The sequence below is a fragment of the Pipistrellus kuhlii genome, unplaced genomic scaffold (assembly GCF_014108245.1).
Source record: "Pipistrellus kuhlii isolate mPipKuh1 unplaced genomic scaffold, mPipKuh1.p scaffold_m20_p_18, whole genome shotgun sequence".
NCBI lineage: Eukaryota > Metazoa > Chordata > Mammalia > Chiroptera > Vespertilionidae > Pipistrellus > Pipistrellus kuhlii.
In genome coordinates, this window is record NW_023425493.1 from 424,755 (window position 1) to 667,816 (window position 243,062).

General features: G+C 58.8%; 2 protein-coding genes across 2 annotated transcripts; both read right to left on the reverse strand.

Moving 5' to 3' along the window:
* Positions 1–55,568: 55,568 nt before the first annotated feature.
* On the reverse strand, positions 55,569–160,645 carry LMX1A (LIM homeobox transcription factor 1 alpha). Its single transcript, XM_036443015.2, has 8 exons — positions 160,422–160,645; positions 158,404–158,590; positions 90,130–90,362; positions 65,756–65,928; positions 63,202–63,279; positions 61,657–61,723; positions 59,541–59,711; positions 55,569–57,482 (listed from the first exon to the last, which is right to left on the reverse strand). The coding sequence occupies exons 1-8, from the start codon at positions 160,495–160,497 to the stop codon at positions 57,322–57,324; spliced, it is 1,146 nt and encodes a 381-aa protein (XP_036298908.1). The 5' UTR covers positions 160,498–160,645; the 3' UTR covers positions 55,569–57,321.
* Positions 160,646–191,135: 30,490 nt separating this feature from the next.
* Positions 191,136–223,973, reverse strand: RXRG (retinoid X receptor gamma). The gene is made up of 10 exons (XM_036443010.2): positions 223,664–223,973; positions 208,876–209,123; positions 202,211–202,355; positions 201,289–201,468; positions 199,145–199,305; positions 198,908–199,037; positions 198,008–198,140; positions 196,998–197,089; positions 196,011–196,116; positions 191,136–191,396 (listed from the first exon to the last, which is right to left on the reverse strand). The coding sequence occupies exons 1-10, from the start codon at positions 223,710–223,712 to the stop codon at positions 191,249–191,251; spliced, it is 1,392 nt and encodes a 463-aa protein (XP_036298903.1). The 5' UTR covers positions 223,713–223,973; the 3' UTR covers positions 191,136–191,248.
* Between the last annotated feature and the right edge of the window lie 19,089 nt (positions 223,974–243,062).

Genomic DNA, 243,062 nt, shown 5'->3' on the forward strand with positions numbered 1-243,062 from the left:
TGTTCTAACAAGTCTGTGGCATGCTGGCTGAGGATCACAACTTGCTCGGTCCCCTATGTCACGTGACTGCCCTTGGGCCGGCCACCCCTGCTGCGTGCTGACGGAGGGCCGATGGCGTCCGTGGACCTGCCCATGACACGCTCCTGCCGCTCGGGACAACCCGCATCTCCGGACATCGCCACATGGTCCCCGGGGAGCAAGACCACCCCAAGGCCACGCCGCCGTGACCCCACTCCTGGGCGCCAGGGGCTGTTCCTGGAAACTCCTGCTGGGGCCTGGCCCTGATAGGGCCTTCACCTGCCCTCTGCCCTCTGCCCTCTGCCCTCTGCCCTCTGCCCTCTGGGAGCGGCTGGGCGGGGGTGTGGTCAGGCAGGTCCGCGGGGGGCAGGAGGCTGAGACCCTGCATGGACACCCGCCCCTGAAGGATGCTGCCCCAACGTTCCACGTCCCTTCCATCCACTCTTGGACCTCTACCTCAGTTCTCACATTAGCTTTCTAAAAACTGGTTCCTTGACTGACCGGTGTGGCTCAGTGGTAGAGCGTCGGTCTGCAGACTGAAAGGTCCCAGGTTTAATCCCGACTAGGGGCATGTACCTTGGTGGCCGGCACATCCCCAGTAAGGGGTGTGCAAGAGGCAGCTAATCGATGTTTCTCTCTCATAGACGTTTCTAGCTCTCTATCCCTCTTCCTTCCTCTCTGTAAAAAATCAATAAAATATATTTAAAAAGACAACAAATCAAAACAAAACAAAAGTGGTCGCCGTGCAGGTCGCAGGGCAGCCCAGGCGCCGGTGCAGGGACAGCAGGTGGCCTCCGGGGGCAGCAGCCTGGGAAACGGGCCTTGTCCTTCCCACTGGCGCTTCCTTTCCGCAGCGCGTGTCCTGTCCCCGCCCACGGCGCGTGGCGGACAGCCCTCTGGGCCTGCCTGGCTTGTTTCCTCCGTTTGTAGTATAAACACCGTCCACAGAAGACAAAGTCTCTGCCTGACACGTCCCGACGCTCCCTCCCATCCTGCCCCCTGCCTGCCGGTCCCTCTGTGTCCTCCCCTCCCCCGCCAGGGAAACGCCCTGAATCTTATCCTTACCTTCCCACTGTCCGCCCAGGACGGGAGTGTCGCCCCTTGCAGGTGGGGGCTCAGGGGACTGCCACCGAGCCGGCCTCTGCTCCAGCTCTAACACATGCCACCTGGCTGTGGGTGAACTTCCACACGCGGGAGCGTGCGGTCTCCCTGGATTCTTCCAGAACCCTGGCCTGTGTGTGTCTGGAGCAGGGCTGCCCGGTGCAGCTTGGCTCCCGTCCTGGACTCTGAACCTCAGGGAAGACCCACGTGTGAGACAGAAGACAGGAGAGGAGACCCTGGGGGAGGGGACCCTGGGAGAGGAGACCCTGGGGGAAGGGACCCTGGGGGAGGAGACCCTGGGAGAGGACCCTGGGGGAGGGGACTCTGGGGGAGGAGACTCTGGGGGAGGGACCTGGGAGGGACCTGGGGGAGGGGACCCTGGGGGAGGGGACTCTGGGGGAGGGGACCCTGGGGGAGGGGACCCTGGGGGAGGGGACCCTGGGGGAGGGGACCCTGGGGGAGGGGACCCTGGGGGAGGGGACTCTGGGGGAGGGGACCCTGGGGGAGGGGACCCTGGGGGAGGGGACCCTGGGGGAGGGGACTCTGGGGGAGGGGACTCTGGGGGAGGGGACTCTGGGGAGAGGACCCTGGGGGAGGGGACCCTGGGGGAGGGGACTCTGGGAGAGGAGACCCGGGGGGAGGAGACCCTGGGGAGGGGACCCTGGGGGAGGGAGACCCGGGGAGAGGGACCCTGGGGAGGGGACCTGGGGGAGGGGACCCTGGGGGAGGGGACCCTGGGGGAGGGACTCTGGGAGAGGAGACCCTGGGGAGGAGACCCTGGGGGAGGGGACTCTGGGGGAGGGGGACCCTGGGGGAGGGGACCCTGGGGGAGGGGACCCTGGGGGGGGGGACTCTGGGGGAGGAGACCCTGGGGGGGGGGACCCTGGGGAGGGGACCTGGGGGAGGGGACTCTGGGGGAGGGGACCCTGGTGGAGGGGACCCTGGGGGAGGGGACTCTGGGAGAGGAGACCCTGGGGGAGGAGACCCTGGGGGAGGGGACCCTGGGGGAGGGGACCTGGGGGAGGGGACCCGGGGGGAGGGGACCCTGGGGGAGGGGACCTGGGGGAGGGGACTCTGGGGGAGGGGACCCTGGGGGAGGGGACCCTGGGGGAGGGGACCCTGGGGGAGGGGACACTGGGGAAGGGGACTATAGGGGAGGGGACTCTGGGGGAGGGGACTCTGGGGGAGGGGACTCTGGGGGAGGGGATTCTGGGGGAGGGGACCCTGGGGGAGGGGACCCTGTGTGGGTAACATTGGTAGCAATTCTCATCCCTGTTGATTCCAGGTGACAGAAATGGGTCTGCAGGCGCCTGCCCTATTGGCTGAGCTTCTAGCGCCCTCCAGTGGCCACATTGTGGAATTGCTCTCATCGCCCTGGGCGCTCCTTTCAATAATGCGTGTCCTGTGCTTCCTTCCTGCTGAGTGGACTGTAGCGACGTGTGCACAGAAATCCAAAACAGCCATCAAACCAGAGCTGTGATATGAAGTGAAGCGTCCAAAGGAACTCACTTTAAAGTAAAATTAAAGTAAGGAATTAATAGAGTAAGTGCATATATCTATAAACACACACATATAACCACCCACCCGCACGTAAATATACAGATGATATAAATGGCCCTGCCCAGGGTTCTAGACGACAGCTATCAGGATCCCAGTGGTGTGATGTGCTGACCTGGACAGGCGGCAGCAGCCCAGGGCTGTGATGCTTTCTTAAATAAGTGAAAAGAAATCCGGTAAAATCCTGCAGCTCCGTCCCTGGGGCGGGAAGGGTCATGACGCTGCAGGGAGGGGTCACGTTTCCCCGTGGCACGGAGCCGGGCCGCCCTCCGGCCTTCCTGTGCGAGCACCGCCCACTGTTACTGTTTGGGCAGAGCTGTGCCACGCTGCAGGCGGACTGCCCCTCATTCAGGGACACGAAGGACCCTGGCATAGGGTGCCGGGAGGAGACGGACGTGGGCGGTGAGCGCTGTGCCTGTCACATGGTGTGTAAACATGTGGTTTTAGGGACCAATGTCACCCACACACGTAGTAAGAAGAGAGTCCTCGTCCCCACCCGCAATGCCGGCAGGACTCCTGGTGCGATGGCGGTCAACGCCCACCGTTTGCTGATGGTTCTGAGCAGAGCCAGGCCTGGGCCCGCAGAGAGCGCGGGAGGTCAGGTGTGGGAAGGGGGCGGGGGTCCTGTCCGCCACCTGAGGGCGCCGCAGGGTGCAGACCTACCAACAGCCAGCCACGGACGCCAGCCCCAGCACATGCCTTCCCTGGCCATTCAGCTCCTGTGGGCACTCACTGTGGCTCTTACTGTCTGGTAACTGCGGTTTGCCAGCCCTCACCGGCTGGCTCTAGTACTCGAGCCCAGCCCTGACAGGAGGGTTAAAATCTCAGAGAGCAGAACCCAGGGCGTGGGAATTTGTACAACTGCCCTGGTGGCCACGCCAGCCCAGGCCGGGACCACAAGGGGCTTCCTGCACGCAGACATCGGAGGTGAGCGTCTTGGTGATGTTATCACCAGGACAATTGCTTCCTTCCCCTCCACCCCCCACACCCCACCCCCAGCCACGCTTGGTGCTGTGGCCTCAAGGGCTGCCAGACCCTTTAGAGTAGGGGTGTCGAACTCAATCAGAAAAGGGGCCAAAATCTAAAATCCAGCCTAAATCGCGGGCCGAATGGTTTACTGAACAGTCATAAACTGTCATTGTGATGGAAACGCAGCGGAGTGCAGTGATGACAGCGCCACATTGCAAGGCCTGGCGGGATGGATTTGGCCCGCGGGCCTTGTGTTTGACACATGTGCATTAGAGTCACTGGAGCTTTCTGCCCAGCGGCCCTCCCTCCCGTCAGTGAAGCCAGGTCTGGGGCTGGAACAATTAAAAGGCCAGAAACTAGCAGGGGCCGGATCCCATGGGGCCGCTCAAGGCTCAGGTTTCTGAATCGCCAGGGAGACGAGTAAATACTGAGACCTGGCTGCCTGGTCAGCTGGAGTCTGGGCACCAGGAACTGCTGGGCGGTCCAGGCGAGGCCTTGGGGGCAGGGGACAGAGACAGAGAGGACAGTGTGCCACGGTGCTCCTTCTCCAGCCCAGGAACGCTAAGCAGGAACAGTAAGGAACGTCATGCCCAGTCAGTACAGGGCGCGTGGGGCAGGTATGACGGCCACATCACGGCTGGCAGTTCAGCGAAGAAGCAGGGAGCATGTGCGGATCATCGGGTGCCCGGCTGTGCGGCCTGGACCTCAGAGATGACCCTTCAGAGCTAAAGGTCTGGGCAAGAACCAGCAGGGACAGGTGAGCAGACAGTGTCCTCTGTGGGACACCCACACGTGTGCCCACCTCCTAGAGCTCGCCTCATCTCAGGAGACACTGTGACACATCACCATGCAGAGGGGGCAGAAGCCTGGCCTGTGACAAACCGCAGTCACAGGAGAGAAGACATACGGGGCCGGGAAGGAGTGCTGACAGGCGCGAGGCAGCCGCCTGTGCGGCTCTCTATTCAAAACAAACTGTAAGAAGTCATGAGACTGTGGGAGAGATGCGAACACGGAGGGAATGTTTGATGATATTAAGGAGTTATTGTTAATTTGGGGGGTATGACAATGATATCACATTCTATTTTTCAAAGAGTCTATATGTAGAGGTATTTTCTAAACTATTGAAATGGAAACTAGAGGTCCGGTGCATGAATTCGTGAACAGGAGAAGCAGGTGGGATCCCTCTCGGTGGCCTGCCAGGATCAGGCCAAAACCCGCTGTCCAACGCCACCTGCAGCTCCTGCCTGCCACTCCCGCTCATCCCAGCCCCCCTGTTCCTGCCATAGGCTCCCACCCAATCAGTCCCATTGGGAGAGGCTTGGGCTGCTGCAGTGCTCACCAGCCATGAGCCCTGTGTCTGGGCCCTCCCTAGGGGAGTGGCCTGCACGATCAGGCTGAAACCGACTCTCCAACTTCCCCCTTGGGGTCCCAGATTGCAAGACGGAGCAGGCCAGGCTGAGGGACTCTACCAGTACACAATCAGGCTGGGGAGGGACCATATGAGGGCTACAGGGCATGTTTGGTCCATCTTGCTCAGTCTGGATAGGTGGGATCACAGTAACCTACCAGTCAGAGTGTCTGCCCCTGGTGGTCAGTGCACATCATAGCAACTGGTAGACCAGTAGACTGTCTGCCCCCAGTGGTCAGTACATGTCATAGCAAGCAGTTGAACAGCCTTAGCATTCATTAGCATATTACACTTTGATTGGTTCAACAGTCGACCAGTCACCAGGCGACCATACACTTAGCATATTAGGTTTTATTATATAGGACTAGAGGCCAAGTTGGGGGGGGGGGGGGGAGGTGTCTCTCAGCCTGACCTGCACCCTCTCAAAATCCAGGATTGCTGGCTCCTACCTGCTCACTTGCCTGCCTGCCTGATCCCTAACTCCTCTGCCTGCCTACCTGCTAGCCCCTAACCCTCTGCCTACCTTCCTGATTGATCCTAACCACCTCTGCCTGCCTGCCTTCCTGACGCCCCTAACTGCTCCCAGCTGGCCTGATCACCCCTGGCCCTGGTCTCACTGCACTCACACCTGATCCTGGGTGCATGTGGGTCTCAATATTGCTCATACCTGACCCAGGTGTGTGAGGATCTCCATGGTGCTCACACCTGACCCCAGGTGCATGTGGGTCTACCAGCACTCACACCTGACCCCCAGTGTGTATGAGTCTCCACAGCATTCACACCTGACCCCCAGTGTGTATGAGTCTCCACAGCATTCACACCTGACCCCCAGTGTGTATGAGTCTCCACAGCATTCACACCTGACCCTGAGTGCGGGTGTCCACAGCAGCACCTCCTGCAGCACTGCTGGTGGCCTACAGGTCGCTGCAGAGCTGACACTGCCTGGCGTTAATACAGACACACAGGTTAGGGGCTCAGCCACCGCTCAACCACAAATGCCCCACCTAGTGGTAGGCCCACAATTTCTATCAGTGGCTACAAGTCAGAGGTGCCTGTGACCCCTTCTGAGGTTCTACACTTTCCAGAGCAGCTGGCAGAGCTCAGGGAAGCACTTACGGTGAAGTTTGCTGTGTAAAGGGATGCCATGCAGGTTTCATGTGAACAGCCAGAGGGGGGAGGCCCACGGTGAGACCAGAGGGTCCTGAGCACTGAGCCTCTGCCCACAGAGTTGGGGCGCCGCCCTGTGCTCCCCAGCCCCGAGCTTGTGGGCTTTCTGTGGAGGCCCCACCGTGAGCTCAGTCTCCAGCCCTCCGGTCCTCCGGAGAGCGGGCTGGAGCTGGAGAGTCCTAGCTTCTCGTCACAGCTGGTCATTGGTGACCAGCCCCCACCAGAAATCAGCCAGGGTCATTCCTGTCACCCAGGAGACTGATAAATATCCAGGATCTTGTGCCAGGAACCAGGGGCAGACACCAACATATAAACAAAGTCTATTTTGTCACAAAGAGAGGGGAGGGGCTGCAGACTGCAGGCACCCTCTGGCCCTGCCTTGTCCCTGAGCCTGGTTGTAATATCAGCATATGAGCTGCAATTCTGAGTGTGACCACAAGGTGGCGCCCTCGCCCTTCAGAGGAAACCTTGCACAGCTTCTGGGTGCACCTAAGCAAGGAGGCTGGTCCTGATCCCTGCCTGTCCCTGCCCATCTCAGCAGAGCCTGGTGCACCCCCCACCCCCTTCCACTGCTCCCTGCCATCTCCTCCCTTACCTCCCCCACCCCTCACACACACACACACACACACACATTCACACTTCAGGCCACTGAAGTTAGTCCTGCTTGTTGTTTACATTTCGTCAAGATTCAGCTTGTCAGCTAATTTATTTTATTACTGCTGGCTTCTGTTTTCTGGGATATATTTTTCAGACCAGTCCTCCCTGTTTTTTGTTTTATTTCATTTATTTTGATTTTGTATTTAAAGGCAAACTAGACAGAAAAATATCTGTTCACAAACGTCACTTGGAGACGTATCGAGGGCTGCCTGCCTTTTACCTTTATCTCCAGACTTGCTGTCCTGCTGTGAGCACACGCCTGGCCACCAGTCTGGCCTGTGGGAGAGGCCACGGTGCCCTCACCACACACACACACACACACACACACACACACACACACACGTGCATGCATGCCCCGTCAGTCACACATGTGTGCACATATCCACATACTCTCACCCTCACTCACTACACACACACACACACACACACATACACACTCTCTCTCTCTCACTCACACACTTGACATACTCATGCACATACAATCATAAATGCACTCTCACTCATATATATCAGTAATATACCTTCACACGAGCACACACACCTGCATGCATGCACACACTCACACTTGTGCAAATGCACACTGACACACACCTATGTTCCCCTCACACACGCACACACAGCTCATGCTGCCATGCACATCCCAGCTAAGTTTTTCTGCCTCTCCCTGGCATCTGCATCCATGTTCCGCATTAGGTACAAGGAAAAGTTTTAAAAGAAACTAACCAGACACTCGAAACAGGAAGAGGGAACTTTTAACTGATCAACTCTTTCCAGTAGAGCAAACACTGGTCTACTCACCCCTCCCAAAGGTGTTACAAACATCATGTGACACTGGAATTTGGGCACCAGTTCGTCCACACCAGGGCTGGAAGTCAGAGTGGAGCGTGTACAGGACGGTGTTGCTCAGAGTGGCCTGTCCCATGGGGATGGCGGGCCGGGGTGAGCACTGTCACCCACTTCACTGAGGCCACTGTCACCACACCACGCTGGCCGGAGAACGTGAGTGGCACTTGCCACTGAATGGAAGCTCTGTGGCCAGAGCATGGCCGAAGCATCTCACTGTGTGCCCAGTGCTGTAGAGCCTGGCACCCATGTTCTCACGGGGGTCTGAATGTGGGAGCACAGTGAGTGAGCGTGCGAGTGTGAGTGAGCATGTGGGTGGTGAGTGTGCATGTGTGAGGGAGTAAGCGTGAGTGAGCCTGCGAGTGTGAGTGTAAGGGAGCGTGTGAATGTGAGTATGCAAGTATGAGTGAGTGTGAAAGTATGAGTGTGTGAGTGTGAGTGTGAGGGAGTGTGCAAGTGTGAATGAGCCTGTGAGTGTGCAAGGGTGTGGGTCTGAGTGTGTGAGTGTGTAGGTATGTGAGTGTGAGTGTGAAAATGTGTGCAGGTGTGTGAATGTGATGTGAGTGTGCAAGTGTGAGTGACTATGTGGGTGGGTGTTTGAAAAGTGTTAGCTGAATAAGAGAAGGTGGCTTAAAGTCACACAAAATAGAAGGCACTTAAATTTGACTCCAGCTGTCTTTAAAGTGCATATCCTATCTAATAAAAGAGTAATATGAAAATTAACCATCACTCTGCTGCACCCACAAACCACACCCACCAGCCATTCAGGAGCAAGTATGCAAATTAACCCAACTAAGATGGCTGTGGCCATGGAGCTAGCAGGAGGCTTGGGTTTCCCGGGCAATGGAGGAAGCCAAGCTTTCTGCACACCCTGGCAGGCCCAGGCTTCTGCTCAGCGCTATGAAGTTTCAATTATAGAAGAGAGATAAATTCCAGCCGGGACCAGTTTGGCTCAGTAGATAGAGCGTCAGTCTGCGGACTGAAAGGTCCTGGGTTCAATTCTGGTCAAGGGCATGTACCTTGGTTGCGGGCACATCCCCAGTGGGGGGTGTGCAAGAGGCAGATGGTCGATGTTTCTCTCTCATTGATGTTTCTAACTCTCTGGCCCTCTCAATTCCTCTCTGTGTAAAATCAATAAAATATATTTAAAAAAGAAAGAAGAAGAAGAAGATAGATAAATTCCAACAAAAATGGAGGCAGCCACAGAGCTGAAGAAAGCAGGAGGCTTAAGTTGCCCCTGGCAATGGAGGAAGCCAAGCTTCTGGAAGCCCTGGCCTGCCTTGGCCTCTGCTCAAGGCTACAAAGTTTCAATTATAGAAGATAAATAAATCCCAGATACCAAGGCCTCTGCTTGGGTCACTGGGGGGTGTGGCAGGCCTGCAAACCACCACAGGCCCCTCTCCTAGGGAACCCCCACCCTAATCCGGGACACCCTTCAGGGCAAACCAACCGGCCCCCACCCATACACCAGGCCTCTATCCTATCTAATAAAAGAGTAATATGCAAATTGACCCTCACTCCAACACACAAGATGGCTACCCCTATGTGGACACAAGATGGGTGCCATAAGGTGGCCTGCCAGGGAGGGCAGCTGGGGGGAGACCCAGGCCTGCAGGGGAGGGTAGTTAGGGCTGACCGGGCTGGCAGAGGAAGGAAGTTAGGAGTGACTAGGTCTACAGGGAAGAGCAGTTGCGGGGGGTACCCAGGCCTGCAGGGGAGAGCAGTTGGGGACACCTGGCCTGCAAGGCAGGGCAGTTAGGGGTGATCAGGCCTGAAGGGGAGGGCAGTTAGAGACAAACAGACTGGCAAGGAAGCAGTTAGGCATCAATCAGGCTGGCAGGCAGAAGTGATTAGGGGCAATCAGAAAGGCAGGCAGGCGAGCAGTTGGGAGCAGGAGTCCTGGATTGTGAGAGGAATATCTGACTGCCCGTTTAGGCCCAATCCTATTCAGACATCCCTCAAGGGGTCCCAGATTGGAGAGGGTGCAGGTTGGGCTGAGGGACACACACTCCATGCACAAATTTTGTGCACCGGATCTCTAGTCTACCTAATAAAAAAATAACATGTTAATAGACTGTACCTTCATGATGCCTACCTAATCAGGAGTGAGTATGCAAATTAACCCAACAAAGATGAAGGGTTAATTTGCATATGTATCAATAGGTGTAGAGCAGCTTGGGGCAGGCAGGACACTTGCATCGTCGCCATGGTGATGATGCAGGCATTCCACTCCATTCCACCTGCTCGGGGCCTCTGGGCAGTGTGGGAAGGCAGAAAGGCGGCTCTGGCCAGATCAAAGATGGTGCCAGCAGCCAGGAAAAGGAAGGCCCATTCTTGCATGAATCTTATGCATCAGGCTTCTAGTCTATTATAATAAAAGTGTAACATGCTAATTAGACCAGACAGCCAAACGACCTTCTGGCCGTCATTCTGGATGTCCTTCTGGACGAAGCTGCGGTAGTGGGGGCCAAGGCAGAAGTGGTTAGGAGTGAGTGGTTAGGGGTGATCAGGCAGGCCAGGAAGGTGAGCAGTTAGAAGCCAGATTGTAAGAGGGATGTCTAACTGCCAGTGTAGGCCCAATCCCACAGCAGTTGGACATCCCTGAGGGGTCCCGCATTGTGAAAGGGTGCAGGCTGGGCTGAGAGAGCCCCTCCCCATGCACGAATTTTGGCACCAAGCCTCTAGTTCTTATATAATGTTACTAGAGGCCCAATGCATGAAATTTGTGCACAGGTAGGGTCCCTAGAGACTGCCAGCTGGGGCCTTCCACATCGCCACCTGGTGGTACATCATAGCGAGCGATTGAATTCCTAGTGGGTCAAACTCCAGAAGGGACACCATGCATATTAGGGTTTTATATGTAGAGATTAGCCAATGTCACCTCAATAAATGTAACTTAAAAACAAACAAATAAAATCAAGTGCATATTTCTCTAGTGCTGTGGTCAGCAAACTATGGCTCATGAGCTACAAGTAGCTCTTTGTCCCCTTGAGTGTGGCTCTTCCACAAAATACCACGGCCTGGGTGAGTCTATTTTGAAGAAGTGGCATTGGAAAAAGTTTAAGATTAAAAAATCTGGCCCTCTCTGCCGAAATCAGTTTGGCTCAGTGGTAGAGCATCGGTCTGCGGACTGAAAGGTCCCAGGTTCAATTCCGGTCAAGGGCATGTACATTGGTTGTGGGCACATCCCCAGTAGGGGGTGTGCAAGAGGCAGCTGGTTGATGTTTCTGTCTCATTGACATTTCTAGCTCTCTAGCTCTCTCCCTTTCTCTCTGCAAAATATCAATAAAATATATATTTTTTAAATAAATAAATAAATAATTTGGCTCTCAAAAGAAATTTCAGTCCTTGCACTGTTGATATTTGGCTCTGTGGACTAAGGAGTTTGCCTACCACTGCTCTAGTGCGACTATTGTCTTGTGAGATGACCGCCACCCAGAGCGGTCGGTGGGCCAGCTGCCGGCCTGTGGGTAGGCTGCCCCAGCAGGTGCCTACAATGCTCACTCCTCGCCCTGTCCGGGTGGGTGACAGAGGCAGCTGCCGCCTGGCACATGGTTTAACTCGGACACTTGTCACGTAGCCTTCTAAGCTACAAATCCCTGTTTTGACTTTTAAAAGTCTCACCCATTGAGCTTTTTAACACTATTGTTAAGCTGTTTCTGTCTATTTTTCTTAGACTTTCTCTAGAAATGCTGAGCTACTTTGGGGAATTCCAAGATCTAAACATCTGGCTGGAGGTTGCTGTAAAGATCTCTCTCCTCTGAGCGTGCCACCTCTCCTGGAGCCACAGAATCGGATTCCTGATTGCCGGGCAGGCGTGGCCGGCAGTGGCCGGTGCGTCAGGGAGGGACATGGACAGAGGCCGGAAGCTCCCTGCTCGGTGTGCCCGCAGATTCCTTTGTCCGTTCGACCTGGAAAACCCTTTGCTGCCTGGTTTCCCTTGCCCCCCTGTGGCGGTTTCCTTTCCTGACCCACCAGCGCCTCCTGCTGAGCTCCCTCTGGAAGGGGGTCTGAGTGCAGAAGGAGGTGTGGGCCTGTCGGAGAGCTGGCCCTCAGCACAGGGCCCGCGCAGGAGCGCCCTGAGCGGTCACCGAGGCTGGACCAGGCGGCTGCTTCCAAGCACAAGGAGAGACTGGGCGTGACGTGACCGGGGTAACAGGCTCCTGCATCTTAAATTGGGAGCAAATGGCCCCCCGATTGAAGTTCAAATGGAGCTCTGCCACCTTCGCTGCCAGCCTCGGGCCCCAGGGCACCTGCTGTGTGAGGGTGCCAGTGGCCAGGACAGCATGGCCACCACCTGGAGCGCTAACAGAAGTGAGGACCAGGCCCACGATTTCCGCAAAAGCAGACATTGGCCACACAGGTCACTCCGCTTGGCGGCTGGGGCGGGCAGCACTCCCTTCTCTGCCCTCGCCCTCAAGCTGTGCCAGACTGCACCTGCCTCTGTGGGCCCAGCAGACTGAGGCCTTGGAGGGAAGGACGCGCCGTATTTGGGGTCATAGGGCAAACACTGGTGAGGGGAGTTGGCACCGGGCCCTGTGTGGGGACGGGAGAGCCGCTCGGTGAGCAGACCTGCCTCCTCAGCTCCTGGGCTGGGGGTCGCAGGGTGAGGGCCTCTGGAGGGTACACTTGGGGGTCGGGGTGTTCCTGGGGCTGTGAGATCGAAGGTGAGTCTCACAGGCAGCCAGGAGCTGGCGCTGCGGCTTTGGAGTGGGAACAGCCTCCCCCTGACCCCCAGACCGTCTAAGGAGGGTGAGCAGCCCCAGGGAGGAGAGGCGGAGGGCCTCGTCCAGAACCAGTGCCCCGGGGGGGGGGGGGGGGCGCTGTCCAGCCCTGTGACCAGAACGCTGTGGAATCACCGGCTTTTAAAGTCCCCTCCTCCCGCCTCCCTTTAACCCTACAGCTTCCTGACAGCCTGCCACCGGCAGCCGGGGCGGCCGGGAGCCCGCTGTGCCCGCAGGGGCGGCCTGTCTGTGCCCGGCGCTGTCACCGCCTCGTCCAGGTGATTAATTAGCGGGGCCGTGCGGGAGCGTGCGGGCTCCGCATCTGCCCGGTGACAGCGGGGGTCCCGGGCCGTGTCACCTCTCCCTCTTGCTGCTCCGAAGCCTAATTGGCTGTGACACCAGGCCAGCTGCTGGGACGGTGGAGCTGCGGGCGCGGCCGGGCAGGTGGGCGCTGAGCCGCCCGCGGCTCGGACGCAGCTTTCCTCCAAGTCCGGGCAGCGGCCTCAGCCTCACATCCTGCTTCTTCTTTCCCCCTCTGCCCTCACCCCACCCCACCCCCCTATCCCGGTCACAGCCAGGAGGCGGGCACAGAGCCAGAGGGAGGCTGGGGTTCCCCCTGGGCCCCAGGTAGCACCCTGTCCCCTAACACCCAGCATCTCCTTCCCTCGGGCGACAGCAGTGTCTGGCTCCTGTGCTGTGGACCCAGGGCCACCAGATTCACTCCTGGAAGGAGGGGCTTCGAGCTGGGGGGCTGGAGCCCCAGGACCTGGCAGGGGGGAGACGCCTGCGGAGGCCTGGCTTGGGAAGGCGAAGGGCAGCCCTTGTGAGGGCGACAGGGTTCAAGAAGGAGCACATTCTTTTAGAAAACATAGCCCCCTTACTGCGGACGCCCCTAACCCACCCCCCACCCAGGGGCGACTGCAGTGGTGACCAGAGGCCCCTGGGCTGAGGGCAGAGGGAAGGCCCTCAGGGCACAGGAAGGGGCGGAGCTTCTCCTCCCTGGGTGGGCGGGTCTCCTGCCTGGGTGGGTGGGGGGAGGGAGGGTACAGCAGGCTCCCTGGCCTCTCCATCCTGGTGCTGAGTTGAGCCGGTGGTGAATCTGGGTGGCGAGTGCCTTCCTCAGCCCTCACAGAACTCGGCCTGTGCCAGGCACCGTGATGGGCACCGGAGCCAGGAGAGTGGGAGGCCCCACAGCAAGTCCTGGGAATGATTAGGAGGCAGTGCCAGGGAGCGGGCACAGGCCACCGGCTGGAGTCAGGGTGGGCCGGGCAGGGTGGCCCAGCCTGCACCTGGACAGGCACCCAGGGATGGGACGGACAGAGACGCCGGGAGGACTGGCAGGTCCCCCTGTGGTGCGTGGGCAGCTGGACTAGTCCTGCCGGCAGGTGCAGAGGCTGCTGGCCACACAGACGCGGAGCGAGGCCTGGAGCTGTGGCCGCCGCAGCGACAGCTCGTTAGGGCAGGTCTGTGTGCACAGGTAGCGGGCACCAGGTGCCCCACCTGTGTCAGTGCTGGAGCAGCTGCAGCTGCCGCCCTGCTGCTGCCCGCCATCCCACAAGCTGGTTCAGGCCACCTGGAGGATGGCAGGCCTGGACGCAGCCGGCAGCCAGATCATGGGGGGCCGTGGGGAGGGGTGCCCTGCTCCCTTTCTGGGTCCTCAGCCCTGGGACCAGGGACATCGGAGCGGGGCTGGAGGTGCCCCCCAGGGTCTGCATATCCCCGTGTCCCCATTAATAGAGCGTACACTCCGCACCCCCAAAGGCGCCGGCCCTTCCCCGGGCCCAGCCTCACACACACGGGGGGCGGGGGGGCACCTGGAGAGGAGCGGGGCCTCTTTCCATGCTTGTCCCCTAACGGAGGGCGAGCCCCCAGCACAGCGTGCCAGGACAGCGAGGGCAGCGACCGGGCGGGCCTGCCCCCCACGAGGGCATGAGCCACAGACACGCAAGGCGAACGGGAGATGCAGGGCTGCACCTGGCGGGCACTCAGGGACTCTGGGCACTGAGACCAGGGCTGCCAAGCCCTGCCCAGGTGTGTCCCCGCCTTCCAGAGGTCACAGCTGAGCGGGAGGTGCAGACAGGCCTGGGCAGTGCGGGCAGAGCACTCAGCCTCCAGGAATGCCAGGCGAGGACGCACGACGAGGGGACAGAGCTGGCAGAGAGGAGGGACAGTGCAGGGCTGACAGGTGGCAGGCTCCTCTCTCTGTGCCTGCACCCCTTACACCTAGAGGGCTCCAGCCGGGTGGTGCAGGCGGGCAGGCCTCCAGAGCAGGGCCTGCGTCATGGCAGTTCCCCGTCCGCCCCTCTCCTCCTTGGGTCCCTCACAGCGGCTCCCTGCACTTCCCGCACTGGCCACGGCCTCGGTCACCACACACAGGGGCTCCTTATAGCCTGCCTGCCTCCGGGGCTGGCATGCAGAGGCAGAAGCTCTGGGAGCAGTGAGGCATCCTCCCGGCTGTAACTCCGCATCGTCCAGAAACCGGGCCCCATTGCCCGGCCCCTCCTCCCACCACCGCATGCCCTGGCGAGCGGCCAGATGGGACGTCACAAGCCGGATGGCACAGCCTTCCCAAGCCCTGGTTAGCTCCCCATGGTGGTAAGCGCAGAGCCGGCCCTCCCACGCCGGTGCCGGTGCCGGTGCTGGTGAAATCGCCGGCGCTCTCTGACCGCACACGGCTCCCACGGGGAGCAGGAGTGCGTCAGGGCTGAGTGCTGTGCGATGTGGGTGTGAGGGGACACTGAGGCCCGGCCGCCTGCACGGCCGCCCACCCTCCAGGCAGAGCCTGCGGAGCGCAGGCAGCGGTCTGTCTTCTGTGCCACCCGCTGGCCTCCCTGAGTCTGGCCTCTAACACAGTGGGCATCTAGACTCTTGGGAAACTTGATTTTAAAAATAAACGATAAAATAAAACAGGTGGAGAGCTCTGGTCTGTAGTCAAGTAAGTTTGGGCAACGTCACTTGCACACTCCCGGGTGGAGTTCACTCTGCACACGCCCCTGCTCCAGGCTCTGAGAAGCCCCGCAGCAGATTTTATAAGGCGCTGCTGCCCACATCCACCTCAGCGCAGACCAGACGCCCCTTCCCACGACACCCACTGGCCCCGAGGGAGCTGGGGTGTGGGGTGGTGGGTGTGGCTGCCACAGGGGTCCTTAGTGACAGTTAGAAGCCCACCATTTACAGGAGACCTGACGGGGCCACGCCTCCTGGAGTCACAGGGGTGTGATTCCCGAGGCCACGGGGAGACAGCTCCCGGGTGGTCTCCCCGCAGCCATGGGGCCAGCTCTGGGACGGAGGGCGGTGAGGCACCGCTCCTCAAACAAGCCAGCGCCCACAGCGCAGGGAGGAGGATGCAAGCCCCGGGCACCCCGAGAGGACAGCGGGAGGGGCCGCCTCCTCTGCTCAGGATGCGCTCTCCCGCCTGAGCTTCTGCCCGGCCGGCGGCGGGAGGGAGCAGGAGATGGTAAAGGCAGTCCATCGGCTCCTCTCCTTTGCACCGGGAAACTCGGTTGCCCCCATACATGCCACGAACAGGGATGAATCCACCACATGCCGAACGGGATGACACTCCAACCCCCTCAGGCACCGGCCGGGCCAGACCCTCTGAGAGGCGAGCAGGTGCCCACAGGTGCACAGTGAACTGCTGGCAGCCCTTTGCTGCGAGCACCTTGGTGCTCCAGCCACGTCAGCGAACACCCCACCTTCCAAGCTGGTCTTGGCGTGTTTCACACCATTTTGCCCAGAGGCAGGGAGACTGACAGATGGATGTTTCCAATCTGCTTCCCATCTGATCCTTGCGTATCTCATCCTACCTAATAAAAGAGTAATATGCAAATTAACCATCACTCTGCTACACCCACCAGCCATGCCACTAGCCAATCACAGCGAGTATGCAGATAAACCCAACCAAGATGGCTACACCCAAAGAAAGCAGGAGGGAGGCTTGGATTTCCCAGGCAATGGAGGAAGCCAAGCTTTCCGCCTGCCCTTGCCAGCCTAAGCCTCCACTCCAGGCCACAAAGTTTCAGTTATAAAAGGTAAACAAATCCAAACAGAAATGGCAGCTGCCACAGAGCGAGCAGGAGGGTTGGTACCGCTCCAGGCTACAAAGTTGCAATTGTAGAAGGTAAATAAATTCCAGATACCAGGGCCTCCGCTTGGGTCACCAGGGGCTGGAGGGGCTGGCCTGCAAACCACCACAGACCCCTCACTCAGACCACCCCATGCCCCAAGGGAACCCCCACCCTGATTTAGGGCAAACCAACTGGCCCCCAACCATACACTGGGCCTCTATCCTATATAATAAAAGAGTAATATGCAGATTGACCATCACTCCAACACACAATAGCTTCCCCCATGTAGTCAAAGATGGCTGCCTCTATGTGGACACAAGATGGCTACCACAAGATGGCTAGCAAGAGAGGGCAGTTGAGAGGCAACAGGCTTGCAAGGGAGGGCAGTTGGAGGTGATCAATCCTATAGGGGAGGGCAGTTAGGGGTGACCAGGCCAGTAGAGGACAGAAATTGGGGGCAAACAGGCTGGCAGGGGAACAGTTAGATATCAATCAGGTTGGCATGGGAGTGATTAGAAGGTGGGCTGAGGGACACACACACACACACACACACCACCCTGTACGCAAATTTCATGCACTGGGCCTCTAGTTTAAATATAAACACATAACCTAAGCAGCATGTCTTGTGCTTCCTGGCACCCAGACACGTGTCATCATAGCGCCAGGAAGTCTGTGGGTGTCGCACTCGGACAGCCAGGCATCCGGTGTTGCAACAGCACAGTTTGATCCTGGAGCAGGAAGAAGTCTGCTGTGGGGATGGCCCCACTCATTCTGTGCTGCCCCTCCCTGCCGAGGCCCTCGGCACCCACCTAGGCTCCCAGGGAGGGCGCCATGGGAACCGGCGCCGCTGAGCTGCGCTCCGCCCCGCACCTGGGCCACGGCCAGAGGGGCAGGGTCCCCCCCACCAGCCTGCCGTCCACAGCTCATGGACACAGGAAGAGGATGTGGCATGGACGAGGGCGGGAACGGCAGGAGGAGGCAGGAAGCGGGACAAGGGGAGGAGAAGGTGGGAGGAAGCGGGAAGCGGGACAAGGGGAGGAGAAGGACAAGGCGGAGGGTGCTCTCAGGGAGGCAGACTGCTGCTGGCAGAGCGCACGTGGGGCATCACAGTCGTAATTAAAACCTCTCCGTCAGATGCTGTGGGGAGACGGGTTGTCACTTTGTGTTAAAGGGATCCTGGCCGGGGCCCTCGGAGGGCGGCTGCCTGCGGCCCGTCAGCTGTTCCGTGCAGAGGAGCCAGCAGCCAGGATGCGGTGCTGCCCACGTCCTGTCTGCCGCCCGGAAAAACAGATGCATCTTGTGCCACCCCAGCCCCATGGCCGTCCGGCTTGCACGGCTGAGGCCCCAAACACCGCAGACTCCTGTCCAATATTGCTTCTTAGGAAGGCGAGGCCAGAAGTTCAAGAGGCCCTGGGCTGGGCAGGGCAGTGCCCGAGGGGCAGGGGAGGGAGCTGGGCTGGGCAGTGCCCCAGGGATAGGAGAGGGGCTGGGCTGGGCAGTGCCCGAAGGGCAGGGAAGGGGGCTACGCTGGACAGTGCCCCAGGGGCAGGGAAGGGGGCTGGGCTGGGCAGGGCAGTGCCCGAGGGGCAGGGGAGGGAGCTGGGCTGGGCAGTGCCCCAGGGGCAGGGAAGGGGGCTGGGCTGGGCAGTGCCCCAGGGGCAGGGAAGGGGGCTGGGCTGGGCAGGGGACAGCGGCCCCGGCCCTCCCTCCGCAGCCTCTGTGAGCCCCTCGCCCGTGGCTGCTGGCCTGCACCTCGGCTGCAGCCGCTGGCTCCGCGCCTGTCCTTCCCCGCACATGGAACGGCTCTGGCCGACAGGTGCGGGAGCAGGTGAGCCCCGGCGGCTCTCATTAGCACGTAGCCGGCTGGTCCCGTCAGCGCTCTGTCAGCCGGGGAGTGAGGTCCCACACACCAGCCTTTGGCTGCACGGCTGTGCTCCCTGGATGTGTGGCCAACTGGCTGGCCACAGAAGAGCAGCAGACCTCCCGTGGAGCCCACACCTGCCCTGTCCCCGCCCCGGAGCACGTCCTCTGCGCTGGGCACGCCCTGCCCTCACCGGAGCCAACGGCGCCGGCGCCCTGTCTTAGCGCCTCCAGGACAGCGAGGAGGGCGCCTGGTGGACGGGGCATTGCCAATCATTCTGACACACTCGCCTCTGGACTGGAGAAAGAACCCGCACAAACAACTTAATAAGAAAAGACAAACAGCCCAATCTTTTAAATGGGCCAGAGCTCCAAACAGAGATTTTCCCAAAGACATAAAAAGGGTTCAAACGCTCCCCAAAAGGTGCCCGCACTGTGAGCCGTCAGGGAAATGCAAAGCAAACCCACAGAAAATGGTGCCCGCACCCTCAAGGGATCCCTCACAGAGGTGGGCTACCATAGCCGGAGTGGACCAGTGGACAGAGCACTGGCCTGTGGGCTGAAGGGTCCCAGGTTTGATTCCCGGTCAGGGCACAGGTCTGGGTTGTGGGCTCGATTCCCCAGTAGGGGGCGTGCAGGAGGCAGCTGATCAATGGTTCTCTCTCATCACTATCTCTCTCTCCCTCTCCCTTCCTCTCTGAAATCAATAACAAAATATCAATATATATATTTTAAATGAGTGGGGCTGCAGGGTGGATGAGGACGGGAGAAACAGACCCTCAGCTCTGAGGCTGGGACTTAAGCGGCAGCTGCCTGGGAGAGGCTTCGGGGTTAGACCAGCAGTTTCGCTCCCATGTACAAACCCGGGAAACGCGAGCCTGTGTCCATTCAAACACATGTGGTATGTTCACCATATCAGACGTGGAGACCGCCCCGCCCCACGATGGGTGGATGCGTGAAGCCGGCGTGCCCATGCCCAGCGATAGAGAGGATGCCCGCGTGGTGGCCGGAGAACGCTCCCCGGGAAAGAAGCCCGCCACCGGGCCACACGCTGTTCGAGTCCGGTTAGGGAAGTGTGCAGTGCAGACAACCCTGAAACACGGAGAGCCGGCTCACGGCTGCCGGTGCCCGGCAGGAGGTGTGGGGGACGGGCAGCGCCCGCCAGGGCTCGAGGTCACCAGCTGTCTGACCAGCTGCACCACCAGACCAGACGTGATGCAGCACACGGCACCGAGGGTCCACAGGCCAGGGATGTGGCCCGGGTGGGTCCTCAGAGGGGTCTGGACCGCTCATGCCCCCTCTGGGATTCACACGCACGCCCTCCTGCCTGCCCCGACGCACCCACGAGCACAGGCGGCAGCAGGTCGGGAGAATGAAAAAAAATGTCCAGCGAACAGCACACACTGCAGAAGGCGTCTGTCCGCTCTCCTTTCCTAACGCTGCCCGGCGCCGATGCCCTGGGCTCACGCCCTCCATGGGCACGCTCCCAGCTCCGGCCGCCCCTTCCTCAGAGCAAACCTCCGAGCTCTCGCTCCTGAAACAGCCTGCCTCACAAGCCCTCGCTCAGGCGCACTACTGGGATGGAGTCCACTGCTCACCTTCCCAGGAGGCACTGGAGGGTCAGCCTGGCGCTGAAGGAATCTGATCTGTGCTTTTCATTGCTGAGCAGAGAGATGAGTTCGGAAAGGTAGGCTCTGGGCTTGGGCATAGCTGGTCATGGACTTGGGGATCAGAACCCAGGTCTTAGGAAATGGTCCATTTCCATGACAACACTGCCGCTGATCATGGATCTGAAGATTCATGGGATGGTGAGAAAAGAGTTTTGTGGAGATAAGACATTGGGCCCCTGGAAGACCCTCAAATTGCCTGCATGTACACAAGCACTTTTTGTATTAGATAAGGTAGTTCATTCACTGAGAGATCTCTTTGGGTTTTTTATTGTGGGAAACACACACCATAAGATGTGCCATCTGCCCCTGTGAAGTGCACGCCCCGCAGCATTGCCTATACTCCCATTGTCCTGCCCCCGGACCACTGTCCTCAGACCTCTGCTCATCTCACAGGACGGAACTCTCTGCCCAATAAACGCCAGCTCCCGGGGCCCCCGGCCCTGGCACCCTCCATCGGACTTTCTGCTCTGGCCAGACGGCATTGCCAGCAGCTTTTCACATCGGGGCCGCCCGGCCAGATGGGCGTGGCCAGGCGGGATCTGGGCGGTTCCGGGTGGCTGTGCCAGCGTCTAATTTAAGTGACGCTCCCGCTGGGCAGGCGCCCCTGGGGCAGCTCGTGGGATGAAGGGAACTGTCCAACCCCGTGAGCGAGCGGGGTTGTGGGCGGGAGAGGCCAGAGGAGGACACAGAGGGCAGCCCGCACTCTGACCAACGCAGCGCGTCCCTGGGGACAGGCAGGCACTCGCTGACCGACAGCAATAACGAAGGAGCAGCTGGTGTGCCATTCATAGCCCGGGGCTCCAGGGCTTCCCCTTCAACCCCCACAGGGGGGCAAACAGGGCATGCTGTCGCCCACATGCACGGGGAGCCCTGCAGCCACCCTGCGGACACGACTTCAGAGCCTTATCTTCTCAACTGGCTTCCCCAGGTGCCTGACCTTCATTTCCTGACCTCGGGGTGACACCTCATAATGGCACAATTACACCCCCTCCCCGCAGCGCCTCCTAAGCAGTTCAATCCATGTAAACGGTCCCTGTACACGGCGGCCATCTTCCAGGCGGAGCTGCAGGGGTGCGGAGTCCCCATCCTCTTCTCCTTTGTCCCACATGAGACGGCCGCCTCCCTCACATGGTGGTCCCGGCTGCAGGGGGTGGACTCGCCAACACCGGGAACAGTGACAGCGCTGACCGAGGGAGAGAGCCACGCCTGCAGCGGCACCAGCACCGACAGAAAGCAGACAGCGGTGCGGGTCCGGTAACAGTGGTGGCCACGCGGGAGGGGTGGCCGGCGGCATCTCTCCAAAGGGCCAGCGGGAAATATTCAAGGAGAAGGTAACGGGGCGCCCTCCACAGGCTGGATGAAGTATGAACGTGGGGAGTTCGTAGAGGCACCACTCTTTAGGGGTGTTGTGGGTACGAATCCCCAGGGAATGCCCCAAGCGTGGGTTTGAAGTGAGACCCTTGGGTTTGAGTTCAGGCTCCGCTCTCACTCACTTTGACTCTTCAGTAAGACGTACATTGTCTGAGCCTTTTGTTTTAAAACTGGAGAACGGGTATGACAGCAGCGGCCTTCTTCCCGGGCACAGGGAGAAGCCGTGCATTACAGTGGCAGTGTGAACACTTTGGGGTGCCCTTCACGGCAGGGGAGCTGCATCCGGTGTGCGGGTACCTGCTTGCTGGAAGGAAGTAGCACGGTCCACGTGCCTGGCAATGGGGTCAGCATCGGTGAGGACACGAGGAAGTACAGGCTTCTGAGCCCGGAACTGGGGCCTCCGTTCAGCAGGCAGGGCTGTGGCCGAGGAGCTCGTGGTTTTAAAGATTCCCACTGGTGCCCTGGCCAGGCGGCTCAGCTGGTTGGAGCATCGTCCCAAACACCAGAAGGCCGCCGGTTTGAACCCTAGCTGAGGTGCATATGGAGGCAGCCAATTATTGTTTCTCTCTCCCCACCCCCTCTCTCTAAAATCAATAACAACATATGCTGGTGATGATTTATAGCAGAAATTCCCCTGCTGATTTTAATGCCCCTCCTGACCTCAGTCAACCGCAGGGTGAGCTCAGGCTGGGTCTGAAGTGAAAGTAAGTCCTTCTCTGAGCGCCCAGAGGAGCGGGATGGAGCCCAGATGCTGGGCCGCTGGCTGGTGCTTCTGGGTTCAAGCCCTGGTGAGGGCACAGTGGGTGCAGCCCCTGGAGGCCCGAGCTCCGTCTTCCTGAGGCTCGAGATTAAGCCGCCTCGGCAGGGCCCAGAGCGGGGCTCAGGTGGGAGCGGAGAGGAGGGATAACGATAATAATAAATGCGAAGCGAGTGCATAGAGACATTTCGGAAAGGTGAGCAGCGGGGTTTAATGGTCACCTGTGGGGGAGCGGGGGGCTGTGGCCCTGCCTCCGGAGAGTTCCAGGGGCCTCGTTCAGGGACCAGGGCTGTGCAGACCTGAGGGAGGAGGAAGCTGGGCCTGGGAGCGGCTCTTGCTCTCTGCAGTTGTCAGTGAGTTATAATTAGCGGGAGAGACGGCGTTAGGCCAGTGCCCACACCCAGCCCTGTCTGTAGTCACATCGCACCAAGTTCAGAATGTGGAGGACTCAGCGACTCAGCCGGCGTTCACTGGGCACTAACCTTGGGCTCCCTGCTGCGCAGAGACCTGGATACGGGTCTTACCTGGTCCTCCCCTCTGTACCCACTGTCCACAAACCCAGTGGCCCAGAATCTACAAGTCTTTAGATCTGACCAAGTTCTTTCACACCCATTAAAGCCCAGACATCTAACGGTCTATCCCACATCAATGTTCAGAAGCATAATAGCATAACTAGACTCCCATTTTCCCCCAAACAGGCTCCCCCTTCAGTGTCTTCCATGCTAGTTAGCCTTTCCCACGGCTCAGCTCCAAAATCTGGGGGTCCTTCTGGACTCCTTCCTTACCGTGGGCATTGGCCCACCTGTGGACTCACCCCCACAGGACAGCAGTCTGTCCTCTGCAGCACCGCCCGGTGCAGACAGATCACATCCCTCCGCCGACGGTGCCCAGGCCTCCCGGCTTCCCTCTGGAGCCAGGTGCCTGCTGGCCCAGCAGCCCGGCAGCCTGTGCTGTCCTGTAAAAGGAGTCACAGTCCCCGTAGCTCCCTCTCCACCAATGGCTCTCCTGTGCTCAGAGCAAAAGCCAAACCCTCTGCCTGCCCGCTCGCCCGCTGCATCCTCATGGACCCCTTTCCTTTCCCCGCACGACCACAGCCCCGGTCCAGCTCACCGAGCTTCCCGGCCTCGAGGCCCTCGTGCCCCGGGGCCTTAGCACACCCTCCCCTCCTCGCCTCCAGTGCTCTTCCCCGGGTCACTGCGTCACTGACTTCCTGGGCTGCTCCAGGTTTTTGTTCTAATCTCACCTTCACAATGAGGCCACGCTCACCATTCTGCCTCAACATTTCCTCTGCAACTCTCCACACACACTCCCGTGCCTCCTACTCAATATATTATTCCCTAGCTCTTCTCAGCTCCCAGCATTTTAGGGATCACGCATATTTATTAAGTGCTGTTTGTTACTGTCTGCTCCCTGCTAGAATGGAAGGGCGACGAAGCCCCAGACTGTTTGTTTTGTTCACTGAGCTACTCCAAGCCCCTGGCCCAGTGCCAGGCTCCATAAACCATCCTATCTAATAAAGAGTAATATGCAGATTGGCCATCACTCCAACACACAAGATGGCTGCCCCATGTGGACACAAGATGGTCGCCACAAGATGGCCAGCAGGGGAGGGCAGTTGTGGGTGATCAGCCCTGCAGGGGAGGACAGTTAGGGTTATAAGGCCTGCAGAGGAGGGCAGTTAGGGGAGGACCAGGCCTGCAAGGGAGAGCAGTTGGGCAATCGGGTCAGCAGGGGAGCAGTTAAGCATCAATCAGACTGGCAGGGGAATAGTTAGGGGGTGATCAGGCTGTCAGGCAGAAGCTGTTAAGGGCAATCAGGCAGGCAGGCAGGTGAGCAGTTTGGAGCCAGCAGTCCTGGATTGTGAGAGGGATGTCTGACTGCCCATTGGGATCGGGCCTAAACAGGCAGTCCGACATCTCTCGAGGGGTCCCTGATTGGAGAGGGTGCAGGCTTGGCTGAGGGACCCCCCCCCCCACCCCCTGTGCACGAATTTTGTGCACCGGGCCTCTAGTCATAGAATATAGTTCCTATGCGAAGATATGCTCACTGGGAGCTTCCTTTCTCAGGAACGACTTAGTTAACCCTCCCCACAGCCCTACACACAGACAACCCTGTTCTCCCTCATTTACAAACAACAGTTTCGACCTTGTTGGCTTTGCAGATGGGGGCAGGGAGTCATGAGCCCAGAAATGTGGGTGGCCTCGGAAGCCACAAAAGGCAAGACAATGGCTTCTCCCTTGACCACTCAAAGGGACACCCCGATTCTAGTCCCACAGGACCCATGCCGACATCTGACCGGTGGAACTGTAAGATAATAAATATGTATTATTAAGGCCACTCAGCTTGGGGTCAGTTGTTACAGCAGCAATGGAAACACATACCCCGGAAACAGATATCCCTGTAACCTTTGCCCATCGGCCCTAATCGCCTGGGAGTCCCCCAAAACCTGCCTCCTTCCCTGAAGCAGACTCTCAGCTGCTGGCAGACGCATTTTTGATTCATTACTATTCGCTGGAAACATGTCCCCCCACGCCGTCGTAGGGGTGTCGAACTCATTCAGAGAAGGGGCCAAAATCTAAAATCCAGCCTAAATCTCGGGCAGAAGGTGGTTTACGAACATCCATAACTGTCCATTGTGAAGGGAAACGCAGCGGAGTGCGTGATGACAGCGCCGGGCGGGCCACATCCTGAAGCCTGCGGGACGGATTTGGCCCACGGGCCTTGTGTTTGACACATGTGCCCCACAGTCTGGCCATTCAGCCCACCTCAGTCAGGTCAGGGCCGTGTGGCCAGGCAATCACGTGGGCATCCAACCACTCATGTGACAAAGGAAGCAAACAAAGAAGGGACAGACGCTCGGGGCAGATCCTGGGCCCTATGGACCTGGCCTCACGGAAAGCCGCGTTTCTAAAGCGTGAGGGCCGGATCTCAGCCCGGCTCTCTCCATGGGCCCAGCAGCCACCCCGTCGGGACCAGTGGGGCTGCGACTCGCCTCGTGGCCCGTGCATTGCACACCTGGAGGAAACTGGCCCTGAGGGACGCGCACGGTGCGGGGTTTTTGTTTTCTAAAACCTCAGCATGGGGACGGGTTAGAGAGGACCCAGTTGGGGACAACAGACACAGCTCCCTTTGTCCGTCCGTCAGGGCTGGACGAGCGCCTGGCAGCCCGGTGAGCTCGGCCGGGCTGGGCTAACCTGGCCCTGTCCGCTTAAAAATGTTTGACTTGATTGCACAGCAAAATGCTTTTGAAAAGCTGGGCTATTATCCCTGAAATAGAAAAATTAAAAAAATTTGAAAAGCACCTTTGAAGTCAGCTGCCCAGATGAAGCCTGTGACATCAGAGCGATGGAGATAAGTGGGGGTGAACAAGGCGGCCATTGAGCACCGCCGGCCGGCCCACGCCGCACTTTACACCCCTCCGGCAGGAGGCGGAGATGAAAGACGCGCCGGCAGCCCGCCTGACCCCGGGCCTGCTATCTCCACCTGATTGCACCGCGCCGGCCGCCGGGAACAGACCCTCACTGTCTACCTGGTGGCAGGTGAGTGTCCGCTCGGCGGAGCCGGGGCGCTGGGCCAGGGAGGGGAATGCCACGCATAGCACGAGGGCCAGGAGGGCTCCCCGAATCAAGCCCGTCTTTATTACCGCTCGCTCCTCTCCCGGGCCGGGCGGGGCAGCTAAGTGCAAACCAAGGGCAACAAAGAGGGCCCGGGACGAGTGGTGACAGACAGGCAGCTCCCTCCCCGCCAGGGACATCACGCAGGAACCCGGCACCGGCCGCCACCCCTGTGCAGCCACATACAAGCCGCCAGGACCGTGCTGCAATGGTGGACGGGTACACACCGCACCTGGCTCTGGCATCCCCTCCTACAGGCGCCAGCTCGTGCCCTCAGAGTGCAGCCTGAGCACGGGCCTGCCCTGGCTCCCGAGCCAGAGGCTGGTTCCCCGAGTCGCTGGGAGGGCTGTAAGCGCCGCTGGCTGGGCCCACCCAGACTGTCTTTTCCGCGAGTTTGCATTTCTGACCATTCCCGGGCGATGCCACAGCTCCGGGCCAGGCCCACACCGGGAGGACCCTGGTCTTAGGGTGCTGGTCACACTGCTCCCTGCCGCCGTTATCCCCGGGCCCCTCCAGCTGGGACATCCACGGGGTCAGGCTGTAGCAGTGCTGAGGACGCCAGCGCGGACAACGGGCTGCAGGTGGACAGCAGGCTGCTCGCCCCGGAATTCTAGAACAAATGGGGACAAACTAAGCCCCCCGAGTTTTCTTCCCGGAGTGCAGAGTGGGTTTGCAATTAAACAAACAAACAAACAGCAGCACAGACACGTTGTCTGGTGCAGAAGTGCAGGAACACACACCCAGACCAACGCCAGCCCGGGGCCGAGGGAGTGGGGGGAGGGGAGGGAGAGAAGGTAGCCTGGGCTCCTGGAGGGGCACAGGGGGGTCAGGTAGCTGCGGACACCGCAGCCTGTTCCCACAGCCCCAACAGGCTGTGCGGGTGCCCAGCCCACAGCGGCCAGGAGACCACAGAAAGATGGTCTCCCCAGGAGGGCAAACCGTACATCCTCTCCCGGCACCTGTGCCCGGGGGTCGGCTGCCTGGCTCTCTGCTCAGGGCAAACATCCCCAGTGGAGAGAGATGACGGATTGGTCTTGGCTCTGGCTTGGCGGCCACCAGAAGTGCCCTGGCCTGTGCTGCCCACCCTCCTGGGTGGGGTGCCCCTGGGGCTGACTTCACACTCCCACACACGGGTCACCGTGGGTCAGGAAAGGTCAGGCTCGTGCTTCCAGTGGCCACACTAAGGAGGCACGTATGTCACCGCTAGCAGCGGCCACGGGCAAAGGAGGGAACTTTAGGAGGGAGCCCACAGGACAGCGCGTGCCGCCAGAGATGCTGGCCTAGGACCACCCGCTAGTGAGAAGCTAATGTTTTCAAAGCAGCGGATGGCCCAGTGCCCAGCACACAGCTGATCAGAACTGATCAAAGAAAAGCACTCTTTCAACAGCCAGAGATCAGCTCAGGAGTGGGCCTCAGCGTTCCTGACCATAGGTTATTCCACGAAGCATCTTCCTTGAGCTCTTTTCTCTCCGCCCCTCCCCCCCCACTTGCCACACGCACGCACGCACACACGCACGCATGCCAGAGCCCAATGCAGCAGCAGAGCGAGCGAGTGGCCGGGACGGGGAGTTGAGGTGAGTGGGGGGCTGGTGCCACAGCCGTCTCCCCGTCAGTCAGTTTCTTCCCACACCGGCAGCGCGCTGGGCTCAGGTCACGGCCCGGCCCCTCATTCAGAGCCGCTTTGATGAACAGGTGAATGGCTCCACTTGTTCCTCTGGCAGATGTGCGGTCGGAGCTCCTTCCCTGTGATTATGATTTTCTTTGGTCAAAAGGAGAGTAACTTGAGAAAGCTGGTCCGGGGAGGAAGACAGGAGGCAGCACAGATGAATTTTTGAACTCTCAGGCCGTATAACCCACCAACAACCTTCTTATTAAGTGTCATTACCGGCCCGGGCCCTGGCGGCAGGGCCCCCAGAGAGGCTGAGCCGGCTGCTGCAGGGCCCCCTGTCCACTGGGCTGTGAACTCCCGGGTGGTCGTGGGCCGAGTGGTTCCTAAGGCCAATGACCTCGCTCGGGTCCGGAAGAGTGTGTAGTGTCCACCATTAGGCCCAGGCCCCACTTAAGAGACTAAAGATGTGTTGATGCAGCCAAGTTCCCCAATGCCAGTTCCTGGGAAGTCGCTGAGGCCTCTCCCCACACTCCCCAGAGGCCACATCAGCCCCAACTTGTTGGTCCAGTGAGGCCTCGGGAGTGGGGATGTGCTGGTCTCGGGGCGCCCTACGGGCCACACTGGGCGCTCCTCCTTGGGTGCAATTGTGGAAAGTGTGCAGACGCCTGCCGCCCACACGCCATCTCAGGGCAGTCCCAGGGTCTCCCAGAACAGAGGAGCGTGAGGACGTGGGCCCTGGGCATGAGGCATGTCAGGAGCGGGGGATGGAGACTGAAGTAGGAGAAAGAGGAGCATTTTTTAATATATATATTTTATTGATTTTTTTACAGAGAGGAAGGGAAAGGGACAGAGAGCTAGAAACATCAATGAGAGAGAAATATCGACCAGCTGCCTCCTGCATACCTCCCACTGGGAATGTGCCCGCAACCAATGTTCATGCCCTTGACCAAAATCGAACCCGGGACCTTTCAGTCCACAGGCCGACGCTCTATCTACTGAGCCAAACCAGTTTTGGCATAAAGAGGAGCATTTTATCTTAAACGTCGACAAGGGTATTAGAGTCTCCATCAATATGCCTGTGCCCCACTGACACACTGCCCTAAGCCTGGAGCCCCTTTGTACTCAGAGGGCAGGAATCCAGCTGGACAAACAAGGTCACAGAGGACACCTCTGCTGAGAACAGGCCGCCAGCCCCATCCTTTCTCTGAGAGAGACCAGCGGAGACTGTGGGGCCAGAAGACTCTTAGCTCATCTCGGTGCTTGGGGCCAGGCCACTGTCTCCTGGGGGCAGATCACCTGGCCCCACTAACTGTCTGGAGACCCGGATGCAAGAAAGAGATATTATCATGCAGTCTCTGAACTCAGTGTCTCTAAAGGAAGTTGCCAAGTTGAAAGCTGTGTGTGTGTGTGTGTGTATGTGTGTGAAATCAGTTTGCTGCTGTACTAGGTGGTAAAAAATCCATGGAGAACCTGAAGGAATCATGAGTCCTGAGCAGAGCAGTGAAGGGGTAACCACAGGGGTTTGACTGAGACACTTAGAGGGGGAACCTGGCAGGTCGGACAGCCCCCTGGGCAGGAAGGAGGGAGAATGTTCTGGACTCTTGTCCGGATTACACACAGTGCGGTTGGTGAGGGCACAGCTCCAAAGGAAAGGCTGTAACAGGAAGTTGTATTTACTGAGCACGTGCTAACACCCTTGGTGAGCCCGGGGCGCTTGGGCCACGCCCACGGAGAGCAATTCCAACCTTGTGAGGTAAGCATGACCCCGTCCTGCTTCTCGGATGAGACAACTGAGGTTTCGGAGATTAGCTAGCTCTCTGAGACCCCTTCTTCTTTCTCCTGTCCTCCTTCCTCCTCTTCTTTACCTTCCGAGTGTCAGTCGTGGTCACCAGCTCAACGGAGAGCAAGAGACAGTCCTGGTCCTCCAGGCTCACGTGGCAGTGGATGAGCGAGTTCACCGAGCCTGGACTAGAAAGTGTGCAGTATCAGGCAGTGAGGACCGGAGCCAGGGGAATGCCTGCCCTGTGATAGGGCAGAGTGCTAGGGTGGGAACCGGCTTCTCCTCAGCAGACACTGGGAAAGCGCTCGCTTGACAGCATCTGACAGAGGTCTGAGTGAAGGGCAGAGGCGCCTTCAGGGTCTTTGGGTGAGCATCCCGGACGGAGAGCATCCAAGAGCAAGGCAGGCTAGGTCAGAGGAAGAGCAGGGTCCTGGGGGGCAGCGAGCTGGGTGCCCGTCAGCAGCGAGCACCGCGGGAGGGCAGGTGGGGAGCAGCCGGAGCCGCGTGTGCAGCTTGCATGCACCCTGGTGCGTGCGGCTCACCCCGAGGTCCGCACCAGGGGCCTTAAGCGCCATGAGAAAGCACTGGCCACGGAGCTGAGAGAGGTGGTAAGTGCCCGACAGAGGAAGGGGTTGAGGTGTGGCAGCGAGGCCAGGTGCGGACGCAGAGGCTGGGAACCAGGCAGGACTCAGGTTGCATCGGAAGGTATGGAGGGCCCACGGGATGTGGCTTCAGGATGCAGAGGAACCCAGACACATCCGCTTGCCATACACCACGCCCAGCCCCGGGCCATACACCATACGGTAGACTAGCCTCCCGCATCCCTCTCAGTCCTTCTGTTACCCCGAAACCTCTCTGCACCCACTCTCCCCCGAGCTGTCCAGCCCCAAGTGAAGCCCAGCAAGTGTTCATGAGGAAATGGCGCCTCTTCAGGCCTCTTCCCCTGGGAGATGACGGGGCTGGGAGAGCTGCCTTAGAAGGTCCTTTGAATCTCACTTTCCGTGCTCTGTGGTCTGTCCCCTGTCATGTGGAGTGAAAGTCAGCGAGGTGAGGTCTGTGGAGTTTGTTTTTCTGAAGGAATGTGTCTTTTCAGTGTTGCTTGGACAGGTGCTAAGCACCCTGTCCTATTACTCCTAAAAAAGTCATGGTGCTATGGAATCATTAGGGCTCTTGTGAGTTTACAATTATTTAATGAATTAGTAATTAAAATTATTGAAAATTCAGCTGCTCAGGACACAGTTGGGTGGGTTCTCAAAGAACTAAACACAGAATCACCACATGATCCAGCAATCCACTCCTCAATATCCAGGGTGTCCCCCTAAAATGTATACACACGTCAACAGCTGATAACTCATGTTCCTCCTTTTCAGATTTAGCCATTGGAATGAATAACGGTTCAGAGTACACATTGTTGGGACACGCTATGCATCCAAAAGAACTGAAAACAGGAACTTGAGTAGATCCCTGTGTACGACTGCAGGTAGAAGCACTGCTCAGAGCAGCCAAAGGCTGGAGTGGAGCACGTGTCCATGCTGGGTGAACGGGTGAGCATCTGGCATGTACACCCGTGGAACATTCCTCAGCCACGGGAAGGCGTGAAGCACTGACCCCAGACCACAGAGTGGATGAGCACTGAAAACACTGCACTCAGAAACACACCGAGCCCTCGGGGTCACACATCCTAGCTTCCACCTGCATGAAACAGCCAGACGAGACCCTCCCCCGAGACAGGCGGCATCCGTGATTGGTGGGGCAGGGGGTGCAGGTGGAAAGTCCTGATTAGTGGGCACGGGGAGGTGAAACATGTGAGAGCTGGACGGAGGTGCTGGTGCACAGCGTGGGAATCACTACCTGCCTCTCACTTTATGTTTGTGAATTTTCCCTCAGTTAAGATCTAGGACCGTCCTCACCACCACCACCATGTGGAGCTAGTGGGAGCACAGCTGGGCAGCCTTCCCCTCGCCGTGGAAGTTCTAGGGACAGTGCTGATTTAGGTGATGTGTGGTGTCTGATTACCTTGGGAGGAGGTGCGAGGAGGACTGGGGGGAGGTGGGTCCCATTCCCTCTGGCCCCTGCCCTTCCAGAAGCCTGCCCACCATCCTCTGTCTTCTGTTGCAGAGCAGAGCACCTCCTGGGTCAGCGCTTCCAGCACATGCCCAGCAGAGGGCGCTCGCACACCCAGAGAGCACATATTGGGAAGTTGGATAGAAGGTACTTTAGCGCCCAGAGCTGAGCTGGGGCAGCAGGAGCAGGGAAATCAAACCCTCACGGTCAGGTCCTCGTGAGAGCCCCATCCTCACTGGGGAATCGTCCGTCATCTGGGGAACTTCCCTTCGGGCCTACTGGACCTCATTCCAGGTGGATATGGTGAGTGTGTCTGATGTCCGTGAGAGTAAGAGGTGCAGACACACACAGGCACATGCAGGCACACACAGGCACACGCAGGCAGAGAAGCATGTGCACGTACAGACACACAGATTCAGAAGCCGAGTCCCCTCGGCGGAGACGCCACCTCTTGTGCTGCTCACGGCCATGCAGCTCGGCGACCCTGATCAAGGCTCAGGCCTGCAGGGAACAAATTGTCCGCTTCCAGGATGGGAACTGTTCCAGGAACAAGGACGCTGCGTGAAAGTCATCATCCTGGATCAGTAGCCGGTGAGCGTTCCTATGCCACTGCCGGCCTCGCCACTGGATCATCCCACGAGCTGCTGAAATCGACTCTAACCATTGGCAGAGCCTGGCCCCGGCCTCTGTCTTTCTGAACATCTCAGCTGGGGGACCCCGCTGTGACTCCACAGCTGCCCCGTCCGGGCCCGTCGGTCGCCTTTACCGCTGGACACTTGGGGAACCGAGCAGCATCCCCTTTCCCGAATGTGGAAATGTTCGGTTAGAAATGGAAATGCACAGGCCACTGGTCAGGAGGAGTGAGGCTCAGGCCCTGAGGACGGGGAGGAAATGTCGCCTGTCCGGCTGTCCTGCTCCAGGGACAGGTACGTGGCCTTCCTGCCTCTCCCCAGCCTCCTCCCCTCCCACTCTGTCTCTCTGCAGCCCAGGCTGATGTCTCCAGACTGGCACAGTCTGAGTTCCCGGCTCCAGAAAAAGTGGACAAAGCCACACTTGGCCTGGGTTGGGCAGCCGGAGGGATCACAAAGGGAAAATCACTAGAAACGTACTAAGCTGAATATGTACAACTGATGAGGATGCTGAGTGTGCCCACGCTGCTGGTACTTTATTTACTTAGTAAAATCAGCCTGTGTGAGGGGCAGAGACCGGCAGTGTGTGTTCGAAGGCCTGGGCTCTGAGGGAGTGACCACCATCACAATGTTAACAGCACAAGGCCTCCCCAGTTTTGCAAGAAGAGTGACACGTGTGGGAGGGCCAAGTCCAAGGCAAGCGCAGAGTCTGGGGCGGCAATGTTGTCCCACCTCACCATCGATGGACCTCAGCCTGCGGGGGCGGAGCCTCAGGCCCAGAGCCACAGGCGGGCAGTGCGGTGGGAAAGCTCAGAGGCACTGCCGGGCCGGCCTACCGTCCACTCCTCAGCTCTGTGACACTGAGACGCGCACACAACATGCCTCCCCTGGGGCTTCTAGAAAAATCGGGGCAATGAATGCCCATCCTGCTCCCTTCAGTGGTGAGTGAGGAGCAGTGAGCGCAACTGAAAGCAAGTTGCATGCTCTGAGCTCGTCTGCACAGCTTTCTTCATAGATTGGCATTTCCTTCTCCCCCAGACAGGGCACGAGTGTTCATTGTAACAGTTAAATGGATTCCCTTTTCTCTTATAACTTTTTATTTGGCATGATTTCAAATTACAGAGAAGTTATTAAAAAGTACAAAAAAAGCCCATACGTTTCTTACCTTGATATCTATCTCTATTATTTATCTACCTACTAGTATCTGTCTACCTATCTATCTATCTATCCATCTATCTATCTGTCAGTGTGTCTATCTACCCATCTCTCTATCTGTCAGTGTGTCTATCTATCTATCTATCTATCTATCACCATCTATCTATCTCCCAGGTAGCCCCAAGTCCCTCTATCTCTAAACACCTCAGCAAATATCTCCCAAGAATGAGAGCATTCTCTGTGGTTGCCCAGTGCCATTGCCAACATCCACACACATAGCATTGCTGTGACCCAGCTTAGCCCGCATCCCTGTGGTCTCCATCCTGCGAAGCTCTTTTTCCTCATTCACAACCCAGCCCAGGACGCGGCTCCTGCTCTGGGTCCTGACAGGTTAGTCTTCTCTCCTCTGGCTCTGCTCTCTGTCTCTCCTCCTCCCCCCAGGCTGCACTTTCTGAGCAGCGCAGGCAGCTGCCTGGTAGAACCCTCACCTTGGGCTTGGGTTTGTCTGGGGTCTGCTCAGGAACGGGGGAGCACGAGTGTGAAGGAATCCCGCAGACAGGCCCTCAGCTTCCTCGTAGGAAGCACGGTGTCAGGGGGCCTTGCTCTGGGAGCAGGAACCCAGCTCGCCTGGACAAGGGGGTTTCTCCACCAGGAGGCCACCCCTTTTCCTCTGTCCTTCTGCTCCTGGTAAAACTAGCACCCACCAACTGAGCCTCCGTTGGTGATTCCTGGTTGAAGGAATGAAGACTCTGGTGGCTGTGAAATGGGAATTTAACTCCATTGTTTTTTCTTTTCTTGGCTGGAACCTAACTATTCTTCCCCTGTGTCTTAATTTGTTCACTGATTGAGCTGCATCAGCGCGGACACGTGGACTCTGGTTTGACTTGAGAGGGTAATGAACTGGGGCGTTATTTGTTCTGATGCTCAGATGTCCCCGCTTTGACAGTGGGAGCCTCTCCAGCTGAATTCAGGGCGTACGGGCACATCGCCATCACCTGTTTTTAGCACGGCCTTCATTCCAGGCACAACAGCTGCTCTTGGAGCGCCTGTGTCTCTGATTCTCCTCCTCTCCGCTTCCTTAGAATTCAGGACCGGGGCCATTAGGTGTGCTTGCTGCTCCTGAGTGTCATTGCTTCCAGGCCCTCTCAGGGAACACGTCATTTTAAAAGCTTTTCTAAGTAATTGATGAATGTCAGATACATAGGCCAAGAGGTTCCTCAAAAATTAAAAATTTCAAATGATCCAGCAATCCCACCTCTGGACATTTACCCAAAGGAAATGAGAACAGGACCCCAGAGAGGCAGTGTACCCCCACATTTGCCACAGCAATATCCACAATAGTTGAGGCATAGAAATAACTGTGTCCACAGATGGATAAATGGACAAAGAAGATGTCAGCGTGATGTCTCTCTCTCTCCCTCCCCCCCCTTTCCCTCCCCCCTCTTTCTCTCTTACATACACACACACACACACACACACACACACACACACACGAATATTACTCAGCCATGAGAAAGAAGGAAAGCCTGCCATTTGCGACAGTGATGGATGGAGGGACCTGGGGGCCAGGTGGAATAAGTGCGGAGGGAAATAAGTCATACAGAATAACAAGTACAGCACAGCACACTGATATGTGGAAGCAAACAGAAAAAGTCAGACTCATAGAAGAAGCAAGAACAGGGGTAGGAGGGGGTCCGGGAGTGAGGGAAATAGAGGTTGGGGGAAGCGTGTATCTGTCCGCTGCAAGATGGCAGGTCTGAGGACTGGAGGCACAGCATGGTGGGTGTAGCTGGCACTTGTGTAACTGAAACTTGTCAGGGGAGCTGAACTTGAATGTTCTCACTAAAAACAAGAGATAAATAAGCGAGGTGAGGGATGTTGAATGAACTAGATGGGGAATCCTCTCACAATGGAAAATAAGGCTTTTCTGTAGCCTCACTGTGCGCGCGCACACATACACACACCACACACACACACACACACAGACTCCACACACTGCATGGAGGCCACGCCTGTCACCCGCACACACAGCAGACATGCGTTCACACCCGCACACTCCCCCACACCAGTTCACTCAGCCCAGCCTCCCACGTGGGTGACTCCCTCCAGGACAGCGGGGGCCCTGGCTCCCGTCCCCAAATCCTCATTTGCCCAAATCTGGAGCGGAACACCCACACTGTAGCTTCAGAATTGCTAACCCATCCTCCAAGGAAAGACAAACCTCCGGCGTCTGGTTCAGGAGGGTCCGTGGCTCGTTCTGACTTCAGATCGAGGAGCTCGGAGGCGGCGCGGTGGCCAAGGTCCCGTGGGGCCGCGGTGTGGCCGCGTCAGCGTGGCTGCACTTTTCACAGGAAGTGCCAGGGCTCCGTGCATTTCTGTTTGTGTTCCGCTTTACGGTCTTCCCCCATTCGTGGTGATTGGACTTTGTTGAGTAGTAAAACATCGACATGGTTCCAACAGTTAAAGATTTGCACCAAGAGATATTTTTAAAGAAGTGTCACGTCCGCCCAGCTCGCCACTCCATCCTCACTGCCCCTCGGAAAGAGCCGGGCTTGCTCGTTTGCGGTTTATCCTTCCTGTATTTATTCTGGCAAAAAAGCAGCAGATGCGTGTGTATTTCTTTATAATAGTACCAGGGTTCTTCCTGGCATAGAGAGGGGCACCGTCCTGCCCTCCACACACACACACACACACACACACACACAGATACACACACAGAGACACACATACACACACACACAGACATACATACACACATACACAGAGAGAGAGAGAGAGACACAGACACACACACACAGAGAGACACAGACACACATACACACACACACACAGAGACACAGACACACACACACAGACACACACACACACACAGAGACACAGATACACGTACACACACACAGACACACATACACACAGAGAGAGAGAGACACAGACACACACACACACACACAGAGACACAGACACACATACACACACACACAGAGACACAGACACACACACACACACACACACACACACACACACACACACTAGATCGGGCTGCCCCTCGGCTGACTCCGAGGGCCGGAGGGTCAGCGGGGGACACGGAGCCAGCTCGGAGCTGAGTGGATGTTACAAGTTCACTGCGGTCTGAGCCCACATCCATCAACCGGCTGCTAATCCTTCCTGACAGACGTCCCAGGAGAAACTTGAAGTGCTAACGAGTTCCAGAGTTTAACGAGTGCGAGCGCCAGCGCTTGTGTTCCGGAGGCTGGAAGGAGAAGTGCTCCGTTTCCATCTGACTGACCGTGACAAGCCGCCAGCACAGCGCCCGCCGCCCCGCCTGCGTGTTCTCCCCCGACCCCGCGCCCGGAGGTACGTCTCCATCTCTAGGGTTTCGTCCCCATAAGCCTGTGCTCGGGAGACCCCAGAGCCTCAAGCCCCAAGCCCTTCTTAAGAGGCATTTGATATGCCACCCGCGGGTGACAATGGCAGGTCTGTCTGCGCCGTGGCTCCCGGCCTCCCGGCCGCAGGTGAGGAAGGAGGACGGTGCTCCACCCGGCTGCACCTGCGCTCCCTGAGCGAGTCAGGAATGTGAGCGATTCCAGTGTCTCCGCCGAGAACTCAGCTGAGTCGCCTGGGACACACCGGGGTACTTTGCTCCTTTGTTCCCGCTGCTCTCCTTGGCAGGACACGGCCCCTGGGGACGGCAGGTGAAGAGCCTCAGGCGGCTGCCCGGCTCAGGGCGCAGCTGCAGCTGAGGCGGTGGCCTCTGTGGCCTGCAGGCCTGGGCAGCATGGGCCCGCCCGGGCATAGGAGCCCAGCTCTGCTAGGTGTGCAGGGAGCAGAGCGTTCCTCTCCGCGCCCCCCCCCCCACCATTTCCACACAGCCCAGCAGGGTAGGGGGTGCGTGCCCTTAGGGCAGAGAAGAGTGAGTTCCCCCGCCCTGATCCCCTCTCAAACCTCCGCAGGCTGACAGCGCCCTTCGAGCCCCCACGAGGCTCAGGATGGGGGGACGTGTTGATGGATTGTAACGTATATGCTGGCGCAGTAACATCCCGGCGAGGCCCTTTGACAGAATCTCGGGTTTGGGAGGGCCTCAGAGGTCACAGGCCTGTCTCCCTCTGCCCAGCCGTCCTTCTGCAACACCGGTGACAGCTGGCCACTCAGCCTCTGGCCCCGCACACCCAGTGATAGAAAACTCTATACCACTCAACAGCAGACTCCTGCGCATCCTCCAAGACCCTGATCCTATGGCATCTGCCGCTGCAGCTTCTCCCCACCCCCCAGCAGGCCACCTCCCGGACTGGCGGCTCTCCCTCCGGAGCCTGGCCTTGGGATTTCTCTGCTCATCGTCTGTCTCTCCTGTTGGTCTCAGAGCTCTTTAAGGGAGCAACATACCACACACCTTCATCTGCTCAGGTCTTTGTAAAAATATATTTTTATTGATTTCAGAGAGGAAGGGAGAGGGAGAGAGAGAGAGGAACATCAATGATGAGGGAGAATCATTGATCAGCTGCCTCCTGCATGCACCCTGTGGATTGAGCCCCCAACCTGAGCATGTGCCCTGACCTCGACCTCCTGGTTCATAGGTTGACACTCAACCACTGAGCCACACCGGCCAGGTGTCTCCTCAGCTCTTAATTCAACACCTGACACTCAGGCGCTGTTCCAATAATTGTTGTTGAATATGCAAATGAGCACATTCCCCTAAGAGCGCTCATTCAGTCAAACAGCTACAGTTATAATTGGAAATTCCATGCTCACACTGCGTTCCTGTCTCGTGGCCTGCATTTGGGGAAATTCATGTATTACTTCTGCAGTCAGAGAGAGGAATGCCTTTATTTTCCTTCTATGTGAGTTTACAATCAACTCCCTGGGGGAAGGAGCCAGCGGCGTCCCGGTCCTAGATGCAGGGTTTGGGTCCAGACAGACCCAAGCTAACCTTCCAGGCCCAGCAGGGACCTCTCCTTACGGTCCCTCATCAGGGACATGGACTCACAGACAGAGTGAGCCTGGGTTTCAGGCCAGGACCTCGGCCGCCAGGAAACACCCTATTGTTACGAATCTCCTTTAATCCCCACAAGATAGGTAATGGGGGCATCAGCACCCCGTTGTCCAGAGGTGGGTGCGAGTCTGAGGCAGAAAGTCCTTCACCCGAGTGGGCCTGACAGGGGAGCCCCACTCATGAGCTGAACGTCCACGTGCACTTGTGCCAGCGCCGCAGACCCTGCCTTGGCGGATGGTGCAGAGGCCCAGGACATTCAGAGTGTCTCCGGCTTCTGTGTGTGAGAGGCGGCAAGGGCTGTCCGAAACCCCAGAGAGACCGCGCCACGTGCGTTCAGGAGTGGAGGGGGGTGGGAGGGGACCTTGAAAAGAACATTGAGGTCCGGGGATGCTCACGGGCGTCGCTGATGTTTGGAGGCCGGACCCAGACCTGGCAGCCACCCAGCCGGTGTCTCCTCCCCCCTAAGTCAGCCTCCTTCCACACTCCCTCGTGCGACTCCGGACGGCCAGCCACGGCTCCCAGCAAGGACTCTGGCTCCCGCAGAGCCGCGGTCCAGCGCTGTCCTCCAGAAGGCTCTGGGCCTGCGGGAGGCTTTGTGGGCTTCCTGGTGCCTTTCTCTGGGCGCTGGCTGCTCCAAGGCAGGTCACACTGCCAGCTTCTGGTGAAGGCACCGGAGGTGGTTTGGGAGCCAGTAGTGATGTCACCTGGAGAGGCCAGGAGGAGGAGGAGGCCAAGAGGAGGAGAGGCCAGGAGGGGGAGGCCAGGAGGAGGGAGGCTGGGAGGAGGAGGAGGCTGGGAGGAGGAGGAGGCCGGGGGAGGAGAGGCGGGGAGGAGGAGAGGCTGGGAGGAGGAGAGGCTGGGAGGAGGAGGAGGCTGGGAGGAGGAGAGGCTGGAAGGAGGAGAGGCAGGGAGGAGGAGAGGCTGGGAGGAGGAGGAGGCTGGGAGGAGGAGAGGCCAGGAGAAGGAGAGGCTGGGAGGAGGAGCAGGCTGGGAGGAGGAGAGGCCGGGAGGAGGAGAGGCTGGGATGAGGAGCAGGCTGGGAGGAAGAAAGGCTGGGAGGAGGAGAGGCCAGGAGGAGGAGAGGCCGGGGTGAGAAGCAGGCTGGGAGGAGGAGAGGCTGGGAGGAGGATAGGCCGGGGTGAGGAGCAGGCTGGGAGGAGGAGAGGCTGGGTGGAGAGGCTGGGAGGAGGAGAGGTCGGGAGAAGGAGAGGCCTGGAGGAGAGGCCGGGAGGAGAGGCCAGGAGGAGGAGAGGCCGGGAGGAGAGGCTGGGAGGAGGAGAGGCTGGGAGGAGGAGAGGCCGGGGTGAGGAGCAGGCTGGGAGGAGGAGAGGCTGGGAGGAGGAGAGGCCGGGGTGAGGAGCAGGCTGGGAGGAGGAGAGGCTGGGTGGAGAGGCTGGGAGGAGGAGAGGTCGGGATGAGGAGGAGGCTGGGAGGAGGAGAGGCTGGAAGGAGGAGAGGTGGGGAGGAGGAGAGGCTGGGAGGAGGAGGAGGCTGGGAGGAGAAGAGGCCAGGAGAAGGAGAGGCTGGGATGAGGAGAGGCTGGGAGGAGGAGAGGCCGGGAGGAGGAGAGGCCGGGAGGAGGAGAGGCCAGGAGGAGGAGAGGCCGGGGTGAGGAGCAGGCTGGGAGGAGGAGAGGCCTGGAGGAGAGGCCGGGAGGAGAGGCTGGGAGGAGGAAGCCCGGAGGAGAAATGTGCACTGGCCGGCAGCGTTCCTGTGAGTGGGAACCCAGTCCATTCTTTGCCGTTTGAGGCTGGGAAGAAGTGGCTCCTGGGGAAGCACCTTAGGGACATGGGCGGGGAAGGAGGGAGAGCTTCCTTTGGGGTTTCCCAAACACCCCCTCGTGCTGTTTCTCCTCAGTCATGGCCTTCCTCCTGGCCCGGAGCCCGCCCCCGACCTGCCCCCGGTAACCGGAGCCCCGGGGCACAAAGCCCCACTGTCCACCGTGATGTTATCAGGGGCCTGGCCTGCTCCCCGGGAGACAGCCGGCCAGGGTGGCCGCCCGGCTGAAACAGGACTCTGCCGCGGGGGACAGAGTGCCTTTGTGAGGAGCGTATCTGGCTCAGCCCTGTTGGTGCTGAGGTCCCGCCGCGTGTCCTCCCACTTCCAGCACCAGCCCTGCGGCTGCGGCTCCGCCCTGGGGTGCTGGGCGGCCGGAGCGGGCGTGGGGCCGGGGCCTGCATGGCTCCCCTCAGCTCCAGTCTTGGGGCCACAGCACTCTGAGCACATTATGCTGTGTAACGCAGACAAGCCTGTGGCTGGCCTAGCTCTGCTCCAGAGCTTGAGAGCAGGTTAGAGCGGGGCAGCCTGGCAGTCAGAGAGAGACACAGTGTCCTCCATGGGGGACCACGTAACCTCTGATGAACCGGTGAATGCGTGCACCCCAACACACCAGCTCGGTGCTCAGGACATGTCTCTTGACCTCTCCAAGCCTCAGTTTCCCTGTCTGTCAAATGGAGATACTGTGCCCACTTGGCAGAGTCACTGTGATGAATGCAGACATCAAATTCAGACCCACCGGCCCAGGGCCGATGCTCAAACAGCAGCCGCATCAGCACCGAAAGGGTTCCCACCCCATCTCCAGAGCCGTTAGCGCAGGCCTGGGGCCTCATCACACCGTGAACACAGCGTGGAGATTGGCACGAACTGGCAGAAAACCAGCAAATAAAACCAATATCTTTGAATGCCAACACCCCTTTTCTATTGTAAAATATGTTCTTACTGATTTCAGAGAGGAAGGGAGAGAGACAGAAACATCAGTGATGAGAAAGAATCATTGATCGAATGACTCCTGCACACCCCACACTGGGGATCAAGCCCACAAACCAGGCCTGTGCCCTGACTGGGAATCCAACCGTGACCTCCTGGTTCATAGGTCCACACTCAGCCACTGAGCCGCACTGGCCAGGCTCATCACCTCTTAATGACATACACTACCCACGTCCGCAGGCGGGGCTGGGAGGACGCTGCCGATGGAAACCAGAGGGTTTGGTGTCTGGAGTCCCAGCCCCCACCTCCAACGCAATTGACGGTTCACTACTAGGGCAGGGTCTGATGGAGGCCGGGACGCACAGAACCATCCAGCCCTCAGCGAGTCCAGTCTGACTGGAGTGAGGACAGGCAGGACAACACGGGGGAGGGGCTCAGCTGGGAAGAGACGATCCTGTCCCCTCCCTGGCTTTGCCGCCTGCCCGCTGGGACTGAGGCCAAGACTGTGAAGCCGCTGAGCCTTTATCGGTAACATGCCGAGTGGGTGTGAGAACACAAGGGGCCGGTCTACTGGGCTCAGCAAATATTTGCCAAATAAATGACTTTGGTGGCAGAATTGCACTAGGAAGGGGAGAAAGGCCACCGCAGGGCACCACTGGGGGTGAAACCAGCCTGTAGCACCACTGACCATGCTGGACATGCAGAGGCAGAGTGCTCCCTAACCAGCCCTCTGACAGCCTCGGAGAGAAGAATGAGGCCAACGAAAAGCCTGAATGCGGAGTAGAAGCTGGAAACTGCCAGGAAGTGACGTCCGCACTTCGCCTGCTGCGTGCAGCCCGGGCTGGGCCTCCCTGGTTCTGCGGTCAGCTCCCCGGGCAGCCCCCGCAAGCCCACCGACAGGCGGGACATGGAGCTACAGATACTGAGTCCTACTAGCAGATGGCCACGGAGCACATAGTGCGTGCCACGCTGGGTGCTTCGCCCAATGGGGAGCGCCTGTGGTCAGGGGCGGGGGTCCTGCTGGTTCAGATCCGGCTTCCCGTTGAGGCAGAACTGAACGCCCCACGGACAAAGAGGAGGGGCGGTGGCTCCATCCTGCTGACGGCAGCTGGCACAGCGCCTCTCCTCGCACTGCTGGCACCTCCTGGGTGTGTGGCTCCTTCTTGCTGCCGGATCGCTGAGGATCCCATAAAATGTTCTCTCTGCTCATACATGCTTAGAAAATGCCGTCCCTCACCACAGCCCCGCTCAGACAGCACCGCCAGGCCAACGCGGGCAGCTCCCTGGCACAGTGGCCCCTCGAGAGCAGGTCAGGTGGTCTGAGGGCGAACACAGGTGTTCGACAGCCCTGGGTGATGGCACAGCTGGGAAGGAGCCAGGCCGGGAACCCCCTGGAGCTGGTCTCAGGAGTGAACGGCCCCTTTCGGGTGACAGAGAGGGAAAGGCTCCCCCTACAGGCACCTCGACCAGGATCCTGGACACCATCGCTGAGGGCACGGACCCGGACCTCACAGGGTTTGCTGAGGTGGCCGGACCATTGAACGGCCCTGGTCCCAGTCCGGGCCCGTGGCCCTGGTGACACACGCCTCCCTGTGCTTGGGGGCGGGACACGTGGAGTGGCGGGTGGCTCTGATCGGGAGCCGGGACCTGCCTGCCGCGGGAGCCCAGGGACTGACGTGGAGCAGAACGGGGCCTCGGTCAGAACGCGGTGGCGATCTGCCTCCGGTCACCGCGGCCCCGTCTCTGAGGCCCAGCGGCCGCCCACATGTCAGCGCTCCTGCACAGCGTCCTCCTGGGCTGGCAGAGCGCCGCTGCCCGCAGCTGGCTGGCAGAGCGGGAGCCTCTCCTGTCACAGCTGCTCCTCCAGGTGCAGCGGGGGCCTCTGCTCTCTCCTGATTGTCCATTATGATCTGAAATTCCACAATCAGACATGCATTCCTTTGGCTCAGTAATTCCTTCCTTGTTAGAGCCGTGTCAGTCAGTCACACTCTGTGGCTGCATCGGACCCACTCCTGCCTTAGGAGCTGCTCCCTGAGCTGGAGGGGGGAGGGGGGGAGTTCCCAGGAGAAGAGTTCAAGCCCCAAGCTACTGTCGCCTCCTCAGCTTTCCCCAGTGACCTGGCCCTGCCCCAGGTTAAACATTAGCAGCCCTGTGATGCGCTTCCCGGCGGATGCCGCTTTATTTCTGTTCCCCCTGCGTGTCCTGCCTCTCCCCCGGGGTGTTCTCTAATGGGGGTGGCATTCACACTACGAACACACAAAGGCTTGGGGGCCAGAGGCCTAGCTCCCCGTTGGGCTTCCGCGCAGCAGCTGCGTGACTGTGGCCAATGCACTGGTCTCAGCCTCTGGGGCTGGGCAGTAAGTTCTCTCTTCCCAGCGGAGGCTGTGAAGGTGCAGGTGGGGGTCGCAGCAGGCCCTTTCTCTCCCTCCCCCTGGCTCTGGCCTGACCTGAGAGTCCATGGGATCCTCCGGCGTTGCTCAGCTTCGTGGCCCGGACACCATGCACCCTCCTCATGGCCGGCCTGGCGGTGTTTCCTTTCCCTGGCTCTAGTCTCTCTCCTGCCATGCTGCTCTGGTGAGCTGGCCACAGGGCAGCGGGTCCTGAGGAGACCGGTGCCTTTTCTGAGCCACTAGAACGGAAGTCCCAGTGCTCCCCAAAGAGGGCTGACCCATCCAGCCACGCCCAAATCTCCAGGTGTGTGCTAGCCCGCACACTCCCAGCTTGCCCCTACCTCCCACACCAACACCCCTGGGAATGTGGCCTGAACCCCATGTTTGCCTCTCAGGTGAGTCTCACGTACTCAAAGCCTGAGGGCTATTGTCTGACACTCTACGCTTAGTATTTATACCGACTATTGCAACGAAGCCTGGGAAAGCGTTTCGAGACCACCTTTTCCACTGGCCACTGAGCCCCAAGGAAATAATGGGCCTGGACGCTCACAGCTGGCTAGTGACAGACACAGGGGTAATCCAAGTTCACTGCTCCCGGGTTCAGCTCTTGCTCCTCTGCACCATGCTGCCCTGAGGCAGGTTGGTAAGAAGCTAGAAAAAGTTATTGACAAGAGGAATGGGAAGACTGAGAAAGAGAGCTAAAGGGTCAGCTGAGCAATGTACAGCTCGCTAATACAGAGCAACATCTTTTTTTTTTTTAATATTTTATTGATTTTTCACAGAGAGGAAGGGAGAGGGATAGAGAGTTAGAAACATTGATGAGAGAGAATCATCGACCAGCTGCCTCCTGCACACCCCCCATCGGGAATGTGCTCACAACCAATGTACATGCCCTTGACCGGAATTGAACCTGGGATCTTTCAGTCCGCAGGCCGACGCTGAGCCAAACTGGTTTCAGCCAGAGCAAGATCTTATCTTCCCAACCAAGGACCTTTAGGAGCAAATGGTTTCCACATCCCAGACTGCCGGGCAGACCCACTGGGTTCCAATCCCGCTCTGGTGACAATCTCTGAAGGTGAAACTGACCAGAGAATGACCTTGATCTCTCTTATGTGGTCATTTTAATGCATTAGCAAATCAAAAAACACACTGAGAAAACTGATGAATATTCTGATTGAAACCTCCCTACAATTCTGACCTTTAGAAAACAGATTAAAAAAAAACTTAAGACCAAGGATCCAGTCCATGCTCTCCCCTGGGCACTTCCCCCACCTCTTTCCTCGGGAGTGTGTCTCTGCTTTCTTTCTCCTAAGCTCTGAAGGTTCTGATGAGACTTGCAACCAAGTGAGCAGTAGGCAGCAGCAGCTCGTCCAGGGCTAACCCCCGAAACCCATTCCCCAGGATTCTCCTTTGGCCTCTGTAACTTGTTTCCTGCATCCACACCGCCCAGAGTGACTCACTTCTCCTGCCTTGTGACTGCCTTCCCCGAGACCACGCAGCCCAGTGGGCTCACTCTGCGCTGGGATCTTGCCTCTTCTGTCCCACGCCCTGCCTTGGTTGTACTGCTCCAGCTTTAATCGATGTCCTCTCCTTATCACCTGGACTCATGTCATGAAAGCTTCCCAGTGCAGAGTAAGAACCCACACATTCCAGACCAGGCTAGGCCACCTGCCTCAGTCCTGGTCCCTTCCCAGTAAAAGTCCGGCCCTCCAACCACCCTCAGTTCTTTCAGACAAAGAGCCTACTTGACAGAGGACCCACACAAGCCTCAGATTCTGCAGGAAAACATGAAGAAGAAAAAAAAAAGTGTGTGTGTGTGAGAAATAGAGAGAGAGAGCTCCCTCTTTTCCTGCCTGTATTCATTATTATTTTTTTCTTATTTTAAAATTCACCATAGAGGTTAGATGCCTGATACGTTCTTTTTAAATTCCTGAAAGTACAATCATAATTAAAATCCATTACGGGGAAGGAATTTGGATGAATACTGGCATGTCTTCTTAGGACTGAGATTGGATCTATGTGCCCACTTAAGTGTCTTACATGCTTCCTTATATTGGGAGCTGTTATATCAGGTTCCATGCTCCTAACCTGATAAAAGATTTCTGGACCCGTACACTCATTTAAAACATTAGCTACTGCCTGGTGGAAAAATGGATTTAATGGTGCGCCAGGAAGAGGGAAGATGAAAGAGCAGGGGTCTGACTGTCAGCAGGCTCGAGGTTCCAGCCCCGAGAGTGGCTGTGGAACCCTGGGTAGGTCATTGGAAAAATCAGGTAGGAAACGTGAGTGCTTCATGCACTGTGTTCTGGCGAGCAGGGAAGACATGCATATTCTTATAGCCAAGGCGATGGAGATGTGGAAGGAAAGAACCCTGTGGAACTACCTCACCTCAGCCTTCCCCACACCTGTCGCATTCTCCAGCCAGGAGGAGTTTACTGAGCACCCACTGTCCCGGCACTGTTCCTGGAACGGGGATTCAGCGGGAACAAAACAACAGTTCAATAGACAGCATATTAGATGATGGACAGGATTATGGAATTCAAGAAATCAGGGAAGAGGGATGAGTAGAAATGAGGCGAGGGACCAGTATTCATTAAGAATAATTATTGCAACATCTCTGGACCTGACGTTTTGCAAACACTACAAGCAGGGTGTCCTGCCTGGAAAGTGCCTCGAACCTGTCTGCTGTAAGTCATCTCTTTCCCTCTGTGCATGTGGGAAGTAGGGAGGGGAGAGTGTGTCTCCGGCACACAGCTGGTCACGGGGTCAGATTGCTCCCACAATGTCATGTGAGTATAGTTATGCCAGGTGCCTCGGGAGACACCAAGGCAGAGACCATTCCCCTCGCCCTGACGCCACTGAGTGTCTCACCGGATGTGACATGGAGAAGACACCTCCAGGTCAGTGTCTGCCGGGAGCGGAATAGGGGAGACAGAACATGCGCTGTCCCCTGGTGGCCGTCCACCCTTGTCAATGGCCTAGTGCTCTTGTCAATAGCCCAGTGCCCTCATCAATGGCCCAGTGCCCTCATCAATGGCCCAGTGCCCTCGAAAGAACCCAGTGCCCTCATCAATGACCCAGTGCCCTCGTCAATGGCCCAGTGCCCTCATCAATGGCCCAGTGCCCTCGTCAATGACCCAGTGCCCTCATCAATGGCCCAGTGCCCTCGTCAATGGCCCAGTGCCCTCGAAAGGACCCAGTGCCCTCGTCAATGACCCAGCGCCATCACTTCACCAATTTGGGTCTCAATTTTGCGAAGTTGCTTATACTGGTGAAATACTACCATGTTTCCCCGAAAATAAGACATCCTCCGAAAATAAGACCTACTTACAGGTTTCCTTCTGAGTGAAATATAAGGCATCCCCCAGAAAATAAGGCCCCCCCTAGGCTAAACATGAGAGATTTGGTCCACTGATTCTGAAAGAAATGGAGTCACAAGAAATTCACCAGGAAATGCAGGGATTTGGATTGTTAGGATGATGTTCCAGAAGATGATGACATGATTGTCATTGAATAAATGAATAAATTCTTGATACTATAGGATTCAGAGTTTGTCTGGTTTGTGTTGACAACTACCATACTACCGTACCATATACAGGTAATAAATTTCCTTTATTTTCATTTAACAATAAATGTGTACCGTATTCTTCTTCATGGAAAAATAAGACATCCCCTGAAAATAAGACCTAGCGCATCTTTGGGAGCAAAAATTAGTATAAGACACTGTCTTATTTTCGGGGAAACGGGGTATTTAGCATATTTGTAGGAGACCGATTTATTCATGCACTTTTGCTAGGCTCGTTAGACCAGGGCCAGTTAGGACTAGGCCACGGTCCACGGTGGAGGGGACCCCGTGGGAACTGGCAGACACTACCGGTCCGGTTTCTGTTTAACCGCGCAGCCCCGGACATGGAGACGGGCATCGCCGGTATCGCCAGAGCTCGGAGAGAAGGAAGGGCCCTCGCAACGCAGGGCGGCGCCGTGTAAACGAGCCGGGGGAGAGCACTGGTGGGCGGGCGTCGCGGGCCGGAACCCCTGGAGCCAGGGCCATGCTAGGCCATCGGTCCCGACCCGGAGAGGTTGGCCGGGAGCACGGGAGTGCCCTGGATGCCTCCCAGCCACCGGCCAGATGGGATGGGGGCTGGGGCACTCACAAGTGTCCATCAAGCGGGACCCAGAGGCCCAGGCACAGGGTCCTGGAATGAGAAGGTGGGGATCCAGCCCCATCAAAGGAGGAGCCCGCTAATGCAAGCCCAGCTTGAAGCCCAGCTCCTGTCAGCTGGACCGCACTGCGTGTAGCTACTTAGCACAACGGGCACGTGATCAGGCCGTGGAGGCAGGAACTGCCTAGGGCGTTGGGTTTAGTTTGAAAACGAAGTCCACCCGTGGGAAAATGCAAATTCATCACGTCAGGGGCATCCCTTTCCGCAGCCCCCGGGGCAGTGTCAGATCGGGGTGAAGAGAAGCATTTCAGCCCTTCGGGCAGGGGGTGTGCTGAGCACAACACAGCACCAGGGAGGAAGGGCGTCTGATGCCGAAGGCCGAGCCTCCGCACATCTTCAGACCCTGTGGGCAGCGCCTCACGGATGGGACTAGCTAAGGTGACCAGATCGTCCCGTTTTTGGCGGGACAGTCCTGATTTTTAACAATTTTTTCCGTGTCCTGCGGCGTTTTAAAAAAGTCCTGATTTTTGGGAAGAATCTTTCCAATCTTTCCAAAAATCGGGACTTTTTTAAAACACTGCAGGACATGGGAAAAATTGTTAAAAGCCGGGACTGTCCCGCCAAAAGCAGGATGTCTGGTCACCTTAGACTAGACAGTCCCGGGCCTCAGACCCCCTCCTGCCCCCACCTGCGTTGACGCTGCACCTGAGAACCTCCCAAAGCCCGGCCCCCTGTGCTGTCTCCGGACGCAAATGAGAGCAGCAGCGACCCCCGTGGCCAGCCTCCCTGTGGGGACGGACGGAGGGGATGGGGCCTGGTGAGAAGGTGGGAGGAGGAGGTCTGATCCTCGGACTCCCCAGATCCGGCTGAGAGACTGGAGGACACGCAGCCCTTAGCATCGTTTGTGGAGACAAAGCTTCCCAGGCGGCTGCCGGTTCCCGGGGTTTGCCTTCTGTGGAGGGGGTGTAAGAAGCACCGTGTTTGGGGTGCACTGACCAGCAAACATGTACGTGGAGCTGCGGCCGCCACATTGAGGGGAAGAAAGACCCCCGCCACCCTCAGTGGCTGGACATCTCTGACGTCACCGCCTAAGGCGGGCTGCGGATCGCCCGCTGGTTCCCACTGAGCTTTGTGTATCTGTTCTGCTGGCAGAGAGCTTCAGAACGCCACACATTCCACGCTCAGAAACTGCTTTTGGGGAGGGCTCTTCATGTTCCCTCTGCTCCTTACAGTGTCTTAAGGACACGGACAGCTCTGAGGCGGGTATTATTATACCCATTTTACAGAAAAGAAAACTGAGGCCCCGAGACGGCAAGTCACTTCCTAAAGGCCACATCGCACAGGGACACTGCCGGTGGGAGCTGGGATTGGACCCAGCGGGCCCGATTCCAAAGCTTGCACCCTTAGCCCAGTCAACGCCCTCTCACATAGGCTAGAAAAGTAAAAAAACGTGCAAAAGCTGCTGAATTGGGAATGTGGCCAAACATCACAAACACCATGGAAGAGCTCAGAGCCTTGCTGCAGTGGGCCAAATGTGATGCCTAATTATTCGGAAACAAGTGAGAAATAAAATAAAAGCCGTATGCTGTTAGGGATCCAGATGTTGGACGGACTTCTGACTGTGATCCTGTGTGTCCGTGTGACTGCGTCTTTTTTCTTACCGATTGAGACAACCAGTCAGCTGCCTGGGCTGGACTGATACCAATCCATTCGTTTAGAATGCAGTAACTGGTGTAAGTCACTTATAAATGTTCCTAAGCAGCCTCCGGGCATTGTAACCGCTATGTGGCTAGGGATGCAGACACACAACAGTCGCTCTGTGTAATCCATCTCCCTCCCTGATACACTGCTCTCAATGATTGTCTGATGGCATGGGCTGCACGGGGAAACGGCCTGAATCACACGAACCTCAGCATGCTGGCCCTTGCAATCCCGAGGTCCTCTGGCCACCTGAGAGCCTGGCAGGTCACTCCTGAGAGGGACAGAATTTTTCTCCTGTGATATCCTAGGCACCTACCATGCAGGTACTCAGCTCATTAACCAGGAAGGCAAGGGAGAGGAAGGGAAGAAAAGGAAAGGGAAGAGGAGGGGAGGGGAAGGGAGGAAAGAAGAGGAGAGGAAGAAAGAGGAAGGACAAAGAGCCCCAGGTGTCAACATGTTTAGGGCCTTGACTCTCCTGTGCAGCCTGCAGAGGCGTGTGCCCTGAGACGGCGCCCGGGCCAGGCAGCGGAGCTGACAGCATCCCTCGGGCTTTCAGGAGCACCTATGGGAGGCGAAGGTGGGTCAAGGGCAGCGGGATGAGGGCGGCAGGTCACCTCTTAAGCTTATGCTGATGCTCTCTAGCCCCGGTGCTTTGCCGCAGGCCCTAGACCTCCCTGGAAACAGGTTTCTGGGCCTTTCGCCTCCGGAGCTCTGGGGCGCTAGCCCCCTCCCAGGCTGCTGGCTGCTGTCTGAACCCCCGCGTGGCAGACAGCCTTCCTGCCAATCAAGATAAGGACAAGGCAAGGTGCTGACAGTGAGTGTCACCGGCCTCGCCTCGCGGGAGCAGGCAGGCCCCGGCTGCTGAGTGAGTGTGAATGCAGACGGTGATGGAGGGGAGACACCTGCTCGCCCCGGGGCAGGGCCAGGTCACCGTGGGCCCAGGTCAAGAAATGGAGAGGGCCCTGGGGCCGGGAGGCCAGGGGTCCACCCCGCCCTCCTTCCCAGGAGCTCACGGAGCCCCCCTAAGGTAAGAGGCTGAGGACTGCCTTCCAGGTGAGCCTGGCAGCAGGTGGGGGCCACGGGGGCCAGGGGGCAGGAGGAAGCATTGTGTGGCTCCTGTCTGCCCAGCCATGAGGCAGAGCCCTCCCGGGGCCACACCTGTGGGAGAAGGTGACCTGGAGCCGCCCCAGGGCCATCACTGCTGGGACCCTATCCCCCCCCACCTCCTCTCCACCAGCCAGTGCCTGCCCCAGTCAGCGTGTGGCTTTAGACCCAAAGGGCCAGGAGTTGGGACACTGTTGAGTGGCTTCTAGGATCCATGGCACCCAGGCTGCCGGGCGGTGGTCAGCAACAGCTGTAGCCACAGTCCCAGGACATTGGGACGCAGAGCCACGTAGCAGGCGCCGTCAGCGTGACCACACCGGAGGGCCACAGAGGCGGTGTGGGAGGGAGTCAGGAAAGCAGGGAGGGGCACGGTGTCCCAAGGCCGTGCTGGTGCTGAGGCCAGAGCACACTCCCTCCAGTACACCTCGGTCTCCAGGCGACACCCTTTCACTCCAAGACAGCACCGTGTCCCCTGTGGAGCCAGCTCACCTCCCCGAGCAGGTCCACCCTTGCCCTCAGCATTTGCCCAGGACACTGGGTCCAGGTGTTGCTTTGATGTGTGTGGCATTGCCGCAGCCATTGTGTGTCTGCTTCAGTCCTAGGGAAGCGCCCGGGACCCATCGCTGCGCTGGTGTGGAGCATGCGCTGCTCGGGCTGCATTTGGTGAAGGAGAAGGCGAGCAGCCCGCCCCGGGGCACCCATCCCTTCCAAGACCGACCAGGACATCCTGCCCGCGTTATGTCTGAATGAGACACCCGTCTCTCCATGTGACAGGGCCAAGGCCGGTGTCGGCCTTCTGGGTGTTTCATTCACTCAGCGAATAGCTCTCCAGCGTCTGTTACCTGCCAGGCTCTGTGCTGGGTGCCGGAGTCTGCCCAGCAGGACACACCGCTCACCGCAGGCTTGCCTCTCCCCTGCCTCCCAGGTCACGCTCTCCAGGGCCCGTCTGCCTCTCCCAGCAGCCGCATTGCCCTGATCCTGGACCATAAGCAGGCCAAGGGACAGGCCATTCTCAGCGAATCACAAAGTTACAGTCAGCTCCTCTGGTAAGGAAACGCGGACACACTGTGTGCAGCCTGGCGTGGCCACTTCAACAGCCATCGGTCACGACCCCTCCCCTGGCCATGCAGGCCTGACACGCCCTTGCTCTCTGGCTCCGTCGGTGTTCCCTGTCTGCTGAGTATCGGGGTAAATGGAGGTAGGAAGAGGAAAAGAGGAAGCTAGTGGAAGAAAAAAAGAGGAGTCCAGCCAGCGTGGCTCAGTGGTTGAGCATCAGCCTGTGAACCTGGAGGTCACAGTTCGATTCCCAGTCAGGGCTCAGGCCCGGGTTGTGGCTTGATACTCGATCATGTAGGAGGCAGCCGATCAGTGATTCTCACCACTGATGTTTCTATCTCTCTCTCTGTCTCCCTTCTTCTCTGAAATCAATAAAAACATTTTTTTAAAGAAGGAAAAAAGGAAGAGGGTTCACCCCCCGTTACCCTTGACCAGACGCCCGCAGCCCAAGGAGAGTAAGTTTCCGCTGCAAAGCAGCCACTGCCCAGCTTCCTCCAGCTCAGAACCAGACTCCTCCTGCCTCCCCCCGTCCATGTTTGAAACACGTGCTGAGCCCACGTTCCCTGGGTTCTGATGAAGCACACCCCACGGCATGTGGCTGCCGAGCCCTTGAAATGCAGCCGGCAGACGTGCTGAACAATGACATTTGGGATATGCTGGGTTTATAAAATGTATTAAATTAATGCCATGCATTGCTCCCAGCTTTCTGCCCTGGCCGGTGACTGACTTAAATGGCAGTGCGTGTCTATGGAGAGAGAGCCCCGCCCTGCGCCTGTGCCCTCCAGGTCAGATCAGCAGGCTGGCCTCGTCCCCCTGCCCACGCTGACGCTTCTCCTGCCCAGAAACCTCGCCATTTAGCTGCAAGCCACGCTGCCTGCCGCCTTTGCAGAGCGCAGTCACTGGCGTGGCACCACTCAGAGCTGGCCCTTGCCCTCTGCCGATAGCATCAGGGAAACCCTGCCTGAAACGTGATCTCTGGCAAGTCTCAGGCCATCGGGCTTGATCTGAGGACAAAGAGGGGCTGTTGATGGAATGTCCCCGTCCCTACACGAAGGTCAATCCCAATCCCTCCTTTCTCCCCTCCCCGCCCTCCGCACCTAATACCTTCATTTTCTGGCAAGGTTCCTCAAAGACCCTCCTCTGAGCCTGCACTCCCTGCCAGGCGGGAGTCCATAGCAGTCCAGCAGCAACGGGGCACTGAGCAGCCTCCCCACAGCCCCCCAAATGCTCACTGGCCAGCAGCCTCCCTCTCCCCCCCACCCCGAGTGCTCATCCTGGCAGACTGCATCCCAGACACAGCCCTGAGGTCCCACAAAGGCAGGTTCAGTTTGATTCCCAGTCAGAGCAAAGGCCTGGGTTGTGGCTTGATACTCTATCATGCAGGAGGCAGCTGATCAGTGATTCTCACTGATTGCCAGGTTCTATGTTTGCATTTGTTCGAGGGGATCTTCCGGGACAGTGGAGGGTGGGCGTGGCAGGTTCCCTAGTTCTAAAGGTATCACGTGTGCCCAGTTCCTTGAGCCCCAAAGTCTCTCACTCCCTCCTCTTCTCCCTACTAGTGACCACGTCCTGTGACTTCTGCCACCAAGCGACGCCCCATGTTAGTGCCCCCCTCCCCCTACCCTCAGCCAGGCCACTGCTCTGCATCAAGTGACCACAGGGAGTGCCACCTGGCTCAGGCAGCCACTCACCCCCCTTCCACCCCTGGTCCCTGTGGGCAAGCGGCAGAATGAGGTGGCACCTGAGGCCACGCTGGTTTCCCGTCCCAGAGGACTGATCATTTCCATCTAAGCTGCATCCTCTCCCACTGGCCAATGTCCAGGCGAAAAGCGACAAGTCTAAGCCATACCCCAGGGGTTCAACATCTCTTTTTTTAAAAATATATTTTATTGATTTTTTACAGAGAGGAAGGGGGAGAGATAGAGAGTTAGAAACACCAATGAGAGAGAAATATCGATCAGCTGCCTCCTGTACACCCCCCTACTGGGGATGTGCCCACAACCAAGGTACATGCCCCTGACCGGAATCGAACCTGGGACCCTTCAGTTCGCAGGCCTGACGCTCTACATACTGAGCAACACCAGTTTTCACAACATCTGACTCTTGGGGGTCTGGGCATCCGAGTCCTGACTTGCTGGAATCTATACTTACCTTAAACTTTGTAAGGATGGAAGCTGTGTCCTTTTCTTTTTTAAAAAAATATATTTTTATTGATTTCAGAGAGGGAGAAAGAAAGATAGAAACATCAATGATGAGAGAGAATCATGGATCCTACATGCCCTCTACTGGGGACCAAGCCCACAACATGTCGAACAGGGACCTCCTGCTTCATAGGTCGACACTCAACCACTGAGCCACACTGGCCATGCGTGTCCTTATCTTGATCACACCCCAAATTTGTCTCCCTCCTGGTGATGCTCGGGACAGGTTTGTGGGATGAACCATTGCTGCCCCCAATGGGTAAGCACAGTTTTGGGGGCCTGTGAGACCCTCCTGGTTCCCTGCCCCCCGGCTCCCATCTGATTTCACAGCCTGTGTTGCCACTCCGCACCCTGCACTCCTGCTCACAATGCTCCGACGTTCTGGCCACGCTGCCATCATCCCCTGCTCCTCCTCTAACATTTCTTCTTTCTGGACTGTGCTCCCCACCTGTGCTCCACCTCCCAAGGCCCAGTGTAAACATCACCTCCCAGGATGCCACCCCCCTCCACGTGGCTGCTGGGAAGCCGCACCCACCTGTTGAGGCCCTGGCGATCCTCACCCTGTGTCCACATCCTCTTCTGACCAGGAGCCCTGTCCTCTGGGAAAGGTGACTGTTCCCAGAGTGCAGTGGCTGGAGAACTGCACTGTCACTTTATTTGTCATGGAGGACTGAGGCCGGAGCATGAGGGCTCAGGTACAGGCCAAAGGCCATCAGGAAGAAAAGGAAGGAAAGCTTCTCCCCAGATTCCAGAGATTCTGGCCTGACTGAGGAAGCGGGGGAGGGTCCACGCGCTCCTGGTGCGGCTCTGAGAACAGCCAGAGGAACGGCCACGGGTCACCCACACAGCTGCAACCGCCCCTCCGCTGAGGACAAGGCCCAGCTGGAGCACCTGTGGCCCAGACCATCCTCATGTCCTCAGTCACAGGGACCCTCCCGCCCTGTCCGTCCTGCCCCATTGGCTCCCGCCCGTGAGCATGCTATCTGCACTCGTCACCATTTACCTGCATGGTCTATGGGCCGGAGATTTCTCCCTCACCCGCCAGCTTTGTGTCAGGATCCAGTCTGCTGTGAGCCACTTAAACACACAACAGGGCAGCTTTGAAACACAGGTTTATTTCTCCCAGGAGAGTTAGGGCCTGGACAGGGAATGCAGCGTGCCTCCCAGGAATCCTCAGGAGTCCGGGCTCCTCCTGCCTTGTCCCTCAACGGTGCTCTCCATTCGCAAGTTCACATCCTGGTCTGAGATCGCCGCTCCCCTGCAGCCATTGCACCTGCGCTCCAGCCAGGAGGACGTGGCACCGAGTTGCTGCCCGTGACTCTCCTGACGCCCCATTGGGCGGGCGTGGGCGGAGGAGCCGCTCAGCTGGGCTGGCCTTTGAGGGACAGAGGCTTTATTCCGAGTAACCAGGACCACAGACCTGATGGTACCGTATGAGAATAGAACAAAGGAAACTACCAGCAGCCCTGGCCATGCCTATCTCCTTAGCAATCAGTGGAGACACCCCTCACCAGCACCTTCACCATCAGCCCCTCGAAGCCTCAGACACACCCCTGGGCAGCACTCCCCTCCCTCCAGCGGGCCCCGCACTGGCCCGTGGGGCCGTCCTCCCGTCCTCAGGGCTCTGGCCGTGCTGGTCCTGCTGTTTGAGGCCCTCCCTCCTCTCCGAGCCTCTCAGTCCCGCCCGCTCTGCAGGCCCAGCCCGGGCCCTCTGCCTGGGGAAGCCTGGCTCTCCCTGTGGCCCCTCTCCTGGCGCCCGGAGCACACGTCACCTACGCCAGCAGCGGACGCAGGCCTACAGGGAGTTCCTGCGCGTCCTTTACCGGCATCCATCGCCAGCTTCTCGCGGGCGGGAAAGGCCTTCTCTGTGCCCACCTGGGCAGGTGTGCACTCCACGCCCCACCCCTGCCCTCGGAAGTCAGACAAATGAGAACGCTGAGACTGGCCGAGCGTCCCCGACCCCGGCTTCTCATCTATGAAATGAGGGAGCAACACCTGCCCCTCCAGCCTCTGCCCCCGAGACCCTGACTGAGGGCAGGCCGGGCAGGCCCTCCTCCTGGGGGGTCGCTGGCTGCATCTCAGCAGGAGGGGGGCCCTTTTCTCCTTGTTTTTGGGGAGTCACCCTTTCGCTTCATGGGAAGCTCGCCATCAGCCCCGCCCCACGTCCCTGTGATAACACACCAGCCCCCTGGTCCCCACCCCTATTCCACCCCCATGCCCCAAATAAACAGCAGCTCGTGTGTAAGAGGTTTTTAATTTCATCTCGGTTTGCAAGGTGGAGGAGTGGAACGGGGCCTCTATTCGGCTCACTCACAGGGGACCTGCTGCCTTGTCCGGGGACCTTCCCACCGAGGCCGGTGGCCCCACCGCGCCGCCTGCTGTCCGCTCGCCGGGCTGGCTGAGGCTTGTTGCATAAATTATTAACCAGAGCACAAATATCACATGACCACGACGCTGCCGCCAGGGCATGCTCCCTCCTGCCTGGGTCCGAGTGACGGGCGAGCGCTGGGTCCAAGGCTGATGGCGGCGTCGTCCCCGGAGGCAGCGGCCTGGACCGGGCCTCGCAGGGCCCAGAGGACCGCCTTCCCGGGCACCGCGCTCCTTTCCCGGCACAGAAGCAGCCCATCTTAGCAGCACCCGGAGGACGGGGGCAGCCCCCCCCCCATGTGTGATGGCAGCGGGGTCCTCGGGGTCAGGTCAGCAAAGTGAGCCTAAGGGGAGCCCTGGCTCCCACCTGGACCCCATGAGCCCCAGGAACAGAGCCCAGGGCAGGCCAGCACACGACATGTGAGAAGTACAGACAGTATTTCGGCCTTACCCGGCCACATACACTCCGTGCAGTCTCCTTCCCTTTTAACAACTTTTAAAACCATAGGAACCCTTCTTCGCTGCGGCTTGCCCCTGATCTGGAACCCCACGATGCCCTCCTGTGCCCACAGCCACAGCCCCCTCCCTGGTGTCTGAGCCTGGCTTCCCAGAAGGGGCGCTGGCACCGCGGCTCTCAGGGCACAGGAGCCTCAGCTCTGCAGGCCCAGGGCCCGCCTCCGCCCCGGGACCGGTCTGGCTGTGGTTTGAACAAACCTCAGATACTCGCCTCAGCCCGTGTGTCCTGGGGTGACCAGGCCTTGGGTCCCCCATAAGGTACGTACGGACTACAGACCTCACCCCACCTGCAGATGATGCCAGTCAAGCGCAGAACGGACTGCCTGGCACCACCAACAACCACATGTCACAATTTTGAAGGAACAAGGACTGGGGTTCACCCTCTCCAGGAGCATAGCCATGAACTGTGCTGTCCCGGGCCAGTGCCAGGCCCCCGAGAGGGCCAAGCCCAGGAGAGGACCTGCTGGCCACGCCGAGCTGCTGCCCACTCGCCGTGGTGCTGACGACAGAGCTCGGAGCCGGGGGCCGCGGGAGCAGCCCTCCCTGCCTGCACAGGTCTCTTCCAACGAGAAATAAAGTTTATAAAAGTAATTCCTCTCATTTTATAACTTAAGTGCATCAAGCGTTTCCTTAAATAGAGCTCACACTGAAAATAACCACACCCCTGCTGCCCAGGCATGTCTGCCATCACGGGCACAGACTCTGCAGATGACGTGTGAAAGGTCACTCACACCCCTGCCTGCCCGCCTGCCCGCCTGCCGTGGTTGTACGGATAAAGAGACGTGTGCACCTCTTGACAAGCGCTTCCTGAGGAGGTGGGAAGCGGTTAGGGTCTCTACTATCTAGCCTGCATGACAATGTCTACATTAAACATCCCTGTCTTCAGCGACAAACACGCCTGCAAACCTAACGCTAAGACTCTTATTAAAACATTAAACTATGCGATCTGTTATGCATCCAGTCTTTGGAAATGCCAGCCACCCCCTTCGGCAGCATCTCCGACAAGACACCCTCCCCCGCTGCCTCGTCCCGGCCTCCAGCCCTGCAGCCAGCGGCCCTCCCGCGTGTGGTGTTCCATACGGAGCCCGGCCACCGAGCTCTGGGGGAGGCTCAAGAGGTGAAGTAAGAATTCTGCATGGAGTACAGGTGGTCAATGGGGTTCCCCACTCTGGACTGCAGGGGCCCAGCTTCTGAGGTTGCTAGGAAACAGTCACCCAGGTTACTGAGGGAGGTGTCGTCACTATCCAGGTCGTGGAAAAGGGGCTCAGCACCTGAAATGAAGAAGAAACACAGGCGTGAGGGTCTGAAAGCAGGGACTCCCCTGGGTGCTGAGAAACACACCAGCACCCAGCATTCTGGCGTGCGGGTGCCGTGGGAGGCTACACGGACAGAGTCCCTGTCCACAGGCCTCTAGTCTCCTGGGGCTCATGTCTGCAGTGCAACAACTGAAAACACGCCAAACGCCAAGCTGAGCGCAGGCAAAAGCGAGGGCAGTCAACCACCTCCCCTCCATGACAGCGCACTCAGGGGCGCGGCACCTCTGCCTCCCGCATCTGTATGCGGGCAAGCGGAAGGGGACCCCCGACCGGCCAGCTGGAGGCCACGTGACAACCAGAGGACACTCCAAGTAAACGGGACAGGGAAAACCAGTTGGCTGGGCTTGTCTCGTGGCTTTAACGGTTCATTTTACTGAAGGGTCCTCAGGGCCTGTATGTACAATAGTAAGACCCCTGGGACTGGAAATTTAGGAATCAGCAAAAAGGCATTTGCCCAGTTTTCCACAGCCGTGGAGTGACGACGAGTACAGAGGCTGCCGGTGTGCGGGTATGATGGCGGTGGGTCAGCGAGGACCGCAGGGCCCAGCCTGCACTGGGTTTATCGGACGCATTGAGGGCAGACAGGGCCAACGTGAAGAGCAAGGGGGCTTTAACATAAAGGCTAACCAGAACTTGGACCACACGCGTGCACTGAGGCCTGTCTCAGATGCTGTTTTGGAGGCTTGCCATTCAGACTTTGCTTTTAGCTCTCGGGCTCTGTGTGCGGATTCCACCGGCAGGGGCTGCTGCCCGGGCCGCTGACCTCGTGTAAGCTGCTGCCGGGTCCCTGGCCCTGAGGTCCGACCCCAGCCTCCAGCCAGAGCTCACCCAGCCACTGGGAGTGCAGAGGCTCAGCTCTCCACACACCAGGATTTAGACCCCCGTGGTGGAGGGTGGGCGTGGGAATTGGGGTTCTTTTGACCTCTCAGGTCAGATTTTGCTTCAGGAATTCCAGGAGAACCGAGCAGGCGTCCATTTGGTCCAATGAGAACAGCGTTTTCTCTGCTTTTATCATGTCCTTGGGCCTCCTGCCTAGATCCATGGTCTGCAAACTGCGGCTCTTTGGCCCCTTGAGTGTGGCTCTTCCATAAAATACCAAGGCCTGGACAAGTCTATTTTGAAGAAGTGGCATTAGAAGTTTAAGTTTAGCCGATACCGGTTTGGCTCAGTGGATAGAGCATTGGTCTGCGGACTGAAAGGTCCCAGGTTCAATTCCGGTCAAGGGCATGTACCTTGGTTGTGGGCACATCCCTGGTAGGGGGTGTGCAAGAGGCAGCTGGTGGATGTTTCTCTCTCATCAATGTTTCTAGCTTTCTATCCCTCTCCCTTCCTCTCTGTAAAAAATCAATAAAATATATATATATTTTTTTTTTTTAAAGTTTAAGTTTAAAAAAGTTGGTTCTCAAAAGAAATGTCAATCGTTGTACTGTTGATATTTGGCTCTGTGGACTAATGAGTTTCCCGACCACTGGCCTAGGTCATGCTGACAGGGCTGACAGACGCGCCGGCCCCTCTCCGGGGGGAAGAACGGGAAGTTCAGCCACGCAGGCGGGAAGCACAACCTCCTGCTTAAAACCGAGAACTCAGCGGCGCTGAGGGGAGTGAATGGAGACAGCGCTGGTGACCTGCCTGCCGGGTGCTCTGTGGCCCCTGCGTGGGGACCCAGCAGGACTTCCTGGGCCTCGTGGGGCATGCAGCTTCAGGAAACAGCTGGGAACGGGCGGATGTGTTTGCGCAGAAAAGAAACGCATGCAAGCAAGCTGTGATGGTCCCTGTGGGGTGGCGGCCTGGGGGCCAGCAGGGGCCACCTCGGAGGGTGGGGCTGGGCAGTAGAACTGAGTGCTTCCTTGACAAATACCATTAAACCAAAGGTGAGCATTGAGGAGGGCCATCCTGCAGGCGGACCACGAGCACCTGCGAGCGCAGGAAGGTCCTGTTTCCTCACTTCCTGAGGGGCGGGCTGAGGCGGCAGCGTGCCCCCCCCTCCCCCCCCCGCCCGCGGAGGCCTCTTACCATAGGGGTGCATGTGGTCTCCAGGCATCTGGGGCGGGGTGAGGCCCTGCCGGAAGGGGTCCGCGCTGTACACGCCCTGCTCCATGGCCAGCAGCTGCTGCGGGGTGGGCAGGGCCGTGTAGGGGCTCATGATGCCTTCCAGCCCGGTGCTCCCGCCGCCGTTGGTCTGAGCTGAGGGACAAAGAGGCCAGGTCACCTCCCATGCAGCCCGCATCTCCCGCCGGGCAGGGGGACACAGAGCATCTTCCAGACACCACAGCCCTCATCCCAGGGCCCCGCCGGGCACTGGCCTTTGCTGCGGCCCCATACAGAGAGGAGAGTGGAGGGCAGGCGGGGGCAGCGCAGGGAGTCTGGGCTGCCCTGGGCGCCCCCGTAGCCTGACCCCGTGGACCACGCAGGGCTGCGTAAGTGCCTCACAATGCAGCAGCCGACTTCCCCAGAGATGGTGACTCCAGAGAGCAGGGAGCAGAAACTGCCATATCCTGTAAGACCTACCCTCGGGGGTCACACCCAATCAGCCTATTCAGTGACCAAGGGGACTGCAGGCTGTGGCCACCAGGGGAAGAGCATCTCGTCAAAGGACTGTGTGGCCACGGCTAAGTCACTTCTTACTGGCTGGGTCAGGGTTTCCCGTTCACGGAGGGGACAGACATGAACTGACTGGCGGGTCCCAGCCTGCGCCTTATGAGAGAGCGTCCTAAACCACGCCATTGAAACAAAGGCATCTGCCGAAACCAGTTTGGCTCAGTGGATAGAGCGTTGGCCTGGGGACTGAAAGGTCCCAGGTTCGCTTCTGGTCAAGGGCATGTACCTTGGTTGTGAGCACATCCCCAGTGGGGGGTGTGCAGGAGGCAGTTGGTCGATGTTTCTCTCTCATCAATGTTTTTAACTCTCCTAAGAGCCGCGTGAGAAGCTGGGGAACTCTGGGCAGCCAATGGCGTCCTGGCTGAGCCCGGGGTCCACCCAGGGGCATGGAGCGTTGCTTGGGGCCTGAGAACCGGAACCACGCCCCACTCCTTCCGAGTGTGGCCGCAGACCAGCAGCTGCGGGAGCTTGTTAGGCACTCAGGTTCCCAGGCCCCGCCCTGATCTTACAGCCAGAGTCTGTGCTGTTGCAGGTGCAGGTGGCCCACGTGTGGGTGATGGGCATGTGAGAACCTGTCTTAGGAGCACGCAGACCATTGGGGGATCTGTGGAACGGACGGCTGACTGGGGCCATATCGCTTCAACAGACGTTTTTCTAAAACCATTACTCTTGATTGAGTGTTTTGAGCTTCCTTGAGGACTCCCACACTGTCCTCCACTCCCTCCCAGTCCTCGTTTAAAAATGAGGTTCAGCCCGGCCATGTGGCTCCGTGGCTGAGCATTGACCTATGAACCAGGAGGTCAGGGTTTGATTCCTGCTTTGAGCACATTCCTGGGTTGCGGGCTCACTCCCCAGTGGGGGGCATGCAGAAGGCAGCCAATCAATGATTCTCTCTCATCATTGATGTTTCCATCTCTCTCTCCCTCTCCCTTCCTCTCTGAAATCAATTCAAAATACAGTTTAAAGAAATGAGGTTCATGCAGGAACTCTGAATCAGAGAAAGGGGTCTGGATTCCCGATGGGCCCCTTCCTCCTGTGGGGCCTCGGTCAGCCTCGTGGACCCTTTAGTACCGTCACCGCTGGCCTCGGGGTGGCTGCTGTCAGCATCAGGCCAGCAGGTGGCTGTGAACTAGAAACTTGCTCCGCAAAGCAGGCAATTACTCGTTTACTGTCATCATCCCCCCATTTTACGTAATTTTGGCAAAGGCGGAGTCACAACATGCTTCATGGGGCTGATCTGCCCGAGGACAGAGGACTAGGCAGGACGAGGAGCTGCAGGCCATCCTCACTGTCCGGACACTGGGCAGGGCCAGGGCAGGTGCTCAGGCAAGCCCAGCGCCCCCTCCCGCAGGCGATCCAGGCTGCAGCAGTGCCAACAGGTCACAGCTCCTCGAGCTCAGTTCCCATGCCAGGCTCCACCACACGGCGAGGCCAGGGCGTCTGGGAGCCCACAGGGGCCGTCCAGGAAGCTGGGCAGCTGGAAGTTGTGGCAGGGGAGTCGGCCTGGCAAGGACAGCGTTAGGGCCCTTACCTGAGCTCAGCCGCTGCGTGTTCTGCTGGTCCTGCTGCTGCTGCTGCCGCCGGGCCAGCTTCTTCATCTGCGGCGGAGAGACCCAGGGTTAGACGGCAGGGGGCTGGCAAGGGCTCAGGCCTCGGGGACGGCCGCGTGAAGGGCTGGAACAGGCCCCCAGAGGTGACGCGCACGCAGCGCCCGGAGTTAGGTGCCGTGTGGAATGGCAGCTCCGGCAGCCATGGTGTCTCAGCAGGAGCAGCGAGTCTCTCCCCACAAACAAAACTTGCTGCTGATGTTGAGAGTTTTACATGAGGTCTGTGTGCGGGGAGGGGCCTGCAGCCTGGCAGGGGCTGCCCCCAGGGTGTGCGCTGGGGTGAACTAGAAGCTGTCCACATCACTCCCCTGCCTGCTGGCCCTCGGGTCTGCAGACCCACTGGGAGGGTCAGCCTCCAGGTAAGGAGCTCACCCCCAAAGACCATGAGGGCACACACTTCCTGAAGGAACACTGTGACCGGAGTTTCTCAAACTATGTTCCGTGAACGGCGAGGGTCCCATGAGATACCAATATCCACTGGAGTGTGTGCGTGGAGACACTAGGTTACAAAATAACTCTCTTACTACGAGGCTCCCCAGAGCTCCGCAGGTGCTCCGTGCCACGTGACTCCGCAGGCTGCCGGCCCTTCACACCCTTTAGCCCTGAAACCCTCCCACGGGAAGGACCACGGAAGGCACAGTAACGGCGTGTTCTGAGAAACTCAGGGAGGCACACGCTCCTTAAACTGTGATGTAAACAGCGAGCCCGCTGATGCTCAGGGCTCTCAAGCAATGGGCCACCGGACATGTGAATTCAGGTCTAAAGTAAAAGTCTGTGCCCTGCCGGTGTAGCTCAGTGACTGAGATTACTGGTTCGATTCCTGGTCAGGGCACATGCCAGGGTTGCAGGCCTGATTTGGGGGGGGGGGGGGGGGGGAGTAGGAGGTGGCTGGTTGATGATGTTTCTATCTCTATCCTCCCTTCCTCCTCTCTCTCTCAAATCAATAAAAACATTTACAGTAAAGGCCTGCCCGGGAGAATGGAGATGGTACTATGAAGACGTGGCCTGCACTGGTTGGGTGGGGAGAGAGGGGGACGAGTGGGAGGCTGTTGGTCTGGGAGAGGCAGGAGGCACCCACGGGCCATCATGTCGAGGTAGAACAGTCATACGTGGGCCTGTAGGTTTCTCTCTGACATTTGAAAAGAACTTTGGATCTGGGTAAGACTAATGTAACTTAAAGAACCTGCTTTTCCCAAAAGGCACAGGAAGACACTTGTTCACGCACACACGCACACGCAGGCTAGGCCCACAGTCATGGCCACGAGGAAAACAGAGGCCATTTCACCAGGACAAACGCCCACCACTCCGCAGCCGCACACGGCTGGGCCTCAGATGACTGTTGAGAGCAGAACCTCGAAGTCGAGGGAACGCTCCATGAGTGAGCTGGTCGGAACGCTGTCGGCCAGGACACGGCTCCCTCTCCCGTCCCAGGGGCCCGCCCCCAACAGGCAGGCTGAGGCGCCAGCTACCTTGGCTCGCTGGTTCTGGAACCACACCTGGACCACACGGACGCTCAGCCCGGTCTCCGCAGCCAGCGTCTCCCTCACCTGGAAAAACAGAGCGTTAGACCCTCGAAGGAAAGGTGGGAACTCGGTGCAGAGTGCGGGAGGCCTGAGGGGTCTGGTGCCGGCACGGCACTGCCCGGCGTGCAGCCAGATGGAAGCACGGGAACAGAGAGGGTCTCCCAGGCGCACGGGGAGGAGTGAGTGTCCACTTAGAAGTGAACACGAGGTCTTTGGGGCGTCCCCGACTCTGGAAATCAGGCTTTCAGATGGCTCTCGAGCTTTGCAAAGCCTGTGCCCAGCCGACCACCACGCGTGCGCACTGACCCTCTCAAGGAGAACCCAGAGTGAAGGCCGCCAAGCAAAACACAGTGGTTCTCTTCTCTGTCCTAATTCATGACCTGAGTGTTCGGTTCTGTTCCCAAGCTCTGGGTGACCAGGTGTTGGTTCTGTCCCCAAGCTCTGGGTGACCAGGTGTTTCATGAACACTCATGTTCAGTAACCCCACGAGAGCCTGGCCCAAAAAGACTGCGACGGCCTCCGGATTCCGGCAGAGCAGACGCCCTGAGCAGGCACACCCCCTGGGGCCGTGCAGAGTGGGGCCATGGGGACCCGCACCATGAAGAGCTGTGTTTAAATATCTGCCCTCGTGTAGACGCATGCCGAGGGGCCGGAGCAGCATGGCCCTGCTGGTCGGATTCGGGAGGAGCTCCCTGAGTGAGCCCATCAGCAGGGCGGCCGGGAGGCCTTGGGCAGGACTCCCCTCATCGGCTCCACAGCTACAAGTGGGGGGATCAGACCAGTGCGCAGCACAGCCTTCTGTACACAGCTGTGCCCAGGGACCTGCCTCTACCGTGAGACCCTTTCCGCCCTTCAGAGGCCCAGCCAAGAGCTGCCTGTTCTGCGAGCCTGCTGACTCCCAGGCACAGGGGCCTTTCCCGCCGCCCGGGCCCTGGCCACGCGGCCTCTCTCAGGTGCAGTCACGTGCACGCATGTCTGCTGCCAGGGCTGGAGGCTGCCGGGACCCGCTGGGCACAGGCCCGTGGGGGTGGGCGTTCAGTGCACGCACACAATCACCACGAGGGTGGTCATTTGTCCTGAGCAAGCCGACTGCAGGCCATTTCTCTTTTCCCAGGACCGCCCGGAGCCCAGAGAAGCGCCGAGCACTCTGCCGTGAATAGCTCCAATCTCTCCAGTGTTGCTCCTCCCCGGCTTCCCCGCACGCCAGCTCAGTGGGGCTGGCCAAGGCCGGTCGTGGCGTGGAAAGTGGGTGCGCGGCAGTGGGAGTGAAACCCAGGAGGGCTTCCCTGGGCTTGCTGGGCGACGTAGCCTCTGGCCTTCTGCCATCTCCGCGAGGACAGCATCAGGTGCCGCTCTCAATCAGCCCAACCCTCGAAGGAGAGGCTGGTGACGGCGGAACCTGAGCCCATGGGCTGCAGCCCTGCCCTGCCCTGCCCAGGGGCTGGAAACCACGGAGGTGGTGTTTGTTACGGCAGCAAACCATGACTGACACAGATACAGATGCAGGAAAAACAAGGCTAAAGTGTTCGTGTGTTTCCTCCATGAAATTCAATGAGGGCTTTCTTATCTGTATCACATACGTGACAGGGACCAGCTTGTGACAGGCAGCCACAAACGGCAGCTGCTCAATGAACAGAGCTGCTCAATGCCAGCGCTCCGTGGCAGAGACCAGCGTCCCCAACACCAACCCTCTGCCTCCTATCAGCACCCAGATCCCCAGCTTCAGCCAGCACGTGGTCGGCCGGGCAGACTCACTCCAGCCTCCCTGCAAGAGGCCATCCCAGGATCACATTTTGGCCAAACACATATGAATGAAAGTGACACAAAGAATCCTGGGTTTGCCCTTAAAGAGGCAGCTGCCTGCCCTCCACTTCCTCTTTCTCCATCACAGTGGCGGCAAGCAGTGGTGAGAACCAACTAGCCCCGGCCACGCGATGGCCAGCAGGGCGGCCCAGCAGCCTAGGACTGTCACGGCCAGACCGTGACGCCTGAGAGAAGTAAGTGTCTCCCTCATCCAACCTCTACTGCGTTCTGTTTTCTGTTTTTCATGAAAATTCACAGCAGCCTGATCCATAACAAGTGAGTGAACAAACGAACGATGGCCCATCCGGATGGCAGGATGCCATTCAACGGCCAAAGCCAAGGAATGACACACAGACGAGTCCCCAGGTCACCTCCTCAAGAGGAACAAACAGGAGCAAAACCAGAGCAGACCACCAGCCCGCAGTGTGGCTCTCAGTCCCAGCACCGTGGTCACCCCAAGTGGCACCTGTGCTCTTCCCATTGGCCAGCCGAGTGACGGGTGTGAGCACGCTCACAGGAAAGCTCGGGCGGTTCTGGCCACAGCCTCAGACCCCGGAGTCCCCCACCCCGCTCCAGGCCACTGCACAGACCGAGCAGCCTCCCGCCGCCCTGACCCCAGGTGCCCGTGACCACGCCAGAGGAGTGGGGTGACCACGCAGAAGTGGGCAGGGCCCGTCCCCCCTCTTCCCTCCCGTACCTTTCTGCACGGCTTGGACGACACCTCAAACGAGGCCTTGAACGCCCTCCTCTGCTGGGTGGTCAGGATGGTTCGGGGCCGTTTGGGGCGCTTGTGGTCCTTGCTGTCCTCAGCCGCTCCTTTCCCTGCCCCGTGGGCGGCCTTGCAGAGACTGTCTTCGTCGTCACTTTTGCCTGAAAAGGTAGAAAGGAGGTGTTCCTCGCAGCCACTGCCTGGGGCAGCGCGATTCCCTAAGAGGTGCTCGGCCCACGCCTCCGAGGCTTACACGGGCGTGCGCGCTGGTGCTCGGTGCTCCGATGGGGCAGCCCAGGCAGGGCTGAGAGGCACCCAGCGAGATGGTTCTCCCGAGTGTGTCCTCGCCGGACCTCCCTGGGGTGGGGAGTGGCTTAGCGCTCTACAGCTCCGTTCCCTTACTGCAAACCCGGGTGTAAGAGAACCCCCCTCTTTGGGGTCTGAGAGGGTTCAGGGGGCTGACAGGTAAGGCCCTCAGAATGCTGCTTGGCGTTAAATAAATGCCAGTCTGCTGGCACTGCTGCGTAGCTGTCACTGCTCCATCCAGACCTGGAGCGAGGGCCCCAGGACCTGCAGACCACCCGCATGCACAGACTGGTTCTCAGGATGGGGAGGCGGGAAGAGGAAGGCTGGGAGGGGCAGGAGGAGGGGGGCGGGGAAGGGGGTGGAGAGAGGACGAGGCTCGGGTTGGTGCTCTGCCACTGCTGTCGTTTTGGGGGACATTTCTCCCTCTGCGGCCTCCTCTCGCCGCCCCTCTCCGCTCTCTGCAGCCCCCTGGCCCTCCAGGAATCATGTGACACTTTAGAGGGAGTGTGCGGCCTCCTCTGTAAGCAGCCAGAGCCACGTTTTCCTCCGCAGGTCCACGGTCTCCACTGCAGCTGCAACTCCGCTGTCACCTTGCGAAGGCAGCCGCAGTCACGAGTGGGCACCGCTGTGGGCCACTGTGTGCCACCAGGCCCTGCTCCAGGCCCCTGACCTCCTGGCCACCCTGCCAGGCTCGGCACTGGGCACTGGGCACGGAGCAGTCAGTGCTGGAGGCTGCTGTGTTCCCCCCACAGCCTGTGGCACATGTAACAGAGGCGGATGGGGCCTCAGGTGAGCCTGGAGGAGTGGGGGAGGCCGGGATTGTGGAGGAGAAAGGGGGGTGGGGGGAGCACAGGAGAATTTGCCAGGACAGGAGGCAGGGAAGTGGAGGCGGGGCCCCAGCTCCCAGGCACAGCTGTGCTCCAGCGGGACGAGGCAGCAGGTAAAATCCCGCAGGCGGCCAGCGAGGGTCCCGAGAAGGGCAGTCCCCGCAGCTGCTGTGTGGAAACTGCCTTCCCCAAGATTCCTCACGGGGTCTCCCTGAGACCCAGAGCAGCCGAGTCTGCTCCGGGACTGGCTCCTTCTGTCATTTGCTCAGTCAGCCAGCAGCGGGGCTCACATGTGGTCACGGCACAAGGACTCCTTGGGACAGAGGGACGGTGCCACCCTGTCCCTGCTCTCCAAGTCCCAGCGACCAGAGGAAAGAGACCCCGCACCCGAACCATGGCCCACAGGAGGGCGCTGGGGAAGGGGACATGGTGCGGGTGTCGCTGGAATTAGAAATGACTGACACAACCCACGTCCAGGAGAGGGGCGCTGTGTGTCAGTAGAGCGCCTTCAGGGCGGGGCAGCCCTTGTTCACCGCGAGGCGATACGGAAACGCCCATTGGCCTGGATCAGACACGCAGCCTTCACAGCGCCTTGTTTCGCTGCGGCAGGATGCGGCAGGAAATGGGCATTGGCCTTTTTTCACAGGTGAGCAAACTGAGGCCAGGGGAGGGGTGACCTCTGGCCCAAAGGCACACAGCGGGGAGCGCTGTCCCCCTCCCCCGCCCACCTGACCGCCGTGGAGATCCGATTATCAGGAGCCGCCCGGCTGGGCGGTCAGTTATTACAGGGTGAGGACAGAGGGCTCCCGGAGCAGGTGCTCAGCGCCTGATCGTGCACCTGTGTGCCTCCTGGAAGAGCCGCTCTTTCAGTCCCAAAGGGACAGAGCTCACTTCAAACCCAGGTCCCCCACTAGTCCCCTCCCTCTTGAGCACCCCCTCCCCCACTGCCAGCCCCACTCAGGGAGGTCTCACCCTGGCGCACCGGCCACAGCACACAGCGGCCACGCTGCACTCAGCCAGGCCCGAGGTAGTGTCCCAAGAAAGACACCTTTGTTCGGCCAGGACACTTTGGATGGGGATCCTGTGCCAGGCTGGGGGGAGGGTGCTGGGTCAGAACCAGGGCATGCCAGCTCAGCCATCTCCATGCCCCAGGGGAGCTGGGCTCCACTCGGGAGTGCTGGCCGCCCGCCATGGCCTGGACACCCCTCTCCCCAGCTTGGCTGCTGCCCAGAAAGGGGAACCTTGTGTCTGGAGGTTTACAGGAATCAGGACAGTGATGGTGCAATTACTGTGGATCTGTATCAGACCCGGGCCTTTCCACGTGCAAATGGGCTTTATACACACACACACACACACACACACACACATACACACACAGTCACACATTAAAATACATGCACATGGGAGCACCCACGTACCCACATGCATGCACACATGTACACACACATGCACATACTCATATGCATGTACATGTATGCATGCACATATGCATTTGCACACTCGTGTTCATGCTCATGCACACACACTCTCACATAGCCACACACATAGCAGTCACACCTTTGCATATACATGCGCATATACACGTACAATACACACATTCAGTCACACATGCATACACATGCGCTCACACATGCACGCCCACACATTCATATGCTCGCGCACTTACATACTCGCTCACATATATACTCACACACACGTGCACGCACATGCACAGACATACACATATGCACACTCACATGCATGCATACACACATGCGTACATAGCCACAAACTCCCACACTCTGTATCTTTTCTTCTTTTGAGTTTTTCTATCGCTTCCTCCTTCCCCTCTGTAATGAGAACCTGGCCACATGCAACTCACACTGGCTAGCACTATGGGAATGCTGAATGTCCCTGGCACAGATGTGCCATACAAATCTGCATATGTACGATGAAATACCGATCATCAGGACATCAGAAAACCCCTCCATACCCACGTCACTGCGTTCAAATCGAGCATGGGGAGAGGCACTAAATAAAAACCATATCTTGCACCACCCTCTCTTGGCCAGCCTCTGAGAGGGAACCCGGGGCAAAACAAGCTGGATCAGATATTGGGGCTTGGCGCTCAGTCCCAGTGAAAGCTCAGAGCTGGCCGCCGGTGGCTCACAGGCGTGGGTGTGGCCACAAGACATGTCACTGCGCTCGGTTCATATCTGTAAGGGCTGCGGTCCGCTCCCAGCACCGCCTTCAGTGGACCGAACGCCGAGTCTCTTTGGAAGAGTCCAATCTCGCCGCATTACTCATGTGTTCAGGAGGATCAAATTACTTATTTGAGGAAATGAAATTGTGTATAGGCAGGGTTGGAAGCCAAGAAGTTAATTATTTCCCCAAATTGAAAAAGACCCAGACATCACTCCTCGAGGTGACCGTGGAATTGGGGGAGCTGGCAAACATCTAAATGTTCCCTCTGCGGAGTGACCAATGCCTGGACAGTCCCTGTGGACTTAGTCCCAGAGAGACGCTGCCCAGGTGAGGACCACGGCGGGTCTGACTGCCTGTGCCCTTGGCAGAGACGCCTGGTTCTGACCCAGGCAAGCTAAGGCCACACCCAGTGGCCTGTGCCTTCAGATTCCAGTCTGTCCTGCAAGCCACTGGTAGGCTCCAAAGATCAGGGAAAGCTGAGAACAGACACCCAGCCTTTGTTCTTACTGCCACCACTCACCAGCTGTGTGACCTAAGGCAAATGACCTGACCTCTCTGTGCTCCATCCTCCCAGTTTGTAAAACCGGTACTCTAAAGACCTGACAGGCGGGCCTGATAGGACTGTTAACACAAATAGTGGGAGTTGGACAAAGCACTTTGAGAAAAAATTGTAAAACGCTATTAAAATGTAAGATATTTTAAATATTTTTATTGTGCCCGATAAACTTACTAGAGATCCCCAGCGACTATGAACCCTACAGGAGAAGGAGGAGCAGACCAGATCAAAAAGTCCTGCGTCTAAGGGGAGAAGGCAGATGGTGAATAGAATAAAAAGCTAACTTAGTCTCTGACAAGGTTGAGTGCTAAGAACACAATAAAACAGCCGTGAGCCAAGGAAGACACGGAGGTTCCTTCGGGCCTGCACTTCTGCCTCACCACCAAGGTCCCAGCTTACCTCCCCGTCACCCCGTCACCCTGTCCTTGCCGGTCTCCCTCCCAAACACCCAGAGCACACACCTGTTCCTCGGGACGTTCTGACCAGAAGACATTGTATGTTGTCTTGTTCTCTAACCACTCAGGCAGGAGCAGCATCACACACCACGAGCTCTCGGTGTGAATGTTAACACTCTGCACTGAACTGACACAATCCTGTCCTGGTGGCTTTGGGAGGCAGGCGGCTCGGAGCTGTGCTTGGAGGAACAACCCCAGGCTGGGCCCGAGCCTGCCCACGGCTCCTGGGCTCCGATGCAGCAGGTGTGGGATGGGATCGGGGCCATCTCCCCTCCAACAATCTCCCCGGGGAGGCTGTGCTGCTGGCTCAGGAACGCAACTGAGAACCTTGGCCTTACTCTGTGGAACTCTCCTTTCTTTTGGGGAAAACGTAGCAAATAAGAACCAACTAGGCCATTTTACAATTTAAACAGTGAAGAGTGATAAGCAGAGACTGAACCCACAGTGACTGGAACGCAGGAATCTGCGGCTCAGGACACTGACGCTGGACAGTGGTGAGGAGCAGCAAGCTGGCTGACGAGCTCAGGGAGATGTCCCCGCAGAGGGGCAGATGCTGGGAGTGCTCAGCGCCAGGCTGGGCCACAGCCTGTGAAGAGAAAGGGGGGGCGGGGGAGCAGTGCCAGGCCACACTAGGGCACGCGGGCAGGTCAGGGACTTTGCATTTGTCCCCGGTGCAGTGGAGGCCACAGCTGGTCCGGGCAGCACCTGGATAGAACCTGCCCATCCCTCCCGCCCAGCTCAGGGCTTCCTTCTGCACGGTGCTCCCGTCTAATCCAGGCCACATACCTCTGCCTCCTCAGGTCAGCAGGAGGCCCCCAACTTTTCTGAATACACATTGATTTTTAAATTATGTATCCACCAATATTATTGATATTGGAGAGGAAGGGAGAGGGAGAGAGAGATAGAAGCATCAATGATGAGAGAGAAACATTGATTGTCTGCCTTGTGACTGGGGATGGAACTCGAAACCCGGGCATGTGCCCTTGATTAGAATCGAACCTGGGACCTTTCAGTCCGCAGGCTGAAACTCTCTCCACTGAGCCAAACCAGCTAGGGCTGTACCCACCCTTTTGGAAGCCTCTGATTTTCTTCCTCACCAGTGTCCCAAGATGATGGGTTAGTGCCGTTCCTTACACTCGGATTCCATCCTGGTCTCTCTGTGTCAGGAGAGGGTGCATCTGTCCGGTTCAGCCAACAGGAGGCATTTACAGGGATGTCAGAGGAGAGTTAGAAACAAAGGTTTTCCTCGGCCTTCCCCGGCCGTGGGGGGAGCCTCTGGCTGTGGTTGCCTCTTTTCCGTGCCTCGTCACACCTGCAAAGCCCACTGCCATTTCAGCGTCCCCCAGAAGTCACCCGTCCTTCTGGCTTCCTCTGCTGCACATGTGTGACAGGCCTCACCCTCCCGAGCTGTTTGCATCTCAGCAATCTCATCAGCCCTGTAACCAACGCTTGGTATCGACCTCTTTCTATTTTGAATGCTGACAGCTGTTTCTGCCCTCCTGGTTGGCCCCTGGCTGGTGCAGTTCTTGAGGTTGACAAGGGACTTCACAGGTGAGGCGATGTCCCTCCGTTCACCAGGTAAGCATCTCCAGGCACGCTGTTCGCTGGCCATCCCGACACTCACGTCAGCTCCAGTCCCCTCCTCCTTCCTCTCTTCCTCTGCGGAGCTGCCCTCACAAGGCTCCTCCCGAGCAGTGGTCAGGTGAGGAGACATGTGGTTCTTTACCCCGGGAATTGGACTTCAGGTGCAGAAGTCACAGGAAACAGGGACGCAGGGCCTACGCGTGGTCAGCACCATGGCCAGATCCCAAAAGCAGCAGACAAAACCTGGGGTCAGAAAGGACTTTCAAGGGAATTCATTCCAGGGACTAGAGAGAAACTGGACAGCTGGCCATTTTTGCTAGTGAGAGCCCCTCTTAATTTGTCCCCAATACCTGCACTACTGTGCCATACACAGGCCAAGCTGTGACCAAGAGGCCGCCGCACTGCCATGCCCAGAAGAGCAGACGTCAAGGCAACCCCACAAGCGGTCCCACACGCCTCCCCGAGCTGGGCTCCGTCCACTGTACGCAGGTACCTTCTCTAGGGCCACCAAGAAGGAAAACACGACCAGCTCACTAATTAGTTTGTGGGCATAATCAGTCTGTGTGTTTTTTAAGGTTCTTTTTTTTTATTATTTTTATAATATATTTTATTGACTTCAGAGAGGAAAGGGGAGTGAGAGAGAAAGGTTCATCAGTGATGAGGGAGAATCACTGATGGCTGCCTCCGGCACATCTTGGTTCCTGACATGGATCTTTCGGACACTGCCCAGGGGCAGAGCACAGACGCTTGGGCTGAGGGGGCCCGAACTCTGGAAACACCTTCTCACGGCTGTTGCTTGAAACACATCGTTGACATTGGCTTATTTCCTGATTGGTTCCTTCTTTGTACCATAGGAAGACTTCAAGTGCCACATGCTGCTTAATCCAGAGCACTGGTTGGTCGGTTCCATGAATCCATAGCTCTTATAGCTGAATAGCCTTTCCTTCTTAAATCGATATAATGGATATTTTTACTTTTAGCTGTTCTGAGAACTCTGTTCTAAAGGCTGTAACTTGAGGGTTCTAGCCTTCAAGACACTCTGATAATAGTTTCTCCCAACTCCCAGGGACTTTGATCACGAGCCTGCTGTTCCTGGAAATTCACCTGCATGGACCCACGTACATCAAGGTCAGGTGTGCCCCAGGCACCTGGCAAAGCACTCTCAGGGGGTCTCTCAGATGAAGGAAGTCCTCCTTCTGCCATCCCTGCTCCTTGGAATATCCAGGGTCAGACACTGAACTGGCTGGGGCGGGCTCTGCCAGACCTGCCACCTGCTCCGCAGTGTAGGAGGTGGGGGAGGGGTGCCCATGCTGGGGAGAGGCCATGACATTTGGGGGAGAGGGGCAGCCCTGCCCAGCCCTTCCCACTGGAGTCACTGAGTCTGGGCGCAGAGACCCGGGTTCATCAGAGAAGGTGGTGGTCCCATTCCTTCCTCAGACCTCAGGGGAGGACTGGGAAAGGCCAGCCCGTTCAGCCAGCCTGCTGACGGGAATGCCCGGTCTCCATGGACCTCCCTCACCCACCCCGGAGCAGGCCTGCGGCATGGCACTGTCTCAGAGCCATGAGTCACCAGGAGGAAGGAGCGGTGGGGTGGAAAGTCTGCTTTGTCCACGGGAGGAGGCGTCTGGCACCCTTGCTTCGTCTGCTTTGCTGGTGGGAGGAAGGGAAGAGGACCAGACATCTGCAAACATGAGGAGCTCCTCAAGGTCATCGTTGGCCAAGGAAATCAACGCAATTCGGAGTAAGCTGGCTGCCAGGGCCGCCAATCCGTGGCGTCGTGGGCAAGTGCTGGCACCAAGGCCACCTTCCCTCCGCACATCCCACTTCACAGAGACCGCGGCGTCCTCTGTCCCTCCTTCAAGAACCCGAATTCCCTCTCGTCACAGCCCAGCTGCTAGAGAACCACGCCAGCTGCGGTGCCTTGTGTGTCTGTCAAGCAGCCGAACACACAGCTTCCCGCCCCAGCCAAGGGCACCGGAGGCAGTAGACGTCCTCACTGTCCTTGCAGGGCGTGACGGATGTCCAAGGGGACCAGGCCGAGTGCATAGGTGTCACTCTCTCTTCACTGAGCACTTACTTTGCTCCAGGTCCAGGATGAGCATGTTGCCTGTGCTATCTGAGACAGCCTCGCACCAGCCCATCGATAAGTCAGGAGATGGAAGCTCCAAGGTCACCCAAGGTCACCGCTACCAGATAGAAGACCTGATAGTAAAACCCAGTGTCCAAAACCCCACAGTCTTTCTTTTAAAAGATGATAACCTGAGTCACTGACAAGTCCTGTCCCCAACTCTCCCTCTCTTCTCTAAAAGCACATCAACACTTGGAGAGCCCATGGAACCATCGCCACCGTCCCCGACAGGGTGTCTCAGAGGCTGGCCACAGAATCAGGTCCCAGTGCTGTCTGAATGTGTAACACAGAGGTGGCGGTGACACTGGGGAGTGTGTGTGTGTGTGTGTGAGAGAGAGAGAGAGAGACAGAGATTTGTTAGTATACTACAGACTCAGAACTAAAGGAAATTAGAAGCTGTATTCCCAAGCCTTATCTGAGTCCTAAGTCTGCTCATAGTCACCCATTCATAACGTGTTCAAGGACATGACAACATACGTGTAGACAGAAGACTGCATTAGTCAGAACCGGATGGGTAGGACAGGGTAGAACAGAAGCTCCACAATATCACAGGATTATTCTAGATTTTAAAAAAAGTTTTAAGGTGGGGATCAGTGGGTAACATTAGGGCTTAGCCAGTGCCTGCACCCGCCCGTTCACTGGGAGACTCAGCTGACCGCAGCCTCCCGGGGCTGCATGCAGACCAGCTTCTGATGGCTCCATGGCGGCTCCTGTCTAGTCCATCTCCCATGGTACACGGATGTCGCCTCCCCCACCCCCCAGGGTCCGAGGCAGAGGGTCTGAGCAGCCTGAGAATCCATCGAAGGGCGGCCAGTTCCCAGGGGGGCCGACAGGCCCGCTCTAAGAGCCAGCACCTACGTGCGCTGGTTGGTGTTACTGTTCTGCATTTCTCTCCATAGCAGTGCGAGCTCCGAAACCGCACCTGGGGCACTGCGACAGGCCTCTGGTTTCACACCCTTAGCTTTTCTGAGTCTCAAATCCACAGCTGGCCTCGCCTTGCACCGGGCAGTGTCCACCTGCCCATGTCCATGAATGTGGTCCACAAACACCTTGAACTCACGTGGCCCTGAATTCATTACTGAGATCCTTTCCTGAATTCCTACCTGGCCAGGGCCTCACCGTTCTCCCAACTTAGAGACCTCAGAGCCGTCCTCAGCTTTAGCTCTTCTCCCACAGCCAGCGCCACTCGGTCCAGGGCTTCCTGCTCCCTGGCGGCTGCGTGGCCTGGTCTGTTCGCTTTGTATCCCCAGCCCCAGCATGGCGCCTGGCATGGAGCAGGAACCTCCAGGCACTGAATGAGTGCATGGGGATGGATTTGTGAAACCTCTCTCTGCGTCCGAGCCTTCGCCTCTCACCCGGAAGACGTAGCATTCCTTCCTGCCTCCCAGCTGGCAATGCCCCCTCCGACCCAGCTCCTCACTTCTCTGCGGACGGACGGACTGAGTGACCTCGCAGCTGCCTGTGCAAACTTCTAATCAGACTCCCCACAACCACTGGACACATCCGAGTAAGACTCACAAAACCCTGCACATCCAGGCATCAACCTCGCTGCCACCAACCCCGAGCCCTCTTGCCCCGGGGGAGCCCACCAGCCACCCTCCCCATGCCCGCCACAGCCCGGCTTTGCAGCTGCCCCAATATCACAGGATTATTCTATTAATAGATTAAAAAAAAAAAAGTCGGGAATCAGTGGGTAACACTTCAGGGCTTCCTTCTTTCACCTTTCCTTCTAACAGCATACTCATATCCCTCTCACCATCCAAAAGGACTGTCTGTCCTGCCTCAGGGACAATGCCACGTCCATTGTGAAGGACTTTCCATCAGCCCGTGACCCCTCTGCCCAGGGGACTGTGGCCCCGCTGCCTGACTCAGGCTCCTCACTCTGGTGCCAGCGTGCACCCCACATTCCACTGCAGGCGCTTGTTCAGGAGTTCTCACCACGGAGGACGGAGCGCTTGTAGCACACGTTTCCGATCCTCTTGTGATCACGACTGTCTGACCCGGTCTGACAGAGAGTACCCTCGAGTTGTTTGCTGAATTGGCCTCAATTTAATTCTGTGAGCATCACTCGAGAGGAAGGAACAGCGTGCAGCGCAGACGCCCGGAGATGGGCTGACCGCAGAAGCCTCAGTAATTACGGGGCAGATCTTCCCGGGCAGGAGACCATTTGCATCTGAATGACCTGTGCGGATTTTCTGCTGTTGATGTTTCTGGGATTTTTCAGAGAAAGGCTTCTATTCTTTGATTCTTTCCTGGCGTGGAGAGGGGCCAGAAAGTTAATCTACCCATCACCCTCATCTGAGACGGGACAACCCGCCAGCAGTTCTGAGGAGAGAAATCCCACAGAAGCCAAGTGTCCAGTGCCGGGCAGCGCTGAGGCCCGAAGGGCCAGCGGCTCAGGCTCAGCTCCCGGGAGCCCCGAGGCCCGAGCTGGCCGCCCTGCGTCCTAAACAACCTCTCATCCGCCTGCCTCCGTGGATGGCTGGGCGAGGAGAGGAGTGAGCAGCTTCACGGGAGCTCAGTGCCCCCCAAGGCGGGGAGCAACCCGCCAGACCAGGGCTGAGGCCCCAAGGAGCCCGGTGCAGTGGCCCGTCTGTGTGACTGTCCCCTCCTGAGCATGCGCAGGGGTGTACGGCTGAGGATGGAGAAAGGTAATCTCAGTACACACTCACTCACAGACACTCACACACAGACACTCACACACACACACTCACACACACTCACAGACACACTCACACATACACTCACCACACACTCACACTCACAGACACTCACACTCAGACACACTCACACATACACTCACCACACACACTCACACTCACACACACACACACACTCACAGACACACTCACACATACACTCACCACACACACTCACACACACACTCACACTCAGACACACTCACACTCACACATACACTCACCACACACACACAGACACACACATACCGGTACTCACTCTCACACACACAGACACACACACACTCACACACACACCACACACTCACAGACACACACATACCGGTACTCACACACACACTCACACTCTCACACACACATTCACACACACACACAGGCACACACTCTCACACACACACACACACACTCTCTCACACACACTCTCACACACACACACACACACACACACACACACACACAAATCCCCAGCACCTGCTGCAGAAAGCCCCTCGGAGCCGGCAGGGCCCCGGGCTGGCAGGCCAGAGGCTTAGGTGGCGGTACTTTAATTAACTCTGCAGCCGCCGGGCCGCGAGGTGCCCTAATCCGCCGCCTGACGTCACCTGGGAACGGACCGGCCTGGCTGAGGCCCGGGACAGGCCAACCCCGCCGCCCGGGCCCCGCGCCCGGGGAATTAGGAGCGGGAGCGATGCGAGCTCACTTTTAATTGGAAACCGGGGCCGCTTTCAGAGCCGTGTTTACTCAGGCCCGGCTCCGGGAGCTCTAATTGAAGGGCCGGCTTTGGAGATTATGGCAAACATCTGGCCGCAGCACCGGCTCTTTATCTGCATTTTCTCATAAAACCGCCCGTGTGTTTCCGCGCTGCTCTCCCCATTTCCGAAGGCCTCTGAAGAGCGGGCAGACTGTGAGAGAGGCAGGGGGTGGGGGTAAGGGGGAGGCTGCACACTCCCCTCGGGCGCCCACCACCCCGCTGCGCTCGCCCCCCATGCACTACCTCCCACACTCCTGGCACCTAGACAGTGCGTGCCCTTGGCGCTCACCGCCTGGCACACCCTGCACCTGCCGCCTGGAGCACCTCACACCCACCGCCAGGCACCCCTCCACCTCACACACCCACCGACCAATGCACACCCTTGGCAGCCCCCTCGGGGCACACGGGCTCCCCAGAAGCTCCCTCAGACTCCATGTCACAGGGTGTCCCACTGGCTGGGCCCTGAGAGGGAGGAGCTGAGAAGTAAAAGAAAGGGGACTGGAGACCTTTAGCGGAGGTGGAATTGTGAGGCACAGGCGGGAGGGAGTGGCCAAGGTAATGGGGAGGAAGTCACACTCCCCACCTTCCTCTAAGGCCCAGAGGGAGAGCCTCCATGTGCTTGGTTGAGGCCAAGGAGGGCACAAAAGGGAAAAGGGAACCCAGGTGTCTTGGGACAAAATCACATCTCCCCTGTCTACCTTCCATCCATCCATCCATCCATCCATCATTGTCTGTCTGTAGCTCCCTGCAGACTCCGGCACCCATCCCACCTTGTGCTCCCCCACCCCCACGGGATCCTCCTATCCAGAGCTGCCAGGTTAAATACAAAACAAATTTATATTGCATGAGACACACACACAGATATAAATTCAAATTTAACTGGATTTTCATTGGCTAAATCTCACTGCCCTGCTCACTATTAGAAAAAAGCAACTCTGTATTTTAATTCCAGAGTCTTCCTGATCCGCATCAAAGCTCTGAAGTTGTGGCAGAGCTGGCAAGGGCCCGAGTCTGCCCCTGAAGCTCCCTGACAGGAGCCAGCTGCCCACCCCCAGACCCCTCAGCCCCACCTAGGGATGCCCCCCTGCCCCCTCAGGCCCACCTAGGGAGCTTTACCAACAGCCAACAGCCCAGTTGCCCCTCAGGCCCAGTAACCCTCTAGTCACATTCCAAAGTCACTTTTGAAATGTACAAATAGAGAAAATCCAAAGGGCCACCTCTCTGAAGAGTAACCCTCTCCTGAGCATATAATCTTATTTATCTACTAGAGGCCCAATGCACAAAATTCATGTGAGAGCAGGCCTTCCTTCTCCCAGCTGCCGGCACCGGCTTCCCTCTGGCACCAGGGACCCAGGTTTTATCCAGAAAGTTGCCCGGAAGGATGTCTGGAAGGACATCTGCTCTAATAAGCTTATCACACTTTTATTATTACAGATTTACCTGGTTACGGACTGCCTCTCTCCAATAGCCTGCAGGAGAGCAGTGTTCTTGCCCCAGCACCCACAGCAGGCAGGTCCTCACCCCACACCAGGCGGCATCCTCACCCCACAACAGGCTGCACCCTACCCCACACCAGGCGGCATCCTCACCCCACACCAGGCGGCACCCTCACCCCACAACAGGCAGGTCAACAGGCAGGTCCTCACCCCATAACAGGCAGGTCCTCACCCCACAACAGGCAGGTCCTCACCCCACAACAGGCAGGCCCTCAACCCACACCAGGCAGGTCCTCACCCCACACCAGGCAGCGTCCTCACCCCACAACAGGCAGGTCTTCACCCCACAACAGGCGGCGTCCTCACCCCACAACAGGCAGGTCCTCACCCCACAACAGGCGGCGTCCTCACCCCACACCAGGCGGTGCCCTCACTCTACAACAGGCGGCATCCTCACCCCACAACAGGCAGGCCCTCACCCTACAACAGGCAGCTCCCTCACCCCACACCAGGCAGTGCCCTCACCCCACAACAGGCAGGTCCTCACCCCACAACAGGCAGGCCCTCAACCCACACCAGGCAGGTCCTCACCCCACACCAGGCAGCGTCCTCACCCCACAACAGGCAGGCCCTCACCCTACAACATGCAGCGTCCTCACCCCAGCACCCATAACAGGCCTACGACATGGTCAGTGCTCAACAACACTTGCTTGTCAATCAAGCCTCATACACTCTCCTGTGCCCTGCAGACTCCACGGAGGGGACGGCGACTGAGTGGGGCCCACTGCTCCTCGTGCTTCCGGATTCCTAAGAAGGAGAGCCTGCACACTCACCTCCAGTGCCGGCTTGACACACACACACACACACACACACACACACACACACCCCGCTCCCACCGAGCGCCCACGTGCCTCGCAGAATCGCTAGGAGAACACGAGCATGCCTCTGGCTCCAGCACAGACACCCAGACTGGAACCACCAAGAAATCAATGGCTCTCAAAGGACACGGTTCCCCATACACCTCCACGCACAACATAGCGAAGACTCAGAGGAAGCCCCAGGCCCGTCTACCCCAATCCAGGAAACCGGATTCATTTCCTTAGGTCACCACTCCAGGGGCCAGGGCAGCATGGCGGGTACTCCTCCTGCTGCTCAGTGACCTGTCTGCTTTGAAGCACCTCAGATCCGCGTGGAACCTCTCGTTTGGAAATAAACATTGACGGGTGTGGCTGACTGAGCACCACCACCAGCGTCTGCCCTAACCCCTCCGCTCCTTTACGACACGAGAGCAAAGGGAGCCTCTGGTCCCTGAGCTCAGGGGTGAAGGCTGAGGTCAGGAATCCGCTGGGCATGGCAGGGACGGTGCTCGGACACTCATTAGTCACATGCCAAGTCCTGCCCCTGGAAACACACACCGGAGCGTGCTTCTCCTGAGCGGGGCTGGGCGGGTGGCGGGACTCCCCAGGCCGCCCGCAGGAGCCGCAGGGGGAGCTCCGATCGCACTGACTTCCCACTGTTGTGTCTGTTCGTTTAGCTAACGGGGCTGCCGTTGGCATGGCTGATGCTGCCCATCTGGACAGAGAGGTCCATGTCCTTCCTGCTGCCATCACATAAGCCACAGGAGCAGAACACACATTTGCTGAGTGATTGCAAAAGCAAAACAAACAAAAAACAATGCCAGTACAGTTGCACGCACTTGGAAAGAGCGTCTGCCCTGTACCACCTCCACCATCCTTGGATGCTACGCAGCCTCCTGCTTCCTGGCAGCCGGTGCCCACGCGAAGCGTAGTGACAGTGATTAATTACCTCGGAGAGGAGGAGCTGGACGTCAGAGAAGGCGAACGCGTGACTGACTTGTGAGAGGGTGTAAGCTCAGCTCCAATCACCTTGTCTCCATTGCTCTAATGATGTGTGAAAAGGTTCTTCATTTGTGTGTCCCAGGTAGGACGTCCTACTGGGCGCCTGGAGCAGCGCCACCACCTGTGGGCAGGCTGCCAGCCGATCCAGCACCAGGTGTGAGGTCTGTGTTAATGGACACGGACATCCCAGCCACAGGCATCAGCCCAGGGCGAGAGAAGCCGGCTCTGCAGCCAGACTGCCTGGGTTCTCACTCCAGCGCTTTCCATGACTCACTGCAGGACCCTGAGCACATCTGTCCGTGCTCATCCTCTGACCTGGAGACCGGGATCAGCCTAACCCTGCCTCCCGGTCAGCTACACCTGACCAGTAAGGTAGCAACTCTGGCCAACAGCTCGCTCCAGGCCATGCTTGTGCACAGGACGGGCTCAGGAGCTGACCCCTTCAAAACCACTGTTGACCAATCATTGCTGAACACTGTCTTCACCATGCAGCCACCCCAAAGGCCTGTGGCACATATCCAGCTTTTCTCTTACAGGGACTGTGTGTGAGAGGCATGGACGCACGAAGCACACATGTAACGGCTGAAAGACCTCTGAAGCGATCATGTGCATTTCAATTATGGTTTTTATCAAAGTCACTAATTTTAAGCCCACATCGGAATTAAATCATCGTCGCTAGAGAAGAGATGGCACCTGTCTGAAGCTGTACCCTGACTATGACATGTCAAGCACCAAAGACAAACCCCCCGGACACCCAGTGACAGCTAGGGCGAGTGTCAAGTGTCCTGACTCCATAATTGGTAGAATTAAGTTCTTATCCGGGCTTAGCCCTGACTCGAGGGCCCTGCACCCCGTCTCCCCACCTCTCGGAGGAAGACAATAAATCCACCAGAAGCCACAGACTCGGAGCAGAAGAGAGGTGCCCAGCCTCCAGCGGAGGCCACACAGCTCTGTCAGTTCCACGGCAGCGATGCAAACAGGAGGCGAAAGTACTGCCCCCCTCCTGCTTGCTCCCCAAGGAGGCCTTCGAACCACTCAGCAAGCCCACCCAGACCTCTGTGCTAGCACAGGATAGGCACGCCTGCTCCTCGGGTCTCCATACCCGTACCAGCAACGCTGCAGAGACAGCAGCCATTGCGTGTTTACTGTGTGCGGGCTGTGCCAAGGCCCTGTGGCCAGCGGTATAGCCCAGGTCTTTGGTCTTTGTCTGGACACCCAATACAGCATACATGGAGAATACTAAAACAGCCCTGACCGGTTTGGCTCAGTGGATAGAGCGTCGGCCTGTGGACTGAAGGGTCCCAGGTACGATTCCAGTCAAGTGCATGTACCTTGGTTGCAGGCACATCCCCAGTATATGCAGAGGCTGATCAATGTTTCTCTCTCATCGATGTTTCTAACTCTCTATCCCTTCTCCCTTCCTCTCTGTAAAAAATCAAATATATATATATATATTAAGACTGAAACATTTATTGCTTGAAATTTGAGGAATTTCCACCTATTCCAGAGCCTGGGGCTAGGTTTGTAGGAAACTACCCTTTGAAACAGTAGTGTTCACACTTCCGGCCTCAATCTGTCAGTGGGTTATGAAAATAAGGAGGCGGCTAAGAGCAGCGTTAAAAAATAAATAGAACAAAAACTACTAGCATGAGGGACAAGCTGTGAGTAAATCTAAGTATTAAAACCTTATTTCATGCACACAATAGGAATGTGTACATTAAGTCATTATTTAGAAATAGCTGTTACTGAGATGCAGCTAACATTTTCCAGGAAATGGTGTTGGAGAGAAGAGTCTTAAAAAACTGCTTTGCATTAGCCCTGGCCGGGTGGCTCAGTTGGTTGGAGCATAGTCCTATGTGTCAAAGGTTGTGGGTTCAATTCTCAATCAGGGCACATACCTAGGTTGTGGGTTCGATCCCTGACTCCCTCCCTTCCTCTCTCTTTGAGTCAATAAAAGCATGTCCTCAGGTGAGAATTAACAAAAATGACACCTGCCATTTACTGGGTATGAACCACGTTTCAGGCCCTGTGCCTGGCTTCTCGGTGCTCTTGCTGCAAGCCGCACGGAAGTATGTCTCCCTCACTGAGGAGGAAACACGGGCCTGGAGAAAGGACTCGGCGTTCCCCAGGGCAGCCGGTGAGTACAAGGCAAGACCCAAACCCAGACCCGCCTGGCTTCAGACCCCGAGCCCTGGCACCGCCACCCGAGAACGAGGTCCCCGGACCTCCCTGTCTTCTCCTCTCCTGTCTTGTATTTAAAATTAATGTTGATGAACTGACAAGATAATCCCATGGGATAGCTAGGCATTTTTCAGAATGCGTGAGGTCACAGCTGCCTCTCCAATCTAATTTATTGGAGAACAAGAAGAGTTCCAAGATAGGTTGAAATACTTCTACAATGAATAAAATAATCAGTCCCAAGACTGTATAAGGCGGCGAAAGCCGATTTCTAAATACCTCGGAGGGCGCTGCCCGGGGGGAGGAGAGAGGGGTATGTCACAGGGACAGCACCAGGGGGCTGCTGGGACCCTCCAAAGCGTGACCTCACACCCCAAGGAAAGCCCAGTAGGCAGAGCGTCGACAAACTCCACTGTGTGGGGACCTTCATGCAGCTCCAGAAAGAAGAGCCACCCTGCACGGAGGTGCTTCTGCCCTGAGGACTCAGAGGCCAATGTCAGCAGGACAGCAGCCCAGGTTACCGAGCGCCGGCTGCGCGCCAGGCCCTGTGCGGGGACAGGTGAGCACAGACCATGCGGACGGAGCGGCCTCCGGGGGACCAGGGCCACCTGCACAGAAGGCCCTCGCCTCAGCAGGGGAAGCCCTTCACAAAAGCAGGGCCTTGGAAAGAGCCGGCCTCCTGCTGACAGGAGACTCTCGAGGACAAAGAAGGGGCGCCGGCAGCGGCTCTTGGAGTGGGTCTGACCCAGGAAGAGGCAGCAAACCAGGAGGTGTCATGGTTTGAGCCTTAGGGAAAGTAACACAAGAATAAATCCGGGGTGTAATGTAACATGCATTCTCTTCTTTAGGTCAGAAAATCTCCAAGTGGCAAACCCCCCAAACAAGCAAAAAACAGTTCAATCCCATGCTGGGAACACTACATAAAAAATATTGTCCGAGGGAGAGACCAACAGGGAAATTCCGACTACGAGTTCCTAATAATTGCAAAAATGAAGGGGAAAAGGCAATGTAACATAAATGTCACATAAAACAAAATGCAACGTGGAACCCTAGGTGGGACCCTGGGATGGATGCAGCGTTAGCGGAAAGTCCTCAGAAACGAATAGACTATCACTGAGTCAGCAGTGCTGAGCGGATGTTGATTTTGTGGTTGACGCTACCCAGGTATCAAAATGTACACTTAAATGTCAACCTCAGGAGCAGCCGATGGAGGGTGCTTTGAAATTGCTCTGTAAATCTAAAATTCCATTTTGAAATAGTTTTTGAAAATGGCTGTATGAGACATTCTCAGATAACCTCTGAAGGGTATAAACATGTGCAGTGAGAGGGATAGATGATCAAGAAATGCGACATAGACCAGGCAGCAGCCATGGTTGCCCCCAAGCTCCCACCCGGACTGAAGAGCCAAAAAAGCTACAGAAGTCCCGGGGCATCACATGACACGTAGTGATAACCGCATGGGCAGTCCAGGCCGCATATGGAAGGTGTTAGCCCCTCTGGGAGGCACATTCTAAAGGGATTGCAGCATGTTTACAGGCCGAGCACACAGCCTCTGGAGGGGCAGCTGGGAGGATGGGGAGCCGGAGGCAGAGAGAAGACACAGGGAGCACGTGGATCTGTCCGGGCTGAAAGATGGCCATGTCAGGACGCTGACTGCTTTAGTGAGGCCCTGAGCCATGGCCAAGGCTGAGATAACACACAGACAGACAATGGGGCCGATGAGATAAGCAGACAATCCACACTTAGAATGTGAGGCCACGCCCGCCGGCGGGGCTCCGTGGGTGACCTATGAGCCAGGAGGTGGCAGTTTGATTCCCGGTCAGGGCACACGCCCAGGATGTGAGCTTGATCCCTAGTGGGGGGCGTGTAGGAGGCAACGATCCGTGATTCTTTCTCATGGATGAAAGAGAAACATTTTTCTCTCTCTCCCTCTCCCTTTTTTGAAATCAATAAAACGTACATAAAAGAATGTGGGGTCAGGAGCTCACCAGTGCTGACCAGGTATAGGCTGGATGAGCACTGGCGGGTGTTTGGCCTGGACAACCTCTAATGTGCCCACCAATCACAAAGCCGTGCTGGCTGCCGGGGAAGGCTGGGGCATGAGTTGGTAGGTGTGTCCTAGAGGCCCTGGGGTCCGAGGGGCCCACAAGCCCAGAGAAAATAATCTCCTTCCGGCCACAGTCATTTGTTTGGGTGGCACTGGCAAGGCCCCTGGCACAGCGGGGACCAGGACAAGGGGAGCCTCTGGCCACCACAGTGAGGAGACCCGGTTGCTGATTGTCTCCTGAGTGTGGTGTCCATGGAGCTGCACGTGTCACGTGCTCTGTTCATGGGGACAGTCAGCGCCTTAAAACCACAGGCTCCAGAACCCAAGAGGAAGCGGCCTGGAGGTCACGGACCCGCCTTCCATGCCTGTCACTGAAGTGTTAGTGGCAGCAGGTTCTCGTCCCACAAGGCAGCTGGTCTGCCCTTGCTGGACACCGTTCTGACCCGCCTGGAACTGAGGTCTGCACCGTGCCCTGTGCTAGGTCTGTGCCCTCGGTGTGACACTCAGAGCCCATCCACCTTACTTTTACACCAGTGAGCACACTGTATTTCCTTAGCTAATTTAACAAGCTAATCCCTCGCTCAAGGCTCTCCCTGCTTGTCAGTGACCCCATAAAAGGAATCATCTAAAATTAGGCCAAATATCCTGAACGTGCTCTGAGCAACGTAAAAAACAATGGAGCTGCCATCAGATGAGACCGTCACCCACATACCTTTGTAAGATTACAAAGGCCCATGTTCTCTAGAGAGGGTTAGGAGAGAATCTTATCATCATAAATAGCTGGTTTATTAAATTAATAAAGGAAGAGATCAAAGGGGAGGGTCAGCCATCATACACACGGTCATCTGGGCAGCTTCCTGCTCCCCAGGGAACCCCAGCTCCTTTCCCTGCAGATCCCTGAGGGAAGGCATGGAACAAATGGGGAGATGGGCGCATGCCCCGTGAAGCTGGGGTGACGTAGAGAAGGCGAGGGTGGAGCCACTGCAAACATGAGAAACCTTGGAAAGTCAAAGTCCCCAGACAAAGAGCTCCCTCTCTTGCTCTGTGACCCACACTCACCGCTGTGCTCGCCTGTTCTCTCTCCATAGCCATGTGGCCTTAAGCAGCTGCGGGGAGTATGGCCGTGTGGCCTCCATATGCAATGGACAGGGAACAAAGCCAGGATAGCCAGGTGCTGTACCTTAGCATGGCCCTGGGCAGGGACCTTCACTCTGGCCCTGCGGAGGGCAGGATTGGACTTTCTCCATGGCAGGAAGGACAGAAATAGGACCTTGGAGGGGATCCCCCTGATTTACCTCATCACTAAAGCTTTCCATGAAGCCCATCCTCCCTGTGGCCTCAGGAGCTCCACTCCCACTGCTAACGGTGACAGCCCTACCGTTGCCACATTCCCGCTGCTGCCTGTGGACGTGTGGTCTGACAAAGCCCCAGCGAATTCCCCCAAGCAGCCCTTCCGTGGAACTACCCCTGAATTCTAGAAGCCGGTGGTCAGATTCCATCCTGTCAACGTTTGTTGGCTGGAGAGTCTTTGTGAACACTGAGCTGCCCGCTGCCACCCAGCATTCCCTGCCAGGTTTGTGTCACCTTTGAATCGAATAAACCCACTTTCTACCTCTTCACCCAAATTACCGATAAAAATGTTAAAGATGGCCCGGCCGATGTGGCTCAGTGGTTGAGCCTTGACCTATGAACCTGAAGAACATGGTTTGATTCCCTGTCAGAGCACATGCCAGGTTGCAGGCTCGGTCCCCAGTAGAGAGTGTGCAGGAGGCAGCCAATCCAGGATTCTCATCACTGATGTTTCTATCCCTCTCCCTTCCTCTCTGAAATCAATAAAAATATATATTTTAATGTTAACGATGACAGGTCAGACATTCCCTCCACAGTATTTGTTGAGCACCTATCATTGGAAAGGCGCTCAGGACAGGAGTGAGAGGAGAAATTGTGTGTGGACTGGGACAGATCCCCAAAATGTAACCACTTAGGATCAGGTGCACATCTCCTGGGAGATTTCATTGGCTCATTAGGAACTTGCTGGTCACACCCCTCCTCCTGCTCAAGCCCTCTCCTCTGCTCTCATCTTTCCTCCTGCTCACACCCTTCTCCTGCTCACACCTCTCCTCCTGCTCACACCCTCTCCTCCAGCTCACACCCTCTCCTCCTGCTCCCACCCTCCTGCTCACACCTCTAGTCCTGCTAATACCTCTCCTCCTGCTCACACCTCCCCTCCTGCTCACATCCTCTCCTCCTGCTCACACCCTCTCCTCCTGCTCACACACTCCTACTCACACCCGTCTTCCTGCTCACACCCTCTCCTCCTGCTCACACCTCCCCTCCTGCTCACACCTCTCCTCCTGCTCACACCCTCTCCTCCTGCTCATGCCCTCTCCTCCTGCTCACACCTCTCCTCCTGCTCACACCTCCCCTCCTGCTCACACCCTCTCACACCCTCTCCTCCTGCTCACGCCCTCTCCTCCTGCTCATGCCCTCTCCTCCTGCTCACACCTCTCCTCCTGCTCACACCCTCTCCTCCTGCTCACACCTCTCCTCCTGCTCATGCCCTCTCCTCCTGCTCACACCTCCCCTCCTGCTCACATCCTCTCCTCCTGCTCACACCCTCTCCTCCTGCTCATGCCCTCTCCTCTGCTCACACCTCCCCTCCTGCTCACATACTCTCCTCCTGCTCACACCTCTCCTCCTGCTCACGCCCTCTCCTCCTGCTCACACCTCTCCTCCTGCTCACACCCTCTCCTCCTGCTCACACCTCCCCTCCTGCTCACATCCTCTCCTCCTGCTCACACCCTCTCCTCCTGCTCACACCTCTCCTCCTGCTCACACCCTCTCCTCCTGCTCACACCTCCCCTCCTGCTCACATCCTCTCCTCCTGCTCACACCCTCTCCTCCTGCTCACACACTCCTACTCACACCCGTCCTCCTGCTCACACCCTCTCCTCCTGCTCACACCTCCCCTCCTGCTCACACCTCTCCTCCTGCTCACACCCTCTCCTCCTGCTCATGCCCTCTCCTCCTGCTCACACCTCTCCTAATGCTCACACCTCCCCTCCTGCTCACACCCTCTCACACCCTCTCCTCCTGCTCACGCCCTCTCCTCCTGCTCATGCCCTCTCCTCCTGCTCACACCTCTCCTCCTGCTCACACCTCCCCTCCTGCTCACACCCTCTCACACCCTCTCCTCCTGCTCATGCCCTCTCCTCCTGCTCACACCTCTCCTCCTGCTCACACCCTCTCCTCCTGCTCACACCTTCCCTCCTGCTCACATCCTCTCCTCCTGCTCACACCCTCTCCTCCTGCTCACACACTCCTACTCACACCCGTCCTCCTGCTCACACCCTCTCACACCCTCTCCTCCTGCTCACACCTCTCCTCCTGCTCACACCTCTCCTCCTGCTCACACCCTCTCCTCCTGCTCACACCTCCCCTCCTGCTCACACCCTCTCACACCCTCTCCTCCTGCTCACGCCCTCTCCTCCTGCTCATGCCCTCTCCTCCTGCTCACACCTCTCCTCCTGCTCACACCTCTCCTCCTGCTCACACCTCCCCTCCTGCTCACACCCTCTCACACCCTCTCCTCCTGCTCACGCCCTCTCCTCCTGCTCATGCCCTCTCCTCCTGCTCACACCTCTCCTCCTGCTCACACCTCTCCTCCTACTCACACCCTCTCCTCCTGCTCACACCTCTCCTCCTGCTCACACCTCTCCTCCTGCTCACACCCTCTCCTCCTGCTCACACCTCTCCTCCTGCTCACACCCTCTCCTCCAGCTCACACCCTCTCCTCCTGCTCCCACCCTCCTGCTCACACCTCTAGTCCTGCTAACACCTCTCCTCCTGCTCACACCTCCCCTCCTGCTCACACCCTCTCCTCCTGCTCACACCCTCTCCTCCTGCTCACACACTCCTACTCACACCCGTCCTCCTGCTCACACCCTCTCCTCCTGCTCACACCTCTCCTCCTGCTCACACCCTCTCCTCCTGCTCCCACCCTCCTGCTCACACCTCTAGTCCTGCTAACACCTCTCCTCCTGCTCACACCTCCCCTCCTGCTCACACCCTCTCACACCCTCTCCTCCTGCTCACACCTCTCCTCCTGCTCACACCTCCCCTCCTGCTCATACCTCCCCTCCTGCTCACACCCTCTCACACCCTCTCCTCCTGCTCACACCCTCTCCTCCTGCTCACACCTCTCCTCCTGCTCACACCTCTCCTCTTGCTCACACCCTCTCACACCCTCTCCTCCTGCTCACACCTCTCCTCCTGCTCACACCTCTCCTCTTGCTCACACCCTCTCACACCCTCTCCTCCTGCTCACACCCTCTCCTCCTGCTCACACCTCTCCTCCTGCTCACACCTCTCCTCTTGCTCACACCCTCTCACACCCTCTCCTCCTGCTCACACCTCTCCTCCTGCTCACACCTCTCCTCCTGCTCACACCTCTCCTCTTGCTCACACCCTCTCCTGCTTATATCCTCTCCTCCTGCTCACGCCCTCTCCTCCTGCTCACACCCTCTCCTCCTGCTCACACCTCTCCTCCTGCTCACACCTCTCCTCCTGCTCACGCCCTCTCCTCCTGCTCACACCTCTCCTCCTGCTCACACCTCTCCTCCTGCTCACACTGCTCCACCTGTGACCTCTCTGCCTGGGCTCCTGGAAGGGCAAAGGAAGAAAGCTCAGCACTGCTCCAGAGCCGCCCGCCATCAGTGAGGTGGGCTTACTGCAAGATGTATATAAAGTCAGTGGGCGGGCCTCCTTCGGCCGGGCGGGGCCACAGAGCTCAGATTAGATGAGCAGACAAGGCCCAGCAGAGTTGGCGATGAAGCCGACGGACCACGGCCCCGCTCATCCCTCCCTGGAAGAGCATCCTGTGCCCACACACCAGGCAGAGCCTCTGGTGCCCGGGGGCTCTGTCTTCGGGATTTGGAGTCCGAGCTTTCAAGTTGCCTTGGCAGACATGAAAGGAGCTGGTAGGGCTGGGCATGCCTTCCATGCACGTGCCGCTGCCAGGGAAAGAGCCTGTCCTGGACCCCGGAGGGTGCACACAGGGGACGTGAGCCGGGGCTGCGGCCTGAGCTGAGCCAGCTGAGTGCAGGCTGCGGGCATTGCCAGCGAGAGGAGTCCCTCCGCCAGCCTCAGCCTGTGAGCATGCGCATGAGAGTCTCCGGGGCCGCCGTGGGCCGGGTCATTTGTTACCTGGCACACCGTGGCCGTCCTGACTGTGAGAGATTGCTGCCAGCTACAGAGGAAGCTCCCAGAAGCACAGAGCTGCCTTCCGTGGGCCAGGCCGCCTGGAGGACAGTCACCCCTCCCATCCTGCCCTTTGGGGCCCTCGTGAGCACTCACCCGAGTCGGACACGGCTGGGCTCACCAGGCTGAGCAGCTCCCGCTCCTTCTCGTAGTCGCCTTTGCAGAGCAGCTGACCCTCCTTCAGCACGAACTCGTCCCCCTTCTGGAGCTGCCGCTCGCACACGCAGCAGCAGAAGCAGCCCAGGTGGTACACGCTCTTCTGGGCCCGCATCACAAACTCGTTGGGGGCGATGGCCTCGAAGCAGCCCCCGCATTTGACAGCAAACAGCCTGGGAGGGGGACAGAGGCGAGAAGTCTGTGACCAAGGTCCGCGGCCCCATCTCCCACACACCAGCAGCAAAAGGAGCCCGAGAACGGGCCGAGGAGGCGTGGCCCCAGAGGACACACTGGGGCTCCCACCAAGGCCACTCCCGTCCTCGCATGCTGCAGGGTGGCCTGGGAGAGGCGCTCTTTTCCAAATGCCCTCGGGACAACCTGATCCTGTGTCAGAGCCTGTGGCATAAGCAAGAGATAATGTGCCCTAAAAATACCTCTGGTTCACCCCTGGTGGCATCCATGTCTCTATTTCCAAAACAAAGAGCTGTTTTCTTTTCGAAGCAACTGGGAAAGAAAGCCTCTCTGTGACGCCAGAGGGTCAAGGGCGTGGAAAGGCACCAGCTGACGGGAGAGGACACAGCAAGGCGGTGGAACTGCCCGAGGCGAGCACACCACTCCACGCCCGCCCCTCCCGGAGAGGAGGCAGCCCCTGGAGGAGGAACGGCCACCTCCCAGGGCCCCGAGAAGGACAGGCCAGCCCGCAGGCACGTCCCACACGGCCGGTCAGAAGCACAGGCCTGGGCCGCCTCACAGTCCCCCTGCTCACACCTGGTTCACCCGGTCGCCTCTTTCTTCCTGGAAACTTAAAGAAGGGGGTGAGGCTGGTGTGGCCCCAAACACAGGCCCAGGGGCCAGCAGCCCCCCCTCCTCCGCTGCCTGTGTGGGTGCTGTCGGGTCTGGGCCTCCAGGCGTACAGATCCCCTGACAAGTCGTCTTCACACACACACACACACACACACACACACACACACCCTGTGCTGGGTGCTGTGCATCCGAAGAGCCACCTCTTCACCCCTGTGGGCCAACCTGAGCGCCAGTCAGTCCCTTGCGGGAACCCCTCCTGGGCCCGTTGTCCCAAGGCCCCTCTGCACCCCCCCTCCCCGGGCTGACACTCAGGAGGGAGGCCCAGGCGCCTGCAGCTGCAGGTGCCAACACCTGTGCTTGTTAGTCCTCCCCCCTGAGTCAGTGCCTCCTCTTCCTCCTCCTCAGGGTAGCCCCCACTACAACATTCGCCACCACCGAGAGAGGGTCCGGTGGGCTCCCCAGCAGCTGGGGAAGAGGCGGGCATTGTCTGGGCTCAAACCTCAGGCTGGTCAGTGGGGATCAGAGACGGGGACCGAGGTGCAGTGCTGTCTCTCCTCCACCAGGCCCCCTCACCTCACCTCTTGTCGCCCTCACTCCCCCTGGGCACTCAGGGAGCAAAGCACACACAGCCGGTCACACAGCCCGTCACGTGTGCCATATGTGTGCACAGCTGCCGGCGCCACGGAGAACGCAGCTGCTGACATGACCTTCCACTTTTCTTGAAGGTTCAGAGCAAGTCCAGGTCAGAAGTCTAGATCCCAATTAAAACCCAGCTGTCTCTCCCAGTTTCCCAGGGCCTGCCCCCTCGGAACGCTACTGTGGCCTCGCTGGGGCAGCACAGGCAGGTCTCACCACGGCCAGTTCTGCTGGGCATCGGGCAGCCCTGGCCCCCATCACAGATTCTCCTGGGAACGTGCTGTCCCCCCTCACCGCAGGGGAGCGCCATGTGGCTGTGGGCAGGCACCAGGCAGGCCGCCGTGGCGTGAGTCGGAGGCGTGGGGGAGGGAGTACTCAGACAAGAGGGACAGAGGGCAGCAGGAGTGAGCCCCTCAGACAATCTCTTTCGTCCCAGAGGGGCCAGCTTGACGCCACCCCGCAGCCTCCTGCCTGTCCCGGTGCCCTGGAGGACGCAGAGAGGAGGAAGGGGCCGTTTGGGGCCAGAGCACAGGAGGTGGAGCAGGAAGGCTGGCTCCTGGTCCGTCCTTTTCCCAGAGAACTCCGCTCGGACCTTCGACGGGCCAGAGTGACATAACACTTGGAGCCTGGGCAGACTCGGCGTTTGTTCCAGGCGTCCCCCACTCCACACCTGTTAACCAGAGGCACCCAATCGCGAGCACCTCATCTCAGGCCCCAGACAGTTTCGGCATGACCCGCCTCACCACCCAGTTCTCCAAACAAAGTCTTCCCAGAACTGTATCGTTCACAGCTGCATCTTCATAAACACAACACAGCAAAGGCCAAAGGAATTGTGTGCAAACACACGCGCGCGCACACACACACACACACACACACACACACGCGCGCGCGCGCCACCGTATGTATATATGTATAAGTCTGTGGGTGTGTGTGGGTGTGGCTGTTTGTTGTATTATATATATCTTTTGGGGGAACATGAAGGAGGAAGGAAGTACCCAGAGTGGGAGAGGGACAGGGGTAAGATGCAAGCCCGTGGGACTGTGGGAAACACATTTCTAAAAAGAATTTATCCATTGATTGATTGACTGATGATTGATTTCTAGAGATTCCACTTAAAGAAATCTTTAAGCGGTTTCTCCTAAGCATGTCTGGAACTCCTCAGGCCAAAAAAGTCCTCAATTAGCTCCATTTCATGCTTCATGCTTCTCATGCAGTTTTGGAGCCCTGCTCTGTAGCCATGGAGACAGGAGGTTCCCAGAGCAGGATGAAGCTGGCACCTGAGGGGACAAGTCTCAGGCGGTCAGGAGACGGGAGCTTGGGTGGGACGGGAGGGCTGTCCCTGAGCGGCAGGAAGAGCCAGTGGACGGCCTGCAAGGCCAGGTGGACAGTGGCCCTCGCTGCCCATGTGCGTCCAGGCAGAGCCACTCTGCATTGCAGGTCCTGTCATAGCGACATAGCTCAGCCCAAACCATTCACTGCAGAGGAAAGGAGCTCGTGGAAGACGGAAACGGGAATTCATCTTTTCTGCACACGCGCGTGGCGCCAGGAACTGCGGCATTGCTACAGCCACGGCCGCGCCACCCCGGGAAAGAGCTCGACGAGAACCCCTGTGTAAGCTCCGTCTCTCGGGTCTGGGCCTCGGGGGCCGGCTCACAGGCTCTTCTCCCCTCTCTCCTGCGCCCTGTCCGGCCAGCACGGTCTTCTCAGCAGAACTAAGCAGAAAGATCAGCAGGTGGGATGTGGCCGCAGCTCGTGTGAGGGTTTCTGGACCGGCCCCTGGCTCTGCAGGGCGTCCTGGGGCTGCGGCCCGGGGGGGACGGGCAGGAGTCAGGCCCAACCTGACCCCGTCGCGCTCTGGGCCCCAAAGTACCCAAAGGGACCCCGAGAGAGGCCTCTGCTGTGGATTTAGGTTAAGATCACTCAGTGCCTGGGAGCCCCCCAACTCAGCACCCCCGTGAGGAGGCCACGCTACCCCAACCGCTCAGGGACCACGACCGTTCCTGCTGGGACCCCGCCCGCTGGGAGCGTGGGGGCATTGTTCCTGCGGTGCCGGCAGAAATGCAGGCCAGCGGGTTGGGCCAGGAGGAGCCTGGGAAGCTCAGCCACAGACATGGAGCTGTGGGAACAGCAAGAGCGGAGGCCACATGGAGCCATCAAATCCCCTTAGATCCAGGTCCCCACCCCCCACACACGCCACCGCTCAGCTCTGTGACCTTGGTCTGCGGATGGCAGTGTTCACTCACCAATGACTGGACCATGGAAAGAACCCGCCTCACAGAGCCCGGTAAGGACCAAACGCATTAAACCTCCTAGCACAGTGCTTGGCACATGTAAGCCTTCAACAACACGGGAACCATACGGTGATGGTGAAGAGAGTGGAGAATCAGGATTAGTAAAGGAGATGGAGAGAGAGGACTGGGCAGGTAGGTCAGACCGAGGTCATGAGTGATACAAGGATGTGGAGGCCAGCTTTTCGGTTGTGCTGGCTGTGGACGTGGGGACCAGATCCCACCCGCGGCAGTGGCCTTGGGCTGGGCATTTGTCTGGCTTTACCCGGCTAAGCATTCTAGCATACTTCCGTGAAATGCCTTCTAGCTCTATCAGGTAACAACCAAGTGATTTTCTCCTCAGTATCAATACTTCTGACTTTTTTACCCATGAATGCCCGTGCCTTCCTCCACTCTCTGCTCACCTGCCCCTTGTCCGCTAGATGCAGACACTAGAAGCTGCATCATCCCCTTATCTGGGAGCACAGGGAGACTGTAGCACATGGCAGCCTCATCAACACCCAGCACCACCCTCCCACCCCCCAGCAAGTGCCTGGAGGCCCAGGAGGACCGAGCAGGAATATAAGGGGACCCCACCATGACACCCCGGGGCAGGTGTGCAAGGTTGAGCTCTTCATTAACCTGAACCCAGAATCCTGAAGACATCAGAGGGGGCTCCGCCGAGCCTCCGCGCCACGGAAAATTAAGTGAAGGATGGAGACCAAAATCACACAGCTTCCAAACTGAGCAGCTGGGTGTGTCTGGGTCTCACTCCGCCAGAATGCGCAGAGAACTGCTGTCAGCCTCCAACAGCAAGCGCTGCAGGCGAGGCACCTTTCCCCCAGCACTGCCCAGCCCCCTTCCATCAGGGCTATTGCATTTTTAATTGGTTTTTAGAAAGAGAGGAAAGGGGAGAGGTTGAGGGAGAGAGAGAAACATCCATTTGTCATTCCACTTGTATGTGCATTCAGGGATTGATTCTGGTATGTGCCCTGACCAGGGATGGAACCACAGCCTTGGCCTATCAGGATGACCATCCAACCAACGGAGCTCCTGGCCAGGGCCCAGCAGTGTATGTCTAAGTCCTGGGTTGAGGAATGTGGGAGAAGGTCTTTGTGTCCCTCTGCAATGCAGGCTCAGTTTCCACCTTCTCCACCAGGGGGCAGTACAGCAGCATTCACGGATGCCATGTTGACTTGGTAACTGAGGTCATCCAGGCACCAAGACAGGCATTGGCCATAAGCCAAGACTGTCTGCCTGGAGACTCTGTGGCCGGGAGCCTGGGAGACCATGTGGCTGAACATGGGGAGTATTCAAAAGTATTGGGAACCAAAAGCATGGCTTGTGGCCTTAGAAGTAGTGACACAAGCAACCTTGTCAGCTGGCTCCAGGTCTCTGTCCTTGAGGCTGAGCCAACACCATCACAATAAGCGCCAGAGCCCGTGGGCCCGGGGCGGTGGGAAAGTCTGCAGGGACAATAGACGTGGCAGCATCTTCTATAGGAGACAGTCTCGGGGCTCTGCGGTGGGGAGAAAATGGGAAACAATAGTGTCTGGCACAGCCAATCAGAGGCTCCGTGTCCTGGGGTCCTGGGGAGCAGTGGGGGCCGTGCAAAGGGATGGGAATGGGGAGTGCGGTGTCTGCACCGCCCAGAGCACCTCGCTGAGAAGCTCGGCATCCATCGCAAAGGGTGGCTGAGTCCCTCTCTCGTTCTCACACAGCGTCTGGTCCAGGGTGAGCCAGGCAGAGCAGGGACAGCATGGTTTTCCAGTCTGATAGGACCTGGGTTCAAGTCTCAGTTCCTTCCACCTCTGAGAATGCGGTCACCCTCCCGGAGCGCCTGCTGCTCCATCGATGAGTCATTACGACCCTTGGAGACGGGTGAGATGGTGTGCTGGGAGTATCCGACACTCGCAGAAACCAACTGGACATATATGCCCACGTCAATACCGGCGTGAGACCGTTTATTTCAAGACTGAGCTGAAATGCGGACTTCATGCATTTCTCAAGGCTGTGACTCTCGTTGTTACAACAAATTAAACCAAACGCCAACAAGCCTTTCCCAGGTCACTGGCGGAGATCCACAGGCATAAGGAAAGAACATGTGCTTGAGGAGCTGGAAGGTGCCTCTCATTCAGGCGACCATGGCTCTGGGATCCCCTCACCCGAGGTGCATGCTGACATTAGCCAACGGGTGGTGGCCAGCGCCCCAGCCACTGCTTGACGGACGGCACCCTCCATTCAGGGAGTCGGCAGCGCTGTGTGTTGAGCCAACCAGAGCCAACAGGGGCTGCTTGGCCAGCGCTGTCGCTCTCTGGGAGCCTCCTTCCCATACCATCTCAGGGTCGGGTGACGCTGCTCACAGGCTGTGGGCCTGCACTGAGACGTCTCTCTTCTTCTCCTGCTTCCCAGGCTGTCAGGCCCCCTCAAGGTCAGTCAGCCTCGCCCCTCACGTTATAACTGGAAAGAAACCAATGCTGAGAAGGAGCAAGGACCCACCCCGACCACAGAGAACATGAAGGTCACGAGAGAGCCAGGCAGAGCTTGGGGCTCAGTCCACAGTCAGAAATAAAGGAGGCTCAATACGGCCCAACTGGGGAGAGAAAGGTGTCCCTGGGCCCCTGGGCTGTCACCCTAACCAGCTGAGTGAGTGGCCAGCATGTGAGACAGTGAGTCGCTCCTCTCTCTCGGTCCCCTCTCCCCTCCCCCCAGCTCTCCGCTCTCTTTCTGCTCAAACCTAGAAAGCTGTCTAGGAGTCAGGCTGCAGAGCAGAAGACCGCGGTGAAAGCGTGGATTCCACACCCCGGGCTGAGGTGGCACGGCGTGGATCACAGGCTTCCCACAGTGTCACGCAGACATGCAAACATGGCGAGAAACATAAGGCAGGCGCACGGAAAATATATGTTTCCTTTTTAGGGAGTTAAAGGTTTGGTTTCCTTTGAAAATGTCAGTATTCCTTTCCCTTCATCCTCATTAGCCTCCTGGGACCCTCGTAAGCATACCCAGCACACACAGAGCCAGGGATGAGGTATTTTTAGCTGATATTCTGGGCACTGATTCCTATTGTTTCACGATTTTTGGCTTGGCTGGATGGCACGTGGCCAATACAATGTATACTCTTACAAAGAATGCATGTTCCTGGCTGCGTGCATGTGCGTGCGTGCATGCGTGTGTGTGTGTGTGTGTGTGTGTGTGTGTGTGTGAGAGAGAGAGAGAGAGAGAGAGAGAGAGAGAGAGAGAGAGACAACAGTGGGCGGACAGCGCTTTATTGATGATGGTTTGATGGGAAGGATTCTGAGAGCCCAGCAGGGGGCAACACAGAGCTCTCCGTGAATCCTGATCGCTTTTGTTGCCATCACTCTCGTTTTTACCATTGTGCTCTGCAGGGCGACAACGCCCTATTGTCTCAACGGAGAGCTCCTCGGAGAGTAACCAATACAGGCAGCACAGTGTCAGGAGCTACACGAATTCTCAAAGTCATGGCCTGGCTCCCAATCTGCTGGTGCTCCAGCGGCCAGTCCACGATCACGCTCAAACCCCAGGAGTGCTGCTGCTCTGCTCTCCCTTCTCCTCACACAGGAGGTGGCAAAGTAGGTTAATAATAATAATAATAAACAACACAGTAACTAATTATTAAGTAATACAAGAATAAACTCTGTTTCATGAACTGACAACTGTAAACGTAATTTGCCTGTGACTGTATACATAGGATATCCCCCCAAAATGTATACACACTGTAACAGCTGACAGCTCAGTTTTGAAAACAAAATGTATTTTGATATACACTGCCTTTGTAATCATCCAAAGTGTGTGTGCACATTTTGGGGACATCCTATACATAACACCTGTTCGTAAGGATCACCCAGTCTTCTCGGGGTGACAAGAAAAGACAATCACAGATGGACAATCTGCAGAGAGACCTCCTGCCACCGTGGCAGCAGAGCCACAGGGAACAGCCACGCGGGAGTGCCCTTCCCACGTGCAGGGGCACAGTCTCTCTGGGTGATCTCAATCTGCAGAATGCCTTTCGTTCAAAAATCTCAAAGCCCGTGGGATGCTGGGAAACCTCTCAGCTCTGAATGGGGTCGGGCAGGGCAGACTGTTATGTGAATCCATTGGCCTCATCACACAGGCTCTGCGCACTCCCAAAATCCAGCACGAAGAGCCAGGTGTCCTGCACCACCCACACAGCCTCTCCCCCATGAGGCCGTGTCCCCTCCTGTCTGGCTAGACCCCGGGTGTCCTGAGAGCTCAGGAAGGTTCCGGCTCTTGTTCTCTTTATTTTCCCCTTCATTTTTTTACTCTTTTATCCTTCAACTCTCTCCTCGCCCTGAAAACCTGAAAGACACCCCCCCCCCCCCCCCGAATCAGGATGGCTACTATGAAAAGGAAATCTGGGGAAGATACAGAGAACTTAGAACCCATGTGTACTACCGTCTGCAAAAGGTGCTGCTGACATAGAAAATTATACCTCAGGTCCTCAAAAAATTAAAAATAGAATTGCCCACATGACCCAGTGGCTCTGCTTCTAGGTAAATACCCCAAATAATTGAAAGCAGGGGCTCAAAGAGATGTCTGTACACGCGTGTTCATGGCAGCACTATGTACAACAGCCAAAGGGTGGAAGCCACAGGTGAATGATAAGCCAAATCAGGGAGATGCCACGAAAGTGTATTGTAATGGAGTATTATTCAGCCTTAAGAAGGAAGGAAATTCTGACACATGTGCAACGTAATGAGAACATTATGTTAAATGAACTAAACCAGTCACAAAGGGACAAGCACTGTATGGTTCCACTTATAGGAGACTAGAGGCCTGGTGCATGAGATCTGTGCACTCGCAGGGGGTCCCTCAGCCAGGCCTGTGCCCTCTCCCGGTCTGGGAGCCCTCGAAGGATGTCCACCTGACGGCTTAGACCTGCTCAGGGAGCAGGCTTAAGCCAGCAATCGGATATCCTTAACACTGCTACAGAGGCCAGAGAAGCTCCCACCACTGGCACTGCACTTGCCAGCCATGAGCCCAGCTTCTAGCTGAGCGACACTCCCCCACTGTAGGAGCACAATGACAGCCAGGGGGCAGCTCCTCTGTTGAGCAACCAGTCATTCCGCCATTCAGTCAATTTGCATATTAGCCTTTTATTATATAAGATAATTTGAGTAGTGAAGTTCATAGCAACAGAAAGTAGAATGGTGGGTGCAGGGTTTGGGGGAGGTGGGAATGGGGAGTTACTGTTTAATGGGTGTGGAGTTTCAGTTTTGCAAGATGAAAAGAATTCTGGAGATGGATGGTGATCATAGCACGACAATGTGAATGCACTTAATGCCACTGAACTGTTAAACATGGTTGACATGATAAATTTTGTGTTATAAATTTGATGGTAAGCATTACCATAACTTTTAAAAATTAAAAAAATAACTGGAAAACAATGATCTTTCATACTCTACCTCCTGTGACCAAAAATCTCAGTGACTGTGTTCCCAGTTGAAAAATCTCACCTGCCCAGACTCCCTTGCAGGACAGGGAACTGGGGGGGATGGAGGGATGGGGAGTGGGATGTTTTGGAAAAACTCTCATTCTCTTTATGAGATGAGAAAGGCTCAGCTGGTGCATACATTTCGCCTTCACCTTTTCCCTTATTTCTGTCCCTGGGATTAAAATGTAACACCTGGGGTTGAGTCAGCCATCTTGGCACTAAGAGAATAAATGCCACCTGTTAAGGATGCAGAGCAAGAGGAGAGAATCCTGGATCCCTGAAAGCTTCCTGAGCAGTTGCACCATCCTTGGACTTCTACTTCTTGACTCCCTTTCAGTGGGAAAAGTAAAATCTCCTTTTCATTAACACGTGTGTCAGGATGCAGGTGTGTGAAGCCAGATGATCCCAGAAGGGCCTGCCCTTTCCATTCAAGGTCTAGTCGGCCCTGGACTTCTCTCCATGGCAACTCCTCCACGTAGGCACCAGCCTGCATCACTTCAAGTTCACTCAAAGGATACAAGAATGATACGTTCTTGTATCATTACATTTATATATTTCTCCCAAATTGGGGGAGGGGGGTCCTTCTCTTGACCCCTACCTACATATTGATTTGATAGCCTTTGTAGAAAATTTCTATCTCCAGCTCCTCTGCTTACACTCTCTTTTAAGGCCAATCCCCTTAGGCACTTGTCTCACTCTAACAAACCTTCCTTTGAAGGCCACTAATGATGTCCACTCATGATGACCTGGCATTGCGGTCACCTGGCTTCAGAACCCCTCACTCCCCTAGCTCACCAGGCACCTTCTCCTTCTCCTTGCTCATCTCCCTCAACCTGAAATGTCTCATCCTCTTTTCTATCTAAACTCATTGTCCTTGGTGACTTATCTAGTCTCACCGAAATTACTTCCAATGGCTTCGAAATGTCTCTCTCCACCTCAGATCTCTCTCCCAAGTCTAACTTGTATATCCACCCACCTACTCAATATTGGACTTCTCATCGAAATCTCCAACTTAACACCAAAGCAGAATTCCTGATCGCATCCCACCCACTTCACACCCCAACTCAAACCGGCTCCAACCAACCACAGCTGCCACTCCTCTGTGGACAAACAGCACCTACAACTTTTCTGTCTCTCCAGACAAACATTTCAGAACCATTCCTGACTCCTGCCCACAATCCCATTAAACTGTCCACCAGCCATTTCTGCTCCACCTCCCAGGGATAACCGGACCTGACCACTCACCCCCTCCGCCTGCTCTCCCTGCACCTGTCGGGTCTTCACAGCTTCCCGCTGCACCGCCCGCTCCTTCCTGCCTCCTGGCCCATTCACCGCCAACCAGAAGCCAGAGGGTCCCACTGATGGGCTGTGGTGACCCTGCACTGTCCAAAGGCCGCGGTCACTGGGATGCTGGGAGGGGAGGAGGGAATCTGGGAGTGATGAAGGGAACGAAGCCCTAAACAAGAACCTTCAGTAATAACTTGGACCTGAGCAGCGTGACGGGGCGCACATGCTGCGTGGAGACTCCAGAGCGAGCCAGGCTGTCCCGACAAGAAGCCCACGGCGAGTTCAGCAGGTGGAAAAGCGACCGGCTTGCCTGATCCCTGCCAACACAGAGGAGCGTCGGGAGAAAACGAGGGAAATGTGTGCTTCCTGCCAGATGCAAGCTTGTTCTGGGCCCAGAGGAGGGCTGCTAAGCTGACATTGGCCTCTTTCATAGGAAACGGGGGATCTAGACACCCCTTTGAGCTGAGGCATGAAGGGCGGCCAGCACACAGAGTTGATGCAGAAGGAGCCTGGACAGGCATGGACCCCTCACCCCACTCCCAGATTCCCTCCTCCCCTTCCAGCATCCCAGTGACCACGCCCTCTGGACAGTGCAGACCCCGCTGCCACCTCTAGAGCCCCTGTGCTTGCTAAGAGAATGCTGACCTGGCTGGCAGCAGTGCCCATCCCAGGACAAGTCATAATTCATCTCAGCAGGTGACCGACCTCTTTCCCCTTTGCCAGTGCCCAGCTCTGGAGCGGGCACAAGGCCCAGTTACCGCCAAAGGGATAAGAGGTAAAGTGGGGGGAAGGGTTCCTGAGAAAGAGGGAACTCTATGAGTGAGAAGCAAACATCGAAGAAGCCATATCCCAGCTCTTTGCACCTCAGGCCGCCTGGCTGCAGAGCGCGTCCGGGAGGGTGGGACCACCCCACAGGCACGCTGGACAGCAGGGAGGGTGGGGTCAAGATAGAGGCTGGACTCTGAGGACCCTGCTGAACTGCCAAACCAACAGTGACCCTGCTCCCAACGGCTGTGGGCCGAGGCCCTGCTCCTTCCATGTTGTTCCTTGAGTCCCAGGACCTGCGAGCCTCCCGCTCACCTGGGCTCTGGCCGCAGGCCGCCTCAGGGTCCTGTGCAGTGGCCGTCACAGCACATGGCTCCCGCGGGACAGACTTGGGAGGGAGCAGCTCCCCCAGCGCGGGCTGGCAGAGGCTCAACCTGAGAGGCCAGGGCCCGAGGCCCACGCTGAGCCCCACGCCGGAGGGACGAGAACCGCTTTCCCCGCTGCTGGGCGGGTACAGCACTTGGAAAGCAGTGGGCGTGCCGAGCAGAGAGCAGGCTCGGGCCCTGGCTGACCCCAAAGGCCACTGCGTGGAGGATCCGCCCCCAGCGAGGCCCCGGGCATGACCAGCGATGCTTCCCCAGACCCTCGCTGCCTAGGATGCGAAAGCAAATTCCACCACATGTTCAAGTTAATTGCAAACATTTGCTGCTGTGGAGAACCCCATTTTTCAAGAGCCCACAGAGATCTGGTTACACCAGTGGCTGAAGCACCAACCAGCTCCCTTCGCTCGTGGAAAGCAGCAGGGCCACCGTGAGGTGCCACAAACTGTGGACAGGCCCGCACTCCCTCCTCCCTCCCGTCATGCCGTCTGTCCCTGCGTCACTGGCTCAAACCAATGCGTGCTCCAGGCCCGAGAGCGTGCATGCCTCCATCGGCACAGACCACAGCCACGGGGAGGGGGAAGACGGGGGGGTGGGGGGGGGGAGGGTGCGGACAGGCTGGGGGCTGCTGGCCAGGTTCCATGGTCCGGTGCTGAAGTAAGAGGCACAGAGAAACCCAGAGGCCCCGGGAGGCCCGGAGCAGCCAGGCCGGGTCCGTGCGGGGTCTCTGAGCGATCGTTATTGATGGTGTGGTTTAGGAAGAGGCCAGGGAGAGTGAACTGGGGGCTGACAAGGCCCTGGGCTCACGGCGCTGCCTGGGGAGATCCCCAAGCAGCATGAGGGGCTGGGAAGGAGGTGGGACTTAGATATTCGCGAACATTCTTCTACGGGCCACAGACAGGCATTTGTCAGCACAGCGCTGGCGGCACGAGGAGGAAACGGAGGGCTTTCGTGGCCAGCCCTGCGTCGCACCCACATCCCCCCAGTCCCCTGGGCTGCATTCCATGGTTTGGATTTGCACCAGCCCAGCTGGAGGCGGGCGAGGCCCCGTGGGCGGGCGGCGAGGACCTCGGCTGTGAGGCCTGGGCTCCTGCACTGCCCGGGGCAGGTCCTCCCGCTGTCACTCCAGCTTGGGAGGAGGGCTGTGTGAAGCCATCACCACCCAGCAGCGACCTGCCATGTGTGGGGACTCGTCCCTGGGCCCTTGTAAAGGGGAGCCACGTGGGTGGTCTGAAGACTGCAGCCTGCATGGCCAGCTTCACGGGGACCCCAACACCCCCAGCAGGCACCTCCTAACAGCCAGTCACGAGCCTGGCAAGTATATGCACACAAAGGCCATTCTCTGACAGATGCCACATGGAGCCACCGCGAAGGGGAGAGACCTGCCCAGAAAGTCAGGGCCCCTGGCTGGTCAGGGCCCTGTCTGGGCTCTGGTACAATGGACGCCCCTCCCCACTCCCTTGTTCTGTCTCTGCAGTGAATGTGCCCCGCACAGCCTGCAGCACATGGCTAAGTGATGGCTTGTCTGTAATAAACAAGCATTGTTACACGCACGCATCCTGAGTCGCTCATGCGAGGACACCAAGACGGCCCTACCGCAGGGTCCCAGGTCCAGCGCTGGCGCAAGAAAAGCCGAGGGACAGCAGGAGTGGCTGAGGCTTCCTGGTGAGGGGCCGGGGCCGCAGAGAGACGCTGCAGGCAGCGCCAAGGAAGGCGAGACACAAGACTGGCAGCGTCACACTCACCGAACGCTTATGCCCGAGGCACTCCTCCAGGTGTTCGATGGGTCCTGGGCCCCTCAGCACCACCCTGAGTCAGACACAATCAGCACCCACTTCCCAGGCTGGGGAGCTGGAGAGGTCCCCCACCCCGGCCCCTTCTCCCAGCCTGCCTGTGCGTGTAGCCCCAGGTCCCGGGAGCGCACACCTGCTGGGACTGGAGTGACCGTCCCCTCCACTGTTCGGGCCAGTTTTGTGTCTCACCACTGTGTCCCCTCATCAGGCCTCTGCACTACAGCCACGTGGGCTAAGAGCCCTCCACACGTGGTTCACGTCACCGGTTTTTGTCTGTGGGCCTCTCCCTGCCCTCTCCCCACACCATCCCAGGGAACGTTCCCTGTGTCCCTGGCACACAGGGCTCAGCACAAGCCCAGCTTGAGCGTGGATCCTGTCCGTCAGACCGGACGGGACTGGAATGACTTGAACTAATTTGGAGGAGAGGTCGGGGCGTGGATGTCAGGCTGACTGCCGAGCCAGAACAGTGAGAAATGACCCACCTTCCCTGCGCCAGACTCCGGGGGTGAGTCCTGACGGCGGACATCAGAGGCGGCAGCTGGTTGAGACGCCGCCACCTCCAGGGAGCCCGTGGGATGGTCTCCGGCCACAGCCTCGGGGCTGCGCGGCCCCCTGAAACTTTATGGCCCCGTTGCCATGGAGGTCGCGGATGTAACGCACCGTGGAGGCAAAGCTGGAAATGCCCAGAGGCGAGACTCTGGTGGGAACCCATTCAAGAGTGAGTTACTTCACCGCTCTGAGCCTCAGTTTCCCCACCGGTAACGTGGAGCTGACAACGCTGTCTCATGATGTCGTGGGGGATTAAACGCAGCAGCAGCAGGAGAGGAGAGTACCGGAGCACAGGAGGCCCTCAGTCACCGATAGCACACAGTTCCTGGCCTGTTCTGGACAATCAGTTAACCAGCAGGAAGGAAGGGCTGTGCTCCTGGCTGGGCCGGCGTAGGGGGTGGGGAGACCCTGAGCAGCTATGCTCCTGATCCTCTGGTCTGAGCACTCCTGGTGCCATGTATGTGTATGTGTACATGTGCACGTGCGTGTATGTGCATGTGCGTGTGCACATGTGCATGTGTGCGTGTGTGTGTGTGTGTGTGTGTGTGTGCGTGTCTTCCGCCCCATGAGTTTGAACACCAGCCAACCCCGAGAACGAGCGCAGACGGGGCCAGGCAGCGAGATAACCACAGCCGTGCTGGGACCGACGCTGAGGTTTCACAAAGGCAGGAGCGTGAGTGATGGGACTGCGCGAGAGGCTGGGGGGGCGGAGGGGGAGGATGAAGAGAACCGGAAGGAGTCTCCCAGAGCGAGCCATCCACACGGCCCCGGGAATGCGTGCTCGGGCCTCTGCCCAACAGAAACCCCCGGCCGCGCGTTCCCGAACCCTCCCTGCCCGCGTGCCCGTCAGGAGGCCTGAGAGCTCCGCCAGCCCCTCCCTTTCCGACGACAAGAGCTGGGACCTCAACTTTGGGCCCTTGCCAACAAGAGCTCTTCAATCATAAAAATGTTCCAGCAGACAGCCGGCCGAGAGCGGCCCTCGCCTTGCCCGGCAGGCTCTGGCACAGCCAGCCCCCTCAGTTTCCCCCCGCAGGCACCCGAGGGTCCCAGGAGGACCCCACACATGCGACTGATGGTGACATACAAGGCCCAGAGGCAGTGAGGAGGGGCAGAGGCAGGGGAGTCCTGGCTGAGGGGTGCTGAGCCTCCCAGGCCGGCCCCTCCAGTCAGTGACCCTCAGCAATGTGGGCAGCGTCTGAATGCGTGAGAAGCTGGAAGCAGGGATTGGGGAGGGGGTGGGGCACAGCTCTGGAGGCTTCTGTCTGACTGTTCGGGATGGGAAAGGTGCCGGGGGAGGGCTTCCCCTGGGGCCACAGGGAGCAGCAGGCAGGGAGGCGTGGCCAGCTGGCAGGGAGGTGGATGGGATGGCGACAGCAGGCCAGCATGGAGGGACCCTGCAAACGGGAGGGACTCGGGTCAGAAGGGGTCTGTGGGTGGCACATCTCCGCGATGAAGTTGTCTTGGCATCTGCCCGCCTCTCCACCCTCAGCCAGGGCTCACTCCCAGGAGCACCAGCTTCCAGAGGCCCCTCTGCCAAGCCTCCGCCCGGAAGAGGCGTTCCGGGGCCGTGCCAGCATCTGGGACGCTGTTGGGGCGCCGACAGGCTCTGCGGCCCAGGGTGACATCGTTCGCTGCGTCCTCCTCCTCAGACTCCCTCTCACGCGGAGAACGGTGTTCCTCTCTGCTCCACGGCACCCTGCCTCCCGTGGCCACCGCCTCTGGCCTCAGGCCTGGAATCCCTGCGCCACCCCCACCCCGGGCACGGCAGCACTTGGAATGCTTCCTGCCAGCGTGGCAGAGGAAGGGGCGTGTGGGTGAGAATGCAGCCCTCCGACTGGCTGGGCTCAGTGAGGAACTAGAGTGGGGTTCCCCAGGGGCCTACAAACCCCAGCGAGTGTACAACCTGTCCGTCAGCGCAGTGAATTTTGGGGAATAACTAGTAGCTAAGATATCAGTTACCTACAATCGTCAAATCCACGGGCTGGACACACACCTTCTAATGAGCCCTTAGCCCGGAGATACAAGCTGTGTCCACCCTGCAGACAGATAAACGGAGGCATAAGAGGCGGAGTGATGTGCCAAGGTCACCGAGCTCAGCAGTGGGCAGCTTCACCCAACCCCTGACTCCGAGCCCGCTCCAGCGCCCGCTGTGCTGCCCCCGCTCCCGTCTCGTCCTCCCTTCCACCACCTCCGACCTCTGACACGTGACTGTGCTTACTCAGGTTCGTGCCCAGGGACCTGGGCATGCCCCTGGCACCGGGGACCCTCGCAACGACTCCGAGAAAGAATGAAGGGTGGCTCAGCTCGCACTTCAGCAGCTTCCTCTTCTTCAGCCCAACCTCCTTCCTTCCTCCGACACCTCCAGACCCACGTCCTCCATCAGGTGTTTCAGCTCCGCCGGCCGCTGCGCGGGCTCCGTGTCTTCACTGTCCCTCCGGCCCCCCTCCATGTGATCTCCCAACCTCACGGCCCCATGAGCCCAGGCACCCACTCCACCGCTTTAGGACCGGCTCCTGGCGTGGCTGGCAGTGGGCAGGGGACAGGACAGGACGAGGTTCACGCACAGGCCCTGGGGACAGCACAGCGTAAGCCTGGTCCGGCAGAGGCCAGCAGGGTGGCATCGGCACTGAGGGCAGCAGCCGGGCCAAGGGTGGGCCTTGCTCTGTGAGGCCACAGGGATGCGCAGCCCCGGAGGACACAGCTAGAGGCCACCCGAATCTGAGGGCCCCGTGGGACTCAGTGACTCCCACGCAGACCCAGAGCTGCTCGCTCTGAATACAAACTCCCCAACCGTGTCCTAGTGGCTCCAGGGCCCGAGGGACACTAGCCTACGGCCCATCCAGCAGCCCTGGGTGCCCAGCTCAGCGCCCCTGCCCAACACCACAGCCGCATGCAGCTGTCCTCCCCCGGGAACCTGAGTTAACTCCACCTCCCTGCGGCCCTCCCAATGCCCAGCTCCTCTGCTCTCTCAGTACAGGGAGCCCGGCTTCCACGTGCCTCGGTTTCCCCTTTGGGGAATCGGGTCGGTGCCGCTGTGCATCCGTCGAAGGAGTGTATTGAACGCCCTCCAGAAGCGGCACAGGGAAAACCTATCCTCCCAACAGCGTCTCTGCGGCAATAAGAGTAATGTGCACTATTAGTTCCAACAAATGACCGCGCTCGGTCTGTGCAGCAGCCTCACTGCACAACAATAAACACATCAACTGCCCCCGAGACGCTCCGAGCAGACCCGGGCGGGAGGGGGGCGCGAGCGAGCCCTCAATGACCCTTCCCTCCCGCGGTCCCCTCTCCCCGGGGCGGGCAAGTGCTCGCTTTACTGCCTGGCAACCAGGCTGGGACTAAGCTTGCTAAAATATGAGTGTGTTTTTGGCTGGAGTACCCGAGAGCCCGCAGCCCTATGGAGAGAGAAAAATTGAACACACCAGGCCATGGCTCCAGAAAGGGGGCGAATCAGGCTTCCCGCGGGGCAGGCTGGGCCGTGGCATTCTTCGGATAATGCTGAACAAACCCCGAACAAAGGCGGCCAACCTAGCGGCGTGTTCGCAAAGTGTGTTCTCAGCAGATTCGGGCTCCCCGGCCCCGAGCGGCTCTGCGGCCCGGGTCCCACCCTAAGCGTCCCGTTTTTCCGCACAGCTCCCCTGTCTGAATTCCTACAGGTCCTGCCAATCAGAATTCCTCACCTCAGGCTCGAGGGGCCTGGCAACCAGGCAAGCGCTGGCGCTTTTAAACCTGGTTCCAGCCCCTGAAAACAGCGCCACCCCCACCCCAGACCTCAGGGACACTAGCCTACGGCCCATCCAGCAGTTTGTTGGAACTAACGCGTGGCTGAAGTTAAAGATGAGGGTGTGGGGCTCTGGATTCTCCTCCGTGCCACCTCCGATGACACCCTCATATTGTCTTGGCCCTGCCCTAGACTGCTCCCCGAGATCCTGGAAGTTCCAAGGTGAGGCTGTCATTGTTTTAAAGCCATGGTCACTGTTAGTACTGCCAGTGCTGGTGTGTCTGCGAGGAAGGCAGCTCGGGGGCCTGGCGGGGGTGGGGGTGGGTGGGCTCTGTGGTTCAGCCTGCCTTTTGATCGCAGAAGGTATAGGGTCTGGCGGCAATGGCGGAAGGCGTTTCCATATCTGACATCCCTATGGTGGCCACGTACTCCTCACCACCCCCGGACAACCTGCAAACTGGGCGGCCCTTCTGACACACAGTGGACAGTGGATCTGGAGGCCTGGGGACGAGACGGGGCCCGTGTGCAGACACCATCTGCAAGGGCACTGAGGTCAACGGCTTTCCGGCACCAGGAGGCGCCTCTCCACTCCAGGCGATGAGAGCGGACCCAGAGGCCAGGGCCCCACATGCCTGGTGACACCTGTGAGGGGGACGGGGCTCCATCGGGACCTTTTCTGCCCATGCAGCTCCCAGAGCCCTCAGGCTGAGAAGCAGAAAGCACTTTGGTGAGAAAGAAGATGCAGAGATGCAAGTTACTCCGTTTTCTGGAAAATCCCCCAAGCCTCTCCAGTTCTTACAGATGAGTGAGTGCGGCTGCCCAGATCCTGGCTGCAGCCGAGCAGGCACACCCAGCCCCTAACCACAGACCAGGCCTGGGAGCTACAAGCGGACTGCTCGCCGACGGCGGTCTGACAGATCTGAGATGGAGGACAGAACGACCGGGCCCCAGAGCTGGACAGTGGAGTGCAGGTCCACCCCCAGGAGACAGAGACCCGGTGGCTGGGGGCGAGGCCACAGGAACTCCCCGACCGACCTCAGACAGAGAGAACGCAGGCTTTAGGGATGACGGCTGCACTGTGTGCAAGGGGTGGGCGTGCCCTCGGCCACATGCACCCACAGGAGCCATGTCCGTCACATATGTGTGTGCGGGGTGCTCACTGCCCAGAATCCTGCCTGACCCAGGGATTTCCCATCTTTTCCATTTCACGGCACATAAGCTGATTAAACTTCTGCGGCACACCAAAAAATATACCTATTTTTTGTGTATACCCATCTGATAAAAAACTAGGAAAAATTTAAATTCATTCACACCGGGTAGCCATTGTTGTGTTGGTTGCTGGCATTTCTCTATTTGCCCGTGTAAGGGGAAGAGGTCAGTGCCCCTGGCTACGCTGCGTGTTTTAAAAGTCCTTGCAGCACAGGGTTGAGAATCACGGGGCTCACCAGTCGTCAATGTGCAGTAGTTACCTGCTGACTGACAGTGAGGCTGCTGGCTTTTAGATTATCTGCATAGCTTCCCGGTTTTCCGGGAAGGTGGAGGGTGGTGGGTTTTCCCCGATAAATCAGCCTCTTCCTCAGTCCCTTGTGATCAGGGGCCCGCAGGTGTGAGCCGGCTGATGGGGGTTTAGGAGCTTCAGTGCCTCAAGCAGCGGACAGGAGGGAGCACGTGGCCCGTCCCAGCCCAAGGCTGGCCGTGCCTGCTTCCTGCTGGACCCTGAACCCTGGCTCCTGGGCCTCTGCTCTTCCCTCTCCACGCATTCCACCCACGTCATCCGTTCAACCCCATGGTTTCCACCTCATCCACCAGCTGATGATCCCAAATCGCTGCCTCTGGCCACACCTCCAGCCTCCAACATCTCCACTGGACACGCAACACACAACTCACACCTATGTAACGTGGCCAAACAGAACTCTGTGCCGCACCCCATCTATTAATAAGTTGTCCACGTGGGCCAGTGGGGTGTGCGTCTGTGGAGTCACCTCTGTTCCTGTCTGTGCCTCACCCCCACGTCTGTGCCTCACCCTACTGTCTGTCAGCCAGGCCAGCTGACACAGCAGCAGGTGATCTGGAAACGCCATCGGAGCTCACTCCGGGGTGGCAAGCTCTCCAGTGCTTTCCCAGCGGATTTAGAGCAAAATCCAAAATCCTTACTTGAATTTACCCAAACTCTCTGCCTCTGTGTCCAACCCCCCGTCACACCACAGTCAGCGTCCGGCCATCTGCTCTGGCCACACCGGCTTCTGTGCCTCATGCTTGTTCACAACTGGGGGGCCATGTTTTCTGCCTGCCACAGCCACCTGCTCCCCATCACACAGTGGCCTCTGCTGGCACTCAGGTCTAGCTCCAATAGGCCCCCTGCCCCCACCCTGCAGTACCCATAGGTCACTGCTCCTCTGATCTGTGTCTCTACCCCTGGTCCGTCTCCTCCAGTCCAATGTAGCTCCAAATACTGTTCAAATGTATGTCTCTTCCAACCAACAAAGTACACACACACACACAGCCCCAGACATTCAGGTAGGATTCCCTCCTCATTCTCACCTCCCACGAAGCACCCTGTACCACCAACCTACCCGATAACGAACATCCCTTTGTTGCCAGGAGGCAGGAGAAAGACATCTATGTATATAAAAGCCTATGGGTATGTTCCGAATAACTGGAACAACCTGTCAACCAGTCGCTATGACAAACACTGACCACCAGAAGGCAGACGCTCAATGCAGGAGCTGCCTCTGGTGGTCAGTGTGCTCCCAAAGCCAACCTCTCATGGCTGTCCAACCTCCCACGGCTGGCCAGCCAACTTCCCATGGTCCCTCCCCCGTCCCTCTCCCTGGCCAGCAGATCAGCCCAGCCCCAATCGACCCAGCCCTGAAAGGAACGGGGCAAGATGACCCTAATCACAGGCCTAGGGACCCCACCCATGCACCGATTCATGCACCGGGCCTCTAGTTATTGAATAATCATCACATCCATAGGCAGGAAGTAAAGAGAAGATCCGAATTCACTCCCTCTCCCCCAACCTCCATCACTACAAACTGTCACTGTGTCCACCCAAACGTTGAAGAGGCAGGATCGAGATCAGAAGTCCTGGGTGTGTGTCCAGGTCTCAGCCCCTTACTACGTAGGGACGAAAGCAAGCAGCCTCCTGACCACGCTGTGTTTTTCTCAGCGGTCAGGTGACCTGCCCGCCTGTCAGCATGTGACACGCACAGGAGAGCCGCCGTCTGCACGGTGTGCACCCTGAGCAGCGCCCGGGCAGCATCACTGAGACAAAGGGCATCTGTGACAACTGCAGAAGCCCACCTGGTCCCCAATGTCACTGATAACTGATCGCCTGGCCCTGTGTGCGCGTGTGTGTATGTGCGAGTGTGTGTGTGTGTGTGTGAGTGTGTGAGTGTGTGTGTGGGTGCATGCATGTGTGTGAGAGTGTGTGTGTGTGCATGCACGTGCGTGTGAGTGTGTGCATGTGTGTGCGCGTGTGTGCGTGTGTGCGCGCACGTGTGTGTGTGTGTGTGTGTGTGTGTGTGCGCGCGCGCTGAGGTTGGACTAGGAGGGGGATGGAGAAGGCCTGCTAAAGAGGAACTTGAAAGGACGCATCTCCCCGCACACACGGGCTCACTGGTAGCCAGGGCTCCTGGGAGGAGGCCGGGTCAGAGTGGGTTACGGCCCACAGCATAGGCCGCCGGTGCATGCCTAGCCCTCCAGGGAGCTGCCCTCTGACCTGAGCTGGCGATACTGGCGAGCAGGGCCTCTTACACTTTCCTTCTCTGGGGAGAGCGCTTGTTTTCATCAGGATTTATGGGTGCGTCTGCCGAGCGCAGGCAGGGATGCCAATGCCTAGCTCTCAGTTGGACGGCAGGTGTCCTGTCTCGTGAGGAGTGCAGGCGGAGACACGGGGAGTCCAGATTTCTGACCAGCCTGTGCGGCCACCAGCATGGGAGCCACAGCACCAGCAGCTGTTGCCTTCAGGACAGCCAGGAGGCCTCGGTTTCTCCATCTGTGAAATGGGTGACGGGAGACCTGGAAGCTGACCTTGGCAAGCTCTGGCACTGAGGAAGGGCTTGAGGTTCGAAAGAACGTCATTTATGCCTCAGCCAGGTGCCCACCGTGACGTTCCTAAAAGATCAAATGTGGTTCCCTGACCTAATGAATGTGGCCCCGGCACAGGCTCTCCAGCCTGGACACAGGGACCCACGCGGAGAGTGAGAGAATTCCCCCTCCGCGTCACAGGCAGGGCCCATCACACACCTGAAGGATCCTGGGAACGAGTCCTGGGGAAACTCTGGCCTCTACAACCCACCCAGGATGGGGCTGTGTGGACTGGGAGGTGGCTCATCCATAAAATGAGATGGCATGATCCCGGTTTCACCCCCCTCCCCTCAGTCCTAAACGCCGATTCTGTAAGTCTGGTTCTCTCCACGACACCCACCAAACCAGGGCGCACTGAGGGAGGCGGGACAGCCGTGCAGACCAGTCTGGCCTGAGAGCTGCTCTGGTCTCCGGGGCCTGAGCCCAATCCTCTGGCCCAGAAGACGGAGGCTCAGTCTCCAAGGTGAGTGCACGCGTGCAGCTTCCTCTGGGGATTAGCACGGAGCCATCGAGGACCAGCTGTCCCATCGCCGCCAGGAGAAGGTTCCGGGGCTTAGGCGGGAAGTAGGAACTGTCCCCAGCCAGGAGGGGTGACGTGGCCAAGGGTTACCAACAGGAGCGGGGTAAGCTCCTTTTCCACACGCCTCTGTCGACTGGGTGGGCCCTGGACCATCTGAGGGAGCTCAGTGGTGTGGGCTTGGAGTGGGGAGGAGGGGCAGGGACTCCAAGACACCCCACTTCACCAGCCAGGTGATGGAATAGCTGATTAGAAAAATGCAGCCCCTCGCCTTGGCCAGTAGGGAGGACATGGGTTTTATCCAGACTCAAGGTCTAAAATAGAAGGAGGCAGGGCCCCCAGCTGTTGTGCGGCGGGAGGGGGGAAGCAGAGGGGACTGGTCTGTTGTCCAGGACTCAGGCTGCCTCCTGCATTCATCTCTCTCTATCTATCCCTCTCCCTCTTCCTCCCCCTCTCCCTCTCTGGGTGATTGTGGACAAACTACTTTAAACCCCTAAACCTTAATGCGTTCATCTGTAAAATGGGTTCAATGTTCCCATATTGAAGGGTTCTCGTATCTTGTAACAGCACCAGTTGTGTAGACGGTCAGTGAGTGCCCAAGTGTCCGTCTTCCCTCCTGGGTCCGTGCAGGCGGTGCCAATGGGCCTCAGAATTCCACCCAGAACAGGAGCTGGGTAGACTGGGTACCGGTCCCCTGGCTCACTCCAGGATGGACCCTCGGCCCGTCTAAATCACCCCCACCTGGGCCACCAGGCTCACAGCACCCGAAACCAGAATCTGAGGTTCCACACTCGGCTTTGTCCCAATCATGTTACTTTCACTCCCTGTGCCTCGGTTTCCCCCAGCGGGGAAGTGCTCCCAATCACCGAGCACTAAAATGAGCACTTCCTGCTCTCCTTTACCTTGGGGAGCCGGGGGGGGGGGGGGGAGGAGGGGGGGCTGCTGAGTCATTTAAGGACCCGAGGCTCCAGGACTCAGTTCAGCCTCCCAGCCCGTTTTCAACTCCGCCAAGAGGTGTTCTGTGCTCTGGCAGGCTGTGTCTAGAAATGGTGAGAGAAGACTCAGGGTAACATCACACAGTACAAGACGTTTGGTGCTGGAAGGAACCAAAGATTCGGAAGTCATGCCGAGTCCCAGTGACCTCCTTCAGCCCTCACATCCCTGCCTGCCCCTCACCCTGCTGGTCAGAACCCAGGAGACAGCCACACGGAAATTGGCAATAGGACTAGATAACAGGAAAAGTAAACCAAGGCCGCCCACTGTGTTTGTTCTGCTAACAGGAAGCTGCAGGAGCTTCAGAAACGCAAACGGTGGGTGGTCTCGTCCACACCCAGTCTGCCACCTCGGGCAGCATGGGGTGGGCTTCCTTCCACAGAAGCCACCGGGTCGGCCCGATCCACCGAACCCTCAAGGTGCTTCTGGGGCAGAACATGACCGGGGCCTGGAGATCCTCCTCGCACAGGAGGGCCCGTCTCTCGGGGCTCCAAGCACTGGCCTCTCCCACGCTGCTGCGGGCGGGAGCCTGGATGGCATCCTCCTGTAAACAGGCAGCCCGGGTTCAGAACGGATTGTGCCCCAAAGCCATGGTGGGTGAGGCTGCGAAAGGCAGACCCCGTGCCTCCCTGGGTCACACCAGAGCCGGGCGCTCCAGCTCTGCATCAGCACCGGTGGGGCAGGCCCTCGCCCCCGCCCCGCCTTCCAGGGCCTCCCGGAACTGCCCTCCCCTACCCCCAGGCTGCACCCCCAGGAGCCCCACGCCTGCCCTGGGGCCATCAACAGCCTCCAGGCAGCCTGGCCGCCAGATGCACTGGCCCCACCGTCATCCACTTCCAAAATGGCTTTGCCAGAAAGAAAAAGGAAAAAACCCTAACTAATGACAACAAATGGGCAGATGGCTCTATTCCTCTAACACTGCTTCCATGTCGGAAAGCGGAGTAGCAGACCAGCCCCGACCCGGCCGCCCAGCAGCCCGGCAGGCCTGTCCAGGGCGTTCTCCCCACGGTCCCCGAGTGGTGGCCCCGCTGGAGGGACAGCGTTATTCATTAACTTCCTGTATGAAAACCGAGTAATAAACCGCAGTGGGTTCGGCACATCAGAGGAGGGTTCACCCTCCTCCTGGCACCAGGCTAGCCGGCCGCACTCCGCCCCAGAACAAACACGGCTAGCCCGCATTATTACATGGAGATAACGAAATTCACGGCCATCCAGGGGGTGACACGGAGGAAGAGCTGAGAGCATGGGGAGCCGGTGAGGCAGGCAGCCCCAGCGATCCCTCCCAGCCCTGTGATTCCAGACCACGCACAGAGATCGGGGCAGAAAGGTGTCTGGAGATGAGAAGTGTTGTGTTCCTGTGACCAGCGGGGAGCGAGCCGTCGCCCCTGTAACAGCCACTTAGCTCTGATCTCCCCCCAGGGGCCGACGTGTGAGAGCCGCAGGCAGCTGGCCCCTCGCAGGGGCTGTGCCGGGAGCCCGGGCGGCGGGAGGCTGCCTCGGACAGGGCCCCTGGGCTGGCCTGCAGGCAGCGAGACATGGTTACAGATTCCAGGTCTGGGGGGACCCCGCATCTCCTAGGTTACAGCTTCCAACGGTGTTTCCTTTATTACAACATAAAAGGTGTGTTCTCCAGGGACTGCTCACACATCTGTACGAGGCCAGCGTGTGTGTGTGTGTGTGTGTGTGTGTGTGTGTGTGTGTGTCCACGCTCAGCGGCAGCCGCAAGCATGACCCAGCTCTTCCAGGAACCTCTCCGACACGTCAAACGCTCACACAGGCCCGTGTCCAGGCAGCCGGCTGAGCAGGCGTGTGCTGGGCATCGGAGGCAAACAGTCTCAGGACTCTAATTAATAAAACAGGAATTTCCTTTAGATTCAGCTCCATAAAAACCACCAGGTAATATCCGCTGGCAGCGTGAGCCGCCGGAGCCAGCAGCTGGGCTGAGTGGACAGAGCAAATATGTCTGCCCTCCCCCACACACACACCCCTGCCCAGGGCATCTTTAAAACCCCCGCCCCACCTCCGGCCTCCGCTGGGCCCTCACCAGTCCTTTGTGGTCCCCGAGGGAAGGTGTGGCCAGGTGTCCATCTGGAGTCGGAAGTGGGTGGGGTATTGTCGATGCACCTGAAACCCCCACCCAAAGCCAACGAAACGTGTGCTCCGCCCCTCGTCTGGCTGCTGATGAACCTGGGAGCCAGCAGCCTGGACACACGCACCAACACAGTGAGACCGGGAGGGCCTGGGTGCTCTGAGCACCCCAGCGGGCTTCGGGCCCCTTGTCACCCAAGCCTGGCCACGAGGCTGCGGAAAGTGCCCTGGACCTGACGGGGAGGTGATCCGACATTCCTTCTTTGAAATGTCGCCAAGTCTACCTGGCCTCCAACACCACCTGCCACTCCCCAGCACACCTGAGGTCACTCCGCGTGCAGTCATGTTCCCGGTCCGTGTCCCGGACCTCAGAGCTGACCATGAATGCTGAGTGTCACTGCATGCTCAGGGTGGAGACAGCCACCGCACACGCCGGTTTTCACGGGTGATTCTCATGCATGTAAACCAGAGGGATGGAGTTCCCTCCGTCTTCCCTCCTGTACTGTATCTGTTAAGTTCATACCCAGTTTCTGCATAAGGCCTCCAGCTTGGGCGCCTGCGCCCAGTTAGAACAGGTGGAATGCCTGCAGTCTGAGTGTGAGACGTAGGGTGTGGTGGGTCCCTGCACACTGCAGGGCACGCTGTGCTAACACTGCGCCGGCACTTCCAGCTGCACCCTGTGCTCAGCAGCTCAGCAGCTGGCGGCGCGGCACCGGCCTCGGTCCACAGCACAGGCCTGGGCCCTGAAGGGCACACTGAGGGGCATGACCCAGAGACTCCGCTTCCCAGGCACGACCACCAGACGCAGAAGTGGCCGAAGAGAGTGAAGTGGCAGGTCTGCCCTGGGTTAGAGGTGGAGAGGGCTCACAGCCGGCCTCGCTTCGTTCCATCTTCTGGGCCCCTCGTGCATCGAGAAAACTGGGTGGGTGAAGTGGCGATGCCCTCAGTGTGGCCAGGAGTCCCCCTGAATTCAAAGTAATGCAGATGCCAGTTATAAAGGAACAAAACGTATCAGCAGGACAGAGCCATGGGAGGGAAGACCTGACCCATCGATTCCTTCCAGAGAGTGGGTGACAGACGGTTCTCAATTCCCTCCTTGTGGTTCTTTTCCTGTGTTCCAAATTTTCTATAATAAACATGTAGCCCTTTTATAATCAGACTAGAGGCTGGTGCATGAAATTTGTGCACGGGGGGGGGGGGGGGGGGTTCCCTCAGCCCAGCCTGGACCCTCTCCAATCCAGAATCCCTCAGGGAATGTCCGACTGCTGGCAGTTGGATATCCTTCTCACAATCTGGGACTGCTGGCTCCTAACTGTTCATCTGCCTGCCTGCCTGATCGCCCCTAACTGCCCCCCACCCTGCCAGCCTGATCACCCCTAACCACCTCTGCCTGCCCCCTCACTAACCCCCCTGCCGTCCTGGTTGCCCCATGCAGCCTGCTGTTTGGTTGTTACTGTGAGGGCATTGTGACCAATTTGCATATTGCCCTTTTATTAATATAGATATCATTATATTTTAAAGAGAAATAACCTAATCATATCACCTCGACAAACCAGAAGTTTCATTTTTCCCTGGGCTCCTAGATATAAGCACGCAGCCCTGCCAGACCAGGACATCCTGTCAATGTCGCCTAACATTCCACACCCTTGTGTGAAAGAGGCGGCATCTGAGTCCTCCAGGAAGGCGCTGCCCTGAAAGGAGAGGTCCTCCTAGTGCCAGTTCTCACCACACGCCCAGGAGGAAAGCATGCCCGAGGGGAGGCGAGGCGGGCATGAGGCGGGCGGCAGGAACTCGCGCACGGCACTGGGAGGGGAGAAGTGAAGTGTGGGACTGGGCACAGTCCAGGCTCTGTCCTGACCTACAGGACTCTGTCAACTCTGCTCTCATTCAAAGGGTTTCTTCGGCCAGAAAAGGTGGGTCAGAAATAGCTGTGACCTTTAGAGAAATGATTAAGGATCCAGGTGAGCAATCCCACTCAAGACACATCTGGAAACTGATCCAACTAACTGGCTTGTGAGTTCCTTTAAGTTGCTCAAATACACACAGACACACATTTATAAGGGACACACACTGGGAAGGCACAGCCCCTCTCTTATAAATTAATGCCCAAACTTCTTCCCAGGCTTCAGAGAATTGCCGGAGCAGCCATATGGTCCACGTGGCCAGCGAAAGTGCATTTTCCTCCCAGAGCAGAGCTGATGCTGTCACAGCCGGTCCTCTGTGTCCGCAGGGGATTCAGAGCCCCCTGGACACCAACAGCCCAGGGGGCTCGGGTCCCTCCTATCAACTGGCTCTGTATGTGCCCCACACTCATTGTCCCTATATTTTAATACATTTTTATCCTCTTCTGAGCACATGGTGGGTTTTTGTTGTTGTTGTTTTAATATATGTTTATTGATTTCAGAGAGGAAGGGAGAGGGAGAGAGACAGAAACATCAGTAATGAGAGAGAATCATGGATCGGTTGCATCCTGCATGCTCCCTACTGAGGATTGAGCCCACAACCCAAGCGTGTGGCCCTGACCGGGAATTGAACCGTGACCTCCTGATTCATTCAGCCACTGAGCCACGCCAGCTCGACAGAATATGGTGTTTTTTAATTGATTTTAGAGAGAGAGGAAGGGGAAAGAGAGAGAGAAACATCAGTGATGAGAGAGAATCATGGATTGGCTGCCTCCTGCATGCCCCCTACTGAGGATCAAGCCCACAAACCAGCAGTTGAACACCCCTCTCACAATCTGGGTTCTAGATGGAGGTCAGAATGCCTGGGCACCCAGCCAGGGCCAGAGCCAAAGAGCATGGAGGCCTGGCTGCAAGGACATCACTGACACGGGTCCACGGGGGACCGGAGGGGGACAATCCTAGTGGCCTGTGGCCGGGGTCACCTCTCCTCACAATGTCCCAGAAGGAAGCAAGGCCGCCTTCCTGCCCTGAGTCCCCATGACGTCCCCGACAACAAGGGCAGCCAATGGCCTCACAGGGTCCCGGCAGCCGCCAGCAGTGACGGGAGGAGCGGCTCCCACTGGGCCCGGGTAGGAAGATGACATCAGCACCATGGGAAGCGTGTCCACAGGGCAGGGACCCCGGCACCTCTGAGAGGCTGAGCTGGTGACAGAACCGTCCGGTGTCATCCTCCCAGCAACGCCCGGCGGAGCTGTCCTTCTCCAGATGAAACGGTGCCCAAGGGCAGTCCTTAGACCGAGACGTCAGCACCGCCAGGTCCTGTGCCAGTTCAGCCCACACTCCTCCCCGCCTGCTCACGGGAGGGCATGGCCGGGCACGGGCATGCCCACCTGGATGCACACCAGCTTCCCTCCGGGTGTTTCCGAGCCACAGGGAGAGGGAGCGCCCTTGGTAAGGGGACCGGGCTCACAACGAGCATCTGCTCGACAGGGCCTGTGGCCTCTCCGTCCTCACAGCCGGTCCCAGCTGCGTGGTTCTGGGGGATCGGGCAGGGAGGCCCCCGGAGTCCCCCTCTCCCTGCCGAGCTGCCTGCCCGCCACGGGGCCATGTTCTCCACCACGGAAAGCCGAGTGCCACGGGTGGAAGGAATCCGCTTCCTAGAAGATATTACATCTTCCAGGGGCGGGAGCGGGGGGTGGAGGCAGGAAAAGGGAACCAAAGCCTCAACAAGTAACAGCAGCGAAGAGCCTTCCACAAAGGCTCGTCCGAACGACGGACCAAACCACCGGGTTCAGTGGAAGGTGCCGCACACCGAGTTCCCGGGGCACATCGGCCACGGAGAAAAGGCACATGGAGCGGACCTCACTTATGATTCGTTTCAGGAAGTTCAAGCGTTTCCCTTGGAGCTTCTGCATGTCGGACTGATGACCCGGCAACCAAGAACCACACCGGGAAAAGGAAGGGATTCTGAAGCTGTACTGCCAGCAACTGCCAAGCGGTGCCGTCAGCCCCTCCGACTGCTGCTGCACCTCCCCAGTCCTTCCCCGTCCCCCAGGCCCGCCCGAGCCTGGCCTGCCCCAGCATGGCTGTCAGTCCCTGGAGTCAGGCACAAAGACTGGCTGCTCGAGAACCTTCTGAGGGGCGAGGGCTGCTGCGTCAGACTCCTCGGAGACCCCTGGGAAGAGACAGGCGTGGAGACTCTGGGTCACTGGGATTCGCGCTCAGCATGACACCAGCGGGCGGGCGGGAGCAGGCAGTCTCCCTCACAGCCCAATCCTGGGACCCTCACAACTCTCCGTCCATATCCTGCTTCTCACCCCACCACAGCGATCTCAGCTGGCCAGCCCGCCGTCAGCCATGCTCAGGGCCTCGGCCTGGTGCAGGGCTGCCACCTAGCTCCCCCTGTGGCAGGGGCTTTCTCCTCCCTCGTGTCCCCTCCGGTGGGGACAGCTTGCAGGGCCTTCCTCGGCAGTTCCCCAGACACTCAGGAGAGCGCCCGGTCCCTCTTCTCCCTCAGAGCCTCGCCCTGACCGGGGAAGCCCTGGCTGCCCTCCTCCCTCACGCCTGGTTTCCCAGTGCAGAGAACTGCCAGCGAGAGGGCTCCCCGGCCCTTTCGGGGAGCCTGCTTCCTGCAGCAGACAGGAAGCCCTCGTCCACGCCCACGGCTGACCACGTGCAGCCCCTCCTCTGCCCTCCCCGTCACCCCCTCCCCGTCATCCCCTCCGCTCCCCGCAGCTCCCGGAGCCTGCGGGCCTGCCACAGCGCGGAGGAGACATTAAAAACGAATTGCAGCACCTTTGCTCAGCTGTAATTTGCATTTTATTTGCACAGGACTATGTTATAGAAATGCCCAGACCCCCCCCCCACGCCCCCAGACCCCCGGCCCCCTGGCCCCGTCCCAGATCCTCCTGGTCCCAGAACCAGCCCAGGCCGCCCACGGGCAGGCGGGCTGCAGGCAGGTGGCACCAGCCAGCTCCGCCCAGAAGCTCCGGGTGGCAGCCGAGGGGCGGGAGTCGCTGGGCAATGGGTTCTGATCAGGAGGAACTGCAGCCCAGATTGCTATTTTCCTTCCAAATGGACTCAGACTGAGACGCTCCTCGCTGCCCACATGCAAACATGCACGGACCTCACAAAGCCGCCGTCTCAGGACCAGCTTAACACAATCCCGCCTGTGCGGCCGGCAGCCACCGTGCCATCTGCGGGCACCTTGGGGGCGTGTTAATATCCTTCCCCGGCAAGGGGCTCTCCTCAGCTCCGCTTCCCCCAGGCCGCCACCTGCCTGGGTCCCACCTGGCACCTGTGTGATTGAACAGTGCACCACCACACACCACACACCATATACCACACACCATATACTACACGCCACACACCACATACCACACACCATATACTACACACCACACACCATATACCACACACCATATACTACACACCACACACCATATACCACACACCACACACCACACACCACACACCATATACTACACACCACACACCGTATACCACACACCACACACCACACACCACACATACCTCACACAGCACACACACCACACACCACACACCATATACCACACACCACATACTACACGCCACACACCATATACCACACACCACATACTACACACCACACACCATATACCACACACCATATACTACACACCACACACCATATACCACACACCACATACTACACACCACACACCATATACTCACACCATATACTACACACCACACACCATATACCACACACCACACACCACACACCACACACCATATACCACACACCACACACCACACACCACACCATATACTACACACCACACACCGTATACCACACACCACACACCACACACCACACATACCTCACACAGCACACACACCACACACCACACACCATATACCACACACCACATACTACACGCCACACACCATATACCACACACCACATACTACACACCACACACCATATACCACACACCATATACTACACGCCACACACCATATACCACACACCACACACCATATACTACACACCACACACCGTATACCACACACCACACACCACACACCACACATACCTCACACAGCACACACACCACACACCACACACCATATACCACACACCACATACTACACGCCACACACCATATACCACACACCACATACTACACGCCACACACCATATACCACACACCATATACTACACACCACACACCATATACAACACACCATATACTACACGCCACACACCATATACCACACACCACACACCATATACCACACACCATATACTACACACCACACACCATATACAACACACCATATACTACACACCACACACCATATACCACACACCATATACTACACACCACACACCATATACAACACACCATATACTACACACCACACACCATATACCACACACCACACACCATATACCACACACCATATACTACACGCCACACACCATATACCACACACCACACACCATATACTACACACCACACACGATATACCACACACCACACACCACACACCACACATACCTCACACACCATACATACCACACACACACACACACACCACCACACACCATATACCACACACCACATACTACACGCCACACACCGTATACCACACACCACACACCACACACACCTCACACAGCACACACAACACACACCACACCACACACACACACCACACACCACACACCACACACCACACACCACACATACCTCACACACCATACATACCACACACACACACACACACGCACACCACACCACACACCATATACCACACACCATATACTACACACCACACACCATATACCACACACCACACACCACACACCACACATACCTCGCACAGCACACACACCACACACCACACACCATATACCACACACCATATACTACACACCACACACCACACCACACACACACACCACACACCACACCACACACACACCACACACCACATACCACATACTACACACCACACATACCTCGCACAGCACACACGCCACATACCACACACATACGACATATCACACACCACACATACCTCACACCACACATACCTCACACACTATACATACCACACATACCTCACACACCACACACCAATTACCACACACCACATACCAAAAACCACATGTACCTCACATACCACACACACACACACACACACACACACACACACGGCAGCCTGCCAGACCTGGGAGACCCTGGTTCTGTCGCTAACTTCTCTGCTCGCTCCGCACCCCGCTAAGGCCCTCCTCCCTGTTGACACAGACAAGCAGCATCTAAGCTGACGGAATTTGTGTTAAAAAAACAAAAGGTGCGAACCCCTTTGCTAAAAATGGACCCGCAGTGTCAGAAACCACAGCCAGGGGCCAAGCCAGTCCCTCAGAGGAGGACAGCCAGGCCGGCAGGGGCACAGGCACAGGGGGAGCTGAGGACACACATCAAGGACTTCCGCCTTCTGCCTTTGTTCTCCGCGGCCAAGGGACCCTCCCTGGAGCCACGGGCTTTCTCACGGTGAAGATCAGGTGAGTTATGGCTCTCGGGGAAGAGGGGCCGGACCAAGTGAGGGGGGGCACCCAGAGATCTCCAACACCTGCATCTCCCTCCACGCGGATGAAGCCGGAGGCCCACGGGCCCCACCACAGCGAGGTGTCCTCCCTGGGCCCCCCACAGGCTGAACAGCAGCACAGGCGCCGACGCCGCCCAGCTCCCCACACTGTCCTCCACAGAGAGGGGCTCTGAGTGCTTGTGACCTGCTCCAGCCTGACCCTGACCCCCTGGACAGCGAGGCTCCGTGTCCTCCACCACCCTTTCATTTGTGTTGCTCTATTTTTTTTTCATCTATCTTTATTGTTGAAAGTATTACAGAAGCCCCTGTCCCCCTCCACCCTGCACCCTCTCCACCCTGCACCCCACACATAGGCCTTTGCCACACCATGGTCTGTCCGTGGGTTGCTTTCGCTCTCACCTGGGTCCCAAGATGAATAGGGCAACAATATGACTGAATTTCTGGCCATCACTGCCCACTGAGCCGCCCAGTGCCTAGGATAGATAATCTCCCCATGAGCCCTGACCCTTAGCGGAAAGAGCCAGGAGGGCTCTCTCTCCAGCCACATGGAGGTGCGCTGTCGGGTGAGCCGCTGTTTTCTTAAAACGCAGAGCTGGTCCCTCCCTCCATCCCGGAGTGCAGACCCGGGGGCAGGGGCCCGGGCCCACTCTGGTGTTAAGCGTGGTTCTGGAGCTGCTCAGAATGGAGGTGAAGCCAGGCTCCATTCTTTCTAACTGGTCACCCTGGCCTCGGTTTCCTCATCTGTGAAATGGAACAGCAGTGGAGCCTGCCTCCTGGGAGGTGGCGGGTGGGGTGGCTGCCTCTGCCCACCCCCGCCATCAGCAGGTGTCTGCTCCAGTCCTGTGGAAGCTGTGCCCCCACCTCCTCGCTGCCCAGCGCGGGCAGCACGCAGAGTGGACGGTGAGTGAGACCGGGCTCAGCCCGAGACGCTGCGATGACCCCACTGGTCTGTGCATGCGGCCGCGGGAACGAGAACTCCCTGTGGCTTCACGCGAGGGACTCGGCCGTGTGGGCCAGACGGGCCACGCTTCCCTCCTCCTTCCAGAAACAGCAGTGAAACAAATGGCAGGAAATCATCCTGCTGACCAGCCGGGCGCGGTGCTGGGCGTGGAGAGAGAGCGGGAGAGCGAACAGGGAGGAAGAGACAGAGGACGTGAGAGGGGAGCTCCGACTTCCCTGTGAAAACCCCTCCGGCTCCACCGTGGGCCTCATCACTCCGTCTGCCCAACCCTCACCCGCCCGGTTCCAGCACGGCTGAAAGCTTACAGACCTGGCTGTCCCGAGACGGGAGGCCAGTCCACAGAGGCTCGGAGAGCCGCCGAGCCAGACAGGAAGACAGACAGGAGCGACGGCTCGGCCAGGCCCACGGACGCTGTGCAACCCGAGGCAGTCGTTAGCCACACGCCCAAGACTTAGGTAAATGCCAGCAGCCAGACCTCGTCCCGGGCACCTCCGCGCAGGAGCTCGGCGGATGCGCAGCACGTACACACGTAACAAAGACGCCAGCTGATTCCCGGCACCTCCAGGCCCTGCCCCCACAACCGTCCGCCCGCATCCACAGCTGCCTGGGCACCGCACACCTCCACTCCCGTCCACCGAGCCCGGCCGGGCGCGGGACCCAGAAGGGGCCTGACCAGTCCCAGCATGCACCTCGTCCGAGCAGCTGTGTCTGAACATGTGGGCTCAGGTCTTCAATGAGAACAGCCTCTAAGTCCGGCGCACTTTAACTTCCAAAAAGTCAGCAAAGGCCACCAACCGCGTCACCCAGGCTGCTCTGCTCCTCGCTGGTCCTGTGACATCGACCCCAGACCAATGCCAGAGGCTGAGCAGAGAGGGGCACCTGGAACCTGCCCTCAGCACCTGAGAACGGGACGCCCTGCAGAGCGGACCCCCGCCGTCTGGCACACCAACCACGGGGCCACAGCCCGGTCCAGGCACCGCGACGGCGAAGGGAGCACAAGGGGCGGTGAGACAGCTCTGCAGGCAGCAGGGCTCGGACACGCCTGGTGCAATGGCTATGGGTCACTGCGAGGCATCTGGTCAGAACCGAAGGGAACAAGACCGCCCGCCAAGGTCAAATAGGAAGGACACCGAATCTCTCCAGCCACGCTAAGTACCTACTAGGATTCACACTTTCCCAGAAGCTGCACGGCTAGTCCTCAAACAATTCTATAAAATGGTCCCTGTCACCCCCATTTTACAGGTGAGGCCATCAAGGCTCAGAAAGGTTCAGTGGCTGACGAAAGCCATGTGGTTTGCAAGTGGCCACATGGTGCAGTCCCCACGCTCACAGCGGGATCTGTGCCTGAGAGGGTGGCTGTGGCCCGTGGAGACGGAATCCCAGGCCGAGCACACAGCCCTGACCCTCGGCCTCGGACACGCAGACACAGTGTTGCTCTTTGGGCACATGCATCCTGGGGCACACCCATCCTGGGGAACACGCATCCTGGGGCCCACGCATCCGAGAAGCACCTCCCGGCGGCAGTGGGCCCTGCCCGCCGGAGGGCTCCTCCCGGGCTGCGGACGTGGCTATTATTATGGATGATGCTTGGAGAGGCTCACGGCGTCTCAGATTCTAGGCCGGCTGGTCCCCTTTGGAAAGAGGAGCCGCTCATGGAAAAACCTCCCTTTCCGTCCTGCGTCGAGACATTCCTCGGGCGACTGGAGGGGAGCCCCTTCCCCAGGCCGCCGCCATTTGGAAGTGATTACGGCGGAGATGCCCTGACAGCGTGAATGATGCCGAGGGCTCGCTCCTGGATGCGAGCGCTGGCCGCGCGGCCCCACCCCCCACCTTGGCACACGCCGCTGCCGAGCGCCTCGAGTCCCACGTGGACGCCGATTTCCAAGGCTTGTTTCTGATGCAGGGATCAACGTTAATCACAAAAACCTGGCAGGGAAGGCACCTCTGTCTCGCAAGAGCCCCCAGTGGCCAAGCCCAGGACGTCCTGGTGGGGGGCAGCGGGCAGACTGTCGGCTCATTTGTTACCTCTCGCCCGGGATGCACGGGCACCCGTGAACCCCTCCCAGGCCTCTGCCTCGGATCTGACAGCAGCAGCAGCTGTCTGCACGGTGCCTTCGGCCCCTCTTCCTGGAGGGCCCCCCAGCCCAGCCCAGCCCACCCCATCCTTCCTGCAGGTTCAGCTCCTGCTCAGCTTGGGGTGACGGGAACCCGGTAAGGCCTTCTGCAGCTTCCCCAGAGAGGAAGCCCCAGGCAGTGGGACCTGACCCAGCCAGGTGTCCAAGGAGACGGTGAGCCACCTCTGCAGAGGTCCCCGCGCGCGCGTGCGATCCAGAGAGGAGTCCACCGCCGCCCTGAGAAACTGCCCTGCCTGCAGCTCCCACGGCCCGGTCAGTCGGTCAGAGACACTGCGGGTGAGGGCAGTCCTCCTGCCAGCCCAGGTGGGTGCCAAAGGAGGCACGCTGCGGCCTGTCAGTCACTCCCTGACGGCGGAGACACGGGCCCCGCGTCCTGGCTTCATGACCATAAACTCGAGCTCCTCATCGAGGACGGACCGTGGACTTGCTATCAGCCAGGCTGGGCTCTTCCGCCTTCCGGGCTCTGTTCTCTGCGTTTGGCTCTCCCCGGCTGGGCCGGTTCGGGTGCTTCCAATCAGCCACAGAACAAGCGAGAGGAGCCCCTTTGTTTCCTACCCCACAGATCGCATCCGACTTTCTGACAACGGGAACGAAATGCAAAGCTGCTCCCCCGAATCTCTGGGCACCCGAGAGGCGGCCATGGCTGGACGTGCTCACACCCCGGGGACAGGGGACCAGGCAGGGCTCTGTGCACAATGAGTTCACACGGGGCCTGCACCCCAGGGCCGAGGGGGCCAGGCACTCCCCTCCCCCCCCCCCTCCTGCTCTCTGCTCCGGCTCCGTGGCCTCATCTCAGTGGATACTTGGGAAGTTGTGCAGATCCCGTGTCAGGGCCCCTGGGTGTGTGGGTGGTCTCTGAGGTCCTGTGAGATGCTGTTGCTGGATGGGGAGCCCAGCCCCTGGTGGCCGTGGACCTGCGAGCCGAGGGCGCCCTGTGGTGGCTCAAGAGGCGCCTCGGGGAGTCATCGTGGGTCACTGATGCCCTCAGGGAGCTGCACAGAACGGCACTTGCCGGGAGGTCCCCCAAATCTGGAGTCTGTTTCTATTCAGGCGTCCCCACTTCTTTCAGTTCTCACAGCCAGGAAGTTTAGGCTTATCTGGAATCTCACGCAAATGGAACAGAATCCCAAGATCTGAACATTTCCGTCAACAGGACACCCCTTTTTCTTCCCCAGGGCCCCCTCCGCTGCTGAGGAAGGCACTGGAGTCAGAGTGCTCAGAACCAGCCTCCCCGCGCCTCTGAGGGTCACGCAGGCCTCACTGAAGGTTCACACCACATGGAAAATGACCTCCTGGGGAAGGACAGTCTGGCTGGTCGCCTTGGTGCACTCCCAGCTCCCAGCGAGGGTGTGTGATAAGAAGCCTCCTGGGAAGCAGGTTCTGGAACCACATCCCCAAGGCCAGGAGCAGCCCGCCCGGTGAGGTCACCGACAGGCATGGAGGCCCCGCCCCCCGCCCGGCACCCACAGCCTGTGTCCCTGACCGGCAGGCCTGAGACAGGACGTAGACTCCATGGGGTGGCCTCCAACCTCTGACCTGTTACCCAGACTGTATCAAAAGGCGAGGCAGCACCCTGGGCTGGACGGAGGCACAGACAGAGGGGTGCTACCCTGAGGCTCCCACCAAGGCGAGCCGTGGTCATCAGGCCCCCTCCCTGCATGCCGCTGCCGGCTCCCAGAAAGAAGATGCGCCCGCACTGAGACCGGGGCCCCAGGAGCTTCTCAGAGGGCACAGGGGGGCGGGGATCGGGGAAGAGCTGCTGTTCCGGACCCAGGAGGGGACCCCTGGTGCCAGCGTGCCACTCAAGCAGATGGCCCTGCACTGCCCACTTTCCCTCTAGAAGAGGCGGCACGCACTGCTACCCCACGTCTCTGACCCCCATGATAAAGGATAGCGGCTTCTCGCCAGGTCTGCTGTCTTCCTGTTTTCCAGATCCTGGACTCCAGCCCAGCGGGTTCTAAAGGGCCGGGATCGGCCTGTGACCGTGCTGAAGGCTGTGAGTGGGAAACGGGCCCGAGGACGGAGCAGAGCTGCCCCGCGCTGGCTGTGCGGACGGCAGTGTGCCAGGCTGGACGGAGCGGCTGGGAGACCAGGGGCCGAGAGGCCCCGAGCCCAGCACCCGTTGTTCAGAGATTCCACGGCGTTCCTGCCGAAACTTTTCCACACACGTCAGTGTGCTTACCGGGACGGATTAAAGACGTCTGAGCACAGTCTGACTGTGTCCCGCACCAGGAATCTAGGTGGGGGTGCAAGGGTGAAGGGCCAGATTCAGGGCACTTCCCCTTCCTGTGTCCTGGGCCAGCCACCATGCCGTAAGGAAGCTCAAGCAGCCTGTGAACAGCAGACAGGGAGGGGCCCAAACCCCAGCCACAGCCCAGGCGGGATCCCAGGCCAGAGTTACCATGGAAACAGCCCTTCTGTCCCAGCTGAGCCATCAGACTGACAGGGCTTCCGAAGCAACGAGCCATCCCTGCTGAGCCCCACCAACTGCAGCACCTCAGCACACACACAGCTGCTGTGGCTCCGGCCACCACCTCCGAGGGCGGGGGCAGGGGGGGGTGGGGAAGGACATGCTGAGAATTTGTGTTCAGACTTAGTGGAGGAAAGGGGACTGAACAAATACAGTTCTCTTCCCACTGCTGCTCACTAGCTCTTTCAGAGGCTGCGCACCAGAAAACTAGTCCCCGAGGAGTGCCATTCGGTCAATGACCTTCTAGCCCACCATGGTCCTTGGCAAGTCCACCCGGCAGGACCAGCAGAATCAAGGGGCCCAGTGAGAAAGGGAAAATGTAGGACCCTTTCTTGAAATTAGGAATTACAATTTAATAATGATATTAAATTATTAAAAATTTCATTTTAATCACTTAAACCAGTGGTCAGCAAACTCATTCATCCACAGAGCCAAAGATCAATAGTACAATGATTTAAATTCCTTTGGAGAACCGAATTTTTTAAACTTAAACTTCTTCTAACGCCACTTCTTCAAAATAGACTCACCCAGGCCATGGTATTTTGTGGAAGAGCCACTCTCAAGGGGCCAAAGAGCCGCGTGTGGCTCAAGAACCACAGTTTGATTTAAACTAATTGTTAATTAATGATTTAAGAACTATGAAGATGGGGCAGCAGAAACTCAAGCCAACTTTGGGCCCTTCTGAGCACACAGACGGGAGACCCCACAGGCCACACTCCCAGGAAGCCACCCTATACCACCTCACGTCACCGGCACACACACCCTACCCCAGGGAGCCGCCTCCCCGGCTCCTCACGTCACCCACCCTGCTGTGTGCACTGGAGCACACCAAACACAGTGGGCAGAACACCAGCCCCACGCCATGGACATGGAGAAATGATGACCAACTTCATACTTAGTCACACATGTGCCCTCTCCTGTGCTTGTGGCTGCGGCTGCAGCTGTGGCTATGGCTGTGGCTGTGGCTGGGGTTGTGGCTGAGGCTATGGCTGTGGTTGGAGTTGTAGCTGTGTCTGTGGCTGTGGCTGTGGTTGGGGTTGGGTTTGTAGCTATGGCTGTGGCTATGGCTGTGGTTGTGGCTGTGGCTGTGGCTGTGGTGGTCATGGTTGTGGCTGTGGTTGTGGTGGTTGTGGCTGTGGTTGTGGCTGTGGCTGTGGTGGTTGTGGCTGTGGTTGTGGTGGTTGTGGCTGTGGTTGTGGCTGTGGCTGTGGTGGTTGTGGCTGTGGTTGTGGTGGTTGTGGCTGTGGTTGTGGCTGTGGCTGTGGCTGTGGCTGTGGTGGTTGTGGCTGTGGCTGTGGTGGTTGTGGCTGTGGTTGTGGTGGTTGTGGCTGTGGTTGTGGCTGTGGCTGTGGTGGTTGTGGCTGTGGCTGTGGCTGTGGCTGTGGCTGTGGTTGGGGTTGGGGTTGTGGCTGTGGATGTGGCTGTGGTGGTTGTGGCTGTGGTTGTGGCTGTGGCTGTGGTGGTTGTGGCTGTGGCTGTGGCTGTGGCTGTGGCTGTGGTGGTTGTGGCTGTGGCTGTGGCTGTGGCTGTGGCTGTGGCTGTGGCTGTGGTGGTTGTGGCTGTGGCTGTGGCTGTGGTTGTGGTGGTTGTGGCTGTGGTTGTGGCTGTGGCTGTGGTGGTTGTGGCTGTGGTTGTGGCTGTGGCTGTGGCTGTGGCTGTGGTGGTTGTGGCTGTGGTTGTGGCTGTGGCTGTGTTGGATCATTGGGTTTTTTACTATTCACAAAAGAGTGGGTGGAGTTTGAAGAAAGCACCAAAGATGGCACAGGGTCTCAGGGCTGGGGACTGGGGACCACTGTCCCACCCAGGCCTGAGCCGACGGGGTCAGGAGCAGCTACTGCAGAGATGACAGCTGACAGCAGCTCCGGCTGCCGTGGAAGTGCCAAGCCCCCAAACGGAGCCACACAGGGAAGGAGCCAGGGGCGTGGGCACCCAGCTCCACACCTCACCTGCCTCGGGTCACCACAGGAAGCCCTGGGAAGCTCTCCTGGGAAGTCTTGGAAGACGGCCCCTGTCACAGGAGGGTCCCCGTGGCCCTGTCCCCAGCCGCCCTCAGAAAGCAGGGCTGCAGTGGCCGCCGAGTGACAAGGCAGGAGTGGCAGTGCGAGGACCTGGCCAGCCCTGGTCCCACCGAGGAGGGGGTGACAGCGAGCAGAACACGGCCTCCACAAGCTGCCACCTGCTGAGAGGCCACGGCTGCTCAGCCGCGTGGGGGGCGGTCGCAGGGCGTCACCACGGGTGCTCTGAGCTCAGAGCAGTCCACGGCAGCAGGTGGGAAGGGAGACAGACGTAAGCAAGCCCGCCTCTCAGTGAGGAGGCTTCCACGTCTCGGAGGGCTTGTTCTCATGCCGGCACTTCGTGGGGGCGAGCCTCTGCAGTGACGTCCCAGGACGGCCTCTCCTGGTTTATGACCAGACGGGGGCCGGGGCAGGGACCCCGTTAGGGAACAGGCTGCCCTTTCACCTGTTCCCTGCTGTGTGTCTCAGCTTCTCTTTCTCATTTCATTTCTCCTTGTCTTGCTTTTACCTTTTAGAAATGGTATTTTCTTTCAACACCTTTATTTCTCTACCTCCCAGTCCAAGGCCTGGCTCCCTCTTCTCTTTAGTCTCTGCTGGAAAAGGCAGCACACAGGCCACCGCTTCCACCCAGACTTCCAGGAGCTTCTGCCTGAAGAAGAGCCGGCTCCCACCCCGTCCAGCAGCCCGGCGGTCACCTGTCCACACACCGACACCCCCACCCCCCCGTCACCATGACAATGACAGGACCAGCCCAGGGCGCCCCTGCAGCTGATGGTCCATGGGGACGCTCTCCGCTGCTGGAAGCACAGAGATCACGGTGACGCCCTGGAGACGGACCCGGGGGCTCCCCGCAGGCTGGCGTCTTAGCGCCCTGTCCTGTCTCCCCGCCAGGTGAAGGGGCGATCAGACACCTGCCCAAGAAAGACATTCTGGAGTCCCACTGCGCGTCCCTTGTCCCTCGTGGTGAGGCCACAGGCCCTGTCAGCGAGCTCTGTCGGAGCCACATCCTCCCCCTTCACTCCGTCCCGGTTAATGACAGAGGCAACCACAGCCTCTGTGATGTGGAGGGATGTCACCGAGGCCACTACCTCGCCTCTCCCGAGCTCCCCGCACCCACACCGGCCAGGAACACCGGGAAAAGCCACTTCCCCGTCAGCACTGCCTCCAGCCTTGGCTCACAGCCCAGGGACACGCGCAATCCCACCCCCGACGCTTTGAAGTGTGCGGGGCTGCACGGGCATCGAAGAGGCTGGAGGAGATTGCGCAGCTCCGGGCTGCAGAGGAAATGATCCCCGTCTTCCTGTGTTTGACCCCTCACCCAGCACCGGGAGCTCAGCCTGTCCCCTGGCGGGTTAGTCCGACGCAGTCCTCCCTCAGCCGGACCCACACCTCAGGAGGGCCCTCCCGGATGCAGGACTCACCATGGCCCAGGCGGAGAGCCACACGCCCTGCCCCTCCGGACACCTGCCCGCCCTGGACAGCCCTGCTGGGGGCTGAGAGGCCTCCTCACCGAGGCGAGGCTCTGAGCCCTGAGGTCCCCGTGGCCCCGGCTCTCCGCGGGTCGGCATCGGACACAATCCGGGGAGGACCCACTGGTGTCTCCACAGCAGGGGCTGGGCTTGAAGTCCGGCAGCCAGCAGACAGACACCTCGCCATTGTTTGGGTGACGTGGTGGCCAGGCCATTTCACTTCTTGATAGGAGGGCGGTTTTCTTTCTCAGTTGGGGAGCTTAGCCACCCAGGTTTTTTTATCTTACGTGTGTGTGTGTGCATATGTATGTGTGTGCATGTGTGTGCGTGTTTGAAGGGAGGGAGAGAACACAGGTCTGAGAGGCAGGTGCACACTGCCCAGAGCAGGGCCGTCCCAGCCCAGGACATGCTGAGAGCACCTGGCGGACGCCACACAGGGAGCTGGCGGCGGAGCGCATGTCCGGTCCTTCCCGAACTCGAGGAGAGAAGGAAACGCAGGAGGAGAGCGTGAGCACAGCCCCACGTCTGCACCTCCCGGAGAGCAGGGTGAGCCCGCAGGCGCCCCGCAACAGGATGGGGCTACACCCTACTTTTTAAATCTTGTGTGTGTGTGTGTGTGTGTGTGTGTGTGTGTGTGTGCAGGACCCTGGTCAAGGGCAGGTCCCTGAACATGAGTTCGTAACAAATAAAACCAAAATGATCCATAGGAGCAGCTGTGAAATTTACCTTAAATGCCAGAAAAGTGAGTTTTTTCACATATTTCTGAACACCCCCCTACACACACACAGGACCTGCACATGTATGGTACACACACACACACACACAGGACCTGCACACATATAGTATACACACACAGAGAACCCAACACACACAGTGTACACACAGTACACACACACAGAGTACACACACACACACACAGAGTACAAACACACATACACAGTACCGCATGCACACACACAGTACACACACAATACACACACAGTATACACACACACGGTACCCGTGCACACACACAGTACACATAAACACACAGAGTATACACACACACACACACACACACACACACACGAGAGCCGTCCACGGGTGAGTGACTGCCCATCCACAGGTGCTCTGAACTGTGGGCCCCGCTCCGATGAGGGCTGTGAAGAGAGGCACCCCAAACAGGTCCCCTTCTTACTGTCACAACCACAGACGTGACCTCCAGCTGGCACCTGCCCCACCCCGGCTCCAGCACTGCGGGGCGCACCGGGCTCCAGCACCTGCCCCACCCGGCTCCAGCACTGCGGGGCGCACCGGGCTCCAGCACCTGCCCCACCCGGCTCCAGCACTGTGGGGCGCACCGGGCTCCAGCACCTGCCTCACCCCGGCTCCAGCACTGTGGGGCGCACCGGGCTCCAGCACCTGCCCCACCCCGGCTCCAGCACTGCGGGGCGCACCGGGCTCCAGCACCTGCCCCACCCCGGCTCCAGCACTGCGGGGCGCACCGGGCTCCAGCACCTGCCCCACCCCGGCTCCAGCACTGCGGGGCGCACCGGGCTCCAGCACCTGCCCCACCCCGGCTCCAGCACTGCGGGGCGCACCGGGCTCCAGCACCTGCCCCACCCGGCTCCAGCACTGCGGGGCGCACCGGGCTCCAGCACCTGCCCCACCCCGGCTCCAGCACTGCGGGGCGCACCGGGCTCCAGCACCTGCCCCACCCCGGCTCCAGCACTGCGGGGCGCACCGGGCTCCAGCACCTGCCCCACCCCGGCTCCAGCACTGCGGGGCGCACCGGGCTCCAGCACCTGCCCCACCCCGGCTCCAGCACTGCGGGGCGCACCGGGCTCCAGCACCTGCCCCACCCCGGCTCCAGCACTGCGGGGCGCACCGGGCTCCAGCACCTGCCCCACCCCGGCTCCAGCACTGCGGGGCGCACCGGGCTTTCCCGGGGAACGCGGAGGCCGCGGCGTCGGTGCACCTGAGCCCGCCCTCGGTCCAGTCACAGCGCGCTCAGGCCGCCGCTGGGTCGGAAGTGACTTGTTAACACAAAACAGCAGAACGACCCGGACCCGGGGTGCAGCTCACTGCGCACTCGGGCGCGCGGGGTCAGCGTCCACCATGTGCGGGGGGTGGGCAGCCATCTGGTCCCCCGGGCACAGGCAGGCCGCAGCCTGAGGGTGACAGCCCGGGGTCCAGCCTGCGGAGCGGGGCTCCGGGCCCGGAGATTTCTGCAAACTATTATCTCATTTGGTTCCCTCGCTGCATTACGGGGGATTTAAAACACATCGCCGCCAGCTGAAGTGGGTTCTGGTAAATTTCTGAGAGCTCGCGCGGGCCGCATGTCATCCCCGGGTTCAGGGTCAACAGTGCGTTAATGACCCCCCACTTATCCGCGGGTAATTCACTCCCTGGCAACTGCCTGCTCCGTGGCAGAAACGCAGGAAGCAATTAATAGTTGCCACAAAAGCAGCCTGGGGGAGGGTGCTTCCCCCAACAAGAGGCAAAGCAAGGCGCTGCCCTTCCTGCAGGCAGAGGTCCGCTCAGCGGGGGACGGGCGCACGGAATGGCCGGCTCCGTGTCCCCGCCCCGGCCCCGGCCCGCTGGGAATGGAGGTGACTCTCCTCAGCGCCTGCTCCTGCCTCCTTGTGAAGAAGCATCTTCCTGCTGCTACCAGCGTCCACGCGCCACCTCTGCCACATCCTGCCCACCGGACGGCTGTGTTCAAGCAGAAGTAATTTAATAACAGCCCATAAAAACCAAGCCAGAGAGCAGTCACTCATTAACCAAGAAAACAGCCCACTGCAAACGCAGAAATGCCACCCGAGCCCGAGAGCAGAGGGGTTAAGTGCCTCACGTGGGCACCGAGGGCCAAGAGGCAGGTCTGGAACCACAGACACCCCAGCTTTCTATGCAGAGTGTCCGCTAGGGTGTTAGGTGGCTCCTTCCCCAGGCCTCCCAGTCCTCTGCCTCTACCAGGGGCTGAGGCTCTCAGACCACGGCCGCCCCGGGGCTGTGCGCCCGGGAGGAGATGTGGGTGGAAGACCCTGGTGGTTTCAGAGAGCCGCCTGAGGAGGAGCACACTCAGCTGCTGGGACCCTGAGGCCCTCTGTCCTCACCTTCGCTCCTGCCGCCTTCATCATGCTGGGATGGGGATGGGATGAGAGGCTGGGCTGCATCCTCTTGGCCATGAGAACTGGGGCTGGTGCTGAGGATGGGGATGAGGGAGACGGGGCTGGTGCTGAGGATGGGGATGAGGGAGACGGGGCTGGTGCTGAGGATGGCAGGAGACAACCAACCCCTGTTTCTCTCTCACATCAATGTTTTTCTCTCCTCCCCTCTTCCTTTCACTCTAATTATCAATGGAAAATACACCCTCAGGTAAAGATTTTTTTTAATTTAATAATAAGTTGAATTATGGTGACGACAATGCCACCTCACTGAGGGACAGAAAGGCTTGAATCAGTGCAGAAATGTTTACAGCAGCTTTGTCGTGGTCGCTAGAACATGAAGCAAGCACGCAGTCCTTCATGGGTGAACGGATAAACCGAGGTCCATCCAGATGGTGGGACAGGGTTCTATGCCAAGGAGAAGTGAGCTACGGAGCCACAAAAGCACGTGGAGGAAACGGGAATGCGTGTCGCTGAGCGAAGGAGGCGGTCTGGAGGGACGGCACTTTGTGATTCCGAGTGTGAGACTTCTGTGCATCAAAAGGCGGGAGCCAGAAAATGAAAAGACAAGCCACAGAATGGGAGAAAATATTTGCAAATCATGTAACTGATAGAGGTCTATTGTCCAAAATATTAAAGGCTCTTACAATTCAACCACCAAAAAATGAAACACACAGTTAAAAGATGGTAAAGGACTTAAACAGACACTTCCCAGAGAAGACAGGCAAATGGCCAGTAAGCACAGGAAAAGATCCTCAACATGGTCCGTCATCAGGACAATCAGTCAGAACCACAATGAGATGCCTCTTCTCACCCACTAGGATAACAAGCGTCCGTGAGCATGGGAGAAACTGGAACCGTCACATACTGCTGGTGGGAATGAAAATGCCAGAGCCGCTGGGGAAAATAGTTGGGCCGTTCCTCAAACTTAAACACAAAACTGCCCTATGACCCAGCAATTCCACCTCTAGACATATACCAAGAAAATTAGAACCAGTGTTCAAAGAAAGTGTGTACATGAATACGCACTGCAGTCTTATTCATAACAGCCGAACGATGGAAACAACCCCCATGTCCATCGGCTGATGAATGGGACACAGTGTGGGAGAGCCACACAAGGGAATATTGTTTACCCAGGAAAAGCCACGGGTACTGACATACACCACAGCAGGCATGGGCCTTGGAAATGTCCGATGTGAAAGAAGGCCAACACAGAAGGTCACATGCCGCACAACTCCATTACATGGGATTCCCAGAAGAGGCAAATCCAGGAGGTGTTTTCCCGGGTGTGGGGGGAAAGGGGCACAGGAGCGTCTGCTTACAGGGTCCAGGGTTTCCTTTGGGGGTAACAGATGGTTCTGGAATGAGATGGTGGGATGACAGCCTGACACTGTAAGTGTCATTGACTGTGCACTTGAAAATGGTCAATTTCATGTTATGTGGTCTTGGTGATGATGATGATGACGACCTACTTGTTTCCTTAACCCGGTGGTCAGCAAATTCATCAGTCCACAGAGGCAAATATCAACAGCACAACGGTTGAAATTTCTTTTGAGAGCCAAATTTTTCAAACTTAAACTTCTTCTAACACCACTTCTTCAACATAGACTCACCCAGGCCATGGTACTTTGTGGAAGATCCACATTCAAGGGGCCAAAGAGCCGCATGTGGCTCACAAGCCGCAGTTTGCCAATCACTGCCTTAACACACAGACTTTGAAAGCCCTTTTCCAATGTCCCCACCCTTGTCTTTCCTGGCTGTTCAATCCACATGTCACCATGTCCTAAGCTGTACCTCTTACACGGGACACAATTTCCTAATTCCAGCTCCGTGTCCTCAGGGCTGTGCCCTGCACTGCAGCTCCTCCGGCTCCTCCCCTGGGAGGGTCCTCTCCCCTCCGGCTCCTCCCCTGGGAGGGTCCTCTCCGGTCAGGGGCCCAGGCCTGCCCCCAGCCCATGGTCACCCTGAGTAAGGTAACCTCTCCAGGCCACGCTTCCTTAAATGTAACATGGGTTGGTCATAATTCAATGGAAAAATACACCTGCTAAAATTATAGTTTTCTCCAGGGCAATAATACCACCCAGTCCACCACAGGGGTGGTCATAGTGATAAATCACAAAGCATGTATGAAAATACTTTGTAAACTCTGAAGGACCACAACCTGTGTAAGGTGAGAACATCGTTACACCGGCGTTTCCCGGCCTCCAGACATTCCCACGTCACAGACGTGCTCTCTGCCACGCGTGTCACCACCAGGACAATGGCAACCCATTCCCTGTGTCCACGGACTCGTTCTGCTTACACAGGCTTACCAGAAAGTAGCAACCTGCTATCGCTGCCTGCCTGCAGCTTTGGCGTCATCCTTTCCGATGCCCGTTAGAAGTAACGATGCTGATACCACACTAAAACATGTGCCCCTGCGTGCCAGGCAGACCCCCACCTACTCCACTTCTGGCCCCTCACCTTGGACCTCTGCCACATGCCTTGCTGGGGCCTGACCGGCGGAAGCTTGCCTCCCCTCGAAAGCCTTCCCTGATTTCCTTTGCGGAACGTTTTGCTCCTCAAGACAAGCCCGGATGCTGAGTTCACCCTCCACCACCTGGCACTTGTTGGTCTCACCACCCTCAGCACCTGCCAGCCTGCGCCCCGAACTCCTGCACAGACCCTGCGCCATGCGAGGCCGGGCTCGCCGCTCCTCCTCTCCCTCCACGGGCCCCGCTACAGTCAGCGAGCACGTGCTGAGGGGTGAGTGCTTCAGGAATGAGAGGTGCCCCCACAACATGCTCACAGCCCCCCTCGGTCACCTCCCTCGGGACGGCAGAGAGAACTTGGCCTGCGTCACCTCTCGTCTTCCCCGTGGCCCATCCGCAGCGTGGCTCAGGCCCTCCCCTCGGTGGGCAGGACGCTTGTTGAGTGAAGCTGGTGCCAGGCACACCGCCTGCGGCCTCAGGTATGGGGGAGGGAGGGCGGAGGTGGGACATTGCCCAGAAGGTGTGACTGCAGACCCCCTGCAGGTCACAGAGACAGCACAGCCGGGCAGTGGGGGAGGGCCAAGGCCACCTGAGGCTGACCCACGGGCCCCAGAGCCACCGGGACCACCCAGCTCGCCCAGGGCTCCAGACCTACCTCCTCTCACCAGGCCCAGGGAGGCTCTGCCTGATGAGGGCCCGGGTCCCAGCATGAAACTCCCCTAATTTAAGGTGACCAGAAGTCCCGCCTCACCTTACCCTAATTAGAAGTGTCCACCGCGCACTTGGCCGGAGTCTCGCCACCCCAGCGACAGAAGCTGGGGCGCAGTGCCGGTGAGCCCATCGGACACTGAGCAACCCCTGGGTCAGGGTTGACGGGCAGCCCTTTATCATCCGCTCTGTGGGAGAGAGGGAAGCAGAGGTGCCCAGAGGCCAGGCAGCAAGCACCTCCAGCTGCCGTACTGCGCCCGTGCTCATCGGGCAGCAGTAAAGGTGAACACCGTGATGGTCCGGAACCTTCCAGGTGCGGTCTTTGCAGTCCACAAGCGTCATCAGGTTCCATCTCCTGCATCCTCATACGCCTATCCGTGACCTGACACCCCATTTGTCACAAAAAAAAAACAGGCCCCAGTGACCACAGCCTGGGCTTCTGCTCCCAGACCCAGTGCTCTTTGACCTCCGCCAGCTGACGAGGCCCATTCTCTTTATGCAGGACACGGAGGACAGCAGACAGGTGTTTGACATAAGGACCTAAACACCTTCCGTGCCGTCGTCACACCGAGGATTCACTCCAGGTTCAAAGGCATCGCTAGAAAACCTGCTGCTAGCTGAGCTGGCGCCTCTCCACACAGCACCCATCCTCAGCCTGGAGGCCACGGCCCTCACCCTGGCGGCTGCACAGCCCCAAGCAGCCCGAGGGACCCAAACATGCCCATCCCAGTACCTCCAGGACAACTCTGACATGCTGCAGTCTCCCCATGACCCTGCCCTCACCACCAATCGCATCCCACGGTCTCAGCCTGGCCTGCTGGTGTGGCTCAGTGGTTGCGCATTGATCCATGAACTAGGAGGTCACAGTTCAATTCCCAGTCAGGGCACATTCCCAGGTTTGAGGCTCGATCCCCAGTAGGGGGCATGCAGGAGGCAGCTGATCAATGGTTCTCTCTTATCATTGATGTTTCTCCCTCCCTCTCCCTTCCTCTCTCTGAAAACATTATTTTTAAAAAATGTGTTTCCTGGAATATCTTCGCCAGGGTTTTCTCTATTTAAAAAAAAAAGTTATTGGCCCGACCCCTCCCGCCGCCCGGCCTCCCCGGACTGGCCACACCAGCCGGGCTTCCTCTCCGCAGAGTCTGGGATTCTCTGTGCTTGGGAATACCGTCAGGGATGGAACTCAGACTTCAGTTCCACCCTCACCTTTCCCTCCTTACGTTCCGTGTTGTGTCCTGCAGCAGTGGTATCGGGGAGAAGTGTGCTTGCCCCCCACACTGCTCAACGCAGATGTCCGGGTGTGTGCTCCCAGCGCCTCTCCCGCGGCCCCGGCCCCCGTCGAGGGCCGTCTGTGACAGCCTCGGTCCCCGGAGGGCCGGGGCGGCCTCGTCTCCGTTAATTGCCACGTCTTGTGCATGTGATTTCAATAACGTCTCTCTAATTACTTCACATATCTCAGCGCTCCCTCGCTTCCGTGCCCCTTCCTCCTGGAGGGCCCGAGACTGATGAACTCAAACCGCCAGCCAGCCTCGGGCACACCCTGCCACGAGCAGAGATCCGCGGAGTTAATAAGCCGGGCGAGTTAATAAACCCGGCTTCCCAAAGCTAATAACCTGGAGCGGCGGTGATTACTGTTTCCACCGCGATCACAGCATCGCCATATTGCTGTTGTCCTGCCTCCTCCACCGGCCTCCTCAGGCTCCAGGCCTGCCCCCTCCCAGCGGGGCAGCAATATCGGAGCCGTCCCCCGGCTCCGCGGCTCCTGGCGGAGGAGGCAATATCGGAGCTCTCGGCCGCGGTCCCCGCGGGCTCAGCTCTGCCCTTTCATATTACACGCTCTCCTGTCAGCCCGCCGCTGGCTCATCTCCCCGCGGGAGGCGGCAGGCCCGGAATGCTGATGAAGGTGGGAGCTGATGGGCTGGGGCAGAGAGCTGGGCAGGGGGTGCTGGTTTGGGAGGAGTCGGGGGTCAGAGGCTCAGATTTCCACGGGGCCTCTGAGCTCTCGCTTCTCTGCACCCTCATTGCTCCTGGTTGTCTCAGGACCCGCTGGGAAGAGCTCACATCAGGGCGAGATTAACCCGGCACCTCTCCCTGAAGGGCCAGGGGCACCGGGAGGGCAGCAGCCTGCAGAGCTGGCCGGTGGTCTGGGACGTGTGGAGAAGGCGTCCCCGGGCAGCAGGGCCTGGCCAGCCTCCCACCTTATGGATGAAGAAATGGAGGCCCGACTGAGTCACGTGAGGGCGGGGAGTGGAGGATCGGGGTGGGCCCTGCCTCTTGTCCCCGCTGCTTTCTGTAGGGATTTTCTTCCCCGGCTCTTCCCAGCCCCCCCTCCCACCCCCCCCTCACTCTGCTTCCTGGTATCAGATCTCCAAACCTAACTCATCCGCGCCCCCGCCAGCTCAGTCCCTGTGGTTCCTCCCAGGGACAGCTCCGCGGAGATGGAGAAACCCAGACGCCCCGTGTCCTCGCCCAGCAGCTGGAGCGGGGCTCTGGGGGCCAGGGCAGGGGTGGGCTTGGCAGGTTGGGGCCAAAGCCACTGTCGAGGGCAGGCAAGAGCTAAGGAAAGGACGACAGGAAAGGACCACAGAGGGACCAGCCGGAGGAAGAGGAAGTCCCTAGGAGAGAAGACTCAACTCAAGCCAGACCATGGTCAATGCCACCTTTCCCACTATCAGAGCCACGCACAGGCCACGCCGTGTTCCGGGGGCGGCCGCAGCAGAGGTGGTCCCAGGAGGAGCCGGTCACCCTGACTCACCAGAGCCAAGCCTGACTTCAGAGAAAGAGCCAGTGCCCGCCATGCCAGCCTCTGGGTGTGCCGGCCGAGCCTGTCCCAGCACCAACCAAGACTCCAGACGTGCAGGCAGCCGAGGCTGGAGCTGACTCCATGCAGGAGCGCCTCCCCACGGACCAGCTCCAGCTCCTGCCCCTGCAGCTCTGCCTCCAGCAGGCAGCCGGCTGGGCCCAGGAGGGCTGGGGTCTGGCCGCACCGGGGAGGAGCAGCCCCTGCCCCGCTCGGGCCACACCGTCCTGCAGGGGAGCTCCTGCCGCATTGTTCCGCTGTAAATCCTCCTCCTAAGAGGCATCTCCTGGGAATCCGCAGGGGTGGGGACCCAGAGCTGCCCTGCCAGCACCTCTATCACAGAGTCCAGCAAGGAGCCATAATGGGAAAATCGATCCCTCTAATGTGGAGGCCGGGACCCCGCACGCTTCATTCATGCGGCTCCAGGGAGACCCGGCGGGGGGAGGGGGAGGAGGAAGAGGGAAGAACACCCCGGGAGCCAGGAGAAAGCAAAGCTGGTTAACCGCACACCGCCGTGCCCTCCTGTGGCCTCAGGGTCCACATCGAAACCGGTGTGTTCTGACGGCGGCCCCGGGCCGAGGGCTCTCTGCAGCTGATGCTGGGACAGAGGTGTGCAAGTCAGCCCATCACAGCGCCTGCCTGTCAGTGTGTGATGGAGGCGGGGCACGCAGGTGCCGTTTCTCGTCCATCCTGGGCGGAGGTGTCCCCCGCAGCAGCATCTGAGCCCGTGGGTTAACAGGCAGGTGCAGTGAGCGCGATGTGAGCCCTGCCACGCAGTGCACATCTGTCCCAGCACCTGGAGCACCCAGCCCAGCCTGGGACAGGTGACCCACCCACGGGCGCCCCGGCAGGGCTGGTGCCCGGGCCCTTGATGGCCAGCATCCTGCTGGAGGCACAGCCGTGCACATGAGCCTCAGAAGTGGGCCCGCGTGGGATCTGGCCCCACGCAGTCCTGTCACACACCCGGAGACAGGTCATGCAGGCCTCCCCTGGCCAGAGTCCTGGGCTTCCTCTGAGCACGCTCCAGGGCTCCTGTTCCACCTCAAGCCCACGTGGAGAGAAGGCGGTCCCTAAGGCAGCCCTGGCTGCTGCGGCTCTGTCAGGAGGGAGAGGAAGCCCGCCTCTCAGGCGCAGAGAGCTCAGAACACTGGCATTGCCAGGGCTCCTCACGGCGCCGCCGGGCATGCCTGGTCCAGAGAGGCCTGAGCCAGGCCCTGCAGGGCCGCCCGCCCAGCCTCTCAGGTGCAGCGAGCTGAGACCTGGCCGGGCCTCTCAGGGGGGCTGGGTCTCACTGTCCCCAAGCCCTGCGACCCCAGAGCCGCTCAGTCAAGAGCAGCAGCGGGCGCTGCAGGGTCCGGAGCTAACCGGTGCCCGAGGACAGGACAGGGAGCGAGGCCTCACAGCCCGAGAAGCGGGAAGAGAACAGCAACGTGGCGGAAGGCGGCCAGTGCCCTCTTGTCAAAACTACCCCAAGCCTGACTGGGATGCAGGAGAAGAAAGGGTAACACACGGAGGACACTCGGATTCTGGTGGAGATTGACAGGGCAGGTCCCCTGGAAACACGGTAACTGCAGTCACATCAAATAACCAGAGGGTTGTTACGACTAACCAATGCTGTCTCTAAGACAGGCGTATTTCTTGTGTGTGTGCACACATGCGTGTGCATGTGCGTGTGAGTGTGCGTGAGAGTGTGCGTGTGCGTGCGTGTGCATGCGTGTGCGTGTGTGCATATGCACAGCCCAGCAGGGGATTAGGGGCCCGGTGCTGGGCCTGCCACCAGCTCACGGAGGCAAAATGAGAAGATGACCTCAGGCAGGACTAGCAGCACCCACTGCCTCGCAGTGACCCTGCCAGGAGAGCCCAAGTGCACCTGTGCCACCTCCACCCTCCCAGCAGCCCTAGTGCAGGTGCAGACTCCATGATCAGAGGAGGAACTGAGGCTCACAGGCCGGAGCAAGGCTGGCAGGAAGGCCCCTCCCGCAGTGGCTCGCGCCCCTTTAGACCAGCCTCCCACAGACAGCTAGGAACTCCAGACAAAATAGAGAAACAGCAGCGTGAGGACATAGGCAGACACGGAAAGGGGGTCAGCACGGGAGGAAAGGACTGGAGAGGGGTGATTCTCCTGTTTTTACAGCGTTTACTCAGAGTAACGAGGACACTGGATGGAAAACCCAGTCTTCCCGGCTGAGAAGACCGGAGGACAGAATGAATGAAGGCAACCACAGCCGCCAAGAAGGAGAGCCGAGACTGAGAAGACGCGGCGAGGAGGGCCCCACATCTGTCCACCGGCTCTGCCGGGCTCTCCGCTGGCCCCTGGGCCCCGCCTGTGCTGGGTGGGCCCCGCCTGCCCCGAGAGGGTCTCGGAACGGAACTGAGACACTGCCTGCTGCCAGGCAGGGAAGACAGGGTTTACCGTTTGAGTTCAGCCAAGCTGACTTGCCTACTCGAAATGTCTTAAAACACAAATGTTTTATAAAGAAACACAAGAATCCAGATTGTCTACAATGTATCACGACCAGGATACAATGGGAAGTGCCACAAGAGAAATTCAAACTATAAAAAGGAACCCAATGGACACGCTGGAGCAGTTGGAGCACCACCATCTGATACACGCTCTGCAGTGAAGAAGCTGTTACTTCTTTGCTGTAAATACCCTTCCACTCACCACATATGGCCACAGCATGCTCACAGCATGGTTAGTGCAACTGAACAACTGAGTTTCTGATTGCACTCCATCTTAATTAATTTCAGGGTAAACAGCCACATGTGGCTAGTGGCTACTGTACTGGGCAGAGCAGCTCTAGCACCAAAAAGTACAATATCTAAGATCAACTGAACAGCAGACTGGAAATGACAAAGAAAGTATGGATGAACTTAAAGATAGATCAATAGAAAAGATCTAATCTGAGAAACAGAAAACAAAGACAGAAACAAAACACAAAGACAGAAAGTAAATAGACTCCAAGGTTCCTACATGCTATATGCGGTGGCACAATATCAACTCTACGTATATTGCAAGCAATTAAATATGCATATGGTAATGCTAAGAACAACCAATAAAAATTAATAATAATAAAAACGTAAGAAACAGTTAAAAGGTCAATAATAAATTCTAAAAATATAATCCGTGTAGCAAAAAGAAAATATGAGAACAAAAATAGGAAGAAAAAAAAAAGGAAAGCTGGCATAAAAATAGCAAAATGGCAGTCTGAAATGCAACTATACCAATAATTACAGTAAGTGCTAATAGACCAAACACTTCCATTCAAAGAGGTTGTCAGAAAGATTTTTTTAAAGCAAGACTCATCTATATGCTGTCTCCAGGAGTTATACCTCAAAATAAGTAGAAATCAGGCAATCTGTCCCATTTTTAATTACTACAATATCCACACCAATGAAGTGCCTTCCTTCTTTAAAAACCTAATGATTCCACAAGTCTATGTGGATATGCACACAGACACAAACATATATATAACACATAAGTGTAGTTTACACTCAGGATGCTATTGTGGTCAAATGCGCATGTGCCCAAACCTAGAAGAGACCGTTTGCCAAGTTGGCGTAGCCCTCACCGCTGCTTCCGTCCTCCACTGCAGTCCACTCTGTCAGGGAGCCGGAGAGCTGCTTGTGAAACTGTATGATCAGGCCAACAAACAATCATGATTGTTGGCAAAGACAGGGAAACACGAGGCAGCATCACAAGTTTGCTAATTGCTTTTCAGCTCAGGATCAATGCAGCCTGCAGTAGCGGACGGCAGCAGCTGAGTCCCCCGTCCGCTCACGTAAGACCACAACGCCGAGCAGACTTTCTGGTTTTCTAAAAGCTCCTGTTCGCCGAGAACGTGCTTCTCACTCCGGGCTTTCCTCCTTGCATCGGATGTGTGTTTCTACTTCTCAAGGCAATCTGTCTGCTTTTATATCCTTTTAACGTATTAGGTGTATCCGCTGAGAATTCTTAGAAAAGGCATGCTGAGGTTTACAAGTAATGAGAGAAACAACCACTGGAATGAGGATGGAGGTGCCCGTGTGGGCACAACCTACCACGGGCCGGCACCGCCAGGCACCGGTGAGTAAATTACTGGTATAATTAGCTGGCTCCTCACCAGACGCTGTGCGACACACGTCACCCTCCATCCCGGCAGCATGTGGAGGGGAGGGGGGGCGTCTGCCCTTCGAAGCCAGGAGGCACACTCCCCAAGGCTAACCCGCCGAGGAGCAGAGCTGGGCCTCGAACCCTTGTCCGTCTGTCTTCTGCCATCCGTCCTGGCGATGCTGCACTCTCCGTGCGATGTGTGCTTAACCCTGTCCCTTTCTTCCGGTCATTAACTCAGCCGCGTTGGGGTCTCAGGCAAGCTTCCAGGATCTGATAAACCCGAGGGTCCCACGCCCCACACTGTGCTGCGCCCCGTCAGCCTTCACACCAGGCACTTGACCTTGGACTCTGGGCTGGCTGTGGCTGATTAGTGGTTACCTACCCCTCCTCGGTGCTGGTGAGCTGAGGGTACCAGTGGTCCCCATGGAAACCAGGAGCATGGACTCGGCTCTCTGGGGACAGGTCACACCTCTGGCCTTGCTCAATGATGTCACATTTACATACCCTCAGGTACAGAAGGAGAGAGTGTCCGTGTGTGTGTGTGTGTGTGTGTGTGTGTGTGTGTGTGTGTTTCTACCCTGAAAAGCGGCAACTCGCCGCCACGCTTCCTGCCCAAGGCTGCACGTGCCTGATGAGGAGCCACTGGCCCGAGACATCCAGCCGAGGCCCTGGGTACTGGCTCCCCTGAGCACTGTCCAGTCATAACCAAGAATAAGTGTCATCAGGACAGAGGCCACAGCTGACCGAGGACCCCAGGCCGGGCATGTTCTCCTCACATCTCATCCCAGGAAAGAGCTCAGCCTGGTAAACACTCGGGAACTCCCTGCAGTCCATGGCACGTGACTTTACTGGCGGTGGCCTTACTACACTGCAGGTGAGGGAGCTCCGAACTTCCTTCCTCCCTGACCACCAGCAGTGTGAGCGTGCAGCTGGGCTCGCTGGACCCGGAGGGCTGGGCCCTGCCACGCAGCGTCCATCGGAGGCTGAGCACTGGGCCCTGCCAGGCTGGTCTCCGTGGCATGTCAAGTGAGTTCCCGGAAGTCCTTTAACCACTCAGTACCTGAGCTGGGGCACAGGCCAGGGATGGAGACCATGTGGCTGAGCCAGGTTAACTAGGCTTCGCTCCCGATGCCTCTCTGACAGCCCCTCCATGTCTGTGCTGCCATGTGAAAGGGGGCGGGTCATTTGCCCCTGCTCTCAGCTGTCGGCAGGGAAACTAGAAGTAATCAGCATGGAGTGCTGCAGCCTCACCCACAATCTCCTTCCTCGTGCCTGAGCGCGATCGAAACTCTTGTTGCCGGTCGACAAGTAGAAAACTTCATTTCATGAATCAGCCAGGTGTCTATAATGTCAAATAACCCGCCATCGATCTATTTCCCTCTGAATGTGCAGTCACAGCGTCCTTGGTAACACCAATCTTGAGTTCATTCCCTTCTAAGTTCAGAGGTTTGGTGCTTGTCACCTTTTCTTTCCCGGGGCCGCATGGATAGGACAGCCCTCGACCTAGGGGACTGTTCCCACCAACCTCACACTGCTCCCCTCATTCCCTCATGCTTCACCGGGGGGGGGGGGGGGGGGGGGGGAGCTCAAGGCCAGAGACAGCCTCAGGGACAACCTCAGAGGGTAGATGTTCGCCTGGGTCTGCCGGCCAAGCTAAGGGAGAGGCGGGACTGACGCTGGGTTACCCGCCAGATCACCAGTCTCCTGAGTGGACAAGACTGCAAAATGAGGGGCAGCAGCCGCTGTGTGTGCTGAGAGCAGGACCGTGTCCCCACACGGGAGTCCCTTCTCCCAGAATTCTTGAGTGTCACAGCCAGCAAAAGCCTGTACGCTTGCAGACACGCAGGTGAGCTGGTGGCCACGCTCCTGGCCTGCGGGGCTGGCACCCTGTCCTCCGGACCATGCTCCAGCCACACGGAGCTCTGCACGGAGGAGGAACAGGGACGGAAGCGGGTGGAAAGTGAGCTTCACCCAGAGATTGGCGTCTGAAGGACTCAGGCTAGAGAATGGGAGACCCTGGGGAGAAGCCCTGTGGGAAGCTGCAGAGGCCCCAGTAGGAGGCCCCAGCAGGGAGGCCCCGTAGAGCCATGGAGAGCTGACCACCCCGCCAGCCCCGTCAGTGTGGCCAGCTCCGGCGGGTCCACAGAGAGCAGAGGACAAAGGAGCGCCTGGTAGGGAAAGGCCTCAAGGGGCATGGCTGTGCCAGCTGTCCCTGACCCACCCCGGGCTCCTCCTCCGGCAGGTGGACGTCCCCTCACTCCTGGGCCTCCAGCCTCCTCCTCTCCTGGCCAGACTCCCTCAGCCACCGAGCAAGCTCACACTCATTCTAAACCGTCTCCCCACCCGGCCTCATCCCTCCTCCCACCCGGCTCTCTGGAGAGCCGGACACAGCCTCTCGCTGCCCTCTGGTTCTCTGACCTGTCCAGCCCATTGAAACACCGTCCTGATCCTTCCGCCTCTGGTAAGGATTCTGGGTCAGGTTTCCAATGACTTAACTGCCAAGTCCAAGGGCAAAGAGCTGGCCATACTTCTTGAGCATCCCTGCCGCTGCCTTCTTCCAGACCCCTGCCCGGTCATCCCCTCTGAGACCGTGGCTGCCCGGGGCCCTGGGCGCCGTGCTGCCCGCCCTCGGCCCTCTCCTCAGCCTGCGGCACCTGGGGCGCCCTCCGTGCGGCCACAGGACGGCCTCACCTGGAGTGCCGCCCGCATCTGTTTGCTGTTCAGTGTCTGTCACCTCTCCTGTGACCGGCTTCCCCACAGGACCAGCATGCACCTGCCTGAACCCACCACACACCGCGGTCCGTGAAGACGCCGGAGAGACGGGCGTCAAACAAAACCAAACGGTGCAGGAGCAGGAAAGTCCCTGAACTCAGGGCTTTTCATCTAGTGACACCGACAGGCAACAAACAACAAATAACTGTGTATTTCACACCCCGGCGAGCACAGGGCGGAGAGGGAGCAGCCGTGGTAAGACAGAGCCCAGAGCTTTACAATCAAGGGCTGGTCTCGGTCCCTGGCCCCGCCCCATTTCACTCTTGAGCACCTGTTTCCTGTCCCTCCGCAGCCGCCTGGCTCAGGCACACCTGTGCTCTGTTTATTCTTTCCTGCAGACCAGGCGGCAGGGAGCCACCAGGTCTGTCTGACGAGGATGGGGGTGACCTCATTAATGAACCAGCTGTTTATGCATCCAGGGAAGACTCCGTTTGAGAAATCCGCATACAACTAGTCAAGTGCATCCCAGTTTCATTAAATGCCATTTTACGGAGATTAAATTCATCCAGACATTCCATCTCTCTGAGATTGACCAGAACTAAGAGAACCACGTGTCAGTACCGGTGAGAGAAATAACACAATTCGGGAATACTTAATCTCCTTAGCTACCGAGGCCCCAATGTCCCTTTGCCAGTCCAGCCAGGCCAAGCAATAAGCAAGACAGAACCCACAGCTGGAGTGAGACCCCCGGGCACAGTGGGACCTTCTTGCTGGGCGGGCCTGTCTGCAACCCCGCCCAGTCCCCGGGGAGCCTGGACAGGCCTCATCCGGGTCCCGTGGACATTATTCTGAGAGATTCCAGATCCGATACTTCACAGCCCTCCCCCCACGCGCAGAGGGGCTCCGGGGCAAGTCGCCAACGGCAATGCTGGGAACCGAGAGGAGGACCAAGGGCGCCGCCACCTTGCTGTCACTCTCCTGGAAGGCAGAGCGGCCACGATGAGGGATGGCAGGGGAGGGGCGAACGGGCTGGACAGACAGGAGCGATGGCGGGCATGGCCAAGCTCTCTCTCTCACACACACACACACACACACACACGCACGCACCCACAGCCCCGGCCTTCCTCCCACACCGCAGGCCTGAGCGGTGGGTGGGACCAGTTGTCTGAGAGGGTTCAACAGGACAGGCCGGTAGCAGTGCCCCCGGCTGTGCGCACCAGAATTCACACAGCAGATGGGAGAGGAGCGGAAAGGCCCTGGACCCGAGCCGGTGGCTGGGACGGCCTGCAGTGCCTGGGACCTCTCTGAACATCACTTTCCTCAACCACAAAATGCAGGAAAATAGCGCGCTTACCTAACTGGTAAATGTGGGTGAGGTCCCATGGACCTGATATGGATGAGGCCTTTGGAAAATTATAAAGGAAACTAGCCCTCAGCCAGGCCTGCCCCCTCTCAGTCCAGGAGCCTCCAGGGCAGGAGGCGACCAGGCGATCAGGGAAGGTGATTCCCCCATCACACCTCTGCTGCTGCCACTGCGGGCAAGCCTCAGCTGGCCCTGGTTACCTGAGCCTTGGGTGGCCCTGAGTGGCTGGGCAGCCACCATCCAAGGCTTGCCTGCACCTTGGGCAGCCCTGGATGCCTGGGGGAGTCTGGAGGCAGGCACGTAGGGTGGGCCTGGCCGTGCTGTGCCCCTACCACCCCGGTGGGGCTGAGGGGATGGGGTGCCACCATCTTGTGGCTGTGGGCACCACCATCTTAGAGGGTGTGACAGTCAATCAGCATATTCCTTCCTTATTGGCTGTGGGTGCCACCATCTTTGTGAGGGCGTGATGGTCAATTAGCATATTCTCTCTTTACTAGATAGGACCATTGTCCTAGCAGATCCTTTTATGGCATTTTCTACAAGCTAAGCAATGATCTATGCACTTTACAAGTATTACTCCATTACCCAATGGGGGAGGACTGTTGCTGGCCCTGTCTTAGAGAGAGAGAATGGGCACAGACAAGGAAGGACCCTTGCCCAGGATCACACAGCTGGTAAACCAGAGCAAGGCCTGGGTCACAGGCACAGAGCCCACGCTCTCCACCACGGCACTGGCACTGCACGTGGCTCCTGAGAAGAGTTGTCTTCTGCTCACATTAACCAGTCAGCTCTCCCTCTCCCACAGAGGCTTTCTGATGTAACCCACGGGGGGTGGTCACTCTGCTCCTCTGTACAGCTGAGGACAGTGAGCGTGGGCATCTCTGGACGTGCACTTCACATTACTTTTCTAATAATGCGCAGAGCTGTGCAATCCCAAATCATTCTCATTCACAGCCCCGTCTAACCCCTCCCAGCTGTGACTCCTAAAATGAGGATCCCAACCAGCAACAGCGCACACAAGAAGTAACCCAGAAGAGGGGAGCGTGCGGAACCGATGGCCTCACAGGGACGCCATCAGGGGAGCGCCGGGCACAGTGACGTTTGCATTCCTCCCAAAATCATCTCCTTCACCGGCCCATCCGAGGCCCTACACCCTGTCATGAGCTAGTCATTCCTGTGAGCGAACAGTCTGGGAGCCCTCAGCTAAACAGTATCTTTGGAAGGAACGCAAATGATCACATGCGTCCCAGGGGATTAGTTCACAGCGTCTCCACAGGGCGGCAGCTGGCTGAGCTGGCTCCAGCCAGCACACAGGGCAACCTGGAACTTTCAAGGTCACAGAATGCGCTCCGTGCATAAGGCCAGCCAGAAGCGAGGCGGAGATCCTGAGCGTGGGGTTGGAAAGCTGGGGCTGAATCCAGGGGTGCAGGGGCTGAGAGCCCCAGCGACAAGATGGGAGCAGGGACCAGGGACACCCCAGCCAGAGACTGCAGGGAGGGTCCCTGGGGCCTCGCTCCCTCTGGATTTCCAAAGCCCGCCTCAGGGGCGGAGTGCTGTGTGACCCATGAAGATAGCGGGGAACACTGTCCCAGGACACATCACCCGTACCAGCGAAGGCACGGGGCACACATTCACGGCCCCTAACGGTCACCCCGAGTCACGGCATGGGATCCTGCAAACCGAGAGTAACGCCTCACCAGCCATTGAGCTGAGCCCTGGCCCGGGAGGGCAGTCATTTCTCGCATTAAAGACTCATCTGTTCCATCCAGGCACGGACGGCGAGGACTAGCTGTCCGCAGGCAGGCTGGGGAAAGCGAGGCAGCGCAGGAGGCGGCCTCTGAGGACTGCCCCAGGCTGTGTGATCAGTAAATAGAATTCCATAGGCGGGAGGGGGCTGGCGGGAGGGGCCAGAGACCCCTCCAGACAGACTGGGCGGGAAGCAGGTTACAGTGCCAGTGCGTGACACACCAGAGCACATTCATGTGTTCCCATTTAATTACCGTGTGACTGTCCGTACCAACAACTGTGAGCCTGCCCTGTCCCCCCTGTGCAGCACGGGCCCACCCACAGCGATGCCAGATGCCAAGGTAGTCCAGCCCACAGTGGCCAGGCATCGGTCAGAGCTCGTTCGTTATGTGGTAATGAGGGTGAAACCCCAATCTAAGAGGCTGCAGAGACAGGAGAAACAGAAAAGGCACTTATTACCCAAAAATAGGGTCCCACTGGCACCTCAGGGGACTGGAGGAGACCAGGCTCCCTCACGTGACGCCAGCTAGCAGGCCAGGGAAAGCTCCGTGCGCTGCGTATTTGTAGTCGTGGCATGATGGGGCGCTGAGGGGCCTGGCACAGTTTCACTCACTCTAGCTCGGCTCAGCTGCCGAGGGTCACCACGGCAACGCACTGCACAGACAAAGGTTTTAAAACCCCTTTGATGCCTGGCAGGTGTGGCTCAGTGGTTGAGCATCAACCTATGAACCAGGAGGACATGGTTCCATTCCCACACAAGCCTGGGTTGTGAGCACAATCTCCAGTGGAGAGGGGAGGGGTGTTGGAGGCAGCCGATCCACGATTCTCTCTCATCATTGATATTTCTATCTTTCTCCCCCGTGCCCTTCCTCTCTGATATCAATAAAAACATGTTTTTAAATCTTTCTGTGCCCTGGCTAGTGTGCCCAGTGGTTAGAGCATCAGACTACACACTGAAAAAGTCTTGGGTTTAATTCCCAGTCAAGAGCGTATCTGGGGCCGAAGCCGGTTTGGCTCAGTGGATAGAGCATCTGCCTGCGGACTGGAAGGTCCCGGGTTTGATTCTGGTCAAGGGCATGTACGTTGGTTGCGGGCACATCCCCAGTAGGGGGTGTACAGGAGGCAGCTGATCGATGATTCTCTCTCATCGATGTTTCTAACTCTCTATCCCTCTCTCTTCCTCTCTGTAAAAAATCAATAAAATATATTTTTTTAAAAAGAGTGTATCTGGATTGTGGGTTCACTCCCCACCCCTGGTTGGGGTGCGTGTGGGAGGCAACCAATCACTGTGTCTCACATTGATGTTTCTCTCACTTTTCGCTCCCTTCCACTCTCTCTGATTAGCAATGGAAAAAATATCCTAGGTGAGGATTAACAAAAACAAAACAAAACAAAACAAAAAAACACACAAACAAAAACCTTTCGTAACTACCCAAACTATTGGTGAGGGGCCAGGTGCACCCGCGGGCGGTTCGATTCCTTCCAGGGCTCCTCACCGAGCTCCGCATTCTTGAGGCGTTCCGACCGCGGGCTCGGCCAGCCGGAGCGTAATCCCTGTTCTGAGTCGGGTTTTATTTATTTCCAGGAGTGAGAAGGCAAACATGTAGCGAGATTAAAGTGTTTGCACCCCCTTTTCAGCCCAGGGATCTCTAATCTGCCTGCTAATGAATGCCAGGCCCATGGCTGTTTTTATTAATTTCATCTCCGCTAAAAATACAGACGCCGATGAGCGTGCCTGACTGAAATAACAATCTGACATTTGGAAGGTGCTCGCTTCATTTCGGCAGAGCACCTTCCAAATGTGACAGGGACACAGAGCTGCCCCTCCCCGTGACAGGGACGCCCGTGCACCAGGCAAAGACCAGAAGGGGAGAGGGTGGACCTCAGAGGTGCCAGCCCTGTCTCTGTGGTCCCAAAAGCAGCACAGAAGCGGACACGCCTGGTCTCTCTGTCCTCTGACGATGTCTACAGAACGTTTCTACACTTAGATCCGAAATCACCAGCCTCCCAACCAGCTCTGGAAGGCTGCTGGCAGGAACCCTGCTCCACGTGTCGCCAAGAGACTTTCAGAACAACATGCAGGTATTCCCAGGGGGGAGACAGGCGTGCTGGACATGAGGGCTCCACACCGGACAGGCCCAGTGCCCCATGCAGCCCCACCGCCTCAGCTTACCTGCTCGCCAGGAGTCCCCCCTGAAGGCGGGAAAGGTACTTAAAAATCCACGGTAGGAAGATATTTGAAAAAGGTTGGGAAGCATTCAAGGAGAGTTCAGAGTGAAGGCAGGACTGATTTTTAACTCTTTCTACGATGGTTGTGACTCCACTTGCCCATAATTCATTGCCATGTGTTGTATAATCAAGTTAACCTGACTCGATAGGAGGTATCTTAGATGATATAATTTAATAACGACATTTTATGTATGCTCATAGTCTAAGTAGCCTCACTAAATTTCTGGTAATATCATGAGTATTCTAAATCCTTGTTTATGTTTATTTTCTCACTTCTAAATACTTGGACACAAAACATTTCTTTGACCATGAAACAGTAATTAGCTGATAATTTAATAAATGAAGCTGTTCTTACTGGAGACACATCACATCTTCATTATCTGCAAAAACCTCCCAGAATTAAGAAGGGGCAGTGAGAGCTCGTCTCTAGAATTGCCAACAGGATTTTGGTGAAGACAAAAACCATAAATAGGAAAAATGAAACTAAAAACCGCAGCAAACAGCGAACTGTCAGAAAGTCCCTGCCACGGAACGATGAAGAGCAATAGGCACAGCGTAGCCAGGGGGGTGACAACGTCCCCGACCGCTCCGCCCGGGACCCTCACCCTTCCTAGAGAGAGTCAGAGGCACCCACAGCCCCTCCACAGGCCACGTTCCTCTCGAGGTCCCAGGACTCCACGAATATCTCCGCCTGCGATCTGATCTTATTTCAGAATGTTTAGTCTTAGATTCCAAGAAAGCCCTGCCCGGGGACCAATATGTAAAAAAAAGAAAACACCTCTGAGCCAGGACTGTTTCCAATCACCCTCTGAATAAAAGGCAAAGGATGTCACACACACACACACACACCATACACACACACACACACACCCCATAGACACACACACACACACACACACACACACACACGGCCACAGCCTGGGGATGGCGCTGCATATTCCAGGCTAAGCCCCCAGCAATTTAACCCAGACGGCAGTTTATGACCGAGCTGTGTCTGATTGCTGTGTTCCTTGCATTTTATTATGCCCGGCCCGGGGCCAGCCACGGAGAAAGTCCAGCAGAAATGGAACAGTGGCCTCTGCCGTTTCATGGGTGGCTCATCTGAGGAGGAACTTCGGGCCCAATTCAGATCTCCACGGAGTGTCCCCGTAACAAAACCAAACTAACAGCCCTCCCTGCACATCCTCGGTGACCTTGATAAACTCACAATTAGTCCATTCAGATTCCAACAAAGGCCAGTCCCTCAGGCATCCTCTCCGAGGGGCTGCCAATTGGCAAGTCCAAAAAGGGATGCTACTGAGGTAGGTTCTCAGAGGGCTGTGTGCGGAGCCCCGATTCGCCCCTCTCCGCAGAGCTGAGTGAGGGGAGGCCCCGGGGTCCCCGGAGAGGCTCCCAGGCCTGTGATCTGCTGACACGGGAGGCGTTTATGCTGCTGGGAGAGCAGCCCGGACAACAGCACTTCCATCCCAGATGGCTTCGGCGCAATCTCCGGACAATGATAAACCTCCCTGGTGAGGGGAACGTGCCCTGCAGATGGCGAAGCCGCCAGGCGCAGGGGGACACAGCACCCACCGGAGCACCTGGAGCCCTTCCAGAGGCCTGGGATCCACTGTGTGGCACGCCCTGCTCCGCACCTCTCCTGCCTCTGCTTCGGTCCGACTGCAGTATTCGCTTGGAAAAACTTAGGGAAAACCGCAAACTCCCCACATCGCAGGACTCCGTTCCATAGGGACCAGAGCTCTGTAAATAGAAGTCCTCGAGGCTGGGAAGCATTTTGCTCGTTTGCTCGCTTTGGGAACACGGAAGACGGCGGGGTCCAGTCCTGAACCACCCGCACCTCCAGCATCCTGGGAACGTGCCGCCCACCGTCTTCTCCGACCCCAGGAGCTGCCCCGCCGGACCAGACCAGTCTTTTTCCCGAACAATCAAGGTCCCGCCCAGTTCTTCATTTCTGGACGTGCGTAAATCAGCGCTCTCCACTCCGGCCCTCGATGCTTATTTGTTTTGGATGACTCAGAGACGGATTGCTCCTCGGGGCGTCCTCGTGCAGGACAGAAATATTTAACAGCGCATCCTGAAGTTTTCAAATGAGAAGCCGTGCGCCTGAGGTACCCCTGTCCATTCCTTTTTTTAATCAGACATTGAGAGGGTGTGATGACTAGTTGATAGAATAGAAATTTCACTTTTTAACTGGCTGCCTGACACCAGGAACTGGCAGCTAATAATTCAAGTGCAAAACTGCCCAATAGCCAGCAATGCACATACGAGTGGCTGAAACATACGTGACCAGCATGCCTGTGACCGTGAGCATGGCGTGCACGGCGCCCGGATGCACGGCAGCTGCCTGCCTCGTCACTGTTGTGTCTAGAGAGAGCCTTTGGAGTTCATGTGTTTGGATACAGGACACCTCCCAGATGCTCATTTTCTATGATGCACCCCACAATCCCCCAAAATGGTGTCCAACCACTTCAACTTCTATCGTATTTTCCTCTCCATTTGCCTCGGCTGGGCCTCAAATTTTTAAAAGATCCAGTGAAAGAAAAGCAAAATTGTGTTTATAAATGCACGTGTTAGAGAGGAGAGGAGCTTTCGGTTTTGTGACTCTGATCTAAAATTGGACTGTATTCCTCTCCAGGTTACGTGCCTGGCCATCGGGACACTGCCGCCCGGCTCCCGCCCAAACCCTCGGGAGAAAGGCTTCCCAGAAACACTTGGTGGCCAGGGCAGGATGGGAAAGGCGCTGGCTACCGCCCCCTGAGGGCAGACTGAGGCTAGTCTCACACACACACACACACACACACAGCCCTGCCCCGCACATAGAAGCAGGTCCCTGCAATAATAAAGGAGTTTGTCTTGAGCCCAATTTTAAAACAAAGACACAATCCTCCCCTTTCTCCCCCACCACGCAGACTAACACCATGGAGATGGTCAAATATATTAAAGCCCCGTTTTGTTGGAAGAAGAATGGGAGTGGGGTGGGGTGGGGGCAGAGGAGGAGGGGACGGGGGAATAAAATTAATCCAAGAAGGCAACTGCCAGGCGGGGGACACAGGCACGGAGCCGCGGCATCCTCGCTCCCGTCTCGGACATCTGTGTTTCCGAAGCGTTGGTGGAAATTAAAACGGAAGCCCTCCCAGCACCATCGCCCTCTCCGAACAGCATGGCCGCTCGCCTCCTCTCTAAGCCCTCCTGGCTCTGGCCAACAGCTGGCTAACTGATCCCTGCAATTTTCTCTCCACAGAAACCGTTTTTCGAGGGGAGAAAGGACCCTAAGTGGGCTAATCAGCGATCGCCAAGCCTGGGGCTGGGGTGGAGGACGTGGTTGTGTGAAGGGCCTACAGCAGCTTCCTCTCCACACAGCCTGGCTCCTTAAAGGGGACCTCCGGCCACACAGCTGTGTTGACCCTCCAGCCTTTTCTGATTTTTTTTTTTTAACAAACAGAATAGGAATTCACAACCCAAATCCCTTCCCTAAGCCCCAATGCTGTTGAATCTTCTAGTGTTCTGCCCAACGATGTGGACATTTCGGTAATCGTCGATAAGCAGAAAGATAAAGATTGGGTCTGCACAATCCACCGCCTCCAGGCAGAAAGCAAGAGGCCAAACCGGAGCTCTCTCCGGAGGTGAGACTTGCTCGTGTGGGCAGAATGCTCCATCACCTAAACATTGCGCCTCTCCTCAGACAGGTCAGCAGGAGCAGCCGGCCAGGGCCAGACACAGGCCTCTGCCTTCAGTGCAGCCATCATCGCCACGCCTATGCAGACACGCGCTTTCTCTCTCCTGTTCTGCATTGTACAGCTCACCCCACATCAGCTTTTAGGGCTGAAAATGCAAAGGTATCTCTTCAAAACACACCAGTGCCCTGCCCTCTGCCCACATGGGGTGAACTCAGGTATCTCATGCAAAGCAGCACTGGTGTGGGCTCACCGGTGTCACAGCTTTGTCACATTTAAACCCAAAACGTGGTGACACGGAGAGGAACGCATTTGTTTTCCTGGTGCTCTTGTTCCAAGGAGACTGTGCACCCCTGCCTGTGTGTCTGTAGCAGCGGGACCCAACCCCCTCCAGCACCCTCAGAAAGCTCAGAACCCCCTCCAGCACCCTCAGAGAGCTGCCCTTTCCTTCACCAGCCACAAATGCTCCCCAGGCTCCCGCGCCCACGCCACACAGACCAGCCCCAAGCACAGACACAGGCCTAGGTCTCAGTCGCGTTGGGTCCTTCAAGACCCTCTGAGGCACTGTAAAGTTCCAGTTAATTAGCCGTTTTGACAGGGAGAGCAAGTCCCCCTCCAAGCTCCTCAGAGCCAACCTGAAGGCTCTCCCAGCCTCACCCAGGCTTCAGGTAGCACAAGTCCCCGATTCCCAGTAATCGCTTTCTCAAATACTGGCTCCTACTTCACCTCAAAGCACACCGGGCGCTCCAGCTCCTGTACAAAGGAAGGAATTCCCCTGCCCTGTGGCCCAAACGCAAGCCAGGGACCTGGAGGAGGCGGGATGGAACTCGGATGGAACTCGGATGGAACTGGGACTGCGAGAGGCCCAAGGGTGGCCCAGCAGCCCGCAGGACCCCTGAGGGCGGGGAGAGCACAGGGAGAGAAAAGGCAAACGGGTGCACCGATGCTCCGGGCCACAGCTCCACATCTGCCCAGTCTGTGGGGACCCCAGGGTGTGACAAAGCCCGGGGGAATGGCGCAGGGGACCGGGGCCTCGGCATCCAGCAGCCTCGGGACTGGCATCAGCGTGTGGGGAGCGCAGGCAGGCGGGTAAGGTGGGCCGGGAACCGCCAGGAGACACTGGCTGCAGCAGGGCACCCCACGGAAGGGGGTTGGAGGGAAGGAGCTTGACGGGCGTCCCTCGTTGGGGCGGGGGACCCAAGAGGACCGAAAAGTGGGCCCGCCGACCACCAAGGGGAGCCTCCCTGTGAATCCGGGGCAGCTGGTGTCCCTGCGTTTCTCCCCTCCCGGGCCGGCACCCGGTTTCTCCGCGCTCCAGAGCTCCCCGCGCCAGGGCCGGGGCCGCGGACACTCACTTCTCGTAGTCGTACTTGCAGTAGAGCTTGCGGTCGCGGTAGAAGCAGGTGGTCTCCAGGGGCTCCTTGCAGGAGGCGCACTGCACGCACTGCTCGTGCCAGAAGCTGTCGTTGAGCCGCAGCAGAAACCGGTCGGAGATGACCCGCTGGCAGCCCTCGCACACCGACCTGGGGCTCGCCGCCCGGCCTGCAGCGACAAGGGTTCCCGGTGAGCCTCCTCCTCCGCGGGACCTGCCACCCAGACGCCTCCGCCTCCGCCTCTGGGGCTGCGCCGTCCGCAGCGCTCACTCCGCGGAGGCCCCTGAGGCCCCGCCACCGGAAGCCCCCTGTGAGCCTCGCAGCCCGGTTTGGAGACAGAAAAGTCAAACCAGGCGGCACCGCTAATAAACTCGGAAGGTTTGGCTTGTACCGCGGAGGGAGAGGACTCTGTAAGAGGCTTTAGTTATCAAACGTCCTGGAAACCATAGACTACAATGCCCTGGGCTCCGGGTATCGGCCATGAAATCCGCCCTCTGCGAGTCTCCACTGACCCAGTAAAACTGCGTGTATACAAACAATTTATTTCGTTTTACTTTTGCTAAAACGAAGTTCTAGATTTTTTTTTTGAGGAGAGATTAGACTTTACTTTTTTTTCTTTTCGTCCCAAAAAGTCCCGCGTACAGAAAAATGCCCTCTCGCATCAGGCAAACTGTTCAAACCAATGAACCCCAAACTGCTGTGTCCGGGCCGCTGTGCACACTGCGGACCAGCTTTTCCTAACGGGGCAGCAGCGTAAGGGGAGCCCAGGGGAGAGGCCGCGGACCGAGGGCCTGCGGGCTCAGCCGCTGCCGGACCGGACCGCTCAGCGCCTGCCCTCCCTCTGGGTCCTGGCCTCGGACTCCCGTTCGGGTCCTTTAGTCCTGGGGATGGGAGGGGGTCTGGGCCGCCTCCGTTGGCACATTTCACCTTGTTGAGGGGGCCTCTCCGGGGAACTAGCATTGAGCATGATGTCCCTGAGGACCTGCCCTTCCCAGTTACACTCCCCGCGCTTCCCCTGAGGCCGCCGGGCTGGAGAGCCGCGGTCGCGGGGCCCCTTGGGCAGCCGGGGGAGCGGGCCGACGCCTCTCGCTGCGGACATTCTCTCCTCTGTCTGCCGGCTCCCGGCGGGGATGTGCCCGCGGAGCCCGGGCACCCGCTGCCTGCTGCCCGCTTCGGGCGGAGGGCGCGCCGCGCCAGGACCTGCCGGCCGAGCCCACGCCCTCCGGCGCCCGCACCGGGAAGGTTCGGACGGGCCCTGGGAGAGAAGGACGCAGCTGGGAGACTGTTCTCTGGGGAGCTGCGGGCTCCCCTACACGGGGCTTCTCCCGAACTGCTCCCCTCGGTCTTCGCCCCGCGCTGGCAGATCCCAAGGAGTCAAAGGACTGGACGAAACGAAAACGCCTCCCTCACAGACACACGGAGCGCTGGCACCGCAGACCTGAGAGGTGCGAGGAGCCAGCCGGGCGGGCGAGGTTCGGGAGGCCCTGGACGCGCAGTGCCCCGCAGGCCCTCCGGAGGGGCCGGGCAGCGGGAAGAGCTCCGGCTCCGGGTAATCAAAGCGGAGCGAGGCCCCGCCGAGAGGCTGATCCTGGCCGCGCTGCCCGCCGCCTGGGAAGCCGTGGTCCCTCCGGGCGAGGCCCGGGCGCAGGCGGTGGGTGCGAGGCACCTCCTGGAACCCGGGAGCCTCCAGGCCGCGGGGAGGGCAGCATCTGAAAGACGTCGCTCCGCTCGGAGATGAAAACCTGGCGCTGGTGGTTGTGAATCGTTTGTCACTCACACGCCCGCGAGCAGCAGCTCCTCCGGGGCCTGCGGTGCCCGCGCGCCAGGCCAGGTCCTCGGTGGGTTTGGAGCCGGAGGGACCGGGGCCGCGGACGGACGGGGCTCCGCCGGGTGCAGGAAGCGGGGCGCAGGCTCCCCGTTGCGCAGCGCGTCCCTCCAGCGGCTCCAGCCGGGGCCCACGGAGAGGGGGCGCCGAGGGCGCGGGCCGAGCACTCACTCACCCAGCAGCGAGGAGAAGGCGGCCGGCGTCTCCATCGCGCCCGGGAAGCTCTCCTCCACCTTCAGGCCGTCCAGCATGCTCGGGCCGGGCCGCGGAGACCTGCGGAGGATGGGAAACGCCGCTCTGGGCGCCCGTGCCCCCAGACCCGCCCCGAGCTCCGGGAACGACGTGGGAGCGGCCTGGGAGCGGGGCTGGGGGCAGAGGCCGCCGGCGGGAGGAGCGCGGGGTGGGCGGGGAGCGAGTCACCGCGAGCGGCTCCAACTGCTCTGACTTCACTCGAAGTCCACGCGGCGTTATGTACTGCGGCCTCCGCCCCCCACTGCGCGTCCTCCTCCTGCCCAGTCCCCTCCTGGCCCGGCCCCACCCGCCCCGTCCCCACCGGCCCCAGCCTCCCCTGCGGGGGCCCCGGGAGTCCCCCCCAAACCCCGCTTCCTCCCGGGTAGGATGGGCGGAAAGGCCGGGGCACGCGGGACCACGATCTCCACCGCGGCCCGCGTCCGGCCGTCCCGGGCGCCCTCACCTGCCCCGGCCGGGATGGCGGAGCCGCGGTCCCCGCTCCGGCCCGGGGCGCCCTCCGCCCTCCGCCGCCGGTGCCGGGAGCGGCTGCTGTGCAGAGGAGCCGCCGGGGCGGAGCCGCCTGCCCCGTGCTCTTGGCCGCATTTCAAATCAACTTTCCGAGCCGCCCGCCCAGCCGCGGCCCCGCCGCCTCCCCTACCTGCCGGGCGGGCCGGCCGCGCGGAGCGGGACCAGCGTGGGCGCCGGCGGCGCGGGCCCTCGAGGCTGCGCGGAGCCCGCCCGGGACGGAGCCCGGGACGGAGCCCGGGACGGAGCCCGGGACGGAGCCCGGGACGGAGCCCGGGACGGAGCCCGGGACGGAGCCCGGGACGGAGCCCGCTCCCCGGCGGCGGGCAGGGCGGGGACGTGGCCGCGGGCGGCGGCCTTCCCGGGACGTCCGCCCGCCCAGGCGCTCTTCGAGGCCGAGGGAGGGCCGAGCTTCCTGGCTGTGGGGAGGCGCGGGGCGGCCCTCGGCCCGGGTGCGGGTCGGGCCAGGTTTGCCGGGGCTGGGAGCCGCGTACGGAGGGTGGGGAGCTCGGGGAGGGGCTGGAGCGCCTCCCGAGGAGGGGCTGCCGCGCTCCGTTCCCAGCCGGCTGCGGCTGCGAGGCCTCTGCCGGGCGCGGCGCACGGCCTTGGAGTCCTCCCCTCCAAGGTTCCTCCCTCCAAGGGTAATCGCCTCCCGAGGGCGCTCGGGCCTGCACCCGGCTCCCCGCGCCCCCGGATCCGCGGCCCGCACACCGCTGCCAGCGAGGAAGCTGCAGAGCCCTCATGCTGGTGGGCGGCGGGGCGCGCGTGGAAGCCAGTTGCAGCACAGTTTCCACCCATGAGCTCCCAGCTCTCCGAGCTCCTTCTTGTCACCCCAGGGCCCAGCGAGTTTCGAGTTTGGGCTGGAAACCTGCTCACCCACAGGGGACGCCAATGCGGATGCCATAGGATCCCTGAGGCCTGGATGCTGCCGGGATGGGCAGCCCAGGGGGTCTGACTCCCACAGGAGCTACAGTGACACTGGGAGGAGCGGGAAGCCAAGGGGGGTGTCCCCAAGAGGGAAGCAAAGTGTCTGGGGCATGCACCCCAACCTCAGAACTGGGTCCTAAGGTCTGTGTGTCCAGGAGGGGGCCATGGTGCCAGGCCCAGGCAGACAGTCCATAAAGCATGAAGCTGGCTAGCAGTTCGCCAGCATTCATTTTGTGCTGAGCTTGGCTAACTCCTTCAGTCTCTACAACAACCCTCTGAGGTGGAGAAGCCACTATCCCATCATCACAGGGGAGCAGAGCGGGGCTTGGGGTGCACCTGAGAACCCCAGGAAGGTCTGGCTCCCGGGCTTCCCCAGGCCTCTCCCTGTGCTGTCGGGCTGCATTAGAATCGCCAGGCACTGTGGCAAAGTGAGCCTGCGCAGGCCAGATGCCACTTAGCGAGCATGCCCTGTTACCTTCTCCAAGGTCAGGGCCAGCTTTTTTTAAGTTTCTGGCAACCCTTGCTGCGAGGGGCCGGGCGGTGACCCCGCTGGCCACTGCACGTGCCTCCTGCCAGCAGACACACGTGTGGCTTCAGGGAACTGTGGGAAAGGCCAGGGAACTGCAGGCTTTACATTCGTTTTGGCTTCTACCTCAGGCCCTTTCACTGCACGATGCTGCTTCATCTTCCAGCAACCTCCGACCTGGGCAGACAAGCCTCCTTCCCCGGGCATCTCTGCAGCTTCGCAGGGCTGGGAGGGTTCCCGAGGTGCCCAGGTGGCTGGTAGCATGTCCCCTGGCACCTGTCTCCGGTGCTTCCTGCCACCCCAGGAAGGGTGGGGTGTGGGAAAACATGCAGTACAAGTACTCCTAGGCTAATATATAAAATAGAAGTTAGACGGGTCACATACCGTCATAAGGAACACGTGTAAGTGCCCAGCAGAGTTTGGGGCTCCTGCACAGAAGAAACGTGGTGAACTGGGGGAGGGATGTGCCCTCTCTGTCCCCATGTTTAGTGAAGTGTCTTCCCCTGCTGGTGGGCCTCGGGCGCCTGCAGGATGAGACTGGCTCCCAGTCATGCTATGAAGCCCGGGTTCCGAGCAAAGCCAGGCCGGGACCCGATGAATAAACACTGTTTGTTTTACTGGTGTGTGCAGAATGCTCCCTGCAGGGCGTGGGGGACAGCCAGGGAGTGAGAGCACACTGAACACGCTGGGTCCGGAACCAAATCAAAGGCTGAGCTCCACCCCCAGCTCTGCTCTAGAGTCAGGGGCCACCGTGTCCCCTGGACAACAGCACTCCCTCCTGGCATGAGGGGCTGCACTCCATGGTCCGTAAGCCTCGTCATCTGAAGTCTGTGGAATCAAACGGGCGGAGGGCGGAGAGGGGGTGGGAGAGCTGAGGGGGCAGGGAAACCCGCAGGGCCTCGTCAGATGATTTGCAGAATCCATCCAGGTGCAGACTGGCGGATGGGTCTAAGTCTGAACGCTGAAGGTTTCTCTTCTGAGGTTTATGTGACCGCTCCCGTGTGTTGGGTGCTCAGTGCCACCCCGGCCCACATCCTTTCCCTTCCGTCTTAATGGGCAGGCACCGCCCCTGCCGTAGAAGTTCCTCCTGAGCAGCCTGGTGGTTTTCCACCGTAAACTCGGCCTCTATCGTTGTACTTTTTGATGACATGGGAGGGGACTGGCAAGGTCCCCCAGGTCACAAAGGGCCCGAGATGTGCCGCCCAGCCGTGGAGCCGCCCCTTTCTACTGCAGCAAACATGGAGGACACTCCCAGCCTGAGGGTCTGTGACTGAGGTTCAGGGAGAGACCCATCTGGAGGGGAGGCAGAGGGAGAAGACAGCAACACGGTTTGACTTTCCCTTTCTTGCTCTCGTTTCTGTGTTTTATTAAGGGGAAATTGTGCTATTTGTTTTTTTTTTAAATGTCAAAGTGCATTCCAAGTGAGAGGAAAATAACCAAACACGTGATACGCCCCCCCGTGGTGTGGCCCTCCCGAGGCGGAGGGACTGGCATGGGGGCACCCCGGAATGCAGACCACGTGGCCTCTGGGCTCCTGGCCAAAGGCTCTGTCCTCGTGGGCAGTCAGACCTCTCTAAGGAGCCGGAGGACCAGGTGCCTCCACTCTTCCTGGAGGCAGAGGCATCCCAAAGCAGCTTCCGGAAGAGGAGGAAGTCAGGCGAACGTGGATCTCTGGCCAGCCGGGTAAGGATGGCCAGGCACGGGGGACACTGGGCCAGGCCGGCCAAGGTGCCCTTCTAAGCACCGAGCATGAGTTTTATAGGAGGATCACAAGGTCAGCGTCAAGTTCACCTGTTCACCGGCACCGGACACACCAGAGAAAGTCAAGGAATACTTGGTGACTAAGTGGAGAATGCCCTGAATTTCAGTCTGTCACGGGGTCTGATGGAAAGAGAGAGATCTGAGTTCAAATCCAGGATTAGCCAAAGGACAAATATGCATAACTCATAGACACAGACAACAGTGTAGGATGGCCAGAGGGAAGGGGGCTCGGGGGCCGGGGAGACAGACACAGGGGGAGGGTGGGGACATCTATAATAACGTCAATAATTTCTTAAAATCTCATTTGCTGTCTATCTTAAATCACTCACCTCTCTGGCTCCAGGTCACTTATCTGTACAAGAAAGGAGTGACGTCTATCTCTGATAACAGAGAAGTCAGGTGGAAACATCTAGCAATCTGGTTAAGCTGATGTTAAATGTATGGCTGTCCCCCACAGCCTCCCCATGAAGGAGTGGGCAGCGTCTGAAGGAAAGTCATCGTGGCTGGGAGGGGCACTGCAGGTTAGAGGCGACCCGGGGCTGCTCACGGATTCCACCACTTATGATGCCTTTGGGCATCCCTTAACCGCTCTAAGCCTGTTTTCCTGTTACGTACACTGGGGAATAATTGGGGTGTTCTTTTGCATGTTAAATGAAATAAAACAAAGTACCTAGCACAGTGATAGGCACATAATAAGATTCCATGAACTTCAGTTGCTGTCACAGCCATCATTATCATCTCACCATCATCATCACTGCCACCACCATTATCACCACCATTATCACCACCATCATCACCATCATCACCACCATCATCATCACCATCACCACTATCATCATCACCACCACCACCACTATCATCACCATCATCACCACCATGATCACCACTATCATCACCACACCACTATCATCACCATCATCATCACCATCATCACCATTATCACCACCATTATCATCACCATCACCACTATCATCACCACCACCACCATTGTACGTTTATCACTGCTATCATCACCACCACCACTATCACCATCATCATCATTATCATCACCATCATCATACCACCATCATCACCATCATCACCATTATCACCACCATCATCATATCACATTATCATCACCATTATCATCATCACCACCGCCACCAACATGATCATCATCATTGTACAAACACCGATATGTGATGAGGTGGAGGGGTCCAGCTGTGACTTCAGTTAAAAGGAATTGAACCAAATTGAAGACAGTCTTTGACTGTGAAGGAACTTCCTTGGGGATAATCCCACATGCTCTGTAACAAGTGCCCAGACTGCAGGCTTTCTGCATCAGCCTCTCACTACCAGGCTCTCACAAGCCCCACCTTTGGCATCTGTATGTGACATTTAACACCAAATACCTGGAACCTTGAACTAATGGGGGAGGGGCACAAACAGCGAATTCCCAGGCCCCTAAACAGAGAGATGTGTGAAGAGGTGGGGGCTGTCACCATCTGGACCTCAGGCCCTGGTCCTCGTGCCCACCACACCTCAGTGCCACACAGTAAATGTGGAGGTGGGTTAGGCAGAGGTCCCCAGGCACGAGGCCCTTGGAGCTCTGAGCAAGCCCCCACGTGGGCAATGCCCAGCACAGGGGCAGCTTTGTGCTGAGCAGATGTGGAGACCACCACCAGCAACCCTGGCTTACAGGTATTCCAGGAAGGGACCCACCTGTACCTCCACCCACCAAGGACATTAAATCCCAGTGGCTGCTGAGAGGACACTGGGGCACCCTCAGCCCTGACCCTGCACACCCCTCCTTCTGCCTGTGGGTGCTTTCTGTTCACTCAGCAGCTATGTTCATGGGCGATATCCCACCCACTTTCCAAAAAGGATCTGAGGTGACATGCAAACAGAATGAATACAAAATGGATTTTTTTATTAAAGTTATACACCAGGCACAGAAAAGCAACCCCCCACCCCCCAAATAATACTTGGGGCTACTATTTAATTGTGATCGGATATTAAATGTCACTCAGCTTACAAGGTGAAACAGGACAGGGAAGTCCCGCGCCACTGTGAAGCGCACAGCGGTGTGGACTGGCTATGTTTATACGTCCAGTTGGTTTCAGGAGAAAGTCTGTAATAAAAGGACAAAAATACACAACTCAGGACCATGGCAATGAAATCTGTGACCTCGTTGTCAGGGCTGAGACATTTTTATCTTTAAGGGTGTACAAAGGAGTAGGTTTACAGTTATTCCCATAGAAAACAATACACTAATTAATAAATAATGATACAAGAATAAATTCTGTGTTTTGTGTACTCACAACTGTAAACCTCCTCTGCCTTGCCCTTTATATAGCGACTGAGTCTCACCTTTTCTGAGAAGAATTTTAATAACATAAAACTCAAGATATATACAAAAAACTAATAAGTAAGATGACAAGCTAGGAGTAGGGAAAATACATAATGCGGATATGCTGACTGTGAGTCTCCGAATTACTCACCACAGTTTGGTCCAACACAGCTCTGGACAATACTTGGCACCTGTTCTGTGTGACTGTTTGCAGGAGCCAACAGTTACTGTGGTTGAGAGTCAAATTGCCTTTGAGCTTCCCGGTAGCCAGAGCAAAAAGGGAAACAGCCTGAATGGGCTTGCGTAAGCCAAAAAAGGAAGTGTAGCCTCCATCCCACAGCTCCAGATCTCTGTGCCGACTGGGCAAACGGAGTCTTTTTCCCCAGTCCTCAGCACAACCTCGAACACCAAGAATATCTGTGGTGTGGACACATTACTGAGATCATGAAAAGGGATTACTGATGCATCTAAAATATAGCCCTTCCCACATTTCTTATCCAATGAGTAATCCATCTACAACCCTTTATGAGCCTTAAAAAACGGGGGGATTCATCAGGCATTCTGGGCAAATAGCCTGGGGAACGCACAGAGGGCGGAGCCCAGGTGAGTCCAAGATCTGTGGCATCAGAGCGGGGGTCTGAATCCCGGGCCTGGGAGCTTGTTAGTCTGCGGGCGGCGTCTGGGCTGGGGAGTAAGATGGCAAGGTGTGGTCTGCGATGCGGACACTTGGCCACCTTGTGGCTGGCAATAAAAGGGACAGACATTATTACTCTGGCTCTGGCATAAGCAAGACACCAGGGCCTGCCCCAGGGCAGGGAAGCAGCCGTGAACGTCCAGGAGAAGAATGGACAAGTCCCCTCTGGATGCAGCCAGCAAAGCTCTGTGCTGGCCGGTGAGGGGGGAGGAAGACAGGAGAGAGGCGCTGAAGAGCAGGGACATGGCGGGGCAGCCACGGGCCAGGGGGAGAGGAGGGACGGTGCAGGGACGTGTGGTGACCTTCCAAGTGTTTGCACATTCATTAGCTCATGGGTCTCACACGCAGCCGAGGAGTCCGCCCTGAGCGTCAGCCCAAAAGCACTCCGTCCGGCCGGAGCTGCCAAGTGTCCGTGACCGCAGCCTGGCCTCCGACCCGTCCTGGCCGCAGGACGCCCGCGGCAGCCGCAGGCCTCGCCCTGACTGCCCCCACCCCCCTGGTTCTGGACCAGCAGCGGAGAGCCAGGTAGTGTAGTGGCTGCCTGCCCTGCTGGCCCCAGCGCAGTGGGTGTGCCAGGAGCCCTGCCAGAACCTCCCGGAACATCTGGGCAGGGTGGAGGGGAGGACACCATCCGCGCTCCTGGAGGCTCAGCTTTCTCCCAGCGCTGGCTCTGGCTTCCCACTGACTCACTTGCAGACATGGTAGTGGCCTCATCCCCCCCTCCCCACCCCAGGGCAGCAGTCTCCCCAGCGCCTCCCACAGTGCGGCCTCCTGAGCAGACACAGGAGCTGGTGGTGGGAAGTCAGCCTGGAGGCACCTGTGGGCGCAGCCAGCCCAGCCCCTGCTCCACAGACGGGAGCCAGGCGGGCGGCGGCCCCTGCTGTCCCGTGTCATCATCACCGCAGGTCCCAGGCGTGCAGGGCGGGTCCTCTGACAGAGCCCCCGCCCCAGGAGAGCCAGGCTTCTCCTCACAACCATCCACACCGACGGGTCTGGCCCCCCCGCCTCTCCCCGACACTCCGAGCGCTGGCCCTGCCCCACGGGGGTGGGGGCCTTACCCAGCTGCCTGCCTGCCTGCCTGCCCCTTCCCCATGCTCTCCAACAGGCCGTGGGGGCCTCCTAGGGTCCCTCTGGGCTGCTGAGCGCATGTCACGTGGCGTCACCTGTCCGTGCCGTCTCCGGCCCATCCACCTGTGCCCACAGAGCTCTGTCCGCTCCGGCCCATCGGAGCTGCTGGCAGGTGGGGAGGGAAGAAGGAAAGGCAGACGCTGACGGGGTTCAAAGCGGGGTAGACAGACTGCGGTGGCCGCGCCCGCCTGCAGCCCGTCTCCCCACCTGCCGGGTCCTGGTGCTCCGGTCCTCCGGAATCTCTTCTCCCCGGCAATAAACTTGAAAGACAGGCCTGCTCCCCGCTGTAACCCAAGGCAATGCTGCTCAGAGCTGCTCTTTCGTTGTCCTCCTGTGAAGCCCCTGCAGTCCTGGAGTCCCTCTGCTTCCATCTCCAACGTGTGGGCGGAACCGTTCAGGGAACAAGGAGCCACAGGCCAGTGTCAGGGCAGCGCAGGCACAGCTTCTGCTCAGAGCTCAGCAGGCTGCCTGGTCACAGACTGAACATTCACCACCAGACGCTTTACATAGCGCCTGCTGCCCGGGTGACAGGACACTGCGGTCCCAGGCCGGAGTCTGGCTGTGGAGTCTGCTCCTGGCCATGCAGACAGCGAGTGGAGACCTCAGTGATGAGATTTTTATTTCTTTTTTTTTTTAATATATTTTATTGATTTTTCACAGAGAGGAAGAGAGAGGGATAGAGAGTTAGAAATATTGATGAGAGAGAATCATCGATCAGCTGCCTCTTGCTGATCTACTGGGGACATGCCCGCAACCAAGGTACGTGCCCTTGACCAGAATCGAACCCAGGACTCTTCAGTCTGCAGGCCGACGCTCTATCCACTGAGCCAAACCGGTTTCGGCAAGACTTTTATTCCTTTTGAAGGAAGACATCGTCACTCGAGTGCTGAGTGCTCCCTCGTCTGATCGGGGATCCAGGGCCAGCTTGAAGTTCAGGGCGGCAGGGGAAGCCCCATGGGCCAGCAGGGCACACTGCCTCCTGCAGAACCACATGTGTCCACAAGAGGGTGGCAGCTCTGGGGCAGGTGCTCCCGGGGCCTTCCCTGGGGAGGGCAGCCCAGAGACCCCTGGCTTGCCTTCTGCACGGAACTTTCTCCAGCGTGATGGCCAGGAGCCCAGGCGGCCAGCCTGACAGCTGGGGGTTGGTCATCAAACCTGTTGAAGCATCAACAATAGCAAATGGGAAACGGGACATTGGTTGGTCCCTCCCACGGCTCCTGGCCCACTCCGGGCCCGGCCCTGGTTTGCACCTTCCCCCGCGAGCGGCTCCGGGTCCGCCTCGGAGCTCAGCCCATCTCCGCCGCTGCATCAGGTCTGAGTTTTTCATTCCACCACCTCCCTTTGTTGAACTGAAGCAGGGGACCTCCTGCAGCTGCTATATTTGCGATGACCTGGTGCCCTCCCTGGCCTCTCTGTGACCTAGGTAACCGCGCGGAGCCTAGTTAACTGTTCTTTGTATGAAATTCTCGCCGTTTCAGTCACTGGTCAGCTTCTGTCCCCTAACCAGGCTCTGGCTGATGCATAACTTTTGTCAGGCCTCAACCTCACCCGGGATTCCGCTGTGAATGCTGGATCAGGCCCCTGGAGCCCCTGGGAATTTAAGTCCACAAACACCCGATGGGTACCCGGGGAAAGACAAGGGCTTGGCATGAGACGCTGTCTGGGGTGTTGTACCCTTGGGACCCCACTGGGCCTCAGCCCTGGTTCACAGCCCCAGACTGTGCCTTTGGGGGGTCGGGAGGGACCCGCCGCCTGTTTCTCTGCCCTCTCTCACCCAGCCACAGCCCCAGCCACACCAGGAGCCAGAGGAAGCCACGCCTGAGCCCCATGTGGGCGCCCAGTTTGCACCTGTGTCTGGTCAGAGGAGAGCCCAGCCTGCACTCGCTTGGGAGAAGAGGGAGGAGCCCCCTCAGACACAGAAAAGGGGGCTCAGACGTCCTAACCGCACAGGAGTGCCCGGTGGTCACACTGAAGGAAGACCGAACTGCAAAGGAAGAAGGCCCTTCATGTCAGCAGCAGAAATTACTTTCTAGTGAAAAATCTTAAAAATGAAATGCCTGGTGGCAGCCCTGGACAGTGCCAGGGAGACGCCCACCTGCTCACCAAGGCGGAGCCTCCAGGGAGGCCTCTCCAGGGGCAGCGTGCTGGCCGTGGCGTTTGGAAATAGCGGCCGTCACCGAGAACGCCGAGTCACCAGATGATCTCCCTGGGAAGCCAGCTTCTGTCCCTTGCCCAATGCCACCACAGGACCCACCTGCTCCCCACAGTGCTGTGAACTCAAGCGCCCCCTGGTGGTCAGTGTCTAGAGGTGCATGGGGCCGCCTTCCAGCCTCCTGGCCCACCAGAGTTGGAAGTTACCTTACCCAAACCTTCATGTTCTCTTTCCACACCCCTACAGGGCTAAGCAAATTCCAGCCTCCTAGCCACCCATTGCTTCCCGCTTTTTCTCTCCAGCTTGGCCACCTCGGGGGCCTTTTAGATCGACACTGCCCACTTAACCAGCCGTCTCCTCGTGGGTCAAGGCGGAAGGGGTGGCACTGTTGGAGGGTGCATGGGCGTGACGACAGGGAGTCCCTGCCAACTCTCCGACTTCCTGGTCTCAGAGGTCTGTCAGGGAGGACCCAGAGCCGACACCGGCACGTCCTCGCAGGCCCAGGCCCACAGCTGTCTCCGGCCACAGACCCAGGACCAGAGAAGCCCCTTGTCAGCTGCTCTCCTCTGGGGACTACCAGCCACAACTGGGCAACCCCAACTCAGCGGTGGTGGCCTTCCCTGAATTCATTTCATGCCCTGGCCAGGTAGCTAGGGTGGTTAGAACATTATCCCCGATGCACTGAGGTTGTGGGTTCAAACCCCAGTCAGGCACATGCAAGAATCAACCACTGAATGCATAAATGCGTGGAACAACAAATCGATGTTACTCTCTTTTTCTCGCCCCCTTCATCTCTCTCTCCCACTAAATTCAATAAATAACTATTACTTTTAAAATAATTCACTTCATAAAATAAAGTTGAACAATAAAAATTCAGCTTCCTTCTTTAGTCTCCTTCCCAGGACCCCTGGGGGGGTGGGAGTCATTTTGGGGCAGCTCTCTGACCTTCCTGCCCTTCCCCACTCGCTGCAGCTGTCAGAGCGTTGGGGCTGGGGTGCAGGAGGCCAGGCTAGGCGGGTGGACAGGGTCAGGGCTGGGGGACAGGAGGCCAGGCCAGGCAGGTGGACAGGGTCAGGGTTGGGGGGCAGGAATGATTGCAGGGCCTTGTCTCCCAGCTCTGTGCCAGTCTCAGCCACCGAGGAGAACTGAATTCGAGACACGCATTTCTCTTGGGACTTGTCTACTTCCACTTTGGCAAATAGCGGCCCCAGGCCGCCCCGCCCCGCCCCGCCCACAGGCCACGCTCCCGTGGAAGACGTGGCAAATCCACTAACTGGTCACGGCAGAGGAGCTGAGACGCAGCTCAGATTCCTGCTCTGCTTCAAGCTCCCAGAGCCACTCCCAATCAGGGGGCAAGAGAAAGCCTTCCTGCCGAGCCTGGCCCGTCTGAGAACAAACATCAACAAGCGTGTGCTTTACTGTCCTCGGCACCTCACAGTTCCAGATCTGAGTTCCCGCCTACGGCCTTGTCAGTATCTCAAATCCTCCCCCTTTCAAAATGTGGGTTTCTCCGGTCCTTTAAGACACCCTGAACAAGATGGCACCAGGCCTTTCACTGGCTCCCCTTCTGCCCGTCCCACCGGCCCTGGACACACAGGCCTCAGCCTCACACCCTCAGGCTGCTGTCCGCCGTTTCTTTGTCAGAGAGGCACCTGCCCCATCCACTCTGACCTGCGGCCCCCGTTTTTCTCCCACCGGCATCGCCGCAGGTCACACGGGTGGTGTGTGAGCTGGTTTTCTGTTTGGCCCTGAGAGGAGGGCTGTGAGGTCAGGGCTGACGCCCCTCCATGGACACGCTTCGGGGACGGCCATCCGAGCCCACGCGTCAAGCAAGGAGCCCGAGGGAGGAACCGCAGGCGCGCTGAGCCCAGCAGCTCGCGGAGGGCAGGGACAGACAAGAGGCAGGAGGTGGACGGCCTCTGGCGAGGTCTGACCCCATGACATAACCAGCCACTCTGAGCAGCGCTCACAGCCATCGTTCTACAGTAAACATAAACATTCCTATAAGTTTTTACTGATAAAAACACTGAGACGGACAACATATTTACAAACATGCAAGAAGCATGCCCTCAACCCGTATAAAATGCCTCACCAGCTCAGCTGTTTGGAAGTCAGGCCAAAGGGAAATCCTGGGAAGTCCAGACCATTAACACTGTTCATCAAATGTGCTTCATCCTTCTCAGACCCGGGAGCGCCTCGTAGTCACCGCTCAGACACTCAATATCTCCATCCCACCTCACCCAGCGCCACCGCCAAGAAAAGCCACACGGCCGCCCTCAGGCAGCAGCAGCGACGACAGTGGCCAGAACTGGCCAGCACAGGAAGTGCCTGCGATTCGGTCATCTTGCTCACCAAAAGCGAGGGGGGCTCTTGCTGCCGTCCTCGCTTGTGGAAGGGAAACCCGCCAGCATCTGCGTCAGCAGGAGCTGGAGGACACTGCAGTGATGAAGATAACGTCACATGACATTGACAACCAATGTCTGGTCCCATCGCCTGGCCGTGCTTTCCTCGGGTAACCCACCTGAGAGCCACACGAGGTGAGAACTGTGATCACCCCCATTTCACAGATGAGAACACTGAGGTACAGAGTACTCTGTGACAAAGGAGAAAGCGGGCCCAGGAACACATTTCCGAGAGTTCCAGCCGCGGAAGTGGAAGTGACAGCTTCAGTTAGAAACGCCCTGTCATCAAAGGCTGTGCTGCACGGATCAGAGGCCAGAGGGGAGGCAAACCACGTCTTGGGGAGCTCAGGGGGCGCTCAGGGCGGGACCCCAGGACGGGCGGTGTCCCTGCCCTGTGGGACAGGTGGAGACTACCACACCAGCCGCATCCCTGAGACCCCGGCGTGAGGACTCCTGCAGGGGGTCTGAGTTTCCGTAAACCCACCAGATGCCCGGCCCAGGCGTGTTGGCAGCTGCGTTCAGCGCTGGACTGGTCCCCGTCTCATGTGTGCAGAGAGCCCGGCCCTGTGGCAGGCAGGGCCTCCGCCACCTGCTGGGCCACTTCTGTGTGACCACCTCAACCAACACAGTGGCCCTGCGCGCAGTGGGAGCTTCTCCTTCAAGCCTGGGCCGCCCGGGTCCTCGGAGCTCGGCTGACCCCCGGCTATAAGCAGGGACCGCCCACAAAGCCAGCGGGGGTGGCGATGGAGGCTCAGGGCGACAGCCAACCTTCTCCGCTCGCCCGTGCAGTCTGCCAGTGACTGGAACCATGTGAGCTGGGGACGCTGTCCGGGCTGCCACGCGCTCTCCTGTGCTCACAGAAGGCCTCTGGGATGTGATTCCTGATCACCCACAGCAGCCCTCCTGGCCTGGTCCGGCCAGCGGGGGAGGGGGAGAGGGCGAGGGCATTCCTGTGAGGAGGCTCCCAGTTCTTCCCACTCACACGTGGGCCTCCGCCGTTCCCCTCACTCGTCCTGTGGCCCCTAAGTAGCTGGCATAAGCCCAGCGCCTCGCTCACACGTCACAGGCCCTGCACGTGACGGCCGGCTCGATTCTCGGCAGGAGCCCGCTCGGCCTCCTCTCCCGGTCACTGCAGCGTCCCCTCCCCAAGCCGTCACCGCCCGGCGAGCTCACCGCGGTCCTGGGGGCCAGACCGGCTGCTCGGGGTGCCATGGGGGGCGGCGTTCCGAGGCCGAGTTCCCTTCAGACTTCCTTCCCCCGGAGGAATGGAGCCGGGGTCACTGCCCCTTCTGGGGACAGGTGGCCTTCGTCCCGGCCCCTGCTGGTCCTCTGGGGCTGGAGAGATCGCACACTCCTCAGAGCCCTGCTGCCTCCAGAGGGATCCCCAAGTTTTCCCTCCAGAGGCAGAGCTGTGAGGCTGGTGGGCTCGGAGTGGAGCCCGGGTGGCCTGGCTGTTGCAGCACCTGTGCCGGACGCTGTCCCAGGCGTGGCCACGGCGAGCTGAGTGGGGGCTCGGGATGGACTTGTTCCTCCCTCCAGCTGCCTCTCTGCGGACACCCACTTCCCACGTCGGTGCTTACCTTCGGGAAGAGAATCCTGTGTCCTTAACAGAAAGAAACATGCCGTTTTCACGTTAGCATTTGTAGCAGTTAGTCCAAGTTAGCGTGGTTTAAGAGTTGATGTTTCTATTTGAAAAACTGGCCCGTGTCCCGGGAGCCCATGCCTCGGCTGTGAGTGCTCCCAGCCCTGTCCCTCCTGCCACCAGGTCCCTCCCGCCGGCTGGCTGTCCCTCGCCTGCCAGACAGGCACAGCCGCAGCCGCCTCTCCCACTCCATGGCCCGCAGGCTCCGTGGGACAGGTGGTCAGTTCCCGACACCCCCCCACCCCCCCGCCTGCCCCAGTGAGGTGAAAAGGACACACGCGGGAGTCTCGGCTCTTAGCTGGAAAAGCCCCACACCGGGTGAAGCCCTGTGGCTCCTCGGTCACACGAAGCACTGACAGATGCCCAGCCCGTCCGACCACCGGCAGTGCCCAGCTCCCTGTAGGAGCCCTGGGCGAGGAGGGGAAGCACATCTTGGAATCCCCACTGCCTCCCCCGGGTCATGGGCGCTCACAGGGCGAGCCTGGCCAGTCACACCTGGCTCCTCCCCGGTCCGCCACCCAGGAGGCCTCGATCGCCTGAAGCTGCCGGGATGATGCCCTGTCGCTGGGAAGGCCAGAGGGGACCCTTCAGGGAAAGAGTGCCTCACCCCACCCCACTGTGACCCGGCCACACCCACGCCCACTCCGCAACCAGGACCCCGGGCACTTGCTGTGCGGCCCAATGGGCTGAGGTCGCCTTATGCCACCCCTGCCCCCAGCAGCCCACGGGTGTGCTGGCAGCGAAAGCCCTCCCAGGCGCTTCCAGGCTATTCCTTGGGCCCTGAGATGATGCCCTCCCCTTCCCCACTGCCCCCACCCCTGCCCCACCCGGCTTTGCATGAAGTCCCCCCGCATCCTCTCCATCCTCAATGGGCCTCTGTGTCTGTGAGTTACATTTTATAAGCCAATTAGGCAGGGATCTCAGAATGGTTTGCGATGGTGTTTTCCATTGGTGTTTGGCAGTGTTATGGACCAACAAAAATAAAAGGCTTCACGTTTTAACAAGCAAGAGCATCCAACACACAATTTAAAAAACACCCACAAAATCTTGGAAGATGTAGGCATGTGCAGCCCGCCCTCAGCAGCCGCACAGAATGCGGGAAGGGGGAAGAAAGCACACACACAGAGAGACTCACACACACCAGAGAGACACACACAGAGAGAGACACACATACACGCACACATACACTCACACAGAGACACACACAGATACACACAGAGAGACACACACACAGACACACACACACAAACACACGGGTAATTAACACGCTGAGCACTGCCCAGGGCTCAGCCAGGAGGGCGGGCTGGCAGTTCGGGAAACTGAGGCTCAGACAGGACAGTGGTTGCTGTGCCCTGATGAGCTGGGCAGGCCCTCCCTGTGCCCAGTGCCCCAGGCACAGGAGCGAAGCGGGCAGCCAGGTCTTCACTCAGCCCTGCCTCCCGGGGACCTGGGCAGGAGAGGGCAGGGCTGGGGCATCTCTCCGGGCCCGGAGCTGGAGGCCAGCCCTCCCCAGGACGGGCCCCGCGCTCTCCTGGCCAAACCACGGGGAGGGCGAGGCCGGAGCAGGAGCAGGGAGGGGCTGCCAGCTGTTGCTGGTTGCTGTTTCTGAATTCAAAGAAAACACGGATCCGAGCAAGGAGGGAGCAGAGTTCAGGGGAGGATCTGGCGGGGCCGGGCAGACCCCTGGCCCGCCTCCAGAACTCTCTCTGGAAAGGGCGCGGCCGGAGCGTGTGATGAGAGCTCGGCGAGGACTCGCCGCGGGTGATGGATGACGGGCTGGAACCCGTCCACACCACAAATTTGTTCCTGTACACCCGGCAGCCGGCAGCCGCGCGGGGGGAGCAGGCCCTGCCTCGATGGCCCTACCCCGAGGCCGGCACTGGCCTCCCCGGGGCTTGGCGCCGGGTCCTTGCCCACCTTGCCCAGGGCTGGGGTCCCGGATCCACCACTGGGTCTCACCCACCCGGGTCCCTCCAGCCCGGCCCTCCCTCCGCGGCTGGGCCCAGCCTCCACCCCGCAGCTGCCAGAGCCGTGTTTCCGCTCCCTGGTTTTAATCATGTAACATCCCCACTCGGAGGGGCGGACGCGGTCCCAGTGGCCTTATATGTCAAATCTCAATTTCTAACCGTGAGCGCGAGAGCCTCCCCCACGGCCCCCCATCTCGCCTGCCCCCCTCCCCCCTCAACGCTGCTCTCCAAGCCCATCCCTGCAGAACTCCGGCTCAACACCACCCCCGCCCCTTAGTCACCCCGCAACTATTTACTGAGCATCTATAAAGCGAGCTGGCGCTGTGCAGATACAGACGAGCAGGAGAGCGGGCGTCACAGCCTCCGAGGGCAGGAGTCACAGCCTCCAAGGGCAGAAGACACCAAACAAGAGGTGAACGCGCTTGCTCCCAGTCGCCACGGAAACCGCGTTGCCCACATTTAACCCCGAACACCACTGTTTGAACTAGACCCTGACGCAGGCCGGTGGTGCTGATGCCTGGGTGCCGGATCAGGGGTTTCCTTCCTCTGCTGCTAGGGAGTCTCAGAACGTCACTGCTAATCAGAAGCAAACTGTTTTGTGACATTTCTTACTTTTTCTGGTTTAAAAAGCCACACCATCTCTTTTAAGGAAATTTTGAAAGTACGTAAGGTATAAATAAGATTAAAGCCACCCACAATTCCAATACTAGCACATCACACACATCCACGTTTTCTGTGAGCACCTACCCACAGTCACTTCTTCGCAAAACTGGGCTCGCATCGCACACAATGCGTCTTCAGCTAAACGTGACAGTCACAATAGCTTTCCTCGGCACCACACCCTCGCTGTCCATGTCTTCATCACTCAGAGCAGTGGTCGGCATGTGGTTCCTGAGCCACATGCGGCTCTTTGGCCCCTTGAGTTTTTAGCAAAGGCCATCTTAGGAGTACCCTGATTAAGTTAATAACAATGTACCTACCTATATAGTTTAAGTTTAAAAAATTTGGCTCACAAAAGAAATTTCAATTGTTGTCCTGTTGCTATTTGGCTCTGGTGACTAATAAGTTTGCCAACCACTGACTTAGAGCAGAGGAACCCCATGATTGGTTCCATCAGTCCTTGGTCCTGGAAGAGGGGGGAAGTGGTGAGGGGCTGAAAATAGGCTTTGAGTCTCGGAGACATGGGTTCAAACCCTGGCTTGCGCCCTTGCTCACTGCAGCCTCAGGCCCACGGACTAGCCTTTCTGGTCTCCCCTCTCTCACCACAGCATGGCAGCGATGCTGTCCTCTGCCTAGACATTCCGTGCCACTGAGAATAAAACCAGAGGCCAGCTTCGCTGGGCCTACCGCACAGCACTCAGCTGATGGCGGCCGTCAGCCTGCGCACGTCCTCGGAGCACGCTCCTGGCGGTAAAGCTCCAGGTGAGTATGACCACAGGTAAGCATGTTGAGGCATGCTGCTAAGCTGCACTATAAAATAGTGAATGAGTTTCATTTAAAACGGGGAGATGGGGCCGAAACTGGTTTGGCTCAGTGGATAGAGCGTTGGCCTGCGGACAGAAGAGTCCCAGGTTCAATTCCGGTCAAGGGCATGTACCTTGGTTGCGGGCACATCCCCAGTAGGGGGTGTGCAAGAGGCAGCTGATTGATGATTCTCTCTCATCAATGTTTCTAACTCTATCCCTCTCTCTTCCTCTCTGTAAAAAATCAATAAAATGTAAAAATATATAAAATAAATAAATAAATAAATAAATAAATAAATAAAAGGGGGAGATGGGGAGAGGGCGATGGAGAGAAACGTTTAAAATCAAACTTGCATTGAGCCCTGGGTGCCCACTGCTATGACGGCTCATGCAGGAACACACACATGGGCCTCGCCCAGCGCTCTGATGCCATCCCCTGGTTGGGCACCAGCCTCTGCCGCCAGAATCTGTCCTCGCTGCCCAGAGGCCCCCTGGGGGCACCGTCCAGCCCGGCCTCTCCCCCCGCCCAGGGCTCCTCCCGAGGCCCTCAGCGCCCGCCCGCCCGCCCGAGAGGCCTCTGCTCTGTCGCCCAGGCCGGTGGTCTCTGCCACGGCTCCCACGGGCGGCCCGCCAGTGGGCAGTGAGCTGTGAGCTGAGCCTTGCGGGCTGCGGCCCGGCTCTCGGCTCTCAGTGAGCCGTTTGCTGTCGGAGAGAACACCTTGTCCGCGGGCCAGCCGTGTTCGGGAGGATCTCAGCCTCCGAAACGCCCGAAGCGAAGATGCTCTTTGCAGCGGGCTGTGCCCATCGAGGCTCACTCCTTGCCCCCCGTCAGCCACCCCCACGGTGCGCATGTTTTATGGCCCAGGGGCTCTGCCATCCCCCGCGTTACCGCCCGTGCCATCCCCCCTGTTATCCGCACGCCATCTCAGCTTGAAAAATCTCCCCTTGACTCGTGCTTTCATGCAGCCCCTGCCCCGCTGTCGGCCCCAATCAGCCTGCGTTTGGAGCCCGCACTCCCACCGCCTCCTGCCCTGCGTGGGGGAGGCGGGGGTGAGAGTCGTGCCCACCAGCATTCCTGCACATCCAGACATGAAAGCGGGCAGCCCGCACCCTCCCCGTTCACTCCTCCGTACCGGCCAGCCCTCCGCTTTGATGTCGGAGACGATCTGAAGGAAGAGGATCTACCGTGACCTCCTGGCCTGGAATGCTGAGAAAGCAATTACCAGCGAGGGAGCGCAGGGGGCACAGGGGGAGGGGGTAGAAATGAATGGGGCGCGGGGAGCGCAGGGGGCACAGGAGGCACGGGGGTGGGGGGTGAGAGAAGGGGGCACGGGGAGCAGACAGCCGACGGGATAAGCCAGTGAGGACAGCTTTGTTTCCTCAACTCCGGTGCCACCTCGTTCAGGGCTGACCAGCAGGACCCTCTCCTGGACGATCTCGGGGCCCCCACTTACCCGCTCCCAGGGCCCCATAATCCACTCCAAACCGGGTGGATCCTGAGTTCCCTCAATCCTCGGGCTCAGAGCAGGACTCACTAAGAGCTCCAGGGACTTCCCAGCAGCCAGGTGGATTCAAAACCACGAGGGGGCGGCCGGAGGGGATTGCCTGGGAGGCCCTGAGGGCCTCGAGAGGGAGGCGCTCTCCTGCCAGACCCGGGGCCTCAAGGACCAGCTCCTCCCAGCACCGAGATTATGGAGCCGAGGAGCGGGCTATGGGGTGGAGGCTGCCGGGGGAGGCTGTGGTGTGGAGGCTGTGGTGTGGAGGCTGCGGGGGGGAGGCTGTGGTGTGGAGGCTGCGGGGGGAGGCTGCGGGGGGGAGGCTGCGGGGGGTAGACTGTGGTGTGGAGGCTACGGGGGGGGAGGCTGTGGTGTGGAGGCTGCAGGGTGAAGCGGCCTTTCAGCACAGGCCTGGCAGCAAGGGGGACGTCCATCCCCGCTGCCGCGCACAGGGCCCCGGCACTGCTCCTCCTCTGCTCCTCAGCGAGCCCAGCACGCCCTGCCAGGACCGTCACCTGTGCCTCCCGCACTGCCTGGCAGATGGCCTCAGCGCCCAGGGGTGCGCCCACCAGCACAGAACATGCAGCTACAACCAGCCACGCCTGTGAACAGTGCTACTCACACACACACACATGCACACACTCTCTCTTACACATACATGCACACACTCTCTCTTACACACACATACACACACTCTCTCTTACACATACATGCACACACTCTTACACACATGCACACACTCTTACACACATGCGCACATCTATGTGTGCAGAGGCACCCACACATGCATGCACATATGTGCACACTCTTGCACGTGCCCACACGTGTGTTTACATATACGGACATGCGCACAAATGCACATACACATGCACGTGCATATACACGCAGACACACACACTGACGGAACTTCCATTGGGCCAGGTCTGCATGTTACTGGCCCATCTTTCATTCATGTCTCTGATTAGGGTGTCCTCCCCAGGAGGTCCTCCCAGCCCCTCTGTCGAAGGCGGTGATGCCCCCCACACACGGCATCCTCGCCTCCCTTCCTCGCACAATGCCTCCCTCACGCCCTCTCCCGGAACAGAACTCGCTCCCCAGGGTTCCTCGGGGGTTCCCATTGCCGGAATGCTAACTCCACGCCAGCAGACGATTTTTCTGCCCATTTCTGAGTCCTGAGAGCTGGCAGCACTGAGCCCAGCGCGAATGACCAGCTGACCAGAGCTCCAGGGTGTCGGGTCCGGAGGCGTGTCAGGCGGGAGGCGGGCGGCTGAGCCTGATTTTACTTTAATGCCCCTGTTTCTGTGGGCCAGCTCCTGAGCCACTTCTGTAGGGCTGGGACACCCCCAAGTCCAGGGCCCCCCTAAGGAGGTGAAGATTCTTCTGGAAGAGGTTGGCTGGAAAAGGAGATTTTTGCAAATAACGGCTCAAAATGTCACATAATGTCATTTCACACCCAAGTCAAAGGATGGATGGTCGCAGGATGGGTCCTCGGCGCGTCATGCCTGGAATTCCTCCGTTTCCGAAGGAAGAGCCGCTGCTGACAGGCGTTAGCCCGTTAGAAATATGACGGCGGCCGGATCCTGAGGGGGCTGACCAGGCTTGGAAGGCTGGACGTGGAGTTTCTGTTTGTTCCCTCGTCCTGAAGCCGCTGGAATTTTTTGTGATGGAGGGGCGAGCTCACACCGCTGGAAAGCCTGAGACCCAGTGCGTGCCCTCGGCCCGGCCTCTTAGCCTGTGCCCTCCCGCCGATGGCAGCACACCCTCACACGCAGCGGTGCACGGACACGCCCACGTCCAGGTCTCGGATTCGCTGCTCCTTCTGGGCACAAGGTCCCCACAGTCGGATGTTGTGCACCCTGCTTTGGCCAGTGGCCGTGGGTGGTGGCGTGGTGGTCGCTGCGGGGCCATTTCACAGCCAGCCTGCGTCTCCTGCTCCCCTTCCTGCCACAGTGGGCCGGAAGTCTGGCGTCAACAGGGAGGTGGGGACAACCAGCGTGGCCCCCAGCATCCGCCCTCCACAGCGCCGCCTCTCGTCCCCGGAGCCTGCAGCGCGGGGAGCAACGCTGCTGTTCGTTCACGCACCGAGCCGTCTAGCTGTCACAGCAGCAAGCGTGGCCTCGCCTGACAGACACGCACCAAGAGTGGCGGTGGCCACTGAACAGCTCGAATGAACCCGGCCACTGCTGCTCCTCTCCCTGAGGGCGCCGTCCGTGGGCCTGCAGGCCTCGGCCAGGGAGCTGGCAGTGGGTGGCGTGAGATGGGATCGGCGCTGGAAGTCACCTGCTGGGCCCAGCGCCTGGTGTGGAACCAGCATCCTGACCTCCGACCTGCCCGGCCCCCCTGGGAGCTTTGAGAGACACACGCCGAGGCCTGGCTCTGCGGCCGGGGCTGAGCCGGAGGCGGATTTTCCATCCCGGGATGATGGCTCCAAGACACCTTCCTCTTACCCTCTGGCCACCAGAGCAGCTGGCTGGGCCCGAAGGTCAGGGGGTTTAGCACTTCTGGCGTCCAGCTCGGACCTCGGCACACGTGTCAGCAGCCTGTGCTGGACCCGCGGGCTCTCAGTCAGAGGTCCCAGAGGGCAGTGGGACCCCAGGGGTGCCGACCCACCTCTCAGGGGCACCACTGTGGATGAGGCCCCCCTTTCTGGGGCAAAGAGCTGACAGGGCTGGGATGTGGCTAAGCAGACGCCTCCGGGGACAGGCCTCAGCTTGCTCTGGAGGCGGGTTTCTAGACCAGAGAGGCCTCATGGGGGTGGGAGGAAAAGGGCGCTCGGGGAAGGGTCCTTGGCCTCCAGCCTGGGCACAGGGCTCACCTCCAAGCCCCTCCTGGCTTCCCCTGAGCCCGCTCCTGGCAGGGCAGCTCCTGGTCCCTCCCAGCCGGGCTGGAGGGGCTGCAGCCAGGGAGTCAGTGGGGACGGGGTTTCCCGAGCCTCCTGGCAGGACTGCAGGGGCCTCTTGGTGGGCATGCCATGGCCAGGCTGCTGGGTGCTCGCCCAGTTCTAGTGCCAGATGCCCTGGCAGAGGGCAAGGCAGGTGCTGCTCTGTGGGCGAGCACACCCAGGTGCCCAGGAGGTCACGCTGCAAATTAGCCACCAAAAGCCCCAAAGGCTAACATGGACAAAGGCAAGCCTCCCTGCCTCCCACTCACCTGCCTGTGTCTGAGGCCAGGAGGACGCAGCGCAGTCTCTCTCTGCGGCCCCGTCTCCCCGCCACAGGCTCGGAGGGTCCGCCTCTGCCCGCCTGCAGGCACAGCAGCCTCATGCCACCTCCATGGCCGCTCACTCCATCAGGCAGGGAGTGGGGCTGGCACACAGTCCTGAGGCCATGAAGCCCTGTTTGGGCACTGCCCCGGGGGCTGATGAGAGAAGCCCTGGGGATGCCCTTGGCTCCAGTAACCCAGTCATCTGCTCATCCCGGTACGGTCTGCCTCCATCCCCACGTACCTGCCTGCACGTTTACCAACTTCCAAAAAGGCCTGGAAAGACACAGTGATGACCGAGACAGGAAGGCGGCCAGGGGCGGGCATGGCCTGGCCCGAGCCCCTGAGGACCAGGGGGAAGGGAGGAGCAGGAGCGGCCGAGCCTGTGTCCCTGTGCGAGAACCTTCCCAGGCGGGCGGCAAGGCAGACATTCCCGAGCTTCGGAGGACAAGCATGTGTGTTGTAGAGCTCCCTGTAGGAACACCACCGCACATCAAAACAGACAGTCATCTCCAAGCGCGTTTCTCCACAACAGCCCGCGGAGAAAGGACGTGACGGATGGCTGGGCTGTGGGCAGTGTCTGCGGCCCCGTGCAGGGCCGAGGCCGCAGGAACCCCTGGCTGCCAGGGAGGCGTCCAGAGCCCGCCTCCTCCAGGAAGCTGTGTCCGAGCTGTGGACAGCAGAGGAGCATGTCCCAGCTTCTTAAGATACGTTTTCATTGATTGAGAGAGAGGAGTGGAGGAGAGAGAGAGAGAAACATCAACGAGAGAGAAACATGGATCGGCTGCTCCTGCACATCCCCCACTGGGGATCGAACCCACAACCAGGGATGATCCCTGACCGGTGACTGCCAGCTTCGTGGGTCAACGCTCAACCACTGAGCCACACCAGCTAGGCATTCCCAGCCCTTAAAACTCTGAGAGGAAATGGCAGTAAGTCAGGTCCTGTCCTGGACCAGCTTCAAAGTGCATTTTTGCAAACAAACAGCTGTCTACTGCCTACCCCACAGTCCCGCCTCCCACGGCCGCAGTGCCCACGTGAGAGGGTGGCCTAGCTGTCACTCCCGAGGCTGCCTCCCCTTTGCCTCAGCCACTGCCCAGCAGACTGCCTTCCAGGAGATAGCAGTGCGGTTTGGAGGGCGCTGAGGCTCTCAGAAGCACATTGAGATGCTCGTTCTGGTTCAGTGTTATCTTCATGCAGCTCCGGCCTTTCCCCTTTGTATGACTCGGACTGCTGTCTGCGCCCTTCCCTGGCCCCGGGCAGCATCACTGCTTCTGGTCACTGGACAGCTGGACGCAGGTCAGGCCCTGCTCCGCCTCCCACCCACCGCCAGCCCAGGGGGCCTTGGCTACCAACACTGGACGTGGAGGTAGAGACGAGGCCCCCGGGACCTCCTGTCTGCCCTCCCTGGGAGCACCCCGAAAGCGTCCTTCGGTCCACACCCCCAGCCCCCACCCCCAAGCTCGCCCCCGCGGGGGTGAGCACAGTGGCTCGGCCAGGCTGGAAGCGGCAGCTCGCGCTGGAAGGCCAGGAGGGAACATCCTTCGTGGGAAAGAAAACGTGTCCCTGGCTGCGAACCAGCCGAGCAGCTGTCCGGCCGTCAGCCGGGCCGGGGGAGCGGCTCTCCGAGGGACGACGTGTCTGAGGGGTGAGATCCGGAATTCCGGGAAATCGCAGCGCTGACACCCTGGGTCTGTGCTTCCTGTCCCCCGGCTGGAGGCGGGCGGGCGGCGGGCTGCTGTGACCACGTGGCCGGTCCCCTCCCTGGACCCACTGCCTCCGGGCGGGTGGTGGTCCGTGACCTGTGCCAGGTGCTCCGAGCTCGGTTTGTTCTGTCCTCTGCTGGCCACGGGACCGAGACCCTGGACGTAAGAGGGCAGAGGCTTCACTCACTCTGTACCGCCGGCCCTGTCCGCCCTGTAACGGGGGCCCAGTCCGCCCTGTAACAGGGGCCTGGTCCCCCCCATACTGCGGACCCGGTCCCCCCCCGTATCGCAGGCCCAGTCCGCCCAGTAACAGGGGCCCGGTCCGCCTGTAACCAGGGGCCCAGTCCGCCCTGTAACAGGGGCCCAGTCTGCCCTGTAACAGGGGCCTGGTCCCCTCCATACTGCGGACCCGGTCCCCCCCCCGTATCGCAGGCCCAGTCCGCCCAGTAACAGGGGCCCGGTCGGCCCTGTAACGGGGGACCGTTCTGCCCTGTCCTGTGGGCCCGATCCCCCTGTAACAGGGGCCCGGTCCGCCTGTAACGGGGGCCCGGTCCGCCTGTAACGGGGCCCGGTCCGCCTGTAACGGGGGCCCGATCCGCCTGTAACGGGGCCCGGTCCGCCTGTAACGGGGGCCCGATCCCCCTGTAACAGGGGCCCGGTCCGCCCTGTAATGGGGGCCCGGTCCGCCTGTAACGGGGGCCCGGTCCGCCCTGTAACGGGGGCCCGGTCCGCCTGTAACGGGGGCCCGATCCGCCTGTAACGGGGGCCCGATCCCCCTGTAACGGGGGCCCGGTCCGCCTGTAACGGGGGCCTGGTCCGCCCTGTAACGGGGGCCCGGTCCGCCTGTAACGGGGGCCCGGTCCCCCTGTAACGGGGGCCCGGTCCGCCTGTAACGGGGGCCTGGTCCGCCCTGTAACGGGGGCCCGGTCCGCCTGTAACGGGGGCCCGGTCCGCCTGTAACGGGGGCCCGGTCCCCCTGTAACGGGGGCCTGGTCTGCCTGTAACGGGGGCCTGGTCCGCCCTGTAACGGGGGCCTGGTCCGCCTGTAACAGGGGCCTGGTCCGCCCTGTAACGGGGGCCTGGTCTGCCCTGTAAGAGGGGCCCGGTCCGCCTGTAACGGGGGCCCGGTCCGCCTGTAACAGGGCCCGATCCCCCTGTAACGGGGGCCCGGTCCGCCCTATAATGGGGGCCCGATCCGCCCTGTAACGGGGGCCCGGTCCGCCTGTAACGGGGGCCCGGTCCGCCTGTAACGGGGGCCCGGTCCGCCCTATAATGGGGGCCCGATCCGCCCTGTAACGGGGGCCCGGTCCGCCTGTAACAGGGCCCGATCCCCCTGTAACGGGGGCCCGGTCCGCCCTATAATGGGGGCCCGATCCGCCCTGTAACGGGGGCCCGATCCGCCCTGTAACGGGGGCCCGGTCCGCCTGTAACGGGGGCCAGGTCCGCCTGTAACGGGGGCCCGGTCCGCCTGTAATGGGGGCCCGATCCACCCCGTACCGCGGGCCCAGTCCGCCCTGTAACGTGGGCAGGCGCGGCCAGTGCCTTTCCGTGTGCGCGGGGCCACTTTTCCCTGAAACCCGGGCCCATGGACACTCAGCAGCCGCGCTCAGAGTCCTGCTCCGCCTTAGAGGCCCTGATTACCACGGCCCGGAGCTGCTGTGTTACATGGCTGGCACTGACCTGCAGCATCATACGGACCCGGTGACTCAAGTCACAGGCCTGTGTGCCCTCCAGTGGTGAGGGGCTGCAGGCTGGGGGTGCCGGCAACTCTGAGTACACAGGACTCTGATGGAAGCCTCCCCCACAGACCCCTCCCCCCAACAGACCCCACCCTCCTCCACCCTCTCCCACAGACCCCGCCCTCCCCACAGACCCCTCCCTCCCCACAGACCCCTCCCTCCCCACAGACCCCACCCTCCTCAACCCTCCCCCACAGACCCCACCCTCCCCACAGATCCCACCCTCCTCCACCCTCCCCCACAGACCCCTCCCTCCCCACAGACCCCTCCCTCCCCACAGACCACACCCTCCTCCACCCTCCCCCACAGACCCCGCCCTCCCCACAGACCCCTCCCTCCCCACAGACACACCCTCCCACACAGACCTCACCCTCCCCCACAGAACCCACCCTCCCCAAAGACCCCACCCTCCTCCACCCTCCCCCACAAACCCCACCCTCCCCCCCAGACCCCTCTCTCCCACACAGACCCCATCCTCCCCACAAACCCCACCCTCCCACACAGACCTCACCCTCCCCCACAGACCCCACCCTCCCCACAGACCCCACAGACCCCATCTTCCCCTACAGACCCCACTAGACCCCATCCTTCCCTTTTGAGATTCCTCTTCTGAGCTCCTCTCCCCAGAAGCTAACACTCTTGGGCACAAGAGTCTTGACAGGGGCCTATTTGACCTATGAGTCCATTGATGGATCATTTTTTAAAATATATTTCTATTGATTTCAGAGAGGAAGGCAGAGGGAGAGAGAGATAGGAAGATCAATGACAGAGAGAATCATTGATCAGCTAACTCCTGCACTCCCCTACAGGGGAATGCGCCCACATGGGACACGTGCCCTTGCCGGAATCGAACTGGGGACCCTTCAGTCTGTGGGCTGATGTTCTATCCACTGACCCACACTGGCCAGGGCCAGGCTCATTTTTCCAACTACTGGTTTCCCTCATTTCGGAAGGTGGAGGTTCCAGGAAGCCTTTTGTCACCCCAAATGGCAGGGTGAGGCGCCATCACTGGAGCTCACAGGGAAGCGTTCTGGGCTCAGAGGCCCAGAAGCACCAGACAAACCGTCCCGTAGCAGGCCCGCGGGCAGCCAGCGCTCGGCTGCAGAGGCGGAGTCAAGGGGCACTGGTGTCGCTGCCTGGGAGGCCAGAGGCTGGAGCTGCGCTCGCTTTGCGCCTTGTTCTCTAAGAGGAGCCTCCGGGCTTCCTTCCGTCAGTGAACACAGGTGTGCAAACAGGTGCTAATGCAGGGCTTTCCTAAGCTACAGGGCTGTGCTGCCGTGTTCTCCATGGTGAGCTCAGAGGCCGCCTCCCGGGAAGGTGCCTGCGCCGCCCCGGCTGGCGGCAGAGGGCGCCCACGCCCAGCAATCTTGGCCCCCAGGGTCCCCTGGGGCTGGGCGGTCACCACACCCGCAGCTGCCTGGATGGAGGAGCCTCCTGGCCAGGCCCGCAGTGTGGACGGAGCTTGCCGTATGTGTGTGTGTGTGTGTGTGTGTGTGTGTGTAGTGTGTGTGTAGTGTGTGTGTGTGGTGTGTGTGTGGTGTGTGTGGTGTGTGTAGTGTGTGGTGTGCGTGTGTGGTGTGTGTGTGTGCATGTGTGCATGTGTATGTAGTGTGTGTGTGTAGTGTGTGTGTAGTGTGTGTAGTGTGTGTAGTGTGTGTGTGTGGTGTGTGTGTGGTGTGTGTGGTGTGTGGTGTGCGTGTGTGTGCATATGTGTATGTAGTGTGTGTGTGTGTGTGTGTGTGTGTGCGTGTGCACTGTCAGTTTCCATGGAGGGTGACAGCGGCCCTTCCCAGGCTGCGACAGGCTTTGCTGTCCTTCTTCCTTCCGGTGACAGCGGCTCCTGGGCGAGCCGGCCCCTGCCTGGTCTCGGGGGTGAGGGAGGGGCTCTCAGAAGCAGACAGACCCTGTGCCAGGGGTTTACCAGTCACGTGGGCAGGATGACCAGCTAGTCCTAATGTAAACCCGTGTTCAAAGCAGAGGCCCCTGGGGACGTGGCAGTGACATTCCAATGACACGGATGGTGCCGGGGGCACGAGGCCTGCCCGGGTTCCCTGGTAAGGCTAGTGATGTCTAACCAGGACATTGTCCCTGGAAACGAACAGGCACTGTGTCTCCGCTGTCCTGGGAAATGATGTTTAATGGAGGCACCACATGGAGATAAGACGCCCGGAAAGGGCTCAGGGAGGGTGACGGTGGCTCTGAGCCGGCGGTGGGGCGCCAGCCGGGGCATCCGGGGAGAGGGAGGACTCCTGAGCAGGGCCGTGGGCAGGCGGGCGGGAGGAAGACGGGCCGGGGGGAGCGTGCCAGGGGAACGGGCCCTGGGCGGGGTACGGAGGGAGCGGCAGGTTCCGGGGTCGGCCGTGGGGAGCAGTCGCTGCAGCTGCATCAGCCCCCACGGCCTCCTGCCTGGAGCTCCTGCGATGACTGGGAGGGGGAGGGCTGGGGCCCGAGCGGGACAGCAGGAGCACCTGTGGCCGCGTTGACTGGTGCAGCTGGTACGTGGACATCGGCGCAGGACACAGACCTGCACGGCTCCCTCTCTGCCTGCTGCGCCCTCCACGCCTGCCCCGCAGTACCCCCCCGCTTCCTGAGGATGGGACCCGGGTGGAGCTCAGGACCCCCAGTTCAAAAGTCCAGTCTGATCCAAACTCTCATCTCACACCGACTGCAAAGCCTCACCCTGAGGCCTGCCCGCGGCCCGGGGACTGCCCGAGGAGACAGGGCGGTTCTCTCTTTTCCCCGCCCCGCTCCTCCTCCCAGCCCTTTGAGCCTGACCGCCCTCCCTCCACGGCGCAGAAGGGGTGCCCAGCGGTGCCTCTCCATGCCCCCCCCCCCGATGGCTCTGGTCAGGGCTCAGGTGAGCTGTCAGGCCCTGAGGGGCGAGGCGCACCACAGGTACCGGCCACGGGCACCACACGCCCGCCCTCACCCTGTGTGTGATACGGAGCAGCCTCTGCTGGGCCCGCCGTCTGCGCACAGCAGTCCACCTCGGCGTCTCCTGCCCGGCCCACAGGAAATGCCCTTGGGCTCGCTGCCTTCAGAGGCTCTAAGCTTGCCCCCCAGGAAATGCCAGTCCTGGCCTGACCCAGGCGGGTGTGGGGACAGTCACTGCCGCCCTCTCTCCCTGCCCACCTCACCCCCATGGTGGCCGGGTTTTCAGAGATCCCGGTCAGGAGGAGCATCGGCCTTATACCCACAGGCCCCCCTCCCCTCGGGGCTCTGAGAAGCCTCCAGCCAGGAGACACCAGCCTCCCCTTCCCGCCGAAGCCCCGCCCGGGCCCTGGAGGCTCCCTCCTGGGCCGGGTGTGTGTGTGTGTGTGTGTGTGTGTGTGTGTGTGTGTGTGAAGCCACAGCTCTGGCCTGACTTCCCTTTATTCTTCCCAATTCTCTCCTCACACCTCCGCCTCCTGTGGGTGGAGGTGAGGAAGGGACGAAGACAGGATGCACGTGTGGGTGCGTCGGGCGGCTCCTGTCTGGGGCGTGAGGGCCCCCTGGGCTCCCCGGGGCTTTAGCCAGACCCCAAACAGGAGACACCCCTGCCTTTCCGTCCCATTCGCGAGGCGGCGCGGCAGACGCCCAGCCCGGCGCTGTGCGTGCGGGGACGCCGTGGGGGGTGGGGGACCGCACGCACTGCAGACGTGTAGCAGCACCCGCGCCCTCTGCCCTGGTCTGCCCGGGGCGACAGCTCAGGTGCCCCCAGACCTTGGGGAGCGGGGGCCAGAGCAGCCTGTCCCCGGTGAGAGCGCTGCCGAGCAGATGCAGGGAAACAGTGGAAGTGGCTGAGCGAGGAAGTCCCCTAGAGCGAAACCCGGGAACATGGTGGCCTCACTGGAGGGTAGGAGCTCCAGGGTCAAGGCCAGGAAGTGATTGGTGTGTGCGTGTCGGTGACCCCCTGGGGAGTGAAGGGGCTGTGGCAGCCCGCCTCCGCCTCCTGCCCACCACGGAGGCCGGAGGGCCTGTGTCTGAGGAGCCGTGACTGCAGCCCAGCCCTGGCTCCCGCAGGCCCTGGGGGGTGCAGGGGTGCCTTGGGGACGCTGGGCGGGGAGGCCCCAGGAACATCAGACAGACAGCCCTGCCCTCCGGGAGCCCAGTCTGCGCACAGTAGGGCTCTGAGGGCGAGCTGGGAGGTGCTCTCTTTCCCCTCTCAGAGCAGGTGACATGGCGGAGGTAACCGGGGAAACTGAAGTGGGTGGACGCTGGTCGTCCCAAGAAACCTCCCGCCCAGAGGCCATCTTTGATGGCCTTATGCTCGATGCCCCCATCGGACGAGGCCCTGTCTGCTGGTTATTCTTAGCAGGAAGAAACAAACAGAAAAGCCAGCTGACTCTGAAGCACAGGGTTTCCTCCCAGTCTCTGCAGGGGCTGGGGGCAGCCCCTCCACGCGGACCCGGGCATTGCTCCCCCTTTGGGAGGCTGGCTCCGGCACGGAGGTCAGCTGTGCGACGTGACTGCTCAGCCCTCCGCTTTCCGTGGGAAGTGAAAAGTAACGGAACCGCTCCTGTGCACAGAGGCCATGTTAGCTTTCCAAGAACATCTGGGAAGGTCCCGGCCCTCAGAGAGAGAGGCTGTCCTCAGGTGTGGGAACTGAACATGAGTAGGGCCCACTGAGGGTCCGGCTTCTGGAGGAGGCCGCACACTGAAATGAAGAGAGAGACTGGAAAAGAGTTAATTTGGGAAAATGGGGGACCAGGCGGGAGTCCTCCTTTGTGGGAAGACTACCTCCAGGCTCTGGCCTTGCTCTCCCTTTTATTGAGGCTGTGGGATACACCCAGTACCCTTCAGCAGCTTTGGGAGACACCCACAGCCCTCAGGCAGGTAATAAGCGGAGTATCATATCAGTAAGGATTTACACGATCACGAGATGGGGACGCTGCCTGTTACCATTGTCTCAATTAGATGGGGAGTGTGGCTCCAGGTTGACCAGCCTCTTTCTATTAGTGACACAATGATTGGTTTCCGGCGCTCCAGCACGCAAACCCCAGCTCGAAGGCCGTGTGTAGAAAGGTTCTTTATTATAAACATCACGTTCCAGGAGCGGGAAGGGGCAGTGGGAAGTGCAGGCATGAGGGCGGGACCGGGCCCCACACGCCTGCCCGGCTGCAGCGGCCGGGGGTCAGGTGACCTGCAGCGGGGTCTCCAGCATCTCCATGAGGAAGGTGTCGATGGGCGTGTCCCCGATGAGCTTGAAGAAGAAGAGGTGCTCCAGGCACTTGAGGCCGATGGAGCGCAGGGCGGGCAGGCGCAGCAGCAGCTTGGCGAACCTGCGGGGATGGAGGGTCAGACCCTGAGCAGCTACAGGGCAGGGCCAGGGGGCAGGGCTAGGGGGCAGGGCCAGGGGCAGGGCCAGGGGGCAGGGCCAGGGGCAGGGCCAGGGGCAGGGCCAGGAGGCAGGGCCAGGGGGCAGGGCCAGGGGGCAGGGCCAGGGGCAGGGACAGGGGGCAGGGACAGGGGGCAGGGCCAGGGGGCAGGGACAGGGGGCAGGGACAGGGGGCAGGGCCGGGGGCAGGGCCAGGGGGCGGGGCCAGGGGGCGGGGACAGGGGGCGGGGTCAGGGGGCGGGGCCAGGGGCAGGCCACTGGACCCTTGCTCCCTCAGGGATAAGGCAGCAGAGAACCTAACCCCGGGGGCGGGAGGGGGGTGCAGCCTAGAGGGCTGGAAGGGAGGTATCTTCTTAAAGGGGACACTTCCGATGGGAAGAGTCCCAACGGGAATCTCGGCACCCTGAAAACATGTGCTTCTGTGTTCATGCCACAAGGAAATGTGTCAACATAAGGAAAATAGACCAACGCCGGGTGCTTCTCGCATCGAAAAACTTCAGTCTGTGCCCAGGCCGACACGAACCTTCCAGCGTGTGGTCACACAGCTGGGGGCATGTGGAAGGTGCCGCGTGCGGGCGGCGAAGGGCAGCTGGGGGAAGGGGTGGCTGAGCCAGAGGCTTTTACAGAATTTGGCAAAGGACACGGCTTCTCTGTAAAGTGCACAGCCAGACTGACTCTGGAAATGCTGTTTTAGGCTGGAAATTCCAGCTCTACAGTTGGAACCTGCTGAGTGTGCTGTACTGTGGCTCTCTGCTGTGTGTCCTGGATGTCCGAGCTGAGATGGGGACCAGGAACTCAAAAGCTCAAAGTCACAGCCTGGGGTCTGCCTGCTGTCCCTCCTCCAGAGTCTGCCCCTGCCGGCGGCAGTATTCTGAAGTGTCCACAGGGTGGCAGCACTGCACCACTGAGAGCCGGGCCTCCCCACCCCTGGATGCCCTCCACCCTTTTCTGCATTTCCCCACCAGGCTGAGCCCAGGGCCAGCCCTGAAGGAGCTGCTCAGCCTCAGGGTGGTCACCCTTGAACTTCTCCCTGAACTCCCAAGCTCTGCCCAAGCGCAGGCCCCTGGCAGCCGCTCTGGGAAAAACGGGCAGGTTGCAGCATTTAAGGGACAGTCATAGAAACAGCCGGAATGCCAAGCCAGGGCAGTGACTAATACAACAGGACACACACCCTGAAGTCCGATGGAGCCGTGGGAAGCAGTGATGCGGTTTGGACACCTGATGACACACCTGGAATGGCTGTGGGAGGGAGAGCCCGCCAGGCTGTGTAGCTTCGGGCTGTAAGCGCTCCTTGTCTACACAGGAGACTGGGAGGAAATACACCCCAAACACACATCCACGTTACTCCCTGTTTCATGTGCTGACATATTTTCCTTGTTTCCTACCAAAGCTTGCTCTGCTCTTGTAATTAGGAAAAAGCAAGGTTTGGTTTCCTGGGGTTTGGGGTAGTTGTGGGTTGGTTTAAGATAAAGAACACGACTAGAGCCATTCTGAGAACGGGCTGCAGGTGCGCTTCTCCCAATGCCTGCACACAGTGTGCTCACAAATGCCACAGTGTGTGCTCACAAACTCCAGTGTGTGCTCACAAATGCCAGTGTGTGCTCACAAACTCATGTGTGCTCACAAACGCCAGTGTGTGCTCACAAACACCAGTGTGAGCTCACAAACTCCAGTGTGTGCTCACAAACGCCACAGTGTGTGCTCACAAACACCAGTGTGTGCTCACAAACACCAGTATGTGCTCACAAACGCCACAGTGTGAGCTCACAAACGCCAGTGTGTGCTCACAAACACCAGTGTGTGCTCACAAACAGCACAGTGTGTGCTCACAAACTCCACTGTGTGCTCACAAACACCACTGTGTGCTCACAAACACCAGTGTGTGCTCACAAACACCACAGTGTGTGCTCACAAATGCCAGTGTGTGCTCACAAACGCCACAGTGTGTGCTCACAAACACCAGTGTGAGCTCACAAACTCCAGTGTGTGCTCACAAACACCACAGTGTGTGCTCACAAATGCCAGTGTGTGCTCACAAACGCCACAGTGTGTGCTCACAAACACCAGTGTGTGCTCTCAAACGCCAGTGTGTGCTCACAAACACCACAGTGTGTGCTCACAAACGCCACAGTGTGTGCTCACAAATGCCACAGTGTGTGCTCACAAACACCAGTGTGTGCTCACAAACACCAGCGTGTGCTCACAAACACCACAGTGTGTGCTCACAAACGCCAGTGTGTGCTCACAAACGCCACAGTGTGAGCTCACAAACGCCAGTGTGTGCTCACAAATGCCAGTGTGTGCTCACAAACACCAGTGTGTGCTCACAAACGCCACAGTGTGTGCTCACAAACACCAGTGTGTGCTCACAAACTCCAGTGTGTGCTCTCAAACGCCAGTGTGTGCTCACAAACACCAGTGTGTGCTCACAAACGCCACAGTGTGTGCTCACAAACACCAGTGTGTGCTCACAAACTCCACTGTGTGCTCACAAACACCAGTGTGTGCTCACAAACACCACTGTGTGCTCACAAGCTCCAGTGTGTGCTCACAAACTCCAGTGTGTGCTCTCAAACGCCAGTGTGTGCTCACAAACACCACAGTGTGTGCTCACAAACGCCAGTGTGTGCTCACAAACGCCAGTGTGTGCTCACAAACACCACAATGTGTGCTCACAAACACCACAGTGTGTGCTCACAAACGCCACAGTGTGTGCTCACAAACACCACAGTGTGTGCTCACAAACAGCACAGTGTGTGCTCACAAACACCACAGTGTGTGCTCACAAACACCAGTGTGTGCTCACAAACGCCAGTGTGTGCTCACAAATGCCAGTGTGTGCTCACAAACGCCAGTGTGTGCTCACAAACTCTAGTGTGTGCTCACAAATGCCAGTGTGTGCTCACAAACACCACAGTGTGTGCTCACAAACTCCAGTGTGTGCTCACAAACTCCACAGTGTGTGCTCACAAACACCAGTGTGTGCCCACAAACACCACAGTGTGTGCTCACAAACTCCAGTGTGTGCTCACAAACACCAGTGTGTGCTCACACGGGAAGGTTGCCTCAGGGCTGCATTCAGCAGAATCCCCCACACGCTGAGGGCAGAGGCATCAAGCCTGGTTTTGGGCCCTTCAGTCTCACCTGCAGCAGGAGACGCTCCTGTCTGTCCGCCAACCCCCTGCCCTCCCTCCCCCCTGCCCTCCCTCCCTCTACCCTCCTACCCCTCTGTCATCCCTCCGTGGCTATGGCACTGGGTGGCCATGTGACCAAGTTCTCACCCACGGAAGTGAGCACAGGGAGGGTCTTTCCAGAGGGAGGGGCTGCCCACAGGCGCCCACCTCCGGTTCTGTTGGGTTTGATGGAGACTTGAGTTGATACCCTCCCGGGAGCTGGCTTTTCAGGCCATTTCACTGTGGACATTGCCTTTGCTGCCACCACACCGTTATCCCCCCTCCGGACAGGCACAAAGAAGTCTCCGCCCAGAAGAATCCCACCGAGTCCTTTAAGAGCTGCTGACTCCCCTCACGGGGGCCGGAGCCATCCCGGCTCAGCCACCTGGTGTGCGGACGATCTGTAAATTCATGATCCCTCGCCACTCGCCGTGCACTCCTTGACCTAACAGCTCCTGGTGCACGGAGCAGGAAGCTAGCAGCAGGGCCCGGTGGGGTGTGCACAGTCCTCTCACAGCAGCGGACTGATTCGCGTGTCAGCGTGGAGCCTGGGTTTGCTCTCTGGTGGCATTTGGGAGGTCTGCGGCCCTGGGCACCCCCTCGTACCCGTTTCCGTACCCCCTGGCTGGGGCCACCGCTCCGGCAGTGGACAGGAGCTGGTGTGTGAGCAGGAAAGGGCTTCACGGAAATCCGCCCTCACCCAGTCACCGGGGAGAACGGGGAGCCTAGTGCCTAGAACAGTAGCGCTAACACCAACACGGATGCCTTCAGGGCAGTTTTTCAAGCTTGGCCTTCAGTTTCCTGTGAGATTTGAGACGGGAGCAGCTGAGGAGGGGAGCTCTCACTCAGCTGTGCTTCGGGGGAAGGTCTGAGAGAAGAGCTCTGTGGGCGACGGCCAGCGGTCTGAGCGCTCCTGGCCAGCGTCCTTCTCAATCGCGGAGCCCAGGCCCAGGCCAGCGCGCTGGAGGCCACAGGGCAGCCCGCGACCAAGGTCACCTCTGCTGGCCACAGAGCCGTCTCCGGCAGGGACTGCGGGCAGGCGGAGCAATGCGGTCCCTGGCAATGCCAGCCCTTTGGCACCAGGGAGGCCTGGGCTCCTGTCCAGCCACATCCCCTCCCCCACACTAACACACACCCTCCATGCACCTCACTCTGTGACCTTGGGCAGCTCCTGCCTTCCTGAGCTCCATGCCCGGTTAGAAATCAGAGACAATGAGACCCACACATCCGAGCACCTGCTAGTGCATCCGGCGCTTAAAGACGGACCTCTGGGCACGGCCTGGGCTCTGCGTCCCAGAGCTGGCCGGGGGGTTAAGTCCTATTTGGGACACTCCACCGTGCCTGCGGCCACTGCCTGTCTGTACGGCCAGCCTCCCGCGCCTCACCTGCCTGGCTGGTCCGGGTACTTCTGCTTGGTGTAGGCCTCGAGGGTGGCGTAGACCTTCTCCCGGAGGGTCTCCACCTCAGAGGGGTTGGACAGACCCTTGGCATCTGGAACAGACGACTGATTTAAGCTCCGGTGACGCCCTCCGCAGAGGCGGCCCCACCCCCACACCCCCACCCGCAGTCACCAGCCGCCCACGGGAGGGAGCAACTGGGAAACATTGACCCCAGACAGCAGGGCCCAGGTGCCCACAGCCGGCTCCCAGGAGGAGTATTCCCTCATCTGGGCCATTCCAGAAACAGTCCCTTCATGTGTGGGCCTACTGTGTGCTAAGCATGGACTCAATGATGAGATGGTACAAAGCCAGAGACCGGGGCCCACACCAATGAAATGGGCTCTGACTACAGTTCCCAGAGCCCATTCCCCCCTCCCCACCACCACAGGCAGCTGGGAAGCCGCACCTCTCCCCCTGACACCCCCTCTTCCTGCCTGCAGGTCACAAGGACACCATCTCTGCTCTCTCGCACTGCCCCCCCCCATCCCATCCCCCACTCCACCCCTACCCCCCGTCTCCCTGGTGTCCCTTCTCAGGTGCTTTCTGAACCTTCCTCTCCCCCAGGTTCTCACCCCCCGCCCCACAGCCCCTCTTCCACCAGTGAGAACTCCCCTTTCCCACCTGCTCAGGGAAACGAAGCCAACAGCTCTGAGAACCATATCTAACCCCTCTCTTCCTCCCATCTGCACATCCACATCTAATCCATCGGCAGATCCTGGGGCTTTGCCTGAAATTCCGTGCTGACTCCGCCCACTCTGCCCACCTCCCCCGCTGCCACCCAAGGCCACTGCCATCTCCTCTCCCCCACCGAACACCCACACCCACTCAGGCTTTCCAAGGAGCGCTGGAGCGGAGGCCGTGAGGAGCCGGCCCCGGGCCCCCGGACAGTCTCCGGCCCAGCATGCGGTGCTGGCGGAGCTGCACACACCTCACCTGGGTTGAACAGCACGATGGCGCGCAGGCAGCCCAGCTCCGACTTGTCCATCTGCATGTCTTTCATTTTGGAGACCAGCTCGGTCAGGACTCTGTCCCAGGAAACACGACAGGCGACATGAGGTCAGGACAGCGAGCACCAGCGACATCTCCCCTGCACCGCCCCGGGGGCGGACGATGCCCGGGAGTGTGGTTAGCCGGGAGGTACGGTGCGGCCTGATCTCAGACACGGAAACACGCAGCGGTGCAGAGCCAGGGCGGCCGAGAGCCACGTCCAGGGCACACAGGGGCGGTGACTCAGCTGGAGAGGCACCTGGGACTGGAATCAGTGGAAACGCCACAGGCCGAGCAGAGGGGGACAGCACGCAATGACCGGAGAAGCCTGCAGGCAGGGCGGGCCGGGCCCACAGAAGACCAGGCCAGTCTGCGTGGACACGTGGTGGGGGTGACACAGGAGAGGTGGACCTCACGTGGCCACGGACCGACTGTGAAGGAGCCGGGGGCGGAGGGGGGCCTTGCACTCAGACAGAGACCTCCTCTCTCCTGTCCTCCGTCCTCTCACCGGAGCCGTTCACCTCTCATTCCCCTCGCCCCTGAGCACACGCTGACTCCCCCAGCAGCACGTGGGGTGCGGAACCCCAGACGGAGGCCGTCACCACCGGACCTGCGATCCTGGCCTGTCCCCTCGGGCCCGGTCCTGGCGCCCTGCCCATCCTGCCCCGAGGAGAAGCAGGTCAACACCCCCACCCCCACAACACCAGCCTCTCTCACCCCACAGGGGTCACGGGTCCCCCTTTTGCTCGAGACCGCTCCGCCTCCTGGTCTCAGCCTTTCTCTTCCTCCTCCCTCAGCCTCCAGCCCACATTCTCACTGGTCCTGGGCTCTGCTTCTAGCCATGGGCGGCTCTGGGCTCTGCCCACAGCACATGTGCACACATGCACGCATGCACACACATGTGCACAGATGAAGGCACACGCGTGCACACACACACAATGGCGCAGAAGACACACCTGTCGAAGATGGAGCCCACGCCGGCGCTGTGGGCGCTGCTCCGGTGCACGTGCAGCCCGGTGGCCAGGAGGATGCCGTCCTGCACCGAGACCGAGCGGTGCGAGAAGGAGGCGATCAGAAGCTCGTTCCACCCTGCGGACCAGAGGAGGCCGTGAGGGCCGGTCTGACTCATGGAAACCCCCGGAGACAAAGCCGGACGGCAGTCCGCGAGGTGAAATGCTGGGGTTCCCTGGCTCATGGCTCCCCCACAGCCTCCCCAGTGCAGCCCGGAAGGCCAGCTTGAGGTCAGGGCTCTGCTTCCCCCTGTCCATCAGCAAATACAGACTGAGCGTGGGACAGGAATGGCACTGTGTCCGCTGTCACTGAGGGCTCAGAGCGGCTGGTGTCTGTGGGGAGACGGGGGCGCCGGCCGGCTCGGAGCTCAGGTCAGCTGGGGCTCCGTGTCTCCCGAGGACGTGGCTCCCGGCCTCCGCCAGCCTTCACGGCGCCCGCCTGCGGCTCGGCGAGGAGGCCTGGCAGGTGGCAGCTGTCCGTGCCCCAGAAATGGAAGCCGCCGAGGGCGCGGCACCAAGAACCTCAAAATAGGAAGGGCCGGGCGCCTGGGCCACGCCTGCGCCTTAGCTGGTGGCACCCCGCCGCCTGAGGGTGGGAATGTCTGCACCCCCCAGTTCACAGTGTGGCTCAGGCGGCCTCCACCCAGAGGCTGACCTGTCTTCAGAAGTGAGCCGCCAGCTGGGAAGCCAGTCACTTCTCCACCCGCAGGGACTGTCCCCGGGGGTGGGAGTGTCTGGGAGGTCCCCCCACGTTGAGAGCCTGTGGATCTCCCGGAGAAGGAGCCACCCCTGCTATCCGCCCTCGGTGGGTGCCCCGCCCCCGCCCCGCAGCAGGCCCTGCCCTACCTGCGCGGAGCAGGATGACCTGGTCCTCCAGCGTGAGGCCCGAGAAGTGGGGGATGCGCTTGGCCCACTCCACCAGGGTGAACAGCTGCTTGTCGGCCGCGTGGCAGATGTTGGTGACCGGGTCGTTGGTCTGAAACGGGACAGGCTCTGGGGCTGGAGTCGGGGCCCCATGCGCCCTCCCTCCGCTTCACCACCCCTCCGCCCCAGGCCAGGCATGGCCGGCGCCCCGGCACCTACCGAGCTCTCCATGCTCAGGTCCCCGTAGGCCTCCGTCTTCGGCTCCACGGCCAGCTCCGCCTCCAGGATCCGCTCCACCGGCATGCCTTCCTGGGCGCCGCCCACGCACTCCGCCTCGCTCTCCGCCCGCTCCCGGCTTCTCTGCCTCTCCTCCTGCACGGCTGGCACACGGGGACACGTGGATGGCACCCGTGCCAGGAGAGCAGTGGGAGGGGGCGGCCTGCCTACGTCTCCTGTGTAGGTGGGCGCCACCTCGGTGCTGAAATGGGGTGCCTTGGTGCAGACAGGGGCTACCTGCTCACCCCGGTGCGGCTCTGCCTCCTCCCCTCCTTCCTGCCCTGCCTGCCACACCCACAGCTGGCACACGCACTCGGATCAGCTGCATCTGCTGGCTACAGGTGATCGTGTCTTGTGTTAATTTTTCAAGGTTAAGTCTGGGAAAGCAGGTGGAGGGGCCTCGATAGGCTCTCAAGGAAAATCCCCCGCAGGCCTCACAGGAAGGGGCCTGGGCCTTGGGGCGCTCTGCCCCCCATTCTCCATGGATGGCGTGACCGGGGCCACAGAGCACGCTGTCCTGAGCGAGGAGCCGGCCTGCTGCTGGGCAGACATTCTGAGCTGCCGCCCACCTCAGGGCACAGCCAGGGGTGCTGGGCGACCTTAACTAGACCCATGTCGGGCCTTACCACAGACTGCCCACCATCAAACGGAAGTAGCTATCCAATGTGAATGAATCAAATTACACCTTTTTTCGGTCTGGTTAGCCAAGGAAATGATTCGATTTTTGGTGTCCAACAGAATCTGAGTAATTGGTTAACGTGCGCTGGGAGGTGGAAAAAGTTGTAATGGCCGCTTTAGTTCAGCACGTCAGCCTGAAACTGGTCTCCCCGCCCTGGGGGTGAACGGCCGCAGACACCGCCCCCTGGCCGGTGGGGTGTGGGGTCATTGTCTCCAGTGCCGGCCGCAGGGCAGGGGCAGCGACAGAGAGCGGGGTCAGAGGGCCCCTGCTCCTCCTCCCTCCCAGCCTGCGGCCACTGGGGGGGGGGCCTGGAGGGGAGGGGGCCTCACCCTGCCCTCCGCTGGGTACCGCGTGGCCTGGGACACGCTCCCCTCGCCCGGCTCCCACTGGCCCGTCTCAGACTCCCCGGCGGACACGCCGAGGCTCCGAGCTCGGTCCTCCGGCGGCCTCTCGGCAGGGGCTCAGGCCCTCTCCCTTCCTCGGCCGTGGGGGTCAGGGCACCCTCCCCTCAGGCAGATCCCCGGCTGAGGCACCGGACTGACCGCAGCCTCGCACACGGACACCACGCACAGGGCCTGCTGGGTAACCAGAGGCTGTTCCGTGCGTCCGTGCTGCTCAGTGACCCTCACGTGAACAGAAAGCGCTCGATGCGGCCGGCCGCCTGCCCTGGAAGGCGTCCCGGCTCAAAAGCGCTGCCCGCAGCCTTCCTGACGGAGGCGCTCGGCCTGCTGGCTGCTGATGCCATGACCCCAAAGACGATGCGCCCACCGCAGGGCCCTGCAGCGGCCAGCCTGTCAGCAGCGCGTGGACCCACCGGTTTCCCCAGAGGGAGGCGCAGGATGGGGGGGAGATGGGGCTCCACCCAGGCTGTCCCCGTCCCTCTCACCCAGCCTCAGATTGCTCTCTGCCCCTGGAGGGTCCGGAGTGAGCATCGTCTGAGCACCAAGGGACAGGGGGTGGGAGCAGGAAGCTGCCCGGCCGCTCCTGTGGGAACAGGTTCCCTCGGGCAGGGACGCCCATCTGACTGCAGCCATTCCACCCTCTCCCGGGCCCTGCCCCCCACCCTCTCCCGGGCCCTGCCCCCCTCTCTCCCCGGGCCCTGCCCCCCACCCTCTCCCGGGCCCTGCCCCCCACCCTCTCCCGGGCCCTGCCCCCCACCCTCTCCCGGGCCCTGCCCCCCACCCTCTCCTGGGCCCTGCCCCCCACCCTCTCCCGGGCCCTGCCCCCCACCCTCTCCTGGGCCCTGCCCCCCACCCTCTCCCGGGCCCTGCCCCCCACCCTCTCCTGGGCCCTGCCCCCCACCCTCTCCCGGGCCCTGCCCCCCCCCCTCTCCCGGGCCCTGCCCCCCCACCCTCTCCCGGGCCTGCTCTGCCACGTGCCCACGGGCCCCGGGCTGCGCGGCGCCCACCTTCCCGCTTCATGCCCATGACCAGGCACTTCTGGTAGCGGCAGTACTGGCAGCGGTTGCGCTGGCGCTTGTCGATGAGGCAGTCCTTGTTGTCCCGGCACGTGTACAGCAGGTCCTTGCGGATCGTGCGCTTGAAGAAGCCTTTGCAGCCCTCACAGCTGTACACGCCGTAGTGCTTGCCTGTGGGAGAACGGCCACATGTGCCCCTGCTCCTGTGCCCCCTTCTGTGCCCCCCACACCCCATCCCCAGAAACTGGCGTGCGCCATGGGCAAGGAGCAAAGATGGCCCTCTGAGAAGCCCGAGGCCTGTCCCCCCACACTGAGCCCGAGGCCTGTCCCCCACACTGAGCCTGAGGCCTGTCCCCCACACTGAGCCTGAGGCCTGTCCCCCACACTGAGCCTGAGGCCTGTCCCCCACACTGAGCCCCTCCAGGCGGTCCCTGGGGCCCCGGATCCCAGGGGCCTATTGGAAAGGTCTGAGCTCAGGTTAGTTGGCACTTATGTATCAGTAACTCGGCCTTTAGTTAACGCGCTCTGCCTTCACTGGACCTCAGGTTCTCAGTAAGAGGATTTATTCTCCTGGCCGGAGGCCCCCAGCTTCTCAGACAGTTCCCCAGAGGGAGCCCCAAAGACGCCGGGACCCCCTCAAAGCATTACCTCCTCTCTGCACCAAGTGGCTCTGCCCTGAGTGCTCCCGCTCACGCCAGCGGGAGGAATAAATGGGCCTGGTCTTCCCAGCACAACGGGCTGCAGCCGGAGCTGGGCCGGGGTCCCTGGGCGGTGGCTTTGCTGGACCTGGAACAGCCTCCCTCACCACCTGCTCCGCCATCCAGGTCCGCGGCCCGGCCGCCAGGCCAGTGCGTGCGGGAGAGCCAGCACCCCTCCCCACCCCCACCCCCAGGCGTCCACCACCGGCCCGTACCTGAGGACCGGTCCCCGCAGATGGCGCAGATGTGCTTGACCAGCGGCCCGGGGCTGGCGGACGGGTAGTTCATGGTCCCAAGCCCGGGGAGCCCGGCCAGCGGCTTCACGTCCTCGGAAAGGCTGACCCCGCTGACCACATTGAGCTGCGGAGAGAGCAGGGCGGTGAGGACGGAGCCAGCCGCCAGCCGGGCTGAGGCCCGGGGAGCGCGGGTCTGCCTAGGACAGCGGACAGGTGCCCTGTGGACCTGGGAGAAGCCTGGGCAGAAGCGCGTCAGTTCTCTCTCTTCCCAGAGCACAGGCTCCATGGGGCCAGCGCCCTGGGCTTCCTCCTCCTGGTGCCGCCCTGCTGGCAGTGCGGGGAGCTGCCCAGGTGAGATCTGAACACGCCCAGCTCGCACCCCTCCCCCTCCCTAGGGCATCAGCTCCTCGTGGCCCCGGGCCATTGCTGAGGGCTCTGTGCTTCCCAGAGGACAGGTCAGCAGAGCCTCAGCCCGCCCGGTGCCATGGGCACAGCTCACCTCGGGCAGCGCAGGGAGAGGCAGAGCCTACAGACCCGTCTCTGTCCCTGGCGGGGGCAGGCTGGCGGGGCAGGACAGGCCGCCTGAGGCAGCACCCGCAGGGGAGGGGGTGTTGGAGTGACCGTGGAGGCAGCTTGGGGTGGAGGGGCCCTGACCTCCGTGTGTTCCTTGTGAGCTGTGGGGCACACGCCTAGCCCGGTGACTGGGAATCTCATACGGACCAATGGCCAAGTTCTTCCCGAGTCCGGCATGGGCAGAGGGAAGGGCGGGTGGACAGAACTCGGAGCCCAGAGAGGCACCTTCCCCCTGCACCAGCTCAGCGGGCACTCAGCCATGGGCGCAGGGGGTGGCCTGGGCGCAGGAGGCCAGGAGGTGGCGGCCTGGGCGCAGCGAGAAGCGGGGATGGACAGCCTCAGCCCCCGCTCGGCACCAGAGCTGCCGGGAAGCGTTTAATTAACACCCAGGAGCCCCGGCTGGTGCTCAGCGGGTTTGAGCATCCGGATCCACAGGGCACAGGTCGGATCTCCGATCAGCACACATGCAAGTCAACCAACGAACGCAGCTACAGTGCAACAACAGACGTGTTTCTCTCTCTCTCCCCTCTTCCCTCTCTCTGTCTCTCTCCCCCCCACCACCACCACTCCTTCCCCCTCCTCTTTTCATACGGGCATCTCAACCTCACGCCCAGTTTGGTTTGCTGGAACATAGTAAGCCCTGCTCACACACTGGGAGCACGGAAATAATCAGTCGCCTGGACACACACCCCGCCCCCCAGAGCTGGGTGCCAGCGGGCCCAGCCCTCGGCCTGGCCTTGTGCTAAGTTACCGGGTAACGGTGTGCCGCCAGACTGAGCATCGCCGTGCAATGCGGATGGCATCCCTGTGGAGCCTCCGGCCCCGATGCCTGCACGCTGCCCGTGTGGCCTGCGGGATGCACAGACGGCCCCAATGCTCTTTGACTCAGTTTCTCCGTCTGTAAACTGAGCACGGGAACACCTGCTCAAGCTGCGGGCAGGCCAGAAGAGATAATGATGCAAAGTGCCGACCCTGATGCCCGGCATACACCATCATTCCAGTGAATCTGGTCAGTTCAGACCATCCCACAGCGTGCCTGGAACCAGGCAGTGACACGAGCCACGCTGCCCAGGGGCAGAGGGTCCCATTTCTCAGCTGGGGGGCGTCAGAAAACTATGGATGTTGTCATAACCCTGGGTGGGTCTTATTTTTGCACACATGACCCACTGCAGCGCACACTGATTTTTAAGAAACAGGCAGCTTCCTATCAGTGTGAATTCTGGGCGACATTTTGTGCCTCAAGAAGCAGGTCCACCCCATGAAATGAGAGCGTTTAAGTCAGATGACCCCCACAAAGAGCCTCTAGCCGACCAGGGCCCTGACCCCTAACCCTCAGATGCTCGGAAAGGTCACAGAACGAGGAGGCCCCGCCTCCTGGGCTCAGGAGGCCTTGCCTGCCTCCCCTCCTGCCCGTCGCCACCCGCCGGTGTGCCCCTGCAGTGGCTGCAGTGACCCCGAAGCAGCACTCACTGGGGCGGCTGCCATCGGTGCCACCGGCTCTGGGAAGCCTGCTCAATGCTAATCAAATATTTAATCTTCACAACCCTGTGGGCCTTCCTACTTTCAGACGAGGAAATTGAGCCCTAACGTGTCTTATTCATTTACTAGTGATCTGCTGCAGGAATATTCCTGCAAGACTTCCAGCCGGCTTCCCTCCCGCCACCGCCATCTCTCCCGCCAAGGCCATCTCTCCCACCCGCCCACCTCATCCTACCCCACCCCGTACATGCTGCCAGGGCTTTCCCTCCAGCAGCAGCAGCTGCCTTGCTTTCCACTTCCCCTCCCTCTCCCTTCTATGCTGTCTTCAGTCTTCATTCCTCCCTCCATGTATGCAAATTAGCCACCATCTTTGTAAGGTTAATTTGCATATTCGTTCTGATTGGCTGGTGGGCGTGGCTTGCAGGTGTAGCAGAGTGGTGGTTAATTTGCATATTGCTCTATTATTAGGTAGGATTCTTTCAGAAATCCTGTGGGGCACAAGAAGAAAGACACACAGGTACTGCCTCCAGGACCTAGCCATTAATGAGATTAAAAGTCAGGGTAGTTTAAGAAGAAAGACCATGAGCAATGGAGATCAGGGAGGACTTTCTGAAGGAGGTGGCATCTGAGCTGGGACTGGACAGCCTTCACCAATGGGCAGGATTAGGATGAGCCAGTGATGAGCAGAAGGCTGTGAGCGCCCAGGCCTGTAAGAAAGTGTGTCCAGTGGACGGATGGGGTCTCAGGGGAGGCGGCTGGGACAGAGCCCGGGCTTGACTGCCTGGCTAAGGGGGAGGATTGAGGTTGGGAGGCCAAGAGGAGCCGTTGGAGGTTCTGAGCAGAGGAGCAATGTCCCCTACCTCCGCCTCGGGCAGCAGCACGGGAAAAGCCTGAGGAGACACACCGTCTGTCGCACCGGCCCACGTGCCTTCCAGGCCCAGCAGGCGGGAGGAATGGCTCTCGGACCCTGGGGCCCCTGGCCTGGCAGGCCCTGCCCACCTCCCTGGCAGGAGCCCTCTCCTACCCTCCTGAGTCTGGTGGTGGGAGGGGGTGGCTGGGGCAGCTGAGCTGCTTTTGGCCCCAATGACCCCATGGAAGGCAGGGTGTGGCCGGCGGCTGCAGGAAGGCTCTCCCTTTCGAGTGGCGCCCAGTTAACCTGGTGAGGGTCCAGGCCATGAGGACCGAGCCCTCCCGGGGAGAGAGGAGCCCTGTGGCCAGACCCACCCCTCCCTCACCGGACCGGGCTGCACGATGGAGCCAGGGCACGTCTCAGAGACTCCGGCTCCCGTCTACGCGCAGGCCAGAGGGGCTCAGACACGGCGGGTGTGGGGGCAGGTGAGCAGGAGGGAGGTAGACTGAGAAGGGGTCACATCCTGGCCGGGGTTCAGCCAGACCTGCTTTTATTTGAATGAATATCAGGCTTTTAACCAGGATTTCACTAGAAAAGATGTGGTGGCCTCACTTTCCTTCAGTCACCGGGCAAGGGGACCTGTAAGATCTGCTGTAGCTCTCAGCCTGCGCTTGCTCTAACGATGCAGACATCTGCTGGAGCGGCAGCTACCAGTGCCCCCTGAGCAGGAACAGGTGCGAGGGGGCCATTAGGGGCAGGGGAGGGGGGTCAGAGGGAGCGCGCCAAGGACACGCAGGCCTGTGCCCAGGCCCCCAGCACACATCACGTACAATGCGCAGCATGCACACTCACATTCACACTACTTTCTCACACATAAACACACACAGTGACACACACACACAAACTCACACATACACTCACTAACACAGTGACACACACATTCATACACACAAACTGACACACACACTCACACTACTCTCAAACATAAACACACACAGTGACACACATTCACACACACAAACTCACATACACACACTCACACTACTCTCTCACACAGTGACGCACACACTCACACAGTGACACACATTCACACACACTCACACATAAACACACACACACAGTGACACACACATTCACACACACACACAAACTCACATACACACTCACACTACTCTCTCACACAGTGACCCACACATTCACACACACACACTCACACATAAACACACACACTCACACAATGACACACACATTCACACACACACAAACTCACACTACTCTCTCACAGATAAACACACACACTCACAGTGTGACACACTCACATTCACACACACATTCACACATACACTCACACTCACGCTACTCTCACACATAAACACACAATCTCGCACACACTGACGTACACATTCACACACACACACGTATACCCACACTCACACTCACACAGATTCACACTCACACAAACACACACACACACTGATACACACACACATGCACACTTACACTCACACACACGCACACGCACGTCCAGGAGAAGGTGGCCTGGGCCATTTTGTCCGGGAGCTGCATACACACCTCCGGATTCCCATTTGGTGCTCTTAGGAATCGCTCGTTCCCTCAGCCATTCTCACCAGGCAGGGCACGGTTTCAGACATTTCCAAGTCTCAGAGCCAAGCTCAGCGAGCACTTGCTGAAATGAACTCCTCTAGAACCTTCCAGCTGCAGAGGACACCTGAGCCAGGGGTCACCGGAGTGCAGGGCTTAGGAATAATAGTGATAACTCTGGTTGCCGTGAGCACTGTAAGCACCTAAGAAGTGTTTTTTCAAATCCACATCTCTGATTTCCATAAAAATCGCTGTCAGTCGGTCAGGACACGTTACCCGCCAGGTCAAGTGGTGGGATCATGGTTTGCCCAGGAGGCTCAGCCCCTGCCCCATCAGCCAGTCCAGGTCCCTTCACCGCTCAAGACTGAAGACCCAGCAAGCAGCAGGAGAAGCTCAAACCCCGAGGAGCAGAGCTCGGGCAGGGTCTGCCCGCTGCCCCTCAGGGCCGCCCCCTGGGCCCCTCGCACTTACCTGGCCCGTCACGGAAGGAGCATGTTCCCGGCAAGGCCCACTCAGCCCCTCGGCCCGGGATGCTCGGGGTCGGCTGCCGACGGCTCAGAGTCGCCGGCGCAGAGGGCACTTCGGTCCTGTGTCCTCTAACTAACTGGGCCAAGTGTCCCGCCGTGCATCCGGAGCCCCAGCCCACACGCCGGTGCCCGGGCCGCAGGCTCCCAGCGCCTGGCAAGCTGCACGGCGCTCCCAGAGCCAAGTTCGGCCTTGGCTTCTGCACGCAGCCCAGTTGGCCAGGAGCACGCCTTCCGCTGACCTTTCAACCCCGATCCCTCTGTACAGACATTCGGGCCAGCAGCAGCAGCGCCCGCACACCGGGCCGTGACGCAGGCCTGTGGCCCGGAGTGTGGCCACTACGGCAGCGTCGGGGACGGTGCCGGCCCCTCCCCACCACCGCCGTCTCCGTCCACCCCCTCGCCTGTCCATGTCTTCATGGCGATCGCGCTGCTGGCTGAGGCTCGGTCCTGCACTCGCTGCAGCTGCCATGCGGGGAAGACCTTGGCTGCACAGGTCAGAGCGTCCCCCCCGGAGGACCTCGTCAGCAGGCATCGGGAGGAATGAGCTCCATTTGCAGAGTTTCCTTTGTCCCAGAGCCTCCACATACTTCCCTGTCTCTGTCCTACTGGCTTTGCCTATTTCTCTGGAATCCATTGACATGAAAGAACATAAAGGTCTCCCATTCTGAAGGGGTGTCACCAGCTCTGTGGTTACAGGGCGAGCATGGCATCGATACAGTCCATCCCACCGCCGTCTGGTCCACGCTCCTCTGAGCCTCCCACACCCTCCTGGACCCCACGACTGGGAAGCCACGGGGCCTTTTCCATCGTCCCCCCGACTCCACGCCACACCACGAACAGGAAGTGCAGCACGGCCCCCGAGACCCTCAGGGGCACTGATGGCTCCTAAGTCTTCACCTGCTTCACATGCTTCCTTGTAGAATCTCCCCCTGACAGCACAGCCCACCTGAGGCGGCCACAGGCTCTTCGGAGGCGGTGGGTCTTCGTGAAGCTGGCGTGAGCAGAGACCGCCCTGCCCTGCGCTCTCCTGACTCTGTCTGGACGTGGCCCCTCCTGTGAAGTGCCCCCAGGAGAGGTGCCCCAGGGAGCTGCTGTGCCCTGAGTCTGGGACCCGAGGAGCAGACATGGACCCAGCCTCAGCCTAGCCTGGCTCACCCACCACCTGAGCAGAGCCATCCTAACTGACACAGAAATGAGGTTGAGGGGGAAAATGTGTGTGATTTTCAACACATGACACATTGGGGACTGGTTGTTATGCCACATCATCACACAAGAGCCGACCACTACAAGCTGCCTTCAGTGTGACATTGCTAGGAGGAAGGGAAAGGCTTCGGGCCACCCTTTGGGGCCTCAGAACAGCAAGGCGGGGTCCACCACACACACACACACACACACACACACACAGCCCCTTTCCTGAGAAGCACGAACAAGACTCCTAGCCACACGGTGGCCTCCGTCCCCTGGGATTGCCCTGACGGAGGACACACTTCGCGGAGGGCCTGCAGGAGGGAAGTCCACAGACAACCCAGGCCTTCCGCCCGCACACAGCAGGCACCTGCTCGGTGCTGCTCTGCTCCAGGAGCACCTGTGGGAGTGGCTGGGAGCTCACTTACCTGGGAGCTGGGCGGGGCGACCAGGTTGATTCCTGGAGGGGCTGCCAGCGCTCCCGAGGGCGGCCCCATGGCAGACGTGATGACGCGATACGGAGAGCCCAGGGCATTGAGAGGGGTCCCCACTGCACTCAGAGTCCGCGGAGCACTCACAGGGGTGTCCGTGTAGCTGGGGTGGCTGTCCATGGGCTTCCCTGTGGACAAGGCTGCCGACGGGCTCATGGACGTGGAGCCAGAGTGGCCGGGGGAGCCTGTGGGAGGAGAGCACAGGTGAGGGAGGGGCTGGGGAGCACAGTGCTGGGGAGCAGCCCCAGGTTTATTTCCTGCCTCCCCTCCCTCCCACCACACCTGACACAGGCTGGTAGAATACAGGAAGCGAAGAGCAGAGGGAGAGACGTTGTCCTGATGTTTCTCTGTCCCCACCTGCATTCCACCTTCAACTGCATCCGACCACCCAGGGCCACGGGCCGTCCGCAGGTCCCAGGTCTGGGCAGCTGTGGCCGGGCCGGCCAGCCGGGGAAAATGAGTCCATCCCACCCCAGAGGGTGGAGAGCAGGTGCCGGGGGCTCTGGACTCCCTGCCTCACAGCCACATCGCATGAGAACAGGAGTCGGGAGACCTGCATGCCCTCGCCCTGGCCCTAATGGATTTTCCTAATGGTGCCGGGTGCATGCCGGGACCAGTTTGGCTCAGTGGTTAGAGTGTCGGCCTGCAGACTGAAAGGTGCTGGGTACTGGGGATGCAGAGCCCAAAAGAACATAATCCTCCCCACCCCGCCTCTGGCAACCACACCTGTTCTCTGTCTCTGAGTCAGTTTTCATTTTGTTTTGTTTTGTGTCAGACTCCACAGGTAAGTGAGGTCATGTGGCATTTGTCTTTCTCTGAGTACAATACCCTCAAGGTCCATCCATGTTGTCACAAATGGCAGGCTCCCCCCCCCCACCTTGTGTGGCCGAGTAATATTTCACTGTGTGTCTGCACCACGTCTTTATCCACCCACCCACGGACACGCAGGCTGCTGGGAGGAACACCGCAGTGAGCACAGGGCCGCGCCTTCTCACTGCAGAACTCTGTACACTCAGCTCGCTCAGCTAAGGCCTGGCGTGGAGAGCATGCTGCCTCCCACGCCTGAGCAAGTTCTGACCCCCTAGTCCAAGCAAGTCAGACTCAAAGGCTAGCACGGACCAAATAAACAAGATGTAAGTGTATGTGGACTGCAAAAGAAAATTTTTTTTAAAACTTCAATTTCATAGAAATGCAGGTCTATTTCAATAGAGACATGCTGAATACAAAGGGCTGAAATAAATGCATCATCATGAACAAAATAATAGAGCATTTTAATAAAAATTAAAATTTTCTTGAACATTAACTTACCAGACACTGAATAACTGCACAAATAAATAAGTGTAAGGCAAGTGAACCTACTTTTCTTGTTCTCTGAATGCGAAATATTTCCTGTTTCGCACACCAAACAAGTCAGTTCAAGACGAATGACATGACCATCGGCTAAAACATTCGCTGCTAGTATTAGTGGGGAGAAATGATGCACCTGAATGTAAGGCAGATAAGGGAAGTGAATGCAACACCATTATAGTAATCAGTCATTAGCTGTGGAGAGCACCTCCAGCGTTTGGACAGGTTCGAGCCTCGGACTAATGAGAGGGCACAGTCTCTCATGGCAAAGCCTCATGCAGGTCCCAACGTGGAGGGCAAAGCCCGCCCAGCACAATTACAGCCAAAGGCTATATGGTCCGAACGTGTGGCCCCAGGTGGCTGAGTGATGTAGGCTGCAGGAGGTTCAGCAAGGAACCAAAGCTTGATCAGGTGCATGTAATTGAGTAGATTCCAAACCTGTGGGAACATTGTAAACATCTTGATCATGCCCTTCCTTTGCCTCATGGAATCTGGCTATAAAATAAAGACGGCTTGCAAGCTATGGAGCTGTCTCTCCATCAGAGAAGCAGTGTCCCACCTAGCCCCAATCTTATTCTCTTATCTGTCTTTTCTAATTCTTCATCGCCCCCCTCCCCTCAGGTTCACCCACAGCCCTGCTGAGCACAGCACATTAGCAAATGTTGTAGTTTGTTATTAATCTTATATAATAAAAGCCCAATATGCTAAGTACCTGGTCATCCGTTCAACAAATCAAAGTGTAATATGCTAATGATATGCTAAGGCTGTTCAACTGCCATGATGTGCACTGACCACCAGGGGGCATATGCTCTGACAGGTAGGTTAGCCTGCTGCTGGGGTCCCACCTATCGGGACTGAATGATACAAGCCTTCCAATGGCCCCTTCCTCTGGCGGGCTGGCTGGACCCCACCATGCATGAATTCGTGCACTGGGCCTCTAGTTATGTATAACAGGATATTGTAAAAATTAAGTTACAAAAAATTTTTTTAAATATATTTTATTGATTTTTTACAGAGAGGAAAGGAGAGAGATAGAGAGCTAGAAACGTCGATGAGAGAGAAACATCGACCAGCTGCCTCTTGCACACCATCTACCGGGGATGTGCCTGCAACCGATGTACATGCCCCTGACCGGAATCGAACTCGGGACCTTTCAGTCCGCAGACCGACGCTCTACCACTGAGCCAAACCGGCTTCAGCAAGTTACAAAATTTTTATTAAAATGTTTCTTACATACCGTTATATTGGCTGGGCCACAGAAATATTTGTTGTGAGCCGCATGCGGCCCGAAGCCACGAGTCTGACATGCTTGCTGTAGTTTTTCTATCTGGAAAGTTCCAGTCTGTTAGGGACAATTGTCTCATAAGCAGGTGAATCCCAATCACTGTGTTCCATGTCCCACCTCTGGGGAGGGCCCCCAGGTTGTGGGTGCTCAGAGGGCCACGGGGCTTCAAACAGGTCAGACACACACTGTGTGGCCTGAACAGCATCTGGCAGTCTCCACACGTGACCCACTTATCCTGTGAGGGTCATTTCAGCCTTCCCTGGACGAGAAAACAGGCCTGTCTCACGCGCATGCCACTCCCAGTTCCAGGGTGCCCTCCAGTCACCTCCCCCACGGAGCCCCCCTGCTGTGACTGGTCTGGTTTGATGCTTTTTCTCTGTTGTCTAAGGAACAGTCTATTTCTGCCTCTTCCATTAAATTGAGGAGGACAGAGTGTCCATTTCTGCTTGCCCACCTCCAGCACAGTGCCAGGCACTGCCCGGGAGGCAAGTGGCAGAGCCCAGATTCAAACTGCCAGCCTGAAGCCCAGCTCTCCTGCCTCGGCTGCCAAGGACTCAGAGGAAGTATAAAGCGCCCTTACAGCACTCAGCACAAACTGACCAATCAGAAATGATCTTGAGCTGAAAGTCCATATGGACAGGCGGAGGGCAGCATGCAGGAACCCAGCCCAGCAGCGTAACATCCTTCCACATGGCAATGACTGGAAGAACCACTTTAGACTCCCTCAAAGCCCGGCTTTGTCCAGTAGGTCATCCAAAAGGACATCTGGAAGGATAACTGGTCTAATTAGCATATTATGCTTTTATTGTTATAGATATATGGACTTTGGACAACACACAAATTGTTTTAAGAATACAATGAGATGTGGGAGAATTTGAAATGTTAAGTACACTGTCTCTATTATTATAAACTAGAGGCCTGATGCACAAAATTCATGCACTGGTTCCCTCAGCCCAGCCTGCATCCTCTCACAATCTGGGACCCCTCGAGGGATGTCCACCTGCTGGCTTAGGCCCACTCCCTAGAGGGTCGGGCCTAAACTGACAGTTGGAAATCCCTCTGGCAGCCTGGGAGCCCTCGGGAGATGTCCCCCCAAGGGGTCCTTAGTGCTGCTGCCACCGCCACTCACTGGCCAGCCATGGGCCAGCTTCTGGCTGAGTGGCGCTCCCCTTGTGGAAGCGCACTGACCACCAGGGAGCAGCTCCTGCATTGAGAGTCTGCCCCCTGGTGGTCAGTGCACATCATAGTGATCAGTCCTTTCCAGTCATTCCACTGTTAGGGTCAATTTGCATATTACCCTTTTATTACATAGAATAATAAACTGTCTTAACTAGAAATGGCAGTGGGGAATGAAACGGCGAGTTCGGTTAGTTTTGCAGCAGCTTTAAAAACGTGGCTTTATTTCTACAGAGTTCGTGGCCCATTCACCACCACATTTTTTAAAACTAAAATTTGAAAGGACCAGGGCATCTTACACAAATGCACTTGGTTCTTCATTCCTTGGTGACCCAGTCGCTCTTAGAAACAAATAGCTTTGCTCTTAGAAAAGGTAGACAATAGTGACTCTGATGACAAAAGTGTCCCAGTGGACACTCCATCCATTGTCAGGAGCGGACACGGGCGCTTACTGCCTGTGACATGTTCACCAGCCTCTCACGCTCACTCCCTCTCTTCAGCCGCACGAGAACCGCAGCCGGTACCGGGAGCACCGTGTTGGCGGGGAACCTGGTTTCTGGCCAAACCCGAAGTCAAAGTTGTCTCTGTGCTTCTCTCTGGCCCTGCAGCCGGTGTGTGAGGTTCTGTGGGCCCTCAGCCAGGCCCCGCGCCCTCTGCATCCTGCATGCCTGCCTCCGGGCACCCGGAGCGCACCTTCCTGCACACACAGCCCCGCCCCGCACCCAGCGATGCTTTCTACAAAACCAGCCTGTCTGCGGAAAGCGCTGGTGTGCTCTCAGGAGCTCCGCTTCCCTTCCACCCTCCTGTCCCCTCCCTCACCTCCTCTCTCTCCCAGCAAGGACCCAGCCAGCCCAGCTTCATGAGCAGGAGGCCAGTACTGGCATCTGTAAGAAGCGAGTGCTCTGGTGGTCCCTGATGGTCTGGGTCTGGACCCGGAGCCAGGCCTCCGCTGGGCCTTGGCAGACCTGCGGCTCCCGAGTGCCCGGGAACCAGAGCCGCTGGGACGCTGTGGGTGCATGGGGCCCCCAGGGCACGTGGAGGTACTCGGCTCCGGCCGGGTGGCAGCTGTAATGACTCCACACCGTCAGTGCTGGGGACAGGGCTGTGTGGCCTGAGCGCCATCATAGGTCACATGCCTAAAGGACTCAGCCCACGCCAGGCCCATCGAAAACGCTCCACACCGCGGCCGGCACCACACACTGGTCAGCACACCCGTGTCCGTGACATTGCATTTTCTGAATGGGTGTAAACAGTCATATTCTGGGCCAGACTGCCCCTCCATCATCCCAGCCCCCCCCCCAGGGGTCCTCATAATCCAGACTAGTGCCCAGAGATCCCCCTGCTGACCTCATTCTGAATAGCTAATGCCCTACTGGCTGCCACACAACTTTCACCCCACCCCTTGCTGCCAACAGCTGGCACTATGGGGCCGGAACGTGGCAGATGCTCAAAACTACTGCTTGACTCATCAATGAATGAGGTCATTTTTGCTAATTAACATATGTAACCATATATAGCATCAGCAGAAAGTACTGGCATAAGAAATCTGTCTCTGATGATTATCCAAGCCAAAACCTCTGAAACCGCACAATGAGGAATTGTGTGGAGGCTGAAGGGGCTCATTGAGAAAGAGAAGCTGGGTTCTCAGAACCACAGAAGTCTGACCAAGGTGAGGCAGTTGCTTAGCAACCTGAGCCTCAGCCAATCAAAGCAAAATGTCACCCGTGGGTCTTTCTGATTGGGGCAAATGGCCTGGCATTCCACCCCTTTGCTATTGTGCTGGTCAGAGAGTTTGCTGTCCTGTTAGGAGGGAAATTTGTAATGAGTTACTGATAACAGGACCCACCCATGGGGGGAGCCGGAGTCAACACCGCTGCTTCAGAGAGTCCGCAGCTGCATGGGAGCCAGGGAGCACGCACACCCCATCCCCGCCACCCTCCCAGTGCGGGGTGTGGAACATAAGCCTGGTGACCACAGAGCCTCCCGCACCGGCCTGTCCTTCCCGACCTGGGGAGGCTCACAGCCCGGCTGCCAGGGAGTGCCAGGCCCGCCCCCCGGGCACTGTAATGGCACCTCCTCCGCTGAGTCGCGGTAACAGCAGCAAATAACATTTGGTGACGATACCAGGAGCAGACAGGGTTCTAAACACGTCACATATGTGACCCACTTCACACCGCACAGGCTAGGCCGAGCTCTGCTTGCTCTGCACAAATGCAGCACCGGGACCGAGGGAGTGGCAGGCTTGCTCTGGGGAGAGGCTGGCAGACAACAAGGCAGGTCAGGACCTGGGGAAGCAGCAGGCGCGAGGCCAGACCCCACCCGCTGCTGCTGAGTGTCCAGGCTGCGCTGCAGCTCGTACCCAGTCCCCTTTAAGGTGACCAGAGGTCCCGCTTTTGGCGGGACAGTCCCGATTTTTAACAATTTGTCCCGCAGCGGGACGTGGAGCAAATTGTCAGAAATCGGGACTGGAGGGACGTCTGCTCACCTTACTTTATCAGCGTCTAAAAAAGACATTGCTCCTAAGGACCTGGCGCTGCACAGAGAATGCTGAACTCCAGAAAAAGCCTCCACAAAATGTTGTTGTTTTCTCAGATAGAGTAACAGCCTAATAAAGGGAGGGGGACTTTTAACGCGATGTTGCTCCAGTTTGTCTGTAGTCATGTGACTTAAAACACCTCTGTTCTATTGAGATATAAGCTGCAAGCTTGAGAGAAGTTAGAAGAAGAAACAAATCATTCCGAAATATGCGAGCAGAATCCGAAATTGCAGTTTTCTTGGCACATATACAGTAACTACAACACATTTTTCATTTAGAAAGGGGGGGCGGTTATTTCCCTCTTGTAATTCTCACTCAGCACATTGAGAATTCCATTTGAAGGATCCACAGAATGCACACCATCCCAGCACTCACCCCCTGGGAGGTGCCGGCTGGCTCCGGCTCCTCCATCTGGCTCTCCAGGCCCGACCTCTGCCCGCCCTTCCCAGCCACGCCGTCCTCCCGGGGTTCTGAGCCCAGTGCTTTCTGACCAGGAGCCTCCTGCTCTGACCTGGCCCTACAACCACCTCCGCTTCAGCTCCTGCCTCAGGACCCTCCCCGCTTCCCCGGAGCAGGAGGGCCGCTCTGAGCCAGGCCGTGCAGCATGCCTCGTTCTGTGTTTGAATTGTCCTCTGCGTTTGCAGAAGCATTTTCACACAAACGTCTGACTGCACAGCCACCTAAGAGTAGACAGGAAGGACGTTCCCAGGCACCGCCTCTGCCTTGTCACCCACGGGGAACTCAGCCCCGAGAGGAATCCCAGGAGCGGGGAGACGTGGAGGCCGCCTCGTGGGAGCGGCAGCCTCTCAAGAGGAAAATAAAGGAACACGTGGATAGAGCGTCTGCCTGCAGACTGAAGGGTCCCGGGTTCGATTCCGGTCAAGGGCATGTACCTTGGTTGCGGGCACATCCCCAGTAGGAGGTGTGCAGGAGGCAGCTGATAGATGACTCTCTCTCATCAGTGTTTCTCCCTATGTCTCTCCCTTCCTCTCTGTAAAAAAAATCAATAAAACATATATTTTTTAAAGATTAAAATAAATAAATAAAGGCCTTATTTTCAAATACAGTCACATTTTATTTTTTTAATATATTTTATTGATTTTTTACAGAGAGGAAGGGAGAGAGATAGAGAGCTAGAAACATCGATGAGAGAGAAACATCTACCAGCTGTCTCTTGCACACCCCCTACTGGGGATGTGCCCGCAACCAATGTACATGCCCTTGCCGGAATTGAACCCGGGACCTTTCAGTCTGCAGACCAACGCTCTACCGCTGAGCCAAACCGGCTTTGGCTACTGTCACATTTTAAAAAATAAAAATAAAAAACACAAGGGCTCAGCCCTGGCTCTGCCCCCGTGGCCTCTCTGAGGACAAGAGGACCCAGCGGTGGAGCCCAGAGGGACCAAGCCCCCTGAGAACAGCCCCGCCAGCCGCCCGGCCTGTCCGAGCTGAGAGGGGCGGCTGATTCCCCCAAACAGGCGGGCTGCCGGCTGCTCAGGTGGGGGCAGGGCTGCTGCCTCCGTGCCGGGAAGGGGGGCAGCCCTCCCTCTCCCTCCCCACTGCCGCCCCTGCATTAGTGATGGAGGGAGTGAAAAGCAGGAGATTGATAATCAGCCTCATTATTACCAGCATTATATATAATTATAGCAAAACCTCACTCATTTGGATCAATTGAGAGAGAAATCCGTCTAAATTCCTGACAAGTTGGCAGATCACTTTTAAATTATAATTTTATTACTTCTAAGTAACGCACGTGAGGAGTTGTGTTTCAAGTACCACAAGCTAATGGTTATTAAGTGGGGATTTTATGAAATCTGCTTTAAAAGACTCTTTTGTAATTAAGACCCCGTTAATATGCTAATGACACTCCTGCTCTGTTTTTCAAATTGCTTGAAAACAGATGCAATTTAAATAGGCTCAGGACTGCGACAATCTCATTTGCTTCACAAACCTTTGGGGGGGTTATTTCTGTTATTTATTTATTTGTTTGTTTTTGGCGAACGAGCAAACACAAACCAGTTCGTGCCGTGGTGGCTCACCCACGGATCCGAGAACTCCTACGACATAAATGGATACCCACAGCCATGTCGCTGTGGGTGACACCAGGCTCTGGGGACTTGAAGAGCCACTTCCCTTTACAGAAAACGACCCCACATGCCGAAACCGGTTTGGCTCGGTGGATAGAGCATCAGCCTGCGGACTGAAGGGTCCTGGGTTCGACTCCGGTCAAGGGCATGTACCTTGGTTGCAGGCACATCCGGGGGGGGGGGGGGGGGCGGGTGGTGTTTGTGCAGGAGGCAGCTGATTGATGATTCCCTCTCATCAATGTTTCTAACTATTTATCCCTCTTTCTTCCTTTCTGTAAAAAATCAATAAAATATATTGAAAGAAAAGAAAGAAAGAAAGAAAGAAAGAAAGAAAGAAAGAAAGAAAGAAAGAAAGAAAGAAGGGAAGAAAGAAACGACCCATGGAGGCCCACCTGCTGGCGGCCACAGAGGACACAGCTCCTCACCATGAGCGCTACCTCACTCTCGCTCAGCCCCTCCGTTCCATGCTCCCCGTCTCCATATCCTCTGGTTCAGTCCAAACGTGTTTGATGAGCGCCTACTCTGTGCCAGGTCCGTGCTGGGCACTTGGCAGGTAGTGGGCCCTGCTGGGCACTATGGTCACGTCACTCAAGATTCAGCCTGGCGCAGTGTCAGCGAGTCAAGCAGTGTCCCCATTCAGTGAGGAAGCAGATTGGGGTGATAACGTGGCCCTTCCCAGGGCTGGCGAGTTATTCCGCATCTGGATTCTGAGTGGCGTTCCGCGCAGTGGTCAGCGTTCCTGCCTGTGACCCATGGCAGCCTGCCCCCAGGAGCCACACGGGAGCCTTGCAGGAACAGGCGGGTGTTACATTGTCCCTAAGACAGAGAGGCTCGGGTGCAGGGTGCCCCTAACAAGACACAGCCCTGCTCCTTTAGCCACTTCCCAATACGGAGCCGTGTGCCGGTCGGGCCTCTAGGACAAATGCTAGTGAGTGGTGAGGCGTTTGCTGAGGTGACCCCTTGCTCTTTGGATCCCTGGATGGCACTGGTGTCCACAAGTCCCACTTTTGGCAGGACAGTCCTGATTTTTTTTAATATATTTTATTGATTTTTCACAGAGAGGAAGAGAGAGGAATAGAGAGTTAGAAACATCAATGAGAGAGAATCATTGATCAGCTGCTTCTTGCACACCCCCCACTGGGGATGTGCCTGCAACCAAGGTACATGCCCCTGATCGGAATTGAACCCTGGACTTTTCAGTCCACAGACCGATGCTCTACCACTGAGGCAAACCGGTTTCGGCAGACAGTCCCAATTTTTAACAATTTTTCCTGCGGCGTTTTAAAAAAGTCCTGATTTTTTTTCCAAAAATCAAGACTTTTTTAAAACGCCACGGGAGGAGGGACAAATTGTTAAAAATCAAGCGGGACATCTGGTCACCTTACCCAAGCCCACCTCCTTCTGACTCCCTGGCCTTGTGCTCAGGTGTGCGCTCCGGGCTCTGAGCACAGGCTGTCTCCCAAGGACAGCGGTCACCGTGAAGCACAGTGAGCGGGCCCTGGCTGAGCAGCTCAGTGGGTTAGACTGAGCATCGTCCCAACATGCCGAGGTTGCCGGTTCGATCCCTGATCAGAGCACATTTAAGAATCAACCAGTTAATGCATAAATAAATGGAACAACAAATCTCTCTCCCCCTTCCTCTCACTCTAAAATCAATCAGTAAATCTAAGAACACAGTGAACAATGTCTGTCCACTGCAGCGTCGCCATTGGTAACGCACACCGTGTCATCCGCTCTCGGTTTAAGACCTACGATCCTGGGATCCGTTACGCTGAGGCCCAAGAAACATTTCCAGGAATAACTGGTCTCCAGGCGTCCTGCAGATGTTCCTCCGGGCAGAGGACAGGCCTCAGGACCTGGGGTCCCACTGTGCCCAACAGCTGATTGACAGGCATTCCTAGGACAGTCTGGGGTCTTCCTCCCTGCTGGTGACCTCTAACCTTTGCTCTGCTCCCCACATTCCTGGGACTGAGACCCCAACCCCTCCACAAGCTGCTGCCCCATGACAGTGGCCAATAAAGGGGGGGACAAAGGAGATACCGGGTCACAGAAACAAACCGCAGCCAGCCCGGAGGAAACATCCCCGCAGACTTATTAGGCATGTTCCCTGCTGCTCCTCTGACTCCTCGTGCGTGCTTTCTGAGCTCAAGGTCACACGCCTTTCCGTTTTTAGGTTCAGCTGTGGGGTTCTGGGCCCCCATCTGGAGTCTGAGTTGATCGTGAACCCGGACACTCTGTCGCCCTTGCCGCCTCAGTCACAGCCTGTGGTCAGGGGGCCGGGGGCCTGTAGACCGTGGGGGTTGGAGGTCGCAGGTCACGGCTGTCTTCCTGCCAGCTCTCGTGAGGGAAGGGGTGAGCTGTTCAGACAGAACCCCAGGAGCTGGTGCGGAATCCTCATCTTCCTCCCTGCCCTGGGCCCGCACCTGTGAGCGCGCAGCCCCACAGGTCAGAACCAGACCGCCTCCTCAGAGCAAAAGCTACAAACAGAATTCTAGCGGAATTTAGCACCAGGGCCTCCCAGAGGAAGACCAGGCCAGAGAGGCAGCCAGAGGCAGCTCAGCGGAGCGCAGACTCTGCGGCCAAGGGCCTGGTCCCACTCCGGCCGTGCCTTCTGCCAGCTCCGCGGCCTGGCAATGCCCCGTGCCCTGACCTGCAGGGGAGCACGAAGGGGCTCAGAGGGCCTCGAGGGAAGTGAGCGGACCGGCCGGCACTGCAGGGGCGACGTGAGGAGAGATGAGAGCCTCCCGCCCGCCCGCCCGCCCGCCCGCGGATTACCACACGATCGGATGTGGATTACAGGCTCGGTGTGCCATCTTCTTAGAGGTGACAACTGTCTCCTAGACAAACAAGCCTCGTCCCGAGCGGCTGGCCAGCCGGGACTTGGTGTTGGAGACAGGGTTCTCGCCTTGTTGCAGGGCGGGCGGAGGGGGACAGGGGGCCTCTGTGGGACCACTGCCACCGGCCAGCCCCTCCCTTCGGCCAACCCGAGTCCGGGTCCCTTCACTGCAGGACGATGGTCTGACAGGGGTGAGTGCAGCCCGCACACAGTTTCCAGGAGCCGCTTCCTGAGGCTGATCTGCTTCCCCCAAATCCCACGTGAAGCCCAGGTGCCGGGGGCTCCAGCGCTGCCTGCAGAGGGCAGGGGCACACCGACAGCGCCCCTGCCCCACAGCTCCGGCCTGGAGCCATGGGGTGGGCGGCTGCAGTGCCCGCTTCCAGCCTGGTGTGCCCGACCCGCAGCCACCCTGCAGGCCCTCCCCACGGGCAGACCTCCCGTGCCATGGCCTGTCCCTGTCCCAGCAGCCTCTTCCCGCGGAGCAAACACAGCACAGCAGGGCGACTAAATGAGACAAACCACTGCTCCCTCCCAGCCATGAGGCGGCAGCGTGACATCAGAGGGGCAACTAACGGACCTGCGAGCCTCTCCTCCAGCTCTGCCAGCACCTCGTCCTCCCCGCTGCCCCGCCTGCCTTGCCTCTGTCTCAGACGGAACGCACCACATCCCGCGGCCCCCTCAACCAGGACCGTCCCGCCAGCCAGTCTCCGCGCACTTCCTTCTGCCTCCCCCGCCTCCTAGTTCACCCTGGCACAGAGACGTTCGGTTTCTAAAGTTAATTTGCATGTTAGCACTTAAGTAAACGGAGGGAATGAGCATATTCACTTGCATTAAGTGCCCCATGCGGGCCATGCTGCAGCAGCTGCTTTTCCAGCGTTCGCTTATGGATTCTCTCAGCAATGTCCTGAGGGCGGGATTACAAGCTCCATTTTACAGAGGAAGACACTGAGGCTCAGAGGGGTTCAGTGTCCTGCTTAAGCTCACACGGCTAGTCAGTGAAAACTACCGTAGGAACCAAACTCAGTTCCTTCCTTCCCTCCCTTCTTCCCTCCCTTCCCTTTTTCCCTCCCTCCTTCCCTTCTTCCCTCCCTCCCTCCTTCCCTTCTTCCCTCCCTCCCTCCTTCCTTCCTTCCCTCCCTCATCTCCATTCTCTCCCAAACTCCTCCTCCTTCAACCCTTTATTCACCCCAATTGTCACCACGAGTCTCCTTGGCTGCCAGGGGGCCAGGGCCTCACAGACTTGGGGGACCAGGGTCTTCAGACCCCTAACTCGGAGGCAACAGAGAAAGGGCTGCTGGGCCGTGGATGGGCCCAGGATGGGCGCTGAGAAAGCGGTTCACGCCCAGGCCAGCGACCAGCTGTGAACTAGAGGTCAGATGTCCGGGCCCAGGCTTGGCCGCCACGCTCACTGGCCGTCACAGATTGGCCCCAGTAACCCTAATTCAGCCTCTTCCAGGATCACTGCCACCCCCACACCCCTGCCCAGGGGCCACACCCACACCCCTGCCCAGGGGCCACCCACACACCCTCCGCCCAGGAGCCACCCCCACACCCCCTGCCCAGGGGCCACCCACACACCCTCCGCCCAGGAGCCACCCCCACACCCCTGCCCAGGGGCCACCCACACACCCTCCGCCCAGGAGCCACCCCCATACCCCCTGCCCAGGGGCCACCCCCACACCCCCTGCCCAGGAGCCACCCCCACACCCGTGCCCAGGGGCCACCCCCACACCCCCTGCCCAGGGGCCACCCCTACATCATTACATGCGTCTGCATGATGAGCCCACCTATCCCTGCATGAAGGGGCCACGACCGTGTTGCATGCACATCTGTATCCTGGCACCTGACAGCACGCGGCTCGGAACAGCACTGTACCACTGTCACACACACACTGTACCTCCCAAATAGACAGACAGCCTCGGCCTGACGCCCCCAGAGGGACCACAGCACCGCGCGTGCCCAGCGCAGCCCAGAGCGTCCTGCCCAGCGCCGCGTGGCGAGCTGCCTGCCTGCCCGCACGGAGTCAGGAGAGCAGAGCTTCTCCTTCTGAGACGTGAGAGAAACTTCTGCTCTGTCCCGCCTGCCAGCAGCCCGGGCAGGACAGCAGCTCCCGGGCCGGGCGGCGCGGCCCCCTCAGCTGACGGGAGCGGCAGCCGGTCAGCTGTCCCTCCCATTCTCTCAGGCGGGCGCCTGTCACGGACCCGGGGCCGGGGGAGTGCGGCCCGGTGATGGTCGCCAGCCAGCCAGGCGGCCCCAGGGAAGTGATGGCGGTGACCCTGCCAGGAAGGGGGGCAGCAGGGGGGCGGCCAGGGCTTTTAGCAAAACAAAAGGCAAGAACACAGGAGGGACAGCACTGTGCAAGTCAAAGCGTTGTGTTTGCTTTTAAAATCTACTTTCAATGCAGCAGGCTCTTGTTCAGAGTGTCCCTGAGACCCTTAGCAGAGCAGTCCCTCCCTCTCCCCTCTCCTCACTGCGAGCTAAGTCATCTTTAACTCTCCACTTCACACACTCACACACACACACATACACACTCACACACTCACACTCACACACACTCACACACCCACACTCACACACACTCTCACACACCCACACACACACTCACACACACACACACACACTCACACACTCACACACACACTCACACACACTCTCACACACCCACACACACACTCACACACACACACACTCACACACTCACACACACACTCACACACACACTCACACTCACAGACACACACTCTCACACACACACACTCACACACACACACTCACACACACACACTCACACTCACAGACACACACTCTCACACACCCACACACACTCACACACACACACACACACTCACACACTCACTCTCTCACACACACACACTCACACACACACACACTCACACACACACTCACACACACACACTCACACACTCACACACACTCACACACATACACACTCACACTCACACACTCACACACACTCACACACACACACATACACACACACACTCACACACTCACACACACTCACACACACTTAACACACACACTCACACATACACACACACTCACACACTCACTCTCTCACACACACATACACACACACTCACACACATACACACACTCACACTCACACACACACACTCACACATACACACTCAAACACACACACTCACTCTCACACTGTCATGCACACACATACGCACACACGCACACGCCGCTGCAACAGTGCACAGCTTCCTGCTGGCCTCCCATGTGCAGACCCACACACACTCCCCCGTGCTCTCACTCGGAGGTGCAGAAGCACTGTTACCACGGCCGTCTCTCCCCTCCCTCGTGCACACACACACTGACACACAAGCACAGTGCACACGCGTGTGCACAGAAAGGATTCAGGACTAATCCCGTTAGCGGTCCCCGTGTCCCCTCCCTCTCCCAGGACAGTCCGGAGGTGCCACACTCACCGCCAAAGCTGGTGGGGAACTTCATGAAGTGAGGGTAATTCCCGTACATGTCTGCTCTTCAGCTCATAGTCCTCGCCAGTCTCTGACGATCGCGGCCCCAGCCCCAGGCAGCGCCGTGCCCTTCACCGTGGGCGCCCGAGAGTGGTCATCGCCACCCCGCAGCCGGCTGCGCGGGCTGGGCCGGCCCCCGGGGATTAGCCAGGAATCCGCCTCTCCGCCGGGGCGGCCGCATAGCGCTGAGCCCGGCAGCTGGTGCCTGTCAGTAATCACGCATAATGCCGCCGCTGCTGCCTCTGCCGCCGCCTCTGCCACTGAGATCCGGTGCTGTTTGATTAACTCCCGGCTGCGGCTGCTCCCCGCGCCCGCGGCCCCAGGGGTCCTCCTGGTGGCACGATCTGTTATCCGGGCAGCGATCGATGTGTGACCGCCCCACAGGAGGTCAGGAGAGAGGGGGAGGTGGCCGGGGGCGGGAGACTCTTTAGGCGCCTTTTCCTGGACTTGCACCCACAAAAATCAATGGGTTTTATTAAAACGCACTTTCTCAGTCCGGCCGCTCTGTGTCCGCTGCACTTGCTGCGGGACTGGGAGCGGCCGTGGGAGGGGCAGCGCTGAGCGGGGCTAGGGCAGCCCTGGGTCCGGAGGGCTCCCTGAGCCGGCCGGGGCGCTGGCTCTCACCGGGGATCGAGGCCCGTGCAGTGGGGAGCCCCGCTCCATCACAGGGAGGGCGGGCATGCTGGCCCCACACTAGGGCCATTCGCCGGCCTTTCCCTGGAGGGGGCACTCACCTCCATCCCATCAAAGCGCCTGAGTCCTCCCGTATGCAGACCCTCCCACAAGTCAAGTTCAGGTCCCCTTCGAGGTCCGGCCACGACTCAGCCTACACCTGAACACCCCCAAGGAGGGGCTTCCTCCTCTCCCACCCCATTTCCCGCCGTTCTCACCATGAGAAAGGGTATTGTGGAGCTGACATCGGCCCCTCCCCCTGCAGCTCCTGCCCACAGGTTCCAGGCGCCTCCCTAGAGCCACGCAAGAGACGTCGAGGGCTGTCACAGCGGGATCTTCTGCAAATTCAGACCCAAACCTGTGCCCACAGTCTATGCCTCCTGGCACGGCCACCTCTTCCAGCCCATGGTCCCGAGCACCAGCATGCATTGGCGACCTCTCCTTTCCCAGCGCTGCCCTGGAACTCACAGAGCTGCCCCGGGAAGCAGGTCCCCTGCTTGGATGCGACACCCTCCTCCTGGTGCTGTGTGGGCAGGGCCCTGGGGTGCTGTCAGGCCCCGAGGGGCCCGCTGAGCCCTGACACTGGACCAAGGATCCGAGGGTACCTCCCGCACAGCCTTGGACAGAGCAAGCGAGGAGGGAGGTCAAGTCAGGGTCCCAGGGGAGAAAACCAAGACTCCGGGCTGGAGGAGCAGGAACAGAGGAGGAAAGAGCCAGAGCTAGGATGGCGTCAGGGGCATCAGCCCCACAGTTAACTCCCATCAAGAGAACCTGACAGCCCAGGTCCGTCTCCTTATCCACAGCTGCACCCCATTCCTGGGCGGAGGCTCGGAGGCCAGCGGGCACCCCCTTCACTCTCTGCCTTGAAATCCGGGTCCACGCCCTCTCTGCCATGAAATCCGGGTCCACGGGGGGACCCGCTGCTTTCGCCCCGTCTGTCTCTTATGCCTCCTCATCCCGTGGCTTCTGAGGACCCCGAGCGCCTTCCATAGTGATCCGACTCCTGGGTGCAAATGCCGAAAAGGACACAGCAAGGTTCACGTCTTAGAGCCGCCACCGATACATCCACTCGCCAGTGCCGGGCCCCGTCCTGCCACATTCCCTGGCCTGGCTTGATCTGGAGAGGTTGGGTCCGTAGAGAAAGCATCAGCACAGAAGCCAGCGGCTGGACGCAAGTCCCAGGCCACCGCTGACCACCTCACCATACTGGCCAGTTCCCCAGTCCCTGGGCCGCGGCTACTGCATGGTTTGTCATGAGGATCAAATAAGCCACACATTTAACACCCAGAATACACCAGAGGCCCGGCAGTTGCGTACATCTCTCTCCATGATGACGAAGGTGCTGACATATGCTCCTTCTCTCCTTTTGCTCATTTGTAAAAGGTCCTCCGAGCAGGGCTGGATGATTCCAGAACAGTGGTTCTCAACCTTCCTCATGCCGCAACCCTTTAATACAGTTCCTCCTGTTGTGGTGATCCCCAACCATAAAACTATTTTCGTGGCTACTTCATAACTCTACAACAGTGGTTCTAAACCTGTGTGTCCTGGGAAACACAGATATCTACATTACGATTTGTTAACAGTAGCAAAATTACAGTTGTGAAGTAGCAAAGAAAATAATGTTATGGTTGGGGGTCACCACAACATGAGGAGCTGTATTAAAGGGTTGAGGCATGAGGAAGGTTGAGAATCACTGGGACAGAGCATCCTTCGACCTCCACTTCAACTCGAATGAATCCAGCCCCCGTGACAGAGCGGTCCATTCTCCCCATGGAGGTCTCAGGAACACGAGTCTTACTGTCGCACAAACCACATTTCCCATCGCACACCCGGCAGAGGAGGAAGCACACCATTACACACACTCGGCCTTTCCGTGAACCGGCACCTCAAGTGCTCTCCCAACGACTCCAACCATCCTCTAAACAGCGCTCTCCCGGGCCCCGTCCAAGGTCAATGTCACAATGGCCTGCGTGGTGGTGCACTCGGTCTTCCTCCCTTTGATCGGTGAGGTGTGTTTTCCACAGAATGGAGAGCAGATTCCTCAGCCTGGCGTGGAGACACCTCACGTCCTGGCATCTCTGGAAAGTGCTGGGACAGCCACCCCCAGGCCCACGGACACACGGCTCCACCTCGCCAGCCTGTGACCTTGGACAGCGTGCTCACTCTCCGCGGAAGCACCCAGGCGACGGCCTCGCTGAGCTTCCTGGGTTTGTTTGGTTTTGGGCTCAGACGGGACGGTGGCTGTGCATGTGTTTTGCTTGGGGGTGGTTTGCGGTTTTTGTTTCTCTTAGACCGTAAGGAAGTCATACTTCCTTGGTCCTCTCCTCCCTTTCTCTGGCAGTCCCTTCTGGTCTGGATGCTTTGCTCACGGTGGGAGTGCTGTTGGCTTACTCCAACTTCTGGTTCATTGTTCATGCCATTGACCTTGTTCCACCTGTGCCTCCACTTCAATTGTTTTCCCACGTACGTGCCAGAAGCACGAGTAGGTGCTCGACAAATACTTTTTCGTTAGGAAATGCTCGATGTGCTTATTTCAGGGCCTCCCTGACACCTTCTGCCTGGCCTCACAGCCCAGAACAAGCCGCGACCGTTGCCAACGGCCAGGCAGTCTGACGGCGGCTTTGGCCTCTAATCCACACTTTCGGCATGGCTCCGCCGTGTCCTGTCCCGGCCCATTGTTGACATAACAACGTGATCCTCCCAGAAGCGATTCCCAGGCAGCCCCGGCGTCAGTCACTCGCTGTCTCCAGCTGTTCCTGAATTCTCACGTGGTGTCAACTGACAGGCTGAACACACATGGTCCCCAGCAGGACGAGCCTGTTCACTCCCAAGGATGCTGGGCTCCTGTCTGTGGGGTTCTCCAAAGACCAGTCCTCTCTGTGGACGCCATCCGCATCCGGTGAGCACAGAGGTCTGCCTGAGTCTTCGCCGGTGTGCTCGACGCAGGGGCAGCCTGATGCGTTACCCTGGTAACTGTGACTTCGCCGCTGGTCCTGCTCCTGGTTCATTGTCTCGCTTTGAACCAGGAGCAATAGAAAATAATGTTTTGCAGCAAACGTGAAGGAAAAGCAGAGTCCTTGATTTGATCACGGCCAACAGGCATTAGGTGCAATATCTCACGGCATCGACTCGGACTCCTGGTCTCCGCTGGGAGGTGCTCTGCCTGGCACCGGGACTCGGGGCTGGATGGTTTCCCCAAACACTGAACTTAAGCCGGGCAGACGGAGCAGCTCATATTACAGACGAGGAATTAGCGACCAGGCTGTGAGGGCGGAGAAGGGAAGAGGCTACTCAGCCAAACGCAACTTAGGCTGTGGTCTCTCCCAACAGAAATGGGTCTGAACGCCGGGCCCCACGGCTCTCAGCACTGTGTCTGTCACCAAGCAGGGATCCTTCTGTTATTAATGTGTTTCCATTATATATGTGTGTGCCGGGGGTCTATACATCACTTTTCCTCTTTCTGGCATTCATCCATTCATTCATTCATTCATCATTCAGCCAACACTTACGGAGAGCTTTTTGCATATCAGTCCCTGGGGAATGGCTAAGGGACCAGACACACCAGCCCTGGCCTCAGGGAGCGTGCATGGTTGGGGGAGGAGATGGACAGCAGCCCACAGGCACAGACACAGATACATCACCATAAGCCATAAGTGCCGTGAAGGAAAATAACTGGATGAGATGAGAGGCTGTGGCAGGGAATCTGATTTGAATGGAAAGGTCAGGGCAGACTCCTTTGAGAAAATGACAGTTATGCTCAGAGTGAAAGGATGAGTAAGACTGAGCCTGAGGGGGAGTGGACCAGGCGGAGGTGCAGAGGACCTGACAGCCTGCAGAGGGGACGATCTCGGTGCATTGGGAGGGGGAGGGGGCAGCAAATGTTCAGGTCTCCCCTCCAGAAGATGGCGCCGTCAGCAGCTGCTGGGGTCATGGTCTCACCGCAATTCTGTGTCCACTGGGCCAGTCAACTCTGTGCCGCTGAAAACCACGCTTCCCGGCTTCGTCCGCCCCTACGTGCCGGTCAAATTCAGATGACTCGCCTTTACCCCAGGTGACCCCAGGATCCCGTTCATGGGCACTGCTCTTCTGCCCAGGGTGCCCTCCCTCTGCTCCGTGTCCAAGTCCCATCGGGGCCCCAAGGCCATCTCAGGGGCCTCAGGTGGCCCGCTGGGAGCACTCTCTCCCCGAGGCGCCCTCAGTCTGCGGCTGGGCCCGCCCCGGTCACCCCACATGTTCTTCCCTGGACTGTCATCACGAATGCACCTCAGAGCCCTCTTACTGAACAGCACACTGTGGGTGCCTGACAACAGCCAGAGTCATTTTTGCTGCCCCAACAGCCATCACGATAGAGGCTGACAGAATAGAAACCCCATGCATGTGTGAATGAATGAATAAACGTTCATGGATGGAGTGGGATGGCCAACGCCACTCGTGGGGGGTGAGGGTCCCAGGAACCCGCACGTGGTACAGCCATGTGCCATCTTCCCAGGCGCCTCTTCCTGGAAATGCGGGCGCTGTGTGGACGGGCTCCCACTGGCACCGGCGCGGTATGTCCGTCCGGGCGGCCGAGGCCCTCAAGGACAGAAAGGATTCGGAAAGAGTGCTGATGGGCTCAGCCGGCAGGAAGAATGCCGGGTGGCTCAGTTGATTAGAACGTCGTCCCACACACTGAAAGGTTTTGGGTTCAATTCTCAGTCAGGGCACATATGGGAGGCAACCACAATCAAAGTTTCTCGCTCACATCTCTCTCTCTCCCTCTCTCTCCCCCCCTTCTCTCTCTGTCTCTCTCTGTCTCTCTCTCTCTCCCTCTCTTCCTCTCCCTCTCTCTCTCTTTATCAAATCAATAAATATCTCTTCGGGTAAGGATAAAAAAACAGAGCCATTTCCATGAGGCCTGAGATGTGTCCAAAGATACACACTCTGCCACCAGGGGTGTCCCTGTCAGAGCTGTGTGCTCCGTGGCCGGTGAGCTCACCCTGAGGAGTGGTCCCCAAACGTGTCTGCACGTTTGAGTCGCCGTGGAAGCTTCAAACATGCGAGGCCTGCGTCCAGTCCCGGAGCTGATTCCGTTGGTCCGGGTTGTGGTCAGGGCTTCGGAGCTGTTATCAGCGCCCACGTGACCCCGATGTGCAGATTCGGGGGAGAGAACCTTCCTACAACAGGACGCTGGGAAGGGCCATCCCCAGAATGAGCACGGCCTCCCAGTGAATGCCTGACTTCCGGGTGCTCCGGGTGCTGTCTCTCTGTATCTGACAGCTGCAACATGAGCTGTGCTGGTCACTTCACCCTCCCTTACGTCATGGCACCCGCTGCCAGCCGGTTGGTTCCTGATCTGGGGGTAACTGCTCACGTCCCTGCCTTCTCTTAGGATGAATGACCTTCTTCGTGCCCCAGGAACCACAGGCTCCGAACCAGGAGAGACCTTCTCACGGCCCCGGGAGCCCTGCCGAATACGTGGCTGTGACCACTCTGCCATGCCACGCCGGCAGTGGTAGCTCCCTCAACGCGGAAGGGACCCAGCTGGCTCGAGCAGGTAAAGCCCTGAATGCCATAGAGGCCTCCCGGGCCATCTAGGCCGAATCGGGAGCTGAGCCGGGCCAGGGAGGCAGCACCCGAGGCCCGGGCAGCAATGGGTGTTTGCTGTTTGCTGTTGTTAGAGATTAAGATGAATTCCTAGGAATTCAAAGGAACGTGCTGTCTTAATCTTTCTGACAATTGATAGAGAGCACAGTCAACAAATGAGGGAAACCATCTCGAAGATAAAACAACGAAGGGTTTTTTGGATTTGACTTATCCAAGTTCTCTTCCCGGCTACCCGGCCTGTCTGGGTGGTAGGAATTCTCTTTTATTTCTCTCTGCCTGTTTTTTGTAGCCTGACTGCTTGCTGCTGTGTCCAATGTCTGCATCTGCTGTGTCCCCCCCCAGAACTGCCTCCAAGGCAGACGCAGATGCAGTCCGGCAAACTCAGATCCACCCAAAACTCACCTCATAGATGTGAGACGATGGAAATAGCAGTGGGGAATGTTAGGAGCAGAAAGAGAATATTGGGGACTAGCTATCCTATCTAATAAAGAGGGAATATGCTAATTGACCCTCGTGCTGTCGCAAAGATGGCCACGCCCACAGCCACAAGATGGCGGAGCCCAATCCCCTCAGCCCCACTGGGGTGGCAGGCGGGCAGCAAAGCTGGGCCCACCTTCAGGCAGGCCCAGCCACTCTGCACCCCTGCCTCCAGAGTCCCCCAGTCCCTCGGCCCCCAAGCTGCCCAGGGCCAGCCCGAAGCGCAGGCCACGGGAGCCCTCAGGATACAGAGCAACTGTGGTCACACTGAGAGGAGAACAGGGCTGGGGCCACAGGAAACCACCCAGAGAGGCGCCCCAGGGCAGCTGTGGACGCTCTCCTGCAGGCTGCATCCGGACCCAAGGGGCCCCCGCCGAAGAGGCGGACGTCACCACTAGACCTCAGGGAGGCCCGTGCACGTCCCCCAGCCGGAGGGGGCAGTGCTGGAGCAGAGCCCAGCCCCAGGACCAGGCCACTGTGCCCGGATGCTACTGTGCAGGCCCACACTGAGCTGGCTGCTGGCCGGGTGCAAGTGGAGATTTGGAGGCTGCAGCCCAACTGCACCCAGGCCACGGGGTCTATTTTCAGGTCCCATGCAGCCGAGGGGAGGAGGCTCTAAATATACCCCGGTGCCCGCAGGAGGCAGAGCACGGTCCCGGCAGCTGAGCAGGGTGGGGCCGAGGGACAGAGGAGCCTCACGCCACCCTGGGAGCAGCCCCAAGGCCCGGCCACCTGTGAGCTCTATTTACAGGGAGCACGTGTCTGTTCTGTGTGACTGGGCCCAGGGCATGGGCTTCGGACGGCAGCCAAGACCCCGGAGCAAAGGGCGGCGATGCCGCAGAGGGCCCGCCTATCCCCCGGTGTCCGAGCCGCCGGAGGCCGGCGGTGACGGGAGCCGCAGAACGGCATTCCCGTGTGTGGTACCTGCTAGGCCCCCACGGCTGTGATTTACAAACCGGGTCGAAATGTCATTAGGAGCCAAATCCAGGGGCGAAGCCAGAAAGGAAGTTGGCTGCAAAGGTTCGCTCTGGAACGGGAAAGGCCTTTGAGTCCGCGTTCAGCCAGGACATTGTTGTCTTATCGCCAGAACCCAGCGCCGTGTGGCGCCTGTTTCCGGGCAGGGCATCCCACAAGGCCAGGACGCGTGCCACCGGGAGAAGAACGGAGGGGAGCTGCACCCCACCGGCATCAGTCACTGTCCAGGAGCCAAAAGGAACGGAAATAGCCAGAGAGGAGAACAGTGACTGGGGCCAGGGCTGGAGTGTGGCCAAGGCAGGTCAGAAAGCTGTATGCTCACCATATCAAACTTGACAAATCTCCACTTGGTGTATGACATTAGGGTTAGAAGAGCCACCAGATCCAGCTCAGCCTGTGTCACCCATGGGACGCTGGAGAACCAGCGAGGGAGCGGCGTCGGAGACAGGCCCTGCAGCTCGGTTGCTCGGGTCCAGGCACCGTCTGCATCCGCCTCCTCTGCAGGCTCGTTGGGCGCAGGTTCCTGGACCCCTGCAGCGGAATCTTGGGGGCTGAGAATGCCTGGACCGTGTGTCTTCAACACGCTCCCCGGGCGACCCCCGTGGGCGGTAGATCTGGGAAATCGCAGCCCTGCAGGATGGTACCCTAAGGAGGCCCGGCCTTTCAGCGCTGTGCCCCGGTGCCCCGGCTGCTCCGGAGCCGAGGGCCGCTCTGTGAGCCGGCGTTCACACGGGCTCATGGCCTGGCTGAGGCCTGCAGTCCCCGCTACTAAGCAGTGAGCCCAGCTTAGCGGCCAGTTCTTCCGGCTCCTGATCCTGGGCTCCTTCCACTCTCCTCCACCTCGAGCTGCAGTCCTTGGCCCTGGCGAGCAGGAGACCCAGGCTACGGTCAGAGGAACTTTCTGGAAGATGGGTTGAGCATGGCGGTGGGGTGAGACGAGCTGGTGCTGGCCTGCATCGACGGGTCTTGGAAAGACCTCGATGGGAGAAAGTGGGCCCAACATTCAAGAGACCAGAAACAGCCCAGAGCATCGTCCCAGAGGCCGGTGAGGAGGTGCCCCGGCTAAAGCGGCCCAGGGCTGGCGCGGGGCAGGGCTGGGGATCTGAAGGTGCAGGAGGTGGGATCTGAAAGCCCTGCTGGGGGTGAGGGAGGAGCTCTCCTGCTGCCCGTGACTTCATCCCTGAGCAGCTGCTGCCTCTCCAGGTGGAATTCTGGACACAATCGGCCGGCCGGTCCCAGATTCTTAGGGACAGCAGCCTTCCTGACGCCAAGCCCAAGCACACGTGCAGGGCCGCCTTGCCCTCTGCCTCCGCCCTGCGCTGTGGTTGGTCCGGATCCACTGCTGCCTCAGCCCAGATGGGAGAGCTGCGAGACCAGGGCCTCCCGGGGCGTCCCGGCAGGTGCCACCAGCTCCCGAGGCCCCGGGCCCCGGAAGCACAGCAAAGGGGAGCCCCAGCCCAGCAGGCCGTGCTTATGAGCTCTCTGTCCTTCAGGGAGGGACCCAGCCGCCTGGTGACTAAGAAAAGCAACTACAATGGGTGCTAAAACCAACCACCCTCTTCCCGGAGGGTGGGCAGCAGACTGTCCTCAAGCGCACACTCACTGGCCAGCTCGCCGGGGGTAGGCCAGGACGACGTGAGGAGGCAGCAGCCAGCCCCACCATCCTATGTCCCTGACATGGCCTCCTCATCACCGCTCTGATGTGACTCTGTGGCGCCCCGTGGCCCACAGAGGTGCCCACGCCGGTGCCATCCCCTCCCCCAAGCCCACCAGCCCTCCCCTACTGAGTGCCTTCAGCCTCCAGAGCGGTGCAGAGGACTCTCCCAGCCGCCCCGCAGCCCTGGCTCCCAGGCCTGGGCAGGGGCTGAATCTGAGCCTGCGCCGCCTGCCGCCTCCCCCTGACCTCCCAGCGGGCCGCCTCTGAGGCCGCTGTCTTGTCCCCGCTTCCCTGTGTCTGTGTCACCCTGGACTCTGAACCCCTCACCCACCTCCCAGCAAGGAGGGCCCTCCATGCCGATCCGAAACCAGCTGGCCGCGTGGCCTTCGGGCCCTGGGCCCTGGTGCTTCCTCAGCCCGCAGAGCACTGCCACTGCCGCCGTGAGCCCCCAGCCCCTCCCTTTCCTGTTTGCTCAGCCTCCACGGGGGGCCGCCTCTTTGTGAGGAGGCGGGACCTCAGTTCCCTGTGGGGGTGAGCATGTCACCCACACATTTACATCAAAGCCTCTTCCCTATGGGCTCCCCATGCCACACCCACCCACCCCCAGCCAAGGTCAACCTCCCTCTCATCCCTCCACTGTGAACTGCTCCTCTCCAGCAGCGCCACATCCACTGCCACTGTACCACGGCCACAACCACGGCCACAACCACCGCCATAACCACCACCACAACCACCATCACTGTACCACGGCCACAACCACGGCCACAACCACCGCCACGGCCACCATCACAACCACCGCCACAACCACGGCCACAACCACCGCCACAACCACCGCCATAACCACCGCCACAACCACCGCCATAACCACCGCCATAACCACCGCCACAGCCACCGCCACAGCCACCGCCACAACCACCGCCACAGCCACCGCTGTAACCACCACCACAACCACCGCCACAGCCACCGCCGTAACCACCTCCACAACCACCGCCACAGCCACCGCTGTAACCACCGCCACAACCACCGCCACAGCCACCGCCACAGCCACCATCACTGTACCACCGTCACAACCACTATCACTGTACCACCACCACAGCCACCGCCACAACCACCGCCACAGCCACCGCCACAACCACCGCCACAGCCACCGCCACAACCACCGCCACAGCCACCACCGCTGTAACCACCGCCACAACCACCGCCACAACCACCGCCACAGCCACCACCGCTGTAACCACCGCCACAACCACCGCCACAACCACCACCACAGCCACCGCCACAGCCACCACCGCTGTAACCACCACCACAGCCACCACCACAACCACCGCCACAACCACCGCCACAACCACCGCCATAACCACCGCCATAACCACCGCCACAGCCACCGCCACAGCCACCGCCACAGCCACCGCCACAGCCACCACCACAACCACCGCCATAACCACCGCCACAGCCACCGGCACAGCCACCGGCACAACCACCACCACAGCCACCGCCACAACCACCGCCACAACCACCGTCATTGTACCACAGCCGGTTTCCGCCCGGTCCCTCCAAAGACAGAAGCCCCTGAGGGTGGGCCCGTGTCTCTCATTCACCCTGAATCCTGGGCGGCTGCTGGCAGGGAGGAGGCAGTAGGTGAATGGATGGAGGCATTAGTCACCTTGACCGTCCAACACTTCAACAGGGCTTTGTCCAAGAGAGGGGCCCGAAGAAAAGAAGAAAGAGAAGGAAGGAAGGAAGGAAGGAAGGAAGGAAGGAAGGAAGGAAGGGAGGGAGGGAGGGAGGGAGGGAGGGAGGGAGGGAGGGAGGGAGGGAGGGAGGGAGGGAGGGAGGGAAGGAGGGAGGGAAGGAGGGAAGGAGGGAAGGAGGGAAGGAAGGAAGGAAGGAAGGAGGGAAGGAGGGAAGGAAGGAAGGAAGGAAGGGAGGGAAGGAGGGAGGGAAGGAGGGAGAGAAGGAGGGAAGGAGAGAGGGAGGGAGGGAGGGAGGGAGGGAGGGAGGGAAAGAGGGAGGGAGAGGAGAAAAATATGAGGAAAGGAGGAAAGTTTGTCTACTGGGAAAGTCAGCCAAAGCCAGTGATGGTCGGTTAGTAATTTCGCATTTAATTCAAAAGCAGACACATTTAGTCCAATACATTAATAAGTGATATTGAGCACCCACTCTGCATAAAGCAGAGAGTTCTTTCTCTGTGCGCCTGCCCGCTGTCTGTCTGTATCCCTGTCCCTCTGTCTGTCTGTGTCCCTGTCCCTCTGTCTGTCTGTGTCCCTGCCCTCTGTCTGTCTGTGTGCCTGCCCCTCTGTCTGTCTGTGTCCCTGCCCCCTGTCTGTCTGTGTCCCTGTCCCTCTGTCTGTCTGTGTATCTGTCCCTCTGTCTGTCTGTGTGCCTGTCCCTCTGTCTGTCTGTGTCCCTGCCCTCTGTCTGTCTGTGTGCCTGCCCCTCTGTCTGTGTCCCTGTCCCTCTGTCTGTCTGTGTATCTGTCCCTCTGTCTGTCTGTGTGCCTGCCCCTCTGTCTGTGTATCTGTCCCTCTGTCCCTCTGTGTGCCTGTCCCTCTGCCTGTGTGCCTGCCCCTCTATCTGTCTGTGTGCCTTCCCCTCTGTCTGTCTGTGCGCCTGCCCCTCTGTCTGTCTGTGTCCCTGTCCCTCTGTCTGTCTGTGTCCCTGCCCTCTGTCTGTCTGTGTGCCTGCCCCTCTGTCTGTGTATCTGTCCCTCTGTCTGTCTGTGTGCCTGTCCCTCTGTCTGTCTGTGTCCCTGCCCTCTGTCTGTCTGTGTGCCTGTCCCTCTGTCTGTCTGTGTCCCTGCCCTCTGTCTGTCTGTGTGCCTGTCCCTCTGTCTGTCTGTGTCCCTGCCCTCTGTCTGTCTGTGTGCCTGTCCCTCTGTCTGTCTGTGTCCCTGTCCCTCTGTCTGTCTGTGTCCCTGCCCTCTGTCTGTCTGTGTGCCTGTCCCTCTGTCTGTCTGTGTCCCTGCCCCCTGTCTGTCTGTGTCCCTGTCCCTCTGTCTGTCTGTGTGTCTTCCCCTCTGTCTGTCTGTGTGCCTGTCCCTCTGTCTGTCTGTGTCCCTGCCCTCTGTCTGTCTGTGTGCCTGCCCCTCTGTCTGTGTCCCTGTCCCTCTGTCTGTCTGTGTATCTGTCCCTCTGTCTGTCTGTGTGCCTGCCCCTCTGTCTGTGTATCTGTCCCTCTGTCCCTCTGTGTGCCTGTCCCTCTGCCTGTCCCTCTGCCTGTGTGCCTGCCTCTCTATCTGTCTGTGTGCCTTCCCCTCTGTCTGTCTGTGCGCCTGCCCCTCTGTCTGTCTGTGTCCCTGTCCCTCTGTCTGTCTGTGTCCCTGCCCTCTGTCTGTCTGTGTGCCTGCCCCTCTGTCTGTGTATCTGTCCCTCTGTCTGTCTGTGTCCCTGTCCCTCTGTCTGTCTGTGTCCCTGCCCTCTGTCTGTCTGTGCGCCTGCCCCTCTGTCTGTCTGTGTCCCTGTCCCTCTGTCTGTCTGTGTCCCTGTCCCTCTGTCTGTCTGTGTCCCTGCCCTCTGTCTGTCTGTGTGCCTGCCCCTCTGTCTGTATCCCTGTCCCTCTGTCTGTCTGTGTGCCTGCCCCTCTGTCTGTATCCCTGTCCCTCTGTCTGTCTGTGTGCCTGCCCCTCTGTCTGTATCCCTGTCCCTCTGTCTGTCTGTGTGCCTGCCCCTCTGTCTGTGTCCCTGCCCTCTGTCTGTCTGTGTGCCTGCCCCTCTGTCTGTGTATCTGTCCCTCTGTCCCTCTGTGTGCCTGTCCTCTGTCTGTCTGTGTGCCTGCCCCTCTATCTGTGTGCCTGCCCCTCTGTCTGTCTGTGTGCCTGCCCCTCTGTCTGTCTGTGTGCCTGCCCCTCTGTCTGTGTGCCTGCCCCTCTGTCTCTGTCCCTATCCCCTCTGTCTGTCTGTGTCCCTGTCCCTCTGTCCCTCTGTGTGCCTGTCCCTCTGCCTGTGTGCCTGCCCCTCTGTCTGTCTGTGTGACTGTCCCTCTGTCTGTCTGTGTCCCTATCCCTCTGTCTGTCTGTGTCTCTGTCCCTCTGTGTGCCTGTCCCTCTGCCTTTGTGCCTGTCCCTCTGTCTGTCTGTGTGCCTTCCCCTCTGTCTGTCTGTGTGCCTGCCCCTCTGTCTGTCTGTGTTCCTGTCCCTCTGTCTGTGTGCCTGCCCCTCTGTCTGTGTCCCTGTCCCTCTGTCTGTCTGTGTGCCTGCCCCTCTGTTTGTGTCCCTGTCCCTCTGTCTGTCTGTGTGCCTGTCCCTCTGTCTGTCGGTGTGCCTGCACCTCTATCTGTCTGTGTCCCTATCCCTCTGTCTGTGTCCCTGTCCCTCTGTCTGTGTCCCTGTCCCTCTGTCTGTGTGCCTGCCCCTCTGTCTGTGTCCCTGTCCCTCTGTCTGTCTGTGTGCCTGCCCCTCTGTCTGTGTCCCTGCACCTCTATCTGTCTGTGTCCCTATCCCTCTGTCTGTGTCCCTGTCCCTCTGTCTGTGGTGCCCAGAGAGTCTGGCAACGGAGCAGCGGGTGCACCCAGGCGTGAGGGCCATGCTGTCTGCCAAGACAGGTCCCCAAGGCTCCCGAGACATGGCTCCCTAATAGATTGTCTTAATGGTGCGGGATGCCTGGGCATCCAGGCGCTATGGTAACGGGCATTACAGGGTCTGCAGGAGAGGAGCAGCTCCTGGTTAGAATGGGGTTCAGGTGGAGGGGTGGGGACACACAGGTGGGGCAGAGGAAAACGCACAGGACAACAGCAGCCCCGCGGGGGACGCACAAAGCCTCTCTCGGTGGCTCTTCTGCTGAGCCCCCGCCTAGAGGGAGCTTAAGCACCGCCAGACTGCGCCGAGAACGCAGGTTCAGACCCCTGTCCTTGCGCTAGGAGCCTCCTACCAACATGGAGAAGCCCTGGCCAGGTGGCTCAGTGAGTTGGGGCGTTGTCCCATATGCCAAAAAGACTGTGGGTTCAATCCCCAGCCACGGTGTGTACAGGAGACAATGATCCCTGTTTCTCTCTCTCTCTCTCTCTCTCTCTCTCTCTCTCTCTCTCTCTCTCTCTCTCCCTAAAGTTCAATAAAAACATATCCTCAGGTGGGGGTTTAAGAAAATCTGGATAAAACCAGGCCGTGATGGTTTTATCCATGAGTCCCACCACTTGGAGAGTCAGCGAGTGTGTGCGCTGTGAATAAAGGTCCAACTGAACGTTCATTTCCACACCATCGAAGTCCCCCTCCCCCAGGGAAACACCCGTGTCTAAGGACACGGAAGAAGCCGGCCAGGGAAGGCACGGAGGGCGAGTTGGAGGGGGCGGGGGGGGACTCCCTGCCTGTGGAGTCCTGTGCACCCTGCCCGGGACTGGGCCACCTCAGCTCCTGCCGGGAGTTCACACCGGGGTTCTGGGCCCGGGCCAGCCTGCGATCTCTGGGTTTCTCACCGAAAACATCTGCTCACAGACACGTTTTAGGATCTGCTGTGAGCAGAGCGTCCCCTCCCGGCAGCCCCGAGCTGTCTCCGGGAACCCGGCCTCCTGCCTCCCCGCCCAGCCCAGCCGCGGGGCCCTGAGGGTCCCCGGTGGAGAGCAGCCTCGGTTCCCGCTGACCCTCTGGTTTGGGGCCTTCCCTAAACCAGCAGGTGCCTGGGGGCAGCTGAACGCGACTGTTCTCGTGTTGGCTGACCACACAGGTGCCCGCGGCGGCCAGGCTGGAGGACGTGGGCATAAACAGGAGGAAGGTCTCCATCAGGACCCTGAGCCCCGCAGCTGCCAGGCTCGGGGGAGCCAGGGTGGCGGTGACTGTGTTCTTTGACTTTTCTACTGTTTTTAAGACTAGATTTCTCTTCTTCCGTTAGTTAGGAGGGAACAACTACGAACCCTTTCAATATGGATTTACATGGCTTAGGATTTTTTGGGAAATATTCTTTACACGGGAACAATGAGGATCCATCGTGGGATTGTAAGGTGACGTCTGTTTTCTTCTGTAAACAGGTTTGTTTACAAGTTCTCTATTACCTTTCCCTGTTACTTATGGCATTTACAGTTAGAACATAATTTACAATTTTAAACAAAGATATTCGTCTGTCCTACGCATCGTTTGTTTCTGCTACCGGCAAATCACAAACCGTAACTCCATTGCTCCACACACGTTATTCCATAAGGCAAGTGGCTCAGGAGCCACAAAGCAGACAAGCCTGAACTACCGCCCTGAGAACGCCACACGGTTGGAGCCGAAACCCTCGGTTTTATGAGCATCCTCTGGGACTGCTCCTAGGGGCCCCTCACCTGAATTAGACTCTCATCCCATTAAAGAATGAATCTCTGCAGCTCCCTTCCCCCTCCCCCTGCACTCCCTCCCACCCATTCATCAGCCATCTGCTTTCCATGTCCCTCCAAAGTCCCCGAAAGACACAGCATCGAGTGTCTTGGACCATGAAGGCCCCTCCTCTAGCCGCCGAGAACTGGTGTGAAATGTGTGAAAGCAGAAGCCCAGGTTCAAGTCCTGACTCTGCTCCTTGCACCCCACGGGACCCCAGACATCCCTCTCTGGCCTTCTTGCTCCCGCCTGGGAACCTGGATGGCAGTGGTGACATGTGGTGAAATGGCAGTGGTGACATGGAGACCTGTGGGATGATGCTCTGTGACAATGGGAGGGCTGTGAAAAGACGCGAACACCCATGGTAGGAGCATCGGTGCACCCCGGGTCCTGGGGGAAAGGAAGGAAGATTCACAGATGTTCTCGTCCTGAGAGGATGTTCAAAGCGGAAGCCAGGACCAGGGTAGGGGGTGGGGAGTGACCAGCAGGCTCACAGACCCTTTCACTCTTCTCCACAGAGAACGCTCAGCAGGTGAACCCCCTGGAGGCTGAGCTGACAAGAACGACATACACAAGTCAGGACTGTCCCTCTGCCGCTCTCTGGGCTGTGACCATCCCCAGCAGCCGCTGGAGGCGGAGTGATGGAGCTCCACCTGCCCGGACAGGAAGTCCGCGCCCTGCTGAGGCCATGCAGAGTCCGACAGAGTCCAGAGACGTGGATCCCAGCCATCCTCCCTCCTAACGTTCAATTACTTCTCATCGACTCTCTGAATTTTATATTCACTTATCCTGTTATGTCTGCACCCCTAGGACTGCAGCATGAGAACAGCCACCTGGCATGGCCCCATTGTCTCCCATTAGGAGAGAGACCTGGAAGGCAAACAGACTCCCACCCACGGAGACATCCACACTTCAGAAATCAATGCTCTCTCTTTCCTTCAAAAACCATGAGCGGGCTTGCAATGATGCTGGGTATTTGAGAAAAACCAACCTTGCAGAAGAAACCAGATGAATAAATACAGCCCTGACCCCAGAGAAAACAACATAGAAGAGAATGTTTTGAGCCATTCCAATTTAAGTGCTCAGAGAGACTCGGAAAGATACGGCATTCACAAAACAGAAACGGTTGCTAGAAAAATAAAACATTCAGGGCAAGAAAGAATTATCGGAAATTAAAGACATAATTGCTAATGAGAAAAAGGTCAATTGAGTGACTGGAAGAAAAAGTCAAAGAAACCCTCCAGACCACAGACAGAATACAGGCACAAAAATTCCATGAGGCAAGAAACAGAGGATCAAGCCAGGAAGTGCCCCACAATAGTATGAGAGTTCCAGAAAATCAGTACAGAGAAAGTGGGAGAAAAGAATGGATGGATGGATGGATGGATGGATGGATGGATGAGTGAATGAATGACAAATGCCTGGACACAAAATACAAGCTAGGTCCACCACCCAAATATGACCCAGTTAAAATCAGAAATGCTAAGGACCAAAACCAAAACCCCTAAAAGTTTAGGAGAAAACAAGACTGGTTACCTATAAAGCAACACCTACCAGATTGTCATCACTGGAGCCAAATGCTAGAGGTCAAAGCAGAGAGGAAGTCTCCTTAAACCCGGAATGCTAGGCGGAAGGGAGATACTGAGACAGGAAAAGGCCCAGAAATTCCAACTTTGTCGCACGCTTCTGTGACCATCATTTGAAAGCATCTTCCAGCCACACGAGACAGAACCCGCAGAGTGAGAGAACAGGCCAGTGGAGTGGCAGTTCTCAGAAGTGAAGTGAGCGGAAATGCTAGAGCGCCCCTCTCCGGGGTAACCCAGAGAGTAACCCAGCATATTAGAGAGGGAGCCGGAGGCCTCAGGGAAGGATACTCCCATGAATCCGGAAATGGCCCAGCCAGCGTGGCTCAGTGCTTGAGCTTCGATCTATGAGCCAGGAGGTCACAGTTTGATTCCCAGTCAGGTCACATGCATGGGTCACAGGCTCAATCCCTGTGTGGGATGTGCAGGAGGCAGTCGGTCAATGGTTTTCTCTCTCATCATTGATGTTTCTCTCTCTCTCCCTCTCTCTCTCCCCCTTCCTCTTCCTTCCTCTCTGAAATTAATAAAAATTAAAATTAAATTTAAAAAAATTTTAAATATCTAAAATTAAAAAAAAAAAAAAAGAGTCCAGGAAATGTCTGGTAAGAACAAGATGCAGGATGAGCTTATTGGTAAGGTAAAAGAACAGCACTGTCTGCAGCAGGAAGAAAAAGGTGGCTAGAAATGCCAGGGTGAATAGTGAGCAAGAGCTGCATAAGAAAGCCCCGTCCGCGGTGACTGCCAACGGGAGGGAGGTGGGAGGCCGGGCGGAAGAGGTGCGGGGAGTGAGCAGTACAAATATGTAGTTACAAACAGTCGCGGGCTGTCAGGCCCAGCACAGGAACATCGTCACTAGTATCGCAGTGTCTGTGTGTGGGCCAGGTGGGGACTGGAGATACTGGGGGACCACTCTGTAAGAATGACTGTCTGACCACTAGGCTGCACGGCTGAAACTAATGCAAATGAATATTGAATGAAAACTAATTGAAAAGTAAAGAAGTTTTTAAATACTTAAAACACACTCAACAGAAGTTAGTTGCCAATAAAAAAATTTTAAAGGAAAGTCCTCCTCTAAGTATATAAATGTATCATGCTTCTGAGCATAGAAAACAGAATCCATCTGAGGCTGACCTGGGTGCATTCTCCTTTAAATGGAGGGGTTATAACAATATGGTGTCAAAGATAAACTGAGGCACATTGAATGGTTAGAGTTTACCTGAGCAAACATGGACGCCAATCAGGCAGCGCCAGTCAGACAGGAACTAGGGGAGAGGCTTTTATAGAGCAGAGAGAAAGCAAAGCAAGAAAGGGATCTGATTGGTTGAAGCTTACGTGGTTGCCCAGTTGGCTGCTTGTGACTGGTTGTCCTTGTTGACTCTGGCTAAGGTTTTGGGTGGCTTGTGCAGGGTCTTCTCAGCCCTGCAGGCGGACCTTGAGGAGCGAGAGGTGAAACACATCGGGATGAGAGGATGCACACCTGTCAGCTGCGGGAGCTCCAGGCATTGCCCTGAGGCAGGCACAGGTGCAAAGTCCCTGCATCCAGCGTCTGTCCTCCCCCAACCGGGGGGAGGAGGGGGGAGATGGCCTCACAGGAACACCATTGTTATCACGTCCCACATGCACTTCCCTCGGAGCGGCGTGTGCTCTGGAAGGTCACCTGGCCCAGCGGCTCAGTCTGTGTTCTCAGCCTGGCCTCGAGCTTTCTCTCCCGCTTCACTCCTCACCTCTCAATACACCCTGCTCCTGAACCCTTCAGCACAGACTCTGCCCCCTCTCCTCATTACTCTCAGAAAGCTCTGGAGGTGGAAAGGAATTTAATAGGTACCGGTAATAATAAGGCTTCTATTTTTAGAGCTTCTGCCTCTGAGCAACCCGAACGCAGAAAGCCGCAGCTGGGAGGGCGCTGGGGAGGGGTGAAAGGGTCTGAGAAAGGTTTTCTAGGAGAGCCCCCTGCCACAGGCAGAACCTGGACCTCCTCGGGGGGCGCTGGTCTGAGCCTGGGGTCACAGGCAGGCCCACCTCCTCCCGGACCCTCCCACCCCAGCCAGACCCCGCTGCAGCCTCTCTCCTGACCCCACTGCTTGTAACAGATTCAGAACATTCTCCGAACTTCTAGTCTCT

Excerpts from the sequence above, each read along its gene's own strand:
- LMX1A (XM_036443015.2), bottom strand. The coding sequence starts at position 160,497 with ATGCTGGACGGCCTGAAGGTGGAGGAGAGCTTCCCGGGCGCGATGGAG. Across the intron at positions 158,591-160,421 it reads CGCCTTCTCCTCGCTGCTGG|GCCGGGCGGCGAGCCCCAGG; the intron begins GTGAGTGAGTGC and ends TTGTCGCTGCAG. Across the intron at positions 90,363-158,403 it reads TGCAAGTACGACTACGAGAA|GCTGTTTGCTGTCAAATGCG; the intron begins GTGAGTGTCCGC and ends TCCCCCTCCCAG.
- RXRG (XM_036443010.2), bottom strand. The coding sequence starts at position 223,712 with ATGTACGGGAATTACCCTCACTTCATGAAGTTCCCCACCAGCTTTGGC. Across the intron at positions 199,306-201,288 it reads CATGGGCATGAAGCGGGAAG|CCGTGCAGGAGGAGAGGCAG; the intron begins GTGGGCGCCGCG and ends CCCGTGTGCCAG. Across the intron at positions 191,397-196,010 it reads TACCCGGACCAGCCAGGCAG|GTTCGCCAAGCTGCTGCTGC; the intron begins GTGAGGCGCGGG and ends CCATCCCCGCAG.